This window comes from Mya arenaria, chromosome 14, assembly GCF_026914265.1.
Source record: "Mya arenaria isolate MELC-2E11 chromosome 14, ASM2691426v1".
NCBI classification, from domain to species: domain Eukaryota; kingdom Metazoa; phylum Mollusca; class Bivalvia; order Myida; family Myidae; genus Mya; species Mya arenaria.
Genome location: NC_069135.1, coordinates 20551930 through 20840287, shown reverse-complemented (window position 1 = coordinate 20840287; position 288358 = coordinate 20551930). Strand labels below are relative to the sequence as shown.

The window sequence follows — 288358 nt, the reverse complement described above, 5'->3', positions numbered from 1 at the left end:
TGACGATATCATCCGCCCCAACTCAGTTGCATCCAGTATGAAAATACTATTTTCAAGACCAAGTCGTTTGCAATATAGATTTTAAGAAATGTTCTGTTGCAATATATGTGTAGTCTTACTTCGCCAGGTATTTGCAATCGTTTGTTTTGAATTTTTTGAACGACGACGTTTTCTAATACCCATGATACGATTGAAAATCTACCTCTTTTGATCTTCAGGAGCGCCTGTGCGCGATTTTCTTGACATTATTTCTAGGGTTTAGCTTTGATGTTGCGTGGTGTTGTGTAGGAACACGTACCATGGGTGGCTCGGCACAGCTGGTCTTGTCTGAAATCATACATCAGGCTTTTCACTCTTAACTTGCATGCGGATATCTAACGGATATATAGAGGATACTTTCTGTTTTATGTAAGATCGTAATATATTTCACCGAAGTAGCACCAAAAGTTATATTCACTTTTCCTGTTCACGAGGTGAAATGCATTGCCATATTCAACTAAAACAAACATTATTTTTCTCTTTAAGTGTACATTTACTTGTACGTTCACTTGTATGTGTACTTGTACGTATACTTGTAAGTGCACTTGTGCGTGTAGTTACACGTTCATGTAACATTGCAATTGAGGTTTGCTTGCATGCTCGCTGATATCGGTATAAAACACAATCATCTTGCTATTATGTAATGTAACATTCGTAGCGTGCAACATATTCTGATGACGTACTGCACCAATAGAAATCCACACGTTCACGTACCCGTACAAATAGTTTTTCACAACCTCTCAATTAGCAATTAAGGTTATCATTTGAGTCTAAGACAGTGGGCTGCAACTTCGGTGGAATTATAGAAAAAAAATGAAAAAAAGTTATTATTTTGAAAACTGGTAAATGGGAAAGCGATAAAGAGCACATACCTCTGTTTAATCCTCTCTGCCGCCGGCCATGAAGGCACACACACCCCTGTTTAATCCTCTCTGCCGCCGGCCATAAAGGCACACACACCCCTGTTTAATCCTCTCTGCCGCCGGCAATAAAGGCACACACCCCCCCCCCCTGTTTAATCCTCTCTGCCGCCGGCCATGAAGGCACAGTAAGGGCCAGAATCGTCGCCGTCGACGATGTCGTCGATGAAGGCAGGCTTAACGTGGATAACGTGTTTTGGAAGAGTCTCCGATGGAAGGTTTGGCTTGTATCTGGTGTGAATTTACGCTTTTATGTTTTATGGTAGCAAAGATAAACAGTTTATTCATGACATGTTTTTGGATATTTCAAATAATAAAATTCGATCATGTTCTATGAAACTGCATCCTCTGCACGCCAGCGTATTCATAACCTATATCATATATGGGATGCTGAGGATGCAGTTTCATAGATTCGAGGATGATGAAACTGACAACGAGCGGATATCGCTTAAATTATTTGAAAATGTGACACAAAATATTTTTGCTCCGTTTTTTTTCTGTTTCTGAATTTCTGTTTCAAGCTGTTTAAACTAATTATTACGAAAACAAATCAAGGGAACATACGTTGAAGAAAATGTCGGCAATATGAAATATGTCAGATAGTCACATTTAAAAGTCAAATTTACCCTGTACAAGTATCACTGGATTTATCATCTGTGTTACTCCTGGTCGCGATGACGTCAGCGATTTGCACGGGGTTATTTTTGCCGTGCAGTCTCACTAGGAACTTTATAAACTTGCCGATCGTCGGGAACCTTTAGGGCAGAAAAGAAAACTTCTCAATTCCTGTCTTCAGGACTCAATGATGTCATTGATATGACGTCATCATTATTCAGAGGCTGATTCTTCCCGTGTTATCTCACCATTAAGATAATAAACCCTTGAATGGTTGAAACAAGAACCCCAAACGCTCGCTCATGTACGTGTTTTTCAGTCGAGCATAACTAAACACCCATCTTGATCAGTATGATAGATTCGTGCTAGTATACGTATTCATAATTGTGTATATCCAATGTCAAAATATGTGCCAACTTTAATCAAAATATTTTGAACGTCTCTATAGTAATGGCAAAAGGTTTACAAGTCTATGAGACGCCGGCGCCTCCACTGCCGAGATCCACCAAGGCTGCTGCAATAAATTTATTAAATTACAATATCACGGTACATACTTGAACACAGATGCCTTGTCAACCACTCTGGTAGCAAATAGTCTCCCTGCGAGGCCATGCGAGTCGAAGAAGCAGACGGACTTGTCTTGGTTGATGAAGACGGAGTGAGAGAGCACGCCGACTGTGATCAGTTTTGCTCCTGGTTTCCGGCATGATTTAAGCATGCTCTAAAATAGTCAACTTATTGGTTTAAATCTAATACACACATTTTGAAACTCTTTAAACTCCAAAGAAGAAGAAGAAGAAGAAGAAGAAGAAGAAGAAGAAGAAGAAGAAGAAGAAGAAGAAGAAGGAAGAAGAAGAAGAAGAAGAAGAGAAGAAGAAGAAAAAGAAGAAGAGGAAAGCTTGCCTTGAATGGCATAAGGCCGTCTTTGTTCTTTGTCGAAGACATTCTCCATTCAGAGTTTGTCACTTTTATGTCCCAAAGTTTGTCAAAAAGGGGGACCCTTGAGACTTCAGCTTCGAGCAAGTCGTCTATAGAAATGCGACCATCATGTTCTCCGCTGAGTTCTTTATTGAGTCTGAACAGGCAATAAAAGACAAATAAGATGAAAAAGAAGTGAAGAATGGTTAAAAGTAGAAGTCAATAGTCAGAAGCAGAAGTCAATCGTCAGAAGTGCATATAAATTTAGAGTTGTAGACGTCTAAAGTAAGTATAATTGGTAAATAGCAAGTCATATAAATCAATACTTAGAATTAAAGATCTTTATTTAGTAGTTAAATTCAATAGTTGAAAGTAGAAATTAAACAGTTTGACAAAGTCAGTAGTCAGAAGAAGACGTCAACACTTAATTGTAAGGAAGTCAAGAGCTGATTTGTCGAAGATGTCAATTATTGTTGTCAAATCCAATGAGTAATAGTAGAAGTCAGAAGTAGATAGTAAAAGTCAAAAGTTGGAAGTAGAAGCCAATGAATGGTCATGCAAGTCAATTTTAGCAGTTTAAGATAATAGTTGATAGAGGTCAATGTGAAGTCATACAAGCCAATATCAGTGAAGTCAATTGTAGAAGTCAATAGTAGGTAACAGAATTAAATGTATAGTTAGACAAGTCCATAGTAGTTAAAGTCAATAGGTAATAGTATAAGTCGGTAGTCGGTAGTAAAAGTCAATAGATACGTTTTATTCCTCCAGTAATGGAGAGCATAACATATTTACAAGTATAATATAAAACATAATAATTAATATTAGAAGTCAATAGTATGTAGTAGAAGTCAATGCATTATAATACAAGTAAATAGAAGTTAAAGTCAATAATTAATATTAGAAGTCAATAGTATGTAGTAGAAGTCAATGCATAATAATTAATAATACAAATCAATAGGAGTTAAAGTCAATAGTTAACAGTAGAAGTCGGTAGTCGGTAGTAAAAGTCAATGCACAGTAATACAAGTCAATAGAAGATAAAGTAAATAGATACTAGCAGAAGTCAATAACAGGGAGAAGAAGTCAATGTTAAGTAATACAAGCCGAAAGTAGTTATAATCAATAGTTAATAGTAAAGTCAATAGCAGGTAGTAGAAGTCAATGTTTAGTAATAAAAGCCGATAGTAGTTATAGACAATAGTTAATAGTAGAAGTCAATAGTAGGTGGCAGAAGTAAATGTAGAGTTATGCAAGTCAATAGTTAATAGTAAATGTCAGTAGTAGCTAATAAAAATAAATGCATAGTAAAACAAGTCAAAAGTTAAAAAAAATCAATAGTTAATAGTAAAGTCAATAGTAGGTAGTAGAATTCAATGTGCAGTTATACAAGCCAATAGTAGTCAAAGTCGATAGCTAATAGTAAAGTCGATAGTAGGTCGTAGAAGTCAATGTTTAGTAATACATGTTAATAGTAGTTTAAAGTCAATAGTTAATAGTAGAAGTCAATAGTATGAATTAAAAGTCAATGTATAGTAATACATGTCAATAGTAGTTTAAAGTCAATAGTTAATAGTAGAAGTCAATAATATGAAGTAAAAGTCAATGCATAGTAATACATGTCAATAGTAGTTTAAAGTCAATAGTTAATAGTAGAAGTCAATAATATGAAGTAAAAGTCAATGTATAGTAATACATGTCAATAGTAGTTTAAAGTCAATAGTTAATAGTAGAAGTCAATAATATGAAGTAAAAGTCAATGTATAGTAATACATGTCAATAGTAGTTTAAAGTCAATAGTTAATAGTAGAAGTCAATAATATGAAGTAAAAGTCAATGTATAGTAATACAAGCAAAGGGTAGTTAAAGTCAACAGTTAATAGTAGAAGTCAATAGTATGTAGTAGAATTCAATGTAAAGTAATGCAAGCCAATAGTAGTAGAAGACACAAGTTTGCTTGAGAAATCAATATAAATCTAAGTTCAAAGTTAGAGAGACTACAAAACACTTTATTCGGGTACTTGTTCGTCATCCAGGTAAAGTATATTGTACGATGGTATGAGGAAAGTATTAAGTGCGAGTATCAGCGAGCTGACAAGTACGATGTTTGATAATTTATATGAAAAGCCGCAGAAACCAAGTCCAGCAGTTAATGGTAGTAGATGACAAATACTGGAGCCGAAATTAAAGCGGGCGTTCGCAAGCAATTTCTAAAATTAACTGCAACTTTTACATTAATATATATATACACGTGCAAGTACGCGTACACGTGCTGTTTCTCAACCTCTTAATTGTTATAAGTCAGAAAGTGGGTATATCAAAATGGCAAACCTCAGATAGGAGTGCAACCTGTTCCCACTTGTCATGATGCTATTGATCATCTGGGGCGTGAAGTCAACTTTGCCTTTCCCAATGAGATCATCCCAGAAAATGGCGGCGGACATGGCGAGTGTCGTGCACTGGGATCCGGCGAATGGGCCGCCTAACTCCACCTGGGAGCTGGAGCCGTAGATTTGGGTCCATTTGCCTGAAAAGAGATTTGTCAATATATGGTTGGAACAGTTATATCAAACATGTTTTTGAAGTAAGTTGTTTACCTAAATCAAGAACATCTATGGAAGCTAAATATAAGGTGACTACCCGTATAAATCATGTTTGACGTCGATTACTCTAAATCAAGGATGGCGCACTGGTATGACAGAGATCCGGCAAATTGACAAACTAAAACAGCAATAATTTGTACCTGCGTAGACTTAGTAACCGAACACGTACACAAGCACGCACGTGCACACACACACGAACACACGCACGTACAGACGCGCACACATGCCCCCTCCCCCCTCCCACACGACTATGACGACGATAGGTATTTTAAAGGTGGATTTATTTTGGGTAATTTTACATTGGAAATCCTTCTGTCAATACGATAATATAAAAACTAAATGCTTACCAGTTTTCATTCTTCCGCCTTCGCCGGACTGGAACGATAAAAAACTTCATTGTACAACATTGCATTACTAACACTGTGGTTACACCTTAAAATAACATTGAACGTTACTCAAACTGAATATATGCATAAATAAATGAACGAACAAAAGAAACGAATGAATGGAATGGGATAAATGAATGAATACGGACAAACGAACGAACGAACGGACGAACGAACGAACCAATCAGTCAGTCAATAACTGAATACTTGAATAAATCATTCATTTAGCCTTAAACATATATAAAAGTATTGACAATCTTGGAATCGATGTTGCCATTACTTTTGCATAAGTGCGGTCAAAACGAGTCAGTAGCGGTTAAATTTCGCACTAAATCTCATTTAACATAAGTCATACCCATTCGGAACTCCTCGGCCATTTTTTCAAAAACAACCTCGGATGTATGCCGGTACATCTGTTGAAGTAGTCCGTATTTTTTTGAATAAAAGCATTAATTAAATGTAGTGTTTAAGAGTTGTATTCATTGCTCTCAGTTTAAATTGATTGCCAGTGAAGTGTATTATTGCAAACATAATTACGATTCCCAAGAGTTAAGTCATAAATTTTAACTACTAAATAAGATTACTACGCGATCTATTTGCAGCGGACTTAAACATACCACTTTTTAAGTATGTAAACCGTCCATATACATCCGAGGTTGTTTTTGAAAAAATGGCCGAGGAGTTCCGAATGAAGTCATACCCTTGAATAAAACTGTTTACGTTCCGGAACTCGAGCCCTACTGACCACCAGAACACTAATTATTAATCAGATCGGCTTCAAAATATGACTTAAGTTTAACAAAAATACCACGAACGATTTATTTAGGATTTATTTTCTTACTCCAGTATGAAGGAATGGACATCCCAGATGAAATAAGAAATGAGAAGGGTTAACAACCTCCAAATAAAAGTATAGAACTCATTTTTTTAATTCCGCATCGCAATGAAATAAATCATTATGTTATGATAAAAATACAGTCAGTAAACCTTACATTCTTGTATATAATATAAATGATATATAAAATGCAACTGTTTGTAAATAGTTCTGATATGTTTCTGTTGATACAAGGCCACAATTTAAATAAGATGTTTTTACAGTTTTAAATTGATGTCATGATGTAAATTATCATTATTATAGTATCGCGCGTCTGAACCGGTCTGGTGACTTGTTCTAAACATCAGACAAACACGACACAATCATATTATATTATATAATACAATATCCTCAATGATGTAAATACTTCAATTTTTACCCTGCAATCGTCATAATTGCCCGATGTACAGCTAGCGCTTCCGAAAATTCCCATTTTAGTTGCAAACGTGTATGCGTGCTTGTGGTTTCAACGAAGTTATCGTTCTGTCGTCATAGATATGACGTTCCAATATCTGAAGGTATTATGACGTCATTTCTTGACGTTTGTCTCGATATGTCAACAAACACGTTTCTGAACTAGTAATTCTATTTAATTTTGATTTATTAATTGTTTCATGCACATTTCTGCACCTTTCTGATGATTTTTATTTAAAACAGCATAATTATGGCTCAGATTGGTAAAAATCAGAGTAGTGAAGGATAAACAAACGTAAAGTTTTACTGCAAATCCATGCCAAAAACTATGAAGTTTTTTTTAAAGCTTAAATTCTATCATAAATTCATAATAAAAAAATGATATTTCAATATTTACAGTTATAAACATGGGGGTTGTCACGGTGCAAGGACTCTATATATATTAGGGTCAGTTGTGACCAAAACTAGGTCAAGACCCAAAAAAATTGTGACCACCCTTATATTTGGTTATAAACATATCCCGGCACAACCTATTTTTGACCACAACCTGTTTTCGACTGGCCCCTGAAAATATGTAAAACACTTTGATTTAGTGTCACTTCCAGTTAAAACATACTCCGATTGTTTATATACCAGTCAATTGTAACCACGGCCCCCCAGGTCCGGGGAATAGTGCGGACTTTGACTTTCGGTCCAGCCAAGCTCAGGTAACTCGTCTGGTCAAATCTTGATTACGGTTCCATCATTTATGACCCTTATAGACAGTTTAATATCAACAAATTAGAAGATTTTCAACGTCAAGCGGCAAGCGGCAAGAACTCAATTTGCAAAGGAGATGTCTGTTAAACTCACTGTTACATCTGGGGTACCCCAGGGTTCCATACTGGGACCCTTGCTTTTTATTTTATACATAAATGATATTGCAGTTATGCATCCAACATTAAATATAGATCTATATGCAGATGACTCAACACTTTATGAATCTGGATATCAGTTGACGGATATTCAAAATAAATTACAACATCATTTAAATTATGTTAATAAGTGGTGTCAACTAAATAATATGTCATTGCATCCTTCCAAGACTAAATGCATGTTAATAGGGTCTGCAAATAAATTAAAAAACACTGGGAATCTTGAACTTTGTATTAATGATGTTCAAATAGTTAATGTTGTTGTGCAAAAATTATTAGGGTTGTATATAGATAATACACTAAACTGGCATGTGCAAATCGATTATGTTTGTAAAAATCTGAATAAGAAAATTGCACTTCTAAAAATATAATATATTTCCTCACACCTGATACAAAACGAATGTTTTACAATGCATATATATTCTGCCAAATTTTGATTACGGCTGCTTGGTCTGGGGCAAGGGAACCAATTCATATGTGAATAAAATAAATAACTTACAAAAACGAATTGCAAAAATCATACTTGGTAAATCTAAACGAGATTCATCAACAAATCTATTTAAAGAACTAAAATGGCTAAACTTCTCGGATAGATGTAAATACCACGCAGCAGTATTAGTTTACAAGACGTTGAATAGCATGGCTCCATCATATATGTCAGAATTAGTAACAGTTTCAGACAATAATGTATATATGCTAAGATCAATGGCACACAAAGATATTGTTTTACAAACTAGACCTCGTACTAATTATATGAAAGCATCGTTTACATATTACAGCAGAATTGTTTGGAATAATATACCTTTGGAAATACGAGAATCAAAAAACTTTAATACGTATAAAATAAAGGTCAAACAGTACCTCATAGGAAACTTGTGATTATACAAATTGTGATGTTTTATTCATAATTATATTTAACTGAGAGTATCTGTCTAATATTGATTCAACATCATCATCATGTCATCATATGCATCATTATCGTCAGCATCAACAGCATACTTATAATCATCATCATCATCGTCATCGTTGTTAGCATCGTCTTCATGTTTGTCTTATGATTATTTGCCATATTTTCATTCTGTTTCAGAGGGCCATATCGAAAATAAGATTCTGTAGTTTTGTACATGATCTTAATATGTCACCTTCTTAAAATAAAGATATTATTATTATTATTATTATTATTATTATTATAAATGCAACAACCCTTCATTCGCAGACGACATTTCCTTACTAGCAACTTCCCCCAACAGTCTGCAGAGTCAAGTTGACGTCGTATATAGATACTGCCGCCGATGGAATATCGAAGTTACAAAATCGTCAACCATAACATTTTCAAAACGTCGTAGTCCCCTCCCGAGAGTGTCGTCTATAGCAACGCTCTGATATCAAATGCACCTTTTGCAAATCATCTCTGTGTACTTCAACAGTCCAACTTGAAAATAGGCGAAAGAATAAGTGGTATAATTCAAAAGGCTCGAAACTCACTTTTTTCAATTATTTCACAAGGCGTTCACCCCTTATGCGTGAACCCTCTTACCTCAGTAAGTTTGCATAAAAAGGTTGTCCTACCAACACTTCTGTATGGATCTGAACTAAGGAATGACATGTCTAAATCCGATGATAATGAAATTGATGTCTTCCAAAAAGAAAATTCATGGATTGTCTACGCGTTCAAGTTTAGATATGGTACAGTCTATGCTAGGGCTACACAGAATATGTTCTGAAATTGATAGTAGAAAGCTTATGTTCTTATCCCTTCCTGACCATTGTAATACGAAACAAATATTTATTTGCAAGTTTTATATGCATATACGAGTTAGAAACACAGTTAGATCAGGATTCATTCCCGATATCTGCTATATTCTACAAAATTATAATAATGTTCATATGATAAATGATTACATTAAGTGACCATTTATACACCTTTGTCACACCCCTTAAGTGACCATATATACACCTTTGCCACACCCCTTAAGTGACCATATATACACCTTTGTCACACCCCTTAAGTGACTATAAATACAGTTTTGCTTCGCCATTAAAGTGACCATATATACACTTTTGCTACGGCACTTAAGTGACTGTACATACACCTTTGCTACTCCCCTTAAGTGACCATTTATACACATTTTCTACACCACTTAAGTGAACATATATACACATTTGCTACACCACCTTAGTGACCATATATACACCTTTGCCACACCACTTAAGTGACCACATATACATTTTTGTCCACCCTTAAATTACCGTATTTACACCTTTGCCATACCACTTTAGTGACCAAAGCTGCATCTTTGCCACACCACTTAAGTGACCGTTTATACACTTTGGCTACAGCACTTAAGTGACGGTATATACTTTTTTGAAGCACCACTTAAGTGACGGTATATTTACCTTTACCACTTAAGTGACGGTATATTTACCTTTGCTACTCCACTTGAGTGACAGTATATACATCTTTGCTGCACCACTTGAGTGACCGTATATATACCTTTGCTACTCCACTTGAGTGACAGTATGTACACCTTTGCTGCTCCACTTGAGTGACAGTATATACATTTTTGCTGCACCACTTAAGTGACAGTATATACACCTTTGCTGCTCCACTTGAGTGATTTGCCACACCCCGATAAACACATGTGTTACACTGTTTACAAGTGACGTAGACTGCTTGGCCCAACTATTTTCACTTGTTCTCAAATATGCCTTTGCCTAAACCATTTTTATATGGCCGTGCAATCTTTGAAGTCATCTAGTGACCTCATAAATGCCTTCGCTGAATCCTCCTTTTCAAGTAACGCCTTTGACACAATATAGCGGCCGTCGACTTGAGTTGAGGTCATATATATTGAGCATAGGTTCGAGACCACAGTAGTTTCTGAAATCCATAGAGGCAGAGACTGAGAAGAGGTAAGAAATGCATTAGAGGATGTCTGAGATTGAGTAGAGGTGGAGGATGCAGTAGAGGAAGACGGCCAATCAGAGGTCGGAATTGTAGTGAATGTTTGATATGGGGTAGAAGTTAACTGTGTAGCAGAGGTTGACGATGGTATGAAAGTGGATTAAATTCCGGAGTTCGGGTGGAGGTGGAGGTCAAAGATGGAGTTGAGGTTACAGATGGCACAGTTGACAAAGACTAAGTAGATTATGCTCTGATGTAAAGTTCGGAGAAAGACCAGAGTATGAGAGGCATAGTGAACAGTTTTGAGAAAAATCCTTGGATTAAGATGAAGTTTTGACGATGAAGCAATGGCTTTCAAGAGACAGAACAGATGTCGATGTTTGAAACAGCAAGGATTACTGTTGGCGGCCAAAATGAGACAGATACAGGCCAGAGGATTGAGCAGAGTTTGGCGATTTAATAGTCCATACAAGAGAAAGTTACAGTCCAGACATGACCACCTATACTCTAAAATATGTCCATACAAAAGAAAGTTACAGTCCAGACATGACCACCTATACTCTAAAATATGTCCATACCAGAGAAAAATACAGTCCAGACATGACCACCTATACTCTAAAATGTGTCCATACAAGAGAAAGTTACAGTCCAGACATGACCACCTATACTCCAAAATATGTCCATACAAGAGAAAGTAACAGTCCAGACATGACCACCTATACTCTAAAATATGTCCATACAAGAGAAAGTTACAGTCCAGACATGACCACCTATACTCTAAAATATGTCCATACCAGAGAAAGTTACAGTCCAGACATGACCACCTATACTCTAAAATATGTCCATACAAGAGAAAGTTACAGTCCAGACATGACCACCTATACTCTAAAATATGTCCATACAAGAGAAAGTTACAGTCCAGACAGGATTACCTATACTCTAAAATACGTCCATACAAGAGAAAGTTACAGTCCAGACATGACCACCTATACTCTAAAATATGTCCATACAAGAGAAAGTTATAGTCCAGACATGATTACCAATTGGTCCGGGCCCATCCTTGTCTTTATATGCCGGATTCCATAGTAAAGAAACACTAAGTCGTGACACGAGAAACTGAGACAAACGCACGGACAGACATTCCAACATTTCTTTATGTGGTTTTCATTTCTTTAAAAACAGCCCTTACGTATACGTATTTTATGTGGGTTTTCAATACAAAACGTAACAAATTAAACTCAATACCTTAATGTCAGTGGACACCTCTCCTTAACACCCCTACATTGGCCCGGGCAGGCGGTGCGAATTTAATATGCCCACCTTCGGGGGTGTTAACAAAAAAGATTTTAGACGTCCCTTCCAATTTCTTCTGGGCATGAAACCTGAAACAAATTTTTTTACGCTAATGAACATTTGAAACCCACTTTGTGCATAGAGCCGAGCTGTTGCTTCTTGAAAGAAACAAGAAAGTTACTACCTGGTTGCCAAAGGGAAGTGATGTCATCATGGGAAGTGATGTCACCAATCATAGTTACTTTTATACTTTATATTGTATTTTAAGTCTTAAATAAAAATGAGATTTTAAAACAAAAACACAACAACAGAATATTGACATGTTTGATGACATTTTATTTTATATTTACAAATGTTATGAATACAACAACATTACTAAAATGGTAAGGTGGAGAAATTATGCATATTGATAGAAGCACATATGAATGCTGTGAACAGAAACACTACAGGAATACAATGTTTTGTCATACTTCAACTAGGTATTATGGCAACATCTAAATTCAACAAAATAATATGACTAGCATAAAATTGTTCAAGTCTATCTATTTATTTTTTCATCTTTTTTATATTTCCTTATTGGGATAAAGTGTACCCAAGTAAAAAATATCCTCAGTGGCAAATTTATAATTTAGGGAATACAATAAATTGGAATCAAATGCACACAAGAATATAGAAATTTTCCAAGTAATAACTTTCTACTTGAGCTTGAAAATCAGACATGTAAATGAATGATTTTCAAAAATAATTATAGAGACAATTTCATTAAATCTTCAATTTCCTTTATCGACACCGATTCATGCTAAAATGGAAAGATTTTTTTCAATCTAAATGACATTCCAGATCATTCAGCTTATCAAGAGTAGCCTTATGGGTAAAACTTAAAAGCCTCCATTTTAATGAAGATCATAAGGCTTAAGATTGTAAATTTGCACCTGTAACCCTATTTTGGGCGTAAACTGCTTCAGTAAAAATATGGAATAGATTCTGCTCGTAACTTTATCGGTGTCCCCAAGCACTCTTGAGCAGAGTTAGGTTAAAGCCCAAGATAACTTAATGAAACAAAACCTAGAAACATGTTTTGGTTGCTTAATTTATAAGATTTCGAAGACAATTATTGACAATCCCTGATGCCTAAATCAACAATCTCATATTTGTTGAGTTATTTTAAGTTAGATCATCAAAAACATTGACTTTGTATTTAAGGCCCTTCCCAAGTATTATGAACAAGTTCTACTGACATGATTTTCTTTATATTATACTGAATTCAAAGGGAACCATATGTTAAACAAAGGGCAAAGGGAAATAATAATTACAATAATACAAGTGTGTGCAGTTGTCTACCTTAAAAAAAACCTGATGCTAGGAGGGCTGCGGCATTTCAAGGGCCATAAACAAGACATGCATATCGCATACACAAGACTTGGGCCAGAAGAGCTAATTAAATGGGTTGTGAAAGTGCATAAATGGGCTTTATACATGTTTCGTACAAAACTAGAAAACAAAAGATGTTTATAATTAACAAAACAAAAAAATACTGACAACATGACTTCAAGTTACTAATATAGAAACTCATAAAAAACACACAAACGTATTCACTTATAAAAATATACACTAAACATTTGAACATAAAAACAGTCACAAAATTAATATCAAAAATCAAATACATGCCCATTCAATGAAAAAAAAAAATGATATAATAAAAAAACTATTCTACGAAATTATTTTTTCTGTAATACAAAACTAAGCTGACCATTGGTGCAACAAAATAAAATTGTAGCGTGGCCTTGCAATTAAATCATCAGCAGAAAGCTCTAAGAATGGCTCAAAATGAATTTACCCCAACCATTATGGTGTAACTTCAGGTCAGCAGGCTTTTTTAAATCAACAAGTAATATGAAGATCCAATTGCAATTGAGCCCCCACCCCCACCTAAAACAGCCTTCTTTAACATTGTTCTCTTATTGAACGTGAAAATACAATAATTCCATTCATCAAATTAGTTCCTATTTATAGTTCCTTGTTTTATAACAGAAGATTCATTATCATGATTAATAATCAACAAAAAAGTCATAAAAGGCCGAATTCCATTGAGAAAACATTTAAAATGTAATATTCAATAGTATAAAAGTCAAAGAACACAACACAGAAAGTCTATTGCACATGCATACTATCATTTATCTGTACAAATGTATGTATTGTATTATAAACATCACTTAGGAGTTATCACTAATCTACGCTTACACAACAATGAAACCTGAAACAGGATACAGTCATAATATTCACGCCTCTTGTTAAAATTCATTGTCGGCAACCCAGGTGCTTTCTTCCATTACACTTCATACATACTGTGGGAGATTTGACAGACAAACACTCGTTTATATGAATATGAATAAGGCAGGGGAGGACATTCTTCTTCCAATGAAATCACTTGTTATATTCAAGTACTCTTCAACAACCCTGTGTTGTCAGTTGTCTCCACAGGCGAGTGGTCTAAGTGGCTGTTTTAAAATATGTAGTGATGTGGCAACACAGTTTAATTTTATTCTGTTGCTACGGGAAAAATAAGGGGTGTCTGTGCATATTTCAGCACTGGTTCCTTGTGGAATCAATAAAACTGCCTCATTTATTATTTGTGATTATTAGATTTTCCTAGCCAAATCACCCACAGTATAAAATAAATCATAGCGCAGTTGTGTATCTTTAGCAGTATCTGACTATGGTTTAAGAATACAAGCACATTTATTGCTAAAACAAAATGACAGAAAATGTAAATATAAGTGCAAATAAACAGTACAAATAACAAGCATGTAAAATACATAATTTGTTAACAACTGTTCCCCGGGGTCAGATCACACATAATTACTTGTCTTTTAAGGCAATTCCAATGTGTTTCACTTTAACTCACATGGGAGCCTTTTTAAAGAGTCTCCATGGTCAGTATCACTCAAAGATAACTGCTTTTAAACCTAGTCACACTAGATTCTGTTCACCAATTCAGTGTAATAAAAAATGAAACTGGCAATAATTAAAAGGTTTTTGGATTTCAGTACATTTCATTAATATCGTAACAGAAAATGATTCACAACCTAAACCTTTAAAAACATATATTCTACAATGAGGTGTCAAACAGTATTTCAATTTCATGAATCCAATTTCAATTTCCCATTCCGGGCTGATAATTACTGTCTGTTTGATTTCCTACGGGCATTCCTACTGTAGAACTCCCTGCATTTTGCCCCATTTGAGTCCCTTGGGGAATGTTTCCTGTTGGGTGCCCCATTCCTGCTTGATTTCCATACTGAGGTTGAAACGGCATTGGATAGTATGGCATTGGTGCCATCATAGGGGGGTACGGATAGGGGGCAAAGGTGGGATACGGGAACATTCCCGGTTGCATCATTCCCCCCATTGGATACATGGACCCTCCTGGGAAATTCCCTTGTTGGGACATGTTCATGTTTGGCTGATTGCCAAAATTAGAATTCCTGTTGAACTGGTTGTTCCCGAAATTAGGGTAGAAACCTTGATTCTGTTGTGAGAACATGTCAAAGTTCATCTGTCCCTGTTGTTGTTGTAATTGTCCACCCGTGATGTTATTTGCCATAATTGGTGTGGAACTACTATCTGCGTCTATGTTGACAGAGGGATTACCCTGATCAGAGGATTCCCCAGAGCTACCTTGACTGTTTTCATCCAATGCGGACAAGAAGTTTTCATCCGTTTCCGTCAACTCTGACAAGAAACTTGAATTATTGTGAATACCACTCATTGTAAAGTCACCCATATTCTGGCTATGAGGTGTAGCACTATTCTGATCTGCTTGGCTCATAGCTGTTCCAGAACTCATTCCTGAATTACCAATTCCAGAATTCATGCTTGCATTACTAATTCCAGAAATTGTGTTTGAAATACGAGCTCCAGAACTCATGCTTGAATTACCAATGTTCATACTCTGGTGTCCAAGTCCAGGCAAGTTACTGTTGTTCATATTCATTCTTTGGTTATCAATGTAAGCTGGTCCACCAAATCCTCCGTAGATATTCTGATTATTTGAGAACCCTTGTCCTTGGTTCTGCATCATTGGCTGGTTCACTGGACCTTGACCTTGAGGCAACATTTGATTCTTATTCTGACTGGACACAGTATGTGAATTATCAGGCAATCCAGGGTTGAAGAATCCAGCATTACTATTACTATTATTAGATGGCAAATTTGATTGGTTCATAGACTCTGTGTTCATTGGCGGAACTGTGTTAGACTGGAACTGATTGCCACCAGAAAACTGTGACATAGACTGGTTATTCTGCATTCCATGACTCCACAGATTTTGACCACAATGACCATCGCCTCCAAAGTTAGAACCATCACCCATACTTGCAAGACTAGCACTAGAGCCAGACAATTTCATTTGGTGCAGATCAATCTCTGATGGTCGCATGGGTAGAATTCCTTGGTGTGCCAAGTTACTCTGAGGGGGTACCATTTGACCAAAATGCTCATTCTGCACATCTGGCGACTGAGTTCCAGACATGCTCGAGTCTGAGGGACTATTCGACAATGAGAACTTTGGAGTACCAACTCGTTTCATCCCTGGCATTTCAGTACCAGAAGGAGGTTTTCCACCCTTTGATCCTTTATTCATATCCTTTGCTTTAGATTTTGCCGAACTCTTTCTCTGACCCTTTTCTGCTTTAGCCTTTACTGCTGCTGTAGGAGTTTTGTTGAATTGTTGAGGAAGCTTCAAAGCCTTCATATCAATTGGTGGCAAATTCCATGCTGCGTCTGTGCTCTGCTGAGTTTCCATCTTTGGTTTGGAGTCGGCGTATTCAGATTTCTGCACCAATTGCTTCAACTCACTTTCTGGTTTAACCTCATTCACTTTAGGTTTCAACTCAGCAGTGGCTGGCTTAACTTCCATTGGCTCTGGCTTATCATGAGAAGCTGCTTGCTTGTTAGCAATAACATTAGCACTTTCATAAGGGGTTGCAATAGTTTTTGCATTCACATTGACATTCTGTATGGCATTTTGCACCTTGGGTTGTACGTTTTTGATAACCGTCGTCCCTCCTGAGAAAGCAGGACTTTTTGAGATGATTTTCTTATCTCCGCTGGCAAGATTTTGAAGAGTTGTAAGGGAACTAACTTTGGCCATACCACCAGTTGCGCTACTGGTATTGGTATTTGGTGCAACAATTCGGATCTTGGCAGCACTTTGAAGGGCAGAGCTGACTTTTTGTGACTGTGCAGCTATTGTAGCAATTTGAGTGGCTGAAGTCGGGGAAGGTTTTACGGTGACTGTAGACGTGCCAGACCCAGTTCTGTTTATGGTCACAGGTATGATAGTTCTGACCTGACCTGGTCCTTGTCTTATGATTGTTAAGGGTTCTGAAAAGAATATTAATTACCATGATTCATTATCAGAAATACATCAGAAATTAACAGTAAAATGACTACTAATCGGCTTAACATTAAAACTTTTTGTTTTATTACAATAAACCCTTTAACATTTAATTATTTATCCTTTTATTCTATAAATGTTTTCTTAAAAAATCCTCCTTACAAAGGAAAACCATTTGTCCAGACACATATGAATTATTCTTTAAAAGGATAAATTAACATTTGACACAATATAAACATTAATTTAAACTTTTGCTCCATTGAATGGGAAATGTGAATCTATGTCTACTTACTTGTGGTAGTGCCAAGACTAGGCCGTATGTTAGGCCTTATCACTGTCACACCAGTCGTAGTTTTCCCCGAAGACTGAGCGCTAACAGTCGTTGTCATTGTTGGCCTAACAATTGTTACTCCTCCTGTACTGAGGTTTGATCCCGTGTTTGCGAGAGTATCCAAAGGTGAGTTAGAGTTTGGTTGTGGCTTTGATCGTACAGCAAAGATTTTGCCGTCGGGTGTGCGGATGTAGACGCCTTTCGGAGTTCGTATAACGAGGACCTGTTGACCTGCTGGGATTTTCTTGGGTTCAGAGGTGCCTGCCTCTGTGGTGGTGTTGGTACCCGGTAGAACAATTTCTGCAGAGGAAATATGACTTTCAACTAACCTCGTTTGACCTCAGAATTTCACAACAATCCGAAAAACCCACAGAACGTTACAATATTGGAGACCATAAAGATTATCTTTTAATGATATAATCAAAAACAATTGTTTAAGAATATTTAGGATTAAAGGTAAAATAAACCTTGCACAACAATCCTAAATTCCCATAAAAGGTTAAGATTTTGAATGAAAATCATGTTGTTATGACTATATTGTTCTTGACCATTACTTAATTCCTTCCTCTTTTTTCTAAGGGAGGCTACTCCATTACCTTTTTCTAGGGATCATATTTTCCAAGATGGCGGACACAGATAAAGCTTTTTTTCTATTCAGCAAAATTGAGAATTCAAAGCCATTCACTTTTCAAAATATACTCTACATGTATAGTAGACAGCATTTATCCTAAAAAATATCTACAAGGGCAGAATAATTTGGAATAAAAGCACAAATTACTAACTCATTAAAATCTAACAGCTCATAATTGTCAATCCTTAAAAATAGCCGTGGGTTTGTTTGAGTATGAGGCATCAATGCCCAAAGATGGATTTAGGGGCTAAGACTATTAATAATTACTTCAAGCTACTTTCAACTATTTTTTTATGCCAATGTCTGAGCAAAAAGTAATCTTTACATCTGTACAATAAAATGAAATTAAATGCTCTCAATCCTGACCATAACTGCTTAAAAACACATTAAAACACACACCCGCACACAATACACACCTGTTGTTGTAAGAACCTGGTGAACTGAAACCCCAGGCTTAAGAACCGTTGGCGCGGCAACAATCTTGGGTCTCATCGGGACTGGTGTGGATACCATCGGCTTAACACTAGCAATGGGTCTCTGGACCATGCCACCTCTGCCCCTGGGGATGAAATTGTAGTGTTTAAGCTAATGCAGGTAGATGAGTTTATTACATGCATACCAGTGGTTTTTAGGGATTTATCCGTGCAATAACAAGAGCTGTTGTAGGATAGCGAACTTGACTATGCCGCTTTGTCTTAGAAATGAATACAATAATGATGCAATACGTTCAAAAGCAATTAAAAAAAGTCAAATTAAAAAGTGTACAAGAAACACTGCGATGTGACAAAACCAGGTTTTCAGTGATTGAAAGAACTTCAGGCTTTGTTGTGATATTCAGTTTCAACTGTTTTATTTTTCTATTTTTAGTAATGGTGAACTTGACCTTGACTCTAGGTGCCCCAAACACAATCACATTGAAGTCCTCCATAAACTCTTCCTACATACCAAATTTGGTCAGAATATGTCAACCCTAACTTAAGTTATTTAAGTACTGAATGGTTATCTATTTTAAGTAACAGTGACCTTGACCCTAGGGGCCCAAAACACACAAACACACTAAAATGTCTTGAGGTTAACACGGTACCCTTACAAAAGGATGTCTTTCACCAAAAATCAGGGTGAACCATACTCATTGAAAATGCCCTGGTGTTAAATACCCTTTCACCAAAACTCTTATCTAGAGCTTTGAAAAGCCCAGCCCCAATACAAGGGTCAACTATTCAAAATATCTTAAGTTAAATCGCTAAAAAATATCATTTATTTTTTCATGATTTTCTACAATCTAAACACTTAAAAAATCAAACCTGATAGTTCCCTGATAAGCCCCGGCCCCAGCCCTGGGGTAGTACGCCGAATATGAGGGTCGACTATATGAAACATTTAGACGCTTCTCCATCACGTAGCTCTGCTTTGCTAGACGCTTTTCCTTCATGGTCAGTTTCAACTCTTTGCGGTCGATAAGCAAAGATTCGTGTGTAAATGGTTTCTGTAACAAATTTACTATTTTTAAACTTTTTTTTCATTTACATGCAGGAAGATTTCTATAATGTCTTTTTCTTATCTCTTTTTGTCACAAGCAATATATTTATCATATTTGATATTTAAGATGCTTGTCTCTTAAATATCATATTTTGCAAAACTGATTTTAGGGGGTTCATGCGAAAATCGTCAGTTCTCAAATATCTTAAAAAATACAACAGAAATGTATTTACACAAAAACTCAAGTTGTCCTGTTGGTGCAGTGGTAAGCGCACTCCTCTTCTCACTAAGGATACTCGGGTTCGATTCCCTGACTGGGCGCATGTGAGTTTGGTTAGTGGCCACCAAGCTGGACAAGTGGGTTTTCTCCAGGTACTCTGGTTTCCCCCACAACACAAGACCCACACTCTCGCGCAACATCGTTACCACTAAGTACAACTTATTAAAACTTTCTCCACGTTCGTTGTAAAATATATAATGTTTAATATAACTCTAGTTAAGATAAATGTCAAGTCAGAGGAGCAAGAAGTATATTCAGAATAACAAAACGAAAACCCAAGATACATACCGAGGTAAGCCAGTGTCCCTGATTATGGAGCATGTTACACAGGCAAGTGTCTGATGCATACTCTGAGAGATCCGAGAAATCCACCTGATCAAACTCCTTGTTCTGAAATACATACATAAATGTTAAAACACAGATGTAAGCCAGTGTCCGTGGTTATTGAGAATGTTACACAGGCAAATATCTGTTGCAAACTGGTCTTGCAGGTTCAGCTCATCTACAACAAGGGCTGACTCACCTGACAGACCACTAGTTTGTCCACATGTTCCTTCTTAACACATACGTCTTTACCTGGTTTGCTGGTTCAATTCATTCACAACAAGGGCTGACTCACCTTATGGACCATTAATTTGTCCACATCTTAGTTCTTAAACTGGTTTTGCGGGTTCAATTCATTCACAACAAGGGCTGACTCACCTCATGGACCATTAATTTGTCCACATCTTAGTTCTTAAACTGGTTTTGCGAGTTCAATTCATTCACAACAAGGGCTGACTCACCTCATGGACCATTAATTTGTCCACATCTTAGTTCTTAAACTGGTTTTGCAGGTTCAACTCAACTAAAACAAGGGCTGACTCACCTCATGGACCATGAGTTGTCCACATGTTCCTTCTTAAACTGGTTTTGCAGGTTCAAGTCATCAACAACAAGGGTTGCCTCACCTGCCAGACCACTAGTTTGTCCACATCTTACTTCTTAAACTGGTTTTGCGGGTTCAACTCAACTAAAACAAGGGCTGACTCACCTCATGGACCATGAGTTTGTCCACATGTTCCTTCTTAAACTGGTTTTGCGGGTTCAACTCATCTACGACACGGTCTGCCATGCCCTGTTTGTTGACTTGACGATCATAGATCTTCTTTTCCATTGTGTTTTCTGTCACAAGACGGTAGATGTAGCTTGGCTTTACCTATAAGTTGACATATAGAGGATATCATTTTTATAAACTAATTTCTTTTGGTTTGAGCATGATGAAAGAATCACTCTCTGGTCTGTTTCCTGACTAGAAACCAGTAATGGTGTCCATTTTAGAGGCCATGAAAATATACCCAGGTTGGGATCGAAACTATGACCTCTTTGGTGGGAGGCAGACATCTACTACTTTCTCAACCTCTTTGGTCATTCAATAGGTAATTTATTAAACAATTTTTCAAAAATTATTTCACAATAACAAACCTTAGCAAGGTTTAATCAATTTTTCTTAACAAGATTAATAATTAATATAACAATGAGCATGAATGTGGTATTCTTTTTGAAATTTAACTATTTACAGTGCTAAAAACATAAACCATTGCTGTATAGAATGCCAATTTACAACACTATTAATTTTTGCTGTAACAAAGTTATTTTACTAGTTTAATATGAAAATTAAATTATTTCATGATAGCAACCTCATTTCGGATATTAAGCTCATTTTGGATATTAAATATTTGACATCACATTTCAACCAATGGTTTTACTTACCTGTCCAAATCTATAAACTCTACAAATAGCTTGACAATCGTGACAAGGATTCCATGAAGCATCCACGACCACTACACGATTGGCAGCAACTAGGTTAATACCCAGAGAGCCCGCTCTGAAATTGTTGAATACTTATGTCATATATGATGAGTATTAGTGCAATTTTGGTCTAAACATTGTAATGAAGGTTTAGCCCTCCTTATAAAACTTGGGTAAAATCAAACACATATCACTCCTGCCCCTAAAAAAATGTGACATAAATCAATTGTTTTAGGCATATATCAGCTGTAGCGATTTATAGTAACAGAAGGTATTTTCCTGCTATTTACAGGTGAATTTTGAAATATCTACATTGTGGTAATTTGGCCAAACAACATGTTGTTTTTATCAGAAATTTTGTTTCAAATAAATATTTAAAGGACATACTGATTTAACATGTGGTTAAAACGAGATGGTGGCATATCAATAATACTCACATTGCACATTGTTAAGTTAACTATAGTGCTATCTTATCAATGATCATAGGACAAAAACATCTTCAGATCAAGATGTTGATTAAAGAGCAGGTTACCAACTTCATTGAACATTATCAAAATAACAAAATCAAATAAAAAAAATATGTAAAAACTGACCAATAAGCGATCATATTACAATTGCCTAAATAAGATGAGCCCCAATAAGTACTATAAATAGCGATAATACGACTTTGAAAACCAACTGACAGAAATCCATTTCAATAACAGAGATGTGATTGACTGAAACCATTTCATTGGGGGTCAAAGGGGGTGGAGCACTCTGGTTAAAAAGCTAAACTGGCTTTTTGAGGGCTCTCCTAACTTCAAATATTTGAAGCAATCTGGAGTGTCAATACTGACAACAGAATTAACAACCATAAGCAACCAGTTAAATTTTGTTTATCAGTTTTCCATAGGAATGGGTAATTAATATCTTTTGGTCCTTGGAGCTATTAGACTCGCAGAAATCAGCAGACAAATTACATCCCTGAATAAAGCTGGTATTTCCAATTGATGATTTATTACCTGGTAGACAGCAAAAAGAGCCATTTGTTTGTTTCGCTGTTGAAAGAGTTTATCAGTTTTTCTCGCTCTGTGCTTGAAGTACTTCCATCCAATCCTGAAATAACATTAGAATTCAATCTATTCCTGGTTAACAAGTTTGTACAGTGGAAACTCACTAAACCGGACAAGGTCCGGACTGGGCAAAATTTCCGGTTTAGTGAGGGTTCCGGTTTAGTGAGGATTTGATGTACGGAGTAAGTTTACTCAAAATATCAACTGAGTTAAACTTTAAAGGCTTTTGTCCTGTAGGGACAGTTCAATTCTCCGACGTTTAGACGGAGGTTGAGACATGATTAAAGCACTTGCAAAAGTGATAAGCATAATTAAACATTTCTGCGTTTTTATAATCATCTTTTTTCCAAGTCTTGAAATAAAACAACTCGCGTAATTTAATGCTTGATCAGTATGTTTGATAGTTTAATTAACGCACCGCTCTAATTTGATTCAATCATAGAAGTCTTTAGATAAAACAACCCTTCAAAATGATCACTAAATAACCATTTCTAGTTCTTTATTTTCAGCAACACACAAATTAATGTTTCAATCAATTTTCTTTTCACAAGTTTGATTATCGTTTGATTATCGTGCGACAGTCAATCCACAGCGCAATCATCATTATCGATTATCGAGTTAACACAATATCGCAGGTGTAATATTTAACGACCCACCGGCTGTCAAAACAAAGTAACACGCGATTCGCGAATTCCTAATACACAAAATTATTTTGACATGCTTGAACAAATAAACGTCCGGTTTTGTGAGGTAAAATTACGTTGACAAGTAACAAATTTTCTCGATTTTTTGTCCGGTATCCGGAATTCCGGGGTTCCGGTTTTATAGCGATTTTTAAACTTTGAAAATAGAAGGGAAAAATCGGGACTCTGAAAAAAGTCCGGCATCCCGAGGATTCCGGTTTTGTGGAGATCCGGTTTAGTGAGTTTCCACTGTGTAACTTTTTTATAAGAAAGATAAATTTCAAACAGAGACAAATTGTTTGAATAGTTTGCAAAGTAAAAAGTGCATGATTTGTTTACAGATAAGAAATATTAGCAATATTCTGGTGCCATTTTTGTTTTGTTGTTGTTTAATTTCATCAACCAATGTTGTGTCCCTTCAAAGCTGCACTCTCACAGCTTTACAGTTTTAACAACTTCATTAGTTTTTGTCTTGGAACGAGCAATTTGTGAGTAAATATCTGCATATCAGTCATAATAGACCTCTGACAACAGATCAGATCGCAGATTTTCATATTTCCATTCAAAAATTAATGTTTTACGGCTAAAAGCGTTACTAACGGTTTAAGAAAAATGCATAAAACATTAGTTATTGAACTTAAATATAAAAGTCTGCAATCTATTTTTTTGTCAGCAGTCTTATTTTACTGGTTCACATGCATTTATCGCATATATTGGCCCGTCAAAGACAAAAAAAAAAAGCGGTCAAAACATTCAATCTGTGACAGTACAGCTTTAAGGCCAAAAACATCTGTCTGAAAAACTTTTGATAAAATACTAACAATTATCTATCTCTTCCCATCAAAATCTTTGAAATGATACCCAAATCAAAAGGTCACCAGGTATTCAATATACACATTATTGAACATATATTACTTAAAATGTCAGATATTTTTCATTCCAACTTTAGTTTTAGTAAAAACTTACTCTATACATCTGTAGTTAAATTAAGCACAAGCCCACAGGCCCTGCACTGGTATTATACATTCAAGACATTTTTATGTACAAATATTTATATAGCAGTGATTGTAAAAAAATGTGATGCCAAGCACAAGTGTCAAATTTTAGGCTTGTTCATCCTTAGGTCTAATTTTGATGAATATACATACTGAAGTAATTCTTGTTCCTACACCATAGTTCATCCAATTCTGGCCTGGGAACTTTGTACTTGGAAAGAAACTCCTCGATCAGGTTAAGAGTAAACAAGCTCTGGCTGTAAAATATAAGAAAGGTCATGGAATATACTGTTCTGCACATATACTTGAATACACAATAGCTGGTCTTGTTATGACCTAGGCATTTAGTATTTGAGTGGAAAGAAACTCTTCTATCCAGTTCAAAGTGTACAAATTTTGGCTTTTAAATTGTGAAACAATTCTGACAGTAAATTTCCATCAAAATATCATATTAAGATGAGAAAATGCCGGATTGCCCAAAAAATGAAATTTTCTCACATTTGGCTCATAAACCATAACCTCACACATGCTGTTAATTTTTTTCTTACTTTTAGATAAGATTTTTTAATGTAAACACATACTTTATACTTTTTAACAGTTGACATTTGACAGACTACCCTGTCATATATATATATATATATATTCACAACAGTTAAACCATAAGATATTTACTAGTTTCATAATAACCCTTGACAAGGAATTGCATGCTAACTTGGACTCTTTATATTCATTTGTTAAACTAAGTAGGTATTTATTGACATATGCTGCATCACATCTATTGATGGCTTGCAAAATTATTTCACTCAGAGAATGTTTAATTTTAAAGATATTAGAATGAACTCCTTCAAATAAGGATTAACTCTTAGGGAATGTTCCTGAATACACTTAATGAAATCAGTAATGCATATCTAAGGATAAAGACTTAAAAAGTACTGCTTGCATATTGAGCATTAACCACCGTCCCAATTAGCTCATCCAAATCATTGGCACCCACCTGAACACAAGTATTTTGTCTCCCATCTGTAGTGACTCTGAGATGAGGTTGAATAGTATGATCATCTTCCCTCCATTCTCCAACATACCAGGGACATAGTCCTTGAAAATTTCATTGGCCTGAAATGAACATATAATTTAAGACATACAGAATATCAATGTAACAAAGAACAAGGAGAAGCCATGAGAGATATGTGTTATAAAGAGTAGCCAGAGAGAAAGGTGTAACAAAGAGTAGCCAGAGAGATAGGTGTAATAAAGAGTAGCTAGATATAAAAAAGAGTAGCCAGAGTCGAAATTAGCACAAGCCCGCAAGCCCTGCACTGGTAAAATGTCTTCCGGGCTTGCTCAATTCTGAATATTATATGGCAGGGCTTGTTCATAAATATGATTCCATGCAATAGTATAAGAATTCGGGCTTGTTCATCCAAAAGTCTTATTTCGATGACTGGATAGGTGTAATAAAGAGTAGCTAGATATAACAAAGAGTAGCAAGAGAGATAGGTGTACAAATGAATAGCCAGAGATAACAAAGAGTAGCCAGAGAGATAGGTTGATAAAGAGTAGCCAACCAGATTGGTGTAAGAAAGAGTAGCCAGAGATAACAGAGAGTGGCCAGAGAAATAGGTGTTACAAAATAGCCGGCAAGATAGGTGAGACAGAGAAGCCAGAGAGGTAGGTGTAAGAGAACGAGTAGCCAGCCAGACAGGTGAAACAGAGAAGCCAGAGAGAAAGGTGTAACAAAGTAGCCAGAGATATAGGTGTTACAAAGAAGCAAAACTTATTTGGCATTTTGCAAACATATATCCAAATATTGGAATGTATTTAATCTATAAATAGCATACATACCCAGTCATATGTAATTGTAGGTTCAGATGATCTTCCAAAATTGGGTAATGGCATTGGTCCAACCATGTTTGCCACAGTAGGGACTCCTGGTGCTGGTACTGTGGGCCCAAGTGGCGCTACAGGAGTTGAGGGACCTTGAAAGTACAAAAGAACCAACTAGGGTTATGCTCATCACCTTCCAACTGCTGAACTTAAGCATATAAAACCTTTTTGTTTTTGTACAAAGATTTTTTTTATTTCGCTCATAGTACTTTACACTAATAACTAGACGGCCAACTGTACCAAAGTACAACAATCCTTATTATAGGACACCAAGTTTGGTGATAAGTGGTTGTACCTAAAGCTAATTCAGAGAGCAAACATTGTGAAAATTCAAGGGTCATAACTATGGAGTGTCTGAGGCAATATGGCCGATTAACAAACTTCTCCCAGATAGTATGCCCATACACATTCTAACCAAATTTGGTGATGATTGAACAAAGGCTTATCATGTTATTGAGCAGACAAAATACCGGAGGCAATGAACTATTCTCAACAGGCATATAAAAACTGTTTGATGACAGTTATATTAAACTCCAAATAAGATATCACTAGAATACATTCAGAAATGGAATTATTCCAACTTACCTGCCACTGCACCTGGTGTTCCTTGCGACCCAAAGCTACCAGTAGTATCTGAGGCTGGACTAGCCACCATAGGGGTAAGGGGGTTGGGCGTGGCCGGAGGGGTCTCCTTCTTGCCCTTACCCCCTGCCCGCCCCCCTTTCTTCTTGGGCTCTCCCGTCTCAATGTCAAGGTCATTATCATCTAGACTCTTCTTCATGCAGTTGTAGAGAATGTCAGGATGGTTCCATATCTAGAAATACATGTGAAGAATGATTCTAATGGTTTTATGATAAAAATAGAAGTAACCATGAAGTTTGAACAATGTAATAAATGAATTTATGGATGCCAGAGTAAAAAGCCTTGTTATATATGTACTTTATGGTGTCTGGCAAAATGTGAATAAGTTTACCTTTAAATATATAAATCTTAAAATGCTTTATGGGTTATAACCAACATTAACATGTTTTACAACAACAAAGCAGATAACGAGACAAGGCTATAAAAACACATTGATATTTTTCTTAGAAAAAACACCCCAGAACAGCCAATAAACTGATATTAAGGGCTATTCCATACAGGGGAGGGAAATTATTTGAATAGTATATGGGTGGGTGTCTTTTATGCTAATTGGGACCCAAAAAGGGTAAATATGCTTCTGTAGGGAGGTTGCATAATTGTAAAGTGCCTTCCCCCTGGGGGTTATAACTTATATGTATAAATGAAATGACTCTAATGCATGTTCTATTGCTTGGATATGTTAAGGTCAAAATCTTTAATCCGTCTTACCTTGCAACAGACAGAGAAAGCCTTGAGAGGGTTGTTATTAACCCATCCATTAGACTCAGAGTCTGTCACGGACTCCATGAATTTATCATAGAGCTTCTGCTGTATGGGCGACATGCGGATCTTGAAAACATACTCTTCCTTTGGAGGTAGAGCGGCTTGAAGTACTGTGTGGCCTCGTCTGATATAGTTTTATAGAAATGGTTTAAAAAGAATATTGCCACTACTACAGCAACAACTTCCGAAAGTATATGATGCACTAGAAATAGGCGCCTTTGATTTTTGTATTGACATCCTTTCCAGGGAATACAAGTATAAATACCATTCCATATTTAACCATTTAAAATTCATTGGAGCAGCACTGAACACAAGCTTACCTTTGCACAAATCCTTCCAGCAGACTATGCAACACATGGGCCCTATATCTCATTAGCCGCATATCCTGCGGAGTACTGTCCACACACTGCCCATTCATGATTGGCCGCTCAAACATGTTACAGAACTCCGTCTTATTTCCGAGGAAATTTGGGCGGACAAAATCCACCATGCACCAGTATTCTATCAGGTTGTTTTGTAGTGGGTAACCAGTTAGCACTATTCTTCTCCTGAAAAAGAAATGTACAAGTTAAAGAATGTTTTGGAGGAACAGAACAAATATGGCAATAACATTTCACTATCTTTCATAAAAGAACAATGCATCAGGTATGAAAACATGCCTAGAATTTTAAGCCCAAAAATTTAGTTTTAGGATCCTGGGATTCTGGCTCAAAGCAGGGTAAAGGGGCTTAGACCTCTCTTGAATTTGTTTAAAACATTTTAATGCAAATGTCCAACGGAACAACATTATAATTGTATGTGAGTCTGAAATTTAAAGACATCCAGACCTGTGTCCACTGATATCTCGGGTTTAAGTTTGAGAACATGGGCTCTGAGAAGTGAATTTAAAATCATACAAGAGATGTCACAGAGACAGCGCGCTCGACTATTCCGCCGCTATTCGGTGTATGGATTGAAATGTTTTGGCGAAACATGCATGGATCACTTTAAGATTAGATTTCAATTCAATACATGATGTGTTGAGATATTTACATAAATTGAATTGGAAAATATTTGAGGCGGTACGCAAACTTTAATGTTAATTCTAAGTCGAAAATGGGCATAATTCTGTCAAAATGCTCGATACGGTGAACTCCTCCTGTGTACAGGTTGGGGGCATGATGGTGAACAAGCGTGCAAAGTTTCAAAGCCATATGTCAATGGACTTTGAAAATATTTGAGGTGGTACACAAACTTAAATGTAAATTCTAATTCGAAAAAGGAGCATAATTCTGTCAAAATGCTTAATACAGTTATCTCCTCCGGTGTACAGATTGGGGGCATGATGGTGAACAAGCGTGGGAAGTTTCAAAGCCAGATGTCAACGGACTTTGAAAATATTTGAAGTGGTACGCAAACTTTAACGTAAATTCAAAGTAAAAGAAGGGGCATAATTTTATCAAAATGCTTGATAGAGTTACCTCCTCCTGTGTACAGGCTGGGGACATGATGGTGAAGAAGTGTGCAAAGTTTCAAAGCCATATGTCTATAGACTTTGAAATTATTTGAGGTGGTACGCAAACTTTAACTTAAATTCTAAGTCGTAAAAGGGGCATTATTTCGTCAAAATGCTTGATAGCAGGGCTTCTAAAAACCGGTAATTTGCCGTTCTTGACCGTTTTTGACCAAACCAGACCGATTTCAGTTTCAAAAAGTGGAAAAAAAAAACGGTCCAAAATTTTCTCATTTTTTTATAATTTTGGTCCAAAAAGTCAGTAAAAATGGTAGAAATTGTAATACCGGTACACAAACATTCTTGGGTCATTCACACATTCAAAATTATCCACAATAAAAGTGTCCTAGTTACCATCAGACCAATGCGACCAGTTGCTTTTCCCGCAACGGTGAACACTGGATATCTGTTAATTAGCAGTCGTTTGCAATTGGTTCAATCACGAATACTGGTAGGTCGCAGAAGACACAATTAAACAAATTATGTGTTAATTATGTGCTTGCAGCTATCCTGATTAAGTGTTAAAATCAGTCCATATTTTCATATGGCAATATGCTATGTTGTTGTCAATCAGTGCATGATATATCCCATTGTTGATTACCAAACTGTTAAATTTAAATTGTAATAAAGAAGCATTGCTGGTTAAAATGGTTTTTAAGATAAATGCAATTGTCATTGTTAATCCGCGAAAGCATTAAAATTCCGAATTAATTAACCTAGTCATATAGGATATCAACAGCAACACGCTTGATTAACTACAGAGTCTGAAAGCTGAGTGGGCCGCTTACGTCATTTCAATTCACAGTAATGAAAAATTTGTTGTCTATATCAAACTTATAGCCCCGATTATAAATCTAGACATATATTATTATTTCAAGATTATCAGTTTAATGTTGACCCACTGTAGAAGAATTAAGCAAATAAATCATAATACTGTTTCACTTTTTGTTGTCTGACCGCTTCTCGCCGACCGCAGTTAATTACGATCGCAGTCGTTCTTGTTAGAAACGCCGCAGAACTTGATGAGAATTTCATTTGAATTAAGCTTGTATAAATGACTATCTAAATCGGCTATGATGGCTCTAGAGCCCTCTTACGATTTGCCACATCAAGAAAAAATGACGCGAAAATGTGTGACATTTCTATATAATCAGACTTTTAAACAGGTCTTTCTTTTTTTAGGGGAGGGGGGGGGGGGGGGGGGGGGGGGGGGGGGGGGTTGGGCGGGGTCAATGGGTCCGGACCAATTCCAGTTCCAAACTTTGAGAAGCCCTGCTTGATAGAGTTACCTCCTCCTGTGTACAGGTTGGGGGCATGATGGTGAACAAGTGTTCAAAGTTTCAAAGCCAGATGTCAATGGACTTTTAAAATATTTGAGGTGGTACAAAACTCTTACAAAAACTTTAACGTAAGCGGTTACGCCGACACCGAAGCAGACGCTCGGGTGACTAGGATAGCTCTCCTTATTCTTCGAATAGTCGAGCTAAAAATGTTTTAAAGATATCATGAATGAAAGAAAAAATAAAAAGTGTCTGATCATTTTAACCGTTTAATTGAAACAGATGCAGCAATTTCTAGCATTATTGTTCAAGCAAGAGAATCAGAATAAGCCTCAAAATATTTGTGTGTATTGGTCCTGAACATTATCCTCCATGATGCATCATCAATAACAGTAAATTGTTCTCGTAAATTTAAAATAATTTAAGCCACTAGAAATTTGTGTTACAAGCATGTTAGTTTTGGCTTTGATTAACATTTTACATGATAATGACCATAACAATACTAGTGTTATGTAAACACTTTGACAGTTTGATGAAGAATCAAACAAAAACAATATGTTTTATGGTATGCATAATTATACTTGCTTTGTTTTAATCTGTTTAAGTGACACAGAGATTCCAGCGTGAGAATTCTTGATCCTGTGTCCTTCGTCACACACAACCAGATCTGGGCCAGGGTTGACCAGGGCCTCATGGATATCTAAAACACAGGCAACAGCATATGGAAAATAAACAAAAAATGGATATGCAAAACATAAATATCAGGACATGATGCACCATGGTTTGTAAAGCAGCTTTCAATAAATAAATAAATATAAATTAAACGAATATATCTAGTTGATATTGGACTGAACTTAAAAATATACTTTATGACATCATTGTTAATTTCAAACGTGAACTATTGGATAATGCGATCACATATCTAAATCAAAACAATTTCAGGTGATAAAGCTTTAGAAGTGCAGCAGATTTCAATTTGACTTCCAATACAGTAACATTTTAAAAGTAAACAACATCAGTAATTTTTTTGGAATTATTTTTACCGCCTTGCAAATTGGGGAAAAATGTTGAATTTGGGAAAAATACAAAAATCAGGCCAAAATAGCTAATGTAATGGCAATTATACATTTTTTTAATTTTTTATGCATTCATAGTGCTGTGAAAAACAAAGTCTTGTCAAGATTGTGTTAATATTTCAAGAAATTCAATGAAAAAAATGGACAGCTTTTCGCAAGGGAAACAGCCTAGAAGGCAGTAAATTGCACCAAAAAAAAATCACTGAACATAATGACAACAACGTTCTGAACAATGGACCCAATATCATACAGGAATCTTTACCCCTGGGTTGAAGTGAGTACCAGTGTCCATTATGACAATCAATAAGAAAGTTGTTCAGACATTACCTACACAACCAGACCAAATCTCCCACTTAGTGATATAGAAAGAATTTTAGATACTAAAAAAGAAATGTAATGCATCCCTTTAATATCATTCTAAACATAATGTTTAAACTGTTTACAACATGCAACACAATTTTCTTTCAGTTCCAAAGGGAATTCAACTAAAAAAATAACATAACTAAACGATTGACCATTTAACCTTTATCTAGAGAAAATAACTCTTTTTTAATGTAACCATGTTAAGCTTACATCCTAACTTTTTACTACTGATTGACTTGAAAAGGGGCACAATGAAGGTATCACTTGAGATAGAAGTGACTGCAATTCACAGTCAAATCCAGACATTGGAAGACATGAAGAAACAGAGTGAGATACAAGAGACCTTTTGGTTCTTCTTTAACGTGATCGGTATAAAGCAATGATACATGGGATAGAACTTTCCTGGGTCAAACCAGTACTGAGTACATCATCTTCCCAGTACTGCTCTTTAAATGCCCAGAACTAGACAAGAGAGCTACTGGTACTTTTAAACCTAAGACCTTTCACACCCTAAGCGACCGCTCTACCAATGAGCTATTGGGGCGGTAAATTCTTTACAAATGATGGACGTATCATTAAATTAGGCATGCCAAAAAAAAAAAGCCCATACTCATCAACAGGTTCTTATCCCGATCTTCGGCCTCGACATCAATAACATCAGATCCAACTTTCTTTTTCCCCTTGCTCTTCTGTAAATGTACCTTCTTGCTGGAGAGTAGCCGATACATCTCATAGCCAAGCAACAGCACACCCCCAGTCTTGTACCATTCACCTGGAATTGGAAATATTTTTATTGGTATAACAAATTACTAAAAGGAGTAATAAATTCAAAAATAACTTTCTTTAACAGTGAGTAAATACCAATGTTATTTATTTATATCAATGTGCATTTTATGTTGAGGTGATCTCAAGTATAAACATTAAATATTTATTGTCAACATTTCTTCTTTACTCTATACATGTCTAATGTAATGAAAATTAAATAAAGTAGATACTAGTTATACCCGGATGACTAGCAAACAATTTAATCCTGTCACTTGCATACAAATCATTTCCTGTCAGTTGGTAATGTGACCAATTCTGCAGACTACTTTAGAAATACATAGAGGATATTTGCGGTATTTATTTCCTTTAAACAAAACATCTAAACTAAAACAACAGTGCCAACCAAAAAGTTCCAATTGTGTTATTTCACACATTTTCTTTCCTTCTAATTAACATTGAGTTAATAGGTCAGATTATGAGTCAATGATTGTAATTTTTTCGAATAAAGTTGCCAAAGTATATGCGAGTGCAAAAAAAATGATTTTATTGAAATTATGTTCCATGTATTTTGTTCAAATAGGTACTTACTAACAACTTTTGCTCTCGCAGGTGTATTCTTGTAAATATCATTCAGTAGGTAGGTACGATATGGACGGGGGTCAGTTTCGGATTCAGGTAGGTTATATTTCTCACAAGTCTCCTTATCCGGGACCCACATATTGAATTCGGCTAACCAGTTAGCGAGAGTGTTTATGGGCACAATAACCATGACCGATTTTGCACCAGTGTGACGGAGAAATATGTCGATAAAACCGACCATCTGGATTGTTTTCCCGAGACCCATGCTGTGTGCGAGGATACAGCCGAAGCCAGAACTTGTCTTGAATCTGTTGATGCATTCAACCAAATTGTCGTACAGGAATCGCACTCCACCGATCTGTGGAAAAAACAACAACTCTTAGTCATGAAGTTCTCCACAAGCATTTGATTACTCATTTTCACACATTTTTACAGGTTAAGGCAGTCTAACAGTTTGTTCATTGCTGTTGCCTTGTTTCACAATGGTGTGATAACAGTGAATTTAGCGTCCAGGTAAGTGTGAAAACTGGAAAGAATTTATATTAGCAATAAATATAAAATAAATTGACAAATAAGATTTAAAAATATTTTAATTTTTAATTTGCAATTATATTTCAATAACCCTGAAGGAAAAACTCATAATCAACTTTATAGAGTCCAATCTATATACAGGAAGTAGTCAGGGGTTATCACTTTCTCAAGCAAGGGGTGGTATTCGACTACATCCAAAATAAATAAGAAGTATATTTACTCCTAATTTTTAGAAACTTGTTTTCAAAAAAATATGAAAAAATAATAATCATGAAATCACTATTTGTGCTGATGTTATGGATGGTTGTGTATGTTTCTAATTGTATGCCAATCTTCAATTATTATGAACTAAAGAGCTTGAAGCATTTTAAGGTTTTCCTAATTTGAAGCGTTTATGCATTCGATTTTCCAAAGGCCTCTTCCCAATTTGTCTGAACCCCCCCCCCCCCCCCTGATTCCTGTAAAGCTCTGTGACTTTTGGCTCATTACTTTTTGAGTAATGACATGAAAATACATGCTCTATAGGCTATTTTCTTAACTAAGGCAGGGGTTATAACTCTACACCTATTAAGCTAAGCAAAACATACAAAACCCAGGTGCACAACATCCCTGTTTTGTGACTATGCCTAATGAATTGTTGGAGATACTGATAAACAAGATTGCATTATCTATAGTTATGGGCCATAACTCTTCCCTTTACTTTGAGCAGCCACACAAAACTACAAGGGCTTGTCTCAAAAATTGATGGTGTTGTTTCTAACGGTATGTCAATCTTACATTTGAATAAATGAGCATGAGCATTCAACACAGGGAAAAAGCCCTGATAATAATATCATCTGATTATTGCAGTAATTTCCCTATGTTGATGATCACAATCATGCTAAAAGGCCTGGCGATATATAAATACAGAACAATTGAGTGATTTTGAACTTGAAAAGATTGAATTAACATTTGAGTATTGTGTATAAGGGCTATTCCAGTCAAACATATAACCCCCGGGGAAAGACAATTATTTGAATAGTATATGGGTGGGTGTCTTTTTTGGCTAATTTGGACCCCGAAAGGATAAATTTACTTCTGTAGGGGGCGGCATAATATAGAAGTGCCCACACCTTCGGGTTTTAAGCTTATCAAGAATACCGTAAATGACTGGGTATAAGACGATAGGGGGTATTAGACGCAGGGAAAATAATTGTGAAAAATCCGAGAAAAAAACTTTTAATCTATGTTTTTGGTTAAAAGACGCATAGAAAAAATGTCAAAATCGTCCGGCATTTTCAGCCAACATGTTTGTTGACAGTGACAAAAAAATTTTTTTTCGTGAAAATGGCGATGGTTATCTTTAAAACCATACAACCATACTGTCGAGAATGAAAAGTTATGTTATGCAAAAAATATTTTGACAGTGCCCATCTTTGCTTTTTTATATGTAAGTTTGATTATTGTTTAATTTAATTTATTATTCAAAATAATATTGAATACCGTAATTCACAAGAGTTCGGACACCATAAATTAATTATTTTTTTCGCTCTCCGAATACATAGAAAATAATCATTTTTACATCTTATTTCCATGTTTGTTTAACCTGCCTTTTTTCTTCATGTTTGCTTTTTACCACTTATTAATTTATCCGTAGTAATCAATGGTCATAAACTTATTTATTACGCCTATAAGTGTAAATCCTTCATGAACTTAATTAAAACACCATTTTATACATGCACTGAACTGAATAAACACATTCTATCGGCTTCAGATCAAAGTGTCACGCTGTGTGACGTCACATAACTTACAGTTATACCCACGAGGATCTCGTGGAGAGCATGGACATTGCTATGCAGGATTATAATGTATAACTGTACGATTATTGCTTCATAGAGTCTATAAGTGTGGTACAAGTTTGAAAGCTTATTGGCAGATCGTTTTACAAACATGCCATGTCGATGTTTTCTTAATCCCTTGATTGCCCTTGTTGTTTGTTTAATCCTCAAATAATATATCACACTTCCTTTTCAACAGGCAATAAATCGTTTAGGATGGGTAGTAACTAATTAAATTGTCACAGTGGTGTATACGGTTAGGTAATCTAGCCAGGCATTGTAAAGATAAAAATCAATAATCTTCGTCTGTGAAACTTGGTAACTATGAAAGTTATGATTGATGTCCTTTGGGTGTCCGAAAATCAGGTACGCAAAATAAATTATTTTGGGAAATAATTATGGGTGTCCAAATATTTAGAGTGTCCGAACTTTTAGGTGAATTACGGTAACTTTAATCGAAAAATATTTTTGTTGAAATTATAAACGTCTTACGATTTACCGTATCCCGATCTTCAACTGCCGTTTTAACCCGTATATACTCGATCAATATGACGCGAGTAACATCCCTTTCTACATAAATCTAAACAAACTCTCGGCTTGAAATTGACCTCAGAAAAAAAGTTCAAAAAATTGTTACTGGGTATTATACGCAGGCATTTTTTTGCATCAAAATCTGAGGGAAAAAAGTGCGTCTAATACCCAGTCATTTACGGTAGCCCTTAGACACAAACACTACAAAATTTAGAAAATTAAAGCGGCTTAAGATGTTTGAAAAGGATAGATTTACAAATTCTATCAATTTGTTCTAGGTTGATTAAACTAAAATATACAATAATAATTCATGATCACAAACCTGATGAGGTTTTATACACTTTGCAACCAAAGGTGAGAGGTAGATATCTGGATCGGATGTTGGATGCCCGACGTTAACGAGAACCCTCCCATGCTCGTCCGGCACGTTATATTGGTCGTTGATGTGACTCCCGCTATTATTCACATCCTCAGCCTCAGCAAAATCTTCATCACTAGCATCTTCACCCTCGTCCTCATCTTCATCACGGACCATAACAACATCATCGTCATCCTCGCCACTACTGATGTCAATTACGCCTTCTGTAAGGACAAAAGTTTTCATTAGAAATATTTGGTCATTTTTATAAAACTTATTATGATTTAAAAACTAAAAAAAGTTGATTCTGTTATGATTTTCCTATAAACAATCAAAGCATTTCATTAAAAAGAACTTAACTGGACTCACATGGAAATCGATGAACAAAATAAGAATTCAGATCAAACCGATAGATAAATAAACATTTTTCACAAAAAAGTACGAAAAATAAGGGGCTTTAACAAGAAGTATTAACAAATAGGTATTTCTGAAAACAGCCCGCATTGCTAAATTAACTTTCTTACCTTTTCTAGGTTTAATAAAATCGTCTATGGGTTCTTCCTTAATTTCAACCTTGGACATGACATGATCAGCAGTCTTCTCTGCTTCCTCTTCCGCAGCTGTACAAACAAAAAGGAACCAGTTATTTGAAATATCAAACTATCTAAACAATACCAGTGTTGAGTGAAAATACATACACATTAAGAATTGACATGATGCCAAAACACCGGGATCAACCAGGTTATTCATATTTGTTCAATCAATGCAGAGATGTTTTACAAAACATAAGAGAAAACAAATCAGTCCAATAAACAAGCACTATCATATAAGGATTTAATAAAGTGATAAGTTTAGAATATTATTTTGAATTCACTCTGAACAAGAAAGATTCTTTGACTTGCATGTTCATTTATATTTTAACAATTTTACTTTCAATATATAGTAATAGCATGTATGTTTTACATGTAAAAAAACTCAATTAGGCGTAAATTAAAAGTTTGTTCGGCATCCTGACTGACGAACAAAAATATCCATGACCTAAAAGTCTTTTAAGTCTCTGGCTCCGCTGGTGATATTTTCTTTTTCACATTTTATAACATAAATAAGGGGTAACACAGTAGCTAAAACAACAACAACGAAACTAGAAACACCTTATAATGTGGGTAGCGAAAGGCGTAACATTTCCATTATTGGCCACTCTCATTAATCACACTTACATTAAAGAACCAGCAAAAGGTCAAACTAACTATTTATATTGTATGTGAGACCGTACATTTCCATTACTAGGCGCAAGCATCCAGAAAACTTACACTGGAGAAGTGATTTCAACTGACTGTCCTTTTCTTTCTTCGGTTCTCTCTCTGTCTGTAGCAGTGCTGCTAGCTGCTGTCTCTTCAACTCCTGTAGACGTCGTTGACGGTCCAACTCAGCATTCTGGGCATCTAGCGTCTCTTTGTCGAGATTTGATTCTGTTAAGATTTTCCTGTAAACAAACAAAGCATTTCGTAACAAAAGAACTTTAATTCACATGGACGCTGCAGTGCCTTCATGTACATGTAAACTCATTTAGCTGAATTTTCAAAATATGAGATAAACGAATAATAAAATTTAGTCAAGAGAAAGAAAGAAATCAGTATATACCTATAAGTATTGAAAATTTAATGGTGGTTTTGTGTATGTCAAGTATATAAATATGTCAAATAAATCACAGTGAATTTAAAAAAACTGCCAATATTTAAGTTTTCAGACATGTGTTGAGACAATGCTTGAGCCAATAAAACTAAAAATCAATCTCTAATGTAGAATACCTGATATTTTTCCTTGCATGGTTATCCCCTTTCTTTTTCTCGCCTCCTTCACCCTTCTCCCCCTTCCTTTTCCGTTTCTTCTTCTGTTTGCCCCCCTCCCCGTCACCCTCCGCATGGTCCCCTTTCTTTTTTCGTTTGCGTCTCTTCTTTTCCTTTGGGGCCTCACCTGTGGGGAAAGAGCACATATAAACAACTTATGGGTGAATCTTTGGAGAATTCATAAATCTGAAAAATCTGCTTGGGGCAAGGGGTCCGCAAAGGCCCTCCATGGGTACAGGGCCAAACTCTGGTTAGCCTGGGGTCCATTAAGGCTATGCTCCCAAAAAGCTCTTGAAAATAACTTTTTTAAAGGGTGTTTAGCACCATTATCAAAGTACTTAACTGAATTTTGTATCAATTTTTCAAGCCGCATTTCTCTTTCCATTTGTGTGAATAAACATTAATTGCAGTCAAATGTATATGTTTGCAAATGCTCAGTTAAACAAAAAGCATTAGTCAACAATTTTCAACCACAGAGATGGGATGTCCACACAAATGCATTATTATCATGATTTTGAGTACCATGTTCCATGAAAACATATTCAAGTAATAGAAAATTAGTCAGGGTTTAAGTTTATGCATACATGTAGCTTTTGGTACAACGCAGCTGCTGATGACCTCAAGGCTTTATGACAGAACCAGGGTTTTTTCCCTTTGACAATTCAGCTTAGAGTCCAAGGACCCTCATGGTTGACTAACTGATACATGTAATTTGATACATTACACTACATTATATACCACAAAAGTTTATTGCAGTGGTCCCATGGATGTACAATATTATTTAAGTTGCCCGTGGTTCATGACAAGGAAATTGAATCAGGGACTACTGGTAACATTTGCTACATGAGGGAAATCCATGCAGTACCTGTATCGGAACCTTTTTCTTTAAGAATCAGACCAGTGTTAAGCCTTAAATTTGTCATATCATTCCCTGGCGGTTCCTGCAAGGGTTTACCCCTCTCTCCCCATTAGTGTTAAATCAATTGCAAACACCAGCTTAAAATTGCCCTACCATCCCCTGAAGGATCCTGCAAGGGTTCAGAAGGTCCGGCCTCCCCCTCACCAGTCTCTCCAGCCATTCCCTCCACTTCCATATCCATATCTGAAAGAAACATTAGGTTATATTGATTATTGCCAGTGCCATCTGCTCAGTCATTGATAACATGTTGTTACGAAGCATTATATTGGGATAGATTTTGCTTGACATACGAATGCCTGGTAAATACATGCCCATGTACATCATTGCCATTCATCCTTTATCATAAGAAGTTAAATTAAAAAAGAAATTAACAGATTATTACATCCTCATGTATTGCGGAAACTAAGATTATCATAGAAATACCTAACAGGCTAAAACACATTTACATGTTACATTGTAAATAAAATAACTTCAAGAATTACAAACAGCAGCGACCTGTTTAGTCATAAATGGAAATTACATTTTCATAATTTTGCTACATATGTGCGTTAATTGAGCCAGCACTAAAATGAACACAGATAGAAACTTATCTTTTGCCATTTGTGCAGTTTATAAAGATTTTAGGTTATTGCAAATATGACTTTGATCCTTACATGAAAATGAGATCTGGTACTCTGGTGACTGAATTTTTTTTAAGTATATTAATGAATGAGAGTTTTGGAAAAGCATTTTATTCATTACCTGCAGCGAGATTGCCAAGTGAATTCAGCGCTTCATTGATATCTTCATCCTCGCCATCATCTTCGGTGTATTCTGCATCGCTATCTAGATCCTCATCATCTTCATCTTCTTCTTCGTAATCTTCATCATTATCATTCTCTTCCCCTTCTTCATCATCAGCAAACTCATCAACACTTTCCTTGATCTGGTCATCAGTATCTCTAATTTGTTCATCCACTTCATTCAGCACTTCACCGAACTCATCACCAATATCGGTTAACTCATTAGAAATGGCTTCTCTGTCATCAGCTATATCATGCTCATATGGCTTTACCACTGTATTTCCATTTTCTTTCCTATTCACATTCATTTCAAAGTCTAAAGCTTGTCTTGAATTCTGTGAATATATCTGCTGTTGAGGTACAGGTAGAGCACTCCCAATATTTGCTTTCTCTGGACTAATGTAGTCATTATTTATCATATTATCATCATATCCATCATCGTAACCTTCATAGTCAAAGCCCTCTGCACCAAAATCTTCAAAATTTTCATCAGGTGTCTCACCAGCTATTGCTTCTGCACCTTGTTCATAATCTGGTTTAACACTTGCAGTTTTATTTTCAGCCGCATTCATACCAATCGCTCCAAATTTTATCTGGTCCCAAGACGGAGTTTCCATTTTTTGCCTAGCAGATTTCTGACCTGTATCTGTGTAACTTTGGTAAGACTCTACTGAACTTGCAGCACCAACACTTTTCTTATTTTTGAACGCTTCATTTTTGCTATACTCAGAGTCCATGGTGAAATCTTCAAACTGTTCGTCACTGAAATCTGCATCCATTCCTTCAAATTGAGAACTCTGATTATCTCCAAATGATGGAGCAACCACAGCGGATTTTGCTCCTTCCATTCTGGAAGAAAACAGTATGTGCAATGATATAGACATAGTTATTATAGTATGCAATTTGAGAATGATTACCTTTGGGCCTAAAAAAAAAATACATTTGGTTCGGGTTACCCGACCCTACCTACGGAATAGGCGCCAACCCTACCGTTTTTATAGTCAGTTTGAAAAAAAAAAAAAAAAAAATTTAACACCATTCTCCAATGACAAAAAATGATATTCTTATATAAAGCCTAATAAAAAAAAAATAAAAAAAAAATAAAATGCCTACCTACCCTACCTATTTTTGAAAAGGATGTAACCCTAACCAAACAAATTTTTTTTAGGCCTTGGCAAACAAGCTAACTTAACTTCTAACCATTTTTACCACTATGTTTTCAATCTAACATCAGGTCTTACAGGTTAAGCAGTGTTTGTGAATTTGAGCAAGCCCAAAAAAATATTAAAACAAGTACAGGGCTTGCACTAATTTTGACCACTGACTACAACAAAGGAAAGAAGAAACTTTTGGTAAACAAACAAATTGACTTGACCAATGCAACTCGTATTTAAAAACAATACAGCCAAGATTATAAAAATTGTTACAGCCAAGACTGGTGTATGAATGTTACAGCCTAAGGAAAAGTCATTAAGTGCAATTATCAATAATTATGGCTTATATTTTTGTTACTTAGTGACATTTGTAAAAATTAAAACAAGCCAGTATCAAACCTAAAATATAGTAAAGCAAATGAAAGAATCAGATCCTTTATTGAATAGGGGGCTAGATCAGTAGATCTATAACGGCCCAGATTGGTGGACTAAAAAACCTTCATGTAGATAGGTAAATCTGTCTACACTGTATGTAATCCATAAAAACTGCCTCTTTGATAAATGTCAAAATGTTGAAAAAGTTCCCTTAATGTGCATTGTGGCTAAACAATATGGTCTTGCAATCTGGGCCATACTATTCGCCAACCTGAGCCGTGTGGTTTGACAAGCTGTGCCATATCATCCTTAATCTAGGCCATATCATCCAAATTAGGTAGCATTATTTGCCAGTATTGTTTGTATGTATGTATTTCTTTAGATCTTGCGGTCAAGGATAAGCCGTGAAAGCATACATGTGATAATTTATTGGGTCGATTCCGGGACACTCGTCGTAATGTCAACGCACACTAGGGGGGTCCGGGGGCATGCCCCCCCGGAATTTTTTTTAAATGGGGAACGTCTGTGGTGCATTCTATAGCATATCTGGGGCTATTTTAGACGTTTTTAACGTCGGGAAAATGTACCTATTTTGACTGCCAAGACGTATTTTTTACTTGACATGGTTGTTTTTTTTTCTGCATTTTCTTGAAAAAATAAAACCACCAGATATTTTCCCAGGCTTTAAATGAAGTGCTAACCAGGAGGATATGCAGTCTACTTTCGGTTTCATCAAAACAGGAAATAAACAACTATACAGGCACCTGTTTTCCCGCGCTTTTGAGAACATGCGTTACAAAATATTTATTTTTTCATCACATTTAAAACGTTTGCAATTTTTGACACACAATATTTTCCAGACGATAAAGAAGATTTTCCAGTCGATGAGCTTTTTTCCGTTTGGAGATGCATATAATTTTGATAGAGGGACGTGTCAACAATCGGCTGTATAAAGCGATCATGTGACTTACCATGGTCACGTGATTAAAGCACTCTATATAACCACCTGTAAACCCCATATCGTCAGTTTTATTTCGGCGTAAAAATACACACGATAGTTCGGAAAAAAGGTCAAAACACTAAAATTCCTTATGGACGCGTAAGTTGTTTAAAGTATTACGACGTATCGACTTTGAAATTTGAAAGGAATATGGGATGTTTTCCGTGTTTTAATTTTGTTTTTTTTTACTCATTTTGTCACTTTCTTTGAACTTACCTTCATGCTCGTTTGTTGGTAAAATGTGTGAAAAATATCAATTCATCAATTAAAAGCTATCATTCATAAGACCAAACAAATCCATATGAAAACAATGAATTTGTATACAAGAACCCCCCCCCCCCCCCACTCGTTAAGCACAACAATAGGCCGATAGATCATTTATCGGGTGATTGACAATGACCTCGACGACACACGTACCAATTAACGGATTAGTGTCAACATGTCCTGTGTTTTACGACCAGTGTCCCGGACAGGCAAAATAGCTGACTTACATTGGTAAAATTAAGATAATCGATTCCGATTCAGAGATTTTTTTTTTTCGTTTTTTTTTTATGACTTTCCGGGACAAACATGCACCCTCCGTGACTCCGTGACAGAGATACGATTTCCGGGACAATCCCGGACGTCCGGGACGTTATCACATGTATGCGTGAAAGTACAAGCACTCATTTCCAATGTGGTCCTTTGTTTTTGCTGAAGGGGCAGCACGCTGAAGAGACAGTGGTGGGATACAAGGAAGTCGGGGTGCTATACCCTAGCTCTTTTTGGAAGAAAACCCTTGGTTCTTTTACGTGCTAAGTGTAAAGCACCAATACATGGGGTATTTTCCTGGGTTAAACCAGTACTTAGTACACCACTTTTCTAAGCACTACCCTTTAAATTTCCAAGCGCCAGGCAAGGGAGCTATTTGTACCAACTTTTAAAGTCTTTTGGTAAAATGCGGCCAGGGATCGAACCCACGACCTCCCGCTCTGTAGGCGGACACTTAACCACTAGGCCACGGAGACGGTTAACTAATTAAATATTTTAAATGTCACTGATTCACAGAAAGAGCTTTATATAGAAAAATGTACATATAAATTCAGCTACATAAACATGATTGGAAACCATAAACTATTACTGGGTGTTAACTATTATAAACCATCAATCAAGCTTTTTTTAGCCCGGATAAACCCAGGGAAAGCTCTGATTCAGCTGATCAACTTCCCAGTTTGATAGTCTTTAATACTCCCCGCAACTGAAATCTGTTACATTTAATTTTATTGTTTCTTATTTCATCTTTTCTATACATCAGAGAACACAGTTAAGGATCATCCTAAAAGATATGACAACTATTCTTAATTTAACATTTCATGAACTTGAAACAGTATTAACAGGAAAATTGGGAACACAATATGATGTCTGATAATTTACCTGAGTATGTAACCGTTTATAACAAATAAGAATATATTAATGTCCTATTTCAAATGAAGTTTCTATTGGCCTTCTTATGAAATACATTCCATGACTATTAAGGTAATGGTTGATCTTAATTACATAACAAATTAGGAAAAATTATCATTTTTCGGTATTTTAACAAAGGAAACCGCTTACATCAACGATTCTTAAAAAGAAAATTACGAATGATTTCAATATTTTATAAATGTACTCTTATTTGAAAACGCTATTATATAAAAGATGTTTAAAAAAATCGGCGTAGAAACACTTTCTTTTTGACATTTAAGTCAGATAAATAAAACTGTATTTTTTCATATTTATGATGTAAGCATTTAAAAAAGGTTACACCACAACATTTAAAAGATAATTGTTTGTGTTAAGCGCCACGCAGTAGTTACTTCCCTTACAATAAATTGATCAGAAATGGCGGATCGCTTCCTTCTCTGAGAACCATTAATGATATCCCTGATGTCATGCAGTGTACTGTATAGTCAACCTAATTTTTGCATAAGACATAAACTCAATAAATCAGTCACTACCGAAGGCGACAGACAAGAATTGAAGGGAATGGTATTGGGTCACGGACACTACGGACCATGGACATTACGGACCAGACATTACGGACCAGATTTAGGGACACTACGGACCAGATTTAAATTTGTTAATAAATACTTGAATATTAGTGCTCAGTATGAAAATTATCTTTAATGTAACTGAAAAATCCAGGAAATTCCAATGTTTTCATATTTGAGATTTAAATTAAATGCCATAAAAGCTACAAGGCTTGAACATATTCTGATGAGATACCGTACAAGGATTCATTTGGACACTTGAGACGTGGGTTTACTCTGCTAACAAAACTATAAACAAAAATTGCTTTTGATAGAGAACTGTAAGCAGTAAAACTTGATACTTAACACACTGTGAGGATTCAATATCGTGACCAGTATACACGGTTTTAAAGTTTTTAACATATTTTATTTTTGTTTAGAACCAAATATAAAAAATTCAGTTATGCCAAGATATACAGATAACGAACATATAACACAAAACATTGCCACGTTTAAAATATATGACTCTGGGTACTTTACGAGCAAAAGGAATCGTACTGTCACCCGCAAATGAACCCAACTTACATTCAGGGTCATTACTAATGGTTATGGATGTGAGTACGTAACACAATAAGTATTGGAAATGATTAGATGCAACACATACTCACATACATCATAGTGAGCTATTCTGATCCAGACCGCAAACCGTAGAAGTTAAAATGTACTTGCAATTCGACAATGAAAGATATCAATTGTTCATCATATCTGTGACCAATAATACATCTGTAATCTTACTCCCAGATCATATTCAAATTTTCATCATAAACTGTTATGATAATATGTTTCCAATGAACCTTATCTCGTTCACCTTCATTTATTTTATTTCCTCTCACTTTCCCAATCACTTCGTAATAATACTATAAGGAAAACTACATGCACACGCCCAGTAGCAAACACAGTGAACAAATAAACTGTTTAGAAACACCTAACGCTTTGGCCTTAAGGACATTGGACAAGAAACACATACTTATTCGTACAAATAACATGTATACCAAAGAATAGTACAAAAGGTATTTTTTTATATTTTTTTGTAAAAGAGATTTAAGAGTTTCGCAACATATTATTACATTATTTTTATATGTTTTTTCTGTTATTTTCTAACTGCTTAATGGTTTAGGGTTTGTATACTGGGCTAAAAGTTTGCTGCATTATTACACAATTATGAATTCTTAAACAAATCTTAAGATATTATGTCAGTGCCATTAAGTATATATATCTGATATACGGAGGTGTCTCGATCCAAATTTTGATATGACGCTATCCACAGAAGTGTTTCGATCTATTACATGATATGGCACTTTCTAAAAAAGCGTATAGATCCATTATTTAATATGACACTATTTACCGATTTGTCTCGATCCATTGTTTAATACGACACTTTCTAAAGATGTGTCTCGTTCCACTATTTGATATGGCACTATCTACAGAAGGGTATCAATCCCTTATTTGATATGACACTTTCTAAAGATGTGTCTCGATCCACTATTTGATATGGCACTATCTACAGAAGGGTATCAATCCCTTATTTGATATGACACAATCTACAGAAGAGTCTCGATCCCTAATTTGATATGACACTATATACAGAAGGGTCTCGATCCCTTATTTGATATGACACTTTATACAGAAGAGTCTCGATCCCTAATTTGATATGGCACTTTCTACAGAAGGGTATCAATCTCTTATTTGATATGACACTTTCTAAAGATGTGTCTCGATCCACTATTTGATATGGCACTATCTACAGAAGGGTATCAATCTCTTATTTGATATGACACTTTCTAAAGATGTGTCTCGATCCATTATTTGATATGGCACTATCAGCAGAAGGGTATCAATCCCTTATTTGATATGACACTATCTAAAGATGTGTCTCGATCCCTTATTTGATATGGCACTATCTACAGAAGGGTCTCGATCCCTTATTTGATATGACACTATCTAAAGATGTGTCTCGATCCCTTATTTGATATGACACTATCTTCAGAAGGGTCTCGATCCCTTATTTGATATGACACTATCTACAGAAGGGTATCAATCCCTTATTTGATATGACACTATCTAAAGATGTGTCTCGATCCCTTATTTGATATGACACTATTTACAGAAGAGTCTCGATCCCTAATTTGATATGGCACTATCTACAGAAGGGTATCAATCCCTTATTTGATATGACACTATCTAAAGATGTGTCTCGATCCCTTATTTGATATGACACTATCTAAAGATGTGTCTCGATTTACCATTTGATATTACACTTTCTACAAATGTGTCTCGATCAATATTTGACATGACACGATCTACAGAAAGGTCTCGAACCCTTATTTGCTATGACGCTATCTACAGAAGGATCCCGATTCCTTATTTGATATGGGACTATCTATATATGTGTCTCGATCCACTATTTGATATAACACTATCTACAGAAGGGTTTCGATCCCTTATTTGAAATAGCAATATCTACAGAATGGTCGCGATCCCTTATTTGATATGACACTATCCACAGAAGGGTCCTGATCATTTATTTGATATGACACTATAAACAAATGTGTCTTGATCCACTATTTGATATTACTTTATCCACAAAAGCATCTCGATCCATTATTAAACAAATCCGCTGCATCTCGAAGGGGATGTTGCAATGTACTTAAGGTAGTATATGGTATGCGCATTCACATTTGACAAAACCTTTGTTTTAAGATAAACTTTTAAAGATTCCAGATTTATTTATACAATATCCAGACGGGCATGTAGAATGCAGACCTTACAGATGAATCAATGCATTTATTATACTAAAACCAACATAGAACAAAAATAAATTTAAATATCTCTCTTATATGTACAGTGTGTGTATACCACGTGATAAATTGTGTCATAGATGCTACGTCGTAAGGCAATATTTTGCCTTGAATGAAGACTTTAAACCAAGATAACTTCACTATTTCTTCACCATTTTTATTGAATCATAGCGCAGTCTCCGCCGCTTAGGGAGCCCCGTCTACTGTCTTACCAGAGTTTTATTGAGAGTTTAGTTTCTTAAAACACTTCGACAAACCTTTTCATATTACGGCCGTCTGACGGAGCACTGTCAAAACATTGTTTTGAAAAAAAGTTTGTCGAAGTGATTGATGAAACTAATGCACCAGTCAATTGAAACCACGGCCCACCATGTCCGGTGAATAGCGGGGACTTTGACTTTCGGTCTAGCCAACCCCGGGTAAAATCCCCGCACTGCGGATACGAACTGATGGTAAAATCCCCGCCAAATGCCCCGCACCCCAGGGACCCCAGGTAAGGCCCATCCCCAGCTATATTTTGCGCGAAGACAAAACCACCGCATTCACCCGGCACTGCGAGGCCACCTGAAAGGTAAAAACACCGCCCATTTCCCCGGCTATCCCCGGTTTACCGCCGGACCTGGGGGAGCCGTGGTTACAATTGACTGGTGCATAATCACCTTATCAAACTCCGGTAATAAAACTAAGGCGGGGCTTTTTAAGAGGCATAGACTGCCTTTTGTTTCATTTGAAATGGTGTAGTAAAATAAAAGTTATCTTTGATTGAAGTCTTCGATTAAGGCAAAATGTTGCCTTCCGATGTAGCATATATGACGCAATTTATCACGTGGTGTACACACACTGATGTATATAACTCAAGTAATATTTTTTGGCATAGCTTAATCGACAATATCAAAAACGCTGCATGATTGAAAACACAACGCAATTAGACACAGCCCCAACATATTCAGACGCATATATGCTGACAGTTTTGATTAAACTGACTTTGTTAACATTGATATAAGGAGACAGTGTATTGAACGTCATCAAAGAAACGCTCTATCCGGAAAATTGGCATTGAAAGAAATAAAGTAACAAATGACATTGGGTGAAACTGACTCGCATATTCAATGTGGTGGGATCGACAATATCTTCCACTTAATAAGGGAGCACAGAACGTCGTCAAATTATGTTGCAAGAAAAACCAACATTTTTTTTCTCAACTCAACAAAAAATAAAATATAGACGATTTAAAACATTCTGTCGAAAGTTTCACAAAAAACTTGCATGTATCCCTTTGATTCTCGTTTTTGAAATGTACTTCCAAAACGCTAAACATCGATCAAATGAGTGAATGGGAGTGGCTTCTTTAGCCCCAGTTCCTTTTATCCTCTGTACCAAACATTTGATTTTATTCAATGTTCAGTTTTGTTCATAGAAGAAATTATGTGCTTTATTAAAACTTGAATACTTTACTTTCTCTTTGTTTAATTTTTTTTTCGGAAAGCCCACTTGGTAACATTGAAACTACACTGGACTTGCTGGGGCACGTCCGTGAAAAGGAAATACATACTGCTGTGACTTGGCGGTGCTATTATACGTCACGCAAGATAGATAGATATATATATTTATTTCGGAAAGAAATACATGATACATCGTTAACTAAAACAACATGTGTAAAAAATTCAAACATTGTTTACAACATGAGCCCTAAAAACATCACATGGCCACCAACATCAAGGATGACACAAAAAAGAGGTAACTCTTATTTCCGTTGTTGTCCTTTTTGGCGGTGGCCTGACATTTAGAGGCAAAATTAACATTAATAGGGATATATGTCACCTTGTTTTATACATATATTAATACTGTATCACAAACTTAAATATTACTATTGCTTGGAGATTGTATCGCAGAATATCACATCAAGTTGCTAGTACTTAAACTATCGTGTATTGTTGTAAGATATAAGGTATCCCGGCTATAATAAACTAGGAAATGGCGTTTAAGGGAAACCTTACAGGAAGACAAATTGTCAATATGCGTAATTTAAGGCGGTAACCTTTTCCACAACGTGCTACCTATAAAGCTGAATACCAGACAAGTTAGCCCCAACACTAGTGACAGCAAAGGCGCCCTTATGGCTAAGCTTCATGTTATTGTGAAATAAATGAGCACCCATGTAACTTGGAGCAACACCAATTTTAATTTAAACATGATGAAGCATAATCTGTTCAACACGTTTGAAACACGTTTGATTACAACTAGTCAGTTGAGAGAAGTAAAGTTCTTTATTACTTTTGTGATTCAGATTGAGTAAAAATCTCATTAAATGATTTTGGGTTGTTTGTAACTTTTTTTAAGACCTGAATCAATATATCTTATTACAAAGTATATGCATAGTCATAATGACACAGAATTAGAGACATAATAAGACATAATAAGACGTTTTTTAGTATGCTGGATAAGGTAGTCCTTTAAACAGTACAGAAGCATTATACTTTTTGAGAACTGAACAAGCCCTAGTCTCCAAAGATAGATTTTGATCCCAGTTAGAACCCATATACTAAGAAGATGAACTCATGACATGTAACCTCAAGGTTTTGATCTGACTTCAGTTTATATTTGAGCCAATAAGACTCTGTTTTACCTAGGTGTAGTGTCAACTCATTGTCAAATAGCCATTGAGTCACTAACCTAAGACAACTATAAACAACTTCTAAACAAGAGTTTTATTTTTACCAGACCCAAGTATGCCAGAGTCATCGGCATAAAGCAGAAGTCAAATTTTGACCACAGCTGACATGTGATTTACATATACTAAAAATAAAAGAGGTCCAAGTACAGACCCCTGCTGAACACCACATGGAATATTAGCACTTGCAAAATGTATTTTTGCTACATAGACAAGTTGTTCAATGTTTGGGAGATATGATATGAACCAACTCTAGAAGAATCATGCTTACTAGATAACCCATATCCATTTCCAGCCTAATAAAGTCAGTTAAATGAGTGAAGCATGTGTCAGTTAAGAAACCACTTTTGGAACTGGACAGAAAACAATACAGTAACTGTTTACTTTTAAAGTATAATTCGACCTGGTCATAAACAACTATTTCAAAGACTTTTGACACAATACTTAAACTGGAGACAGGTCGATAATTGCCAATATATCAATTTTCTTAAAAATAGAAACAGCTAAAGCTATTCTAAGATCAAAATGAACAAGTGACAATAATAAGTACTGAATAAGTGACAAATTGATTCAAAAAGGCCCTCAACCTACGCGCATTGCAGCTGATAGGTACTTGTTTGTTCAATTTGTTTACGTGTTTCAAGAAATAAATAAACCTGTGCCAGACCTTTCGCAGCTTAACTTGTATCTATTTCTGCAGGAATATAATAGGGTATGCTTTCTATCTCTCACTATAGCCATTAGACATCCATACCTATTACACATTTCCGGATTTGGTGTTCACTCCTCAAGTTCTCAATCAATGCTTCGGTTGTACTACGATAGCGTTCTCTACTAGACTACATCGAACCTAAAGTAATAGTAGGTGGTCGCTCAATATACACTTATTAAATGCCTCGTTGTCTGGTATTGATAAACATTTAACTATATTCTGTAATCCTTTTATATTCTGTTCGATCGCTTAATACCTAGCTTTTCAGGTTGCTGGTGATTTCATCTTCGCCGCTATACCTATAGCTCTAATAAGAATAAAATAATTATACTTTTTATGACCTACACTTGTCAGCAGATGAATAATTATATTTGTATTGTGACTTACTTCGTACTTGCATTGAACTCTTATTGACACTGTTGTCCAATCTTATATGTCGTTATATTGACATGTATATATTACCTCAGTGTAATAAAGATGTCTGTATTGTATTTTATTGTTTCAAGTTTTATAATTTTGTTCCAGAGTTATCATGAATGGTTTTCTTATCATAAATGACATTGTCATTATGCCATAACGTCATTATATTTTTTTCGATGAAATTTAAAATAAAAAACTTTTGACTTGACGTTTCGCACAATTTAAAAAAAGAAAAAAGAATAATTATTTCTTATTAGACATAGTCTGATAGATACAGTTTATCATAGCAAATAAAACTGACTCTTTGAGGGTTTTTTATTTGTGTTTAAACAACCAGAATAAAGCTTTATTTGCATTAGAACGTTATTACTGATTTTATGTTCTACATTACGTACAACGTGTGATTCATGTCATGTATTGCATAGCCCATAATTGAAAATAATTTATCTCAACTTATCTAGCTCTTGAATTCCACGTTGTGTGCAAATAAATAGAAGTAATTTATTTCAGCAATGTGCAAAGTGTTATCAAACGTATTTAGACACAAAACTCTATAGAAGTACGAGTTTTTTATTCTAATTCACAACAGTTTAGATAACAAGTGGAACAGGAAGTATTTTTTAAACGATTGACAATATTTTACATGGTACGAAATTCATAAACCACAAACCAACATTTGCCTAAAATAAATTCATTCATTTAAAACGATGTACGTCCGTCAGTTCGGATATTTTCCCGGCCGGAAACACACGATATGTATCATTAACACTCTTACCCCAAATAAGACTTACCACAATTAATAATATTGTTTAATATTTCAAAAATGATGAATAAATGGGGAAAACAATGTTTTTTATGAAGGATACCGAGTTTAATTTGAAAGAAATGAGAATAAAACGCGGTATTTCTACCTTATGAGACTATAGTAGACGATAGTAAATATTTTAGCATTCACCAATCATTTAATATTTTTGCCCTTTCTGCTATTAAATATACGGTTACAATCTTGTTATCATTAATAAATATTTTCCATTAATGCATTTTTTAGTAAGTAACTAAAGGTTTATCAGTTAAAATTGATGTTTGTTATACATGTATATGTATTGATTTTGAATAAAAGTGTCACTTTAAGTTGATATTGAAATCTGCGTTGTTTTCAAATACCTCTTCTATTTGTTACATGCGTTTTCTAATGCCTTTCTGCGTCAATCTTATCTGCGCAAGTATATCGATATGTATTTTGAGTTTATACCAAAGTATTAGTAATTGCTTGTTATTAAAGCTGCACTCTCACAGATTGATCGATTTGACAACGACACATAAATAACGAAGATTTCAATGCAAATTAAGCTTGATTCCGATTGGCCCTAACGAAATACACCATATGTAGTGGTGAAAGGTACTAAGGCTTGATAGATCCACAAAACAAACGTATTAAATTTAAGCAAATGATTAGTATTTTAACTGGTAAATTTGCGACCACGTAACTATTAATTAGACACCCATTTTTATAGGCTTATATATAGTTTTATCTGTACACAAGTCATATGGTTTTATTTATTGTCATCATAATAGTCGAATGAGTTAAACATTATAATGCATTAAAATTAATGTTTTTCTGTTGTGCATCTATCTACCCTTTACCCTTAAAGATAATTATGCATTCACCGATTCAATTAAATGTTTTAAACGTATTTGTCGTTAAATCTACCGAATCAATAATGGCTGATAGCTGATAGATTACCCAATGGCCCCGTTTTATCAGGATATCTTAGTAGTAAACCTTAAATAGTTCTTATTTAAGGAACCTGGTTTCCCATTTTGAAATTCATTTCTTCAGAAAGCTTTAACGTTTGTGCCAATAGCTGTGTCAGTACCGATGAAGTCAAACGGCATTAAAATGGTTTTATTATTGCCATTACTGATCATTCTTATTTTCCAAGGTTGGTACACTTACATTTGTTTATTTGGTTGTTTTCAAAATTTAGTTTTAAAACAAAGTACATTATCTGCTTGTTAAGACATTTGTATATATAAATCTTTGTTTTGACAAGAATAATTGGCGTTGAAATAAATTGTCGGCTAGCTGACGTCGAAACATAGATTTGTAAATGGATTTTCCTTATTTATACATAGTAAAATGTTGTGTATGCATTTTTATGTTTTAATAAATTATACTCTACGTATATAAATAAAGTTGTGTTATGAGTTGTTATGTGATCGACATATATACATGTAATATATATAACATAACATGGCTTTATCCTAATTTATTTGCCACCTGGTTTCACTTCTTATAGTTATCTTAATATTAACTGTTTAAAATATTACTGATCTTTCGTTTTCCTGGCACCAATATCACAAAAATACTCAGACCAGATTTTAGACTCAACTACTAGTAATTTTGCTTCATAACATCAAACGTTTTTATAATCGTATATGATTTCACACATTTTAAAACCGCATTCTTTCAAAGACTATGTTGATTTTAGTTAGTCAAGTCTTCAAAGAAAAGTCTATACAGTATGAAATGTAATTGACAAGAACTAACGTTTTGTAACAATTACTCAAGTATATTGTTTGTCCTTGAATTAAGTTTCTTTGAAATATTAACAGTAAAAAACATTCAAGAATTTAAATTATACTATGCTTTTATATGGGTAAATGAGCTGACATTGAGATTTGACTTCTGTATGTTTGTGTTTAAAGGACAATATATATCACACATCTACTTACTATGTTACGGTTGCGAACACTGGTTCAGCCTCTTTAGGATATATATAGAAAAAATACAAAAGGGACTTCTGAGCTAGAAGAACGGACATTGTGATGACAAGTAAGAATGACTCGTTATTTTACTCACTATCATGATTATGAACGCTTACGTGAGAAATCGGGGAATGCAGTGCCATAGAAATATGTTTAATCCTCACACGTATCTTGTGAACATACTGTTAATGCTATAAAAATAACTATTCTCGAACGAAACACATGCATGTTTACAAAATGAAAGAAGAAAATGTTCATAATTTTTCATCTGAATTTCACTAAAGAAGCCTACATTTAAGAAAATAGTGTTGTTGTTGGTTTTTGTCGGGAATGAATAAGGCCGCCTGTTTACCGGAAACGCATGTTTATACTCCTTGTCTCCTACTTCTTGAGTTGAGCAAGATCCAAAAGCCAGGTAGCTTGAGCCTAAGCGTGGATGCTAAGCCAATAAGCTGTATTATAGTGCACTCCACTTTGGATTCCTTGCAGTTCTGTATTTTATAAATATTATGAAGATATTGTTGTATTCGTTATATCCAATAATTATGTATATTTAAATTGTAATTCAGCTGATAACGGTCGCAGCAATCACATGTACGTCTGACTAATCATTTTAAAACATTTCGACTAGTTTTTAACTCCAATCAGAGTTATAATAATTCTAGGGGTGAAAGCGAAAATGACCTGTCTTCTTCTTTATTTAATGTTACTGAGAACCTTTTCGCATTCATTCCTCGAATCAAAGAAATATGTTTCATTTAGGAAATATTAAATAGACGAAAAATTAGTTAACCCTTTTATAGATTTCATCAACTTTGAAATCTAATCCGATCGGAATAATGACTGATAGTGTTATTTTACTGTACATTTGATAACTATTTGCAATGTTTATTTTTGTTGAGGTACACTTTGTACCGACATTAAACACACGCTTGGCTTAGTGTTAGTGGAAACAGTAATGTATTCTTACAATAATTCATTAGTTCCCGGACCTTTGAAATAAACTGACCGCTAATAAACCGATTGACAGTGTTATTTTTCTGAACATTTCATTGATATTTAGTATATTTTTTGTGGCGATACACTATTTACAGACATTAAGCACAAGTTTGGCTTAGTTTTAGTGGAAAATATTGTGTATTCATACAATAATGCACTGGTTCCTGGACCCTCAAATAGCAAGAAAAGCAGTTTACTTATAAGCGCTTTTCAACGCAGGCGTAACACAGTATAAGTAAGCACAACTATTAAGCCAATTAACTTCCAGTTCGTTAATGCTTTTTTAAAATCCCTCACCCTATTTTTGTCCAACTTTATCATTGTTTCATAATATAACACAACAGCAGAATGCTTTATCATAACGATTCAATAAAGACACAAGCGCCTTGTCCACTTAATATATAGAAATGAATGGGTGAACATATATTTTACAGAACGAAATAGATTCTAGTTAGATTCCAACCTTAAACAAAAAAAACCAGGATTTGCTTCGCATGTGACTTTCTAAATTGGAATATACAAAAGAGTAATACATATAACACATGTTAGTTTAGTAACGTGTATTGCTAAGAATTCAGCGTTCGAAAATAAAAGATATTTCTTGCCAAAACGTCCATTATTATAGAGAATATACGCATTGGCTCAATCTCCCTAGCTTTTCAAGCACAACCCAGGATAGGAGTATCAACATGCTTATTCCGGTAAACAGGCGGTCTTATTCATTCCCGACAAAATAAAAACACTCGTTTATACTGATTTTATCTCAGATACTAATTTGTTAATGCTTCTTTAGTGAAATTCAGCTGAAAATTGATGAAAAATCTACTTTCGTTTGTTGCATGCATGCGTCATTATCTTCTCTTTCTATACAGATCCTTAAAGAGCTGGAGCTACTGTATCGTTCGCAATCGTGTTTGTAGACAAAATCAATGAAATAAAATGAATATAAGTAAAATAGTCTACTATAACTACTATTACAAGTTCAATTTGATGTTTATATACAAAGACTACAGAAGTCCAGTAGTCAAAAGCTAACACATCAACCCCGTTCAATGACACAGGGCAAAAGTCAGAAATACAGAACAACAAAACCTACACATCCACAAACAACAGACAGCAACACAATGCATAAAAACAGAGTGTTTTCAGAATTGTTGTGGTACCGCCTTGGAACGGTCACCAAACTGTAATTTTACCGGGAATTAAACTAAATTTCCGAGCACATCCTCATACTTATTTAAACAACCCCGAAAAAGAAGGAAGGCAAATGGTAAATCTGGGGAATATCAAAAACATATGAACTATATTCAATGAAAACATGTGTATGTACAGATACTTATACTGACAATAGACACGGAAATACAAGTATATAATGAATATCCTTCGAAAAAATGCCAAGTTACATACAAACAATATGTTTTTTTCAGTTAATGTGTCTTTTTTCACTCTTTTGTATAACGGACCTTGACTCAAACATCCGCATGTATTGGGAATGGCATTTAACAAAAACATTTTGGGGTGAATTCAGACTTAATTATAATTACTAACATATTTAACGGAGTTTGCTTAAACGAATTATCATTGTCTAAGATGCCTCATTGCCAGACAAAAAAAGGTATGGCTATCAAATAAATTTTCTGATACTTCTAGCAACAATGAAGATTTGAATTGCTATCGTTTGTAGTATTAAAAGCTACTTCGTATGGAAGTATGTATTAAGGCGTGTATATCTAAATGACATATTCACAAAATATTGTCATTCACAAAAAAGCTAGTAATTTTAAAATGTTATTTTGTTTCTTTTTTATTTTAAGAACAATTTTCCTCTTGCTGTTCACACATCATATCTCCCTTTTTTGTATGTATTAAGTCCGGTTCAGATCAATTCACTTTTGTTATACAAACTGATTTATATGCACCTTAAATCTTTTTATACGACAAACAACACTAGACACACTTTTATACAATAAAAACAGAAACTAGCAAAATGTTGCTTAAATAATGATAATGGTCTTCGAAGATGTCATTCACATTTGATTTCAGGGGCAAGAAAGACCAAATGTACGGATTTATATCACTTAAGGTATAATGTACCTTAAGTAACTTATTTTACATATAAGGAACTAGCAAGCAATGCTCTTTCAAATGATTAAATGGGTTACCAAGCATAATTTTATAATGAAGGTTAATGAAGCTATCAGAAAACTAGCTTATTTGTGTGTCGGATTCCTTAAAATGGTCAAACAGATTTATTTGAAAATGCACTTTTTAAAGGGACTGTACACCAGATTGGCACCAAAAAAAGTTTTTTCTGTAACGAATCTCAGGACAGTTATTTAATAAAATGTTTTATTCTTTGATATAATAATTGTAAAAATAATAACAAAATGTAAAAAAAAAATTGAGTCGGAGACCGGGTTCGAACCGATGTCGCCAAAATTGCAGTCCAGTGTTGTATTCACTGGGCTACGACGGCTTATCGTAAACAGTTGGAATATTTAAGCTATATACCATATTTGGTAATATCACGTGATAACATCGACTAGCCAATCACGCATAAGGAATGAATTATACTAGGTAGACATACACGTGTTTAAAAGACTTTAGCAAACAAAAAAGTGCGTCATTAAAATCACTAAAGTGTTTAATATAAGTACTGAGTTAAAATTATTGTTTGATCTTGAAAGTCGTATTCGATGCTAGAGTTTTGTGTAGTCTACAGAAAATTCACATGCATTGAATACAACGACCCGGAACAAAACGCAGTACACCCGTTTTTATAGGGTATAGGAAGAACAGGGTTTTTTATTATGTATTTTCTTTCAAGTATAGATATTTGTTATATGACATCGCATTTCTATATTCTTATCTTCTAAGTGCATGCACATTACAAGAATACGACGACCGTGATAAAAACTTGCATAAGCTCTTCCTGTTTAAAAGAAAAATCAAGATGAATTGGGTAAATTTTAGTTTTGTTTTACAATTTATGATCGCACTTATAGATATCGGCGATGATAAGGACTCATTCGGGATCACTAGGTACGGTGATTGTAAAGGATTAGGGTAAGGGTTAGGATAAGAGTTATTGTTAGGTTTGAAAAAACAAATAAACGTCGATAGAGTGATGTTTGCGGTATGTTAAAAAAGAAATAAGCTAAACAAAAACACATAAGAAAATTACAGATTGACTTTTAAGGTGTGTGCATGCATTTATGAAACATATAGTCTAAAGAGTGCGGCTTTTAAGTAGAACAAAATAGATCAAAAAATATAATATTACGGTTGTTTGTATTTATTCGTGATCGATGAATAACTTCATGTTTCTAAATAATACTCATGAACTACTTGTTTGGGTTCGTAAAAATACAAACGTTTTATTAATACATTACTTTCAGGAATTGTCTGACCCTAGTATTAAGTCATTCTAAAACGAGAATGCAAGTCTAAGACGAGTATGCAATGAGATGAGAAGTTTCTTTCGATTTGAAAACTATGGATTAAATGGAAGATATCATTTCAGATTTTTGTACACAAACATACGCATGATTTTATTTTGTATGTTTCTACTGGCATTGCATATTAATACAAACTTGGTAAATACTAATGTGTACAGGAAGCTCCCATCTGGTGCCTCTCTGCCTAATATATTAAATATTATTAACCAATCAAACCTTGTGTTTACTCGAGTTTTATTAACAACATTTTATTGGTCTTAAATCTAAGTCAAGTTATAGTTAGATGACATGCGGTAAAGTACATTAAAAATGGGCGGAGTGAGCATAGCAAACAAGGAATTCTTAATCAAATTTTACTTCAAGTAATCCTACTGATTTTAAATACAGCCTTATTGGCTGACGCATTATTCTGATACACAGAATGTGTATCGGAAGAGTGGCAATAAGCTGACCTTTAAAACCCCGCAAAAGTTGAAATTCTTCATGATTAAGCTTAGTTCTTAATAACTGCCATTTCTTTGGCTATAGATGCAGGTTTGTATTCTAAGTGACATTGTGCCGTCACTGAATCTATCTACTTCTTGAGAAGGAATAGAAACTTAACAACGACTTGTCAAATCGTGCTTATGATAAATAAATCAATCAATCAATCATAGCATATCACATAAAACATAAACATATGTACTTTATTCGGATCTTTTCGATATCTTGCAATTACTGAAAGGTATTAAATTGCTTGTATCTAAAATGGTTATCTTTCTTTAGCTTACAAACAATTCTTTTCAACAACGCCAATATATCTTAAAGGGTGAAAACAGAGACGCTATATCTTCAACATTGCTACAAGAGCAAGCACGTATTGCATCGTTTCATACAAGTGTTTGGTTCCCGGCCTGGCCTCATATGAGTTCGGTTTGTAGTCACTAAGCCGGACTAGCCCTTCAGTAGATTTTATCCGGGTTCTCCGGTACCACCCACACGACCAAACCACACTAATACTAACACAAGTTACATAGAGTTTAAAGCATATTTCTATATTTTCAGGTACTTTTGCCCTTGGTTCTTTACACCAGAGCACATCTTCTTGTTTTGGCGTTAACGCAAATGTCAGCAATTTTATGTCTTCCTCGTGTCCACCTGAGGAAGTAATTGCTATTCAGTCTTTTACCATCGCCTACAAAGCAGCGGAACTTAATTGTACTTTGGGCAACGTTAATAACCAAGATCAGTTTCAACTATGTTGTTCGAGCATAGCCGGAGAAGTCTGCAAAATAACTTTTAATTTTGAGCCTAAATATAATGTTGAGTATAACAAAAACTGCAATGGTAAACGTAGTTGCACTGTCAAGGCTTCTCCTGTTCCAAACAAATGTAGAGAAGTACTTGACAACTATCCAATCTACATGCATATGAACTACTATTGCATACCGGGTAAGACTGGTCATACATAAAATGTAATTAAGCTCTTCCGTTCATTTGTGTTTGGACAAATTTAACAAACTAAGTCCAGGAATAACAAAGATTTTAATTATTCATTGACGGTTGTGAACGAGCAACACTGTCATATTTCAAATGTACGTAACAGTATGTCTTTCCAACTTTTAAACTGAATATGGATTAATGTTCCCATTCAGATGATCAATATTTAAGCAAATCTTATATCTGACTGTCTTCAGAACATCTATTACAAATCATTTATTTTGAAACGGGTTAGGAACTGTACCGGCTATTCATTATTTGGTGGTATTTTGTTTATCTCCTAGAGAAGAGAATTCTAGTCGACATATCAGGATCAATAACCTCTTCAAGTCCAGGGCAGTCGGTTTATCTCCAAAGTCCCGGTTTTAGCAAGGAACAGAATATCCCATCTGGGGAAACTCTGACTTGCTCTATCCACACGTGTGACATTGGCTCAACAATCTTTATAACACCCTGGCAGATTGTGTTGGAAAACAAGTATAACAACCAGTCATTTTGCATGGATTTTTAATATATTCACTTTAAAGTGTAAATATTTTTGATTATTTATCAAAAAACACACAAAAAAACACATGTCATTGAAAACGATTCGTATTTTATTTGCAATGCAATATATTTTATGTGTTCGTAAAAGTTGCTCATTAATTTAAGGAAATCACGTTAATTTCTTAAGGCTTGGTCAGGGCCAACAAAGACTTATAGTGAGACGGCATGACGGTAGTAGTATCTATGAGTGGCAGTGTCAGAACAACACAGCTACGCCGGAATTATTGAAAACGACAGAACAGTATCTCACAATCCATCTAGAGAACAACCTCACTTCTAATTTGGGCTCGTTTTGGCTTGGATTTGCTGGTACGTTTCTCATGGTTTAGGAGTAACAACGTGTATTGACTGGTACCACTTTAACAACACCGTTGGAACTGATAGTTTCAATAAAATTTTAACTTTAAAATACATTTAACGCAGTCATATATTAGATAAATATTATTTTAATGCGATTGTTTCTTTCACTGAAGCACATACTACTCAAAACAAATGTGCTATTTAAAACAAAAGAGAAATATCAAAAGATTACTATGATAAATGTTACACATGTCAATGCAGACAAATGGACTCACAAACAAAACAAAACTCAAGTTAATAATTTGAACATAATTATTGTCTACCAATTTTTGATGGTCTTGCAACGTAAAGTGAAAAACAAATATGGCATTGTTTTCTGTCCTACAGGATCCTCTCAAGACAGTAGGGTAACAGTATCATGCCCACCTCCTGAAACGAAGCCATGCGCTACTACGTCTATAACAAGACATTCAACATCTACACAAATGACGACCACCACCAGAACAACAGCAACGGATTTAACATTTACACCGATGATGACAACGATTACCTCAGCAACACCAAAAGATTCAACCTCTACAACAACGAAGACGACCACGGCCACACCAACACCATTTATGTCAACGACTGCTGGACAATCAAGCACTTCAGATATAGCAATAGACAATCAAACATCAACTTTTACGGAAGAAGCTTTATCTAAATTATCGACCGCAACTTTGGAATCAACAATATTTGACGCATCAACTACATCAGAACGTCAGACAGGTGATTTTTTGATTTATAAAATGATTCGATCAATTTGTTTTACTCACTGATTAACTGGTACGACAACTTTTACAGTACAATTTAGTATGCATATATATTTATAAGCAGGGGTACAAAACAAAAAAGTCATTTCACGAATTTCATCGCTTAACGATGAAAATCGACGCTTCTTAAGGATATTGTTTTCAAAATATATCCAGTTGGCGCCTCTACGTATAATATATGAACCAATGAAATCTTTTTTTGCTCTTATTTTATTTTAAATTCTGATTGGTCCAAAATTTAGGTGAAAGTCCATAGTTTACATCTACGGCGAAATAGAGTATGAACGCCGCTGAAGCCGATGCTTCGCGGTATTGTAAGATTTACAACGATCATTGCTGTCAATGTACAGTTTATGCTCCTTTCAGAATTTATAAATATGTGAAAGTTAGATGACATTAAGTAAAACATAAATGATAAATAATGGTTGCAGTGAGCGTAGGGAAGTAATAGTTAGATGAAATGAAGCAAAATCTTAATAATAAAGAATGGTCGGAATAAACGTAGCGAGGTTTTGGTAAGATGGCAAAAAAGTAAAATCTTAATGATTAAGAGTTGGCGGAGTGATCGTATCAACGAGCCCTTCTTAGTCTTTTAAATCTTACTTCAGGTTATCTGAGTTAAAAACAACCTCATTGGCTGACGCATTGTCAGTTGGAAATTTGATACATATTAGTTGTATTGTAAGTGACATTGTTTCGTCGCTGTAGCTTTACTATTTGTCAAGTAACGTTCCAGAAAATTTTATTACAAAGACTTGTCAAATCGGGATTTTGATAAACGAATAGATACATCCGAACGTATGATATAAAACGTTTACATTAATATTACTTTAACGGATAACATGATTCGGATTTTTTTGATAACTTCGATAATTCCGAGATATTTGATTTCTTTAATCCAAAATGTTTGTTGTTCTTTGTCTTACTGACATTACTTTAAAAGGTCTATACATCTGAAATGGTGAAAACCGAGACGCTTCGGCGTTATATTTTCACCACTCCTTTAAGACCTTGCACTAATTGAACTAGCTTCACACAAGGAGTTCGATTACCATAACGGTAAGTGTAAAATATGGCATTATTTTCCATTAAGGATCCTCTCCAGATAGTAGTGTAACAGTCTCATGCCCACCTGAAACGAAGCCATGTGCTGATTTACCGACAGCAACTTCACCAGAACGGCAGAAAGGTGATTTTGTGATTTAATTTGTTTTCATGCACTATAAAACTGGTACGACAACCATAAATGTTAATGACTTAAAAACCGACATACTGAAAAAACACAATTACTAAAAGATTTCGTTTCATTGATTTACAATGGAAGTCGTCACATCTCAAAGTTTTGTCGGGATATTTCTTACAGGCGTTTTTCTATTATTTTGTTTAGGATTGTTGAAGTTTCTTATTTATGCCATGTGTTTATTCAGGTTTGCAGAAAGAAGATATTGGCATGGTTGTAGGAGGAGTAGCGGGTTTTGGTTTAATTGCTTTTATGGTTTCGATCGTTTTTATTCGAAGGAGGATAATTAAGAGAAAGGCACATCAAAATGCCGATCCCGAATCGACTGCACAGACAGCATATCAAATACATCTTCCTACTATTGGAGGTAGTGAAATAATAATAATAATAATAATAATAATAATAATAATAATAATAATAATAATAATAATAATATGTTTTGTTTTTAATTTGTTCATTCCATTCCATGTCGTCAAATGGTCTAATATTGGTTAATACAATCTAATTTTTATTTCGATGTATCATTATATTTACCTTATTTGACTTTTATATTTAATATTTTGGTAAAAAAAACCTACAGAACAAAGCTCAGTAGCCAAAAGTTTAAACATAACCCACGTAATATGGCACAGGGTAAACGCCAAAGACACAAAACACAAAAACCAAAAATCACAAACAAGAAACATGGAACAACAGCACACAACTCCACTAACAACACAATGCGTATATATATATATATATATATATATATATATATTTATATATATATATATATATATATATATATATATATATATATATATATATATATATATATATATTATATAATATAAAAAGCCTTCATAAACGTTTCAATTTGCTTATATTTTATATAGTGTGTCTGTACCTTATATCTACCTTATTTTTAGAAACATTTGGAAGGATGAATCCTATTTACGAGTAAGAAATTTTTGTTACCTCTGCATTTGTAAAACTATTTTATTAGAATTTCCCCCAGTGTTTGCTTACAATAACTCAACTCTTCTCAAACCACGCCTATTATTACATTCAATTTGCATATATATATACTGAAAGGTACTGGTTTCATGTGTAATTAGTGAGCAATCTATACATTTCAGTTCCGTTTCTTCTAATTCAACATACGGACTTTTTGGTAGAATTGCGGGTGACAGGGGCTCACACACAAGGCCTAAAAATCCTTTTCGAAATAGCAACTCGTAATAAGATGGCTATTTGTCTTTACTGGATAAATAGAAATATTATCAGGGTCACATTTTTGTTTCAATATTGTTCAGATAGGAAACTAAATGTGTTTTGACCTACGTTCATCATTATATCGGCGTACACTAGTGCAGGTCGGCCACAGAACCCAGCTGATGCCAAAAAGTGAAATATACCAAATTATAAACGTAACACCAATCCAAATGTGTTTGCTGCTCGTCGCCCATTCTTAAACATACAGGAAATGATTCATTCTAATGTAAAACGTCTGTCTATTTCTATTCTTGAAACATTGTTATCATCAATTTTAAAAGCCTTAGAACTCTCCAAAATGAGATATTTTACAAGTTATACCAAAACAAATAAGTGTAGATTGTTCGCGAAATTTGGTTCTGATGTACATGTGTTGTAAAAAGCAAGTCACTTATTTGCTTTCATTGAGTCTTTCTTTTTATTTGTTTATTTATTTATTAAAGTTTGGTATATATCTGCTGTTGTTGTTATTATATTTTAATACTATCAATACGCCCATTACACAGACAACCTTTGGTATATGCAAACCCATCTAAGTGTCTTTTTTACTTATTCGACATCTTACGTCAATTCCTTGTTAAGGGAAAGTTTCTGAAATGTTTGTTATATCAATAATTGTTTTTACTGTGTAAAGAAAACGGAATAAGATATGACACTTGTGTAAAAAAAAACACACCAAAGTTTTGTCTTCTTGTTTTGAAACATAGAGTGTTACTTTTTTTGGTTTCAGATAAACTTAAGTATTATTTATTGAATTCATGCATGATTTTGCACTTTTAAACTAGGTTACCAGCGCAATCTTCCGGGTAAAGATAACACGATTATAAAAATCCCCAACCCCTTTCGAGATTACCATTCAAACAGATGTATTGTTCGCTGAATGTAGGAAGATCATACAACAACGACATTCCCTAGTGTATATATAAATAGATGATTCATGATATAAACCACAAATAGTTTTTTTTTGTACATCCTGACCCCTTAATTCCGTTTTGAAAACAAAACAAAACAGTGAAATAGTTTTATCAAGTTTTTTTTTAGTTTTAGCGTTCTGGAGGGGATGTCACCCCCTGAGTTCGCAAGTGATATATAAGTAGTAAGTACTAGCTACTGAAACAAATACGACACATATGTGTATACGTTCGGTTGATAAAATGCGATCATTATTATATAGGATTTACATCGAATTTGTGTTTGCAAGTATCTACATTGTTAGCGTTGAAGTTATTTATAATATTGCCGTTTCGTACTGATTGCATGGTGAACCTTTTTTACTTATGCCTTATGGAGCGATGACATACCTGTAAATGATCAGTTTATCAGTTTCAAACAAACTAAGGCCGTTGTCTTAATTCATTGTAATGAAATTATTTCGCGCTTCTTAAGGAATGTCCTAACATAATGCATATATTATTCAATCCGGCAGTACAAATTAGGTTTGCAAGTTTGAATTTAATTTCTAGTGACACGCCATTCTGGCTTACTTGTATCTAGTTTCAACAAATCGTTTAATATGAAGTTTACACCGTACAATCTTACAATTGAAATAGCTCAAAGAGAAGCAAATCAAGCAGATTATTTAATCGTAGAGAATGTGAATAGCTTAACTTTGCAAAATGCTGGATAAAGTAAAAACAAACATTGTGTTAAACTACTTATGTGAAAAAACACTGATTATAGATTGCAATACCTAATTTTAAACTTTTTTACAGAACAGAACAGAGGAGAATGTTTATTATCTTTTGCATATACAGCATATCGATGATTTAATAAAAGTTTAGGCATAACGCCAAGTGCATGTTAGTAAACCTTCATAAAATAAGCTGAGAGCGATATGTTAACAAATACAATTGACAGGACTGTGGTTTGCTTTATTGAGTTATACTATTTATCAAATTAAGACGTTCAATAAAACATTTACACAATAAATTAGATAAACTGTTTAGAATTGTCTTATTTTTAGTTGACAGTAACTCCACAAATTTAAACATGCTTGGTCGAATCCTATATCTTGGGGAATAAATCTTAGTCTAAGTTCATTGTATGCTTCACATTCGATAACGAAATGGTATACATCCTCGATCACACCTTTGTCACACAAATTACAAAGTATATTTCTTCTTTCAATTCCTCTATGGCACCCATGTTCAATTTCTAAACAGTGGAATGATAGTCTTAATTTTGTTAATGCATGTCTATGCGTCTTCTTTTCTTTAATTGATAAGTGTGGAGATAACTTAAATAAAAGTTTAAATTCCTTATATAATGCGAGAGTTGGTGAGTCATTTACAGCTAATCTCCAATAAGTAATGTATTGATACAACAGTCTTTGCCTTAACAAAACCATAATAATATTTACATTCACAGATTGCGGATAATACCAAACATCATTAAAGCCGTTATAACACATTAATGTTTCACTTTAAAAACCCAATTTTCAACGCCATGTTCACACTGCCTACGGGCTTCATTATACAAAGAGCTAAGAATGCAATTCTCGTTATAATTTGTAACAAGTTTAAACCAGTACTTAATAATTTTGCATTGCCTAGTAATGATTAGCGGGTATCGTCCGGTCTCTGCATAGACCGCTGCGTTCACTGTTGACATCTTGAAACCTAGAATTCGTTTCAAGAACCTAGGAACTTGATATGGACCATATCCGCTTTTTCGACTGCTGAGAACCCCCATACTTCGCCACAGTAGGACAAAATTGATGTCACATATGAACCAAACAGGTTTATCATAATGTTTAACGGCAATTCAATCTCCTTTGTAATGTCAATAAACGAGTGTTATGATTTTTCCACTTTAGACGCTAAGGCATATATCCCCTTTTTAAAAGACCCGTTCGAACTGAACATGAACCCAAGATAAATAAAGTCGTCCACCACGTCGACCGCTGTGCCATTATATGTCCAAATGAAATTGTTCAAAGCTGCTCGCCCCCTTTTTTGGAAACAAATATTTTTGTTTATCTACATTGTCATGAAGTTTCCACTAGTCGCAATAAAAGATAACGAGTTGAGGTGGTCTTGGAGCCCTTTCGGTGTTTCACTCAACAATAAACAGTCGTCGGCGTACAATATAAGGAAAATGTTTATTTCGTCTACTGATTATCCAGAAAACACGCTATCTTGATGTGAGTGTTCCAAGTCTTTTGGGAAGGAAAATGAAAAACTTTGTGTAGGAAGTTATCTCCCCTTGAAATAACTCTATGTTATTCGCGAAAAGGTCTGAGACATTTTTACAGTATTTAACACATAATTTAACGCAATTAAACATATCCCGCAATATTGCAAACATCTTGCCGTCGACTGCTGCTTTAACTTGTACCACAATGATACTCTAGAGACAAAATAGTATGCCGTTCGAAAGTCCACAAACGCAGCTTATAACGTTTTATAGTCAGTAAGACATCTTTCTATTAAGGCATGTAAAACAAAAACAGCATCAGATGGTCCGTGCTTTTGCTTAAATCCCAAAATAGGCATCTGAAAGTTTATCATTTGCATTAGCCCATCTTTAAACACTCATTTATATTAGTAGTGAATAACTACGGAAGACAACTTATCAGAGTTATACCCCTGTATTTGTTTGGATCGTCAACAGGTTGTTTTTTAAGAGTGGAATTATAACTAACTCCGATTGACCAATTTTTTGGGTACACACCGGTGTTAAAAATATGGTTAAAGAGTTCTGCGAATGGATGGACCATAATGTATATTGTCTCTAAAAATACTCGTTTAACAAATTATCTTAACCAGCTGCTTTGTTGCGTTGCAGTTAACTACACGCTTTCCGGACTTCTTTCCGAGTGAAATTCGATAGTCGAGTTTTACATATGATGGTTGTTTGATTCGTTCCCTTTCGTTTAATCCGTCCACAAATTCAGCTACATCCGGCTCATCGTTCGCCATTCCCTGCGCGAGTTGTTCAAAGTGTTTAAGGATGTCCTCACTTTTTAATGTATCCGTATCTGTTTTAGCATTGCCCGAACCTTTAAATTTTTTCCAGAATTCGCGTGTTTTTTTGTATTCATTCATCGACCTAGCTCTATTCCTGTTAAATTGCCGTTTAACCGTTCTTACATCGAATTTGTAGTCACGTTTGTGTTGTAGGAATTGACGTTTACACTCGTCATTTCTGTGACATAGGAATGTCTTTAATGACTGCTTATATAATGATTGCCTTCTTCGGCATTCTGCCTCAGACCATGTTTTTTGTTCTTTTTCATAGTCAGTAAAGTTGTGCGCAATGTACGTAACGTTACATTGAAAGAGGAATGAATAAAAATCAATATCATATTAGAAATAACGTGATATTAATAATTAAAACTGTGGCTAGTATGATGTGAGAAAAATGCCAAGGAGGATTATATGGCCAAATGGCTTCACAGCAAAAGAGACATATTCATAAATGCTAAATAAACTGTACTAAGTTCACAAATCATTTTCGTTTTTGTTTTTTATATCATAAAAGGTTTTTCATCAACCTTTATTGCGCATTTGAAGCCTATAGAGTACGATGCCTTCATTCTATAAAATGGTGAAATATACGATTTTATTTTGAAGACAGATCAATGGACAACATCTGGATCAGTGCAAGAACCCCCCTTACGGATGTTCTTGCACTGATCCAGATATTGCCCATTGAGACACACATGCATGTTGTCTAATTGTCTACAAGATAAATTGACAGATATCAGATAGTTCTTAAACATTTTTTATCAAAAGTCTACTGTAAAATATGTTTATATTTGATTCTGATAAGAGACCCAGGTAAAAAAGGGAAGGTTCTTCTTCAGGTAACATTTAACATCTTGTATAGACTTGAACTCTTTTTAGTAGTGGTCGCATTTAGAATATTTAGATATGTTATTATGTCAGTCTTGCTTCTAAGTATCTGACACAAGGAGTTTAAATTCGTATGATATATCCAACGTCATGGGCCATACACAATTATAACCAAATTTAATCAGAGTTTAACGGACCACGGGTGCTCGGTTCGCCTTTATACACTAGCAAGGTCCTCTAGCATTAAATAACAATTTCTAGAATATCTATGTCCGGGCATATGTAACGCAATTATCATCAATACTTAATAAATATATTTACATATTCGAGAGAAAGGGGAAACGTCAACATTCTCCTAAAGCAACAGAATTATTCGTAGAACAATTTACACCCTAAAATGTTTTGCAACATTGAATTAGGGGTTCTCAATAATTTTGAGTACCTTTAACCAAATATCTCAGACCCTTTTAAAAGTATTGGTTTGCCATTCTGAAAAATTCGTTATAGTTAAAATAACCAAATCTTCTCTGATATTCTCGTATACAATTAAAGGACTTAAAGGCATGAGTCATTTCCGCTTTTCGGACAAGATCAGAATGAAAAAAAGAGACTAAAAAAAGCTTTTCCCGATGCTCCCCGCCATCCCTGGAATGCACTAGCAAATGGTAAGCAAGAAAAATGTGTCAACTCTTATCATTCACGCAATCTCGGGAAGTGTACAATCACTGTAGTGCTGAGGAAGCGGGTTGTGGGGCAGAACGACCTGTCATTGCGCAAATACAATGTCCATGGACGGAGGACAAACAAATTACTAGCCTTAGCAATGAACAGTCCCCAGCTATCGATTCAGGTAGTTTATTTTCTTAACCTTTTTAATACTAGGAGAATTTTTGTCGTATAAAGACCATTAACTCCACAATAAAGAACACTTTCCAAGGTTATATAGAACTTTCTCTGAAATCCTAAACTCTTTCTAAAAACCTTGACCAACTAATTTCTCGGAGTTGAAAATTTCGGTACACAGCTCCTGACTATATATTAAAATAAACTATTACTATATTCTATCCCATAATGAGGACACGAAATTTCTAGATACTAAAATGACTTCATATGGAAAAAACGTTAATTGGACATCTCATACAATGACCGACCTAAGGATACCGTCGATATACCTCGGGGTTCGTACGATGCTGTGCGTATAATAGCCGGTACTCCAGGCGAATGGTTTGTGCATTGTCATAAGGCTACACATACAGTTAAAGGCATGAGCCTTCCACTAAACGGATATCCCTCATTCACCAATTGGAATGCCAGATTGTACAATTTTGAAGCGCCGGAGTTCAGTATACAAATGCCATAAAGTAGATATGTGAACGGAACAGACATCGAGCATTAACATTGTAACAACTGAACACGCATCAGAACGTTCAGATTCATCATCGGAAGCGTGCGACAGACATGCATGTGAACCTGTGGTGCCGGAAAACATTATGTTTTGTCCTCACATTAGATATTTTCAGACAATGAAAATTGAATTCATGTTTGACCATGATAAAAAGGCTTTTATATAAAACGCTTTGTACTCCGAAATTAATTATCATTAACAACTAAAACATTTAATGAACTTGATACTGGAAAATTGGAACACAATTTAATGTCTGATAATTACCTGATTATGTAACCGTTTATCACAAATAGGAATATATTAATGTCCTATTTCAAATAAAATTTCTATTGGCCTTTTTATGAAATACATTTAATGACGGTTATGGTAATGGTTGATCTTAATTACATAACAAACTAGGGAAAATATCAATTTTCGGTATTTTAACAACGGAAACCGCTTACATCAACGATTCTTAAGAAGAAAATTACGCACGATTTCAATATTTCATAAATGTACTCTTATTTAAAAACGCTACTTTATAAAAGATGTTTAAAAATTCGACATGGAAACACTTTCTATTTGACCTTTTAAGTCAAATAAATAAAACTGTATACTCTCATTTTATGATGTAAGCATTCAAGAAAAGTTACACCTCAACATTTAAAAGATATTTTTTTGGGTTAAGCGCCATGCAGTAGTTACTTCCCTTACAATAAATTGATCAGAACTGACGGATCTCTTCCTTCTCTGAGAACCATTCATGATATCTCTGATGTCATGCATTGTACTGTAAAGTCCACCTAATTCTTGCTTAAGACATAAAACTCAATAAATAAGTCACTACCGAACCCGTCAGACAAGAATTGTAGGGAACGGTATTCCTAACCGTATACAAAGAAACATAAAGCCATATAGTTTTAAATAGGTTCAATATTGGAACAAGTATTTACCAACGCCATTTCTTATCATATCCATGCCTACAATTTCAAAAGGTAATATGGATTAGATCACTATTTAAAGTGATAACATAAACTAATTTTCCCGGCAGAACGACCAGTTCATAAGCGCACGGTTCCTATAGTTCCTATAGTTGACATTACACTGTAAAATTGTTGGTTCTTTCAAGAGAATAAATCAATGTCAATAAATAGTTGGTAAAATTTTAGAATTAATTTAGCTTTCCAGATAAAGTCTATGGAAAGTAGTGATAAGAGGGGGTACTCTATTAATGATATAATATACAATATTCTGCTAATATTATAAGAAACAGTAGCGTTCAGAGGCATGGTTGCTCCCATAATTTGGTCAATCCCTACATACAGGGAACCATCCAAATCTCTGACCGGCCACCGTCCCGACAATATCAGCTCATATCACTGTGTGATAATGTTAATTGGAAATGCAAAATCGTAACACCTTAACAAATATTTGCCGAAAAAAACAACACAACTAGTAGTTTGGGTTCGCCAAATGTAAATGATTCTAGTATATAAATTTAAAACAGTCATAAATCGATATGAGCCCATGTTATTCAATTTGATCTTTTAATTAAAGTTCAAAATGCAAACTGAAATATGTTCTTGTATTTGAATGCCACATCTTGTCTATTTGGTGTAATCAAAACCCATTTTCCGTGGAGACAAAGGATAAAAAGTATTCAGTGAAACAACTTATAATTCTCCATTTCTTCTATTTGTTTAAGTCTTAAATTATTATTTGCACATCAAGCATTTACAAAAGAGACCTGTCAAGGTGCAGATCAGCGTTCTAATTTCCAGGTAGGTTTGAGAGCACCTTGTTTCCTAAATGAGAGGCTCTTAAAAGCTACAAGGTCTGAACATATTCTGATGAGATACCGTACAAGCATTTGTAAGCGTCAATATAGCGATTTACCTTACCCTGCTCATATGTTCTGTTGGCAATTGAACTCTATGAAGAATATTTTCGAAATATGAGGTATACATTTGAATCTTTTCTATTTTTTTTCTGTATTTGTCTTGCTACAAATATGCCAAAACAACATGACAGTAAATGGAATTGGATCTGATAAAAGATTTAAAGATAATAAGCTTTGTATTGATTGCCAAAAAATGCTGTATCTTTGAAAGATATTCAGTTGCTTACCTGCTGTTTTGCACATTTTAGAACTCTGGGCATCAACATTTAATAAACTATCAACCTCAAGTTTAACTTGCTTTTCATAAACAATAGTTTGATTAAGTATATTGGATTATTTTATTTCTTTAACATATTTGAGCCAACTGCAATCGCTTGAATATTGTTTGGAAGTAAACCAGTTTATTAAAATCTCTCTTCTCTAAGAGTGGTATTAACAACCAGGAGTTTTATCACACGCAAATAGAGTATTGTCATCTGTAGAATTATACAAGGCTGCCTGATTGTTAAAGTAGGAAATGTCATTTATAAAGATGTTAAAGACTAGAGGCCCTCATAGTGATCCTTGTGGCACGCCTTTCAGGATGGAGTCCAACTCACTGGTAATTTGAACAAGGTTAACCCGTTGTTTTCTATGTGTAAGTTAGCTGTGCACAGGTTTAAATGCCGGGATTGAGATCTAACACCATATGCCGACCATATGCATTAAGCTTGTTTACGATAATATCATGGGGAGAAATAATGAAAGATATCAGTAATCCATCATATTCAAATTTTCACCATAAACTGTTATAGTAATATGTTTCCAATGAACTTTATCTCGTTCACCTTCGTTTTTTTATTTCCGCTAACTCCCCATCACTTCTTAATAATGCTAAACAGAAAACTACATGGACAAGCACAGTAGCAAACACAGTGAACAAATACAATGGCCTTAAGGGCATTAAACAACAAACACACATTTTTTTCGAATAAATAATATATTATTTATTAAAATTACACATGCAAACCAAACAATAATACAACTTTTTCTCGATCCAAAATTTGATATGACACTATCCACATAAGTGTTTCGATCTTTTACATGATATGGCACTATCTACAAAAGCGTCTCGATCCATGATTTAAAATGACACGATCAACAGAAGGGTCTCGATCGCTAATTTGATATGACACTATCTTCAGATGTGTCTCGATCCGCTATTTGATATTACAATAGCTACAAAAGGGTCTCGATCCTTTTTTTGATATGACACTATCTATTGATCTGTCTCGATCCACTACCCACATGTTTACATTGAAACACTGCTATAATTTATAATAATAAAGGCATATATGTAAGCATATGCTATAAATAAGAACATAATATTAATACAGTATCACACAATAAGATATCACATGTTTGCTTGGAGATTGTATCGCAGAATATCACTTAAGTTGCAAGTACTTTATATGCACATATAAACCAGCGTGTATTGTTGTAAGATATAAGTTATCCATGCTATAATAAACTAGAAAAGGGCAACCTTACATAAAGACAAATTGTCAAGTTAGCCCCAATATTAGGGACAGCATGGGCGCACTGTGGCTAAGCCTTGTGCTTTAAGTAATACATGTTATTGTAAAATAAATGATCTCCCATATAACCATTTTTAGCTCGACTATTCGAAGAATAAGGAGAGCTATCCTAGTCACTCGAGCGTCGTCGTCGGCGTAACCACTTATGTTAAAGTTTGCGTACCACCTCAAATATTTTTAAAGTCCATTGACATATAGCTTTGAAACTTTGCACACTTGTTTACCATCTTGCCCCCAAACTGTACACAGGAGGAGGTAACTCTATCAAGCATTTTGACAAAATTATTCCCCTTTTTGTACTTAGAATTTACGTTAAAGTTTGCGTACCACCTCAAATATTTTCAAAGTCCATTGACATCTGCCTTTGAAATTAGCACGCTTGTTCACCATCATGCCCCCAACCTGTAGACAGAAGGAGGTAATTCTATCAAGCATTTTGACAAATTATGCCCCTTTTTCTACTTAGAATTTACGTTAAAGTTTGCGTACCACCACAAATATTTTCCAATTCAATTGATGTAAATATCTCAGCACATCATGTATTGCATTGAAATCTAATCTAACAGTGATTCATGCATGTTTCGTCAAAACTTTTCAATCCATACACCGAAAAGCGGCGGAATAGTCGAGCGCGCTGTCTCTGTGACAGCTCTTGTTTAGGTCATTTTGTGACCTACTTCGTATTTGTATTGAGCTTTTATTGACAATGTTGTCTAATCTTATATGTCCTCATACTGCCATGTACTCGTATATATAACCTCAGTGTAATAAATATGTCTGTATTGTATTGTATTGTTACAAGTTTTATAATTTTGTTCCAGAGTTATCACGAATGGTTTTCATATCATAAATGACATTGTCATTATGCCATAACGTCATTATATATTTTCTATAAAATTTAGAATAAAAAACTTTTGATTTGACGTTTCGCATATGTAATTTAAAAAAGAAACCAAGTGAAAAAAGAATAAATATGTCTTATTAGACATATTCTGATAGATACAGTTTATTATAGCAAATAAAACTGCCTTTTTGAGTTTTTATTATTTGCGTTTTAACAGAATTAAACTTTATTTGCATCAGAACTTTATTATTGTTTTTTATGTTCTACATTACGTACAGCGTGTGATATATATGTCATATATTGCATAGCCCATGATTGAAAATAATTTATCACAACTTATCTAGCTCGTGAATTCCTCTTTGTGTGCAAATAAATAGAAGTAATTTATATCAGTATTGTGCAGTGTTATCAAACGTATGCATTTAGACACAAAACTCAATTGAGGTACGAGTTTTCCTTCTAATTTACAACAGTCTAGATAACAAGTAGAACAGGAAGTGATTTTTAAACGATTGACGACATTTTTACATGGTACGAAATTCATAAACCACAAACCAACATTTGCCTAAATAAATTCATTAATTTAAAACGATGTACGTCGGACTCCGTCGGTTCGGATATTTTGATCCCGGCCGGAAAAACACGATATGAATCATTAACATTAATGCATGTCATCAATGTCGCCTGAAAAAAACTGTGCATGTGTTTCAATGTAGAAATATTAAAGATGCACTCTTACCCCAGATAAGACTTACCACAATTAATAATAGTGTTTAATATTTCAAAGATGATGAATAAATGTCCAAAACAATGGTTCTCATAAAGGATACCGAGTTTAATTCGAATGAAATGAGCATAAAACGCGGTATTTCTCCCTTATGAGACTATAGTAGACGACAGTAAATATTTTAGCATTCACCAATCACTTAATATTTTTGCCCTTTCTGCTATTAAATATACGGTTACAATCTTGTTATCATTAAAAAATATTTTACATTAATGCAATTTTTAGTAAGTAGTTAAAGGTTTATCAGTTAAAATTGATGTTTGTTATACATGTGTATGTATTGATTTTGAATAAGAGTGCCACTTTAAGTTGATATTGAAATGTGCTTTGTTTTCAAATACCCCTTCTGTTCGTTACATGCGTTTTCTAATGCCCTTCTGCGTCAATATTTTCTGCGCAAGTATATCGATATGTATTTTGAGTTTATACCAAAGTACTAGTAATTGCTTGTTATAAAAGCTGCACTCTCACAGATTGATCGATTTGACAACTGTTTTATTTATTGTATTGAAATGAACCAATCTTATTGTAAATACTTAGAAAAAAGTGATATAAGACTGGTGAAACAATATCAGATCGAAGTTTTGAAAATTTACGTTCAAAATAATATATTCGGCAGAAAACATCAATTTTCAATAATATGAAAGGCTGCTATCTGATCCTTTGTCAGCAGTCTGATATCACTTGTTCTTAGACATTCACGCACAAAATTGGATCATTCTGAGATAAAATATAAAAAAGTTGTCAAAACGGTCATTCTGTGAGAGTGCAGAATCAAAACATTGAAAATTACAAATAATACATACATCAAAGCATTATATAACATTACAATAGGTAGCACGTTATATAAATATTCAAAAAGGACAAATACAACAATTTTATTTCCGAGGCAATTAAAAAAGTTTTTTTTTGGAAAAAATCTGAATAACAACATCTCCTGCCATGAGCAAAATGAAAACGGAGTAAAATTAGGGTTGTCGGCGATTAATAAGGTCCTTTCTTGGTAACATTGGAAGATTGACACTCGCCAATGGTAAATGGTACAATCCTATTGTATGCTATCGAAGAATTATACAAAAAAAATAATATTGCAGAACACATATTCGTGTGAATAAAATAGATTATGCATCACATTATATATATATATAATGTACAAACATATCCTCAAAATGATAACGAAGCATGCAATGCAAATAAAGCTTGATTCCGATTGGCCCTAACGAAATACCCCATATGTAGTGGTGCAAGGTACTAAGGCTTGATAGATCCCCAAAACAAATGTATTAAATTTAAGCAAATGATTAGTATTTTAACTGGTAAATTTGCGACCACGAAACTATTAATTAGACACCCATTTTATAGGCTTATATATAGTTTTATCTGTACACAAGTCATATGGTTTTGTTTGTTTTGATCATTTAAGTCAAATGAGCTAAACATTACAATGCATTAAAATTAATGTTTTTCTTTTGTGCATCTATCTACCTTTTCCCCTTAAAGATAATTATGCATTCACCATTTCAATTTAAATGTTTTAAACGTATTTGAAATAAAATTTGTTTCTGCTGCCAAAAACTGTCTTTAAATCTACCGAATCAATAAAGGCTGATAGCTGATAGATTACCAAATGACCCCGTTGCATCAGTATATCTTAGTAGTAAACCTTAAATAGTTCTTATTTAAGGAACCTGGTTTCCCATTTTGAAATTCATTTCTTCAGAAAGCTTTAACGTTTGTGCCAATAGCTGTGCCAGTAGCGATGAAGTCAAATGGCATTAAAATGGCTTTATTATTGCCATTACTGATTATTCTTATTTTCCAAGGTTGGTACACTTACATTTGTTTATTTGGTTATTTTCAAAATTTAGTTTTAAAACTAAGTACATTACCTGCGTGTTAAATTGTTTTTATATATAAATATTTGTTTGACAAAAAATAATTGGCTTTCAATTTTTTTTTATATATTGTCTGCTATCTGACGTCGAAACATAGATTTGTAAATGGATTTTCCTTTTTATATGTATTCCTTATTCATACATAGTAAAAAAAGCCGTATGCATTTTATGTTTGAATTAATTATACTTCACGTTTTTAAATAGAGTTGTGAATTGTTATGTGATCGACATATATACATGTAATATATATAACATAATATGGCTTTATCCAAATTTATTTGCCACCTGGTTTCACTTCTGATATATTCTTATTCTTAACTGTATAAAATATTACTGATCTTTCAATTTCCTGGCCCAAATATCAGAAAAATACTCAAATCAGATTTCAATTTCCGACTCAACTAATTTTGCTTCATAACATCAACAGTTTTTATAATCGTATATGAGTTCACACCTTTTAAAACCGCATTATTTCAAAGAATATGTTGATTTAAGTTAGTCAAGATTCCAAAGAAAAATCTATACAACATGAATTGTAATTGAGTAGAACTAAACGGTTTGTAACAATTACTCAAGTATATTGTTTGCCCTTGAATTAAGTGTTCTTAGAAATATTTACGAAATGTGTACCATCAAAACATTATATGATAAATTATGCTTTTAAAAAGTGTGAACAAAACATGCAAGAATTTGAATTATACTTTTATCTGGTAAAATAAGTTGAGATTAAGAGATTGAAATAACTGAGATTGAGATTTGACTTGAGAATATGGTGATATTTAGTCCTTATGACTAGAAAAGCCGTTTAAACGACAATATGTCATATCACACATCTACTTACTATGTTATGAATGCGAAACAGTGGTTCCAGCTCGTTTAGGATTTGTATAGAAAAAAGTGCCAAAGGGACCTCTGAGCTAGAGATAAAGAGCTGACATTGTGATAAAAAGTAACAAAGACTCGTTATTTCACTCACTATCATGACTATGAGGGCTTACGTGAGAAATCGGGAAATGCAGTGCCATTTAAATTTGTTTTATCCTCACACGTATTCCGGCTATCTTGTGAACATACTGTTAATACTGTGAAAAGAACTATTCTCAAACGAAAAACATGCATGTTTGCAAACGAAAGAAGAAAATGTTCATAATGTTTCGTCTGAATTTTACTTTAATAGCTTATATTTAAGAAAATAGTGTTTTTTGTCGGGAATGAATAAGGCCGCCTGTTTACTGGAAACGCATGTTTATACTCCTTGTCTGAGTTGAGCAAAGCCAAAAGCCAGTCAGCTTGAGCCAAAGCGTGAATACTAAGCCATAAGCTGTATTATAATGCACTCCACTTGGATTCCTTGCAGTTCTGTATTTTATAAATATTATGAAGATATTGTTGTATTCACTATATCCATATATTATGAATATTTAATTGCAATTCAGCTGATAAAGGTCGCAGCAATCACTGATATGTCTTACTAATTATTTTAAAACATTATTATAAATTATATGGTTACACTTTTACGACCAGTTTTTAACTCAAATCAGAGTTCTAATATTTTGAGGAGTGAAAGCGAAAAGGTTCTATCTTCTTCTTTATTTAATGTCACTTAGATCCTTTTCGCACCACTCGAATCAAAGAAACATGTATCATTTAGGACATATTAAATAGACGATTATTTTGTTTTTCTAGATTCCATCAACTTTGAAATCTGACCGCCAGTACACCGAGTGGAAACAGTATTGTATTATTAAAAGAATTCATTAGTTTATGGACTTTTGAAATAAACTGACCGCTAATAAACCGATTGATAGTGTTATTTTTCTGAATATTTCATTAATGTTTCATTAGTAATTTTTGTGGAGGTTCTTATTTACCGACATTCAGCAAAAGTTTGGCTTAGTTTTAATGGAAACTATTATGTATTCATACAATAATGTACTAGTTCCTAGACTATCAGTTGCAAGCAAGCAATTTACTTAACAGCGCTTATCAACGCAGGCACAACACAGCATGAGTAAGCACACATATTAAGCCAATTAACCACCAGTGTGTTTACCCTTTTAAAAATCCCTCACCCTCAATCCAATTTTATCATTGTTTCATAATGAAACACAACAGCAGAATGCTTTATCATAACGATTAAATAAAGACACAAACACTTTATATATAGAAATGAATGTGTGAACATATATTTAAGAGAACGAAATAGATTCTAGTTAGATTCGAACCTAAAAATACGAAAAGCAGGTTTTGCTTAGCATCTGACTTTCTAAATGGGAATATATAAAGGGGTAGTACATATAATATATATGTTAATTTTAGTAATTTTTATTGATTAAGAATTCAGCGTTCGAAAATTAAGGATATTGATACCAAAACGTGCCTAATTATAGAGCATATACGTTTTGACTCAAATACCCTGGCTTTTGACTCCAACTCAACCTAAAAAAGATATATAAACATGCTTATTCCAGTAAACAGGTAGTCTTATTCATTCCCGACAAAATAAAAAACATTCGATTATACTGATTTTATCTTAAATAATGATTTGTTAAAGCTTCTTTTATGAAATTCAGCTGAAAATTGATGAAAAATTTATACTTTCCCTTTTTGCATGTATGTGTTTTATGGGAGATTCGATCTTTGAGCTCCATTAACGTTTTCCAAATAACTGAAAAACGTTTGAGGATTAAACATATTTATATGGCACTACATTCCCCGATTTTTCAAATAAGCCGTCACAATCGTGATTATAGTTAATATAACGAGTCATTCTTACCCTTTTCATGATGTATGCTCTTTGGTGTCATTAGCTCCTCTTTCTATACAGCTCCTTAAAGAGCTGGAGCTACTGTATCGTTCGCAATCGTGTTTGTAGATGATCTCAATAAAATAAAATGAAAATAGGTAAAATAGTCTACTAATACCACCATTACAAGTTCAATTTGATGTTTATATAAAAATACTACAGATGTCCAGTAGTCAAAAGCTAACACATCAACCCGGTTCAATGACACAGGGCAAAGTCAGAAATACAGAACAACAAAATACACACATCCACAAACAACACACAGCATACATAATGCATGAACATAGAGTGTTTTAAGAATTGTTGTTGTACCGCCTTTGAACGGTCACCAAATTGTAATTTTACCGGGAATTAAACTAATTTCCGAGCACATCCTCATACTTATTTAAACAACCCCGAAAAAGAAGGAAGGTAAATGGTAAATCTTGGGAATATCAAAAACATATGCAATCTATTCAATGAAAACATGTGTATGCACAGATACTCATACTGACAATAGACATGGAAATACAAGTATATAATGAATATCCTTCGAAAAAATGCCAAGTTACATACATACAATATATTTGTTTTCAGTTGATGTGTCTTTTTTCACTCTTTGGTATAACGGACCTTGACTCAAACATCCGCATGTATTGGGAAGGCACATTACAAAAACATTTTGGGGTGAATTCAGACTCTAATTATAATTACTAACATATTCAACGGAGTTTGCTTAAACAAATAATCGTTGTCTAAGATGACTCCTTGCAAAACAAAGAAATGTATGACTATCAAGTAAATTTTCTAATACTAGCAACAATGAAGATTTGAAAAGCTATCTTTTATAGTATTAAAAGCTGTGCTTTCTCGTATGGAAGTATGTATTAAGGCTGGTATATCTACAAAATATTGTCATTCACAAAAAAGCTAGTAATTTTAAAATGTTATTTTGTATTTTAAGAACAATTTTCCTCTTGCTGGTCACACATCATATCTCCATTTTTTTGGTATTTATTAAGTCCGTTTCAGATCAATTAACTTTTGTTATACAATCTGATTTATATGTAACTTATTTGTTTTTGTATGATAAACAACACTAGACACTTTTTTATACAATTAAAACAGAAACTAGCAAAACTATGACCTAAATAATGATAATGGTCTTCGAAGATGTCATTTTCATCTGATTTCAGGGACAAGAAAAACCATAAGGTATAATGTACCTTAAGTGACTTATTTTACATATTAGGAACTAGCAAGCAATGCTCCTCCAAATGATTAAATGGGTTATCAAGCATAAATTTATATTGAAGGTTAATGGAGCTATCAGAAAACTAGCTTATTTATGTGTCGGATTCCTTAAAATGGTCAAACCGATTTAGTTGAAAATGCACTTGTTCATATGTTTTTCGAAAAAAAGAAGTTGACACAAATATTTATATATTTATATAGGCATCATAAATATGCCTGCAATACATATCGTAAAACACACATGTTTCAATGACTTTAGCAAACAAAAAAGTGCGTTATTAAAATTACTAAAGGGTTTTATGTACTGAAATATATTTTTTTTTATCATGGACGACGTATTCGATCCTGGCGCTTCGTGTTGCGTACAGAAAATTTGCTTCAGTTGAATACAACAACCCGGAACAAAACGCAGTACTTATAGCACCCGTTTTTTATATGGTTTAGGAAGAACATAGGTTTTTATTATGAAATGTAGTTTCATTCAAGTACGCATACTTACCTATTTGTTTCATGATATCGCGTTTCTACATTACTTCTTATCTTTTAAGTACATGTACATCACGAAAAACGATGACCGTGATAAAATTTGCAAAAGCTCTTCCTGTTTGAAAAACAAAAAAACAATTGGGTAATTTTAGTCTTGTTTTACAATTTATGATCGCTCTTATAGATATCGGCGATGATAAGGACTCATTCGGGAGCACTTGGTACGGTGATTGTAAAGAATTAGAGTAAGGGTTAGGATAAGAGGTATTGTTAGGTTTGAAAAATAAAATATAAACGTCGATGGGGTGGTGTTTGGTATGTTATAAAGAACTAATATAAACAAAAACACAGCGGAAGTTGACAGATTGACATTTACGATGTGTGCATGCATTTGTGAAACATAAAGTCTAAAGAATGCGGTTTTTAAATAGATCAAAATCAATAAATAAAATAAAATATTACGGGTGATTGTATTTTTTCGTGATCAATAAATAACTTTATGTTTCTAAAATAATACTCATGAACTTATTGTGTTTGCTGGAGTTTTATTTAGAACATATTGGTCTAAAATGTAGGTCAAGATGAAATACGGTAATATTAACAATAAAACATGGGCGAGTGAGCATAGCATACGAGGTATTCTTATTCATTCAAATTTTACTTCAGTTAATCTAATTGATTTAAAATACAGCCTCATTGGCTGACGCATTATCAACACAAAATCTGTGCGGAACTTTAAACACCGGCGAAAGTTGATACCAGCCTAAATGCATACCGCCTTGTTTTAAGCCTTGTACGTTATGATTGCCTACCTAAATTTCATTGTCTGAAGATGTTGTTTGTATTCTAAGTGACATTATGCCGTGACTGTAGCTAATTGATTTATTTATTGATTAATTGATCAGGAGAAAAGCTTAACAACTGCTTGTCAAATCATGCTTTTGATAAATTAATAAATCATAACCTATAAAAAAACGTATACATGTTCTTTGATATTTTGGATAACATCATTCGTTCTTTTTTTTCGATAATTTTACTCAAAGTATTGAATTGCTTGTATCAACAATAGTTGTCGTAAGCTTACATGCATTACTTTTAATCAACATCTATATATCTAAAAGGATGAGAACAGAGATGTTGCGACGCTATATCTTTATCATGGTTATAAGAGCAAGTACGTTTTGAAGTCGTTTCTCATAAGGGTTCGATTCCCGGCCTGAGTGAATTTGAGTTTTGTTTGTAGTCACTAGGCCGGACTAGCCCACACGTAGATTGTATCCGGGTTCTCCGTTGCCACCGGCAAGATCTGACTAAAACTAACACAATATAAATAGATTTAAAGATGCACTCTTACTCCTGCATGATATTGACCACACTCAGTTAAAACAATCGTTTTAATTTACCAAAAATAATGAAAAAATGTCAAAAACAATTGTTCTTATGAAGGATACCGAGTTGAATTTGAAAGAAAAATTCAGAATACACGGTATTTCTACTTATGACACGATAGAAGATCACAGCATTCACCAATCATTTAATATGTTATGCTTTTTCAGCTATTAAATACACGGTTATTTTCCATAAATGTATTATGTAGTAAGTAGTACACGGTGAATCATTTAATATTTATGTCTGTAATACACGTGCTTGCATTGATTTTGAATGATAGTTTCACTTTATAACATATTGCTATATACATATTTTCAGAGACTTTTGCTCTTGGAACTTTAAACCAGAGCACATCTTCTTGTTACGGCGATGACGAAAATCCCATGAAATCCTCGTGTCCATCTGGAGCAGTTATTGCCATACAATCTTTTACACTCGCCTACAAAGCAGCAGCACTTAACTGCACTTTGGACAACGTTGTCGACCAAGATCAGTTTCAACTTTGTTGTTCGAGCATAGAAGATGAAGATTGCCAATTGACGTATAATTTTGAACCAACCAATTCTGTTCAATACATAGAAACATGCAATGGTAAACCTAGTTGCAACTTGAAGGCTACTGGTGTTCTATCACCACAAGAATGTAGTGGAGTACCTGAGCTTTATCCAAACTACATGCATATGAACTACTATTGCATTCCGAGTAAGTTTGGTCACACATGTAAATTGCAATCTAGCCTTCGCGTTCAATTATGTTAAGATTGATATCCGTCAAACTAGCAAACGACATCCAGGTATGAAAGTGATTTGAATTGAACAATGACAGTAATGAATTTGAATTGTTGTCATATTGAATATGTTACAGTAGGTCTTATCAACGTTTAAATTGACTATGTCGATTGGATTTGAAATTAATTTCCAAATGAGATCATCAACTTTTTAAGCATATCCGTTTGTATGTTTGAATGCAAGTTATATTTTTGAAATGGTTAAGAAACTTTATATGCTTTTATAATTTTTCATGGCATAATGTTAATGTTTTAGAGACGAATATTCTAAGCAACATACCAGGAACTATAACATCTTTAAGCCAAGGGCAGCATGTTTATCTTCAAAGTCCTGGTTTTAACAACGGTCAGAAGATCCCGTCAAAAAAAAATCTGACATGCTCTGTCCATACGTGTGACGTTGGCGCAACACTCTCTATAACACTCTGGCAGATTGTGTTGGAAAACAAGTATAATTACCAGTCACTCTGGGTTGCATATTTGATATATTTAATTTATGTTGTAAATAGTTTTTATCATTTATAAAAATATTTAAATTCCAAAGAAATGATAAAGTATTAGTATTTGATTTGCAAAGCAATATTTTATTTGAAGGTACAGGGGCCTAATTGATTGCAGGAAGTTTATCTGATACAGAATGTCTTGTTTTGGTGTTCTTTCCAAGTACATATGTATCATCAAAATAAGTAAAAAAAAACAAATGTTATTTTCTTAAGGTGGGGTCAGTGCGAACAAAGACTTAAAGTGAGACGATCCGACGGTAGTATTATCTATGATTGGCAATGTAAGGACAACACAGCTACGCCGGAAACATTGCAAACAAGCGAACAGTATCTTACAATCCACTTGGAGAACACACTGTCTGATAATAAGGGCTCGTTTTGGCTTGGATTTGCTGGTACGTTTTTTTTCAAGGTTTAGGAGTAACAACGTGTTTTGATCGGTATCACTTTAACAGTGCCGTTGGTAAAAAAAATCAAATGTAGTAAAAATCAAATGTTAATTTCAAACACGTTTAACGTAGTCATATGTTAGCGAAATATCATTTTAATCCGATTGTTTCTTTTACTGAAGTACAAATTACTCCAAACGATTGTGCAGTTGAAACTACTGAGAAATACCTAATGATGACTTTGACGATTGGTACAAAAACAAACAGGCATTGTTTTATATCCTACAGGATCCTCTTCATATAGTAGTGTAACAGTCTCATGTCCACCTCGTGAAACGAAACCATGTGCTAGTATGTCTGTAACAACAGATTCAACATTTACAACAATGACGACGACCACCATCACAACAGCAGCAAGAGATTCAACATCTACGTCAATAACGACGACTCCCACCTTAGCAACAGCAAGATATTCGACATCGACACAAACGACGACCATAAATACACCATTCACGTCAATGAGTACTGGACAATCCAGCAATACAGCTCAATCAACAGAGAATCAAACATCAACGTTTACAGAAGAAACTTTATCTGATTTATCGACAACAACTTTATTTGTCACATTAACTACACAAGAACGTAAGAAAGGTGATTTTGTGACTTAAAAATATTATATCAATACATTTTTATGCACTATAATTATAAATCTGTTACGTCAACTCTACAATACATTTTTTAATTATATTTAAAACAGACGTACAGAACAAAAACTCATTTCACGAACCTCATTGATGAACAATTAAAATCGACAAATCTGAATAAAAAAGTTTTCAAGATATTCCCTTTTTGTGCCTCTCTGTTTAAAAAATAAACCAATCAAACATTGTGTTTGCTCGCCTTTTATTCACAAGATTTGATTGGTCCAAAATCTACGACGGATTGGATGCAGCCGATGCATGGTGGTTTTGTAAGATTTACACCTACCATTGCTGTCAATCGTACTTCGAGAATGGTTTGATAAGTAACACTTAGATGACATGAAGTCATAACTTAATGATTAAGTATGGGCGGAGTGAGCTAAAATAACATAGGGTAAAATCTGAATAATAAAATTGGGCAGAGCGATCGTAGCGAGTGAGCCTTAAGTAGTCATTTAAATTTTACTTTAGAAACAGATTAGTACAACCTCATTGGTTGACGCATTTTCAACAGAAAATCTGATACAGGGAGTGTGTATGAGTGACAGTGAGATTTAACAGCCCATGAAAGTTGATTTTATTTTGATAATGCCTAGAACTTAATGACTACCTATCTGCCATTTTAATGGCTGAATATGTAGGTTGTATTCTAAGTGTCATTGTTCCGTCGCTGTAGCTGAACTATTTGTCAAAGTATATACCTTGATTGGGAAAATCTTAAAAATTACTCGATTCCCGGCCTGAGTGCATTTAAGGTTGTTTTGAAGTCACTAAGCTGGACTAGCTATTTAGTAGATTTTGCCCGGGTACTTTTGTGGTCTCCCACAACAGCAAACCACATTCTTAATTTAAGTGTTTAAAACATATTTCCTTATTTTCAGAGACTTTTGCTCTTGGTACTTTAAACCAGAGCACATCTTCTTGTTTCGGCGCTAACGCATATCCCATGAAGTCCTCGTGTCCATCTGGAGCAGTTATTGCTATACAGTCTTTTACCATCGCCTACAAAGCAGCAGAACTTAACTGCACTTTGGACAACGTTGTCGACCAAGATCAGTTTCAACTTTGTTGTTCGAGCATAGAAGATGAAGATTGCCAATTGACGTATAATATTGAACCCAACAATGCTGTTCAGTACATAGAAACATGCAATGGTAAACCAAGTTGCAACGTGATGGCTACTGGTGTTCTACCACAAGAATGTGGTGGAGTACCTGAGCAATATCCAAACTACATGCATATGAACTATTATTGCATACCTGGTAAGTTTGGTAATACATGTAAATTGCAATCTAGCCTTTATGATCAAATGTGTTTAGATTGATATTCGTCAATATAACAAACTTCATCTAGGTACGATAGTGATTGGAATTGTTCATTGACTGTAATGGATGTCATATTTTATATGTAAAAATTGGTATAATCAACGTTCTAATTGATTTATTCGATATGACTTCCAATTCCAAATTAGATCATCTATATTTATTATTTTATTATTTAAGCTTAGCTTAGAACTGACTGTATGCATAATGTCTGTTCATATTTTTTAAATTTTAAAACTGCTTAGAAACTGCTTTCATTAGTTGACGTCATTTTTAGAGAAGAGTATTCTCAGCAGCATACCAGGAACAATAACTTCTTCAAGCCCAGGGCAGCCAGTGTATATCCAAAGTTCCGGTTTCAATAACGAGCAGAAGATCCCATGTGGGGAAAATCTAGTTTGCTCAGTCCACACGAGTGACAATGGCTCAACAGTCTCTATTATAATATGGCAGATTGTGCTGGAAAACAAGTACAGTTACCAGATTTTTACTTGCATATTTGATATGTTTGTTATACGGTGTAAATAGATTAGATTATTTATAAAATACAAACAAAACAAAAATCATTTTATATAAACGGACTAGTATTTCATTTGCAAAGCAACTGTTTATACGTACGTACAATGAGTACATTGATTTAATGTAGTCAAGTTCAAATTATCATGTTTCATTATTCTTGTTATGTAAAATCAAAAGAAGTAAAACACAATGACCGGTAATTTCATAAGGTGGCGTCAGTGCGAACAAAGACTTATAGTGAAAAGATCCGACGGTAGTATTATCTATGAGTGGCAGTGTCAGGACAACACAGCTACGCCGGAAATATTGCAAACAAGTGAACGGAATCTTACAATCCACTTGGAGAATACACTGCCTGATGATTTGGGCTCGTTTTGGCTTGGATTTGCTGGTACGTATCTTATGGATGAGGAGTAACAATGTTTATTGACTGGCACCACTTTAACAATGACCTTGGAACAAATACTAGAATTTAAAATAATACGTTTTTTTCTGAAACATAGCCACATATTTGAGAAATATTAGTTTAATTCGATTTTTTTTATTTTACTGAAGTACAAACTACTATAAAGAATTAACTACAGAATGATTGACGATAAACCAAATGATGACCATGATCAATGGTTCAAATGACAAGCCGAAAGACAAACTGACCCACAAACAAACAAACAAACACACAAATTAACATTAATTTGAACATATCGTCTACCAATATTTGGTGGTCTCGCAACGGTTAGCGTAAAATATGGCATTGTTTCCTTTAAGGATCCTCTCCAGATAGTAGGGTAACAGTCTCATGCACATCCCCTGAAACGAAGCCATGTACTGATTTATCGACAACAATTTTGGAATCAACAATAGTTGAAACAACAACTTTGGCAGCAACAACAGTTGAAAGAACAACTTTGGAATCAACAACAGTTGAAACACCAGGTTCATCAAAACGTAAGAAAGAAAGATATTTTGTGATTAAATTTGTTTTCATGCACTATACAACTGTAAGGACAACCATAAATGTTAATGACTCTAAAACCGACACACTGAAAAATAAAATTACTAAAATATTTCGTTTCACGAACCTCATTGATTTACAATGAAAGTCGTCACATCTCAAAGTTTTGTCGGGATATTTCTTACAGGCGTTTTTCTATTATTTTGTTAAAGATTGTTGAAGTTTCTTATTTATTTCATGTATTTATTCAGGTTTGCAGAACGAAGAAATTGGCATCATCGTAGGAGGAGTAGCGGGTTTTGGTTTAATTGCTTTAATTCTTTCGATCGTTTTTATTCGACGGAGGATAAATAAGAGAAAGGCAAATCAAAATGCCGATCCCGAATCAACTGCACAGACAGCATATCTAATACATCTTCCTACAATTGGCGGTAATAAAATAATAATAATAATAATAATAATAATAATAATAATAATAATAATAATAATAATAATAATATGTTTTGTTTTTAATTTGTTCATTCCATTCCATGTCGTCAAAGGGTCTAATATTGGTTAATAAATCTTATTTTTATTTCGATGTATCATTATATTTACCTTATTTGACTTTTATGATTTATATTTTTGTGAAAAACTACAGAAACAAGATCAGTAGCCAAATGTTTAAACATAACCCACGTTTTATGGCACAGGGTAAACGCCAAAGACATAGAATACGAAAACAAAAAAATCACAAATAAGAAACATGGAATAACAGCACAAAACTCAACTAACAACACAGTGCACATATATATATATATATGATGCCTGATAAAATATAAAAAATAACCTTGATACACGTTTCAATAACTTATATTTTTATATAGTGTGTCTGAACCTAATATCTACCATTCTTTTTTAGGAACAATTGGAAGGATAAATCCTATTTACGAGTAAGAAAGTTTTGATATCTCTGCATTTGTAAAAACTATTTTACTAGTATTTAATTTCCCCCCAGTGTTTGCTTACAATTACTCAACTCTTCTCAAACCACGCCTATTATTACATTCAAATTGCATATATATACTAAAACGTACTGGTTTCATGTGTAATTAGTGAACTTTCTATACATTTCAGTTCCGTTTCTTCTAATTCAACATACGGATTCCTTGGTAGAATTCCGGGTGACAGGGGCTCACACACAAGGCCCAAAATTCCTTTTCGAAATAGCAACTCTTAAAAAGGTGGCTATTTGCCTAAACTGGATGAATAGAAATATTATCAGGATTACATTTTGTTTCAATATTGTTCAGATAGGAAAATAATTGTGTTTTTACATACGTTCATAATGATATCGGCGTACACCTGTGCAGATCGGCCACAGAACTCAGCTTATGTCAACAATGAAATATGCCTACTTTAAAACATAACACCAATCCAAATGTGGCCGTTACATGGTTTGCTGCTCGTCGCCCATTCTCAAACATACAGGAAATGATTCGTTCTAATGTTAAAAGTATGTCTATTTCTAAAACGGCTCTTAAAATTTTCTTGACCATCCTTTTTTTTTTTTTTCTAGGAAATTAAACTAAACTAGGTAGTTCTTTTCTGCTCTATATCCTTACGTTTTATTTGATAAAGATGGTGTACACATCAATATTCAGAGGAAATTTACAGTTAAGACTAGCGAATCCAAACATTGTTAAAGTGATTTGTCTGTCAGTCAGAAGAACACTTTTCACCAGATTGAATATGTTTATATTGCCCCTTAAGCCAACAACAATACGTTTAAAGTTTTTCTTTGGTTCCGGGGAAGAATGTTAATGTGCTATTTTGCGGACTTGAAGTGCACACCCTCTTACGTCAAATCCTCTATCTACCCCGCGTTGCGGAACATTAAATTACGGATAGAAATGTAGAACTAGTTTAGTTCTAAGAAATAGCTTGGAACCGGGAAAAGGTATCAGTCCCGGGTAAAACATAAGCACAATTTTCGACACTTCTGTCTACTATATTCCAATCTCATTAAAATCATATCATGAGGTTCACTTTATTTCATTACGTTTGTACGTAACCTAGTATAACGTCGTAAAGCATGTAAACGTTAAACGTTAAACGTGTTTATTTGATTAAACGCCTATTGTTATACATTATATTCAATGGCGTTGTACAATACATGTATAAGGAGTCTGATTTCAATGAGATTGACTATATCCGAAGTTATATAGTTATTATAACTTAATGATTTCATGCCAGAAAGTATGATGTTGTCAATCCTTGATGTTTAAAATTGAATTGTTAGCTTAGCGCATAGAGGCTGCAAAATTATTTGAAATTCTTAAGCATGATACGCTTAAATATCTTCTTTCATCAAACCAAATACGTACCAAAACTTAATTTTACAATTATTGTTTTATTTTATTGTAATTATTATTTTTTCAAGCCTCAGAACTCTCCAAAATGAGAATATTTCACAAGTTATACCAAAAACAAATAAGTGTAGATTGTTCGCGAAATTAGGGTCTGATGTCTATGTGTTGTAAAAAGCAAGTCACTTAATATTTGCTTTCATTGAGTCTTTCTTTTTTATTTATTTTTTCAAGTTTAGTAGATACATGTATCTTTTCGTTAATTTTATAACTATTAATACGACCATTAAAAAGACAACCTTTGGTATATGCAAACCCATTTAACTGACCTTTTTACTTGTCTTACGTCGATTTCTTGTTTAGGGAAAGTTTCTTAAATGTCGTTATTCGTTTTGTCACTTTTTTGCAAACGTTAAGCAGTATGTACTGTTGGTTTGTCTACATTATTGTTATTTTATTTCATATTATTATTTAGATTTGCGCAGTATTGTTGGCCCAACAGCTCTAAAGTTACAATTATAATTGTTTTTACTGTGTAAAGAAATCGGAATAAAATATGACACTTTTGTAAAAAAACACACACAAAGTTTTATTTCTTGTTTTGAAACAAGGAATGTAACTTTTTTGTTTGCAGATAAACTTAAAAATTAACTATTGAATTTATGCATGAATTTGCACTTTTTATCTAGGTTACCAGCGCAATCTTCCGGGTAAAGATAACACGATTATAAAAATCCCCCAACCCCTTTCGAGATATAACCGATTACCATTCAAACAGATGTATTGTTCGCTGAATGTAGGAAGTTCATACAACAACGACATTCCCTATTATTATTATTATTATTATTATTATTATTATTATTATTATTATTATTATTATATACCGTATTTATATAGCACTCTTTTCATTCGTCATGAACGTTCATAAGTGCTTTACAAATAAATAAATATATCACATACATGTATATGACAACCAATTTTAAATAAGTTACAGATAAATACAGAGACAGTTAATACGTTATAAATAAAAAACGAATTAAATGAGATAAAATGTCCATCCACAGGTGACTGTAAAACAACAGGAAATTGACATATAGAAATAAATTATAAAATGAACAGACCCGCTAAAACCTGTATTAATTGTCCTGTACTTAAAAACAAATAAAAATATAAAGATAAATCATTCAATATTTCCTAGTACATGTACACACAATATGAAAGGAAACAGGATAAAATGAAATAAAATGTTGAAATTACTGATAATACACATTACTCGATGAGAGTACGTCGGATCAATGTCACAGTCAAGTCAAGTACCGATACAATGCGGTTAACACGTTAAGTTTCATAGAACTGAATGAATAAGTGTGTTTTAAATGCCCGTTTAAAAGAGTACAAAGTGTCACAATCCCTTATTCCAGATGATAGGGCATTCCACAGTTTCGCGGCCGCAACTTGGAAGCTCCTCTCGCCATATTTCACTGTTCGACTTGATGGGACGACCAATGTTAGTGATTGATTTTTAGATCGTAGATTCCTGGATGGTATGTACGTTTGTAACACGTCCGTTAAGTAGCCAGGACCTTGGCCGTTTAGAGCCTTGAATGTTATTGTCAACAGTTTGTACTGAATCCTTGATTCAACCGGTAGCCAATGCAATTCGCGCAGTACTGGGGTTATATGATCGTACTTCGATGTTCTCGTTATGATCCTCGCTGCTGTATTTTGCACAATTGTGAGTTTATTGATCAAATGCTTAGGAGCCCCGTATAGAAGAGAATTACAATAATCCAATCGCGACGTTACCAACGAGTTGACCAGAGTTTTAGTTGCACTTGTAGTAATATATTTCCTGATGTGTCCGATTTTACGTAATTGTGAGAAGGCATTTCTACACAAATTATTCACATGATCTTCCATTTTAAGTGTTGAATCAAAGTACGCTCCAAGATTTCGGACGGAATCCGATTGTTTGATCTCAGAGCAATCAACTGTCAATGTAACATCTGAAACCTGTTTCAAATTTCTATCGGATGAGAAAACGACTAATTCAGTCTTATCAGAGTTAAGCTTTAACATGTTTAAGTTCATCCAATTAAGAATATCTCGCAGACATAGATCAACTCGTTGCACTGCTACGACAACGGAATTTTCTTCAGTCGGTTTAAAAGAAATATATAACTGGGAGTCGTCTGCATAAAAGTGACTCTTCAGTTCATGATTCCTACAGATAGCACCGATAGGTTTCGTATACATGGTGTATGCTTTCGGTCCGAGTACTGACCCTTGGGGCACACTGTACTGTACGTTCACTGGCGCAGAAAGCTCTCCGTTGACACACACCGTCTGATGACGGTCAGTGAAATACGACTTTATCCAGGCCAAAGACTTGTCTGTAATACCGAAATGTTTTTCTAGCCGCTGAAATAATGTTTCATGGTCGATTGTATCAAAGGCGGCAGACAGGTCTAGCATAACAAAAATAGTGACCTCATTATTATCCAAGGAATTAAGAATGTCATTTTGTACCTTTATAAGAGCAGTTTCAGTCGAGTGGTATTTTCTGTAGGCAGATTGGTTCATTTCATGTAGAGCGTTCTTTTCTAGGTGGGTTTCGATCCGCGCATCTACAACCTTCTCTAAAATTTTGGAGAAGAAAGACAGATTGGACACCGGCCTGTAGTTCTTGAGATCATTTGCATCTAAAGTCGGCTTCTTGAGGAGAGGTCTGATTCGCGACTGTTTAAACGCCTTTGGTACATAAGCACTATCTAAAGATGCGTTGATTATCATTGTCATCATCGGTGCGAGTTCCCCGAGACAGTCTTTCAATAGCCAGGTTGGTATTGGGTCCAACTCGCAGGACTTGTTGGATGACTTCTGAATAATTGACTTAACTTCTTCCTCCGTGACACTAGAGAACACTTCGCACTTAGTACCAGAGTGAACGTCTTCTGGGTAATCCGAACTTGATACAGATTGTCGATGTGAGGTGATACTATCCCGTATTTTCTCAATTTTATTAACAAAAAAATCGCTAAAATCCTGTGCCATCTGCTCTGGCGATGAATGTGATGGAAGGGTTACTTCATTGGATTTGCCAACAAGAGTATTTGTTACCTTGAATATTTTTTTATAATCATTGCCACATTGCGTGATTTGGCTTGTATAATAGTCAATACGAGATTGCTTGAGCAGTTTATTAACCTCCGAGCAGTGTTGGCGGTATATCTGATGGTCAACTGCCAGTTTGCTGTCACGCCACTTACGTTCCAACTTCCGCTTCTGATGCTTGGCATCGTGGAGGCTTTCTGTATACCATGGACATGACGGTCTGAGCACGATCGTTTTTGTTTTCAATGGCGCATGTTTATCTATGATAGCGTTAAGTATATTTGAGTACTCTTCAACAGCTGTGTCAATATCTAACGGTATAATTTTATTTCCGAAAAAGTCTGTATTGCGAATGTCTTCTCGGAGATTGTCTATGTTAATAGAACGCAGCTTCCTGTAAGTCACAGTCTTGCGAATTGGGGGTGGTCTAGACGCTGATGCATAAAACATGACTGCGTAGTGGTCGTTCAAAACTCTACCATTCGAATCCGACAAGCAGGGGTCAATTACTTCAATATTAGAGACGTAGCGTTCATTATCTCGAGTTATAAGTACGTCTAACGTGTGCCCAGCAGTGTGTGTAGGTTTTTCTACGTGTTGTTTCATGCCACAAGCATTCAAAGAGCTAACGAATTTGGTAGTGTTTGTGTTGTCTTTTACATCAAGGTGAAAGTTCACATCGCCCACAATAATAGTTGGCTTTTCTGATGTTGCATACCTTGCGAGAAATTTAGGCCATTATATTATTATATATATATAGATAGATGATTCATGATATAAACCATAAATAGTTTGTTTTCTTTTATTTGTTCATCCTGACCCCTTATTTCCGTTTGAAAACAAAACAGTGAAATAGTTTTATCGCGGGTATCTTTTAGTTTTAGCGTTCTTGAGGGGGTGTCACCCCCTGAATTCGCAAGTGATATATAAGTAGTAAGTACTAGCTCCTGAAACAAATACGACACATATGAGTATACGGTCGATTGAAGATAAAATGCGACCATTATTGTAAAATATAGGATTTACAGCGAAATTGTGTTTGCAAGTATCTAGATTGTTAGCGTTGAAGTTATTTATAATATTATCCTTTCGTACTGATTGCATTGTGAACCTTTTTTTATTTATGCCATATGGAGCGATGACATTCCTGTAAATGCTCAGTTTATCAGTTTTAAACAAACTTATGCCGTTGTCTTGATTCATTATAACGAAATTATTTCGCGCTTCTTAAGGAATGTTTTAACACAATGTAGATATTATTCAATCCGGCAGTACAAATTAGGTTTGCAAGTTTAATTTAACTTCTAGTGACACGCCATTCTGGCTTACTTGTATCTAGTTTCAACAAATCGTTTAATATGAAGTACACACCGTACAATCTTTTGTTTTTTCAATTTTATTTTCTCAAATATACACCGTCTCCGTGGCCTTGTGGTTAAGGCGTCCGCCTACGGAGCGGGAGGTCGAAGGATCGAGTCTCACAAGGGGCTTGTTCTGACATGGCCGTTTGCCGACCCAGCAGCTAGTTAAATCGAGGGGTACCGATTGCCTTCCTGCCAGGCGCCTGGCATTTGGGATAAGAAATCGGGGTAAAGATGTTCACGAATGTAGGTGGCTCATAAGCCCAACGGGCTGGCCCTTAACTAAGAGGGGTGACACAATAATAAACAAACACTTTTTATACATGTACATCCTACATATATTTATAAGGTATACAAAAGTCGTGTACCAAATTCAATCATGAAAAAAATGTTGTTGTTTTTTTCTGTTTTTGGGTGTTAGTTAAGAAAGTAAGAAATATTAGATAGAAGAAGGCAAGAAAGCAATGTGGATGGAATTTACATTCTTACATTGGTGTAAAAACTTGCGGTATTCAAGAAGTAAGCTTGTTAAGTACTAGGATCCATCTTCCATTAAACGTATGCAATTTATTTTTGGCCATAGCTATTATCTTTTCAGCTTGCAGTCTCTTTGAAAATTATGGATCAAAAGCCTCAAAGATAGGCGTACTTCCTTCACACTTTGATTTAAAGATAAAGTATATGCAAGAAGTATAACGAAGTTAATTGCATATTCATAATTTCCATTTGAAGACTTCAATATTTATGCAAAAAGCTACAAAGTTACAAGTTACAAAAGTGACCTCACTGTAATTTATTGTCGAAATATCAACCTCTTATATGCTTGTAAGAAAGCGTGTAAGCTATACTTCTTTTCTAAACGTTACACTTGCCCATGATTAATTATATCACGAAGAAATTTTGATTTTATTCCAAGCCTATCAATTTTACTTGGGTCTAGATAACATTTGAAAATGAAATCTTTTCCAAATCTAACCATCATATTTTCATATATTTTTACCCATTTTGAATCTTTTTGAAACAGCATTCGTTTAACCCAACTTGATTTTATTGCACATTCGAATTTAAATATGTCGAACATTTTTACACCTCCATTATCATAACTTTGTATTATCTGATTTCTTAAAACTTTATCAGGTTTATTGTCCCATACATATTTAAACATTTTTTGTTTTATATCATTTAAAAATGTATGTGAGGTTGATTCTAGTACTGTTAATGGGTACAATAACTATGGAATTGCAAACGTTTTCAGAACTGTTATTTTTCCTAAAAGTTAAAGATTCCATTTTTTTTTTCTCCATTTTTCTAAACAAGCTTCGAATTCCAACATTTTATCATTGAAATTCACCGTACAATCTTACAATGGAAATAGCTCAAAGAGAAGCAAATCTAGCAGATTATTATATCGTTGATCGTGTGAATAGCTTAACTTTAAAAAATGCTGGATAAAGTAAAAACAAACATTGTGTTAAACTACTTATATGAAAAACACTGATTGTAGTTTGCAATACCTAATTTTAATTATTTTTTACAGAACAGAATAGAGCAGAATGTGTTTTTCTAACTTATGCATATATAGCATATCGATGATTCAATAGAAAGTTAAGGCATAATGTCAAGAAATGTACAAATAAATAAATACGATAATGAATGCATGTACAAAGTTAACGAAAGCATTCAAGTCAGTGTATGATAGTAAATATACATAAAATAAGCATTACATGTTCTTCAAAAAGACGAAGCTAGTCACATAATTATATTTACTTATTTATATATATTAGTTTCAATCGTCGTTTGTTATACTTTTCTTCATATGCTTTTGATTATGTTTACTTGCATGCCATGTCAATATGTTCAATTTTGAGTATAGTTATGTTCTGTAATAACATGATATGAAAATAAACTTTTGACTTGGCTTAAATAACATTCGAACGCTTAAGACTCGGTTCTAATTTATATTAGATGCGCCCAATATGTGACCTCTCCCGATTCAGGGAGTAAGACCTCTCAAACAAAAATATGGATAGGAACAGAAGCTCTAAACCGAATACTTGAGGAGTTACATGCAAAAAAACGCTCAACCATGACCGCAAGATTTGAGGCTTATGTAATAAGCTTGTAATTCAAATACAACGTATGCTGATGTATATGGTCCGAACTACAAGATGAATACCCAACTACTAGCTTGTAATTCAAATATAATGTGTGCTGATGTATTTGGTCCGAACTACAAGATGAATACCCAACTACTAGCTTGTAATTCAAATACAACGTATGCTGATGTATTTGGTCCGAACTACAAGATGAATACCCAACTGCTAGCTTGTATTTCAAATATAATGTATGCTTATGTATTTGTCCGAACTACAAGATGAATACCCAACTACTAGCTTGTAATTCAAATATAATGTGTGCTGATATATTTGGTCCGAACTACAAGATGAATACCCAACTACTAGCTTGTAATTAAAATACAACGAATGCTGATGTATTTGGTCCGAACTACAAGATGAATGCCCAACTACTAGCTTGTAATTCAAATACAACGTATGCTAATGTATTTGTCCGAACTACAAGATGAATACCCAACTACCAGCTTGTAATTCAAATACAACGTATGCTAATGTATTTGTCCGAACTACAAGATGAATACCCAACTACTAGCTTGTAATTCAAATACAACGTATGCTAATGTATTTGTCCGAACTACAAGATGAATACCCAACTACCAGCTTGTAATTCAAATATAATGTGTGCTGATGTATTTGGTCCGAACTACAAGATGAATACCCAACTACTAGCTTGTAATTAAAATACAACGAATGCTGATGTATTTGGTCCGAAATACAAGATGAATACTCAACTACCAGCTTGTAATTCAAATATAATGTGTGCTGATGTATTTGGTCCGAACTACAAGATGAATACCCAACTACTAGCTTGTAATTAAAATACAACGAATGCGGATGTATTTGGTCCGAACTTCAAGATGAATACCCAACTACTAGCTTGTATTTCAAATATAATGTATGCTAATGTATTTGTCCGAACTACAAGATGAATACCCAACTATTAGCTTGTAATTCAAATATAATGTGTGCTGATGTATTCGGTCCGAACTACAAGATGAATACCCAACTACTAGCTTGTAATTCAAATATAATGTGTGCTGATGTATTTGGTCCGAACTACAAGATGAATACCCAACTACTAGCTTGTAATTCAAATACAACGTATGCTAATGTATTTGGTCCGAACTACAAGATGAATACCCTACTACCAGCTTGTAATTCAAATATAATGTGTGCTGATGTATTTGGTCCGAACTACAAGATGAATACCCAACTACTAGCTTGATATTCAAATATAAGGTATGCTGATGTATTTGTCCGAACTACAAGATGAATACCCAACTACTAGCTTGTAATTCAAGTACAACGTATGCTGTATGTATTTGGTCCGAACTACAAGATGAATACCCAACTACTAGCTTGTAATTCATATATAATGTATGCTAATTTATTTGTCCGAACTACCAGATGAATACCCAACTACTAGCTTGTAATTCAAATATAATGTGTGCTAATGCATTTGGTCCGAACTACAAGATGAATACCCAACTACTAGATTGTAATTCAAATACAACGTATGCTGATGTATTTGGTCCGAACTACAAGATGAATACCCAACTACTAGCTTGTATTTCAAATATAATGTATGCTAATGTATTTGTCCGAACTACAAGATGAATACCCAACTACTAGCTTGTAATTCAAATATAATGTGTGCTGATGTATTTGGTCCGAACTACAAGATGAAAACCCAACTACTAGCTTGTAATTCAAATATAACGTATGCTGATGTATTTGGTCCGAACTACAAGATGAATACCCAACTACTAGCTTGTAATTCAAATATAATGTGTGCTGATGTATTTGGTCCGAACTACAAGATGAATACCCAACTACTAGCTTGTAATTCAAATATAATGTGTGCTGATGTATTTGGTCCGAACTACAAGATGAATAACCAACTACTAGCTTGTAATTCAAATATTATGAATGCTGGTGCAGTTAGGGTGAACTACAAGCTGAATACCGATATACAAGCTTGTAATTGGCGAACTACAAGTTAAATTACGATGTACAATGTACAAGCCGATCTACAAGCTGAATGCCCAACTACAAGCTTGTAATTGGCGAACTACAAGTTGAATTACTATGTACAATATACAAGCCGAACTACAAGCTGAATACCAAACTACAAGCTTGTAATTGGCGAACTACAAGTTGAATTACTATGTACAATATACAAGCCGAACTTCAAGCTGAATACCAAACTACAAGCTTGTAATTGGCGAATTACAAGCTGAACTACGATGTACAATGTACAAGCCAACTTCACATACCTTTCTACTATACGGATATCCCTCATTCACCAATTGGAATGCCAGATCGTACAAATTTGAAGCGCCGGAGTTCAGTATACAAATGCCATAAAGTAAATATGTGAACGGAACAGACATCGTGCATTCACATTGTATCAACTGAACACGCACCAGGACGTTCAGACTCAGCAACGGAAGCGTGCGACAGACATGCATGTGAATCTGTGATGTCGGAAAACATTATGTTTTGTCCTTACAATAGATATGTTCAGACATTGAAAATTGAATTAATGTTTGACCTTGATAAAAAGACTTTTATATAAAACGTTTTGTACTCCGATATTTATTATTATTAACAACTAAAACAGTTCATGAACTTGATACAGTTAAATTGGGAACACAATATAATTTCTGATACCTGTTTATGTAACCGTTTATCACAAATAAGAATATATTAATGTTCTATTTCAATAAACTTTCTACTGGTCCTTTTATGAAATACATTCCATGACGATTATAGTGATGGTTGATCTTAATGACATAACAAATTACGAAAAATTATCATTTTTCGGTATTTTAACAAAGGAAACCGCTTACAGCAACGATTCTTAAAAATACAAACGATTTCAATATTTCATCAATGTACTCTTATTTAAAAACGCTATAATATAAAAGATGTTTAAAAAATTCGACATAGAACAATTTTAAATTTGACTTTTAAGTAAGATAAATAGAACTGTATTTTTTATCATTTATGTTGTAAGCATTTAATAAAGGTTACATCACAACATTTAAAAGATAGTTGTTTGAGTTAAGCGCCACGCAGAAGTAACTTTCCTTACAATAAATTGATAAAAAATGGCCGATCGCTTCCTTCTCTGAGAAACATTTATGATATCCCTGATGTCATGCACTATATAGTCCACCTACTTCTTGCTTAAGACATAAAACTCAATAAATCAGTCACTACCGAAGGCGACAGACAAGAATTGAAGGGAATGGTATTCCTAACCGTATACAAAGAAACATAAAGCCATATAGTTTTAAATAAATTCAAGGTCTATAAATAGTTGGTAAAATTTTAGTATTGATTTAGCTTTCAAGATAAAGTCTATGGAAAGTAGTGCTAAGAGGGCGTACTCTATTAACCATGTAATTTACTATATTCTGCTGATATTATAAGAAACAGTAGCGTTCAGAGGCATGGCTGCTCCTATAATTTGGTCAATCCCAACCTAGAGGAAATCATCCAAATCTCTGCCGGCCACCGTCCCGACAATATCAACACCTATCACTGTGTGAGAATCTTAATTTGAAATGCAAAATTGTAACACAAATATTTGCCGAAAAAACCTCAACTAGTAGTTTGGGTTCGACAAATATAAATGATTCTAGTATATACATTGAAAAAAGTCATAAATCGATATAAACCCATGTTATATAATTTGATCTTTTATTTATATTCAAAACGCCAACTGAAATATGTTCTTGTATTTGAATAACACATATTATCTTGTTGGTGTAATCAAAGCTCATTTTCCGTGGAGACAACAGATAACAAGAGCTGTCACAGAGACAGCGCGCTCGACTATCTGCCGCTTTTCGGTGTATGGATTGAAAAGTTTTGGCGAAACATGCATGGATCACTGTTAGATTTGATTTCAATGCAATACATGATGTGCTGAGATATTAACATAAATTGAAAGGAAAATATTTGAGGTGGTACGCAAACTTAAACATAAATTCTAAGTCGAAAAAGGCTCTATTAAAATGCTTGATAGAGTTACCTCCTCCTGTGAATAGGTTGGTGGCATGATGGTGAACAAGTGTGCAAAGTTTCCAAGCCAAATGTCAATGGACTTTGAAAATATTTGAGGTGGTACGCAAACTTTAATGGCGAACCCTGCATGGATCACTGTTAGATTTGATTTCAATGCAGTACATGATGTGCTGAGATATTTACATAAATTGAATGGAAAATATTTGAGGTGGTACGCAAACTTTAATGTAAATTCTAAGTCGAAAATGGGGCATAATTTTGTCGAAATGCTTGATAGAGTTACCATCTCCTGTGTACAGGTTTGGGGCATGATGGTGAACAAGTGTGCAAAGTTTCAATCCAGATGTCAATGGACTTTGAAAATATTTGAGGTGGTACGCAAACTTTAATGTAAATTCTAAGTCGAAAATGGGGCATAATTTTGTCGAAATGCTTGATAGAGTTACCTCCTCCTGTGTACAGGGTGGGTGTATGATGGTGAAGAAGTGTGCAAAGTTTCAAAGCCATATGTTAATGGACTTTGAAAATATTTGAGGTGGTACGCAAACTTTAATGTAAATTCTAAGTATAAAAAGGGGCATAATTTTGTCAAAATGCTTGATAGAGTTACCTCCTCCTGTGTACAGGGTGGGGGCATGATGGTGAACAAGTGTGCAAAGTTTCAAAGCCATATGTCAATATTTGAGGTGGTACACAAACTCTTACAAAATCTTTAACATAAGTGGTTACGCCGACGTCGACGCCGACGCTCGGGTGACTAGGATAGCTCTCCTTATTCTTCGAATAGTCGAGCTAAAATGTATTCAGTGAAACATCTTAAAATTCTCCATTTCTTCTATTTGATGAAGTCCTAAATGAGTATTTGCACATCAAGGTAAAGATCAGCGTTCTAATTTCCAGGTAGATTTAAGAGGACCTTGTTTTCTAAATGTGAGACTGTTCATACATGACTGTCCTCAAAGCAGAAATAGTACTTCCCATATTTAGTTGTTCTTTCTGATGGCACATTAACAGTTTCCATATCTGAGATTTAAATTAAATCTCTTAAAAACTACAAGGTTTGAGCATATTCTGATGAGATACCGTACAAGCATTTGTAAGCGTCAATAGCGAAGTACCTTACTCTGCTTATATGTTCTGTTGGCAATTGAACTCTTTGGAGACTATTTTTGGAAGTTGAGGTATACATTTGAACATTTTTCTTTTTTCTGTATTTGTCTTGCTACAAAAATGCCAAAACAACAGGACAGTAAATGAAATTGGATCGGATTAAATATTTAAAGATAATAAACTTGGTATTGATTGCCAAATAATTCTGTATCTTTGAAAGATATTCAGTTGCTTACCTGCTTTTTTGCACATTTTAGAACTCTGGGCATATACATTTAATAAACTATCCATCTCAATTCCTCAAAGTTTAACTTGCTCTTCACAAACAATAGTTTGATTTAATATATAGGATTTTTTTTCTTAAACATATTTGAGCCAACTGAAATGGCTTGAATATTGTTTGTAAGTAAACCAGTTTATTAAAATCTCTCTTCTCCAAGAGTGGTATTAACATCCAGGAGTTTTATCCCACGCAAATACTGTATTGTCATCTGTATAATTATACAACCATGCTGCCTGATTGTAAAAGTAGGAAATGTCATTTATAAAGATGTTGAAGACTAGAGGCCCTAATAGTGATCACCGTGGCACCCCTTTCAGCATGGAGCCCCACTGACTGGTAATTTGAACAAGGTTAATCCGTTGTTATCTATGTGTATGTTAGCTGTGCACAAGTTTAAATGCTGGGGTTGAGATCTAGCACCATATGCAGACCATATTCATTAAGCTTGTTAATGATAATATCATGGGACAAGCACTCGAATACTTTTGAGAGGTCCATTAATTAGGACTGAACCTACATATTTGTTCTTTTCAAGGGTTTTCCTGTCCGTTCATATAATTTATGGTGAAATAGTGTCCTTTTACTCAAAGTTACATGCTGTATTCTTGATAAAATACACATTGTCTTGCTGCAAAATAGTAAGGAATGATTAAGACAGATATTATGTCAAAGTAACTTGCTAAATAAATCGCTAAACTATTGAAGCAACTAAGGGAACGTCTTTGACTGTTTAACAAGATTCAAGAGTTAAAAATATTTATAAGTAACGTCAACATATCATTTGACCACTTTGCGAACAAAGCAATAAACAAAAGTTGCTTCTGATAGATAGCTGTAAACAGCAAACCTTAATACTTAACACACTGTTAGAATTCAATATCGTGACCAGTATACACAACTTTAAAGTCTTTAAAATATTTAAATTTTTGTTTTAGAATCGAATATCAAAAAAATCAGTTATGCCAAGATGTACAGATAACGAATTAATAACACAAAACCTTGCCAAGTTTAAAATATATGACTGGGTATATTACGAGCAAAGGAATCGTACTGTCTCCCACAAATAAACTCAACTTACATTCAGGTCAATAATAATGGTCGTGGATGTGTGAACGTAACACGATTTGTATTAGAAATGATTAGATGCAACACATAATCACAAAAATAATAATTAGCTATTCTGATCCAGACCGCAAACCGTAGAAGTACTTGCAATTCGACAATGAAAGGTATCAGGAGTCCATCATATTCAAATTTTCACCATAAACTGTTATGGTAATATGTTTCCAATGAACCTTATCTCGTTCACCTTCATTTTTTATTTCCGCTAACTCCCCATCACTTCTTAATAATACTAAACAGAAAACTACATGGACAATCACAGTAGCAAACACAGTGAACAAATACAATGTTTAGAAGCACATAACGCAATGGCCTTAAGGACATTAAACAACAAACACAAATCTTATTCGTACAAATAACGTATTATAATTCCACATGCAAACAAAACAATAATACAACTTTTTTCTCTTTTTTATTTGAAAACAGATTAACGATTTCTGCAAAATTTTATTATATTATTTTGATGTGTCTTTTATTTTCTAACTGCCTAATGGTTTAGGGTTTCTATTAATGAGCTAGAAGTTTGCTGCATTATAACATTATATATAATTTCTTAAAAACCTTAAGATATTATGTCAGTGCCATCAAGTTTTTCCATACCCCTGCTGAACACCACATGGGATAATAGCCCTTGAAGGGTGTATTTCTGCTACATAGACAAGGTGTACTCTGTCTGAGAGTTAAGATCTGAACCATTTCAAGAATTTATTTCCTAAATCAGATACACGAAGTGTCATGAGGAAAATCGAGTGTTCCACAGTATCAAACCATTCTGTATTTCTCTCACCTCAGATAAGTAGATCCATTAATTTAACCATGCTAGAAATTCTTATCTTGCCAACGGGCGAAGATAAAATGCCCGTATGGAAATTCTTTTTAATGGTCGCCACATTTTAATTACCTCCCTTGTTGAAGACTGTCGTCTATAGCGCATCATGGAAACCTTGTCTTGTGGCAAAATTTAGAACGCTAGTTAATTATTTCTCGCTTCAAATGTCACCAGAAAACAATTTTCACGCACTTTTCAAGAAATAATACTTCACTCTTCTTAGAACTATTTTAAGACCGATTAGACCATTTACATACTCTGTCTCACTGCGCGAATATTCATGACAACCACGACTTATCGCATATCCGTACGCAATTATTTTCACTAAGCACAAAAGAGTTCCAGCAAAAAAAAAACATTTTTACTTAATATTGTTTAACTGAGGTGGGAGAAAATGCATCTACCATAGCCGCTCATGTAAGATAGGTTCACCTCGTTTCCGCAAAACACCCTACGCTCGGGTCGGAATGAACCTATCTTACACTCTCGGCCATGGAAGATACTTATAATCTAAAAGACTCATGCGTAAAAGATAACCCATATCCATTTCCAGCCGAAGGTCAGTTAAATGAGTCAAGCATACGTGTCAGTTGAGAAACCACTTCTGGAATTGGACTGAAAACAATACAGTAACTGTTTACTTTTAAAGTATAATTCGACCTGATCATAAACAACTATTTCAATGACTTTTTACACAATATTTAAACTGGCGACTGGACGATAATTGCCAACACATGTGTTATCATTTTTCTTAGAAAGAGAAACAAATAAAGCTATTCTCGATCGCTTAATTCCTAGTGTAAAAGGTTGCTGGTGATTTCATCCACGCCGGTATACCATTAGCTCTATTTGTTTTAAAATAATTATACTTTTTATGTCCTACAATTGTCAGAAGAAGAAGAATTATATTTGTATTGTGACTTATTTCTTATTAGTATTGAGCTCTTATTGACACTATTGTCCAATCTTATATGTCTTCATCTTGCCATGTACTCGTATATATGACCTCAGTGTAATGAAGATGTCTCTATTGTATTGTTATCATGAATGTTTTTCATATCATAAATGACATTGTCTTTATGCCATAACGTCATTATATATTTTCGATAAAATTTAGAATAAAAAACTTTGATTTGACGTTTCGCACATTTGCAATTTAAAAAAGAAACCAACTAAGAAAAGAATAACTATGTCTTATTAGACATAGTCTGATAGATACAGTTTATCATAGCAACTAAAACTGACTCTTTGAGTTTTTATTATTTGTGTTTTAACAATCATAATTAAGCTTTATTTGCATTAGAACTTTATTACTGATTTTATGTTCTACATTACGTACAGCGTATGATTAATATGTCATAAATTGCATATCCCATGATTTGAAATTTTTGCATCTCAACTTATATAGCTGTTGTTATCCACTTTGTGTGCAAATAAATAAAAGTAATTTATTTCAGCATTGTGCAAAGTGTTATCAAACGTATTCATTTAGATACAAAACTCTATTGAAGTACGAGTTTTTCTTCTAATTTACAACAGTCTAGATAACAAGTAGAACAGGAAGTGATTTTTAAACAATTGACAACATTTTTACATCGTACGAAATTCATGAACCACAAACCAACATTTGCCTAAATAAATTCATTAATTTAAAACGATGTACTTCCGTCTATTTGGACATTTTGATCCCGGCCGGAAACACACGATATGTATCATTCACGCTAATGCATTTCATCAATGTCGCCTGAAAAAAAAACTGTGCATGTGTTTCAATGTAGAAATATTAAAGATGCACTCTTACCCTTAATAAGACTTACCACAATTAATAATAGTGTTTAATATTTCAAAAATGATGAATAAATGTCAAACACAATGGTTCTAATGACGGATACCAAGTTTAATTAGAGAACATGAGCATAACATGAGTACAGATTTAAAACATTTTAAATTACAAATAATACATACATCAAAGTATTATATAACATATATAATATGTAGCATGTTTTATAAATATTTAAAAAGGACAAATACAACAATTTTATTTCCGAGGCAATTAAAAAAGTTTTTTTTTGTAAAAATCTGAATAACAACATATCCTGCCATGAGCAAAATGAAAACGGAGTAAAATTAGGGTTGTCGGCGATTAATAAGATTGGCACTCGCCAATGGTAAATGGTACAACCCTATTGTATGCTATCGAAGAATTATACAAAAAAAAAACATAATGCAGAAAACATATTCGTGTGAATAAAATAGATTATGCATCACATTATATATACATAATGTACAAACATATCCTCAAAATGATAACGAAGCTTGCAATGCAAATAGCGCTTGATTCCGATTAACCCTGACAAAGCATACCATATGTAGTGGTGCAAGGTACGTAGGCTTCATACATCTACAAAATAAACGTATTAAATTTAAGCAAATGATTATCATTTTAACTGGTGAATTTCCGACCACGTAACTATTGATTACACACCCATTATAGGCTTATATAGTGTTTTTAACTGTACACAAATCATATGGTTTTGTTTGTTTTTGATCATTAAAGTCAAATGAGCTAAACATTATAATGTGCATCTAATTATACCGCTTAGCCTTAAAGGTAATTATGCATTTACCAATTCAATTAACTGTTTTAAACGTATTTGAAATAAAAAAAAATGATTATGCTGCTAAGGCCTGTCTTGTAATTTACTGAATCAATAAAGGCTGATAGCTGATAGATTACCCAATGGCCCAATTTCAAAAAGATATCCAAGTCGTAAACCTTAAATAGTTCTTTTTAAAGGAATCCGGTTTCCCATTTTTGAAATCATCTCTTCAAAAAGCTTTATCGTTTGTGTGAATAGCTGTGCCAGTATCGATGAAGTTAAATGACATTAAAATGGCTTTGTTATTGCTATTACTGATAATTCATATTTTCCAAGGTAGGTACACTTACATTTGTTTATTTGGTTGTTTTCAAAATTTAGTTTTAAAACAAAGTTCATTATCTGCTTGCTAATAAATTTATATTTTATAAATATTTGCTTGACACAAAGTAATTGGCTGTGAAATAAAGCTTATATATTGTCGGCTATCTGACGTCGAAACATAGGTTTGTAAATGGGTTTTCCTTTTTATATGTATTCCTTATTCATACATAGTAAAATAAGCTGTATGCATTGTTTATGTTTGAATTAATTATACTCTACGTATATAAATAAAGTTGTTATGAATTGTTATGAATTTATTTGCCACCTGGTTTCACTTCTGATATATATCTTAATCTTAACTGTTGAAAATTTTACTAATCCTTTGAATTCGTGGCCACAATATCACAAAAATGCTCAAAATAGGTTTTAATTTTATTTTGCTTCATTATGTATGATTTCACTCCTTTTACAACAGCATAACTTCTAAGAATATGTTGATTCAAGTAAGTCAAGATGTTAAAGAAAAAATAGATACAGCATAAAATGTAATTGAGTAGAACTGAACGTTTTGTCCCTTGGCCCTTGAGTTAAGTTTTCTTTGAAATATTTACGAAACGAGTTCCATTAACACATTCTATGGTGAATTATGATTTTAAAAAGTGTAAAAACATGCAATAATTTGAATTATACCTTTATCTGGTAAAATGTGTTGAGACTGAGACTTGAGATTTGACCTGAAAAGGTTTGTGATGGTGAGTCCTGATGACTGGAAAACCCATTTAAACGACAATATATCAAATCAAACACCTACTTACTATGTTATGGATGCAAAACAGTGATTCCAGCTATTTTAGGGTGTGTATATAAAGAAGTGTCAAAGGGACTTCTGAGCTAGAGACAAAGAGCGGTCATTGTGATAAAAAGTAAAAATTATACCTATTTTACCTAATGCCATGATTGCGAGGGCTTCCGGAAATGCAGTGCCATATAAGTACGTTTTATCCTCACACGTATTCCGGCTGGTTTGTGAACATACTGTTAATGCTGTAAAAAGAATTATTCTCAAACGAAACACATGGGTGTTTGCAAACGAAAGAAGAAACTGTTCATAACATTTCATCTGAATTTCACTAAAGAAGCTTACATTTAAGAAAATAGTGTTGTTGTTTTTTTTTGTCGAGAATGAATATGGCCGCCTATTTACTGGAAACGCATGTTTATCCTTGTCTGAGTTGAGCAAGAGTCAAAAGCCACGGAGCTTGAGCCAAAGCGTGGATGCTAGGCCAATATGCTGTATTATAGTGCACTCTACTTTTGTATTTAATGAATGTTATGAAGATATTGTTGATTTCGTTATATCAATATATTATGAATATTTTATTGCAATTCAGGTCGCAGCAATCACAGATGTGTCTAACTAATTATTTTAAAACATCTTTAAAATTAAAGTTTTTTATTCTAAATTTTATCGAAAATATATAATGACGTTATGGCATAAAGACAATGTCATTTATGATATGAAAAACATTCATGATAACAATACAATAGAGACATCTTCATTACACTGAGGTCATATATACGAGTACATGGCAAGATGAAGACATATAAGATTGGACAACAGTGTCAATAAGAGCTCAATACTAGTAAGAAATAAGTCACAAAATTACTCTTTCTCAACCAGCTTTTAACTCCAATCAGAGTTATAATAATTCGAGGGGTGAAAGCGAAAGGGCGTTATCTTCTTCTTTATTTGATGTCACTTAGATCATTTTCGCACCACTCGAATCAAATAAATATGTTTATTTCATGCATACCGATGAACGAGTGAAAAATATTAATGATTGATATCTTGATTATTTCACTCATTTCCGAGCACAACCTTATACTTAAACAACAACAAAAAGTAGGAAGGTAAATGGTAAATATTATCCAAATATGCATTAAACCGGAAAGTAGAAATAGGGAATAATGGGAATCTCAAAAACATTGGAACTCTATTCAATGAAAACATGTGTATGCACAGCTACTTAAACTGACAAAAGACACGGAAATGAAATACAAGTATATAATGGATATCATTCGAAAAAAAAATGCCAAGTAATATACATACAATATATTTGTTTTCAGTTGATGTTTCTTTTTCACTCATTTGTAAAACGGACATTGACTTCAAAATCCGCATGTATTGGGAATGTCATATTACCCAAACATTTTGGATTGAATTCAGGCTTTTATTATAATTACTAACATATTTAACGGAGTTTGCTTAAAATAAATATCATTGTCTAAGATGACTCATTGTCAAACAAAGAAAGGTACGGTATCAATTATTTTTCTGATAACTTTAGAAACAATGAATATTTGAATTGATATCTTTTATAGTTTTATTAACAGTGCATTCTCATATGAAAGTAGGATTTAAGGCTGGTATATGTAAATGACATTATCACAAAAAATTGTCATTTACAAAAAAGCTGGTAATTTTAAAGTGTTGTTTTGTTTCATTTTTATTTTAAGAACAATTTTTCTTTTGTCGTTCACACATATCTCTCCAATTTTTTTGTATTTATTGAGGCCGATTCAGATCAATTTACTTTTGTTATACAAACTGATTTATATTCAACTTAAATCTTTTTATACGACAAACAACACTAGACACACTTTTATACAATAACAACAGGAACTAGCAAAATATTGCTTGAATAATGATAATGGTCTTTGAAGATGTCATTCACATCTGATTGCAGGGACAAGATAGACCAAATGTACGGAATGATATCACTTAAGGTATAATGTACCTTACCAGGAACTAGCAAGCAATGCTCTTCCAAATGATTAAATGGGTCACCAAGCATAATTTTACATTGAAGATTAATGAAACTATCAGAAAACTAGCTTATTTGTGCATCGGAAGCCTTAAAATGGTAAATCCTAGTGAGTTGAAAATGCACTTGTTCATATGATATTGAAAAAAGAGTTGACACAAATATTTATATGGGCATCATAAATATGCCTGTAATACAAATCGTTAAACACACATGTTTCAATGACTTTAGCAAACAGAAAAGTGCGTCATTAAAATCACTAGGGTTTAGTACTGAAATATTTTTTTTTTATCTTGGACGACGTATTGGATCCTGGCGCTTCGTGTTGCGTACAGAAAATTTGCTTCAGTTAAATACAACAACCCGGAACAAAACGCAATTCTTATAACACCCGTATTTAATAGGGTTTAGGAAGAACATATGTTTTTTTATTATGTAATGTAGTTTCATTCAAGTACGCATACTTACCTATTTGTTTTATGATATCACGTCTCTAAGTTACTTCTTATCTTTTAAGTATATGTACATCACAAAAAAACGATGACCGTGATAAAATTTGCAATAGCTCTTCCTGCTTGAAAAACAAACAACAATTGGGTAATTTTTAGTCTTGTTTTACAATTTATGATCGCTCTTACAGATATCGGCGATGATAAGGACTCATTCGGGATCACTAGGTTCGGTGATTGTAAAGGATTAGAGTAAGGGTTAGAATAAGAGTTATTGTTAGGTTTGAAAAAAAAACGTCGATGGAGTGATACTTGCGGTATGTTCAAAAACGAATAGTACAAACAAAAACACAGCAGAAGTTGAAAGATTGAAATTTAAGATGTGTGCATGCATTTGTGAAACATATAGTCTATAGAATGCGGTTTTTAAATATTTTAAATCATTGATTTCAATAAAATAGTACGGTTGATTGTATTTATTCGTTATAAATGAATAATTTTGTTTCTAAATAAAAGTCATGGACTAATTGTTAGGGTTCGTACAGGCGCAAACATTTAATAAATACATTTCTTTCATGAATGAATGGTCTGATCCTATTATTCAGCTTTATTCACACGAGATGTTACCTACGAATTATTTGACGAGAATGCAATGGTATTGAAAGTTTCTTTCGATCTGAAAAATACGAATTAGGAAAAAATCATTTCAGGTTTTGGTACAAAAACATACACATGACATCTATGTCATATATTTCTACCGGCATTAAATATTAACACAGACTTGGTAGACATAATATTACCAAGACATCCCCGTCTCGTGTCCCTGCGTTTACTTTATTAACCAATCAATCCTTGTGTTCGTGTAACAGACTGCACAAATTGCTATGTGCACCTCGCGAGGTTCGAACTCAGGACCTCTCGCTCTGCAGGCGGACACTCTACCGCGTCGCTATAAAAGCTAGTTTTATAGCGAGACAGTATAAGTGCCGCTATATACACATCGTATACCCGGTTTCACATTCACTCTCCGTTTTGAAATTCGTCCTCGAATTTCAGAGACAACGGTCAATTTGCAATGACCTTGAGACTAATCGTGCAAAACGGATTCCTCGTTGGGTGCCAAATATAATAGACTGCACAAAGTGCTTTGTGCATCTGTCGGGGTTCGAACTTACCACCTCTCGCTCTGCAGTCGAACATTCTACCGCGTCGCTATATACGCAAGCTCTATAGCTAGACAGTATAGGTGCCACTACAAACACATCGTATACCCGGTTACATTTGCACGAGGTATTCTAATTCATTCAAATTTTACTTCAGGTAATTTTATTGATTTAAAATACAGCCTCACGCTGACGCATTATCAACACAAAATCTGATACGGACCTTTAAACACCGGCGAATGTTGATACCAGCCTAAATGCATACCGCCTTGATTAAGCCTGGTACGTTATGATTGCCTACCTGACATTTCTTTGTCTAAAGATGTTGGTTGTGTCCTAAGTGGCATTATGCCGTGACTGTAGCTTATTTATTCCTTGATTAGGAGAAAAACTTAACAACGGCTTGTCAAGACATTCATTTGATAAATAAATACATCATAACCTATAACAAAAAGCGTATACATGTTCTTTAATATTTCGGATAACATCATTCGTTGTTGGGTTTTTTTTCGATAATTTTACTCAAAGTATTGAATTGCTTGTATCAACAAAAGTTGTCGTAAGCTTACATGCATTACTTTTTATCAACGTCTATATATCTAAAAGGATGAGAACAGAGAGGTTGCGACGCTCTATCTTCATCATGGCTATAAAAGCAAGCACGTTTTGAAGTCGTTTCTCATAAGGGTTCGATTCCCGGCCTGAGTGTATTTGAGTTGTGTTTGAAGTCACTAGGCCGGACTAGCCCTTGGGTGGATTTTATCAGGGTTCTCCGTTGCCACCCACAAGACCTGTCTAAAACTAACACAAACTATTTAAAGATGCACTCTTACTCCCAAATGTGATTTACCACAGTTAAAACAATTGTTTTAATTTACCAAAAATAAATGTCAAAAAAAATTGTTCTTATGAAGGACACCGAATTAGTACTAATCACTTAAAATCTATGTTTGTAATACATGTGTATGCTTTGATTTTGGATAGTAGTTTTACTTTAAAACATATTGCTATATACATATTTTCAGATATTTTTGCTATTGATACTTTAAACCAGAGCACATCTTCTTGTTACGGCGATGACGAAAATCTCATTAAATCATCGTGTCCACCAGGAGCAGTTATTGCCATACAATCCTTTACAATCGCCTACAAAGCAGCAGCCCTTAATTGCACTTTGGACAACGTTGTCGACCAAGATCAGTTTCAACTTTGTTGTTCGAGCATAGACGATGAAGATTGCCAATTGACGTATAATATTGAACCAACCAATTCTGTTCAATACATAGAAACATGCAATGGTAAACCTAGTTGCAACTTGAAGGCTGCTAGTGTTCTATCACCAGAAGAATGTAGTGGAGTACCTGAGCTTTATCCAAACTACATGCATATGAACTACTATTGCATTCCGAGTAAGTTTGGTCACACATGTAAATTGCAATCTAGCCTTCGCGTTCAATTATGTTAAGATTGATATCCGTCAAACTAGCAAACGACATCCAGGTATGAAAGTGATTGGAATTGTACATTGCCAGTTATGAATTTGAATTGTTGTCATATTGAATATGTTACAGTAGGTCTTATCAACGTTTAAATTGACAATGTCTATTGGATTTGAAATAAAATTCCAAATGAGATCATGAACTTTTTTAGGCATATCTTTTTGTATGTTTGAATGCAAGATGTATTTTTTAAATGGTTTAGAAACTTTATATGCTTTATAATTTTTCACGGCATTTTGTTTATGTTTTAGAGACAAATATTCTAAGCAACATATCAGGAACTATAACATCTTTAAGCCAAGGGCAGTCAGTTTATCTTCAAAGTCCTGGTTTTAACAACGGTCAGAAGATCCCGTCAAAAGAAAATCTGGCTTGCTCTGTCAATACGTGTGACGTTGGTGCAACACTCTCTATAACACTCTGGCAGATTGTGTTGGAAAACAAGTATTATTACCAGTCACTCTGTGTTGCAAATTTGATATATTCAATTTATGTTGTAAATAGTGTTGATAATTTATAAAAAATAAATAAAACCCAAGAAATGATAAAGGATTAGTATTTAATTTGCAAAGCAATAGTTTTTATGTGAACCTGCAAAAGCCTTATTGAATGCATGAAGTTTATCTGATACAGAATGTCTTGTTTTGTTGTTCTTGCAAGGTACCATCAAATTAATAAAAATTAAATGTTATTTTCTGAAGCTCGAGTCAGTGCGAACAAAGAATTATCGTGAGACGATCCGATGGTAGTATCATCTATGATTGGCAATGTCAGAACAACACAGCTACGCCGAAAACATTGCAAACAAGTGAACAGTATCTTACAATCCACTTGGAGAACACCCTGTCTGATGATAAGGGCTCGTTTTGGCTTGGCTTTGCTGGTACGTTTCTCAAGGTTTAGGAGTAAAATTGTGTTTTGACAGACATCACTATTACATTACCGTTGCTACAGATAGTTAAAATCAAATGTTAACTTGAAATTCGTTTAACGCAGTTGTTTCTCATGTTAGAGAAATATCAGTTAAATCTGATTGTTTCTTTCAGTGAAGTACAAATTGATCCAAACGATTATGCAATTGAAACTACGGAGAAAATCTTAAAACTGAACAAAACATTTGGTACAAATGTCAATGCAAAAAGCAAACACACCAACACACATAATACAACTCAAAGTTTATAATTTGAACATACCTTCTACCAATATGTGTAGGTCTCGCAACGGTAAGCGAAAAACAAAAGATACATTATTTTCTATCCAACAGAATCCTCATCATATGGTTGGGTGACAGTTTCATGTCCACCGCGTGAATCAAAGCAATGTTTTGGTATGTCTGTAAAAAAGGATTTAACATTTACACCAATGACGACGAGCACCATCACAACAACAGCAAGAGATTCAACATCTACACCAATAACGTCTACAACGACAACAACGAAACCATCCACGTCAATGAGTGCTGGACAATCCAGCAGTACAGCTCAATCAACAGAGAATCAAACACCAACGGTTACAGAAGAAACGTTATCTAATTTATCGACAGCATCTTTATTTGTCACATCAACTACACAAGAACGTCTGAAAGGTGATTTTGTGACTTAAAAAATATTCGATCTGTTTTTATGCACTATAATTATAAAACTGTTACGACAACTCTACAATCAATCATTTTATATTATATTTAAAAAAGACGTACAGAACAAAAACATATCACAAACCTCATTGATGAACAATGAAAATCGACACATCTGAATAAAAATGTTTTCAAGGTACACCCATTTTGTGCCTCTCTGTTTAAAATATAAACCAATCAAACATTTCATTTGTCAAAGTATATACATTGATTGGGAAATCTTAACAATTACTCGATTTCCGGCCTGGGTGCATTTGAGGTTGGTCTTTAGTCACTAAGGTGGACTAGCAATTCAGTAGATTTTGCCCGAGTATTTTTGTTGCCTCCCACAACTTCAAACCACATTCTTAATTTAAAGGAGTTTAAAACACATTTCTATATTTTCAGATATTTTTGCTATTGGTACTTTATACCAGAGCACATCTTCTTGTTTCGGCGCGAACGCAAATCCCATGATATCCTCGTGTACACGTGGAGCAGTTATTGTCATACAGTCTTTTGCCATCGCCTACAAAGCAGCAGCACTTAATTGCACTGTGGACAACGTTATTGACCAAGATCAATTCCAACTTTGTTGTCTGAGCATAGAAGATGAAGATTGCCAAATGACTTATAATATTAAACCCAACGACGCAGTTGAGTACATAGAAAAATGCAATGGTAAACCTAGTTGCGACGTAATGGCTACTAATGTTCTACCACAAGGATGTATTGGAGTACCTGTGTTCTATCCAAACTACATGCATATAAACTACTATTGCATACCTGGTAAGTTTGGTCATACACGTAAAATGTAGTTTATCCTCCACGTTCAATTATGGTGAAAGTGATTGGAATTGGAATAGGAATACATCTAGTCTTTATGTTTATGTGTGTTTAGATTGATATTCGTCAATATAAAGTACATTTAGGTACGACAGTGATTTGCATTGTTCATTGACTGTAATGGATGTCACATTTAATATATATGTAATAATTAGTATAATCAACATTTAGATTGATTATTTCGATTGGATATGAATTCCAAGTCCAAATTATATCATCAATATTTATTATTAAAGCATATCTTAGAACTGACTGTACGTATAATGTCTGTTTAGGAACTTTAACTGCTTTTTTTGTTGACGTCATTTTGTATTAGAGACGAGTATTGTCAGCAGCATATCAGGAACAATAACTTCTTCAAGCCCAGGGCAGCCAGTTTATCTTCAAAGTCCCGGTTTCAATAACGAGCAGAAGATCCCATGTGGGGGAAACCTGGTTTGCTCAGTCCACACGAGTGGCAAAGGCTCAACAGTCTCTATCATTATATGGCAGATTGTGCTGGAAGACAAGTACAATTATCAGTCGATTTACTTACATAGTTGATATATTTATTATACAGTGTAAATAGGTTTGAATATTTATAAAATAAAAACAAAACAAAGATCGTTTTATATAAGTATTGCATTTGCAAAGCAACTGTTTATAAGTACATACAATGCGCACAATGATTTAATGTAGTTCAAATTATCAGGCTTCATTATTCTTGTTATGTAAAATCAAAAATAGTAAAAAACACATTTCTTTAGGCGGGGCCAGTGCGAACAAAGACTTATAGTGAAAAGCTCCGACGGTAGTATTATATATGAATGGCAGTGTCAGGACAACACAGCTACGCCGAAAACATTGCAAACAAGTGAACAGTATCTTACAATCCACTTGGAGAACACCCTGTCTGATGATAAGGGCTCGTTTTGGCTTGGATTTGCTGGTACGTTTCTCAAGGTTTAGGAGTAAAATTGTGTTTTGACAGGCATTACTATTACATTACCGTTGCTACAGATACTTAAAATCAAATGTTAACTTGAAATTTTTAATGGCTTGGATTTGCTGGTACGTATCTCATTGATGAGGAGTTACAATGTTTATTGACTGGCACCACATTAACAATGACCTTGGAACAGATACTAGTATTTAAAATAATACGTTATTTTGAAACATAGCCACATATTTGAGAAATATTAGTTTAATCCGATTGTTGATTTCACCAGTACAAACTACTATAAGAAAATGTGAAACTACAGATAAATTAAGGAATGAATTGCGGGGTCGATGTCATTATCGGGGTATGAATGCAGTTGAGCTGGTCAAAGTGTGTGTTGTCTGAAGGATTCCACGCGTATTTTGACCAGCCCAATTGCGTTCATATCCATTGATTCCTTTCTTATATGATTGTGATCAATGGTACAAATGACATGCCAAAAGACAAACTGACCCACAAACAGACAAAACATAAACCACATATAAACATTAATTTGAACATATCGTCTACCAATATATGGTGGTCTCGCAATGGTAAGCGTATAATATGGTATTGTTTTCCATTAAGGATCCTCTCCAGATAGTAGGGTAACAGTCTCATGCACGCCGGAAACAAAGCCATGTGCTGATTTATCGGCAGAACGGCAGAAAGGTGATTTTGTGATTTAATTCGTTTTCATGAACTAAACAACGGTACGACAATAATAAATCTTAATGACTTTTAACAAGTAATACTGAAAAATATAATTCATTAATGAGTTCGGTTCATAAACCTCATTGATTTACATAAAACTCGACACATTCTACAGTTTTTAATGATATTTCTCACAGCCGTTTTTATATAATTGTGTTTAAGATTGTTGTAGTTTCTTATTTATGTCATGTGTTTTTTTTTTAAGATATTGGCATCGTCGTAGGAGGAGTAGCGGGTTTTGGTTTTATTGTTTTTATACTTTCGATAGTTTTTATTCGAAGGAGGATAAATGAGAGAAAGGCACATCAAAATGCCAATTCCAAATTATTTGCACAGATAGCATTTCAAACACGTCTTTCTACTATTGGAGGTAGTAAAATAATAATAATATGTTTTGTTTGTTTTTTTATTCCATTTCTTGTCGTCAAATGGTCTACTATTGGTTAACACAATCTAATTTTTATTTAAAGGTATTATTATATTAACCTTATTTGACTTTTATGATTAATTTTTTTGTGAACAATTAAAGATACAAGCTCTGTTGCCAAAACGTTTAAACATAACCCCCAGGGTAACGTCAAAGACAAAGAACACACAAACAAAATCACAAACAAGAAACATGGAACAACAGCACAAAACTCCACTAACAACACAGTGCATATATATATAATATAAAAAAGCCTTCATAAACGTTTCAATAGCTTATATTTTTTATATTGTGTGATGTACCTAATAACTATCTTTCTTTTTAGGAACAAATGGACCGATGAATCCTATTTACGCGTAAGAAAGTTTGTTTTTTTCCCTCAGTGTTTGCAAACAATTACTCATATCTACTCACACCAAGTCTAATATTACATTCAATTTGCATAAAGATACATAAACGTACTCATGTGTTGTTTATGAACAATCCATTCATTTCAGATCCATTTCTTCTAATTCAACATACGGACTTTTGGGAAGAATTGCGGGTGACAGGGGCTTCCACACAAGGCCCAAAAATCCTTTTCGAAATAGCAACTCGTAATAAGATGCATATTTGCCTGTACTGGATGAATAGAAATAGTATCAGGATCATATTTTTGTTTCAATAGTGTTCAGATAGGAACATAATTGTGTTTTTACCTACGTTCATCATTATATCGGCGTACACTAGTGCAGAGCAGCCACAGATCTTAGCTGATGCCAGCAAAGAAATACGCCTAAAACTTTTAAAAACTAACGTCAATTACATATTTGACGTCGAAAACTGAACACCCTACTAAAAGAAAACATAATACCAGTCCAAATGTGGCAGTTACATTTTTGCTGCTCGTCGCCCATTACATATTAATGTAAAAAGTATTTTTAATTCTAAATCGATTCTTGCAATTTCATGGGATTTCCTTTTGCTTTCAGTAAATTAGACTAAACTAGGTAGTTCTTTTCTGGTATATATCCTGACGTGTTATTTGATAAAGATGGAGAAAACATCAATACTCAGACGAAATTTACAGTTAAGACTAGCGAATCCAAATATGGTTGAAGTGATATTCACGTCAGTTTGGAAGAACACTTAGCACCAGATTGAATATTTTCATATTGCCCCTTAAGCTAACCACTATACGTTTAAAGTTGTTTTTCGGTTCCGTGGGGGGGATGTGCTATTTTGCGGACTTCTAGTGCGCGCCCTTTTACTTCAAATCCTCATTCTACCCCACGTTGCTGAAAATTGAATTACGGATATAAATGTGGATCTAGTTTAGTTTTAAGAAATAGCTTGGAGCCAGAAAAAGGTATCATTCCCAGGTAAAAGATAGACACAATTTACTACACTACTGTCTACTATTACTCCTGTTGACATACACTTTATCCCAATCTCATTAAAATCATATCTCGACGTTCACTTCATTTCCTTATGTTGTGTACGTAGCCGAGCGTAACGTCGAGAAGACTCATCAGGGGTCTTACTTTAATGAGATTGACTATATCCAAAGTTGTATCGTTATTATATCTTACTAATCATTTTTTCATGATGATTTCATGCGAGAACGCGTCATAAGGTTAATCCTTTATGTTGAAGATTGATTTGTTACCTTAGTAAATAGAGCTTTCTCCCAGATAATATTTAACACATTTCATGATATTGTTTTAATATTCCAAAAAGGTGGAATAATTGTCGGAAACAATGGTTCTTATGCAAGATACCGAGTTTATTTTGTAATAAATGAACATTAAACTAGTTATATCTTTCTAATGAGACTATAGTAGACCATAGTCAATCTTTTAGCATTCTCCAATCATTTAATATTTTTGCGCTTTCTGGTATAACATACATGGTAACAATCTTCTTATTAGTAAATAGTATTCCATTAATGAATCATTTATTAAGTATTTAAAGGTTTATCAATAACAAATGATGTTTGTTATACATGTGTATGTATTGATTTTGAATAAGAGTGTCACTTTAAGCATGATAAGCTTAAATATATTGTTTCATTAAACCAAGTACTTGCCCTTACAATTATTGTTTTTTTTTATTGTAATTATAATAAATATCATTTTTAAAGCCTTAGAACTCTCCAAAATGAGAATATTTTACTAATTATACCAAAACAAAACAAGTGTACTAGATTGTTCGAGATATTGAGGCCAGCTGCCCATGTGTTGTAAAATGCAAGTCACTTATTTGCTTTTTATTCGACATCTTACGTCAAATCCTTGTCAATGGGAAGCTTCTTAAATGTATGTTATTCGTATTGTTACTTTTCATTTTGCAAACATTAATCAGTATGAACTTTTGCTTTGCTTGCCCTATTGTAATTTTATTGCTCATTATTATTTAGATTTACGCATGATTTTGCCCAACAGCTCAGAATGATTGTTTTTACTACGTAAACAAATCAGAATAAAATAATATGACCCCTGTGTAAAAAACACACAGAAAATTTTGTCTTCTTGATTTGAAACATTGATTGTTACTTTCTTGTTTGCAAATAAACTTAAGCAGTATTTATAAAATTTATGCATGATCTTGCACTTTTAAACTAGGCTACCAGCGCATTTTTCCGGGTAAAAATAACACGATTATATAAAAATTTCCAACACCTTTCGAGATATAACCGATTGCCATTCAAACAGATGTATTGTTCGCTGAATGTAGGAAATGTCATACAGAAACGACATTACCTACTGTATATATCCCAGGGCATTCAAATATGACACATATGTGTATATGATCGGCTGAAGATATAAAGCGAACATATTCTATCAAATCGGATTTATAAAGAAGTTGTATTTAATTTGTTAGCGGTTTAGTTATTTATAACTTGGCCCTTTCGTACTCATTTATAGGTGAACTTTTTTTTACTAATACCTTTTCGAGCGATGGTTTTCCTGCAATTTATCAGTTTCAATTAAACTAAGGCCGTTGTCTTAATTAATTATAATGAAATTATTTTGCGCTTCTTAAGGAATGTTCTAACATTTAGTAGATATTATTCAATCCGACAGTACAAATTAATTTATTTCCACCTGAGGGTGAAACAATATAATAATAAAAATAAATAAATATGAAAGATTAATGTAGAATGAGAAAATAATTATGACAATTACACGCCATTTTGGCTTACTTGTATCTAGTTTCAACAAATCGTTTAATATGAAGTTTACACCGTACAATCTTACAATGGAAAAAGCTCAAAGAGAAGCAAATCAAGCAGTTTATTTAATCGTTGATATTGTGAATAGTTTAACTTTGGAAAATGCTTGATAAAGTAAAAACACGATTTTTCACTACATTGTGAAAAACACTGATTATAGATTGCAATATCTAATATTAAGCTTTTTTAAACGAATGAACATAAATCAATATCATATTAGAAAAGAAGTGATATTAATAATTGAAACTGGATGGTGTGATTTGAAAATAATTTTATGGAGGATTTTATGGCCAATTGGCTATACATACAAAGAGACATATTCACAAATGCTAAATGAACTGTACACATGTTTATAAATCATGTTCGTTTTTCTTGTTTTGATCATAAGAGGTTTTTCATCAACCTTTATTGCGCATTTGAAGCCAATAGAGAATGATGCCTTAATTCTATAAAATGGTGAAATATACGATTTTATTTTGAAGACAGATCAATGGACAATATCAGGATCAGTGCAAGAACATCCGTAAGGGGTGACCAAACCGCCTTACCTATTCTCAGAAATCAAAATGCACCGAAATTTGATCTATAATTTTTTCTCAGAAATTGCAATAAAAGTGACCAATGCATTGTTGTGATTAGTGTACACTTATATTATCCTTCATCTTCATTGATTAAAAGAGAAAGAATCATCAATTTCTCAATGTCTTTTATTTATAAGTAGAAAAGGCCACCGGCCCATAATACAAGTACATACATTCACGAAGTCATAAATAACGACAAAAGTAAAAAATGTCAATTATCATAAGACCTATAAGATGTACAGTTCTATAGATGGTGGTGGATAAGACACACATGCGTGTTGTCTAATTGTCTACAAGATAAATTGACAGATATCAGATAGTTCTTAAACATTTTTTGTCAAATGTTTACTGTACTGTACTTGATTCTGATCAGAGACCCAAGTAAAAATTCATCCTTCAACCGCATCTATATAATGGTAATATCAAGAGTACATAAGCGTATCCCGCTAAGAACCGCATTGTGTCTTACAACTTTAATACCCAGCTTATGACTAAAACACCTACATCTCGAAAAGTTTTTACGAAGATAAAGGGGAAGGTTCTTCTTCAGGTAACATTCAATGTCTAGAATAGACTTGAACTCTTTTTAGTTGTGGTCGCATCTAGAATATTTGGATATGTTATTATGTCAGTCTTGCTTCTTAGTGTCTGACACACGGAGTTTAAATTCGTATGAACATATTAATATTTCCCACGTCATGGGATAACCATACACAATTATAACCAAATTTATTCAGAGTCTCGCGGACCTCGAAGGCTCGGTTCACCTTTATACACTAGCAAGGTCTATTAGCAATAAATGACAATTTCTAGAATATCTATGTCTGGGCATATGTTACCCATTTAACACCAATACTTAATAATTCTATTTACATTTTCGAGAGAAAGGGGAAACGTCAACATTTTCCTAAAGCAACATAATTATTCGTAGAACACTTTACACCCAAAAATGTTTTGCAACATTGAATTTGTGGTTTTTCAATAATTTTGAGTACCTTTTACCCAATATCTCAGACACTTATTAAAGTATTGGTTTGCCATTTTGAAAAAATCGTTAAAGTTTAAACAACCAAATCTTTTCTGGTAGTCTCGTATACACTTTAAGGACTTAGGGGCGTGAGTCATTCCTGCTTTTCGGACAAGGTCAGAATGAAAAAAATGAGATTTAAAAAAATGCTTTTCCCAGTGCTCCCAGCCGTCCCTGGAATGCATCAGCAAATGGTAAGCAATAAAAATGTGTTCACTGTTTTATCATTCAAGTAATCTCGGGAAGTGTACAATCACTGTAGTGCTGAGGAAGCGGGTTGTTGGGCAGAAAGACCTGTCATTGCGCGAATGCAATGTCCATAGAAGGAGGACAGACAAAATACTAGCCATGGCAATGAGCAGTCTCCGGCTATCGATCCAGGTAGTTTATTCTCTTAACCGTTTTAATATTAGGAAATATGTTGTCATATTAAGACCATAAACTCCACAATAAAGAACACTTTCCACGGTTAAATATAACTTTCTCTAAAATCGCAAACTCTTTCGGAAAACCTTGACTAACTAATTTCTCAGATTTCGGTTCACGGCTCCTGACTATATATTATACTATATTATTATTATTATTATTATATTCTATTCCAAAATGAGGACACACAATTTCCAGATATGACTAACTAGGGAAAAACATTTCTTAAACAGCTCATACAATGCCCGACCTTAAACCTAATAGAAGAAGATTAAGGGTTTTTGACATTACTTTCAGGGGTGGCATAAAACATTGTGCTTTTCTACGTATGAATTGCCCTTTTTACAATCTTGCACTTCAGAAAATGAACTGTTTTACCGTCACTAGCAATTGTTTCGTAATGAGCCCGCGAGCCCTTGCTATTACGAAATTAGTGCAACCTGTAGGATGCAATAACAAATTGATGTTGATAATGCTTACACTACATTGTACAGAAGTTAAATTAATACTTATATACATGTATGAGAAACATAATGCGATGTCACATCAGTTACGAGGCTATTAAAGGTACTATCTCAACGAATCTTGCAAAAATCTTTGAAAAGTAAAACTTCAGCCTGTTAAAATACTTGAAGCATGATATCTTGATAGGTAACTAAAAGATTTAGATCTGAAGCATATTCTAAATAAAACGTCATGCATCTTTAAAGCAAGGGTTTCGTGATCTATGTTTTTAGTACGTTCTACAGTGTACCTTGAAAGTTGCAGGAGGTTCAAGTTTGATTCCTTTATGTATCCCCATTCCATTAGGAAATCTGTTTCTTTTGGAAAAAGTTTATATTGTAAAACAATATCCGTTTGGTGAGACTGATCCGCTTTAATAAGCAAGTGCGATATCATTGCGTTACCGAGGCTCACGGTCAAGATCTTTCATATGAGGAAGCTAACCAGCTAGCTTGCGGAACGTCGGTGGTTCTACCCAGGTGCTGGCCCGAGCCTGAAAATTGCCCGGAGAGGCAGCTGGGGGTCTTCCTCCATCATGTAAAGCTGGTATGTCCACACCATAATGTCCTCGTAAGGAGGCGGGAGGGACATAAAACAAGGAAATAACAACAACAACAACAAATATAAGTAATATAAACACGACAGTGACTAAAATTGATATGGAGTATGTTAGTAATAAGTTAGGTGGGGATCAATATTTTATAGATAAAATCGAGGGGGGCGGGTCTTTATTTTAAAAGGGGTGTCAGTATTTTATAGAAAGGGGTCACTATTCTATTTAAATAATGACCGGGGGTTATCATCCTATGGGGTCAGAATACAACGTTGTACCGGTACTCCAGGCGAGTGGTTTGTGCATTGTCATAAGGCTACACATACAGTTATAGGCATGGGCCTTCTACTAAACGGATATCCCTCATTCACCAATTGGAATGTCAGATTGTATTATTTGTAGCGCCGAAGTTCAGCATACAGATGCCTTAAAATAAATATGTAAACGGAACAGACATCGAGCCGTAACATTGTTACAACTGAACACGAATAAGAATGTTCAGATTTATCAACGGAAGCGTGCGACAGACATGTCTGTGAACCTGTGGTGGCGGAAAATAGCATGTTTTGTCCTAACATTAGATATGTTCAGACATTGGAAATTGAATTCATGTTTGACCTTGATAAAAAGGCTTTTATACAAAACGCGTTGTACTCCGATATTAACTATCATTAACAATTACTGTGTTTCGATTGTTTTCTTCTTGTAAATAAAAGAACACCCTGTAAAGATGCACACTATCATGGATGGTCATGCACTTCTCGATAAACGCACAACGTCTCAAATCATGAAAGACAAACTTCACATACATCAAAATATCTTTATTGACAGATAGTAACCGCCTCCGAACGATCAGTGAAACATAGAGGTTACTGGAGGTTTTGTCTAGTTTATAAGAACGCAACCCTTACACATTTCCAGATATTTATGTATAATGCAAAATGAATAAAAGCATATTCATTAATGTCTTTTATTTGCGTATCATGTTAGGTAATATTCAGTTGATGTTCGGGGTAATAATAACCTTTTGTTTATGGTCTATGTTTATAATCGTCGGTATGTTTGCTTACTACAAGCGTAACCCAATACTTCAATATTCTGGAATACAACACGAAGTTTCATTCTAGTTTCTAACAACTTCGTAAAATTACCAACCTTAACAAGGAATTACCTGAATTATTTCTACTTTAACTGTATTGTATTTATTAGATAATTTGTACTGTTCCCTTCAATCTAACTTAGAAAAACCACAACTTGTTAATGAAAATTGAAAATGAATTAAACTAAGATGTTTTGTGAATACGGGCACCGGCTAACCAAAAAGAACTTACTCTGCTCGTGTACAATAATAGTTTACTAGTGAGAACTTTTGCAAAATCTACATTTATATATACGAATATACGAGGGATGTTTCAGAAAGACATAGACCATAGGTAGAATTTCGGTATATATAACTATTATATTAAGCATACGTAAACAAGAACAATAAATAGCAATACCATTATCGCGATAATTGCTCATTCTGAGATTCATTCTGCACCCAAAAATGAAGTCAGATTACTTATTTTTCAATGACGGAAAACCAACTTTTATATCTTCCTGAAATGCGATTTAAAGTTCTAACTTCTAAAACAACAACAATACAACTGAAAAACATCAATTCTTTCCTTTTTCGAAACCAGTCCATTTTTTCATCTTACAGTGTCTAGAATTCAGTTGTATTTTTCTTAATTGTTCTCATCTCATTATCATTTTGCTTCGAATGAATAACTCAAACAAAAATATCTTCAATATTTTCTCAACTTTTTAACAGACGCAAAGCGCAGTCTACGCCGCTTCCGGAGTCCCGCCTACTGTCTTTTTATTTATTGAGAGTTTCGTCGTTTCTTAAAACAATTCCGACAAACCTATTCACAATACGGCCGTCTGATGGGGTACTGTAAACACATTATTTCGGAAACAGGTTTGTCGAAGTGTTTCATGAAAGTAATCACCTTATCAAACTTTGGTGATAAAACGAGGGCGGGACTGCCCCTTGATATATACTCAGTCAAAAAAGAAACGATACCTAGAAACTTTTACACGTAATTTCTTCTCTCTATGACACTTTTCTGAAATATGTTTTTAAATTTAATGTTTAACAACCATTTAAATAAAAGTTCATAAAATAAGAAGAAAAATATCAATTCTGGCAGATTATTTGCTACTGTAACAACGATAATGCAAAAATTCAATTCACAAGTTATCAGTATCTGGTATGTCCACCATGTGCGTCTCTAACTGCAATACAGCGACGTTGCATTAAGGGAATCAGTGTCTTAATCGTCTCCTGGGGTATCGCTGCCGACTCTTCGTGCATAAAACGTGCATAGCGTTATGAGGATTCAAGACATCTCATAAATGCTCGATTGGAGGCAGGTCAGGTGAGAATGCAGGCCATGGAAGAACTTGGATATTTCTCTTCTGACGGTAGGTTGTTGAAACTCGAGCGGTGTTACACCTAGCGTTGTTCTGTTGGTACATAGTGACGTTCGGAATGGTGTTGATGAATGGTGCAACAACTGGCTCCAATATCTCATTTGGATATCGTTGTCCTGTTAGTCCACTAAATGGGTTCGAGATTGATAGGATATTCCACTCCCTACCATAACGTTAGGTCCCCCAAATTGATCTCTCTGACGTACACATGCGTCCGAAAAACGTTCGTTGCGTCTTCTATAGCAACGTATGCGTACATCAGCGTGATTCAAGCAAAATCGTGATTCGTCGCTAAAAACACGGTGTTCCACTGTTGTTGAGTACGACGGTGATGTTGGTCTACCCAATCTCGACGTTAACGTCGACGTTCGGCTGTAAAGCACGGGCCGTTATGTGGGCGTCTAAACCCTTAGTTCATGTTCGCATGTAGGCAAGCCTATTTCTGACCGTTTGAGCACATATCCTGCCGTTGGTACGTCCAGATGTTATAGCCACGGTTGTCATTGCCGGAAAAAACCTGTTACGTCCTCATATATCGGTCTTGCGCAGGGGTCATTACTCACGGCCTGCCAGATCAATGGCGATCATTAACTGTGTCTAGAGTTCGATAACGACCTGTCAGACGAGATATTGTCACACGCAACACACCAAAACGTGCAGCGCCGTCACTATGACGTGCACCTGCCTGTAGCATACCAGTAGCCCGATTACGTTCATCAGTAGACAAACGTGGCATATTTGTTACGAAAGAAACCGGATAATTAATTATTTTCAACTGTTCTTTTACCCTTACATAGATCATTTTTCGCTTTAACTCAACATGTACCATGTACCCGCGCAGCACGTGAAGATCTAAAGCTAGGTCGTTAACTTAAATGCTTCAATGAATTTAGCTAAACCCTTTGATTTACATGTACGAACTATAACCACTTAATTTTAGTTAACTTTTAAGGATATTTACATATTTTTATAGAAATAATCGAAAAATTAATACGGTATCGTTTCTTGTTTGAGTGAACATATTTATAATGGTGTAGTAAAGGAAAAAGTTATCATTGAGTTAGCTCTCTATTTTAAGCCAAATGTGACCTTCCCATGTAGCATATATAACGAAATTTAACACGTGGTATACACACACTGGGCCCATTGTACAGAACTTTGTTAAAGTTAACAACGTGATAAATGACAGCGTTGTTAACTTTTGAAAGTAAAATTATTAGTGATTATGTGCTCATCTATTTAAAAATAATCAAGTACAGCTGAAACAGTTGTCACAAATTTTGTTAACATACAGCAAATAACAAATGTATCCATTAAACTTCCAAAGCAGTATCGATTTGAAAGTTAACAACGATGACGTTAATAACGTTGTTAACTTTAATAAAGTTTTTGATAATCGGCCCACTGTCATGTATTCAAATTCATTTCTATAGCTAGTTGACTACTTTAACTTGATAAATGCATATTAACAGATATTCACCGGCTTATACTGTTCAGATTTTTTTATTGAATTTTGTCATAGTCCCTGGTTCATTCAACCGATATATTTATTAAATAAGATTCAACTCGTATGGGAAAATTATGCAAACCAGTTCGTCATTCAGGATATTCAATAAAAGGAATGCAGTGTCATATAAAAAATACCCCAACGCTACTCGATATTTGATACTGTCAAACTAGTATTCATCAAAAGAATTTAATACAATAAAATTATACGTTTTAGAACCTTTAACGTTATGGTCTGTGAAAAACCACTGATGACTTGTCTTTTTCATTACCATAAACATTTTGAGTAATCTGTGAAGGCATTTAGCTATTGGAATTATATAGTATAATGGAAAGTTTAAAAAGCGACTATCGTTTTTCACACGTGAATCACGGACCTTTAAATAGTTCTTTGTCAAAGAATCTGGATTTCCAATTCTGAAATTCATTTTTTCAAGAAGACTTACCGTTTGTGCTCGGAAGCTGTGCATGTAGTTTAGTCAATAACACCGAAATGATTTTGTTCGTGCAATTACTGGCTTTTCATATTGTCCATGGTATGTACAACAGTAACAGTTTATTTTATTGTTATCTTTTTTTTAGGAATTTCATATAATTCAAACACTTTGGGGTAAATACAGAATCCTTTAACTAACTCATTCAACTGTTACGTATTATGAATTATTGCCAAACAAAGGAAGGTATGACTGTGAAATAATTTTGTGATACGTTAGCTATAATGAAAATTCCTTAAATATGAGATGGAAACAATTAGAAAATATATTGTTTATTTCTTTTTAGGATATCTGCCGCAAGGCCCAGCGATTTAAGCAGGCTGCATATGTATAATAAAAAAAGCTGATATAAATCTGTTCAGTTTGTCCATCAGTGACATAGGTAAAATCCTGTCAATGTAGAAAGAATCAATATTAATAGCAATTGACTTCCCACCGTATATAATGATCGTCAAAATAATCCAACGAGCTTTGTTAAAATGGCCGCGTCTTCAGGAAATGACGATAAGTGTATACTCGTGTGTCCCGTTTATGTTTGTTATTTCTATTTGCTGTGACATTTATTTTTTGTTTTCGTACTAGAAATTTGTTTATTTTTCTTGGATATTAAACATTTCCTTATTATATTGCTTAATAAAGTGAACTTTTTTACTTCAAAGTTCGTTTTGCTGGAGCAGCTTCCCTTGACTCCAATACAACAAAAGTATGTAACATATTCATACGCGCAAGCCATTCCATATTTTGACTTTTGACAGACACAAAAAATTTAATCAAATTGAAACCGAAAAATAAAAAGGAATAATGAAATAAGCAGGATATAATAAATGGAATATAACGATTGGACGCTCTCCTGCTGACCTGCATTACGTCTCGTTTGGTATTTTAACATGTAGCCGTCTCGACCTGAAGCCCGACGGATGCATGTTTACACTTTTAAACTCGACCAAAAAAACCGTCCTATCATAATATCCCCTATTTATTACGGGATTTTAAAATGGCATCAGAAAACAAAATTGTGAGTCATTAAAATGATTAATGTATGAATGTATTATAACTGAATTTTGATCTGGGACGTTGTATTCGATGCTAGCCCTTCGTGTAGGCTGCAGAAATTCCACAAGAGTTGATTTCAACAATTCGGAAGAAAACGCAGTAATATCATTAGCCTGTTTAAGAAGAACAGTAAATGTTATTGTATGAAATACAGTATCATTCAAGTACACACAAATAACTGTTTGTAATGTGATATCGCGTTTCTACAAACTTATCCTTCAAACGCATGAATGTTGTAAGAATACGATTACATGATAACATTTGCATTAGGTCTTGATTTTGAAAGGAAAATGTCATGAAGTTTGGGAACATTACCGTAAACAAATTAATGATCTTCCTAATAGATATCGGCGATGATAAAGAATAATTCTGGATCATAAGGTTTGGTGATTTCAAACAAAAATAAAATAAACGTCGTTCAGGTGATGTCAACGATATGTTACAAATCTAAACAAAACACAGCAGAAGTTTGATGGCTTATATAAAAAGGTACATAAACATTTATGATACAGTATTTCTGTTCATTGTAGTACGGTTAAAATATATCCAATTTGCTACAAAATCAAAATTAAAAGCTTGCGTAATAATTGTGGCTCTAAAGAGGATGACCTATAAATAGGTCAATATTTTTATAATAAATACTACACATAACAGTGCATTATATGTATTCCCGAAATATGAATAACAATACTATTTATGTTTTTTTGCAACTCGAAAAGTGAGGATATATGTATAAATCAGATTGATGACATAAACCTGTTATGAATACATTACATATACTTTCATGCATGAACCGAACGAATTATTTTGGATGAAGTTGTTTGAGAAAACTATTGATAAATTCAGACAATATATCTCCTTACGATTTTATACACAAATGCAACCAGGTATGGAGTTTCTTTCGATGAGATAAATGAAAACTATGAAGAAATAGTTTTAGGCTTTGTACACAAATATATAATTATATTTTCAGGGACTTTTGCCCTTGGTACTTTATACAAAAGCTCCGCTTCTTGTTACGGCGTTACCTCACCAGTCAGCAATTTTATGTCCTCCTCGTGTCCACCTGGAGAAGTCATTGCAATAAAGGACTTTACTGTCGCCTACAAAGTAGCGGCACTGAATTGCACTTTGGACAGCGTTCGCAACCAAGATCAGTTTCAACTTTGTTGTTCGAGCATAGAAGAACATGACTGCCAAATGTCATATAATATTCACCCCATTAATGCAGTTCAGTATATAGATCAATGCAATGGTAAGAGTAGTTGCAAAGTGAAGGCTACTGTTGTTCTGCTACAAGATTGTATTGGAGTACCTGACCACTATCCAAATTACATGCATATAAACTACTATTGCATACCTGGTAAGTTTGGTGATACGCGTAAAATGTAGTTTTCCCTTTTCAATTCACTTTCAATTATGTTTAAAAAATACATTCTTGAAATGGCGATTCTTCAAACTACATCTAGGTATGAAAATAATTGGGGTTGTTTATTGAGAGTTATGAATGTGCAACACTATCACATTTCATATTTAAAAATAGGGGTGGATTTTTTCGACTAGAAATAAATTTAAATTCGCATTAAGATCATCAATATTTAAGCATATATTAAAACTGACTTTATACAAAACTTCTGTTCATAATGTTTGATTTAGAAACCTTTCTGGAACTAAACCTGCTATTAATTTTTTGATGGCATTTTGTTTATTTTTAGAGACGAGTATTTTTAGCAACATAGACACGATAACCTCTACGAGCTTAGGGCAGTCGGTTTATCTGCAAAGTCCAGGTTTCAACAACGGTCAGAAGATCCCGTCGAAAAAAAATCTGACTTGCTCTGTCCACACGTGTGATATGGGCTCAACGCTCTCTATAGCAATATACCAGATTGTGATGGAAAACAAGTATAGTTACCATTCATTTGTACTTGAACATTTGAATATATAAAAAGAATATAGAAAGTGATAAGTATTTTGTTTGCCAAGCAGCATCTTTTTTCTATGTTCGAACATGGCGTTCATTGAGTTAAGGCATATTTATCTTGGTTAAAATGTTCTGTTTTATTGTTCTTTTTAAAAACTATCAAAATAAGTAAAAATGTAAATATCTTAAGGTGGGGTCAATGCCAACAAAAACTTACTATACGACGACCCAACCGTACCAATATCGGTATTTGGAACTGTCAGAATAACACAGCTTCGCCGAAAACATTGAAAACAAGCGATCAGTATCTTATAATTCAACTGGAGAACAGCCTGACATTTGATTTGGGCTCGTTTTGGCTTGGATTTGCTGGTACGTATACCACGGTTTCGGAGAATAAAATATTATTGACCGGTACCACTTTAACGATACCATAAACAAACTCAAGTTAATAGTTATATGAAGAAATTGTCTGCCAATATTTGTAGTTTTTGCAACGGTAAGCGGAAAACCAAGGCATAGGGCATTATTTACTATCCTTCAGGATCCTCCCCGGATGGTAGGGTAACAGTCTCATGTCCTCATGAAACGAATCCATGTGCTGGTGTCTCTTCAACAATATATTCAACATCGACACCTATAACGACCACCACCAAAGCAACCACAACAACGGATTCAACATCTACACCAATGACGCCGACCACAACAACTACTACCACAACAAGAACAACAACAGATTCAACATCTACACCAATGACGACGACCACCACAGCAGAAGCAACAACGGATTTAACATCAACACTTATGATGACCAACACCACAGCAACAACAGTAACGGATTCAACATCTACACCAATGACGCCGACCACCACAACCACTACCACCACCACCACAACAACAACAACAACAATAGATTCAACATCTACACCAATGACGACCACCACCACAGCAGCAACAACTACGGATTTAACGTCAGCTCTTTTGACAACCAACACCACAGCAACAACAGCAACGGATTCAGCATCTACTTTAATGACGACAAACACCACCATAGCAACAACAAAAAATTCAACTCCTACACCAATGGTGACGACGACCACCACCACCACCACAGCAACAATATCGAACTCAACGACTGCTGGACAATCCCGCACTTCAAATATAACGGAAGAGAATACAACATCAATAATAAATGTAGAAACTGTATCCAATTCGAAAACAACAATTGGGTCAACACTATTGGACACATCAACTACACCAAAACATAAAAAAGGTGATTTTGTAGAAATAGTCTGATCAATTTCAACTTTTGCACTATAAAACAGGTATAACAACGACATAATTTGCATAATAATTAAGTATTTACATATTTTTTTACACTATATTAAGTTACACTATTATACAATGAAAAGTACAGTGACTGGCACTGTAGTCGAAAATAAACAAAAAGATAAATAAATAAACCCTGTAAAGAGGCGCAATCATTATATTAAAGAGACTGAAGTTTCTAATTGTGTTTATACAGGTTTAAGGAACGCAAGTATTGGTATCGTCGTAGGAGGAGTAACGGGTTTTGGTATTATTGCTTTTATGTTTTCGATCGTTTTTTTTTCGAAGAAGGATCAATAAGAGAAAGGCACTGCCAACTACCAATCCCCTGTCATCGGCACAAGCATCAGATATTCATACTACCGCAGGTACTTGAAGATTAGCCTATATAATGGCCCTTTAAGGCGAGGGATCTGTAATAGATGTAAGATTATCGTCCCTTAGTTACCATTATGACAGTTAAACATATTCGTATTATTAAAAACCAGTTAATATCACTTTTATGAATTAACAAGGCAGTGATTATATACGATCGACATATAAGTGTGTCAACATCAAATATGTACCTTTCTTTTTAGAATCAATTGGGAACACCAACGGAACGACAAATCCTGGTTACGCGTAAGTTACATTCGAAAACAATAAATCTGTAAACTTTCAAAATAATTATCTTTACTCAACTGAAATGTGTGTGTATGTAAGCATATTTATACTTGCAGTCGGGACTTGCCCATTCGGCGAGTGCTCCGAGAAGATTTATTTTATTCATTTTTTTTTTTTTTTGGGGGGGGGGGGTGGGGGTGGGGTGGAGAAACAGAAACAGAATTTAACGATGGCTAGATCTACCCTGGTTCTTGAACGTGCACCAGTGTATAACACTGTCACACCAGGCCCCCATTTAACGTCCCTCCCGATATACGATCGGTATTTTAGTGTTGCGGCTGGGAAGCGAACCTGCGACCCCTGGATTGACTGTCAAGTGTGTTACCACAAGGCCACAGATCCGCCAGACTCAACTGAAAACACTGCCAGTACCAGATATGCAACAGAGATTTAATACTAGTTTAATGTTTAATTAGTAAACTATATATACATTTCAGATCTTCAAGTTCATCATACGGCATGGTTATTGGTAGAATTGCCGAGGGCGCAAGCTAAAGGACCAACTTGATTCCTACCCGAATAAGCAACATTTTAAGATGGCTATATGTATATATTGGACTAATATAAAGGCTAATACGGTAATATGTTGGAGTCAACATTATTCAGAAAGTATAGTTATTGTTTTATGACCTACATTAATATATCAGTGCAAGTCAGTCACTTGACTCAGCTTACGTCGGTGACATTGAAAACAGTAAATAATGCCTAATAGAAAATAGTGACATCAATCCAATTTTGACCGTTTTATTGTTGGCTGCTCGTCATTCATTCTCAAACAGGCGTTCAACGATTTACTCTGACGGCGCTAAACGAGAATGAACAAGTTGTGTGTCGGCAACCAGCATACGCTGTAGTGAATAAAGTGCTCCCGGAGGTTAAGCAAATGATAAAAATGCCACAGCAAATGATTCGTTGTAACAGAGAGAAGGCTGTATACTCCTGAAAGGTCCTTGCAACTTCGTTGACTCTATCCCTTTGGCACTGCTCGTAAATTAAAATAAACTTGGGTAATCTGTTCGATATCCTGAAATTTTATAAAGATAATCATAACGTGAATATTGTGATGAAAAGTACCTGTTCAGGAAAAGTTCCCGCCCCTTCTACTATTTCTTTTGTTACTTTTTGCCAACACGCATGGGTTTAAACTGTGTTTTGACTGACTTTTTGTTATTTTATTATAAATTGTGTGTGTGTGCTGTGCGGAGATTTCTTTGGCACAACAACTCTGAATGTTTGAATACTTGTTTTTACCATGCAAAGATATCAAAATACATACACATAAAACTATAGTTTTTTTGATTCAATGAATGCATGCTTGCATTTTTAAACTAGGCTTTAAAGACGACTTCCGGGTTAAGAAAAAGAAAATTAGTAAAATCCCCTACATTTACAGGTATATTAGTCACTAAATGAGGTAAGCTTTATGAATATAGAAATATAAGACTGCAAATACATCACATACTGTATATATATACATGTATAATATTATTCAGGAAACAATTCATGAGTAGTTGGTTTTCCAACGAAGATTTTGAGAGTGAAGATTTTTTGTTTTATTCATACAAATCCCTTTCCATAAACCATTCTACTCATCCTAAAACAGTGTACAATGTTCACATAAATGGATGCCGTAGTTCAAGTACCAGAATGCCGTAGTGTACATGCCTGAATGCCGTAGTGCACATAACTGAATGCCTTAGTCAATATATCTGAATGCCGTAGTGAACATACCCGAATGCCGAAGTGCACGTACCTGAATGCCGCTGTGCATTTACCTGAATGCCGTAGTTCATTTACCTGAATGCCGTAGTTCACATACCTGAATGCCGTAGTGCACATACCTGAATGCAGTAGTGTACATACCTAAATGCCTTACTGTACATATCTGGATTCCGTAGTTCACATACCTAAATACCGTAGTGCACGTACATGAATGCCGTAGTGCGCATACCTGAATGCCGTAGTGATTATACCCGAATGCCGTAGTGCACGTACCTGAATGCCACTGTGCACTTACCTTTCTGCCGTAGTTTTCATACCTGAATGCCGTAGTGCACGTACTTAAGTGCCGTAGTGTACATATTTGGATGCCGTAGTTCACATACCTGAATGTCGTAGTTCACCTACCTGTATGCCGTAGTGCACATACCCGAATGCCGTAGTGCACATACCTGAATGCCGTAGTGCACATAACCGAATGCGGTAGTGTATATACCTGAATGCCGTTGTGCACTTACCTGAATGCCGTAGTGCGCATACCTTAATGCTGTAGTGCACATACCCGACTGCCGTAGTGCACATACCTGAATGCCGTATGCGCAAGAAGAAGCACTCAATCACTTGTACTAGTAGTGTTCTCAAATACCTGAACACATGAGAACAACTATAACTTAAACTTTTTGTGACATGCCATTCTGGCTTACTTGTGTAGAGTGTCAACAACTTTTTCAAGATTTAGTTCATCTCGTAGTATGTAAAGCTGTCTTTTGCAATGGAAATAACTCAAAGGGAACCAAACGAAGCAGATCATTAAATTTAAGTCGTTGTAAAGTAGTGTGAAAAGTTAAACTTAAAAAATGCGCGATAAAGTATTAAACAACATTGTGTTTAAGTTTTGATAATAGCTTGCAATTCATAGAATCTAATTTTAAGCATGTTTTCCCTTGTGCATGAACTAAATTTGAGATATGAATTGCGTAATAGATATCATTATCTGGGTAATGAACGCAGTTGAGCTGGTAAAATTGTGTGGTTTCCGAAGAACTCAACACTAAACACATACTTAAAAAAGCCCAACTGTGTTCATATCCCCGATAATGACATCCAATAGCTGATTTTTCCTTTCCAAAATTGTTAGAAATACTCAAATTAATTTTTGAAAACCTAGCAGTAATTCCTCGAGAGCAAACACAGACAAATAACGAAATACTTAAGGATTGATTCTTATTTTTGTGCGTTCATGCCGTATAAACGCTCGGCCGCGATTTTGCATATCCATGAATCGCGCTAGCATATATGGTACCTTTTTCCTTTATATTTGTTTATATTTTTCGCTCTTATAGAGTTTGAGAACAAGTCTTTAATTACAACAAAGGGGAACAAAACATGTAGACCGAATGTAAATGGTAAGAGCACTTGTCGCAGTAGTTTGCATGAAAAGTCAAAGATTTTGTTTAATCATTTGGTAGTTTCTGTAAACTATCTGGAGATAATGATGATTTTTGTTGTAATATGTTCATTTTAATCAAGAGAGCTTTCGATACATTTTAACACATGTTTTAAATAAGTATGACCCATGTGAATGGGCATAAAAATGTGCTCATGGTGATTTAATGGATAACTTCCAGTTCAAGGTAATAATACCGTCATAATTTCATTTTTTGTTCTATATTAACTTTTGCAAAGATATTGACGTGTTGTGATGTGCTAGTCTTCTCGAATTGTCCTTATTAAAATGCCTGTTCGAAAATACATGACACTTTAACAGTCTCCTTTCATTTCAGGTATTTAAATGTAGATGAAATAAGCGTCGAATTTTATCGTGGAAATATATTCATTGTCTAAATCCCAAATGGGTCATACATTTGTCCTAGAAAGAAATCCCCGAACTCAGAATCATCAGCCATGTTTGTTTTGACAGTTTTTGCAGACAAACCGTAGTCAAAACCGCGTCAATTTTAATTTGTTTTTATTATTCGTTCAATGCGTGTTCTTTTGTTATCAAATGCAAAATCGAACATTTTTCAAAAGATATTTCTAGAAAATAATGTCTTCCATTTAAATTCTTCGTAAAACATCAAAAGAAGCATGTAAACATGCCGGCATTCAACAAAACATGTGCATTGCTATATTTAGCAATAAAGTAGATCGTAGTAAGATCACTACGCACGGTGATTCAGCAGCGCCCAATCAGAGCGTTGGTTTCTTGCCAAACTCCGCTTACAAAGGCCACGAAAGGTCATGCAAAATGAACTCTATTTCTATCGTTCATAAAATCAAGTACGGATGTAAATATAAATATATGACATCAACTTTAATCAATCAATTTAAATAAATGTAAACGATTTTTGCATTTTTACATGAAATACTGCGTTGAAAATTACAATTACAATTTCGAACACCTAGTCTTTTAATTAAAAAAGTAACATGTTCTAAAGTAAATGTTATGAAGTACATGCACTATATTTAAAGACCTATCAAAACATACATGTACATAAAATGGACACACAAATTAAAGAATAATAGTAAACATGTGAAATTATTCTCCATAAATCTCAAGTTTCGTGGTTATATTGAATACCTTAAAAATAGATGTGCTATAAAATGGACACACATATTAAAGAATAATGGTAAAAATATAAGATTATTCTTCATGAGTGTATAGTTTCGTCGTTATATGAAATACTTTAAAAATAGATGTGATATCAAATTTACACACATATTATGTGTATCAAATGATATTAAACAATAATGGTAAACATGTGAGATTATTCTCCATGAATCTCAAGTTTCGTCGTTCAGTCATTGTATTCGACATGCCGTTATGCCTTTGGTCTATGGGGCAACAATACCTCATGGTTAAAAGGTATTTACTATCAATGCTCTCTTATAACACTGTTTACGTTATTTAGTTAACATTAAGTTGGAGGTTGAAGGTTTGTATGATTTGTTTTTGTGTTTATCTTATTATCTATGAACTTATTGTTTTAAGAATAAATTAACTTGACATTTCTTTTATGAATAAGGAATGGCTGGGTTTTATTTCAAATCAATGAGTGGGTTGTGTTTTGTACTATATCACTACTGCGTTGTGGATGTAATTCGCTTTTAGAAAATAAGTAAAAGGAAAAGTGTCATCTTCGTAAGAATAAAGTAGAATATGTTAATTTCGAATAAATAAATTTTATCTTCACTTCAGTCATCGAAAGTAAGCATCTTTTGAAATATACCATACACAAGCATGCACCACCGACAATAAACAAAATACAATGATATAAAATAATATTTCTTTCCTTTTTAAACAACGGACATATTTGACAACACGCCAGTCCATAGAACTTCATCCAGAAATGACCAATGTTATTGACATTCTGTCTTAAAAACAAGATAATTGTAAAACCTGTCTGTAAACATATTCATAACATCTTTCATTTATTTTTGCCGCTGTCAGATAACTTCATTGTGCTTTTACCATCTATCATTAAAATGATTCATATTCAATTATACAGTGTATAAAGGTGATTTATTCAAAACGTGATACTTAAAAATTAGATAATGGAGCTGGTTTATATGATTCCTATGGTGGCATATAACTGCCTGAAGATAACCTATTAACGTTCGCGAATTGTTTCGTGTTAACCACTTAATAAGCTATCTATTTAATATTCGCGTTACCTTCGTGGCAAGATAAATATCTTAAAGGCTCAGTTTAAGGAATGTTTGGCATGGTATTCCCCTGCTGTGCATCTTCTGCTAATTGTACTGGTGTCACAGTAGGGGCCAAATTCCGGTGTATTCGTTTATTGGCACAGGGCCAATTAGTGTCCAAAAAAAATATCTCCAGAACTGCACAGCAGGATACTCAGTTCGGAGATCTGACAACTAGGCAATTAGATTAAGATCAATACTATACACAGTTTTTTTTGTGTTTTTGGGGGGTGGGTCACTTATAGAAGAATTAAAGTTTAAGGAATGTTTGGCATGACAATCCCCTGCTGTGCATCTCCTGCCAATTGCACTGATGTCACAATAGGGGCCAATTTCCTGAATTTTCTGCGAATACAATGACGCGGTATGGAATGTTCATGCAAATACAATGACGCGGTATGGAATATTCATGCGAATACAATCACACGGTATGGAATGTTTATGCGTATACAACGACACGGCATGGAATGTTCATGCGTATACAACGACACGGTATGGAATGTTCATGCGAATACAATGACGCGGTATGGAATGTTCATTCGAATACAACGACACGGTATTGAATGTTCATGCGAATACAATGATACGGTATTGAATGTTCATGCGTATACAATGACACGGTATGGAATGTTCATGCAAATACAATGACACGGTATGGAATGTTCATGTGAATACAATGACGCGGTATGGAATGTTCATGCAAATACAATGACACGGTATGGAATGTTCATGTGAATACAATGACGCGGTATGGAATGTTCATGCGAATACAACAACACGGTATGGAATATTCATGCGAATACAATGACACGGTATGGAATGTTAATGCGAATACAACAACACGGTATGGAATATTCATGCGAATGCAATGACACGGTATTGAATGTTAATGCGAAAACAATGACACGGTGTTGAATGTCCATGCGAATACAATGACACGGTGTTGAATGATCATTCGAATACAACGACACGATATTGAATGTTCATGCGAATGCAAAGACACAGTATGGCATGTTCATGCGTATGCTATAATACGCGGCATCGAATGTCCAGAGAAAGAACTCAAAATGCGTCTGAGGAGCACGTCGTCTTCATAACAGAATACAACCATAAACGGGAGGCAGATCTACAGCTTCAAAAAATATGTTTGGTGATAACAAACCATTAGCGGCGCCATTTGGGGTACCGGCAATCGAAGGTACATCGTTTACGAAAATGAAATGGCATGCAGGGCTTATAAACGGTCGAGAAAGATATTTTCAGAGTCAGTGCTTTTCCATTTAGATTCTCTATGGACGGACAAAGTCTTAAATAGTGGCTAGCGACGGATTCGACATAGAACCGATAACTGCTGAGTCGATAATATTACACAATACACAATGCGATATTGAAATGATAGCACACCAAAGTGTAGGAAACTACTGGATTAGAGCAAAGACTCTTAAAGCCGGGGTGGACCTGTCTGGTTACGCCATTTTACAGTATAACGAATAGGAACCATTGACATCAAATCGGGCGTGTACCTCGAGCGATAGGTGTGTTGTTGTAAACTGTCCATTTTTAGTGTATCCTGGTCAACCAAATGTCGACTGTATAACTTTTAATTATACAAAGTTTTCATCGAGAAGGACACGATAATGATTCCAAAGGGTGGCTATGCTGTTGTTAGAATTACTGCCTCCAATCCGGGTCTTTGGATGCTCCATTGTCACATGGATCCACATACAATGAGAGGAATGGCTGTGCTTTTGAATGAATCATTCTCTGACGTTCCACTTTTCTGTTTTATTTTTCGATTTCAGACACAATTCCGATCACGACATTTTGGGGAATGTTCGGGGCACTGTTAGCGGTTGCTGCAATTGAGCTGTTTATAATCATAATGTGCGCGTATTATAGACGAACAACTACAAAAACATTAAGTTAAAATTGTAGATAAAACAGGTGTACAGTACTAAAATTTAATTTGCACATATTAAACGTATAGTCACTCACTATAATTCTGTGTATTTGATTTTTAACTTTCAAGGCTTATTTGGTCTTTGTGACTTTGTCATTAATAAACTTAAAAAAATTATATTTAAATGTGACGTGCAAAACATGTTCGATACATTATAAAGTTAAGAGCTGTATAATGCATTGATATAGTCATCGATATGTAAATCTTATGTTAAAAAAAATGTTTTATTTCTTTTTTTCTGATCAAAAAGTAAATTATCTACTAGATTAGTTTGTATTCCTTTATTAAACGTGTCTCGTAAAAGGTAGTGAACGATTTAGTCAACATTTCCGTTTGTTTCTAAAGCCGATAAATTAAATTATTGTAGTACATGTATTGAGATGTATTGAAAATGTGAACAATACCAGTAGCTAAGATTAAAATGTCGGGTTTTGAATACATATACAAGGTGACAAGCATGTATTGTAAAATGATTCAACGGTGAATGAGGTTACATATATTACACTTCTTGAATGAATCATCTAGAGAAGTAGACCTACTGATAAATCTTAGCTCTATTAAATTTGAGGGTGTCTTAAGTTTCATGTAACCAGAGATAGGCTCATATCGTAATTTCTCAAGCTTAACAGGGTTAAGAAGTTTATTTCAGTTATACAAAACACACACTTATATTTCATTTTAATTATTGAAATTGGTTTAATGATCATAACTACCATTCCTATTTATGGTTTTAAACTTCATCGAGAAGTTACTATTACGAATATTGTAGAAAAGGTCAACTGAACCCTGTTTTTAGGGATACATGATTTTTTTGAGAAATTGTTGCCAAATTTATACATTTAGAATACTGAGTAATACGTTTGTGTACATTGTTAGAAAAACTTGTTATATGCTTAGGTCGTTCAAAGCTATTTTTAACAAAGCTGGGAAAAGGTTTTGTAAGGTAGATATAAATCAAATAATTAAAAAGAATAACCAATTTGAACTTATTAAAAATGTATTGGTGAAAATTGTCAGAGCTCTACTTGTGAATGCTTTTAGAAGCAAGTGAGCGCATCAACCGTCTTTTTTCCTCTCTCTGTTCCTATATTGATAAGAGTTTAAATGCAAATTACAACAGGCCCAGTGCGTTCAAGATATTTGAATTGATTTAACCACAATGCCATATGCATCGCATTGATTGATATAATGAATGATTGATCAATTTATTGATTGACTGATTGATTGATTGATTGATTAATTGATTGATTGCTTGCATGAATGATCGATCGATTGAATGAATGATTGATTGATTGATTGATTGATTGATTGATTGATTGATTGATTGATTGATTGATTGATTGATTGATTAAGTGATTGATTAAGTGATTGATTAAGTGATTGATCGATTTATTATTTCATTCTTTTCGTTTATTTAATTTTATTATTTAAATTTCATTTATTTTATCTGTTTACTATTTTTATTATTGTTATTTGTTTCTCTTTTTTTACTTTTTTTTCTTCAGCCGCTTGAAACGTAGCATGTTCATATCCTACGTCGATAACTTCTATATGATCAGAATTCGAATATGGACGTTTAATGCCTTGATAGTTTGAATTAAAGTCTTGAGTGTCTGGAGTCGTATTCGATATCCATATACGGTTGGTTTTAATCTCAGAACAAGAAAGTTAGTGTATAAATGAGACTATGAAATCGATTGACTAATACCTAAATTAGATCACTGAGGCCTGTATAAGGATAAGTATTTTACTGAATATGAACGATGAGACAACGAAAGCATAAAAAACCAAAAGAAGTAACAATACAGAATATGTTCTCCTGTCCTATATTCCGTGCCCGTAAGAACAATTAACATTTTTTTAAAGCAATATATTGTTAAGTGAACACAATCCGTTTCATTATTGAGACTGTTTGCGTTTTTTTATTGGAAGCATTGCACAGAGACAGGATGTAACGATGGTTAGAGCTACCCTGGTACTTAAGCGAGCACCAGTGTATAGCACTAGACCACAGATCCACCAGACTCAACTGAAAACACCTATTTATATGCAACAGAGATTACATACTAGTTTGATGTTAAACTTGTAAACTATATATACATTTCAGATCTTCAAATTCAGATTATGGTTGAGGTAGAATTTGCGATGGCGCAAGCTAACGGACCAACATCATTCCTATCCAGAATAGCAACATTTTAAGAAGGCTATATGAACATAGTTGATTAATACAAATGCTAGTGGGGTAATATTTTTCAGATAGGATAGTAAATGTTGTAGGACCTACATTAATATACTGGCGTACATCAGTGCAGGTCAATCACCAGACTCAGCTTACGTCGGTAAAACAAGTGAATTGTGCTTAATAGCATTGTAGCTAATAGGAACAGTGACACCGATATGGCCGCTATATAGTTGGCTGCTCGTCGTTCATTCTCAAACACACGTTCATAGATTTACGCTTGTGGCACTAAACGAGATCAAACAAGTTGTGTGACGGCAACCAGCATACGATGTAGTGAGTGAAGTGATCTCGGCGGTTAAGCATAGGATATTAATGTCGCAGCAAATGATTCGTTGTAACGGAAAAAGGATATATATACTCTGAAAAGGTCCTTGCAATTTCGATGACCCTATCCATTTGGCAAGGCTAACACATTAAACTTAACTTGGGTAGTCTGTTCGATATCCTGAAATTTCATTCGATAAATATGATCTTAACGTGAATAGTCTAATAAAATTTACTGTTTACACTACGAATCCAAAAACGGTTGTAGTGAAGATTTCTTGTAAATTTGGAAGAGCAATGTAGTCCTAAATTACACCAGGTTATATCAGCTTTATATTAGGATAGGGCCTGGGGGAAATGTTTCCCAAACCTAACCACAACATCTTCGAAGCGTTCCTCTCAGTTCCTGGGAGAGGGGCGCACTTGATATCTTGCGATCTCGAAGTGCGTCCCCTGTAACGCTAAATCCTCGATATCCCCCTGTTTACAGAACATTCAATTTAATTGAATTTTTCATTTAATTGTAATACAACTTGATATTATTACACAGTCTATTTTAAAATAGTTTGTGCAATCATATCATGTTTTATTACTACAAAATAAATGCATTTTGAAAGTTGAGTTTAAAACATTTGCCAAAAATAAATTGTCTAATTGTTATTTGATTCACTTTTTCATTGGGTTATATTAGCGAAGTGTAAAGATGAACTGCTTCCCTGGTGAACATACTGACAATACTCAAAATTGCATATAATGCTGCCACCGCTGGGAGTCGAACCCAGGTATTGCCCTTAAAAAGGATGCATTATACAACTGAAATACATGTACAATGGCTGTCAAGCTACCAGTTTTAGCCCATTTAAGGCAGAAAGTTAGAATCTATATACCACACTGTTGTTTTTTTAAATAATTCACCTGAAATAAACATGATATCATTCTGACATTTTAAAACAAATATTTAAAAAAAATCCCTACCTACCGACCCATCTTTTTTTCAGCATGTTACAGGAAACAGACATATTTTTTTAGGCCTTAAGGATATTTAAATAAATGCAGAACTTTATTAAAGCTAGGAGATGGTATAAGTCCCATGTAAAAGTTAAATACAAAAGGACACTAGATTGACATTAACTATATCTGAGGTTTTATCGTTATATCTTAATGGCCCTGTGTTATGTTGATCTTATGCGAGGAAGCATCATGTATAACCTTACTGAATACAGGCTCCCATTTCGCGAAAATTATTATACATAACACGCATTTCATTAAACCAAATCACTTACTTGAGGTTCATTTTTTCAATTAAAAACATATTGTTTATCGTATTAATTTAACATATAGTTTTCTTGAAAAGCTTCAGACGAGTGCTCATTAAAATTTGAATATTTTACAAACCAATCAAATGATGTTCATATTTTTAATATGTAGGACACTTATTTGTTTTCATTGTGTCTTTCTTTCTTTTTGTTTTACGAAAGTTTAGTATGTATCTGTTGTTATTTATTTATATCATTATTATCAATAAGTACATTAAACAGTCATCTATTGGTATATGAAAAATTATCTTAGTGTATTTTCACATATTTGGCATCTAAAGTCAATTCCTTGTTAAGGAAAACATTCTGACATGTTTGCTACTTGATTGGTTATTTTATTTTTGCAAACATTAATCGGATCTTAATGCTTCAATGCTTGTATTTTTACCATGTTAAGTTATCAAAATGTGACACTTGTAAACACACACACACACACACACACACACACACACACACACACACATGCAAACACACATGCACGCACACGCAATAATAACACACACACGTACACGCACACACACACATACGGGCGCGCGCGACAAAAACACACTCTGAAAATCGTTTTGTGTTTGTTTTGTTAAATAAGATGTATTTTTCACTGAATGAGATGAGCTATATGAAAATAGAAATATCATACTGCAAATACACTAATTATTGTATATACACAAGATGATACAGGACACAATTCATGAATTGTTGGTTTTCCTACCAAGATTTTAAGAGTGTAGATTTTTTTATTTTGGTCATCCTTAAATTTGTAGTGAAAGCGAAAATATGCTTTAAGGCTAAACAAATTTACGGGTTGGGGGTCTCATTTGTCGGTCGGATAAAGCCAAACAAACTCTTTATTAACTGTGGCCTCGGTGTAAATCAAGGGATTTACACGAGTAGATCCTGTATTTGACATCGGAGCGGGACCACTTAATCCCAAATGTTGTGTTTGGTCTTAATTTATGCATAACTCCTCTACAATTCTGAGTATGATATCAAATCTTCACCTGGGTCAAATTTAGCTGGGTTGTGGGGTCGTAACAAACGTGACACCAATATGAGTATATGGTCGGTTGAAGATCAAACGCGACAATCCTTCTATTTCATCGGTTTGACATCGAACTTACAAGTATTTACATTGTTTACGGTTTATTTATTTATAATTTGGTACTTTCGGAATCATTGCATCGTGAACTCTTTCTCTTATTCTTTATTCGATAGGTTGCAGAACGCCATGTGTACGTGTTCTTATGGAGCGAGTAAGTGTGGCATTTTAATTCCTTTCTATGTAATAGTTAAATGATATGAATTAAAATTTTAATGATTAAGAATGGGTGGATTGAACGTAGCGAAGGACCTCATCTCAATTATTAAGAGTTTAATTCAGGTCATCTAACTGACTTAGAAAACAACCTCATTGGCTGACTTGTCAACGCAAAATCTGACATCCGCAAAAAGTAAAAATCTTAATGATTAAGTCTTGTAATTAATGATTGCTAATCTGCAATATCATTGGCGGTAAATGTAGGTTAAATTCTAAGACCAGTTGTATTCAAATTAAGACTGATGTTAAATTAATTCAAAATTATTTATTTTGCTCTTCCTACTATATAAAGTATTATTCTTAAATAATGCAGATAAAAAAAATCAATTTGGCAGTGCAAATAAGGTCTCCTAAACTCGAGAGATTGCGGAAAATCATGTGTATGTGTAAATATACACGCCTTTGTAAATCGCTTTCCTCATGCTTATACGTAAATAATGCACTCATACTTGAATGCCGCTGTACACGTACCTGAATGCCGTTGTGCACGTTCCTGACTACCGTTGTGCACGTATCTGAATGCCTGAGTGCAAGTTCCTGACTACCGTTGTGCACGTATCTCATTGCCTGAGTGCACGTTCTTTAATGCAGTTCTACATGTACCCGAATGCCGTTGTGCACGTTCTTAAATGCCCTAGTGCACGTACCAAAATGCCGTTGTTCCCGAACTTGAATGCCGTTGTGCACTTACCCGAATGCCGTTGTGCCCGAACTTGAATGCCCTAGTGCACTTACCCGAATGCCGTTGTGCACGTTCTTAAATGCCCTAGTGCACGTACCGAAATGTCGTTGTGCTCGAACTCGAATACCGTTGTGCACGTACCGAAATGCAGTTGTACACGTACCCGAATGCCGTTGTGCACGTTCTTAAATGCCCTAGTGCACGTACCGAAATGCCGTTGTGCCCGAACTTGAATAACGTTGTGCACTTACCGAAATGCAGTTGTGCACGTACCTGATTGCCTTTGTGCACGTTCTTCAATGCCCTAGTGCACGTACCGAAATGCTTTGTGCACGTTCTTAAATGCCCTAGTACACGTTCCCAAATGCCGTTGTGCACGTTCCTGAATGCCGAAGTGCACATTAAGCTGCTCTCGCGTACATGAACAATTAGTGTATCACGGCCTCTCAAATATTTTAACACTTGAGATTACCTATAAATTTGACTCCTAGTGACACGCTTTTTTGTCTTACTTGTATAGAGTTTCAACATTTATTTGTAGATCAAGTCCACACCGTGCCATGCAAACTTGTCTCTTACATTTAAAAAATACTGAAAGGGAGGCAAACGAAGCAGATTATCGAATTTAAGTCGTTGTAGAGTTGTGTGAATAGTTAAAACTTTAAAAATGCGCGATTATCACCATTATCGCGAGAATTGTCAGACGTTCATTCTGCACCTCATACTCAAGATGACAAATTTGTACAGTTTTATATTTGTTCGTGTTTTTTGTTCTAAAAACATGTTGTAATGCGAGATGGTGCACCCAAATATGAAGTCAGATTATGTAATTTTCAATGACGAAAAAACAACTTTTAAATCTTACTGAAATGCTATTTAAAGTTCCTACTTCTATAACAACAACAATAAAACTTCAGTTCTTTTCTATTTCAAAATCAGTCCATTTTTTCATCTTTCTGTTCTCGGAATACACTTGTATTTTTCTCAATTTACTCATCATCTTATCATCAGGGTGTGTATACCACGTGATAAATTGCGCCATAACTGCTACGTCGGAAGGCAATGTTTTGCTTCAAATGCATAGTTTAAACAAAGATAACTTTGATATTTCTTCACCTGTTTAAATGACACATAGCGCAGTCTACGTCGCTTACGGAGATCCGCCTTCGGTCTTTCACCAGAAATTGATTGAGGGTTTAGTTTCTGAAAACACTTCGACAAACCTTTTCACAATACGGCCGTCTGACGGAGAACGGTCAAAACATCATTTTGGAAACAGGTTTGTCGAAGTGTTTGATGAAACTAATCACCCTATAAAACTTCGGTTATAAAACGAAGGCGGGACTCTTTAAGCGGCTTAGACTGCCCTTTGTTTTATTTAAAATGGTAAAAGAAAAGTTATCTTTGATTAAAGTCTTTATTTTAAGCAAAATGTTGCCATCCGACGTTGCATATATGGCGTAATTTAACACGTGGTATACACACACTGTCATGTATTCAGATTCATTAATATACCCAGTTGACTTCTTTAAATTGATAAATGAATATTAACAGATATTCATTGGCTTATACTGTTCAGATTTATATTTTGAATTTTGGCATAGCCTTTGGTTCATTCAACCGATATCATTATTCAATAAGGTTCAACTCGTATGGGAAAATTTATACAAACCAGAACGTCATTTAGGATATCCAATAAAAGGAATGCAATGTCATACTAAAAATACCCCAACGCTTCCCGATATTTGACACTCTCACACTTGTATTCATCAAAAGAATTTAATACAATATACGTTTAAGAACCTTTAACCTAATTGTCTGTGAAAAACCACTAATGATTTGTCTATTTTATTACCATAAACATTTTAAGTAGACGGTGGAGGCATTTAGCAATTAGAATTATATAATGAAATGGACAGTTTAAAAACAGACTATCGTTTTTCACACGTGAATCACGGACCTTTAAATAGTTCTTTGTCAAAGAATCCGGATTCCTTATTCTGAAATTCATTTTTTCCCAGAAGATTTATACCACTTGTGCTTGGAACTTGTGCATGTAGTTATAGTATATATATTGACATTGAAATGATTTTTTTCGTGCAATTACTGGCTTTTCATATTGTCCATGGTATGTAGAACATTAACTGTTTATTTTATTGTTATCTTTTTTACCAAACAAAATGTATTTCCGGCTTATACAAGAATTTAAACAAAATTAAAGAATACTTCTCTGTGAAATTAAGCTTAAATATTATCGATTTTCTGACGTCGAAACGGACATTTGTATATCTCTGTTTCAATTATTCTCGATTCCGTAAAAATTAAAGTAGCTGTACGGTTGTTTATGCTTGAAAAACAACGTCTTATTATAATTGATATTATATAAATAAAATTATTGTTAATTGCTAACGAAACTTCGTGAATTCCAATACAACTATGTACTGAATATCCTTCCAAATAGTGCCAACCTGTATACATATACTTTTGATGTTTTGAGGTTGTATGACCTTTGTTAATTAACATTGTCTATTCCGTATGATTCAAATACTTCGGGGTGAATACAGAATCCGTTCACTAACTCATTCAACGGAGTTGCATCTATTACGTTTTATGAGTTGTTGCCAAGCAAAGGAACGTATGACTGTGAAATAATTTTATGATACGTTAGCTATAATGAAAATTCCTTTAATATGAGATGGAAACAATTAGAAAATATATTGTTTATGTTTTAAGCCATCTGCCGCAAGGCCCAGAGTTTTAATCATGTTGCATAAATTTTTATAATGCTCGTCAAAAACCCCACGAACATTCTCTTTGTTAAAATGGCCGCGTTACGTCTTCATGGAATGACAATTATTGTATAATCGTAAAAAGTACCGTTCATGTTTTGTTTTGTGTTTGTGCTTTGACATTTAGTAATTGTTTTTGTATTAGTAATTCTTTTATTTTGCATGGATATAAAACATTTTCTTCTTATTTTGCTCAATTATGTGAATTCTGTAACATCTTACTTCGTTTCGCTGGAGAAGCCTCCCTTGATTTCAATACACAAAAGTACGTAACACATTCATACGCGCAAGCCATTCAATATTTGGACATTCGAGAGGCATATTGAAATAGTCAGATATGTAATAAATGGAATACTACGACAGGATGCCTTTCTGGTGACCTGCACCACGTCTCGTTTGTTGTGTTTACATGTAGCCTTCTCAACCTTAAGTCTTGATGGTTACATGTTTACACACCGAACTCGAAGTGATACATGTCACCAGAAAAGCGTCCTATCATAATACATCATATTTATTGCGTGATATTTACATGACATCAGAATGTTGCGTCATTAAAATAACTAACGTTTATATGTATAAGTACTGATTTTGATCCGGGAAGTTGTATTTGATGCTAGCCCTTCGTGTAGTCTGCAGAAAATCCACTAGAGTTGAATACAACAATCCAGAATAAAACGCAGTAATATTATCAGCCTTTTTATAGGGTTTAAGAAGGACGGGTAAATGTAGATTGTTAATATGAAATACAGTTTCATTCAAGTACACATGAATAACTGTTTGTAATGTGATACAGCGTTTCTACAGACTTATCGTTTAAACGTATGAATTTTGTAAGAATACGGTGACATGATAACATTTGCATTAGGTCTTTATTTTTGAAAAGAAAATCTCAAGAAGTTTGGGTACATTACAGTGTTGTCAAATTAATGATATTCCTTTTAGATATCGGCGATGACAAAGACTAATTCGGGATCATTAGGCTCGGTGATTTTAAACAAGAAATATATTTGAAAAAAATAAAATAAACGTCGTTCGAGTGATGTTTGTGATATGTTAAAAATCCGCCGTCGGAGCGGGAGGTCGTGGATTCGATCTGTGGTCGCGTCATTCCGAAAGACATTACAAGTTGGTACAAGTAGCTTCCTTGCATAGTGCTCAGCAATTAAAGGGTAGTGCTAGGAAAAGTATTGGTTTAACATAGGAAAGTTGTATCCCGTGTTCGATGCTTTACACCTAGCACGTAAAAGAACCAAGGGTTCTGTTCGAAAGGAGCTATGGTATCGCACCCGGACTCCTTGTATCCAAACATTGTCTCTTCCGCGTGTTGTCCCTTCAGCAAAAACAAAGGACCCCGTTGGAAATAAGTGCTTGCACTTTCATAGGTTTCCTTGACCGCAAGTTCTAAAGAAATACATATAGTTTAAAAATATCCAATTTGCTACAAAATCAAATATGATATCTTGCGTAATAATTGTGGCTCTAAAGAGGGTGGCCTATCAATAGGTCAATATTTTGATAGTAAATACTACACATAACAGTACATTGTATTTATTCCTTAAATATGATTAACAATACTATTTTTGTTCTTTGCAACTCAAAAAAATAAGATATATGTATAAGACAAATTCATGAAATAAACCTGTAATGAAGTCATTACTTATATGCATGAACCGAACGAATTATTATGGATTAAGTTGTTTGACCCAATTATTGATCAATAAAATAAGATATGTCCTAACGATTTTTAACACGAAGGCAACGAGGTATGGAGTTTCATTCGATGACATAACTGATAACTATGAATTTGAAAGAAATCATTTCAGGCTTTGCACGCAAATATGTTATTATATTTTCAGGGAATTTTGCCCTTGGTACTTTATACAAAAGCACCGCTTCTTGTTTCGGCGTTACCTCACCAGCAAGTAATTTTATGTCTTCTTCGTGTCCACCGGGGGAAGTAATTGCAATAAAGACTTTTACCGTCGCCTACAAAGCAGCGGCACTGAATTGCACTTTGGACAGCGTTCGTATCCAAAATCAGTTTCAACTTTGTTGTTCGAACATAACCGAACAAGACTGCCAAATGTCATATAATATTCACCCCAATAATGCAGTTCAGTATATAGAAAAATGCAATGGTAGACGTAGTTGCAACGTGATGGCTACTGTTGTTCTGCCACAAGATTGTATTGGAGTACCTGATCACTATCCAAACTACATGCATATAAACTACTATTGCATACCTGGTAAGTTTGGTCATACACGTCAAATGTAGTTTATCCTCCACGTTTAGTTATGTTTTAAAAAATACATTCTTGAAATGGCGATCCTTCAAACTACATCTAGGTATGAAAATAATTGGAAATGTTTATTGACAGTGATGCACGTGCAACACTTTCACATTTCAAATGTAACAATAGGGGTGGATTATTTCGATGGAAATAAATTCAATTTCCCATTAACATCATCATTTTTTAAGCGTATAATAAAACTGACTGTATTAAAAATGTCTGTTCACAATGTTTGATTTTGAAACTTTTCAGGGACTGAACTATCTCTGACGTACCTGCTATTAATTTTTTGATGGCATTTTGTTTATTTTTAGAGACGGGTATTCTTAGCAGCATGTCAGGAACGATAACCTCTACGAGCTTAGGGCAGCATGTTTATTTGCAAAGTCCCGGTTTCAACAACGGTCAGAAGATCCCGTCGGGAAAAACTCTGACTTGCTCTGTCCACACGTGTGATATGGGCTCAAAACTCTCTATAACACTGCGGCAGATTGTGATGGAAAACAAGTATAGTTACCATTCATTAGTATATGAACATTTGAATACGCGTATATAAAACAAATATCGAAAGTATTTTGTTTGCAAAGCAGCATTCTGTTTCTGTGTTCGAACAATGAGTTCATTGAGTTAAGGCAGTCATATTTACCTTGGTTAAAATGTTCTGTTTTATTGTTCTATTTAGATACCTTCATGATAAGTAAAAATGTAAACATCTTAAGGTGGGGCCAATGCCAACAAAGACTTATTGTGAGACGACCCGACGGTATCATTATCGGTATTTGGAACTGTCAAAATAACACAGCTTCGCCGAAAACATTGCAAACAAGCGAACAGTATCTTATCATTCAGCTAGAGAACAGCCTTACATCTGATTTAGGCTCGTTTTGGCTTGGATTTGCTGGTACGTATACCACGGTTTCGGAGTATGAAATATCATTGACCGGTACCACTTTAACAATGCCGTAAGAATTAATAGTTGAAATAAAATGTTTACTTATAAAGAACGTTTAACACCATCATATATTATTGACATGTATGTTAAATCCAATTGTTTCTTTCACTGAAGTACGAACTGCTAGTACGAACTCAAGTGCTAATGAGAAACAAAAGAGAAATACCAAATTATTACTATGATCAATGCAACAAATGTCAATGCAAAAAGACACACGGAGCCATAAACAAAAACAAACTCAAGTTAAAGGTTATATGAATAAATTTTCAACCAATATTTGTAGTTTTTGCAACGGTAAGCGGAAAACCAAGGCATAGGGCATTATTTTCTATCCATCAGGATCCTCCCCGGATGGTAGGGTAACAGTCTCATGTCCTCCTGAAACAAATCCATGTGCTGGTGCCTCTTCAACAATATATTCAACATCGACAGCTATGACGACCACCACCAAAGCAACAAGAACAATGGATTCAACATCTACACCAATGACGCCGACGACCACAACCACTACCACAACAAGAACAACAACAGATTCAACATCTACACCAATGACGACGACCACTTCAGCAGCAACAACAACGGATTTAACATCAACACTTTTGACGACCAACACCACAGCAACAACAACAGATTCAATATCTACACAAATGGTGACGTCCTCCACCACCACCACCACCACCACCACCACAGCAACAACATCGATCTCAACGACTGCTGGACAATCCAGCACTTCAAATATAACAGAAGAGAATACAACATCAATAATAAATGTAGAAACTTTATCCAATTCGAAAACAACTCTGGGGTCAACACTATTGGACACATCAACTACACCAAAACATAAAAAAGGTGATTTTGTGGAAATAATTCGATCAATTTCATTTCATGCACTATAAAACTTATATAACAATGACATATTTTGCATAATAATTAAGTATTTACATGTGTATGTTGTTGTTTTTCATTTTTTAAGTTTCACAATTATAAGATGAAAAGTACAGGGACTGGCACTATAGTCGAAAATTAAAAAAATAAATAAATAAATAAACCCTGTTAAGAGGCCAGGCCGAACGACCATGAACTAGAGGTATGAACGTAACAACACCACATACATAAAAACCAACACCACAGACCGACCACACACGCAACAAAATTGCTTTGCCATCAAACCTTAGTGATTTACAATAAAATTAACAACTTTTAAAGTCTTGTTGAGGGTTTTCTTATCGACGTTTATTCATCATTTTGTTAAAGATAGTTGACGTTTTCAAATGTCTTTATTCAGGTTTGACGAACGCAAGTATTGGTATCGTCGTAGGAGGAATAGTGGGTTTTGGTCTTATTGCTTTTATACTTTCGATCGTTTTTATTCGAAGGAGGATAAATAATGGAAAGGCACATCGAACTGCCAATCCCCTACCATCGTATCCTCGAGCAGGTATTCATACTACCGCATGTAGTTTAATAATAATAATAATAATAATAATAATAATAATAATAATAATAATAATAATGATGATGATGATGATGATAATTGGGAAGATTAGCCCATAAAATGTCCCTTTAAGGCGAGGGATCTGTTATAGATGTACGATTATCGTCCCTAAGTTACCATTATGACAGTTAAACATATTCTTATTATCAAAACCCAGTTAATATCACTTTTATAAATTAACAAGGCAGTGTTTATATACGACAGTATATAAGTGTGTCCACAACAAATATATACCTTTCTTTTTAGTACCAATTTGGAACCCCAACGAAACGACAAATCCTGGTTACGCGTAAGTAATATTCGAAAACAATAAATATGTAAACTTTCAAAATAATTATCTTTACTGATGTGTGTATATGTAAGCATATTTATACTTGCAGTCGGGACTTGCCCATTTGGCGAGTGCTTCGAGAAGAATGTTATTTATTATTATTTTTTATTTTTGAGGGGGTTGGAGGGGGAGGGGAGAAAAAGAATTTAACGATGGTTAGAACTACCGTGGTTCTTGAACGTGCAATTGTATAACACTGTCACACCAGGCCTCCATTTAACGTCCCCCCCCCCCCCCGGATTGACAGTCAAATGTGTTACCACAATACCACAGATCCGCCAGACTTAACTGAAAACACTACCAGAACCTACGTATATGCAAAAGAGATTTAATGCTTAATAAGTAAACTATATATACATTTCAGACCTTCAAGTTCATCATACGAGGTTTTTGTTAGAATTGCCGAGGGCGCAAGCTAAAGGACCAACTTCTCCTCCTATCCGAAATAGCAACATTTTAAGATGGCTATATGCACATATTGGACTAATTTAAATGAAATTTGATAAATATAATCTTACAGTGAATATTGTGATAAAACTGCTTGTTCGGGAAAAGTTCCAGCCACTTCTGCTATCTCTTTTGTTACCTTTTTGCCAACACGCATTGGTTTAAACTGTGTTTTGCCTGACCTTTTGTTATTTTATTTCAAAGTGTGTGTGTGTGTGTGTGCGTGCGTGCGTGCGCGCGTGCGCGCGGGCGTGTGTGTGTGTGTGTGTGTGTGTGTGTGTGTGTGTGCGGAGATTTCTTTGTCCCAGCAACTCTGAATGTTTGAATACTTGTTTTTATCATGCAAAGTTATCAAAATACACACATAAAAACTACTCTAAAACTTGTTTTGTGTCTTCTTGATTTTAAACATGAAATGTAAGGATTCGTTCGCAGATAGAATATAGTATTATTGATTCAGTTAATGCATGCTTGAATTTTTAAACTAGGCTTTAAATGCGACCTTCCTGGTTTAGAAAAGACGCTAATAAAATCCCCTACATTTACCGAGATATATCCGATTACCATTATTAAAACGGATATACGTATTAATCACTAAATGGGTAAGCTTTATGAATATAGAAATATAATACTCCAAATACATCACCTACTGTATATATACAATATAATTCAGAAAACAATTACGAATAGTTGGTTTTCCAACCAAGATTGCGAGAGTGGAGACTTTTTGTTTTATTCATACATATTCCTTCACATAAACCATTCTCCTCATCCTAAAAGAGTTATAATGTACACTTACCTGAATGTCGTAGTTCGCGTAGCTGTGCATGTACCTGAATGCCCGTAGGCATGTTACTGAATTTCCATAGTGCACGTACGTGAATGCCTGTAGTGCACGAACATGAATGCCCGTGGTGCACGTACATGAATGCCCGTAGTGCACATATCTGAATGCCCGTAGTGCATGTACCTGAATGCCCGTGGCACGTATCTGAATGCCCGTAGTTCACGTACCTAAATGCCGTAGTGCACGTACATGAATGCCGTTATGCACGTACCTGAATGCCGTAGTGCATATACCCGAATGTCGTAGTGCACAAGAAAAAGCACTCAATTACATGTACAAGTAGTGTTGCACAACGTCTCAAATATCTGTACACATGAGAAGACCTATAATTTAAACTTATAGTAACACGACATTCTGGCTTACTTGTATAGAGTTTCAACAGATATTTCAAGATTTAGTCCATTCCGTAGTATGTAAACTTGTCTTTTGCAATGGAAATTACTCAAAGAGAACTCAATTTTAGAAAAACTTACAGTAATTCTTCGAGAGCAAACACATACAGATTACGAAATAAATAGATAAGACATCAATTTGAATTATCAATTTAAATATATTTATACGTTGTTTTTTAATAAAAATCCACAAGAGTCCAGGCCGTATTAATAAAACATCATATGGAAAAAATCAACTTAATGATAAAAACGTTTTTTCAAGTTGAATTTGAAGAAAACTGCATTTGACATTAAATATTGCATTAAAAATTACAATGAAGATTTGTCGATGTGCTTTTAAATTTACACGCATATTATGTGTGTCAAATAATATTAAAGAATAATGGTAAACATATAAAATTATTCTCCATGAAACTCGAGTTTCGTCGTTCAGTCATTGTATTCGACAAGCCGTTTGGTCTATGTGGTAATAATATATCATGGTTAAAAGGTATTCGCTGTCAATGCTCTCTCATAACAATGTTTACGTTATTTAGTTTACAGTAAGTTTTAGGTTGAAGGTTTGTATGATTTAATTTTTGTGTTAATCAATGAACTTATTGTTTTAAGAATAAATTGACTTGACATTTCTTTTATGAATAAGGAATGTCTGGGGTTTATTTCAAGTCAATTAGTGGGTTTTGTTTTGTACTATATTACTACTGCGTTGTGGATGCAATTCGCTTTTAGAAAATAAATATAAGGAAAATGTGTCATCTTTGTAAGAATAAAGTAGAATATGTTAATTTCGAATAAATAAATATTATCTTAACTTAAGTCATCAAAAGTAAGCATCTTTTGAAATAAACCATACACAAGCATGCATCGACAATAAACAAAATACAATGATATAAAATAATATTAATTTCTTTACTTTTTTAAACAACGGACATATTTGACAACACGCCTGTCCATAGAATTTCATCCAGATATGGCCAATGTTATCGACATTCTGTCTTCAAAACAAAATATTTGTAAAACCTGTCTGTAATAACATATTCCATTTATTTTTGCCGCTGTCAGAAGACTCCATTGTGCTTTACCATATATCATTAATTATGCTTCTTAGAGGTGATTTTATTTAAAACGTGATACTTTAACATTAGATTGTGGAACTGGTTTATATGACTCCTATGCTGGCATATAACTGCCGGAAGATAACCTGTTAACGTTCGCAAATTGTTTTGTGTTAACCACCTAATTAGCTATCTATTCAATATTCGCGTTACCTCTGTGGTAAGATGAATTTCTTAAAAGGCCTAGTTTAAGGAATGTTTTGCATGACAATCCCCTGCTGTGCATCTTTTGCTAATTGCACTGGTGTCACAGTACGGGCCAATATCCTGTTTATTCGATAATTGGCTCAGGGACATTTAGGGTCCATTTCTATAATAAAAATATTCAGAACTGCACAGCAGGATACTCAGATCGGAGATCTGATAAGACAATTAGGCAATTAGATTAAGATCAATACACAGAGGTTCTGTACTATACTAATTTTTTTTTTTTTTTTTTTTTTTGGGGGGGGGGTCAATTATAGAAATAATGGTTGGCATGATAATCCCGTGCTGTGCATCTCCTGCAAATTGCACTGATGTCACAATAGGGACCATTTTCCTGTGTAATTGTTTTTGGCTCAGAGCCATTTAGGGTTGACACTTTTCGAGTAGATATTCTCATTGTCTCACATGTTACTTATTTAATGGAATTTGCAAACCATAACTAGTTAACCTGTTAGTGTTGTACTGCTGAAAAGATAATAGGCGGCAGTTCTGGGCACTTTCAATCCTGACTTTACTAGATAATTAGCGCGAAAATATAGTGGTTAACAAGAAACAATTCGCGAACGTTAACAGGTTATTCTACGGAAGTTATATGCAACCATGGTTTCTAACTGTTATTTTGTATTGACCCTCTATTAATATTTATATGTCAAAAAATAAACATAAACAGTTTCACTGACATATTGTGACTGTTCGTAAAACATTTTGCCAAATGTTAATTTTGTAATGCAAGAAATCAAGTCAGTATGTGTAAAAGTTTCAATCGTTGGCCTCTGTGTTATATTTTCTTATTTGTAATCCCCAAATCTGTTCCAGCATGTATTGAAATGAGTGAATGACGGTAAAACAAACATAAGGATATTTAACTACATGTAAAACCAAATGCAATCGATTGGTAAACATTCGCTTCAGTGTGTGTATTCCACGTGATATATTACGTCATGTATGTTAAGTCGGAAGGCAACATTTGGCAAAATAGATTACTTTTGATTTGCTACACCATTTTTAATAAAACAAGGGGCAGTTTATGCCGCTTAAAAAGCCCCCCCCCCCCCGTTCGTTTAATTACTGGAGTTGGATAAGATAATTACTTTCATGAAACACTTCGACAAACTGTTTCCAAAATAATGTTTTGATAGTGCTCCGTCAGACGGCCATATTATGAAACGCTTTGTCAAAATTAAACTCTCAATCAAAATCTGGTAAAAGACCGAAGGTAGGACACAGTAAGCGGCGTAGACTGTGCTAAATGTGATTTTAAATGGTGAAGAAGTAGTGAAGTTATCAATGACATGGTTTTGAATGTTCATGCGAATACAATGACACGGTATGGAATGTCCATGCGTATACAACAACACGGTATGAACTGTCTATGCGAGTACAATGACATGGTAAGGAATATTCATGCGAATGCAATGACACAGTATGGAATATTCATGCGAATATAATGACACGGTATGGAATATTCATGCGAATACAATGACACGGTATGAAATGTCCACGCGAATACAAGACACAGTATGGAATATTCATGCGAATACAATAACACCGTATGAAATATCCATGCGAATACAAGACACAGTATGGAATATTCATGCGAATACAATGACACGGTATGGAATGTTCATGCGAATACAATGCCGCGGTATTGAATGATCATGCGTTTACAATGACACGGTATTGAATGTTCATGCGAATACAATGATGCGGTATGGAATATTCATTGGAATACAATGACGCGGTATGGAATATTTTTGCGAATACAATGACACGGTATTGAATGTTCATGCGAATACAATGATGCGGTATGGAATACTCATGCGAATACAAGACACGGTATGAAATGTTCATGGGAATACAATGACATGGTATTGAAAGTTCATGCGAATACAATGACACGGTATGCGAATACAATGACATCATATGAAATGTCCATGCGAATACAAGACACGGTATGGCATGTTCATGCGAATACAAGACACAGTATGGAATGTCCATACGAATATAATGACACGATATTGAATGTTCATGCGAATACAAGACACGGTATGGAATATTCATGCGAATACAAGACACGGTATGGAATGTCCATACGAATATAATGACACGATATTGAATGTTCATGCGAATACAAGACAAGGTATAGAATGTTCATGCGATTACACTGACACTATATGGAATGTTCATGCGAATACAATGACACGGTATGAAATATCCGTGCGAATACAAGACACGGTATGGAATATTCATGCGAATACAAGACACGGTATGGAATATTCGTGCGAATACAAGACACAGTATGGAATGTCCATCCGAATGTTATGACACAGTATGGAATGTTCATGCGAATACAAAACACGGTTTGGAATGTCCATGCGAATACAATGACACGGTATGAAATGTTCATGGGAATACAATGACACGGTGTGCAATGTTCATGCGAATATTATGACACAGTATGGAATGTCAACGCGAATACAATGACACGGTATGGAATGTTCATGCGAATACAAAACACGGTATGAAATGGCCATGCGAATACAATTACACAGTATGTAATGTGCATGCGAATACAAGACACGGTATGGAATGTCCATGCGAATACAGTGACACGGTATGGAATATTCATGCGAATGAAACGTGTATGTTTAAGAGAGCATTTTAGTTCAGTTTCCATAAAATTCTGAAATAATAATTTCAAATCGTTGTTCATAAGAATAAGAAAGTCATTCAATATTATATTATAGATAAACAATTATCGACGATAAAGACGAAATATGTTGTTTGTATTTTGCCAGAAATATTTTGAAAAAAAAACAAAAACACTTTTAATATTGTTTTATACATTTCATTCTGACAATGGATATCATTTGGATAATTGTTATTATTATTAACGAGTACATTAAACAGTTATCCATGGTATTTGAACAATCATCTTAGTGTCTTTTCACTTGTTTGGCATCTTACGTCAATTCCTTGTTAAGGAAACATACATGTTTGTTACTTGTTTGGTCAGTTTTTTTTTTGCAAACATTCATCGATTCTTAATGCTTTAATGATGGATTGTTACCATGTAATGTAATCGAATTATGACACTTAAGAACACACACACAAAAAAAACACACGCACGCACGCACACACACACACACACACACACACACGCACACGCACACACACACACGCACACACGCACGCACACACACGCGCGCACGCACGCACACACACACACACACAACACACACACACAGTCGACAAAACACACTCTGAAACTTGTTTTGCGTTTGTTTTGTCAAATAAGATGTATATTTCACTGAATGAGATAAGCTGCATGAAAAAAAGAAATATCATACTGCAAATACATTTATTATTGAATATACACAAGATGATTTGTTTTCCTACCAAGATTTTAAGAGTGTAGAGTTTTTCATTTTGGTCGTCCTTAAATTTGTATTGAAAACGACAATATGTTTTAAGGCTAATCAAAATTACGGGTTGTGGGTTAGTCGGTCGGATAAAGCTAAAAACAATCTTTATTAAACTGTGGCCTCGATTTACAGGGGTAGATCCTAGATTTGACATTAGAGGGGGCCACTTAATAAAAAATGTTGTATTTGGGCTTAATTTATGCATAACTCCTCTACAATTCTGAGTATGATATCAAAAATTCACTTTTAGCTGGGTGTTGGAGTCGTGTATGTCCTCGCCCGAGTCCGCTAGTGATACATTAAAACGCTATCTGTACTAGAACACACGTGACACCAATATGTGTATATGGTCGGTGGATAAGATCAAACGCGACAATCCGTCTATTTAATCGGTTTAACATCGAACTTACAAGTATTAACATTGTTTACGGTTTATTTATTTTTAATTTGGTACTTTCGGAATCATTGCATCGTGATCTCTTATTCTTTATTCGATAGGTTGCGGAACGCCACATGTTCGTGTTCTTATGGAGCGAAGTAAGTGTGGCCTTTTAATTCTGTTCTATGTAATAGTTAGATGGCATGAATCAAAATCTTAATGATTAAGAATTGGTAGATTGAACGACCTCATCTCAATTATTAAGAGTACAATTCAGGTCATCTAACTGTGTTAGAATACAACCTCATTGGCTGACACATTGTCAACGCAAAATCTTACAAAAGTTAAAATTCTTAATGATTACGCCTAGTACCTAATGTTTGCCAACCTGCAATTTCATTGGCGGTAAATGTAGGTCAAAATCTAAGACCAGTTGCATTCAAACTAAGACTGACGTTTAATTCTTAAAAATTATTTATTTTGCTCTTCCTATTATTATTTTCTTATATAATGCAGATATTTTTTTTCAATTCGGCAGTGCTAATTAGGTCTCCAAAACTCGAGCGATTGCGGGAAATCATGTGTACGTGTACAGATACACGACTTTGTTACAGATATAGTTAAGTTTTAAAGTCGTTTACAAATTTTCAATTTAAACGTGTACATACATGTTCGACGACACTCGTGTGAATCACTTTCCTCATGCTTGAACGTAAAAAATGTACTAATACCATAATGCCGTTGTGCTAGTACCTTAATGTCGTTGTGCTTGTACATGAATGCTGTAGTGCACGTACCTGACTACCGTTGTGATATAACCTGAATGCCGTTGTGCTACTACCTGAATGCCGTTGTGCTAGTACCTGAATGCCGTAGTGCACGTAATTCAATGACGATGTGCTTGTACCTGAATGCAGTAGTGCCCTTACCTGACTACCGTTGTGATAGAACCAGAATGTCGTTATGCTAGAACCTGAATGCCGTAGTGCCCGTACCTGACTACCGTTGTGATAGAACCAGAATATCGTTGTGCTAGAACCTAAATGCTGTTATGCCCGTACCTGACTACCGTTGTGATAGAACCAGAATGTCGTTGTGCTAGAACCTAAATGCTGTTATGCCCGTACCTGACCACCGTTGTGATAGAACCAGAATATCGTTAAGCTAGAACCTAAATGCTGTTATGCCCGTACCTAACTACCGTTGTGATAGAACCAGAATATCGTTAAGCTAGAACCTAAATGCTGTTATGCCCGTACCTGACTACCGTTGTGATAGAACCAGAATGTCGTTATGCTTGTACCTGAATGCTGTTATGGCCGTACCTGACTACCGTTGTGATAGAACCTGAATGTCGTTATGCTAGAACCTAAATGCTGTTATGCCCGTACCTGACTACCGTTGTGATAGAACCTGAATGCCGTTGTGCTTGTACCTGAATGCCGTTGTGCACGTACCTGAATACCGTTGTGCTAGTACCTGAATGCCTTTGTGCACGTACCTGACTACCGTCGTTCTTGTACCTGAAATCCGTTGTGCACATACCTGACTACCGTTGTGCTTGTACCTGAATGTCGTAGTGCACGTACTTGAATGCCATTGTCATAGAACATCAATGCCGTTGTGCTTGTACCTGACTAGCGTTGTGATAGAACCTGAATGCCGTTGTGCACTTACCTGACTACCGTTGTGCACGTACCTGAATGCCGTTGTGCTTGTACCTGAATGCCGTTGTGCACGTACCTGATTGCCGTTGTGCTTGTACCTGAATGCCGTTGTGTACGTACCTGATTGCCGTCGTGCTTGTACCTGAATGCCGTTGTGCATGTACCTGAATGCCGTTGTGCTAGTAACTGAATACCGTTGTGCTTGTACCTAAATGCCGTTGTGTTTGTACCTAAATAAAATTGTGCTCGTTCCTGAATGCCGTTGTGCACCTACCTGAATGCCGTTGTTCTTGAACCTGAATGCCGTTATGCATGTACCTGAATGCCGTTGTGCACGTACCTGAATACAGTTGTGCTTGTACCTAAATGCCGTTGTGCATGTACCTAAATGCCGTTGTGCTAGTACCTGAATACCGTTGTGCTTGTACTTGACTATCGTTGTGCTAAAACCAGAATGTCATTATGCTAGAACCTGAAGGCCGTTGTACTTGAACCTGAATGCCGTAGTGCACATACCCGAATGCCGTAGTGCCCTGTACCCGAATGCGGTTGTGCTAGAACCTGAATATCGTTGTGCACTTTCCCGAATGCCGTAGCGCTTGTACCTGACTACCTTTTTAATAGAACCTGAATGCCTTTGTGCTAGAACCTGGATGCCGTTGTGCACGTACCTAAATGCCGTTGTATTAGAACCTGAATGCCGTTGTGCACGTACCTCACTACCGTTTTGATATAGCCTAAATGCCATTGTGCTTTTACATAAATTCCGATGTGGAAATACCTGAGTGCAGTAGTGATATAACCTGAATGCCGTTGTACGCGTACCTAACTAACGTTATGATAGAACCTGAGTGCAGTTGTGCTAGAACCTAAGCTCACGTACCTGACTACCGTTGCGATATAACCTAAATGCCGTGTTGCTTGTACCTTTATGCCGTTGTGCTAGAACCTGAATGCCGTTGTGCTACAACCTAAATGCCGTTGTGCACGTACCTGACTACCGTTGTGATAGATCCCGAATGCCGTTGCGCTTGTACCTGAATGTCGTTGTGCTAGAACCTGAATGCCGTTGTGCACATACCTGACTACTGTTGTGCTAGAACCTGAATGCCGTTGTGTTTGTACCTGAATATCGTTGTGCTTAAACCTGAATGCCTTTGTGCTAGAACCTTATTGCCGTTGTGAACGTACCTGAATGTCGTAGTGCACGTACCTGACTACAGTTTCGATAGAACCTGAATGCAGTTTTGCTTGTACCTAAATGCCGTCGTGCAAGTACCTGAGTGCCGTTGTGATAGAACCTGAATGCCGTTGTGCACGTACCTAAATGCCGTTGTGATTGAACCTGAATGCCGTTGTGCACGTACCTGACTAACGTTGTTATAGAACCTGAATGCCGTTGTGCTTGTACCTGAATGCCGTAGTGCACGTACCTGACTACCGTTGTGATAGAACCTGAATGCCGTTGTGCTTTTCTCTTTAATTATTTTAAGATCAAGTCCACACCGTGCAATGCAAATTTGTCTCTTACAATGATAAAACTCAAAGGGAGGCAAAGGAAGCAGATTATTAAAATTTAAGTCGTAGAAGGGTTGTGTGAATAGTTAAAACTTTGAAAATGCGCGATGAAGTAACATCCAACATTATGTTTTATCATTAAACTTATATAGCAATTCATTAAATCTAATTTTAAGCGAGTTTATTACACTCCTATGACAATGAATTGGTATCGTATTGGAATAGCGGTGATGTTGGTAATCGATACTTAGACTGGTATGGAACGAGAAAATTGTCAAAGAACCAACTTTATTTGTGAGTTTGCAATGGGTGTTAACATTAAGGGGTCAATGGTTGAGCAAAACGACAAACTTGTTTACCTACATGACGGAAATTCATTTCATTAGTAATTATAATTACGATTAACAGGCAGATGTCAAGTCAAACTTTGGTTGTCTACGGAGGACAGAGAATGGGATGCCCGGGATGATTTGTTGGCACCGGTTTCCAACGCGTCAAAGATTAACCAGATTTGCGACATTTCGTACTTTTTCAACGTTACCAAAACAAACACGGTACTGGAATGCGAATCCCGTGTAAATCCTGTATCAAAAGGGCTAGGAGGTTGGTTCTGGTCCTGAAATTTAGCACTCTCGATTTTCTACGTAACGCCGCCATCGGCGCATCTCTGATGTCATTGCATCACCGTTTCCATTCGCCTTCAAGGCTATTTTACACTCTAAAATGCAGCGAAAAATGCCTAAAACTGGGGTGATCAGTGTCGAACATATCTCAGCATCCCTGCACTTGTTGCGGCTGGGACCAGTTTTCAATTTAGGGGACGCTCTAACCTACAACATGCACCTGCTGTGGTGTATGGGATGATTGTGAGCACCGGTTTCCAACGCGTCAAAGTATGACCAAATTTGCGACATTTCGTACTTTTTCAACGTTACCAAAACAAACACGGTACTGGAATGCGAATCCCGTGTAACTCCGGTACCATAAAGGCTAGGAGGTTGGTTTTGATCTTGAAATTTAGCACTCTCGATTTCCTACGTTACTCCGCTATCGGCGCCTCTCTGATGTCATTGCATCACCGTTTCAATTCCCCTACAAGGCTATTTTACACTCTAAATTGCAGCGAAAAATGCCTAAAGCTGGGATGTGCGGTGTCGAACATATCTCAGCATCCCTGCACTTGCCGCGGCAGGGACCAGTTTTTCCAATTAGATGCACCTGCAGGGATGCCCGGATGATTTGTGGGCACCGGTTTCCAACGCGTCAAAGTATGACCAAATTTGCGACATTTCGTACTTTTTCAACGTAACCAAAACAAACCCGCTACTGGAATGCGAATCCCGTGTAATTCCTGTATCAAAAGGGCTAGGAGGTTGGTTCTGGTCTTGAAATTTAGCACTCTCGATTTTCTACGTAACGCCGCCATCGGCGCATCTCTGATGTCATTGCATCACCGTTTCAATTCCCCTACAAGGCTATTTTACACTCCAAATTGCAGCGAAAAATGCCTAAAGCTGGGATGTGCGGTGTCGAACATATCTCAGCATCCCTGCACTTGCCGCGGCAGGGACCAGTTTTTCCAATTAGATGCACCTGCAGGGATGCCCGGATGATTTGTGGGCACCGGTTTCCAACGCGTCAAAGTATGACCAAATTTGCGACATTTCGTACTTTTTCAACGTAACCAAAACAAACCCGCTACTGGAATGCGAATCCCGTGTAATTCCTGTATCAAAAGGGCTAGGAGGTTGGTTCTGGTCCTGAAATTTAGCACTCTCGATTTTCTACGTTACGCTGCCATCGGTGCATCTCTGACGTCATTGCGTCACCGTTTCCATTCGCCTACAAGGTTATTTTACACTCTAAAACGCAGCGAAAAATGCCTAAAGCTGTGGTGTGCGGTGTCAAATTTATCTCAGCATCCCTACACTTGCCGCGGCTGGGACCAAAACTCAAAATCAACCATTCGTTCATATTTCAAAATTATTCCATTTTTTCATCTTTTGTGTTCAGAATGCACTTGTATTCTCATGTTTACTCATCATATACGTCGGAAGGCAATATTTTGCTTCGAATGAATATTTAAAACCAAGATAAATTATATTATATATAACAATATTTCTTCACCATTTTAAATGAAACATAGCGCAGTCTATGCCGCTTGTGGAGTCATGCCTTCAGTCTTTTTACTAGAGTTTGATTGAGAGTTTAGTTTCTTAAAACACTTCGACAATCCTTTTCACAATACGGCCGTCTGACGGAGCACTGTCAAAATATTATTTTGGAAACAGGTTTGTCGAAGTGTTTGATGGAACTAATCACCTTATCAAACTTCGGTGATAAAACGAAGGCGGGACTCTTAAAGCGGTATAGACTGTCCTTTGTTTATTTTGAAATGGTTTAGTAAAAGAAAAGTTATCTTTGAATTAGGTCTTTATTTTAAGCAAAAAGTTGCCTTCCGACGTAGCATATATGACGTAATTTATCACGTGGTATACACACTATGTCAAATATTCTAATTCATTTCTATAGCCAGTTGACAACTTTAAATTGATAAATGAATATTAACAGATATTCGCCGGCTTATACCTTTCAGAAATATTTATATATCATATTGGAAATTTTATACAAACCACTACGTCATTCAGGATATCCAATAAAAGGATTGCAGCGTCATATTAAGAAATTCTCCACCACTTCCCGATATTTGACACTGTCACACCTGTATTCATCAAAAGTATTTAATACTTTTGAGAACCTTTAACCTTATTGTCTGTGAAAAACCACTGATGACTTGTCTTTTTTTAACCATTAACATTTTGAGTAATCGGTGAAGGCATTTAGCGATTAGAAATATGTAATAAAACGTATAGTTTAAAAATTGGCATAAAGTGAAACACGGACATTTAAATAGTTCTTTGTCAAAGAATGTGGATTCCTTATTCTAAAATTCATTGTGCTTGAAAGCTGTGCATGTAGTTATAGTCATTGACAGCGAAATGATTTTTTTCGTGCAATTACTGGCTTTTTATATTGTCCATGGTATGTACAACAATTACTGTTTATTTTATTGTTATCAAATCTTTTTTACCAACCAAAATGTATTTCTGGCCTATACAGGAATTTCAACAAAATTAAAGATATCTTTTTTTATAGGTATTTAATCATGAATACTTCGCTGTGAAATACAGCTTAAATATTATCGATTTTCTGACATCGAAATCGATATTTGTATATCTATGTTTAAATTTTACTCGATTCCTTAAGAATTAAAGTAGCTGTGCGGTTGTTTCTGCTTAAAACAACGTCTCATTATAATTGACGTTATATTAATAACGTTATTGTCAATTGATAACGAAACTTCGGGAATACCAATACAACTATGTACTAAATATCCTTCCAAATAATGCCAACCTGTATGCATACACTATTGATGTTATTGATGGTTGTATGACCTTTGTTAATCAACATTGAGAATTTCGTATAATTCAAACACTTCGGGCAGAATACAGAATCCGTTAACTAACTCATACAACGGAGTTTGCATCCATCTATTACGTTGTATGAGTTATTGCCAAACAAAGGAAGGTATGGCTGTGAAATAATTTTATGATACGTTAGCTATAATGAAAATTCCTTAAATATGAGATGGAAACTATCAGAAAATAAATTGTTCATTTTTTTAAGCTATCTGCAGCAATGCTCAGAGTTTTAAGCATGTTGCATAAATTATTATAATGATCGTCCACTGACATTCACTTTGTTCAAACGGTCGCGTTACGTCTTCATGGAATACATATAATTGTATAACCGTAAAAAGGACCGTTCACGTTTTGTTTTGTTTTGTGCTTTAACATTAAATAATTGTTTTTGTATTAGTTATTAGTTCATTTTGCATGAATATAAAAAAAATTCTTATTTTGCTCAATTCTGTGAATTCTATAACTTCTTACTTCGTTTCTCTCTGGAGAAGCCTCCCTTGACTTCGATACACAAAAGTACGTAACACATTCCTACGCGCAAGCCATTCCATATTGGGAAATTTGAGAGGCATATTAAAATAGTCAGAAATATAACGACAGGATGCTTATCTGGTGACCTGCACCACGTCTCGTTTGATGTGTTTACATGTAGCATTCTCAACCTTACGTCTTGACGGTTATATGTTTACACACTGAACTCCACGTGATACAGGTCACCAGAAATGCGTCCAATCATATAATAACCCATATTTATCGCATGATGTTAACATGACATCAGAAAACAAAACACATTTTTTTGCGTCAAAGATTCACTTACGTTTATAGGCATAAGTACTCGATTTTGATCCGGGAAGTTTTAGAATAAAACTCAGTAATAATTACAGCCTTATATAGGGTTTAAAACAGGTACATGTAGATTGTTAACTACGAAATATATAGTTCCATTCAAGTGCACATAAATAACTGTTTGTAATGTGATACTGCGTTTGTACAAACTAATCGTTTAAACTCATTCAATTTATAAGAAAACGATGACATGATAACATTTGCATTAGGATATCTTTTTGAAAACATATATCAAGAGTTTTGGGTAGATTTAAGTTTTGTCAAGTTAATAGCCCTTATAGATATCTGCGATGACAAAGATTAATTCAGGATCGTAAGGAACGGTGATTTTAATCAAGAAATATATTTGAAAACATAATCGCCGTTTGAGTGCTGTTTGCGATATGTCAAAAAATAGACAGAACACAGCAGAAGTTTGCTGGCTTACATAGAAGGTTACATAGCATTAATAACACAGTATTTCTGTAAAGTTAAAACATATCAGATTTGCTATAAAATCAAAAATAATATATTGCTTAATAATTGTGGCTCTAAAGAGGATGGAAATTAAATAGGTCAATATTTGAATAAGTACATGTATTTATTTCTAAAATATGAATAACAATAATATATATGTTTTTTGCAACTGCTAAAAATGAAGATATGTGTAAAAATCATATTCATGGCATAAACATGTTATGAATAAATTACTTATACGCTTGAACCGAACGAATTGTTATGGATGAAGTTGTTTGAGCCAATTATTGACCAATGAATTAAGACAGGATATGTCTTAACGATTTTTAACACGAAAACAACCAGGTATGGAGTTTCTTTCAATGACATAACTGAAAACTATGAACTTGAAAGGCTTTGTACACAAATAAATCACTATATTTTCAGGGACATTTGCTCTTGGTACTTTATACAAAAGCACCGCTTCTTGTTACGGCGTTATCTCACCAGCCAGTAATTTTATGTTTTCCACATGTCCACCTGGAGAAGTAATTGCAATAAAGGACATAACGGTCGCATACAAAGCAGAGGCACTGAATTGCACTTTTGACAACGTCCAAGATCAGTTTCAACTTTGTTGTTCGAATATAACCGAACAAGACTGCCAAATGTCATATAATTTTCACCCCAATAATGCAGTTCAGTATATAGAAAAATGCAATGGTAGAAGTAGTTGCAACGTGATGGCTACTGTTGTTCTGCCACAAGATTGTATCGGAGTACCTGACCACTATCCAAACTACATGCATATAAACTACTATTGCATACCAGGTAAGTTTGGTCATACACGTAAAATGTAGCTTATCCTTCACGTTCAATTGTGTTAAAAACTACATTTTGGAAATGGCGATCCTTCAAACTACATCCAGCTATGAAAATAATTGGAAATGTATATTGACATTGATGCACGTGGAACACTATCATATTTCATATGTAACAATAACATCATCACAGGAAATAAAATCAAATTCCCTTTAAGACCATCAATTTTTAAGCCTTTATTTAAACTGACTGTATACAAAAAGTATGTTCAAAATGTTTGAATAAGAAACCTTTCAGAAACTAAATCAGCTATTAATTTTTGATGGCGTTTTGTTCATGTTTTAGAAACGAGTATTCTTAGCATTATGTCTGGAACGATAACCTCGTTAGGGCAGTCGGTTTATCTGCAAAGTCCCGGTTTCAACTACGGTCAGAAGATCCCGTCGGGAAAAACTCTGACTTGCTCTGTCTACACGTGTGATATGGGCTCAACACTCTCTATAACAATGTGGCAGATTGTGATGGAAAACAAGTATAGTAACCATTCATTTGTACTTGAATATTTGATCCATACATTTCATTGTGTAAATATTTTTATCATCTATAAAATATATAAACAAAATCATTGAAAGTGATAACTATTTTGTTTGCATAGCAGCATTTTTTTTCTGTGATCTAACAAGGAGTTTATTAATTTAAGGCAGATATATTTACCTTGGTCAAAATGTTCTGCATTATTGTTCTTTTTAGATACCATGATAATAAGTAAAAATGTAAAAATGTAAATATTTTAAGGTGGGGTCAATGCCAACAAAGACTTATTGTGAGAAGACCCGACGGTAATACTATAGATAGTTGGAACTGTCAGGATAACACAGCTTCGCCGAGAACATTGCAAATAAGCGAACAGTCTCTTACAATTCAACTGGAGAACAGCCTTGCATCTGATTCGGGCTCGTTTTGGCTAGGATTTGCTGGTACGTTTATCAGGGTTTCGGAGAATAAAATACATCTGACCGGTACCACTATAGCAATGCCAAAATCAAACTTAAGTCACCAGTTATATGAAGAAATTGTCTACCAATATTTGTAGATTTTGTAACGGTAAGTGGAAAACCAAGGCATAGGGCAATATTTTCTATCCTTCAGGATCCTCCCCGGATGGTAGGGTAACAGTCTCGTGTCCTCCTGAAACGAATCCATGTGCTGGAGTATCTCCAACAATAAATTCTATATCGACACCTATGACGACCACCACCATAGCAACAACAACAATGGATTCAACAACTACACCAATGACGCCGACCACCAGAACCACTACCACAACAAGAACAACAACAGATTCAACATCTACACCAATAGTGACGACAACCACCACACCCATCACAGCAACAACATCGATCTCAACGACTGCTGGACAATCCAGCACTTCAAATATAACAACAGAGAATCTAATATCAACAATTTATGAAGAAACTTTTTCCAATTCGAAAACAACTTTGGGGTCAATACAATTTGACACATCAACTATACCAGAAGAAGGAGGTGATTTTGTGAAAATATTCGACTAATTTCATTTTATGCACTATGACAACAACATATTTCGCATTATAATTTAGTATTTTTAGTATTTACTTTTTCACTTTTTAAGTTTCACAATTATACAATGAGAAGTACAGAGACAAACACTGTAGTCGATTTTTTTATTAAATAACCCTTGTTAAGAGGCACAAAGCAACGCCAAAACGACCATGAACTAGAGGTGTGAACGTAACAACACCACACACATAAACACAAACACAACAGACCGACCACACACGCAACACAATTGTTATACCGACAAACCTTAGAGATTAACAATGAAAATAGGCAGCTCTGAAAGTTTTGTTGAGGGGTTTTTTATGGACGTTTTTCCGTCATTTGTTAAAAATAGTTTAAGTTTCTTATTGTGTTTATTCAGGTTTGAGGAAAGCAATTATTGGCATCGTCGCAGGGTTAGCGGGTTTTGGTTTAATTGCTTTTATACTTTCGATCGTTTTTATTCGAAGGAGGATAAATAAGAAAAAGGCACATCAAAATGCCAATCCCAAACCATCGACACCAACAGCAGGTATTCATACTACTATTAATAATAATAATAATAATAATAATAATAATAATAATAATAATAATAATAATAATGATAATAATAATAAAGGTAATGGGGGATTAACCTATATCAGCCCCTTTAAGGCGAGAGATTCGTTATAAATGTACGATTATCTACCCTCAGTAACCATAATGACAGTTAGACATATTCTTATTTTTAAAAACAGTTAATATCAGTTTTATTAATAACCACGGCAGTGATTATATACGACAAAGGTATAAGTGTGTCCACAACAAATATATACCTTTCTTTTTAGTATCCAACACCAACACCAACGGAATTCCAAATCCAGATTACGCGTAAGTCTTTTTCGAAAACAATAATTCTGTAAACTTTCAAACTAATTATTGTTACTCAACTGAAATGTGTGTGTATGTAAGCATATTTATACTCGCATCCGGGACTTGTCCACTCGGCGAGTGGTCCGAGAAGAATTTATATATTTATTTTTATTTTATTTATTATTTATTTATTTTATTTTTTTATTTTTTTTTATTTTTTTTTTTTTTGGGGGGGTGGGGGCAGAAACAGAATCTTACGATGATTACAGCTACCCAGGTACTTTAACGTGCCCCAGTGTATAGCACTGTCACACCACACCCCCATTTAACGTCCTTCTCGGTAAGTATTTAAGTTGGTGCAGCGTGGATTCAAACCTTCGACCCCTGGATTGACAGTCAAGTGTGTTACCACAAAACCACAGATCCAGACTTAACTGAAAACACTACCAGTACCTATGTATATGCAACAGAGATTAAATGCTAGTTTGATGTTTAATTTATAAACTATTTATACATTTCAGATCATCAATTTCAACATACGTTTTTGGTAGACTTGGCCGTGGCGCAAGCTAAAGGACCAACTTCATTCTTATCCGAAACAGCAACATTTTCAGATGGCTATATAAAAGTAATGGACTTATTTAAATGCTAGTAGGGTAATATGTGGTGTCAACATTGTTCAGATGGTATAGTTATTGTGTTATGACCTACTTTAATATGTCGGCGTACATCAGTGCAGGTCAGTCACACTACTCAGCTTATGTCGGTGAAATTGAAAACAAAGTGTGTGTGTGTGTGTGTGTGTGTGCGTGTGCGTGGGCGTGGGCGTGTGCGTGTGTGTGTGTGTGTGCTTTGCGGAGATTTCTTTGGCCCCGCAACTCTGAATGTTTAAATATTTGTTTGTACCATGCAAATATATCAAAATACACACACATAAAAACTACTCTAAAACTTGTTTTGTGTCTTCTTAAACATGAAATGATATGATGCGTTTGCAGATAAACTATTGCTGTGGTCTAGCTTACATTTTTAAACTAGGCTATAAAGGCGACCTTCCTGGTTAAGTAAATCAGTTAATAAAATCCCCTACATTTACCGAGATATATCTCATTACCGATAATAAAACAGATATATTATTCATTATTCACAGAATGTGGTAAGTTTTATGAATATAGAAATATAATACTGTGAATACACCACCTACTGTATATATACATGTATAATATGATTCAGGAAACTATTCACGAGTAGTTGGTTTTCCAACCAAATTGTGAGAGTGGAGACTTTTTGTTTTATTCATACAATTTCCTTTCCATAAACCATTCCCCTCATCCTAAAAGAGTTATAATGTACACATACCTGAATGCCGGAGTTCGCGTACCTGAATGCCGTTGTGAACATACCTGAATGCCGTAGTGCACTTGCCCGAATGCCGTAGTGAACATACCTGAATGCGGTAGTGCAACTACCTGGATTCCGTAGTTCACGTACCTGAATGCGTAGTGCACATACCTGATTGTCGTAGTGCACTTACCAGAATGCCGTAGTGTACATACCTGAATGACGTAGTGCACATACCTGAATGTCGTAGTGCAATTACCTGGATGCCGTAGTTCACGTATCTGAATGCCGTAGTGGACATTCCTGAATGTCGTAGTGCAATTAGCTGGATACCGTAGTTTACGTACCTGAATGCCGTACTGCACATTCCTGAATGCGGTAGTGCGCTAACCTGGATACCGTAGTGCACATACCTGGATACCGTAGCGTACATTCCTGGATGCCGTAGTGCACTCACCTGGAAGCCGTAGTGCACTCACACGGATGCCGTAGTGCGCTTATCTGGATACCGTGGTGCACATACCTGGATACCGTAGCGTACATTCCTGAATGCGGTAGTGCACTCACCTGGAAGCCGTAGTGCACTCGCCTGGATGCCGTAGTGCACGTACCTGAATGACGAAGAGCACTCACCAGGATGCCGTAGTGCACGTACCTGAATTCCGTAGTGCACTCACCTGGATGCCGTAGTGCACGTACCTGAATGCCGAAGTACACATATCTAGATGCCGTTGTAAACATACCTGAATGGCGTAGTGTAATATTTGAATACCGTTGTGTACATACCTGAATGCCGTAGTGAACAAACATGAATGCCTTAGTCCACGTACCTGAATGACGTAGTGCACATACCAGAATGCCGTAGTCCACGTACATAAATAACGTAGTGCACATACCTGAATGTCGTAATGTACGTACCTGAATTCTTAGTGTACGTACCCTAATGCCGCAGTAAAAATACCTGAATGCCGTAGTGAACATACCAGAATGCCGTACTACAAATACCTGAATGACGTAGTGCACATACCAGAATGCCTTAGTCCATGTACCTGAATGACGTAGTGCACATACCAGAATGTCGTAGTCCACGTACCTGAATGACGTAGTGCACATACCAGAATGCCGAACTGCATATACCTGAATGACGTAGTCCACGTACCTGAATGCCGTATTGCACATACCAGGATGCCGAAGTCCACGTACCTGAATGACGTAGTGCACATACCTGAATGCCGTAATGTACGTACTTGAATTCTTAGTGTACGTACCCTAATGCTGCAGTAAAAATACCTGAATGCGTAGTGAACATACCTGAATGCCGTACTGCACATACCAGAATGCCGTAGTCCACGTACCTGAATGACGTAGTGCACATACCAGAATGCCGAAGTCCACGTACCTGAATGCCGTTTTGCACATACCAGAATGCCGTTGTCCACGTACCTGAATGCCGTAGTGCACATACCAGAATGCCGTAGTCCACGTACCTGAATGACGTAGTGCACATACCTGAATGTCGTAATGTACGTACCTGAATGACGTAGTGCACATACCAGAATGTCGTAGTCCACGTACCTAAATGACGTAGTTCACATACCAGAATGCCGAACTGCACATACCTGAATGACGTAGTCCACGTACCTGAATGACGTAGTGCACATACCTGAATGACGTAGTCCATGTACCTAAATGCCGTATTACACATACTAGAATGCCGTAGTGCACATATCTTAATACCGTAGTGCACAAGAAGAAGCACTCAATTACATGTACAGGTAGTGTTTCACAACGTCTCAAATATCTGGACACATGAGAACACCTATAACTTTAAATTATAGTGACCTCGTGACACGCCATTTTGGCTAACTTGGATAGAGTTTCAACAAATTGTTCAATATTTAGGCCATCCCGTAGTATGCTAACTTGTCTTTTGCAATGGAAATAACTCAAAGGGAACCAAACGAAACAGATCATTAAATTAAAGTCGTTGTAAAGTTGTTTGAAAAGTTAAACCTTTGAAGACGCGCGATAAATTAAAAACCAATATTGTGTTTAATTATTGATAATAGATAACAATCCATGAAATATGGACTATATTTAAAGATCTATCAAAAACATAGATGTGCTATAAAATGGACACACATATTAAAGAATAATGGTAAACATGTGAGATTGTTCTCCATGAACCATGAAGTTTTGTCGTTCAGTCATTTTACCCGACCATTATGCCTTTGGTCGATGCGGTTATTAAACTTCATGGTCTAAAGATTTTCAATACCAATTCTCCGTCTATAATACCACTCAAGTTGTTATTTAGTTAACATTAAGTTGGAGATTAAAGGTTTGTATGATTTTTTATGTTTATCTTTCTTTCTATTTATTTATTTTCTAAGCATAAATGGACTTGACATTTGTTTTATAAATAAGGAATGGCTTGGTTTTAATTTTAAGTCAATGAGTTGGTTTTGCACTATATCATTACTGCGTTGAGGATGCAATTCGCTTTTAGAAAATAAATGTAAGAAAAATGAAACATTTTTGTAAGAATAATGTAGAATATGTTAATTTAAAGTGACTCGCACATGTTTTAGTTTCCCGGTAATGCATCTGAAAACACTTATTTATCATTATTTTACTCTGTATCGAAATTGCAGTAATAATAAACTGAAAGCATAAAAAGTACTTTGATTTTAGTTGGGTTCGAACCCACGCCGGTAAAGTCAAGAACAAATTAGAAAACAGCCGGATAGTTCACGCGTCCACCGGGACTGTCAAAACATCACGCGAAAATGTCAATCAACCAATCACGCAACACACAGCCGAAATGAATTTTCAATCGCGTTATAAACGCTAAAGATAATTGTGGCCTTCAAAGACGATATTTGAGCAAATATCAACATTTGCAGGAGGGTTCAAGCATTCGGAAATTTTGTTTTAACACTCCTTATGATTTGCCACACATTTATTTCGTAATTAATGATATTGCACTTTACAAACCATGAGCGAGTTCCTTTTAATCATCGATATCAAACATCTTTTGAAATAAACCATACACAAGCATGCACTGACAATAAACGAATACAATAATAGCAAGTAATATAATTTTGTACTTATTTGAAAAACGGGCATACTGGATAAAACGTCTGTAAATATAATTTAATCCAGATATGGACAATGTTATTGACATTCTGTCTTAAAAACAAGATAGGTGTAAAACCTGCCTGTAAACATATTCATAACATATTCCATTTATTTTTACTGCTGTCAGGTTAATCTATTGTGCTTTTACGATCTATCATATAAATAATGATTCTTATTTAATTATACAGTTCCAAAAGGTCATTTATTTAAAACGCGATACTTAAAAATTAGATAGTGGAACTGCTTTTGTGTTTCCAACTGTTATTTTGTATTCACCCTCAATTCATACTTATGTGTCAAAAAATAAACATAAAAGTTTCACTGTCATAGTGTGACTGTTAACAAAATATTTTGCCAAATTTTGATTTTGTAATGCAAGAAATCATGTGTGTATGTGTAAAAGTTTCATAAGGATATTTAACTCAAACAAAATTCAATCGATTGGAATTTTTTATTTCAGTCGCTTAGGTATCGATCGAATGATATCGCTATTTATATATCTATATATCGCTCGATCGGTCAATTGTTTAGTTGTTATAGATTTATCTCCTGTTACTTATACATCGCTTGTATCGGTCTTTAAGTGTTACCTAGAAGTCAAATGTATCGCAATTCATCAATCGATTAAACCGTTGTTCATCGATTCATCGATTGATCGAAAATTCATCAACCAGCATGCCTGACGACACTTACGTGGTCTTGCTTTTAATACTTTTAGTGTCAGTTTTCAAGATCGTGCCATACAATATGATACGGACAAACCAAGAAAGTGCAAATGTGAAAACATGGGAATATGACACGGTATTGAATATTCATGCGGAAATACAATGACGCGGTATGAAATATCCATGCGAATACAATGACGCGGTATTGAATATTCATGCAAATACAAGACGCGGAATGGAATATTCATGCAAATACAATGATGCGGTATTGAATGTTCATGCGAATACAATGGCACGGTATTGAATGATCATGCGAATACAATGACACGGTATGAAATGTTCAAGTGAATACAATGACACGGTATGAAATATTCATGCGAATAAAATGACTTGGTATGGAATGTTCATGCGAATACAATGACGCGGTATTGAATATTCATGCGAATACAATGACGCGGTATTGAATGCTCATGAGAATACAATGGCACGGTATTGAATGTTCATGCAAATACAATGACGCGGTATGAAATTTTCATGCGAATATAATGACACGGTATGAAATGTTCAAGCGAATACAACGTGTCTGTTAAAAGAGAGCATTTTACTTCAGTTTTCATAAAATTGTGAAATAAAAAATTCAAATCGTTATTTGAAAGATAAATAAACAGTCATTCAATATAATATCAATATATCATAGATAAACAATTACCAACGCAATTTATTGTTTGCATTGTGCAAGTACTATTTTCATATAAAGAAATCCACTTTAAATATCGTGTTATACATTTAATTCTGACAAATGCATATTCTTTAGATAAAACAGTTCGCATTTCATTTGTTATTATTTACAGAATGGAATGCATCGGAAGCCGTCTGATTTTCGTCATTTTGCTCGTCTGTTCGGTAGATGCCCACAAAACCTTAGAATGTGACCCGACGGATGACATTTGTGAGTTTACGATGGACGTTGGTTTCAAACAAACCATGGTCGACGGCGACAACAAACTGGTTTATCTTCATGACGGGATGCTATACAGGTACGATGTTAATGCTTCCGACCCATCCGCTTTGCCAACTTCTACTCACGGTATCATAACCGCAGATGGCTATGCAGTACCGAGAATGATAATAACCATAAATGGTCAAATGCCTGGCCCCACTTTAAACGTTTACGAAGGACAAACTTTGAAAATTCATGTGACAAATAACCTGTATAGTGATGCAATTGCCATTCATTGGCATGGAATTCATCAGATTGGAACTCCTTGGATGGATGGAGCAGCTTATGTGACGCAATGTCCAATAAATCCTGGACAATCCTTCACTTACGAATTCAGTGTCCCTAGTGCAGGCACATTCTTTTACCACAATCACATTGGGATGCTTCAAATGTTGGGGCTACACGGCGCTCTTATTGTCAGAGAAAGGACACAAAATTCGTCTGAGGAGCACGTCGTCTTGATAACAGAATACAACCATGAATGGGAGGCAGATCTACAGCTTCAAAAGAATATGTTTGGTGATTACAAACCATTAGAGGCGCCATTTGGGGTACCGGCAATTGACGGTACATCGTTTACGAAAATGAAATGGCATGCAGGGCTTATAAACGGCAGGGGAAGATATTTCAATGAAAACGGCCAACACACAGGAGCTCCGCTGACATCATTTAAGGTCGCAGCAGGAGAAAAATATCGGTTCCGAATTATTGGCGGAGGCAGTGCTTTTCCATTTAGATTCTCTATCGACGGACATAGTCTTAAAATAGTGGCTAGCGACGGATTCGACATAGAACCGATAATTGCTGAGTCAATAATATTACACAACGGAGAGAGATACGATATTGAAATGATAGCGGACCAAAGTGTTGGAAACTACTGGATAAGAGCGAAGACTCTTGAAGCCGGGGTGGACCACTCTGCTTACGCCATTTTGCAGTATAACGAATCGGATACTTCAGATCCATTGACATCAAATCGGGCGTGTACCTCGAGCGATAGGTGTGTTGTTGTAAATTGTCCATTTTCAGTGTATCCTGGTGAACCAAATGTCGACTGTGTAACTTTTAATGATATAAAATTTCCATCGAGTATGCCGGCGTTTGGTGCCAACCAACAAAACATTGAGGAAATGTTCTTCAACTTTGGATTCCCCGGAGGATCTGGGTACAGATACGGTTCCGTTAATGGAAGATCCATGATGTTGTCGCCAATATCTGCTCTTACTCAACCGCGTGAATTATCCACTTCGTGTGACAACCATGATTGCGGAACCGATAAAATATGTGTGTGTACATATGCAGTTAGTATTGGAGATCAGAAGGCATATCAACTAGTGTTCACAAATTACGGGAATGGGGCTTCCGGTCCCCATCCTATACACAGTCATGGTCACGCCTTCCAAGTCCTGAAGGTTGGGTACCACCAATATGACCAAATAACTGGCAAGTATAGTGACGGAAACGGTGATATTTCTTGTGATGGTTCGTACTGCAATGGACCATATTGGAACAACACCTCATGGAATGTTAATACTATACCAGGACTAGAAACACAAAAGCCACCAATGAAGGACACGATAATGGTTCCCAAGGGAGGCTATGCTATTGTTAGAATTACTGCCTCCAATCCGGGTCTTTGGATGCTCCATTGTCACATGGATCCACATACAATGAGAGGAATGGCTATGCTTTTGAATGAATCATTCTCTGAGGTTCCACCTGCACCTTCTGGTTTTCCTCAATGTAGAAACTTTCCAGCACCTGAGTTTACTAAGCCAAATGATATCCCATGCAGTACACCTACGCCGCAACCTAGTACAGGCAAGAGCGCTAAACAGGAAGAATCACCTGTAATGCTTGACGAAGGTAAAGTTATATCGGTGCTTTTAAAGAAACTGCAGAAAATTACTATGATGTAATCGACAATTATTTGCATTGATGAGAGTGCTGATTTGATACTGATGGTATTAAAATAAGTACGAACATATCGATTAAAATCGACAAATGACCTCCATAAGCAATAGCTGATCTTTGGATAAAAACATTTTAGTTTCTATTGTTGATTTTTTCGATTTCAGACACAATTCCGATCGCGACATTTTGGGGAATGTTCGGAGCACTGTTAGCGGTTGCTGCAATTGAGCTGTTCATAATCATAGGAATGTGCGCGTATTATAGACGAACTGCTACAAAAACATTAAGTTAAGATTGTTGATAAAACAAGTGTACAGCACTAAAATTAAATTTGTACATATTAAAAATATAGTCACTCACTGTGACTATGAGTCTGTGTATTTGATATTTAACTTTCAAGGCTTACATGGTCTTTGTGATTTTGTTATTAAAGTGACACTCTTATTCAAAATCAATACATACACATGTTTAAAAAACATAAATTTGAATGATAAACCTTAAACTACTCACTAAATAATGAATATATGTAAAATATTAACTACTGATAACAAGATTGTAACCGTGAATTTAATAGCGGAAAGCGCTAAAATAGTAAATGATTGGTGAATGCTAAAAGATTTCCTGTATACTACATTAATCTCATAATGAAGAAATATGGTGTTTTATGCTCATTTCTTTCCAATTAAACTCAGTATCTTTCAAAATATCTATTTTTTCTGACATTTATTCATCCTTTTGGGAATTTGAAAACAATATTATGAATTGTGATAAATCTTGTTTGGTAGTAAGAGTGCATCTTTAATAAACTTGAAACTTGCAATTTGAAACTAAGCTATTAAAATTGGACATTTTCGATATATTATAAAGTTGTATAGTGCATTGATATATTCATCGTTATGTTAATCTTATATTAACAAAAAACATTCATTTCTTTTTTTCTTTATTCATAAGTAAATTATCTGATACGTTTGTTTTGCTTTATTTACGTGTCCCGTAAAAGATAGTGTCCGCTTGAGTCATTACCAGTTTTTTCTAAAGCCGATACATTGTATTATTGCAGTACATGGAGATATATTTATGTACGTCATGTTGAAAATAAGCGTTGAACATAACAGTAAATGTGATCAATGCCAGTAACTAAGATTTAAATGTCGGGCTTTGGAAACATTCTCGTTAATTACCCGAGACGTTTAAAGAAATGTATATACAAGTTGACAAGCATGTATCGTAAAATGGTTCAACGGTGAATGATGTTACATATTTTAAACTTCTTGAAAGAATCATCTAGAGAAGTAGACCTACTGATAAATCGTAGCTCTATTAAATTTGAGGCTGTCTTATGTTTCATGTAACCAGAGATAGGCTCAGATCGTAGTTTCTCAAGCTTAACAGGGTTAAGGAGTTTATTTCAGTTATTTAAAAGACATACTTATATTTGATTTTAATGAATGAAAAATAGTTTAATGTGATGATAATGAATATCATTCCTATATATGGTTTAAAACTTTATCAAGAAGTAAATATTACGAATATTGTAGAAAAAAAAAATAGTGAGTTCAACAGAATCCTTTTTTAAGGGGCATACGATTTTTGAGAAAATGGGGCCAAATCTAGACTTTCAGAATACTAAGTAATACGCTTGTGTACATTGTTAGAAAAACGTGTCAGCGCTCTACTTGTGCATGCTTTTAGAAGCAAGTGAGCGTACTATCCGCCTTTTTCCTATCCCTGTTACTATATTGGTAAGAGTTTTAATGCAATTTGCAATAGGCCGAGCGCATTCAAGATATTTGAATTGCTTTGACCACAATGTCATATGCATTTTATTGATTGATTGATTGAATGATTAATTGGTTGATTGATTGATTGATTGGTTGATTGGTTGGTTGGTTGATTGATTGATTGATTGATTGATTGATTGATTGATTGATTGATTGATTGATTGATTGATTGATTGATTGATTGATTGATTGATTGATTGATTGATTGATTGATTATTTCATTTATTTCATTTATTTTATTTTTTTAACTATTTTTATTACTGTTATTTATTTATTTTTGTGTTGTTTTTTTTGTTATGTTCAGCCGCTTGAAACGCAACATGTACATATCCTACGTCGCTAACTTCTATAGGATCTGAATCCGAATATGCTTTTAATGCCTTCATAGTATGAATTAAAGTCAACTTGTGAGTGCCTGGAATGGTATTCGATAACCATTTAAGGATGGTTTTAATCTCAGGACAAGAAACTGAGTGTATAAATTAGACTATGAAATCGAGTGACCAATACCTGAATTAAATCACTGAGGCCTGTATAAGGATTAGTATTTTACTAAATATGAACGATGAGACAACGGAAGCAAAAACAACATAACAAGAAACAAAACGACATCATTTGTTTTGTACGCCTGTCCTATTTTCTTACCTTCGAATTTGTTTGTTCAAAAAATTTTGGTGTACAAGCATATATACACTTCCTTTATGCTTCATATATAAATGCAAAAATTATCTCTCTTTCGGATGTTATCATATAAAGAAATAGTGATTCAATGATTAATATATTTAACGTGTAGCAAAATACTTCATTCCAACTATGGTATTCTATTTACTCATTTGACGTAACTTATTAGTAATAATAGAACATTAGAGGATTCTGATATATACATGTTTTTATTCATATAATAAAACGTGAATGAATGAATGAATGAATGAATGAATGAATGAATGAATGAATGAATGAATGAATGAATTAATGAATGAATGAATTAATGAATGAATCAATCAAATTGCGATTTTTTTATTTACCTTATTCGCATGCTATTATGCTTCTATTGAAAAAAACACACAAGGAAAACGAGTTTGTAGTCAAACTTGTTGTACTCCCTTTTTATGTTTGAAGTATTCTTTATCGCAACCATCATTTCGCAATTAGATTGTTTCGCTTTCATGTGATGGTGTTCAGAAACATTGGAACGTCAGAGACTTTTACTTTTGTCAGCAGTTTTCTAATCGTACAGTAAATGTACAGTCGTGACACATTATATAGGACACACATGCATTAAAATAATCTTTCACTTTCTGTTTTACTTCATCTGGTTCTTCTGTCTTCGTTAAAATGATGATAAGTACGGAAGAACTCTCGCATCCGTGTATCACAACTGTGTGAAATATATCGCTCGCTTCCAACGCTTGGCCTTCGCTGACTTTAATTTGGATGGTCAAATCTAAATTTTTCAATTTTTTCAACTTCAGCGTTTGATTATTAACTTCATTCAAGACTACCCTGTACGTATCACGATCGCTGAATCTTGCCGGATTACAGGAACTTGCCTCCAATTCAATTCCCGAAAGCACCACGTCGGTTATGTAACGACAATTAATACATAAAGGATCGAAATTAGCTTCATTGTCTTTCTTAGAGTCATTATAAGAGTTTAATCCCAACAACGTCAAGCTGAAAGGCCTGCGAATTTCTTCCAAAAGTGAAAACGCATTTCTTTGTGAGACATGGATTTGCACTTCTTGTATATTGTCAAAATTGCAATGGAAAAGTCTCTTGAGATCACACCATTTCCCCTTATGCAATGATGATGGGACGTAGATTTTGTCCGTAACAATAGGTAACTCAGGGCTCGGCATGTCGGGATGGCTAGTATGAATAACATGAACTTGTCTGAGAAATAAATCATTCATATAGTCAATATGAAGCCTGTACGTTTCTTCAGGCACCAACTTTGAAAAATGTTTGCTCAGTTTAAATCCAGTCCTAGGATCTATACTTCCTGCAAAAAGCAAAGCATTCTCTTTATTTGATAGCAATGATGGGTCAGTCAGATATTCTCCTATTACATTAATATCAGTCATCGACTCGCCTTGCATTTCGAATATCATGTGGCATCCAGCTAAATACTCGTGGAACATTTTATGGGGGAACTGAACTTCGACCTTTGAATAAAGAGGGTTGCCAGTTTTTTCATCCTGAGATAAGATTCCTAAATGGCATGCAACATCAATTTCTTCTTTAGAGAGAAAATCAAACAGATCCTCTTTTTTAAAGAAAAGCGTCGATTTTTTGTTCCTATTAAATAATGATCTAAAGGCCAGACGAGAAAGCTTTACAATAAGTCCAGCATAATCTCTAAAATTAACCATGCTTCGTAAGCTCTCTGGTAAGCATGTTTGGCTTTCTCTCCAGTTACTTTTTAGCTTGGACATATCGAAACGCGAATGTTCTCTACTTGACAAGGCAGAATATGTTTCAGCATATCGTATCATCCAGTCTATCATTGATCCAATGACGTGTGTTGCAGTATTGCACAAAACATTCCCATCGTACCACAAACATACCATCAGTGTAAGCATGAGCGGATTTTTCAAAATATTCTGCATGAAACTGCCTTTTTCAGATTTGGTTACATCGAAATCTGGAAGGTCATCAACCTTTTTCCGAAACTCTTGAAAGGTAAAGTCTTCCTCTGAGCATTGTTCCTGTTTTGGGAAATATGATTTCAACTGTTCAATCACACGTTCAGCAAGAACTTGCACATTTTCTACACCCATTATTTTTACAATTTTATCAATTTTGCTAGATTCGTTTTTACAGGCAAGCGTGAGTTTCCTGTAAGGCCTCGTTGTGACAATAACTGTGGCACCGTGCAACTGGTCAGGCTCTGGGAATATATCCTCGTTTTCATGATTCCATTCATCCAGTCCATCAAGAACTATGAGACAACGGTCAGCTTCTTCTCTAAGTATATTCACAATTGTGTCACCATGTTTTTCGTATTCTTTGAACAATGGCTGGCCCAATATCATGTCCAATACTTTGCTACTTCCCTTGTGTTGTCTCAAAGAAACATGAAGGAGTACGTCGATGTGCCGTAATACTTTTTCGTCCGGACTCCACGACTTGTCATCCTCGTTCTCGACTTTAATTTTTCGACGAACAGACAACCAAGTGTTTATGACCTTTTTACACCAAGTGGTTTTTCCCATACCTGCATCACCTAGCAAGTAAATCAGTTTATGTCGATGTCCTTTCCCATATAGAACATTTTCCATATTATTGAAGCCACGTTCAAATTTGTCATCTAGCGAGTCCCTCCCTTCATACATTTCTAGATCAACATAAACATCATCGACCTTCTTTGTTGGCGACTTTATCATTGGTATCAATGACACTGAGGTCAAGCAGCGATCATACTCTTCTTCAATTGTTTTTATTAGTTCTGGAAAAAATGGTGTAAAATTCGGTTTATAATAGTCAAAAACATATCAAAGCATTTATTTCAAATGTTACAGTCCAGGGAAATTGCCTCCCAAACTCCTCATTTTGAGAAAAGGACTTATCAATCCATGCAATTGCACTAGTCAATAAATCACCACTTAGCATGTCATTCTGCTGGGCTATTTACTGTGTGAATTCCCAGATGTTTCTTGTACTGACCAATTTTAGTATGTAAGCATTGAGTTTTCATGAATGAATTGCATGAATAAACAAAGCACTGATAGTGCTGAACGGCTTGAAAGATGATCAATTCAGATCACAGCTTAAAAAGAGAAAGAAATTAACAAATTATTTGCAAATGTACATATGCACCAGACCTTCGAGTAGTTTTTCAGTTTATGGGAGTTTTTCCATCCATATCCGATAGTAAATATGTGTTTTACTGTTAATATACGCAAAATATTTCATACTCGTACATGAACTTATTTTGTAAATAATAAGTTTTTTTCAGGTATGTTTCAGAGACTGATTTTCATTGAAAATTGGTACTTTTGAGTATGATTTTCAACTCCAAGTGGACAATTTTTGTGATCTATAACATAAGTCTTGAGCTAAAGCTCAAGCCTAGACACGTCCTTAAAAAGGAGGTACATGCTTCCATACAAAAATTATATACACAAACCCTTCTAGAGCATTATTCCACCTCATTCGTCTACACAAATTTGAGAATTAAAAGTTAAAACGTGAACCCACAGTGTTTTCTTTTCGGTTCTTGTGTTTAATAAAGGGTGGAATATGCATTACTTAGCTGCTTTTTTGTTATGCTTATTCTTGTTAGCATTTTTTTAAAAACCAATGCACCTGATCTGTTTACGTTATGGTCACAGAAAACAGTGTATTCATTATATTCCCGCCTAACAGTCGGGTGGGGATTATTTAGCAATCGCTCGCGTTATCGCGTACCACAGTCGGTCTCTCAGTCCCGTTTTGTCGATTAGATATCTTTCTCATGCACGTCCTAATTTTTTGGCAGAAATGAACGCCATAGCATGAGGATGTGTCGCGCTCAAGATCCGTGCCCCTAACTTCAAGATCAAGGTCACAGCAACCTTCTTAACTAAGTATGTGTTCGTCAGTCTGTCTCGTTTTTGTCAAGTCCATAATTATTTTGTGGTCGGATTTGAAAAACAAAATGTCTGGCAGAAGTGACCAGCATAGTATGAGGATGTGTCGCCATTAAAGCCCTACCTTCGATGCCAAGGTCACAGCAACCGTCTGAACTTAGTATGCATTGCTATAAAAGCATTACTGACATGGTGTATTAGGCGCTGAGAATGCGTAATGACGGCTGCACATGAGCTTGTTTGGGTTTAAATGGGCATTATAGTTGCCAAAATGTGGTCAATGTAGCACTGAGTAGGCTTAACTAGAGCGACACATGCGTTTGTTTGGCACTGAATGTGCTTTATTGTAGGCATAATGAAAATAATAGAAAACTGGACTGGACTGAGTGAGTGGATGTGCTGAAATGTGTTTATCTATGAATATGCTTGACTGTATCCACAAAAGGAATCGTCAGACCCTGGAAGGGTTCGTGTAGAAGCCTTCTGTGGTTAAGAATACAGATTGTTGCTTTGGTGTTTGCTTGACACATGATGGACTTAAATGTAGCTGCATTTGTGATTAATTTGAACTGAGTTGGATGTAAAAGAGCCTTACTGTGATATGTTTGACACTAGATAAACTTCATTGCAGCAGATTTAGATTTACAGGGCACTTAATTGACTTGATTTATTTACACTTAATGGTCCCAAGTAATAGTATTACAAAACTATTGTCAATTGGGCACTTCATATATAGAGCTTTATAGATCCCCTTTTGTGTTTGTTTGGCACAAAATGTTTATTGGACACACAGTTTGTCTGTGGTGAGTGTATGACAGATATGGGTTGATGGTAGCCATAATGAGATTAAATGAGCTCAGGCTTGACTTTTTAGAACCTGTCTGGGGCTTGTTTGACCATGAGTGGGCTTGTCTGTAACCAGAAAAAGGATGCATAGGGCCGCTGGAGACCTTTTTTGTCTACAAGACACAATTTGAAATTGCGTTCTAATGGGGTTTGAGAAATTTAGTGGACTTATAGAAACACGTGTTTGCTTTCTAAATACTGTTTCGACCTGGGGAACGATGTTTATTGTGCTGTTTGGTACTAGAATATTAACACATTAGGTTGGGAAAACACAAAATGGACTTAAAAGGGGATACTTCCGGCTGAATAGGCATACATGAGACTCATAAACACATTGCACATGTAGCTTGTTTATTACTGGATGCGCTTAAGTAGGGACATTGTATGGTTGACTTGACTTGACTTTTAATATGCGAAGAGCTGAAATATACTTATAAGCTGTATTTATGTTATGATGTCAATCAAAACGAAGATTTAATCAAAACAGCGCTGTTGATATTGATAATATTTGCATTTTTACATGCGTAGTATTGAATGTCCGTATGAAGTATATTATGAAACAGTTATATCATCTAATCATAACGATATGTTGCGTTTTTATGCCAAGTATGCAAATTTGCACCTGTGGTATTTTTGGACGCGTTTATCTGGTAATTGATAACATTGACTTTTTTAATAAAATGCCATTAGTTTGCGTTGAAAAGAACATTAGACATAATGATAAAGCTAACTTTATTCACGTAAGATATCAATATCAATATTAATTACAACTTTTATTCACTGAGCGATATTATGTTGCAGTAATTAAAGAGAAATAAAGAATGTTATCCTGTCCAAAAACATTTAAACTGCACGTGTTCACGATTTTCTTTTTCATTCTTGAAATAAAAAGAATCAAGAATGTGACTTCCGAAGTATCAGCTGAAATAATAGTGTGATAGCTTTTCATGATAATTCACTGTATTTGAAATATTAGTAATCCATGTTTATAGCATATGAGTCTCAAAGAAAGTACAAATATATAAATGAACTTTAAAAGAAGAAATGAATTTTGAAAAAATGGGGAATTTTCATACTCTGGCCTTGAAATGATCATTCCATGTACCTTGAAGTGTTCAATGTTGTATGTAAATATTAAATGTCTTATTAAAAAAATATACAATAAAAATAATTCTTCCACTTAAATTATATAAAGTATACTAAATCGTTTCGGAAATTTCTGAATGACAAAAACAAGTGAAAATACTATGTACAGCTCGGTTCTCAGAAATATGTTTTATAAATTTAATACCAGCTGGGCAGTCAGTATTAATTTATAACTCTGTACTTCGCTTTAGATCATTATCACAGAGGTGTTAATAAACACTGACCCTGGGTAACCCTCAACATGATAAGTTTGGAGGGCAAAAACTCTGGACTGGTTATATTAAACCGCTTTATCAAAATAATTAATTAATTAAAAAATGCTTAAACATTATTTTTGGTAAGACTAAACATACCATAGCATTTAAATCCCAACGTTATATTAAACAGTTCCTTTATAAATACAATATAGAAAAAAAAATGTAGTAATTAAATGTTCGAACCTTCTTTTTTAACCAAATACTGAAGTCTTTTATTCTGTGTTTCTATCGCTTTATCCAGAAGATGTTGTTTGATATGCTGATTTTCATTCGTGAGGATCTCTATGTTATGACGAAGACTATTTACTTCTGCTTGCGTTGAGATCGAATGATCATGATCCATGAGCTATAATGAACAAATTGTAGAATAAGAAATCAGGCTATATATTAACAAGTTTGCACATGTGTTTTACTGCAAATTTATGTATCATATATAATGTGAAATCATTTATATTCGTTGGCATGAAATTTCGTGGTTTGCCGAAAAAATACAATTTCGTGGGTACTTGAATTCGTGGTTTTTCATTTATGAAAAATAAATCGAATATGCCATTGTCCTAGATCGTCTGCATAATCTCCACGCGCTGGCCTGTGATTTCCGGGATCTACGTCACACGGTTTATGACACTCGCTAAAGTGGTATGAGATGCCAATTAGTGCATATACCCATGTCAATTATCGATTTAATTGGGAATTAAGGTCATAAAAGAAGATGCACCCTGATAATAAATACAGATAGGGGAAGCCATTGAATACCAATTAAGAATTTTGCAAACTGTGAAAACACCGAAAAGGTGCGTATATTTGAGTAAACAAGATCATTTTAATATTTATTCACACGTTTTTGTTTAAGAAGCATTTTGAACGCGTTGGTTTGTACTTTGTCACGTTGGGTGATCATTAACCTCCAATGTAATCGATTAATTATTTCATTAAATAAAAAAATCGAGTACCGAGACTCATCACGCACATCTTGTTAACCTGGAGATTTTCACAAACAGCACACGTTTAAACACGTGCTTCTGTCATTTGGTTCATAAAAAACACATTTTATTGATTTGGTTTATTATTTGTTAAAGGCAGATATAATATATTAATAAAACAAAGATAGTAAAATATACAGTGAGACAGGTATAAACGCTGTATACTGCGACTTCTGTAACGAATAAACTAGTATGTACATAACATGTCGATTAAAAAAGTGAATAAAGGGTCTATATTTCGTGGGCTCTTAAATTCGTGGATCACCCTACCCACGAAAACCACGAACATTAATGCCCAACGAACATTAATGATTTCACAGTAGTGTTATCTATCAAGTCATGGTATAAATTTCCAGAGTATTTACCTGTTGCAGGTTTTGAAGAGATGATCCACATTCAGAAGCATATGTACTGTCTAAGCTGTTCAAAAATGTAACTATATTTTTCATATGTTGTAGTATGTCCATTCGCCTATTGTCATCCACTCTCATATCATGTGAATGCAGAATTTCATTTCGGATGTTTCTCATCTGAAAAGAATGTTAATAACTTATTGCTTTAAGCTATTGCTTTATGTTTCATCATCATCATCATCATCATCATCATCATCATCATCATCATCATCATCACCACCACCACCACCACCACCACCACCACCACCACCACCACCATCAACATCATCATCATCATCATCATCATCATCATCAACAACATCACCACCACCATCATCATCATCATCATCATCATCATCATCAACAACAACAACAACAACATCATCATCATCATCATCATCAACAACAACAACAACAACAACAACAACACCATTAGCATCATCATCATCATCATCCTTCCCCATGTAGGTATTTATGTTTACCGCACATTGCATATCATTACACATACAGCTTTCCACGGTATTATGTTGTTGTGTAACATTGTTATCATGTTGATCATGTTTATGAATAATGCTAACTTTGAATTTGTTATGCTGATTGTTATATTGCTATATAATTATGTATTTGTATGTATGTAAATATTGCTTTAGAGGGCCCCAAGGAAGATTAGTTTACACTAATTGGGTTACCCTCTGTAAATAAAGACTTTCATTTCATTCATTTCATTCATTCATCATCATTTGTCTCACCGTAATGAAGTCGTTAATGCTTCCACTTCCATCTACAATGCTTCGGAGGTACTTGTTGTTCAGCACGATGTGTAACAAACCGCTGCTGTCTACCTCTTCGGCTGATCCGCATTCCTTGTAACTATTTATGTTGATGTAACATTTTCCAACAGCCCAATAGTCTCCAGCCCATTGTTGCATTTCGGTGTTTTTCCATTCTGGTTGTCCATAAAAGTGGTCGTCTATAATTGCATTGTACATAGAGCAACAAAAGTTTGTTGGACAACTCTTTCGACCACTACTTTTAGAAGTACATAGGCAATTTCTTCTGTTTAATGAGCATTGTTTTTTACTCGGGTTGCTATGCTTCAAAAGCAAGGTATCTAAGTGGCATCCTTGACATGCATTATTTGTTCCAGCACTTCTTAGAACAAGCGTATGCCGTTCTTTCAATTTTGATATAACAAAGGGAACAAGCGCTTTTCTGACAAAGTCTAAACCAAAACAAGTTTCAATCCAGTTTTCTCTTTCGATATTTTGTTTAAGTGTCATGTAACTTTTTGCCATTTCATGTATTTCAGTATGAGATTAGCGTCACAAATTGTGAATATATTCTTGTTCTTGTTGTTGTGGCTATCAACAGTTTTTATCCTTTTAATTCCAACCAATCCGTTATTAACACAATTATGTCAGTCTACGAATGACGATATATGGTTACCATGTCTAAATTTGACTTTGCCAAATGGTTAGATTTCAGACCATAATTTTGTGCCAACCACTGGTGTATAAAGAGCGGGGCGCATTAAGAGCGCGCCCCTATATAGTTTGGCTTTCCAGATATTACATACATGTTATCTTAAAGACACGCAACATTTTATGAAGAACAAAGTTAAATTTTAAATTTATTGAAAAAAAAAATGAATATAACATGATCTCGTCATTAAAAATGTTTTGTCATTATAAAGGCCAAACGTAAGCAACGCGTCGAGTTGGGTTATAAAATTGCGTCATTGACGCCACAACGGCACATTGTCTCACTTGTGATTGTTTTTCATCAATAATAAATTTCAAATTTAAAATGTAATTGAATATGAACGAAACTCTTGTGTAAAACTTAAACTATGAATACATCCTTAAAGATAATAATGATACTGAATGAAATTGAATTGCTAGTAATTCACGTGGTTGTAAAGATTAAGCATGCATCTTTTACTCCTGGCGATTTGGCAAGATACAGTATAAGGATTGTAATGTGCTATAAGATAAATATGTTGGCAAGTTGCACTAATATACCAGTGGTCAGTGGTTTGAGCCTCACCAGGCGTATTGTTTGTAGATGTTTAATATGTTATTTAATGTTATAAAATCAAATTTATTGTTATGCTTATGAGCTGAAACAAGGGAGTAAAGTCTGCAAATGCGCGGACGTTGGAAATGTTAATGATTAAGACTACTACTTAATGGTTGCCTATCTGCAATTCTATTGGCAGAAAATGTAGGTTGTATTCTGAGTGTAAATAATTTATGTTTGTATGCATACTCCAAAATGTGAATTGTACATAATGAAGGGAGTAAAGTCTGTCAAACCCTCTTTGAATAACATTAGTATCCCAAAATGTGACCGAGAGATGGGTAGATATTGTGAATAATAATCAAGCGATATTTACTTGCCTGTTTTAAAGATGCACTCTTTCATCCGCAAAAAATGTACCTCAATTAATATAAATGTTTTAATAAACCGAACGTTTTTTAAAACTAGCTGTAAAAAACTGTTATTTGAATGAATACCAAAATATTTTTATCAACATTAGTCATGAGAAAATTCTATTCGATCTACAAACGAAAGAGCCAATTTATTGTTCACCCAAAAGCATAAATATCAATTTGAATAACCATATTACAGCACTATATTTGTTTTTGAAATAATTGCACTTCTTTGGCTTCTTCTGAACATAAAGCTTTATATTTGGAATATTTCGAAGGATGGTGCTGTGTAGCATACCCCTGTCGCCTTGTGTTCATTATCGTTAGGCAATAAAAAAAATTGGATAGTGAACTTCTGATTTTAAAAGTCACGGTTTTATGTTAGTTTCCTATGGGCACAGGTAACGTCCTCTCCCCTTCTCTAAGTCCGCCCTTGATAAGATTAGCAAAACAAGTATACCTGGATGCACGCCAAAAATAGACACTCCAAAACAAAGTCAAAAGGAAGTTATTTTGAATGATTCAATATAATTATGCACTGAACACAGGTTGCCTTTTGTCCGGACATAAAAGCGATGAAATATAATAGCCTAAACCGAGCCAAAAAGCAGATTTCATAAACTATCATTCGACACTTCAGTAAGCGATGACAAAGATACGTGCACTTGAAAAATATGCAATATATTCCAAGCAATTGGTATGTATATAATTATGTGTTAGCTGTAATTATGCCGTATAAAATATAGTTAAAAGGTTCAAATAAGTATCTTTATACTACTACTATGGTGATTGCCTTTTGAAGGAGTATTACTGGGTTGTCCAAATACTTATCAAATTGACTAGTCTTGTTTTTTTACGATTTATATAAAAAAATTACATTAACATTTCTGCACGAATATGTATGTCTCTTTTCTTTTGTTTTATTCGACAAATACTTATACCAAAGTACAGACAGATTATTTCTAATAATAACATTTCAAATCAATTAAATTGCGCTGGTGTATGCTTAAATTCCATCAGGATGGGTCAGTAACAAGAGTTGTTGCCCTTTAAATAATAAAAACAAAAACACTAAAACTCTTTGTGCATTTGAAGCAATTACTATGTCAATAATTGACAAAAATTAGCAAATTCTATGTAATATGTATATAGCTGTAATGTTATAGTACACGTGGAAGACTTTTATCGGTATTGGTAGTTATTAACACAAGAGCCATTGCCCTTCAATTAATGAAATCTTCCTCTCGTAAGCAGTTATGTATACCATATACTGAAATGAAATTACATAAAAAGTATGCAAAAAAATCCCACAAAAACATCCAATCAAATAGTTATCACCACTTGCCCTTTAAACATGTACTTTTCTCCGACTGTCATTCATTAATTATATCATTCAAATATAATTTTCCGCGAAATAACTCTTTGCGGATTTTACCTTCAATTGCAGGCTTGAAATGTTCGCTTCTTTAACAATGCAACATCAGGCGGATGATATCAGTTGTCGAATTTGCTTTTAAATTTGAAGATAAAGCCAACATAATTGGCAAAATTGAACATTTTCTGTCACGATTTCTGATATTAATAACTATCCATAAAATATATTATCATCTAAGGACGACTTCAAATGGATACACGCAATGTATTTCAATTTCAACAAAAAATCGAAAACAAATCGTTAAAATTGTGTTATTGCTCAAGGCAGAAATGTCAAGACGGAATATAAAACACGCCAAAGCTGAAGGTGGATATATTCTTCAGCCACAGCTATGTACATGTTAAAGTGACAAATCGGAGAAAACCCACATGTCCGACTTGGTGGCCACAAACCAAACTAACATGCGCGCAGGCCAGGACTCGAACCCGGGTCGCCTAGGTGAGAAGCGACTGCACTAATTCCTGCGCTATCCTGACAACCAAACACTTTATACAAATGATGAAACAGCCTTTTTTTTAATTCAGATTGTGATATGTCTAAACTCATTGTTCATTTTACTGATTAATATCATCTTTGTTAACTTTCAAATCTAAATCACTCTTGAGGTTTCATGGACATGTTTATGATCTGCAGTAGTTCTTACACAGGTTGAGACAACTGTTTCAGCTGTGCTTGAATTATTTAAAAAAAAAAACATGTCATAAAACAATTTAGCTTTAAAATATAACAACGATGTTGTTAATCATGTTCTTAACTTAAACAAAATTCCGAACAATCGGCTATTTGATAGGCATGAGATGCTCGAAAAATGTTTAAAAGTATGTTAAAACGATGTTAAAAACTGGAGTTCGCTGCAATTAAAATACGTTTGTTTTAAAAAATATTTCAATCTAATGCAGCGGGTGTGGATATCTGCCTATATGTACTATGTGACTTTGTGTTTTTTTAGAAAATAAATAATTACTGCACTACAAAAAACATATTATATTTAATGTTTTTTTTTTTTTATTGTTGACGCTTTAAATAATAGTATTAGTACACTAGGGATATTAAGTATGTATTGGACGATCATTGTGTGTCCGAAAAGGCAAACTCAAAACTGATGCGGGTTTTTAAATTAAATCTGAATAAATTATCATATTCACCTAAGGCAATCATAGTGTCCAGAAAATGGAAATGAGAGGATAAATTTCAAGCATTCTGGGCACAAAAAAAGTTCATGCACAAATATACACGTATACAATTTATCTTGATTTAAACTTACCCCGAATTTAAATTATGCCAACGTACATGTACACCAGCGTGTTGGTAATCATTGACACACGTCGGTATTAATTATCTTTATACGTCACCAGTACTTTTGATGTCTTGGTTCAACTACGCTATACGTTCGTAAGGCAGAACAGAACGTTTTCCATAGAGGCAACATATCTCAGGAACTAACGGATCCATATATTCTAGAAAAAACGTTATCCATAAAAACAAGAAACGATTATATTTATACAAATTACTGGGTTTGTTTGTCTCACACACCGATGAAGTTAAAAGGGGTGTTCGTTGACATTAGAATTCCTGATCGTGTATATTGACAATTTACAGTAGTACTTATATTTGTCTAAAAACTGCAAACAAATGAATCTAATAAATGTAAGTGCAAATTCTATATCGTTTAAACATCTTATAACATACACCCATGGTGTTATTATATATGTCACCTGTATAAGTCGATTGTGAGTGGGGTGTATTTAGAAAATATTGTTCGAAAAATGAAATAATTTGTGGAAAGCCTAAAAAAAATTATCGTGTAGGCTATAATTCAAATTCAGAAACGACTTAATAATGAAGGACAATTTAAAATTTGATCATACTTGTATGTTTTCTTGTAAATATCTTGTGTGTACGTTCCTATTTACGACACGCGCTTTAATATGCAATAGAATCTCAAAAATACATGTAAGGGGAAGTCACTGTGTATATTATCCTACTCAGATGATTGTATTGTGTAACCGATATTGCTGTTTTTACATAAAGCAAATTTTATTTTCGGTTTGGAAAAAGAAATGAAAAAAAGATTGAACAAAAATATTAGATCAAACGGTAAGGTTTGAATCAGTAACCATTTGTTTTGATCTTTTAAATTTTAAGGCCTGACATAGTCTGATTGAAAGTAAATCTACACATCTCTAGAGTATTATGTTAGTGAAATTCGGATAAATACTTTTCGGACGCATTAGTCGGTTAAACATCATTAAAATAAAAGCCTGGACGGCATTTTAGAATGACTACATTGTTCTTCTATTGAGTACAAGGGTTGTCATTCTTTTATTTGTTTTGCATACTTATACTTTATGCCAAAGTGTTCAAAAATCGTTTTTCAGTTTCAAGTTGAACCATGTCGAACCCATTTGGTTCCAGTTCGTCAAACAACCAAAATGTGTTTGGGACTGTTTCCTCTCCAGTATTTGGACAACAGCAGCAAGTGGGATCGTTCGCAGCTCCATCAAGCACATTTGGTCAGATAGCATCAAGTTCTAGTCTAGGTCAGACTACATCGTCAACTGTGTATGGTCAAACTTCAAGCACAAATGTTTTTGGGCAGATTTCAAACCCTAGTCTGGGTCAGTCTTCAAGCAGTTCTAGCATGTTTGGTCAGGCGGCTTCATCAACCAATGTAACACAGTCAAATACAAGCTTGAGTCAGATGCCTTCAAGTGCAAGCGTTTTAGGTCAGACAACTACAAACATGTTTGGGAGGACACCTTCAAGTTCAAGCACTTTTGGATCGATTGGAATGACAACACAATCAAACCCCTTTGGTCAAGATCCTGTTGGTGGATCAAATACATTTGGAGGAAATTTTGCTGCAACAACAGCATCAACTAATGTTTTTGGAGGCAATGAAAGGAATGCAATCTCAGCACTAAGACAGAGCTCAGGATCAAACATGTTTGCCAGAAATGTAAGCAACGGTAGCAACTTAGAATCGGCACCACCGTCAGAAGGTTCAAGTGCTTCCAATGCATTTGGTCAGACCTCTTTAAGCTCTGCATCAAACTTATTAAGTCATCCATTTTCAACAGCAGCAGGTTCATCCAATGATGGAGTCTCTTTTTCTTCAGGCGCTTCAAATGTATTTCAGCAAAATCTGTTCAGCAAGCCAGTTAGGGTAAGTGCGGTTTTTGGTGGAACTCCTTCACAATCAAGCTCGGTAACCTCATCGAATAATCCATTCAGCAGTGGAACAAGAGAAAATAAAAGCTCAGAACAAGAAACAAGTCTTTCATCTGCTTCTAATGCATCTACTGGAATGTTTGGTAAACCTGCATCTTCCCATGGTAAATCTGGTCCTTTTGGTGGCAATGCTAATCCATCCAGTTCTTTGTTCGGTGGATCAAAATCTGACACGGCAGTTACATCACAGGCATCGAGTGCTGGTTTTTCAAAGCAAGAACAAAACAACCCATTTGCTTCAAAGTCTGATACAGGTTTATTTGGTAAAGGGACAAATGATGCAAAGGATACCAATTCGTCTCGTATATTGTTCGGCAAGAGAAAGGTGATTGGTGAATCAACAAGGAGCTTTGGAACATTTCAAGAGGAAGAAACTGGTCAAAGAGTAGAAGGAAAGAAAGATGAACAGCCTGTTGGTGTATTCACTGGTTCCAAAAATAAGGGAGGAAATGTTTTTGGAAAAAGCTCTGGATTTGGCGCTCAAGGTCAGAGTCAGTCAAGTGCAGAAAGACAGGGACTGTTTGGAAAAGCAAGTAATGGTAAATAATTTCTGTCATGTCAATGCTAATATTAAAGGTACAATCATTTTTTTATGTGTACCAGTTTCCATGCTAATGTTCAAAATTAAAGGTGCCAGTAATGATTAATTCTTACATCCTTTATAATTTATTTTTTTAAGTTATTTAGAATATTAATTCATTACAGGTGACTTTAAAACAAAGTTACATGTATGCTGTTTTTCTTGTGATAGTGTGCATATTCAATGTTCTCTTATTAACCGTGAGTTCTCCTATTGTTTTTACAGATGTAAAGGTTGGGTCGAAGCATCATGAAGAACGAGATTATAATGAATCTGTAAGTAGGGGTAGAAAAAAGGCCAAAAAGTATAATTTTATAGTTTATGTACATGTACATTGAGAAACTGCATTGTTTTTTCTGACCAGTTCAGGCTAAAACCTCAAATGCTTATTAAAGTACTTTTTCCAAAAGGAAACTGAAATTCTTCCATACACAACAGATGTCTGAGGTTCCCATTTTGTATGTTTATTTTTTTTTTATTTTTTTTAAATGGACATCAGACCATTTTGCATGGAAGAATTGGTAAAACACAGAAACAAATAATATCACATTTTTTGGTCTATTTTTTCATTTCTAAGCAAATTTGAATTCACAATTGTAGTAATTCCACAGTGGTATTTACGAAATGGCTTCTTTTATAAATCATAAAATAATGGAATGCTAAGGCACACGGGTCTGCATTGAGTTCTCTTCTAGAGCTTTAATTCTGGAGTGTTACATATACTAACATTCATGTATTTAACTGTACATACATTTATGAAAGTAAAAAATGAATAATATATAAACCATAATGGTTTACGGTAGTTTTAATTCATTCGATAAATCATTTTGGAATTGGCCCGAAAGTAGGCAGACTTGATTGGGAAAAAATTCCTTTTCGCTCCAAGGGGAGTGAACTGAAAAGAGATATTTTATTTTGGCCAAGAATTTTCTACCTATGATGTGACAATAGTTGATTATTAATTAAAAGCTATTACTGATATGGTTGAACAAGAATTGATTGTCTTTATTTCTTTATGGACAGGCTTCAGAGAGGGATGAAGAGGAGGCAAGGCCTGGAGCTTCCAGGGGATTGTTTGGGAAAACTGGAACATTAGGTAATAATCTTGGAAAAGCCCATACATTTACCATTTCGTCAGTACCTCTTTAAGCTCTGTCAGTGAGTGAAGTTTGACTTTTAGATGATCTAGCCCAAATCTAACACTTGTAGTATGCTTTGCAACAATTTTTTTTTTCAATTGTGAATGACATCTATTGTGCTTACATGTACATTGTATATAGGTTTGCTTTCTGACAATTGATGTCTTATGACCAGTGGCTCAGGTTTCGCAAACTATTTAAGGCTTGAAAATAGTTCTCCCCGCTTGAAAGCCTATAATTGGATTAGGCTGTGTTGATAACAACCGATCAGTTTGCTGAAATTTCTTGCTTAGTCAATTTATACAACCAGTTTGTTTAAGGAACTGGGCCCATTGCTAATAGAAACCAGAATACCCCATAGAACCCAAAGCTGGGGATTAAACCTAGGCCCTCTTGGGTTAGATACAGACATCTAAACCACGGTTTCATTGTGGTGAAGAAGTTTTAGAGGTACAATGTACTAAGTCTTGATGGATGCACAGAAGAAACATATTCATTTTGATGTATTATTATGTTTATCTTCTTTTACATATATAAAATATTAGCGATATTTTGGCACTTTTGCACATAATTGAAAACCCCAATTAGTAAGGCTAATATTTTTTTCATCTGTACACAAATCATATGCTTTTCTTGTTTTGATCATTAAAATCAAACATTGTGATGAATTTGAATTTATATGTTTCTTTTGTGCATCTACATGTATGTAGACTTTTTACTTTTAAACTTCTTCACCACAATGAAACAGTACAAGCTTGTCTTGGTTTAGACTTACACTAAAGAAACTTATGAAAGGGATATTACGTTCATCAGACAATTTTATTTTCAGAGTCGAGCACATCAGGTGCAGGTGCCAAAATTCAAAGACTAAGACAGCCATCCATAGGTTTGTATAAATTATTGAGGATAAACTTCTAACTGAAACAATAGCCTGCCAGAATTTGAACATTTTGGAAATGCTCTAGCAGAAAACAGTATTTCAGATTATGATGATACCCCTCATGGAATTTGCAATTTGTGCATAAAGATCGTTCGCAAATTTCTAAACGGCAGGTCATATTCATGAAGGAGAAAAGGGTGGACATTAAAGGTACTAGACACCAGTACCATCAAGTGCATGAAAAAAGAAAATTTTCGTAAACTTACATAAAGTTGACTTATTGTGTACAGCACAAGGAATCTTACTTGCTGATGTATTACATCGCTTATGACACATGCATCGTTTGCGATGTTTAAGCTTTTTTCTAATTCAAAATATCCTAGGGTTGTCTACCAGACCAAGTAAATCTGAGTAAGTTTTTATGTAGTGTTGTATCTTTATCTATACTCATAAGCAGATATGATATTTTAAACGTGGAAACACAGATTAGACAGCAACATGATTGTTGCGTGTATTATTTAAACCATCATTATTTTTTATTATTTTAACCATGTAAAGTGATGTATTATCCGCCTCCTACTGGCTTGCATTGGCAATTCTAGGCTTACTTTTAGAAAATACTGTATTTGCCAATTTTTGGACCATTTGGTGTCTAGTCCCTAAGTTTAAGAAACTGACAGAGACTTATAGTTTTGTAAATACAATGTACTGTCTAAAAGATTATATACATATAGACGATGGTCAAGGAGCAATTTAATTTTTCATGATTTGTCCATTGTAATTGTGAGACTTTCTTAGCTACAAAACTTAATGAACAATCCTTGAGTCAACGAAACAATTCTACAGAATTATGCCTGCAGAGAAAGACGTTGACATGATTTTATTATGCAATATTCCCAATTAGACATTTGAATCATTTAAATTAAGGAATTATTACTGTCTGAACAGTACATTATGTGAATACTAATGCCATTTTACGATTATTGAAATGTGCTTACTATGTATTATTAATTTCGCACTTCACTAAAAAAATAAATCATACGGGGGTATGTCATATTGCCTTTTGGGCCGAAGTCCTTCATCTACAATTATATACTATGTTATGTTATGTTATGATTATATATTTTTTATGTTAATATAAACATGCATGTGTGTTGTAACGTTCCATGACTCTGCTGAAGTGGTAGAAAATAAAATTTACCGATACTTTCAAACAGATGGAAAAGGTGCCCCCCCAGGATCGAAAACACCAATGAGGAGACAGATATCTGAAGACACAAGCACAAGAACCGCCATAGTGTGTAGGAATGTTCCCCCCAAGTTCAACTCTCGTGTAACTATCAAGACTCACTTCAAAAAGTTTGGGGAAGTTCTTCATGTCTTTCCTAACCCATCAAAACTACAGGCCATTGTGCATTTTAAGACACATGTAAGTTGATTCCTTTTAGTGTTTCAATTAAAAGATACTGTCTGGGTAAAAAAAGTATCACAGTTTGTTACATGAAGGATAATTGTCTATATAAGTGTAAGACCATAATATATTGCCCAAGAGTGAAATATTCACCTTTGATGTTCATGAGGTAAAGTATATTGCAATCTAACACTGAAGCTGACAATTTTTCATTACAATGAGAAATAATAATTTACCCACAATCCTTAGCATGCTCTGCAAGTATAGGGATATTCCGACAGTCAATTCTTTGATCAGCCATAGTCCGTGATCTCCATTTATTTCCGTTGCCACTGCTGATTATGAGGACAGACAAATTAGCAATTAGCTAATAAGCAATTAATATATTTGTAATTATTGTTTGTTATTATGGATAAGTTTAATTCAAAATATATTATGAATTAACAAATTTTTAATAAGTACGATAATTGATCAATAAACTCCTTTAATCATCGTACATTGATGAAATAGTTGGTTCGTCTTCAAGCCGTATTCAGATTTTGGGCAGGAATGTCACTATTGACACTATTCTAGAAAGACTACCATATAAGCAATAGAGACCTTTACTGAGAAATGATAAAAGTTTAAAGTCTAATGTAAAATAAAACTTAATGTGTTAAATCCAGTGGCAGCATCATATGTCAAGTGTATTAAAGGGCCATATATTTGGTGGAGGGCAGTGGGGGCGTATAAGCATTATTATGTAAACATTCTGGAGTAAGTTCACATCCCCTTCATGAGAAATGATAAAGACATTAAGACTGCAGTGCGTTCAGTAAGGCGAGTGTTTACATGTTTTGTATCCCTGTTGCAACGCAGCGCATACTCTGCAAGCGGGAAACCAAACAGCAAATGTTCGCCGAAAACATGTTTACTGAACGCATAGAGGTCAAGCATAAGACCCATATTTTGTAACAGTTATAACAATTAATATTATGGAGTAACAACACATCCCCTTTAATGAGGAATGAAAAGAAAAATTAAAACTAATTAAACCATTTTACCCACTTTACAGGATGCAGCATCAGAGGCTAAGCGTAAGGGTCGTATACTGGGAAGGGGCGTCCCACCATTGACAATATTCTGGAGTAACTATGAAAGGAGCCCTCGTGTATCTGATAGTGAAGATCGGACAGGGAGGAAAAGACGGAGTGAAGGTGAGAATGTGAGGCATATGGGTTTTAATTTTTGTCTTGTCAATATTTTGAGATTTTTTTACATACTTTACCATTGACATATTTAGAAGGGTGTTTCACATTGTCCTTTTTTGGTGGCACCCTTCTACCCCTATGGCAACCAGCATGTTATCCCTCCTGCTTTCATAGAATTAAATGCTAAGGATAATCAAATTTTTTTTATTTTTTTTATTAAAACAAAAATTATAAATTCATACAAACATATTTGACTGTAGAAACTTAAAATGACTTCAATTAGGCACATTTTCGAACAATTTGTGTCAAATTGATAATGTTCAAGTTTTTCATCGTCCCGAAATAATGCGCCTATTCTCCCTTTACATCCTGTCGCTTTTCCGCAGCAAACCTGGCTAAAACCCTAGTCTTTGACCTGATACATTTTACTTGTCCTTTTCATAGCAAAAATTGACAAATATTTATATCACTGACATTGATGTGACATTTTAGCTTGTCTGTTTTTGCAGGGATTGTCATAGCCTTGGTTTGTCATAGAACTCGTTCATGTTTTTGTAAAGTGCACTGTTTTTGAATGACAAAATAAAGTGTGGCAAACCATTAGGAGTTTTCAAACTAATGTACTCAAAGCCCTTCAGCAAATGTTGATATATACTCAAAAATCGTCTTTGAAGACCACAATTTTCATTAGCTTTAACAACACCAATAATCACTTAATAACAGCATTCTTTAGAGGTCAAAATATTGACCACTTTTGTCGAAGTTTGGTGGCCTTGTGGTTAATGCATAAGGAGAGCTATCCTACTCACCCAAGCGTCAGCGTAACCACTTATGTTAAAGTTTGCATACAACCTCAAATATTTTCAAAGTCCATTGACATATGGCTTTAAAACTTTGCACAATTGCTCACCATCATGCCCCCACCCTGTACACAGGAGGAGGAAACTCTTATAAGCATTTTGACAAAATTATGCCCCTTTTTTCGACTTAGAATTTACGTTAAAAGTTTGCGTACCACCTCAAATATTTTCAAAGACCATTGACATCTGGCTTTGAAACTTTGCACCGATGTTCACCATCATGCCCCCAACCTGTACACAGGAGGAGGTAACTCTGTCAAGCATTTTGACAAAATTATGCCCCTTTTTCAACTTAGAATTTATGTTAAAGTTTGCGTACCACCTCAAAAAAATTCCATTCAATTTATGTAAATATCTCAGCGTCATGTATAGCATTAAAATCTAATTAAACAGTGATCCATAACAGTGTTTCGCCAAAACTTTTCAATGCATACACCGAAAAGCGGCAGAAAAGTCGAGCGTACTGTCTCTGTGACAGCTCTTGTTTATACTATAATTGTTGTTTTTTTCTGCAATTTTGATATCGTAGAGTAGAGAAATGATAAAATAAGTTTCAGATGCATAACTGTGAAAAGTAATTTTTGGTCTAAAATTATGATTAAGTATCTTTAAACCTTGGCCATAAGCAAAAATACAGTTCAAGATATTCAAATAAAACTTGGTATACATGTTGCCAGGTACATTATGTATGATATACACATGCATTGCAAGGCACATAGCATCTAGCTTTAGTAAGTCATTGTTGAGAATGGCCCTTTGTTTGACTGAAAAAACACCAGATGGGCATTGGCATTTGAACTTAGGGGTATTGTTTTCTGCTCACGTCCTTAGCAGACATTTTGAAATTGTATGTGTTGCTGATCTGAGATATATATTTTACTTTATGATTACATGTAATGGATGAAGATTTTTTCCAGTGTTACAAGCTCAAAGAGATATTCTTTGTAAGTCTAAAGTTTATCTGAAAATATTGAATTCATGGTTCATTGTTCAGTACAAATGTACCTCTCTTAAATTTTGTATATCAATGAGTCAAGCATAGTAACTTTCATTTTAGAAGGAACAATACCTGTGCCTGTACCAAGTTGAAGACCAAAGTGGCAATAAGAAGTAAATGAAGATGTTTCTGCAACATTTAAAAAAAGTTTGCTATCATATATGATTTCAACAGGTACAATCCCTATACCAAAACATGGACAAAAATTGCAACAAGGAAGAAAGTTGCTATAATTGTTTGCCACTTTCTTAAAATGTTTGCCATGAATATCTGATTCCAGAAGGTGCAGCCCCTATACCAAAACGTGGACCAAAATGGCAACAGGGAGAAAATGTACAAGAAGAGCTGGAGGGTATGGCGGGAACGTCTGACATTGGTCGGTTCTCGGGTGGTCAGGATGCGGGGTCAAGGCCAGAGGGTGGGGCTAAGAGACCTGATAAGCCCCGTAGCTCAAGCCCTGCTACTACTGTGGCTTCAGCTTCTGATGTGAAGACAGGTGATGGAATGTTTATAAACAAACAACATTTGAAAGTATTTTATTTCTATTTGGAAGAAGTCTTATTAGCTGGTCAGGGTTTTTTTATGTAAAGAACTTTTAAGTTTTTTATACTTTTGGTGTTGTTGTCATCGTAGCAGGCAAAACTGTTACCTATGCCATATTGAAATAAAACTTGGTACACATGTTGTCATAGACAATAGGCACATGTATATCAAGGCCCATAACTCTTGCTAAAATAATTGATCGGTTATGCCCCCCTTTTTTTTTACTTAAAACAGCTCTACAGCGCTCTTTTGTGATGATATGTATAAGAAATTATGACCTATAATCAGTCAAGGACAATATGCATGGAGGTCCATGTTGTTAATGATTTTCAGAGATTTAATAATACATGTACTTGTGCAGAAGTAAATGTAAAATTCAGATAAATACACATTTATTTTTTAACAGAACAAGGTATAACAGTTTTTGAAACTCTTCATTCAAGTGTTGAAAAATACTTGATAGAAAGACTATTTATACAGTAGTCCAAGAAATTATCTAAAAATACGCATTTAGTTGTGGTCGTTAAAATGTAGTTACCTCCCTTCCACCTCCCTTTAATCTAATTTTTTGTTTTACAGTGTCGGTAAGCATGTTTGAGGGAGTTGGTGCGTGGAACACAACAGGACGGGTACAACTGCTGGAACTCAGAGATAAATACATCAGACAGAGTAAGTCAACTTGATCATCAGTAGGCTGGCTTCCCTTCTTTTCCTATATATGCTTTCCATTGGGAGTTATGGATTTTTTCTGATCCATTACTGGATGGGCACAACTGCTGAAACTCAGAGTCAAATACATCAGACAGAGTAAATAAACTTAATCATTACGACACTATTAGGCTGGCTTCCCTTACCAATTCAAATTATCCTATTGAGAGTTGCTGTAACTCCTAGTCCACAATCTGACAAGCACAACTGTTGAAACTTCTGATAATTATGACAAGAAGGAGAATGTCTGCTGGTTAAGAGTTGTTGATGAGATAGCTCTTTATACAGACTTTAACTCTTTCTTTGACTGTACTTCATTTGATATGTTTAAGAGTGTAAGTTCCTTGATCACAACCAGACAGCATAAGCTAGAATAATAGTAATTTTCCATTTTAAACTATTGGTACATGTAGGTGCTAGTTTTCCTATTTGACACATTTGCGGGAGTTGATACACTGTACCTGGAAAACTCTGAACAAATACAGTAGCTAGAAATTCAGGGACTCAAAGAAATAAAATAACTTTTTAGTTACATTTTTTAGCTGAAAGTAAATATAAAAAGATGAAAATGTTTTGAAAAAACTTATTTACCCTCTTATACATTATCTCTCTAATACTCGATGAAAATATTTCTGTCTTTAAATAGCAACAGACAATGTAGATTGTTTAATTTTCTCAAAGTTCAAGATATTTCTCAAACCATTACTGCTAAGAATACCTGATTAAATATTCGATTCTCCATTTTCTCACTGATCATAAAAGTATTTTACATTGAAAACCTAATGAAAACAATTTAAAATCTCGATAATAGAATGTCAATGAGTTCAAAGCAGTCAACAGTAATCAGACAAATGGTATCAAATCAGACGGGTGATTGGTAGCAAATCAGACGGGTGATTGGTAGTAATTCAGACGGATGATTGGTAGTGATTCAGACGGATGATTGGTAGCAATTCAGACGGATGATTGGTAGCAAATCAGACAGATGATTGGTAGCAAATCAGACGGATGATTGGTAGCAAATCAGACCATAAAAACAAACATGTATTAACCCTTACCATGCGGGGTCCGATTATATTCGGACCGAGTTGTGTGTAACCCGATCCATGCTAAGTCCGGATATTTTCGGACCGGGATATTTACCATGGGATGTTCAACAAATCCACTTCAAATTCTAATCTTGCAGCAAATTACCACATCAGTACATAAAAATCACATAGCAAAATAATAAATCTAGCATGTGACATAATTTTATGTACCAATAATAGTAAACTGACAGAGAAATCCATAATTATGTATCGGATATTTTTATTTTCTCCCAACTCCGCCATTTTGAGTATGCGTTCACAGGGCATCTATACTTCATGCTTGTTTATTTTTCATTTTAAAGACTATTCCTTGATTACAACAACAAATCTCACTTAAAGTGAAATGTCAAGTTCATTACAAATTGTAATGGACGTATTCAAAATAGTTTTCCGTATTGTTTTATCTAAATGTTATGCAGTTACAAATCCCGGCATCAGTAAATGTCAATGACACTTGTATGTGTTCAACTCTTTCATTGTTTTTACACTATATTAACTCAAACATGAATAAACATGTAATTTAGAATAAACACAAGCTTTACATTGACTCAATGACAAGTATTTCCAAACCATTCTGTGATTTAAAATCCATAAACACCACCGTCCGAAATTGAGATTAAATTGTGAAACTAGGTCACCGGTGTCAACTTAGAAAAATTACTTTCGATTTCACCACTCACACTTAGAGCACTGTTATTTGATATTTAACCATAGAATGTTATAAAATGTTTTTCTTACACATAATTTACAGATATTTGTGTCTACATATTCGATGGCAGCCGCTGACACTTTTATTTTTTATCTATAAACAACAATATTTGCATGACCTAAATTGGCGGGGATAAAACAACAATCACGTGACAGTTATTGTTTACCAGTGTCGGCTGTTACATTTGTCAATGCTTATTGCTATTGTTATTTTAACAACTCCTGCATATTTTAATTAATTATATTATACAAAGAATGATATGACTGCTATCGTTTAGCCCTAGTCGAAAAAGAACAATAGTTCATTCAAAAATGTCACAAGTTTTTACTTTAATCGGATGCTGTTTTACATATCCGCAAGTCATATGGGGGCCAATTATCCGCATGTAATCTTTTGGTTACTTTACACATGATAGTTATAATTAAATTGGTGAACAGTGCCTATTTGATGAATGTTGACCAATTAATAAACATTTCGACTCATTTTAAACTTAAAACGAATTAACTGGTTTAATACATTTGGCTGCTGTCATCTGGAGAATGTTACAGTAGAGTAGATTTTAATTTTAACAAACCAATTAAGGTACACCAAGCTTACACATAAGGATGTGGGACAACTTCACCTAAAACAAAACACCATATTAACACTGCTTATTTTTGTAATGTGCCCCCACCCCCCTCCCAATCACCAGGTGGCAAAATACCTGTAAGGTTTTACAAGGGGAAAAAAGGACCAAAGCATGAAATAAACACCCCTTAACCAAAACACCTCTATTGTCACTTATAAATGTATTCCTTATGAGTATGATGTACAATAGTGTTATTTATACAGAAAATGAAACATTACTTTTATCAATAAAAAAATCAAATGTAAAAAATGTAATTGGCAATTACCATTCTTATGAATTTATTTATTATATATGTCATATGATAACAGCTAATTAAGGAATTTTAACACAGAAAAAAACTACCTAACATAATATGGATTTACATGTTTATTTAAAAAAATAAATAAAAAAAGGAAATAATCACACTCTTTGTCACTAAAATCAATGTTTGTTATTAAATAAAAAAGGCAAAACATGTTGCATCTCATGAGAGCTTTTCATCAACATTTACAATATGAACCAAAATTATGTTTTTGCATACATGCACGTCAAGAATTCTGAGAAATGACAAGTTAAATCATTGCATAAATGGCAAGTAACTTTAAGCAGAGATGTGATTTAACATTCTGCCATAATTGTAAGAAAGGTGGATACATTTTATTTCTTCAAAGTTGCAGTTATTTTTACCAAACTTTACATTGCATTTTATAAATATGTACAAACAGTATGGTGTTGAAACATGAGTATACAGACATGTTAATGTGTGCTTTATTTTGTTGGCCCTTCGGTAACATTAAACCACCTGATAACTAAATAGTTAAAGTATAAAAATTATGATAGTTTGCTTACAACATGTATATCTCTCTATGTATATCTCTCTCTGTTTTAATGTTATCATAAGATGAAATAATATCAAATGTATTAGAATATACAGTCCTACAATGAAATTATTTATGCACAGCCATCCAAGAACTATAACTATTTGATTTGTTAAGGCAGAGCAAGTATTTTTTAAGCTGTAAATAAAGTAACACTTGCATGTTTAATAATAAGAAAGCTATATGATATGTTATGTATAAAACTATACCAATGGGCTCGATAGGAATTTCCTATTCGCCTCTCTCATAGAGAACCTGCGTTCAATTCCCAGCCTAGGCGAGTGTGAGTTTGGTTAGTGGTCACCAAGTTGGACGAGTGGGCTTCTTTTCCGGGGTTTCCAGTTTCCCCTAGTACACAAGACCCACTCTCTGGTATCATTGTGCCAATGAGAGTTGCAAATACTTGTTTCACAATTGTGAAAATAAATAAGTTTTAACTAACACTCCCTTTATGAATTCAATAAGTTACAAAATTAACTACTTACAATGGTACCAGGGTGGATGGCATAAAATGGGTTCTTCCCCCCCCCCCCCCCACCCCACCCCAAAAAATGTAAGCATTTTGTAGTCTGAGATGTTGCATTTTGAATGTATAAAATTACTTTTTATCTTATTTCTCTGATATAGAAGAAGTAAATTTGAACAATGTGAGGGGCGTTGCCTGGTGCACATCCCCCACTAGTGCAGTCAGTGGGTACAATGGGCAACTTGTTTTTAAGTATTGGTTCTATCCTGTCAATCTAAAGTAACTGCTTGTTATTGTTTATTCAGTACATATACATTAGAAGAAGCGATAAACTTCTTTTTCACTATTTTAAAGCTCATTTAATTATATACCATATGCACTTTTGATACTGTCCTTATAACCAAGTCTTGAGTACTGCTACTAAAGAAGACTAGTTCAGTCGCTGGTTGGAAATAACAAATATAAACATTTGTTTCCTTTAAGAAACATGATTGTACTTATAATATTTAATTAATACTGGTCAAAAGCATGTTTTTGATTCATTGTCTCATGTTGTGTTTATGCAGTCTCAAATGACTACAACTTAAGAATCGTATCTTATTGGTATACTGTTCTTTTAAAAAAAAACATAGTTGATGTTTCCATAGCAACCTTTTAAAATTGAAATGAAATGACTGAAAGATACATAATTGTGGAATGTTTATTTATCAATCATGCTCCCATTCAGTAATATTGTAATATCAATTTCATACTGGACTATTGTTTTGTGATCCTTTAAACAGGGTATCAGGTCTGTGCCATTAGTATATTGTTAACTGTTCTTCTTTCCATAGCTAAGCATCACTAAAATACCGTAATGTGAATTTTTATTTGCTGAAAATTATTTATTATGACATTAAATTAGATAAAGCAGATACATATTCATAAAATAATGGTAATGTAGTCAATAAAAAACCTGAACATTGGTCAAATTCTTTAACTTTGGTATGAATATCAAATAAAGAAGATTGGTTGCCATGGGAACATGCAGAATAACTTTCTCACAAAGGTTTTTGTTGCTTCATAGTATTGTATTCTTGATCTGAACACTAAAGCTAGAAAAAACAAATGAATGACCATTGACATATTTGCTTGTTTCTCTCCAATAAACAGCTGTTTTTCAATTATATTGTAGCACACGCCATATAACAAATGTTGTCCAAAATAAACAATAACATAAGTTTTCATTTAATTGCGTTCAATATCAATGTGAATCTTCATTTTACCCAAAAATTCTTCAATTGATGGATTTTATTGATGAACACAAATGTGTTTTTATGAAAAACAATAGCATATGCAAAATAAAAGTATAATTTTTAGACAAGAAATTGTCTCCATGGTTACCGTGGAATCAATTTCAATTACTGATAGCTTAATTAAAACTTTAACATTTCAATATCACTGTCTGAAAGTTTGAATGTTGTAGAACAAGTATTATTTAAATTGTATTCTTTTAAAGTCAATGGGTGATATATTTAACATTCACTCAAAACAACTCAGCAGTGAGCACTGAACTACACTTACAACATTGCAGCATGGTAAGGGTTAAAAACCACCACAAAATAGTACATTGATTAGTGATAACATAACATGTATATACAATGAGAACTTAATAAACATGTATAATTCAAGTCTGCTAAAAATATGTGTATAATTTAAAGACTTCAGTTTAATGGTTGTACAATGTAGTCTTGGTTATCTTCTACATATTAATCGTTTATAGTGTAAATAAGGTGACAATAGTGACTGAAAACTTTCACAATTGCATTTTAGCTTAATTTTCAGGGATTAAACTACATTTTGAGTATGAACCAAGGTATTTGTAGAAAATTTGTAAAGTTTGTACGAGTTAGAAAAACTGAAAAGAATTATATTAATAGGACTGGAACAAAGCAATAACCTCCAGAAAATTGACAGCTACCTTAGTTATCGTTAATGTACTCTTCGCCACGCCGGGTATAGCATTGACTCTAGGTAGTGGAACGCCGAAAATTAATTCAAATCAACACAGTGGGCGTTATGCTTATAATGCGGGGTAAAGTGAAATTTAGATTATAATGATAAGGTCTGCGGTAAGGAAAAATCGTGGCGATGTGTGAAATCTGCAAAAACATGTGGTTGGTATGTCCCATAAACATAAATGACATCTATTTACATTAGTTTTTTTTGCATGTATGTAACAAAATGCATGTACAGATCAAGCCTATTGATAAAATTGTATTACAAATATTCTTTATTCTAGGCCTAGCATTATGATTGGTTATTTAAAAATGTATTATCGAAAAAAAACAGGCCTATCTGACTTCGAAAACAAACAACAACAAAACTACATCAATTATTATAATTCAATAAAGCAGGAAAAACAAGTTACTGATTTCACTATTTTCACTATCTCTGTATCACACTCTTCTCTTCAAATCAAATGGGAATTTTTCGCTAAGGCATTCATGATATGACCCCTAGTCTTCCTGATTTGATTGTTTTATATAGCCTTTCAATTTATGGGCAAAAAAGCCTTGGACAAACACTAATTCAATGTACATTAACATTTAAGTTCATTAGATTCTTTCTTTTCACAGACTTGCATTACTTTGGATAGATATTATCCCTGGATGTTAACATAATTACAGTTGGAATCTTAATTCCAAACAGAACATCCATGTTTTTATGCACCTTATTTACTTAGTAGTTGGTCCTTCTTGGGAATGGCCGGCTGTAAAAGTACATAGTATTATATGATCTCTAAATCAATCACATTATTTGACAGTCCTCCAATAATCAGCTTTTATGCTCCTTTTTTGAACCATGCTGAAAAAGGAAGCTGACATTCATCATCTTGTGTGGCCAGTATGCCAATTTGCTGTTTGCCCTCCTTGTCCACCTGGATCACGTTGTAGGAATCCTTAAAGCAGACAAACAAATATCCACTGTCACTTACCTAGGCTCAACTTTGTCAGGGTAATGAAGCATTGACAGAATGTTCCCTCTTGTGTCAATGGTGATAAGCTTACATTGATATGAAGCAGGAATGTAGATTTTGGAGCCATCTCTACTGACTGTGAATCTGTCCACTGTTGTCTCAGCACTGTTGTCTTCGAATACCGGTATCTTTTTCACCAGCTGACCTGACATTGTGTACTGGTAAATTTCTGTTTCAGATCCTACATAGAGGGTACCATTGTGGTGAGAAATACCGAGACAATAATGTGGTATTTCTAATTTCTGGGATATACTGAGTGTATAACCTGCCACTGTGATAATGCACACACCTTTGTTACCTATTGGTACAGCAGCTTTGTTGCCATCAATGTGACAGATAGTTCTTGGTCCAGAAGGGGGATGACATGTGTCTTTCATGTGAAACTGGGAGTCTAGCAGCTTTACTTTGCAGTTATTGTGATCTGTGATGAGGATCTTTCCTTCAGGCAGCTCACATATACCAGTTATGCAACATAATTTTTTATCTTCTTTAATCTTAACATTGTATTGGCGTAGGTTTCGCACTTTAATCTTATCATTCTGATTAAATATTTTCCCAAGCGTCTGAGTTCTAGAGATGACCTCTTCAATTCCTGGATCAGCTTGGAAAGCCAGTTTCACATCAGGATTGGCAGACATTTCTTTCAGCAAGTTTTCTGCTCCCTTCATTTCATCCTTGCATTTCTTATAGGCCATGTAGGCACTGGTGTTAACCTGGTTAGATTCCATGTTCTTTAAGTAGGTTTCAAGTTTGTCATACTGAGTTTTGCACCTAGATTTGTCCTCTTGGAGTGCATCACCATGTTCCTTCAACTTTGAATCCATTTCTTGAATCATTCCCTTCTCTACAGTGTCAAACATATCATTATTTTTCTTCCTTAAGGATTTGATATCAGTGAGCATTTTCTTTTCATCCTTCTCCAGAAACTTGATGTTCTTTTCTTTGTTATCCTGCAGACTCTTGAGTTCTTTTGTCATCTCTCTGACATCAGTTTGTACTTTCTTGAATTCCTTCCAATTTCGACATCCTTTTGCCTCATCAGAAATGAGACTAATATTTTGGCACATCCTGAAAGGTTAATTTCACAGGAAAAGATAATTACTAAATTTTAGGTTATCTTTTTTTTTGTTAATTTCATGGCCTTTCTTTTGATGTCATCATTTGCCTCAACATGCAAAAACTTTAACACTGGCACTCTCATATAATAAAAAAATGTCGAAAACTGACATAAACTTGGTATCGATGTGTACAATGCATTGAAACTTACTAACTGAAGTACCACATAGTTTACAATTAATTTATTTTTCACAGTTTTTTCGTATTTTTCCATTAAAAAAGATTACTGGGCATGTCTACCTAGTAGAATTCATTCCTTATGCGTGATTTGCTAATCGAAGTTATCACGTGATATTACCAAGTTAGCTATAAAGCTTAAATATTCCGACTGTTTAGGGTAAGCCTTCATAGCTCAGTGGATACAACGCTGGATTGCAATTTTGGCGACCCTGGTTCGAACCCGGTCTCCGACTTGGATTTTTTTTTTTACATTTTGGTATTTTTTTTTACAATTATGATATCAAAGAGTAAAACATTTTATTAAATAATTGTCCTGAGATTTGTTACAGAAAAAAACTTTTAATTGGTGCCAATCTGGTGTACAGTCCCTTTAAAGTATGTGTGAGACGAAAAAGATAAACAATTCTTAACAACAGTGGCAATACAATGCATGTGTAGCAAGGTTCAGAGCCCTGGCTTCACCTTGTTGTTTAATTATGGTCCTTTTTCAACATTTTTTTCAGACAGGTGTTTGCTCTTGTTTGCTCTTATTCTTATAGTGTGGTATGTTTTCTGTCACACATTGTCAACTATTGCCTTGACCTACCTCTTTAAGGAACAAGTCCACATATTTTATGGTGGCTACATTTCTTTTTCAATTTTGTTGAGTTATTTTACTTACTGATATAAACAAACACTGAACAGCAACTCAGGCAGATACTCAATTTAACAGAGTTTTGTTAAAGGGACTAGACACCAGATGGTTCCAAAATTGGCAAATACAGTATTTCCTCAAATTACGACGAGAATTGTCAATAGGAGCTAGTATGCGGGCGATAATACATCATTTTACCTGATTAAAATGATATTTTGTTGCTGTCTCAGCTGTGTTTACGGATTTGAAAATAGTTTCCCAGTTTATAGTGTGTATATTTAGCATGTGAAAGTCACGTGATTAAAACAGATACATATACTGAGGCTATTTTTAAATTAACTGGGATTTACGTGATAGAGAAACCTAGTAAATTTTTTATTTGGATAAATACACAAATACATGTGTCGTAAGCGATGTGATGCATCAGTATTTAAGATTCACGGTGTTGTACACAACAATATCAATTTTGTGTGAGTTTTTGACAGTTTTCTTTTTCTTGGATTTGTATGATCTTGTGTCTTACAGTCTAATCCCTTGAACCCGGCCAAGTGTAAAATAATTCAATTGTTTCTAATGCTTTTCAGTTTAAAGAACATATTTTGTAACAATTTTTTATAACTAAAAACAAAATAGCTTTAGTTTGATATATTTAAATGTGTAATCCTATCGGATGTGAAAGCCAGTCCCTTTAATCCACTTGGCCAATTTCAGCCAAACTTCATGAATTATTCATGGGTTTGTTCAAATAATTGTATCATGTTATCTACATATATAGCTATGAAATAATCTAGTTTACAAAATCTTACCTGTGAGTGAGAGAGACACAAATGTGGCAACAAAGCTCATCATGGTCCTCACAGAGCAGTTCAAGCTTCTTGTCACCATGTTTGTCACATGCCTCCAGAGGGCTCAGTCCTACATACCCCACCCACTTACTCACATCTTGTTTTCCTAGCACTACATGTGTCCTGAACAGTTTACTGTGAAATTCTATACATTTCTTGCAGTAAATTTTCTTGCACTCATCACAGCAAAAGTGAGCTTCACTGTTTAAACCATCGTCTTTACACAGAGAGCAGGCAAAGTCATGAATCAAATCTGAAGTTTGGTTAAAAGAAGAACTGAAGTTTGAAGCCATTATCAATGACTTTGCTTTATCTGATTTAAATCATAAGTAATTTATATCCATGTACCCTTTTACGTTATAAATTGTTCACAAAAAAATAATGTCATATGTTATAATCAAACATGCAATCCTCACGGCGGGCAATCATTGGAGCCATAACATTTTGTTATGTGTTGAAAACGCTTCATCCGTTATAGTGCCAATGAGTGGGATATGGATGTAAAGAGTGAGTATGGTTTCTTATTTTTAATTTTTAGAGGTTTATACAGTAAATTATAAATATTGGAGAATGTAGTTTCACAAGGGATTGGCTGTGAGTTGTTGTAAATGTAAAAGTTCTGAATAAACCAACATAACAAAATGTTATGGCTCCAATGATTGTCCGCGTGATCCTGTAAAGGAAGTTTTCTCCTATTCAAATCATGGAACAAGGACGTGTACAAGTCCATTGTTTTTGTTTTGAGGCATAACAATTCATAGCAGTGTGAAGTCAAAATGAAACTTGATATCATCACATGCTTTTGAAGATAACAGCCTTTTTTGTAAATAGGGTATTTTGTTGAACCACATTTCACTGGACAATTCTACATTGAAAAGTATGAAATATTGTGTTGACTCAATTATGATTATTGTATGGAAAATACCTTAATGCTCAATTCATAAATCCAACTTTTATGTTAAGTTTGTCATTTAAATGGTGATTTTGTCCTATCCTTGAACATCTCTTCCAATTTGTTTAAAAGTCTTCATTCCTTGAACACAATCATACAGCGTAACTCAGCTATAATGTTAGTTACTATCCCTTATAAACTCTTGGTAGTTGTTCAGGGAGCTGGACAAAATATCCCCCGCTCATTTTTGAAACCCCCCTCATCATTTTTACAAAACAGCCCCTGATGTTTTTACAAGGTGGACAAAACAGCCCCTAAGATTTTTAAACGGTGGACAAAAAACCCTTGACAAAAGCACGTCCCATGTCATAGAATTGTTCCTAAGAGTTACAATAATGACATCAATTGGCAACCTTAATGAATTATTCATTGTCAGTTAAAAACTTTATGTGTTAAAATAATATAATTGGCAATTAACATTCATAAGGTTATATCAGACAATGCGAATGTACGTCGGACAGTCGGACATGTCCGGTATATTTCCATTTTGACCGAAGAAACTTTTGTTTTGGTCGGTCACAATGTCCGGTGAAAAATTACAGTCAGCACCGTTTAATTTTCGGAAAATTTACTTTCAGTTTCTAAATAAATGTTCAGAGTTATTTTTAACTATTATATCATGATTATTCAGGGTGTTAATCCGTGTATCAGTATTTGTAAACCCCGTTTCGACATGTTTCCGTAAAAGCCGATAAAACGCGCAAGGTTCCGATCTCAGCTCGTACTATAATACTTTTATTTTACGGAAATGTTCGGAAATTACAAAATGTTTTTATTTTCGGCGAAGTGGTTCCCGGCAATCGTGTTAATTTAAATATGATGATTAATATACCTAGCTGACTTTCTTTCCGCTCTGTTTAACATTGCCAATAACAAGAAATCTACTTTCGTTTTTGCATAAAATTTAATGTTGTGCCTGAGTTTGACTTGTAGTACAATTCGTTACATTTTATAACTGTACTGTATCTTTAATTTAAAGATGAATGAAAAGAGTAAGATCTAGCTGTTCCATGCGTACGCTAACCAGATATGAGGGGTTTTTTTTGGGAGGCAAAGGAAGAAAAAAATTATGACAAGATTCGAATATTGATTTTTTTTACATGATGTTTAGCATTTTTTGTAATTTATTATAGTACTGTAGGACAAATCTTACCAAAAAGATCTAAACCTGTTATAATGGGGAATTACAAAACTTATTTAAAAAAAAGAGGCTTAAAATCAAGGTTTAGGCTGATGTAACCGAATACTGTTTGTAACATTGCGACAGGTAAAAATTTGTTGCGACAGGTAAACTTTAAGTGTTTACCTGTCGCAATGTCCTGTGAAGGAGAAAAAGTTTTCGCGTTGTCTGTTATATGATATCAATGAAACATGATAACAGCTAATTAAGGAATTCCAACAATAAAGAAAAATCCTAAATTTTGGATTTACATGTTTATTTGAAAAGACAAATATTTCAGAAAAATCACACTTGTTTTCTTAAAGCCATGCAGCAGATAAGTATTTACTCTTACCTAAAAAAAAGCCAAATATGTTGCATCACCTGGGGGGGGGGGGGGGGGGGGGGGGTTAGTAAAGGGAGTTTTGTCCACCCATGTATAAACCATAGATGGTGTTTTGTCGGCCTTGTAAAAAACCTAGGGTGCACAGGTTTTGTCACCTATATAAAAATGAGCATGAGGTGTTTTGTCCTAGACTCAGTTGTTAGTTTTCCTGTTTGACACATTGGCAGGGGTTAGTACATTGACCTGGAACACTACCATACTTGTTGCACCTTGAACACTACCGTACTTGTTGTACCAGGAACACTACCATACTTGTTGTTACTGGAACACTACTAAACTTGTAACGTACCAGGAACACTACCATACTTGTTGCACCTTGAACACTACCATACTTGTACCAGGAACACTACCGTACTTGTTGTACCTGGAACTCTACCATACTTGTTGTACCAGGAACACTACCATACTTGTTGTACCAGGAACACTACTGTACTTGTTGCTTTTGGAACACTACCGTACTAGTTGTTACTGGAACACTACTGTACTTGTTGTTCCTGGAACACTACCATACTTGTTGTACCAGGAACACTACTGTACTTGTTGCTTTTGGAACACTACCGTACTAGTTGTTACTGGAACACTACTGTACTTGTTGTTCCTGGAACACTACCATACTTGTTGTACCAGGAACACTACTGTACTAGTTGTTACTGAAACACTACCGTACTTGTTGTTCCAGGAACACTACCATACTTGTTGTACCAGGAACACTACTGTACTTGTTGTTACTGAAACACTACCATACTTGTTGTTACTGAAACACTACTGTACTTGTTGTTCCTGGAACACTACCATACTTGTTGTACCAGGAACACTACTGTACTAGTTGTTACTGGAACACTACTGTACTTGTTGTTCCTGGAACACTACCATACTTGTTGTACCAGGAACACTACTGTACTTGTTGTTCCTGGAACACTACCATACTTGTTGTACCAGGAACACTACTGTACTAGTTGTTACTGGAACACTACTGTACTTGTTGTTCCTGGAACACTACCATACTTGTTGTACCAGGAACACTACTGTACTTGTTGTTCCTGGAACACTACCATACTTGTTGTACCAGGAACACTACTGTACTTGTTGCTTTTGGAACACTACCGTACTAGTTGTTACTGGAACACTACTGTACTTGTTGTTCCTGGAACACTACCATACTTGTTGTACCTGGAACACTACTGTACTTGTTGTTACTTAAACACTACCGTACTTGTTGTACCAGGAACACTACCATACTTGTTGTACCTGGAACACTACTGTACTTGTTGTTACTGAAACACTACCGTACTTGTTGTACCAGGAACACTACTGTACTAGTTGTACCAGGAACACTACCGTACTTGTTGTACCAGGAACACTACCGTACTTGTTGTACCAGGAACACTACCATACTTGTTGTACCAGGAACACTACCGTACTTGTTGTACCAGGAACACTACCGTACTTGTTGTACCAGGAACACTACCATACTTGTTGTACCAGGAACACTACCGTACTTGTTGTACCAGGAACACTACCGTACTTGTTGTACCAGGAACACTACCGTACTTGTTGTACCAGGAACACTACTGTACTTGTTGTACCAGGAACACTACCATACTTGTTGTACCAGGAACACTACCGTACTTGTTGTACCAGGAACACTACCATACTTGTTGTACCAGGAACACTACTGTACTTGTTGTTACTGAAACACTACTGTACTTGTTGTTACTGAAACACTACCATACTTGTTGTACCAGGAACACTACTGTACTTGTTGTTCCTGGAACACTACCATACTTGTTGTACCAGGAACACTACTGTACTTGTTGCTTTTGGAACACTACCGTACTAGTTGTTACTGGAACACTACTGTACTTGTTGTTCCTGGAACACTACCATACTTGTTGTACCTGGAACACTACTGTACTTGTTGTTACTGAAACACTACCGTACTTGTTGTACCAGGAACACTACCATACTTGTTGTACCTGGAACACTACTGTACTTGTTGTTACTGAAACACTACCGTACTTGTTGTACCAGGAACACTACCATACTTGTTGTACCAGGAACACTACTGTACTTGTTGTTACTGAAACACTACCGTACTTGTTGTACCAGGAACACTACCATACTTGTTGTACCAGGAACACTACTGTACTTGTTGTTACTGAAACACTACTGTACTTGTTGTTCCTGGAACACTACCATACTTGTTGTACCAGGAACACTACCGTACTAGTTGTTACTGAAACACTACTGTACTTGTTGTTCCTGGAACACTACCATACTTGTTGTACCTGGAACACTACTGTACTTGTTGTTACTGAAACACTACCGTACTTGTTGTACCAGGAACACTACCATACTTGTTGTACCAGGAACACTACTGTACTTGTTGTTACTGAAACACTACCGTACTTGTTGTACCAGGAACACTACCATACTTGTTGTACCAGGAACACTACTGTACTTGTTGTTACTGAAACACTACTGTACTTGTTGTTACTGGAACACTACCATACTTGTTGTACCAGGAACACTACTGTACTTGTTGTACCAGGAACACTACTGTACTTGTTGTTCCTGGAACACTACCATACTTGTTGTACCAGGAACACTACTGTACTTGTTGTTCCAGGAACACTACCATACTTGTTGTACCAGGAACACTACTGTACTTGTTGTTCCAGGAACACTACCATACTTGTTGTACCAGGAACACTACTGTACTTGTTGTTACTGAAACACTACTGTACTTGTTGTACCAGGAACACTACCATACTTGTTGTACCAGGAACACTACTGTACTTGTTGTTCCAGGAACACTACCATACTTGTTGTACCAGGAACACTACTGTACTTGTTGTTCCAGGAACACTACCATACTTGTTGTACCAGGAACACTACTGTACTAGTTGTTACTGAAACACTACTGTACTTGTTGTACCAGGAACACTACCATACTTGTTGTACCAGGAACACTACTGTACTTGTTGTTACTGAAACACTACCATACTTGTTGTACCAGGAACACTACTGTACTTGTTGTTCCTGGAACACTACCATACTTGTTGTACCAGGAACACTACTGTACTTGTTGTACCAGGAACACTACCATACTTGTTGTTCCAGGAACACTACTGTACTTGTTGTTACTGAAACACTACTGTACTTGTTGTTACTGGAACACTACCATACTTGTTGTACCAGGAACACTACTGTACTTGTTGTTACTGGAACACTACTGTACTTGTTGTTCCAGGAACACTACCATACTTGTTGTACCAGGAACACTACTGTACTAATTGTTACTGGAACACTACTGTACTTGTTGTTCCAGGAACACTACCATACTTGTTGTACCAGGAACACTACTGTACTTGTTGTTACTGAAACACTTCCGGACAAGTGAAAATTGCTAAAAAAGTGGGTACTCAGAACAAATAAAATAACTCAACCCTTTTTGTTATCTTTATTTGCTAGATGTCGATAAAAAGGACTGTAATGTTATGAGTTCATGGCAAAATTGCCTTTCCCTCTATTTCCTGTGTGATAATCTACATAAAAAAACACTTTCCCCAAAAAGTCAATATGTCTTGTCTTGAAACAGTATTAAATACTGTAGTTTGATTTGAGTTCATGAGAATAACTGTTGCTCTTTGATTGGTAGCAAATCAGACGGATGATTGATAGGAATTCAGACAGATGATTGATAGCAATTCAGATGGATGATTGATAGGAATTCAGACGGATGATTGATAGGAATTCAGATGGATGATTGGTAGCAAATCAGACGGATGATTGATAGGAATTCAGATGGATGATTGATAGGAATTCAGACGGATGATTGATAGCAATTCAGATTTATGATTGGTAGCAATTCAGACGGATGATTGGTTGCGAATCAGACCATAAAAAAACAAACATTTGTATTTAAAAAACACAGACACAAAATAAACATTGAATGGTGATAACTTTATGTACAATGAGAAATGCATAGACATAAATGAGTACCTTGCAAGCCTGCTGTAAAAAAATTGAATATTTTTTGACAGAGTTTAGTTTGATGGTTGTACAATATACATCTAGGTTATTTCCCTCTTATTATCTACATTGACTTTTCATATTTTACAATGTCATTTTCTTCCTTTTGAAAAGTCTATAGTGTGGCAAAAAAAAAAAATTAATAATAATTGTTCCAATACATGATGAGTAGTAAACTAATGTTTGTCAGGCCTTTTACATCATCAAATGTACAAAGAATATTACATGTTGCCCCGTACATATACTGTTCATCCGGAGATGTGATACAGGCAATTCCATGAAAATATATGATGTAAAACAAGCAATTCCATAAAAAAAATTTTATCAATAATAGTTAAATATAAAGTTTGTAGTGTATCAAATTTCAAATCCAATGATCTAAGATTTAAATCTCAAAGGAAATTTAGACAATAAACAAATATTTAAATCGAGGGAATCATGTATTGTACAAAGTAAAAACGCAATTTTATCGGGTAAACAACTGATGTCATTTCAGACAAATTTGTACTAATAAATCAACTTTGCACATTTGTTGTTTTTTAAAGCTGCACTCTCACAGATTTACCATTTTTACAACTTTTTTATTTTTTGTCTTGGAAAGAGCAAATTTTTGCGTGAATATCTGCAAACCAATGATATATGAGATTGCTGACAAAAAATCAGATCCTAGTTTTTCATATTTCTGTTCGAAAAATAATTTTTAATGCATAAAACATCAATTTTTGAACTTATTTTTGAGCCCTACAACTCAAATTAGTAAGAATTGCTATAAAAAAAACACGCAAAAATTCGGTTATAATATAATCAAACTTTGTGTACAAGACAAGAAATCAATGTCAGAAATGCATGGGTTATTATGACAGCTTTCTTGTGTGGTTCTCGAGATCGAGAGAACACATGTTTCAACAGCTGCAAAACATGGTTAAATCAAATATAATATTACTTTAATCATATTCATAACAAAATACTAACGTTGATAAACAGACGTAAGGGTACATTTTTGTATTTTCGGTTCATCGGTGTAGAAATCATTTGTTCAGTACACAGATAATCATCAAGTCCTTTGTACATCACTTTATACTGTGCACTGACTTAATGTTTTCATACACTGATGAATCGCAATGCTAAAACATTCCATCTTTAATGGAAGTCAATTTTATTTTTCTAATTTGATCCAACTAATGACGATGACAAGTAAAACAGCAAATGATAGAAAAATAAATGTAAAATGTCACTGAACAAAACCGGTAGTAGAAATTTTACAATTTAAAAAAAAGACCAAAAAAGATAAATACTTTTACATTCAGGCTTTCCACTAAATAAGTGGCCTCAAAATTTCTAGAAATTTTGATTCTATGAAGCTTTGCAAAGGTTCCTAATAATTGTATTCCTAATAGCTCTTAACCCTCAAACCCACCTCCCACACACATTAGGGTCTATGATCTTTGGGGAGGGTAGTTACTGCCCAAGCAGGACTTTCTATAATGGCAAAACCTTGACACGCCCATACATGCCTGTTCAGTTAGAAGTACTTTCCTGCTTCGTATATTTAACTTAACTGTTATTTAGCAATATTTTTCTACGGGATGGCTTTTCATACAATGACCAGTGGATTGTTAGCTAAAAGCTGGGTACTCAGCAAGGTGGACATACTATGACCCCAAATATAATACTTGAGTTGGTTTTCAGAAGTAGATGTTTCTTGAAGTTTTCGGAATTGGAGTCCTTAAAAGTTTAATTTTAGCCCTAAAGTTGGCTCAAAACAGCTCTTAAGTTAAACCCAAAATTAGCCCCATGTCCGCTGCTGCCTGCTGACAAGACTGTGTTCTAGACATTTCTTCTTATATGTAAAATCTTTTTAAGAAATTAACACATCTCTGTAAAAATTAAGTATGGATGTCTTGAAGTACTGTGAAATCATTTATATTCGTTGGCATGAAATTTCGTGGTTTGCTGAAAATTTACAATTTCGTGGGTACTTGAATTCATGGTTTTTCATTTTTTTAAAAGTATTCGAAACTGCGATTGTCCTTGATCATCTGCATTATCTCCATGCGCTGGCCCGTGATTTCCTTCCTCTACGTCACTTGGTTTATGACACTCACTTAAGTGGTACGACATGCCAATTAGTGCATATACCCATGTCAATTATCGATTTAATTGGAAATTAAGGTCATAAAAGAAGATGTACCCTGACCATAAATACGGATAGGCGAAGCCATTGAATGCCAATTAAGAATTTGGCAAACTGTGAAAACACTGAGAAGGTCCGTATATTTCAGTAAGCAATCACAAAAGTTAGCTGATGTTTACAAATTCAATCACTTTTGAATATAATCTTATTTCATATCATTGACAAATCATTTATATTTAATATTTATTCACACGTTTTTGTTTAATAAGTATTTTGAACACGTTGTTTTGTACATTGTCACATTGGGTGCTCAGTAGCCTCCAATGTATTCGATTAATCATTTCATTAAAGAAAAAAATCGAAAACCGACACTCATCACTCACATCTTGTAAACCTGGAGATTTTTATGAACAAAACACGTTTAGGCACGTGCTTCTGTCATTTGGTTCATAAAAACACATTTAAATGATCTGGTTTATAATTTGTTAAAGGCAGTTATAATATATTAACAAAACAGTTATAGTAAGATATACAGTGAGACGGGTATTGACGCTGTATACTGCGACCTCGCGCGGTAACGAATAAACTAGAGTATGTACATAACATGGCAGTTGAAAACGTGAATAAAGGGTCTTGAATTCGTGGATCACCTAACCCACAAAAACCATGAACATTAATGCCCCACGAACATTAATGATTTCACAGTATCAACAAGAGTTGAAATGGAGGATCAAGTGAAACCAAACAATCCATGAAAACACACACCTAATGTTTTGTACAATAGATAAGGTTAATTTATGATTTTTTATTTTATACATACATTATCATAATTATGCACTCCATATGTATCTACAATATGTCATAAAGTTTACATTATTGGAATAAAATTCACATTTCTTTGCATGTAAAAAAGCTATGAGTGCAAATCAAACATATAATTACATTTTTACTACAAATATATATATAATACAAGTATGTATAATCAAAAAGAAACCAAGCCATCATAAACTGAAAAACAAGCATATTTCATTAAACAAACTCTTCAAAGTATCAAGGCCACTACTTAGAGGTTAATACTACCGTTAATACATGGCATAGCCCGGCTGTTGAGTGATAATTGGCCCGAGTGACTCATAATGACTCAACAGCCCAGCTACGCTGTGTGTTAAACTCTTTAATACATATGGGTTTTTTCTTATTCGGTAAGTATTAAGTCTTCTTTTAAAGTTTACCTGCATTCTTATTTCCTTTTGGCTTGACTATGATGATTAAGCTCACTCTCAAATTAAATTTAGTTTTTGAGAGTAAGTCAAAAAGGATAACAACATTTTGTTGTCATTTCACGTTCCCATCAATTTCAATTGTTCACTTTGAAAATTCCTCCACAGGTCTATCTGAACTTTTTCTGTACGAATAACCGACATCTGTCGTTTCATGTCTTAAATGTCACAATTCTATTTAATAAACATGAACACGCAGCAAGCAGAACGACTGTTTGTACATAAATAAACCTATACCCTCATATTATTGATGTCAATATGTATGTACAGTGGTTGTTTTTCAAGTATATACAATTTTGCTGCTTCCTTTATTTTGTTTTTAGAATAACAAGGCTGAATGAACAAAACGCCGCCCTAACTGTGCTCGCGTTTGCCTCCCTTTATGATTTTAATAATTAATCTGTTCAAGCAGATCAATAAATTGTGATAATTTAGTTAAGAAATTATTTCACAGTCGCCAAATTTGATTTTAAGAAAAAAATTGAATTCACGTGCAAACGTTATACGGGCCGCAAAATGATAATCGATAATCGGCCCGGGCCGCAAAACTGATAATCGCTGAGTCATGCAAATAATCGCGAAAACCTTACTCAAATGTGTTACTATATACAGTAACATGTGTATTAAATCAATTTAATATTTCAATAAACCATTCAAAGCAGGTTAATGATTTCACTAATTTCAGAATCTGGTGATCACACTCTTTTTCAGAGGTGAGCATCTACAGCCACTTGTTTCCCTCTTCAAAACATTTGTTTTGCTTTTTGCTTAAGCACTCATAATTGACATGATCCCTTAGCCTTCCTGACTTCATTGTTCACAGACTTGTATTACAGATATTATCTGATATTAATATAAATCCAATTGTCATCTTGATTTAAAACAGAACATTCACTTTTTATCCACTTCCTTTTTCTTCTTTATAGTTGGTCCTTCTTTGGAGCGGCCTGCTATTAAAGTACAAAGTGTTATTAAATCTCAAAATTAAACCCTTTACTTGGCAGTCCTCTGATCATCCCAGCCTTTGTGCTTCTTATTTGAACCAAATTGAAATCAGTTGGTCACATTCATCAATGGCCTGCTGTAAAAGTACATAATGTTATTAAATCTCAAAAGCAAACACTTTATTTGACAGCCCTCCAACAATCAGCCTTTGTGCTCCTTTTTGGAACCATATTGAATAAATTTGGTCACTGTCATTGTTTTTTATGGCCATTTGCTGTTTGCCCTCACTGTCCACCTGGGTCACCTTGTGGGAATCTTTAAAGCAGAGGAACATATGTCCCTTGTCACACACACACACTGACCTAGGTGAGCCTTTGTCAGAGGCCTGAAAAGTTGACAGAATGTTCCCACTTGTGTCGATGGTGATAAGCTGCCTGTGATCTGTTGCCGGAATCAAGATTTTGGAGCCATCGCTACTGACTGTGAATCTATTCACTGTTATTTTGGCACTTTTGTCTTCGTATATTTTTTTCACTAGCTGACCTGACATTGTGTACTGGTAAATTGCTGTAAGTGCTCCTATATAGAGGTTACCATTGTGGTGGGAAATACCAAGACAAAAATGTGGAAACTGAATTTTTCTTGATACATTGAGTGTACCATTACCTGCCACTGTGATAACTTGCACACCTTTGTCACCCAGCGTTACAGCAACTTCTTTTGCATCAATGTGACACATATGTTCTGGTCCAATAGATAGGTGACATGTTGCAGCCAACTGGTACTGGGAGTTTAGTAGCTTTACTTTGCGGTTACTGTGATCTGCGATTAGGATCTCTCCTCCAGGTAGCTCACATATACCAGATATACAACATTTATGTTGATCTTTTTTGTTTATCCTAACATTGTATTTACATAGGTTTCTCACCATATGAACATCATTCTGATTGAATATTTTTCCAAGTGTCTTACTTCTAGAGCAAAACTCTTCAATTTCCGGATCAGCTTGGAATGCCAGTTTCACATCATGGTGAATAGACAAATCTTTCAACAAGTTTTCTGCTTCCTTCATTTCATTCTTGCATTTCTTATAGGCAATGTAAGTAGTGTTCCTATCCTTGTCAGAAAGCATGTTCTTTAAGTAAGTTTCAAGTTTGTCATTATGATTGTTGCATATAGATTTGTCTTCTTTGAGTGCATCATCATGTTCCTTCAGGGCCGAGTCCATTTCTTGAATTGTTTGCTTCTCTAAATTGTCAAACATATCATTAAAATTCTTTCTCATTGTTTTGATTTCAGTAAGCATTCTATTTCCATCCTTCTCAAGAGACTTTACATTCCTTTCTTTGTTGTCCTGCATGTTCTTGAGTTCTTTCCTCATCTGCCTCACATCACTTTGAACTTTCTCGAATTCCTCTGTCCTATGATATCCATTTGCCACATCGGAAATAAGTGTCATGGTTTTGCACATCCTGAAAGATTATAACTACATTTAAGCTTTTTTTTTAAATCTTTTTTTCTGTTTAAAGCATACCTGAGCACAAAGTGCTCAAGGTTACCTATTGTGATCAGTCTATGTCCAGCTTCTGTTGTCTGTTGTTTAGCGTCTGGCGTCAACAATTCCTTATAAACATAATCTTCTCATAAACCTCTTTGTTACTTGGTTGGTGCTCTTACAAATTAATTCCATGCAGAACACTGTTTGCCATGGCAACCTAAAGGAAAAACTACAAAACTCTTTTTGACAAAAACCAAGAGGCCTAGAGCTTATAGATATATGAGGAGCTGAGGCTCAGTCTGTAACATTGTCCAGTGGTTGTTTACTAATGCTTTGAATGTTTTGAATGCTTACAAATCTTACAGATAACAAATTTGTTTTTATTTATTAAAATTTATTTTCAACCTAACTGCATTGGATTTCAACTTAACAATGTGAAGCCAATGCTAAGATTAGAATCAATCGTCATCATCACAGTCATGTGATCACTGAGTCATTTAATTGGATCATTGTATTTAGTTGATTCTGGTTGACTTTGGTATAGGGGTTACGCCATAGCTTTAATGTGTAGTAAACATCAAAAAAAAAATATCTACATTAAAGCTATGGAAGCCAGAACTATCCATTCCTTAAAGTTTAAATCAGTTTATTTATTTTATTTTATAGTACACTGTCTGTCATTTGTGTTTCTGTTCTTAACACAGTAGCTTGTGAACATCAAATTATGCCCCTGTGGTCAAAACTGGCCATGCACAAGGTTTTCTGTGGACTTGTTTTGGAAATTCATGAAAATCTTGTCTGATACTGCTAGGCCCAGACCTTGAATAATTTGTAACAAGCATCATAATAGTGGTCCTGTACAAAGATTGTGCAAATTATGCCCCTTGGGTTAAAGCCGGTCCCACCCTTTTTGACCTACTTTCTTATTTTTGAAGCTACAGTGAAGAAAATTTGACCATCTTTACAACTCTGTAAACAAATAACAATGTTGTGCTTGGATGACATTGACTGTGACTTTTTGACCTACTTCCTTAATTTTCGAGCTGTACTAATGAAATTTGGATCATGTGTACAGTTTTGAAAACAAATATTAATATTATCCTCTGATGACCTTGACTGACCTTTGACGTACTCTTTTTTTTCAGCTGCAGCAATGACATTTTGACCATGTTTACAGTTTTGAAAACAGATATCAACGCTGTGCTTGGATGACTTTAATTATATCTTTTTGACCCAGTTTCGTATTTTTGAAGCATCTGTAATGAAATTTTTGAAGCTATAGTTTTGAAATTTGGACCATAATTTATGTACGTCTTTGAGAACAAAGGTCAAGATATACTGATTACAAAGGTTAAACATTTTTACTCAGGTGAGAGATTTAGGGCCATTATGGCCCTCTTGTTAATAAAGGTAATGTTATTGTGCCTTTGCTGTCAAAGTCATCATTTGCCTCATCGCACAAACACTTAACCCAACACCTAATATATGTGTGAGGAATCAAATAAAACGTAATATACTTTCCAGTGAAAATACATACACATATAGCTTCAGAGCTCTGGAATTGATTGTTGAATTAATCCCCTTTTTTGGTGAAAATTATTTAAGGCAAGCATTGGCTCTTGATAATACTTATTCGTTATTGTGATAACTTATCAACCTGGTCAATGAGGAATTATTCCTTGTTTTGTTCAAATAACTGTATTGTTAAGTAATTTTAAAGATTTTTAAAGTTGAGATCACAAAGACTTACCTGTGAGTGAGAGAGACACACATATGGCAACAAAGCTCGTCATGGTCCTCACAGAGCAGTTCAAGCTTCTTGTCACCATGTTTGTCACATGCCTCCAGAGGGCTCAGTCCTACATACCCCACCCACTTACTCACATCTTGTTTTCCTAGCACTTCATGTGTCCTGAACAGTTTACTGTGAAATTCTATACATTTCTTGCAGTAAATTTTCTTGCACTCGTCACAGAAAAAGTGAGCTTCACTGTTTAAATATTCATCTTTACATGGAGAGCACTCAAAGTCGTGAATCAAATCTGAAGATAGGTTAAAAGAAAAACTGATGTTTGAAGCCATTATCAATGACTTTGCTTTATCTGGTTTAAATCATAATTTATGTATATCCATTAATTTATGTATATCCATATTCCTAAATGAATCAAATCAGAAGTTTGATAAACAGAGGATCTGAAGATGGAATTCATTGTTTTTTAGCCTTTAAACTTTTTTTGATGTAGTATGTATTCATATTTAATTTTACACCAACTTTTGTCAGATTAAAGTTGTACGTTCAGCGAGAATTTTGGTTATAAAACACAAAAATAACACAACTGTCGTGAAAAAGCATCCTTATTTTAGTGTTATGCGAAATATCGTCTCTAGATTTCACTCCGATGGCCTGATATTAACACGATTTTCAGACCATATTTATTTTTTGGTGGTTACCAGAAAATCCGCTATGGCCTACTCGGAGTTATTTCGAGCAGTTCCGAAAGCCTACGAAAGTAAACGGAGCACAAGCACGTGACAGTTATGAATAATCAATGAGGTCAGCAAATCAAAACAAAGATGGACAGATGAAAATGAAAAGAGAAACAGAGGCAGACAGAGATTGCCAAAATCGATCAGAAAGCGACGGTAAATGGAAAATGTAGGAGATATATTGACGTCAATGGTTTATTTAGGCATTCATTGAAAGAAAAGGATAGTATTCAAAGCTTCAAATGGAGTGGGAAAATGGAGGGCGTGGAAACGAAACATCACGATAGGTTTGTGTTTTATCTTTAACATTTTACCTGTTTTGAGTTTTGAAAAACATTGATAGTTTATTTAATAACAGTCAGTAGGGCTATCTTTCGACACACTTTCGGGCGGGTGCACATACCCCATTTCCTTGGAGAACGGATGTACTTATTCGCCAAAATGTTAGTGAAAGTTCCTATTCAAAATCCAAAATAATTTCGAAAACAAACAAGAGCTGTCACTGTCAGAGGCAGCATGATCGACTTTTTTCATTGCTATAATGCATCAGTCAGTTGTAACCACGCCCCCCAGGTCCGGGGGTATACTGGGGAAATGGGGCGTGGTTTTACCTTCCAGGTGGCCCCGCAGTACCGCGTGAATTGGGTGGTTTTATGTTCGCAAAAAATTGTGGGGAATGGACCTTACCTAGGGTCCCTAGGGTGCGGGGACATTAGCAGGGATTTTACCAACTGGTCGTCCCGGCAGGGCCGGGATTTTACCCGGGGTAGGCTGGAACGAAAGTCAAAGTCCCTGCTATTCCCCGGACCTACAGGGCTGTGGTTACAAATGACTGGTACATAAGCATTAAGGATTTCAGCACTTGCAATATCAATATGCATATATATCATATATACCCCACACCTAACCCCATAACTTCCTTGTTTACTGCCTATTTCAATGGTACTGGTACACTAATAAGCAATCAGGCATACTTTTTTTTATTGTTTTGACATTTCTTATCTTCTCCCTGTACGCTTAAGTAATAAAAATGGTCAAAAGACTTGTTGAAAGTCAGGTGGCATATTTTTATATGGGATTAAAAAGAAATAAATTGCCCAAAATGTATCATTTCGGACTAGATATTATGTACATTTCCTAGGGGGTGAACCTGGCCGTTTGCCATCATTGTTGAACAAAATTATACAGTTCTGGGGGGGGGGGGGACACACGTTGAAAGGTTACAACCCCTGAGTGACTCCAATCTTGTGTCAATTACTGGATCCGCCTTTGGCAGGCTTTGGCAAAACATGCCTGGATCACTGTAAAATAAGATTACATGCAAAATCCAGAATTTCTAAGTCAAATGTTAAAAGGGCAAAATAGTGGGCATCATATGCAAGTTAGAGATATCGTCAAAAACTTGAAAAAGTCAAGCTAAATCCAATAGCAACTGCAATTCAATTGAATAGAACAATTGTATACAGCACATTTATTGGCATTTCAATATATGTAATTTGTTTTGAAATATTTTTATTACCAAAAAACTGCATTTGATGTCTTTTTTGACTAACTGAAGGACCTGAGCCCAACCCCCAAATGTGTAAATACAGCCCTTCAATAAGCTGTGATAAAGCATTCTTTTGTTAAGAAAATCCATTCCTTTTGACAAATGGTCTAAATTCACACAAGCCAGTAAGCCCTGCACTGGTAAAATGCCTCGGGTCTTACCCAAATTGTGATTTTTTTATAGCAGGGCTTGTTTGAAATTTTAAGCTAAAAGCTAAAGTATACAAATCAGGGCTTCTTCATCAAAAATTAGACCAATGATTGTTTTGATCCTGCTCATGATTGTATTGGCATTTGAAAAAAATCTTTATCATTTTTATATCAATAATATAAGAACCTGGCTTTAAATAGAAATTGGTACATATGTGATACTAGTTAACATGTTAAAGGTAGTCCATCCATCTTTTATGCAAAAAAAATAATGCAAAAATTATATTTCTTTTCTTTTTATATTTCTGTTTTGTATATGAACTCTGACAAAATACATGTACCAAGGGTTTAATTATTATAAGATAAATGATTTGCTGAAATTTCTATATAAACATAATATAATAATAGTTAATAAAAATTTACAGTATTTTGGGTTTCAGTATCTTTTGACATCACGCTTCAAGACTCCGATGTCAGGAGGCTGGTGATTTTAACAGATTTTAACCTGGCTTGAACATGCCAAGTGTACTGTAAGTACAGTTTTTTTTTGCAAATATAAAAAATATCATTCAAACTTTTCAAATATAGAAAATCAAAGGCAGTGTTTTATCAACTCCAAAATCATATTTTCTATTCATAAGTGTTAGAAAGGCTTTTAGGCAAAAAACATCATACTTTTTGAAAGTAAGTATGAATAACTGCACTCACCTCTTTTGTCAGCATATCTTATATCACTGGTTTCATGATATAAGCTTAAAAAGTGGCTAATGAAATCCAAAACAAAAATTGAAATAAAATATGTTTACACAGTTCATAGGTGAGAATGCAGCTTTAAAAATCATGAAAAGGTAGAAAAGAGGTTGATATCCTTTTTATCAAATAAGGCCTGATATTTGTGTCATGAAAATGCAGTGATTTGAGCTTGGAAGTATAATATTATGTTGGTATATTGATTAAGTATTTATAATATTGATAATTAACATATAACATTTATTGATGATATAAGTAGATAAATGAAAATAAAATGAAATGCTATTTATTTTAAGGGCATCTCAGCTGTTCTTCGCCATCATTTGACAGATGAGCATGAGTGGCCTCCCCCGATTCAATATTATGAGTAAAGTCATGGGCATTGAGCCAAGAGGAAAGGAATTCACCATGGCTTAACAAGAAAAAAAAAACTTTAGTACCCTTAAAGCCCTCAGAGTGATTGTCCTTGACAACCACCTTCCATCAAAGACGCATACTATCTAGTCTACAGGTAAATAAATTTAATGTACAGCAAGCTTTGACTCTTTTCACATCTTATATTAGTAGAAGTTTGAAGTTATACCCTTTTATATATTATTATATTAAAAATCAGGGAATTCAGGCTATTTATACAGGAAACAAGAATAAGCATTTCATAAAATAACTGCATCATAATTCATGAAATTGAAATGATCTGATCACATTTTCAGGCTTTAAAGCTGCACTCCCACAGATTGAACGTTTTGACAACTTTTTTTTTGTCTTGGAACGAGCAGATTTTAATATTTAAGTTAAAGAAAGTGATGTTTATGCATTAAACATTATTTTTCGAACGGAAATATGAAAAACTGCCATCTGATTTTTTTGTCAGCAATCTTATATTATTGGTTTCCAGATAGTCTCGCAAAAATGTGCTCTTTGCAAGACAAAAAAATTAAAAATGTAAAATTTGTATATCTGTGATAGTGCAGCTTTAAGTCTGGTTCTTTGGCGAACTTTTTTGTGAAAGTGGAAATATTTATTTCGATAACTATCTTACTTCTAGATAATTGTGCGTGTGTGTGTGTGTGTGTGGGTGATGTGGTCAAATCTTATTCTGTAAATGAAACATTTCTTGTTTTGTATGCAGACTAAACCGTGCATGGAACAATAGAAGAGGATGGCAATATTCCCCAGTAAACGCAGTGAAAGAAAAAAGACCTATCCATGCAAAGAGTCGCTGAAGAAACTGATCTTCATGTGTCACTTGACCAACAATTTTTCGGTATGGGTAGAAAGGCTGTTATGGAGAAGCACTACCCTCGACAAATCTCTAGCCACCTTGAACAGTTATCTCCTTAACCAAGAAGGGAATTGTACAGCGAGCAAGAATCTAGGTTTAATAAGAGACATTTCTAGAGGTTTACTATGTGCTCCAATATTCATGAAACTTAATGACAATGGTCTCATTGTTGTCTTGTTTGAAACTAGGCCACATGTGGACTGAATGAAAGTCACTTGATTTTATTTTTAAAACATTATAGAATCAAACCTTGGTATTGCATTGTAAGATTACATGTGTTTAAACTTAGTGAGAATGTTCACCTTGATGAAATGTTAAGGGAGATCAAGTTTGTCACATATGGTAAAAAATATGGTCACTTCTTAAGAAATACTTGGGTACTAGAAGCAAAATATGTACTCGCAATCATGTAAATTTGTGTGTATATTTGTTCTCTTCAGCTTTATAAGTCGTGTTACCTGTATTTAAAAAAAGTTTGATTTTCTATTAAAGTGGATGGAACTTGACCAAAACCCTTTGAAAAGTATATCAAAAGCACATAGGATACTTTGAAAGTTGAACTTCATACATGTATATTGATTTATATGTGATGATTATTTTGGTGAAGTTCTCAAAAATAAACAAAATGTCAAATTAAACATTTGTTTTTCATGGAATCTTTCTGTAAAAGAAAAAAAAAACACAACACTAAAGACAAGTTAGCTTTTAGATAACTGGGCCAACATTAGTATTTCTTTTAAACATTAACTCTCATTAACTTTTGACATTATATAGCTCCGTAACAACAGTTTTATATAAGTGACACTGGCTAGAAATAGTGATGTTTGCGAGAAATGACAACAATCACAAGATAGAGCATTTTTTTGAATAAAATCTCTACCTTACCTGCCTTATAATTTTGGGGATGTTAACCTAAACAAACGTTTTTAAATGTTAACCTAAACAAACGTTTTTAAGACCATTTCAGAACAGTGCTGTGGTTGGGTATTTTGTAGCTAGCAAATTGACTAGCATTGTCAAGAATTCATCTGTTTATATTAACTTTCAAAATATAATAAGCACTTAAGGAGCAATTGTCACATACCAGCAAATCATACATACTGACCATTCCGAACAACTCTTCGGGTGCATACAGAGGCAGCTCTTTTTTTACTATTTTGCTTACACAAATTATTGGATATATAAGATTTGAGTTTTTAAATCAAGAAGAAGTCAACAAACTGTGGGATCTTCATGGTTTTATTTCAGTTATTTACTTCTTTGTGGGAAAGTGGTTTATTGCATTAATCTTTGTTCTACTTAAGAAATGGGCTGTATCAAAATTGAGCCTGCTTTAGGTCCATTTCATTATTTCTAAACAAGGTTGAGAAAGGTATGACACATTTTAAAGATAAAATGTGAAATTTGGATTCAAACAGACATATTGCTTGAGTGTCATTTGAAAGCGCTTTTAAACAGAAAAACAAGAGATGTTTGTCAAACATATGAACCCCCTCCCCTTGAGGAGCGCCAAGTTGTCAGGCTTATTCTGCAAATTGAATTAAATATGCAAAGACTGAAATGACAGCTGACTTGTCATTGACATTAGATGCCTTTGCGGCAGTTTTAAGATTATGACCGTGTGAGGATAGTATGTAAAGTTCTAAATCATGTTCAGATGATGACTGATATTTGCAGATAAAAATATATATCCTTTCAGCAGCAGGAAATAAGTAAATATGACAAAATACTTAATCATGCATATAGGTTGACCTCTGACTTCAAGATCTATAAGATCATCAACTGGTCACCCCCAACCTAGATGGCAAGTTTGAGAACCATGGGTGCAGGCATTGTCAAGAAATCACACGAATATGCTTTCAAGGTCACTGTAACCTTTACCTTTGACCTGATTACCCCTGATATCAAAATGAACCATCTACTGGTAAAGCCAAATTCCCTTATCATGTTTGAGAGCCATGGGTGCAGGCATTGTTGAATTATCACCCGTTCATTCTTTACGCACTTTCGTCACTTAGGGCCAATGACTCCTTAAATCAGTTATGGTCATACCCAGCCTCAATGTCAAGTTTGATGATCATAGGGCCAGACATTGTTGTGATATCACTCAGAGAATCTTTGTTAACCTTTTCAACTTAAAGGTCACTGTGACTGTTACCATTGGCCCAATGACTCCTAAAATCAATAGGGGTCATCTACTAATCAGGCCCAGCCTCCATGTCAAATTTGATAACCATACCGTACGTTCAGGTATTTTTGAGTTATTTCTCGGACAAACTTTAACAACTTTATACCACTAAAGGTCACTGTGATCTTGAACTTGGACCTGCTGACCCCTTAAATCAATAGGGGTTATCTACTGGTCAGGCCCAACATTCATGTCAAGTTTGATAACCATCTGTCCTTCAGTTGTTGAGTTATCACTTAGACAAGCTTTGGTCTACCAACAAAGCTGCGAATCGTCCGACCAACATGTGCAATGCAATATACCCCTCTTCCTCGGAGGGGGCATAAATATAAACAATAACATGAGTATACATAACATGCAGGTTTTCTGGCTTTCAAATTGAAACGAGATAATTACTTAATGACAGATTAGCAATACAAATCAGTATTTATAAAATAACAAGTCATTCACAAAAGTACCGGTATACAAAAATGACCTAATATTGTTTATATCATATTTTAATATTTAAGAAAATCAAGAGAACAGATACGATCCGTCTGCAAAAATTGTGTTCATCTACTGAACCCTCCTTTGCACAAGGCCAGTGTATTGTTCTTAGGGAATCGGGAAGGTTTCCTGGACTCTCTACACAACATAAGGGAATAGCCCTCTTGTCACCAGCCCAAAAATAACTCTGTGTCAGAACACAATATAAGTCGCCTAGTAGCGGTTGGGTTGCACCTGGTCCTCCTCATCAATGAACACAAGAAATCCTGCCTCATCAAATGGGCAAGGGTTAGAACCTCTTCATTCAATACAAGGAGGTCAGAGTCCTGAAAGAGGGAAGGTTTATCAAAAGCCAGTAGCATCATACATGCCATATCCCCCGGCGGGGGGAAAAATCCCCCGGAATTTCGATCCATCCCCTGGTCTCCCAGCGGGAGATAAAAATCCCCCGGAATTTAAAAAAATAAAATAAAAAAAATATTCAATTTTACATCAGGCAATAATGACAAAGTCAAACCACAGTATGTGAGTGAAACTCTCCAAAAGTAAACTTTTACAACAAGTGATCAATTAATTTGTAGTAATTATCAAAGGCAAAGAAATATTACTCTTTTGGAAGGAAGAAATTAATAATATTTATTCTATTCTCTTATTGTCTGAAAGTCATCAAAGCTGATAGAATTAAGCACAATTTTTTAAAAGACTTTGGAGGAAGGTAAATTTAATTTAATTGTCTCGAAAACATATTTTTCCAATGACATATTTTGTTTTGCAAGTGCATTACAGTATGACATGACAGTTTATCATAAAAATATGATAAATCATGACATAAAATAATTCTGTATAATGAAAAAGTTAAGAGGTTTTCAAAGCAAACTATATGTGAATACATTTTTTCATACTTGCGTCTAAAAATACTTTAAAATTTCGCCAACTTAGACCTGCTAAAAAAATCCCCCTGAATACAACCAAAATCCCCCTGAATTTTCAGCCTTTTGAACAAATCCCCCTGAATGGTCTCCAGAAAATATGGCATGTATGTAGCATAATTCACAGATACTAAGATTAAAAATAAGAAATATCCAGTGATGTGCTACCTTAAGTCATACTTACTTCAGTACGAATGTTCAAGAAAGTTCTCAGCACTCACCTAAACAGGAGTGCTTTTAATAACTTAGTAGATACAAACTTTGCCAGCATATAAAATAGCTTTTAAATGTTTATAAAATAACACTGCCCATATTTCATACATGCCAACAATTCAACTTGGTCTGCCTGTGTGTGACTACATGCATGTTAAGATGTTTAAAACCATATTTTTTTAGAAAAATACAACACTAAACTTCCTATGAAGTACAAACATGCAAATGAGTTGTCAAGTATCCATTTTTCAGTACAAATTTTCAAGAACTCATTAGCAGTATTAAATAATGTAAAACCAGCTTTTAAATTCACATGAAATGTTATAAAATTGTTCATAAATATCAACTTCATTTAACATTTAGGTACACTCATGTCTTAGATCTATACTGAATTTTAGTTTCTATAAGGTTCTTACAGCAGTTTGAGAAAGACGGGCCTCCCGGCCACAACAAACTTTTTAACTCTGCATTGAAATGTCCCGGCAGTTGAAGCACACTCAAACCAGCTTGGAGTTCTACTCCCTTCCTCAGACTCTGGTCCAGCACCTCTAATACGAGCATCATGAAACCTGGCTCCATCTTGATGACCCTTATAATTGCTCCCTGAAGTTGCAGCTTTGTCAGCTTGCTCACTTGTTTCTAAAGATAATAAATAATATTACAAGTAAAATGTTACCTTTAAAATAGCGCAGCGCTTTGTTTGGCAAAAGGCACTAGACATTTTGGGAATTTTGAGTCGCGAATATTCCTAAATAGGGAAATTTTACAGTTAAAAAAACAAGATTTTCAGTCTCCTGCGAATAGAGAATTTTTTATAAATAAGTTTATTTCCCGTTCAAAAGACCTTAAATGCCTGAAATATCAATACTTGGGGTATAAATATCTTTAGCAATAAATCATGACACAAAATATTTTATACTGATAGATCTCTGAATGTGATGAAAATCAATAATTTCTGATTTCAAATATTTCCAAAACTTTAGATTACATAACACATAGTTAATTAGGATGCTGAATGAGCCAGTACAGGTAAAAAGACTTCCATAAAAAAGTTTGTTTTTTTGCCTTTGTTTGACTAGGATTTTTTTCTGAAGATTGGGAAAACATATTGTATATTTTGCTTTGGGAATGGGTCTAATAGTCGGAGCTGTGGGTACTATAGAAAAAGCCCTGAAGCTGACTCTCATTATTGATCAACTTGTTTACATTTATTCCAAAACAACAAACCAGTCAGTTGTAACCATGCCCCCCCCCCCCCCCACCGGTGCGGGAAGCAGGGACTTTGACTTTAGGTCCAGAAAATATCCCTGAACTGCTGGTAAAATCCCCACCAAATGCAACTGCACCCACAGGATCAAAGGTAAGGCTCATTCCCCGCTATTTAAGCACTAGACAAAACCACCGCATTCACCCAGGTTCACATTGGAGGTAAAACACGGCCCATTTCGCCGGACCTGGGGGAAGTGGGGGGCGTAGTTACAATTGACTGTTGCATAATTCTTACAAGTTCACATTTCAATTGCAAATACTGACATGTTTTGGAAACTTGAAGAACATTTGGGAAGTATAATGGCAATTAAAGACAAATGATATATAAGAAGTCAAAACGGTCAATTAGTGAGAATTCAGCTTTAAAATATACAATATAAAAAAAATATGGAAAGGAGTACCCTCCAAACATAATTGTGTCCCCCCCCATAACATATTAATTATTACTTGATCAACTTGTGGTTTCACTTATGTGAAGTGTCAAATTATAGAGTGATCTAGTTTTGGATTCTTAATTCTCTGCATCATTCAAGTACATTTGAATACACATTTAAAATGGATTTCTAAGATGATGTACGTGTTATAAACTTACGCTGTTGTTTTTTTTTGGTTGGCTTTATGGTATTTGAATCGACGGATCAGGCTCATCAACATCTTTAATATCAATTTGGGATAAGGGAATGCTTGGAGGTGACTGAAAATACAAAAATAAGAATTTTATCTATACTGTACAGTAAATTATCTACCTGACACCCATGCAGATCACTACGTGATTTACTTTTAGTTTCATCTTTTTGACAATAGAAATAAGTCAATCAATCATGAATTAATGGTCCAGAAATCAAATGCACGTTTACTTACAAGTATGCGTTGCTCCAAACATAATACTGTACGATATCTATGATAAATTAGGCGCGATTGAATATTAACTTAATTTTACCCCACCCACTTCAGTTACTGTAGACATGCCTTTTGATTTATGGTAGAATTTAGAAAATATAAACAATAAAATGCAAGTTCGTTCATTACCTCATTAAAAAGTCGGTTAGAAGTAAAATAAAATAACGCTCTAACCTCAAGAGTAACTGGTAGAAACATTTCTTTTGATCATGTTGGTAGCTGAATGAAAGTCGCTATCGCCAGTATCGGTTGTTTACATACGGGCGCTTCATTCATGGGGTACCGGATGTTTCGTCACCTTACCATTTCGTCTTCCTTATTTTATAGTACAAAATGGGTAGTTGTTTCGTCAACATATTTTTACAGTTCGTCAACCTTATTATAAGTAGCAATTAATGCAACTATTATGTCCAATTTATTAGGTGTGAGCAAACACCAATTTAGGAAGAAAGGAATAATTTAGTAGACTAGATCATTTTATTGAATATTTTACCTTCTGATGTGTATGTTGACATGCGTAGTGTGTGAAATCGTTTATTACTCAAAACCGTGTTTTTGCATATTTTTTATTTAAAATAGCATTGTTAATAAATGAAGAAATCTTGGTGTTTAAAACTATTTAATAAATATAAACAGGATAGCATATATATTTTTAACTCAACAATCTGAAAGTTAAAAAGTTATTTATGCAACTTTAATAAACACAATATTTGACACATCATTTACACAACAATCTCAATATATTTATTTATGTGACATACATGACTATGCATTTTACACTTACAGTCAGATTATGAAATTCATGGGCATATACATGACAAAGTCAATAATGAAAAATAAATGGACATGAGTTAGATTCTGATTTTAATTCGTCATGTCACCGTCGTGTACGTCGTCTGAAGGAGTCGTTGGTCCCAGTCCCACAATGTTGCTGATTGTCCGAAGTAGTTGGACGATGGTGGTGAGCTCGTCCTCCTCGTAGTGGTCCCAGGCGTCGAAGAGTCGTCCATAAAACGGATGTTTCACCAGCTTGAAGGTCCCGTCTATGAACCATCTCCTAGACTGTCGGAGGTGGTGTAGCTGCTGTTGCGTCGCGAAGATGATATGGCGCTGACCGTCGATGAATTCCCGCTCCAACTGGAATTCAAGGTCAGCTGGATCATCTGGGCGTTGCCGTCTGTGATGGTTTGCCGCTCGCGCTCCAGGCTTTGGTAGGCTGAAGTCATCTGGTGTCGTCATCTGCTTCATAACTCGCTCGACGATATTTGCTGCGGACTCGAAGACACGCTCCCTAGCGGCTTCCTTCACTTTCGTAGATATCTTTATCTTCTTGGCGGCACCGGGATCGGCCGGATGAACATGACCGACGAGTGAACATATCGCCATAATTGCTTGACGCTTGCGGGGCAAGTCATCTTCTTGCTTCTTATACTGCACGTCCAGTAAGTGCGACCACCCTTGTTACGGCGAGCTGTGTATGTGTATCTGGCACTACTGACGAGCTTCCGGCCACCTCGCTTGCTGCCACCCTCTACGACCTCGAAAGTCACCGGTAAATCAGTGGGAACCTCTTTGTCTAGGGGCCTGTCCGGTAGCTACTCATCTAGTGGATGATGGGGTCGATCGAAGCTCCTGTTCGAGATGTCAAACGTCCGGTGTTCCAGGATACCATCAGCGGCGTTGGTGCTGATGGTGTCACCGGCTACTTCTTCGGCGGCGGCTACTGTGTTGGCTTCGTCATCCGCTCCTTCTTCGGCTACTTCGTCAGCGTCAGCGTCTGCTACTTCGTCGGCTGCTCTGATGACAAACGTTGTAGACAGCAGGCGTATCGGCATGCCAGATTTAGCTCTTTTTTTACCATCTGTTGGTACTGCTGCGCAGATACCCCTGAATTGCATTTACGATGTTGCCAACGTTCACACACGTCGCAACAGATCGCATGCATGCGAGCAGTTACTATTTTAGAGCAATGTACGCAGTTGGTTATAGAGGCCATGATTGGTGACAAAACAAGATCGAACATTGCTTTTAAGCGATCTGACTTATTGACATCCATCACTAAGATGGCAAACTGATAGAAACGTACAAACACACGCCGATGTCTCATTAGCACTATCACATTAAAGCCCCCACACACGCTGACACGTGCGGTTAATTGGGTCATCAACTGTTTAAGCTAATTGGTTTCACATAAATGTGTGAAATAGTTCTAAACAATTAAGTTGACGAAACCGCTAATAGGTGTGACGAAACATCTTGGCAATTTACTATATAGAACAAGTGTGACGAACTGGAGAGTTGACGAAACCTCCGTAATTACATTCATGTATTATGCAAATGATCGATTCCGAAGCTGGCTACGAACGGCTACGAACTGTGGCGGGTAATTCGAAAGTTGATATCTTTGATCTCCAAAATAGCAACAAATGCGAGTTTTCTTTATAAAAAATTGAAATGGAACATCAAATGAATATGATATGAACTAGTATATCATAAAATTTTAACTTTATTTATGCTCACGTATTTTTCTAATTACCGCTGAACGTATAACTTTAACTGGCCTTTTGTATTTAAAGCTGCACTCTCACAGATATACCATTTTACAACGTTTTTATTTTTTCTCTTGGAAAGAGCAAATTTTGCGTAAATATCTGCAAACCAATGATATAAGATTGTCGACAAAAAATCAGATCGTAGATTTTCATATGTTTATGGCTTAAACCGTTACTACATTTTAAGAAAAATGCATAAAACATCAATTTTTTAACTGAAATATAAAAATCTGCGATCTGATTTTTTGTCAGTAGTCTTATACAACTGGTTTCCATGAATTTTGGAAAAAAATGGCTCGTTCGAAGACAAAAAATAAAAAAATTGTCATAATGTTCAATCTGTGAGAGTGCAGCTTTAAACATATCTTATGTGCAGCCTTCCTTTTTTGTCTAAATTAAGTATTTCAATGATCAGATGAAATATTTTGTTTTTGGCAACAAGGCATATCAATCTAAATAACATTTATTGAATACAAGGAATTGTTTTGGATTTAACATGGCGTATCAAATTTAATCTCAAGTTATGTTATGCAGTGGAAATAAAATCTGATGGGCTGTTTGGCATTATAAAACTGCTAATTAATTTAAGGCTAAGTTTGTTGATTATAACTTACAAATTAAGATTTATACTGAATGGTATAGTCTTTTATTGTAGATTTGAAATAATTAGAATATGAAGGAACAAGAATGTCGTCCCGTCCCTCTACTGTCTGGGCTTCCTCTTACCCAGCAAATATTAAAAATATCTTTCTTTGGCATGCTCATAAAATGCAAGGAGACATGGCATTGCCTTCTATTTACATGTATGCTTATGATTTACAGTGTACGCGAAAACACGTCGGACAGTCGGACATTGCCGGTAGATTTTCAAACTGTCTGTCGTATCTTCAAAGAACGTAGGACAGAATTGTCCAACGTTTGTGTTTGGGTTAAACTGATATCCAAGGTTGAAATATTCATCGCGTATGAAATCTTTGACAACTGTCATTTTAACCGGATGTTTATACTCCTAATCTGTGTAGTACGCATGCGCAACAGATGTAACTAAAATGTGGCTTCCCGGTAATTCATGAAAAGACGAAACTTTCCACGTAAACCAGTATTGCCAAATTAATTTTAAACTATATCAGCTTCTTTATAAGTCATGGATAATGAACATGTATGAACATGTTAGTTTAATAAACAGTTTTTGTTCTAAAGCAATTAATGGAACATTTTCGACGAAACGATATTGCAGTGTAATATCTTAGTTCCGCACTTTAAACTTGCTATCACGAGAGATTCTGTGGGGAATGTGGTCATAGCCTTGTTATTAGTCTCTATGTTAACAAGTATGTTAGGGTTAAAATATATATATGATATAAAAAAAATGTCCTGCTGATTATGGATATTGTGTAAATCAAAAGGACACAATTGTTTCTTGATACAAACATGCGATACAACCTATTTCATTACTAACATGTCTTCTGAAATATGTCCTACATAACATGAAAATGTCCTGCATAAACTATAAAGATGTCAGACAAAATGTCCAGCGTGTCCAAAAAGTTTTCACGTACACCTTCCTTATGTCATGTTTTAAACTTGCATAATTTGTTTGCCTAAACAGCACTGAGTAGTAAACTCAGAAGGGTATAGAGATAGGCTTCTGACATAAAGCAGCCTCACCAGTTATGGTAGTATTTTGAACTTGCCTTTTTTGAAACCTTGGCCATTATTTAAGAAAAATACTTAAAAAAGTACTTGGTACACATATTTCAAGAGAAATATGCACATGAGACAATGCACACATGAACTTGCCTTGCTGGCCCATAACTTGGCTTTAATAATTGTTGAGTTATCTCCTTTTTTCAACTGCAAAACCACAGCTGAGCATAAGCAGCAATCATTTTTAGCTGTCCGTCCGTCCATCAACAATTGCTTAAAAAACATCTCCTCTGAGACTACCAGGCCAAATTCACTGAAACTTCACAGGAAGCATACTTGGGTGTCCCTCTACAAAAATACAACAAGGGGTCACGATTGATTAACAACAACAACAAAAATTTGGCCGACTGCCTATTTTGCTTTAAAAAGCATTTTTTTCTGAAACTACCCCACCAAATTCAATGAAACTTTACAGGAAGTTTACTTGGGTGACCCTCTACAAAAATACAAAAAGGGGTCATGATTGATTAACAACAACAACAACAACAACATAAAATAAATTGCCAACTTCCTGTTTTTCTGTAAAAAACATCTCCTCTAAAACTGCCAGTCCAAATTCAATGAACAAAGTCCTGTCAGTGTGCAGGCAACTGAAAAAAGTCCTGTCAGTGTGCAGGTATCTGTACAAAGTGCTGTCAGTGTGCAGTTAATTATCAACACCTGTCAGTGTGCAGGCAACTGAACAAAGTCCTGTCAGTTTGCAGGTATAAGAATCATATTGTGTCAGTGTGCAGTCAATCATCAAGTCCTGTCAGTGTGCAGGCAACTGAACAAAATCCTGTCAGTGTGCAGTCAATCAACATGATCTGTCAGTGCTGTCAGTGTGCATGAAACTGTGACAAGTCCTGTCAGTATGCAGGCAACTATGACACGTCCTGTCAGTGATTATCCAGGCAACATGTTTGACCAGTATGTTTTTCAATGTTCTTTGAGGACAAATATCAAGCTATATATTGATTACAAAGGTTAAACCCTTTTACTCAGGTGAGCAATTTAGGGACATCATGGCCCTCTTGTTTTATAGTGTTTACAGTTATTTTTAGACCCCATATGACTAGAGACACCAAGTTGTTAACCATGATGGTCCTAGACCCCTAGCTGAAAATTTCTAGGGAAAATCCTGCTGTGTGCAGACTGCATGCACTTGAAATACTGGCCTAAATGTTGCTTTTATAATGTGATTAAAATTGATTACACACCAAGTGAAACCAAGTACAATCTTCCTGTATTTTTATTTGAGATTATAGCATGTGAAACAAAACAAATATATGAGAATACACACTTAATGGTACATTGAATACAATATTTAAAATTGATGATTGGCTTGTATTCTTGAAAATGTTTTACACAGTTTACAGAACATCTCCTGGACTATTCATATGTCCTTATGAACCAATATTGAACCACTAGAAAACAGTGATTAATTACATTTCTTGGGACATGTTCCTAAAAATCATAAGAAATGAGGGGCTTATAATTCTTAAAATTGTTTAGCTGAAAAAAACAACAACCCATCTTTCCCTGTTTCAATTTAATTGTTTCACTCTGCAATTAAAAAAAAAGATTTGTAGCTGTTCAAAGGGAACAATTTGATATCAGTCAGAATAAAATAAAGTGGGATTTATAAGCTTTATCTCATTATTAAAATCAGATTTAGACTGGCAGATTTGTTTGAAAACCCAGCACCTTGAGATCAAACATGTCTCTTCAACAGAAATTTTTAGATTTACTGTTTTCTAATATTTCATAATTGAAATTATGCCAAATCTCCCTGATTTGAATATTATCTGGCTATGACAGTAATGTTTTTGGAAGACAGTTTCTTATTCACCAGGCTCATGCACATTGATTTGTTGAAGTGGAAACACAGATATTTCATTTTTGACTTCTCCAACAACAAGACTGTTTGTTTTTCTTGAGAATCCCATTGAAAGTGCAACTTGCAGTCCATCAGCCACTGTGACCAATGTAGCCAGTTTGTGTTTGCTCTTCTTGTCCACCTGGGTCACTTTTTGTGAATTCTGTGAGTAGACAAACACATGTCCACTTTGCTCAAGCACACTTCAAAAGGAAATTTAAAGTCATGGCTTTGAAGTGTAGACAAAATGTTCCCACATGAGTCCATGATTATTAGCTTATTGTGATCTGAAGAAGGGACAAAGATTTTGGTGCCATCGTTGCTGAGTGCAAATTTTTTCACTGTATTTTGCAGTATTGTCTTCATAAATCTTTGTTCCCTGCTGTACATGAGGCATTTTGTAGTGATATATTTCATTCATAGAACCTATAAAGAGGTTACCATTGTGGTGAGAAATACCATAACACAAATGTGGAAATGCTACCCTTCTTGAGAAACTCAGTGTACTTCCTGCTATTGTGATAAAGTCCACATGTCCCCTTAAAATTAAGCACATAGGTATAGCAACTTCATATCCTGCAATGTGATATATATTTTCTGGTTGATCTGGTGGATTTAGGTTATATTCGGCTATCACCTGGAACTGAGGGTTCAGTAGTTTCGCTTTGAAGTTGTTGTAGTCTGTGATGATAATCTCTCCTCCAGGGAGCTCACATATACCATTTATACAACATTGTCTCTCATCATGTTGAATCTGAACATTATATTTTTGTGGGTTTATAACTTTAAACACCTCCTTCTCATTGAATATTTTCCAAAATGTCTGAATTCTTGACCGAAGCTCTTCAATCTGGGAATCATCTTGCAATGCCAAATTTCAATCAGGCATGGTAGTGAACCTTAATTCCAACAAGTTTTCTGCTCCCTTCATTTCATACTTGCATTTCTTATAGGCAATGTAAGGAGTGTTTCCATCCTTGTCAAATAACATTTGGTTTAAGTAGGTTTGAAGTTTGTTATGATGATTGATGCATTTAGATTTCTCATCTTGGATTACATCATCATGTTCCTTCAGGACCGAGTCTATTTCTTCAATTGTTTGCTTCTCTAAATTGTCAAACATATCTTTCATTTTCTTAATCATGGCTTTTATCTCATTAACCATAATCTTTCCATCCCTGTGTAAAGACTTCTGATCTTTTTCTCTGTGGCCGTGCATATCCCTGAGATCTGTTGTCATCTTTCTGATCTTCTCTTGTATGTTCTTGAATTCTTTCGTCTTATCGCACTCTTTTGCTGCATCAGAAACCATGGGTATATTTTGGCACATCCTGAAATTTTTAATTCAAAGGATATCATACATGCCATATCCCCCGGAGGGGGAAAAAATCCCCTGGAATTTTAATCCATGCCCCCGTCTCCCGGAGGGGGGTGAATATCCCCCGGAATTAAAAAAGTGTCTTTAAAATTACGCAAATTTATCACAGGGTTTAATTATATTAGCCTGTTTACAGTCATAATGCCCTTCCTGTCCTGAAGCTTAATTGGATTATCAACTGATGGTGTGTTTTAACAACACTTATTGGGTGACACTTAATAAATCAGCAATGCACATTTTATGCATTGTTATTATTGAAACTGACAGAATTTGCGAAAGAAATGTCAATTAGACTGGTCTAATAAAAGGTTGATTTTCATTGGTTTAACTATAATTTTTATCCAATCAGAGAGGTTGTAACAAATGTTTTATTCAATAGAAATTAGAACAGATGTTACTTGTGACTTCAATGCACTTTCATAGGAAGGCCTGTAAATTAATCTTCAATAAATTAAGAATAATCTATTTGATTGTCGAAAAGTCATGCAAATTTTTCGTTAGCATTTACAATACATTTTATATTCCCGTTATGGTTAAACCGGAGGAGACTGCAATAACTCAAGTTGGGGTAGCAATGGACAAAAGTGAAAATACCACTTTTCACTTGATCTTGGCATTAACATATAAAAGCTACATAAATGAAAATAAGAATGTGGCTAAGAGAGTTATGTTCTTCAATTGTTTTTGTTGGTGGTAGAGGGTCATAGGGGGTATTGCAAGCCTTTTTGTGAATTGTTATATTTATATGCCTGGTGGTTCTATTTTGAAAGTTTATAAAAGAAGTGTACCATCAATCAATTTCAATTTGCTATTTAAATAATGCACAAGTCAATTGTAACCATGGCTCCCGAGGTCTGTGGAATAGCTTGGACTTTGACTTTCGGTCAAGTCAAGCCCTGGTAAAATCCCCGCCCTGCAGGGTCGTACTGCTGGTAAAATCCCCGCTAAAAATCCCCCCAAGGGCGTGAAGACAAAAATTAACTGCATTCACATGGAACTGCAGGGCCACCTAAAAGGTTAAAACACGACCCATGTCCCCGGCTATCCCCAGTATAACCCTGCACCTCGGGGGCCGTGGTTACAATTGACTGGTGCATAACATCAACTCAGAATTTCACCTGTGTGTAAGGGAAAAACAAATGTGGCAACAGAGCTCATCATGGTCCTTGCAGAGAAGTTCAATCTTCTTGTCACCATGTTTGTCACATGCCTCTATGGATCTCTGTCCTGCATGCAGCATCCACTTTCTCACATGTTCTCTTCCAAGCACTGAATGTGTCCTGAACAGTTTTTTGTGTAGCTGTACACAGTTATTACAGTAATATTTCTTGCATTCATCACAGAAGAACTGTGCCTCATTGTTTAATCCATCATCTTTACATGGAGAGCAGAAAAATTCATAAATTGAATGAAAAAAACAACTTGAGTTTGAAGCCATTGTTTTTCATCTCTTAAGTTATTATCCAAACAGGAAAAGAAAATTAGTTTACATTTCTCTTTAAGATTTAGTCTGAGTTAAACTATGAATGGATACACTTTTAACAATCTTATGTTTTAGCAACAAGAAATATCAAATTCATTTTAAAGCCGCATTGAAGAGTAATTTTGATAATTTAAAAAGTCTTTTGTTTTTGGCCACAATGCATACCAAATCCATTGTTGAGCCACATGTGTGGTAAAAGTGAAAGTTAATAAGGTTTTTGTTGAATAGTGTAGAAATGTACAATTGTTGAATTGTAACCTAATTTGAAAATTCATAATGGTATTATAATCCCACAGGTTCCCTATGGAAATGAGGTTGTGGGAGGGGGGGGGGGATATATTTTGTGTGTTGTAACAATAGAGTTGATAAGTGGTGAATATTGCTATACTGTGCTGAAAAAGTTGTGTGTCTACCTGTTGATTTAACAAAGAATGTCTGAATTGTATAAATTAGAACTCATCAGTATTGTTTCCATAATGATTATTAAGTTTCTGCTTTAATTAGCAATTTCACTTCACAGATGTTTGAATAATCATTTACCTCCGCCTTCCAACTGTTAAAACACCAGTACAAACTGAATGTGGTCCAAAATAGTAATTCATTTGCGTGACCAATCTTCCATCCTATGTTAGATATGCTTTCGTATAATCAGGAACCTAGACTATCACTGTTGCATTAGGTGACACAGACCACTTGAAAAAAAATCTTTATTATTTACAGTGGATTGAGCAATTTGCTAGAGAAATACGGTAACACTGAGTTCTAGTGTTTCACTACACCATATAATTGGGGACAAAGTTGCACTTGTGTACTAAACCTAAAAAGACATTATACAAAAAGTTATGTTTCTTTTAAGGACACGATATATTTGAAAATGTAAAAAAAAGAAGGTCAAGTGGCTACTAGATCTGCATGTTCCACAAATTTTATAAAATCACAAACCACCTACATGTAGCTTCAAAACCTACAAATTGAAAGTAGCCCATGCCCTGATATTGTATAAAGATGGTTATTTTTGTGTTAAAAAAATAACAACACATTTAACACTCATAAGTCACATATAAATTGTGTTATTTGCCCTCTAAGAATTCATTGGACACTATTATGCACCAGTCAATTGTAAACACAACCCCCCTCCCCCACCCATCCACCCCAGGTCCAGGGATTAGTCGGGACTATGACTTTTGGTCAAGCCAAGCCCTGGTCAAATCCCTGCCAAATGCCCCTGCTACTTTTGGCATGAAGACAAAACCACCACATTAACCCCGCACTCCAGGGCCTATATCCTTGTACCTAATGGAGGCCATGGTTACACTTGACTGGAGTCATTTGTCTTTATTGCTCTAAACAAAAAAAAGCAAATGGTTTGGGGGGTTTTAAAAATAAAAAAATTAGCCTTTAGATCTGGTGTTTTTCAATTAAAAGCTACGTGGTCATAAACTTCACAGTTAAAAAGTGCTTAAATATTGCAAATATTTTTTATCATGAATGTCCCCTTAGATCACAGCTGATCACAAAGTCACAAACATATTTAAATAATAGTCTGCAGCTTACCCTGGTAATCAGCTGTGAAGGACTGCGATAAAGGCAGTTTCCTAATTATGTGAAATATTTGGCACATTGAAGCCGCCACCACCTTTGGAAGCTGCCCCTGTTAATGAGCGGTATGGTAATATGTGAAGCGTTTTTTTAATTGTGTGATTCGCAGGACCTGGAACTCCTTTGTTTGATGAGAGTGGAAAGGTTTTTTGTGCCCACTGTTATTTTCAAACTTGGGTATGTTTTGCATTAAATTTTGAGTACTGTATAACAGAGAGTGTATAAGGCTACTGCAAGGGGCATTGGATGGGTTGATCGATTTTTGGAGGAGGAAAAAATGTGTCACCCTTTGAGAGAATTTCAGCAAGGAAAAGGAAGTGACATCATGATTTCTTTAGGGATATAATGTGTCTGTCACCTAAACTAATAGTTGTCTTGTGACAAGTAGAAGATTTAGCAATAAAACAGATTACAAAGATCTCGATCCCTGAGTTTACCAGAATAACTTATTTTTCCGCTAAAAAATTGAATTTGGGCCAAGAGTATTGTTAATGGTTGTGTTATACAAAGGTTGAATTAAACATCCATTATATCGCTATGTTTCATCTTACAGACAAAGGAAAACGACAGACGGACCTGCAGACAGCAAAGGCGTTTGTCGGCACTTGCCCAGATATGTGTCCTGAGAAGGAGAGATATGATCGAGAAGATAAACGATGCCTCAGTGTGTTTGAGATCATACCGGGTACAGAGAACATTGTAAGTCTGATCTCAAGTTTTGTATATTTAATGAAATACTTACACCTGTGTTATATGACATTGTACAAAAAGAAATATCCATCCACAGCAATTATTTTTTACTTTTGATTTGATTATAAAGGTATTTATGTGAGTCTTCAAATCACTTAATTTATTTTAATTATACCATGTACCCTTCCTTGTGGCTCTAAACTGAGATGAGTACTGTAAAGCCTTTGTATAAATTCATTAGCATTCAACGTTTACTGGTAAGACAAATAATAGTAAAATCTTTATACGCCAAAATGTTATGTGTATATATATCTTGATTACTGATGACTCATCTTATACGGTACACTTTTAGATTTCGAAGAAAAATGTTGAGGTATCGTCATAGTCTTGGTGTTGTCGTTGTTTAAAAACTTGCTTAGCCAAAAACCTTTCAAGATATTCAAATGAAACATGGTACATTCGCTTCCAGAGATATTATGCTCATGTATAGCAAGGGGCATTACTCTTGCTTTAATATTTTATGAGATATACTCCTTGGTTGACTGAAGAAAAAATACAATAAAAAGACATTAAATTTTGCGTTCACTCAGTAGCACTCTTATTACTCTTTTGGTTCTTCTTATATACAAACATCTTTAAAAAACTATATTAAGAATTTATTAAGTATCACTGTCATTTTAAATGGATTTATTTTCTTTAAATCATTTTAGCCTGGGAAGAACCCACAGGTTGACCACTCCAAGGCTGTGAAGGAGTTTGTGAGGTCCTCCCCTGATCAGGTAAATGTTTTATTTGTATTGAACAGGTTTCAGAATACCTTTTGTATTTGCCATTTAAAGAATGAATTGTGGGGTTGATGTCATTATTGGGAAATGAATGCAATTGGGTTTGTCAAAGTGTGTGGAGTCCGAAGGATATCAACCCCGCAATTCATTACTTATATTTACACCAATCGTTCATTATTTCATTCAAGAATTGTTAAAAAAGTTCTTTATTTCATTTAAGAAAAACATTCAGTAATCCCGGCTTACCCATTCTGTAAATGGAATGACCTGACTGTAATTGGAAACATTTATTTCAAATGACGTCACAATAACGCGGAAGAAGATCTACCACTTGAAATCACATTTAAACGTAAAATTGAACCTCTTTTGGCAACAATACATTAAAAATTTAATAAATTAATTCTTTCTAAAATGTTGATTTATATTTTACGGGACCTGCTGATACAATACAAACAATAACAAGATCAATAGTTTTCATGTATATTGTTATGTGATGAATTGGAATCCGAACATATGGGAGGATGTTGCGTTTATCGATTGATTAACGTAATTGTCGAAAGGCAGTTCATTTAAGGAATGAAAGTTGAGGTGTAAATATTACATGTTGTTGACCCTTTCATCCTGAATTTCTGTAAGTTTTTTCTGACAGGATTAACCCTTACCTCATAACTGAAGATCTGTAAGCTGAATTTATCATGTTGTTGTTGAAAGTTATTATGTTGTGGGTACAACATTGTGGATGGTAGTTATAATGTTGTCCATGATAGTTACCATGTTGTGGAAGAAAACTACTAGATATATAATAACCATATTTTGGATGATATTTATTATCTTATAGCTGATAGTTATTATTATGTTTTAGAGTTTGGTAAGGAATAGCTGCAGGCTAAATTGGACAGTTAAAATGGCAATTAAGCCGGTACAAAAATATGAAAAACAAGTGAATTTAAAGTAGAATAAGTAGTGCCTGGTTGTTTTTTTAATAAACTTTCCTGTTTTAGAGGGCTCAACTGAAACTTATGGAGAAAGCTGTAATTGTATTTATTATTCCTGTAGGATGAGCCCTTGCCACAGGACTTGCGCCCAATACCAGTTTTGGAGTCGACCATGATTTACCTGCTATCTGAGATTGCCAATCATGGCCAGGATGGCAGATGGGGAGACTGGTTTGATTTCCTCTGGAACAGAACAAGGGGAGTCAGGAAGGTACTGTACCATTACTCATTTAAATGTATTTAGCGAATATATTTTGCAAAAAAGGAAATAACCAGACAAATTGCTCCACCAATTAAGAACTGCAATGCACCATCACCCACCCAATCAAGAAAGAACGTTCAATCTACTATTTCCATGAAGGGATTAGGATGACCATTCAAGTTTTCATTAGTGCAGACAGGTGCTACTAATAAAGAACAGGGTCGGCACCATATCTCTTTAGTAAAATCCAATTCATTTGATAAAATTAAAGAAAGAGAAAAATAACCTAAGAACTTGTAATACTAGTATTTGGGTCATCAGCATTAACACCTTATATATTTCAGGACATCATTCAACAACAGCTCAATGATGCGCATGCTGCAAGCCTGATTGAAAAGTGTGCCAGATTTCACATCTACTGCTCGGAGCGCCTTTGTGAAGAAGACATGCACTCGTTTGATGCCAAGATCAACAACGAGAACTTGACAAAATGTCTTCAGACACTGAAAGAGTTTTACGCTGATTTGGAGACGAAGCAAAATTACCATTGTGAGAATGAAGCGGAATTTAGAGCGTATACGGTACTCATGAATCTGAATGAAGGAGACACTTTGAGGTATGGTCATGGTATGACATAGTGCTTAGTATATGAATGGTCATTTAATACAGAATTTTTTTATGAAGTTGATAAAATTGAGTCATGGCAAGTTTTTAGCAAGTTTAATCAAGTTAAATTGCAAGTTTAATAATTTTTTAATTGAATGACCACTCATTAGATATATCACAAGAACTTATTTGTTTATTAACAGAAGAATTATAGAATTGGAAATTAAAGAACTTAAGCCTTATGATCTTTACCTGAAATGTAAAAAGTCCTATTTGCAAGCTGAGGTTTTCCAGTATCCATGGACACAATTGTACATTGTTCTTTCTAAGTTCCGAATTGTCTTCACAGACTAGCCTGATCCTTTAATTTGAGAATTTCAAAAAAAACAAAAAAACTCCTCCAAAATAAAATTCAATAAATACTTCTATAAATATAACGTTGTGTTGTTTATTCTTCAGGGAAGTACAAAACTTAAGGTCTGAGATACGGACGTCAGTTTCTGTGAAGTTTGCACTTCAAGCTTTCTTTGCACTGAACAACAACAACTACATCAAGTTTTTCCGCCTCGTGAAAAAAGCATCATACGGAAATGCATGCATCCTGCACCGATATTTCACTCAAGTGCGAAACAAGGCCTTGACCTTAATGATGCGAGGATTCAGCATGGGATCCAAATCAGCTCAGGTATGAGGAAATATCATGTTTATGATTAAATTTATTGCAACTTAAGCTATTCTTCTTCTTTTCTCCCCACAAAAAAAAAATATTAAAAAGTATTATTTCCACAATGACATTATTCATTTGTGTAAAAGTTCAGTAAGTCAGGTGAGAATTAGTGTCGTCTTCTGGTGCTAAGGATGAGCTGTCTGTTTTACTCATTTCTAAATTTCTGTGTTTGTGTTTGTCACAGTATTCCACGTTCTTCTTAACAGTGGTTGAAAATAGAACTAGCTCATGAGCCTGGCAATGGTTAAAATGCTTACGGGGTTTGCTCAAATTCTTATTTTATATCACAGGGCTTGTTGAAAAAAAAAAATGTCAAGCTCTATGGTAAGAATTGTAACTTGTTCATTTAAAAGTCTAATTTCAATGACTGTTTTAACTAAAAGTATTCAGAAAACTTTGTAATATATAATGCTGAAGAAAAAAACTCTGCTATATCTATATAAAATATCAATTGAGTTAATTTACAGCTGCATTAGCAAAATATCATTGAAAGTTCTGATTAATTAATTTGTTTTAAAACCACAAACAATCGTATTGTTTTAGGTTCCATTCCATGACCTTATCCGCATGCTAGCTTTTGAAGATGAAGACGAAGCTGCCACGTTTTGCCAGCACTACGGATTTCAAGTGACGGGAACCGACGTGATTCTTGATCGCTCAGAGTATATCGACCCAGAGAGCGCATGGCCACCGAGACGCTCACGACTGATTGAGTTGAAGTGTACAGTATCCCCTGGGGAGGTATGATATCAGTAACATTTATGTTTAGTCCATACAAAATGGTCTTGACTTTTAGATACTAATAAATTAAAATAAATATATTGGTAATAGTTTGTTTTGGATGGCTTATAAATAATTCCATACATGCTTTTCTTGTCTCGGGTGTATTTTTTTCATTTTTTAAGATTTTAATATTCAGTAATAAAAATATTGGTAATGTTATTTGGTTATTAGTTACCAAACATAATATCAATACAGTCACAACGCTTTCAATTCAAAGAACATATTTTGAGCATTTTGTGTATAATTCTGTCAAGGCTTCTGGCTTGTTTGGAAGTAAAATTTAATTCCAATCTCACAGCTGCATAGATTGTGATAAACATTTACAATTAGAAGCTTTCATTTAAAATTTTATTCATATTTGTTGAGCAGTTATCTTTATCCTCTGTATCTTTTCCTTCCAGTTTATGAATGGAGGACCATTCGGCTCTGTCCTGCATCTTCAGCCCACAAGCAGCTTTGATGATAGTGGAAGATTCCACAGTAGGGTCGACTTGCCCAAGAAAGGTGGTACAATGTTCTGTGTTGATTTACTATACTGGTTTATATGAAGGGCAGTCAAACAAAGATGTTTATTGATGTAAATATTTTTGTCAAAAAAGTAGCCAAAGATGATGACGTCTCACTTCCATTGTCAATAAAAATACATGCTGAAGGTTGTGATGTCCCTTTCTGAAGTGGTATGAATAGGCTATGTTGTACTCGATTTTTAAATTTCAGATTGCTGAATAATTTTAAGTTTTTAAATTTAAGTTTGTTTCATGCTGGCCATTTGCATTAGAAATAGTATAGAGTTTCTACACATGGCTATAAATGGTTTTCTAAACACAGGTTCTAAGCCCCTCAACTCTGCTCTCACCCTAAATACCACGTTATCAAACCCAATTTATATTAAGATTGGGTCTTTTTTTCTGTTATCATCCCTTGGGTTTTAGCTAGAGTGAAATGGAAAGGTATTGCACCCTATCCTTTCTTGCTAGCAACTTTGTGCCCTCTGGGAGATCAGCATTAGCACCCTTCTGCCGTCGTAAAATGAAATGCTTATGATAACAAAATATTTCCTTTCTTTTGGTAAAACTATATTAGTATACATACATACTCATCCTGACTTTTTTGCAATCTTTTACCCTTAGCACACTGTCCCTTTTCTGCAGCACCCTGTCCTTTAAATTCCTAGCTAATACCTATCCGCCTTGTGCACTTAACATGACCTTGACCTTTTACTACAGCTTGATGAAAGTGGTTTTGTGACCTTGAAGTTTTGTGACCTTAAAGATGGTCCAACATATATAGTATGTTAGTTGACTGCAATACTTTATATCAATACTGGGCACATGTAAGTTTCAAAATGATAGAAAAGTATTTCTTTCATGCTTTACGATGAAATATGGGGTTTTAACAGTGAAATAACAACAGTGAAAATATCAATTTGATATTTTCACTGCAAAATAAGGAGTGAAAATATCAATTTTCAGAACTACTTTTAAAATCCTTTGTTGTTACATGTACTTGCCTTGGTCAAAACAGAACACTGGACTTCAGTAAATTATGTCAAAACATGTTAAAAAAAATAAAGAAATATTTTATAAATTTAAATAAATATGTAATTGGAAATTAACAACTTACCGTTTATTACCGGTTATCCCGTTTATCAAACATTTTACTGATATTTGAAGCTGAATGTTCGAACATTTGCTTTCATTCCAAACAAATTACAGACAAAAACAACTGTTCGAACATAAATAAAATTTTATAGCATCGTTCAAATGTATTTTGAACTGTTAACCGTTGTAGTACGTAAAATGAGCTTCCTGGAGAATTCACACAACAATTTACAGATAGATGCGATATTTTTTACCCCACCCACATCTCAAAATGTGTCAACAAACTAGCGTGGCATTTACTCTTCTGGAAAACAAACATTTTATAGCGAAACAGACTGGTCTCTGACAGTAAAATGACTGAATATTAACTTACTATAAAAACACGTGTATATGCAGTCTTAAACTAAGAAGAATGGTTAAAATCCAATGAGTATCAACATTTGTTTTGCTAACACATTTGACCTTCCAAATTTTCATTCTATAAATAGCGGCGTAGTAATTTGGTTAAAATAAAAAGTGTTTTCATATTTTTTGGAACCTTTTTTGCACTAATAATACTTCATTTTTTACTGTCCATAAAGCTTTGCAATAAAAAACGAGCGAATATTAAGCTATAAGAATGAATAGCAGAGAACTATTTCTCAGCAAACCGAAAGTAGAAAAGTTGACTGCTATAATTATGCATGAGGGGCGCCCCACGGGTAGCGGTGTAAAGCCCACCCTTTTCAAAAAAGGGGGTAATTCAGAAATAAATAAAAAAACAAATAAAACTCCGAAAATAAGCATAAAAGAAACAGAAAATTTGTTAATTTCAGTGTAATTAAGATCGTATCTTATTTCACTCGTGATCATAAAAAAACTACATTTTCACTCGTGGCTTCGCCACTCGTGAAAATATGTTTTTCTATGACACTCGTGAAATAAAATACGATCTTACACTGAAATAAACAAATATCCTCTATATATATATTTTTCTGTCATAAATTTTCAAGGTCATGAGACACACCCTAAACAACCAGTGGCAAGTGAAGCTCCAAGGTCAGTAGAGCCTGTTGCCAAAGAAATACCCCAACAACTTCATCAACACCATCAACAACAGCAGCAGCAGCAGCAGCAAGAACCTGTTGAAGATGTAAGGCCGTTGTTGAAGAGAGTTCCTCCAGAGGTTGGTTTTATTTGCTAAAATATTTTCTTGGAATAATTTTTTTTCAAAGCTTTGGTTACTCTTTATATAAATTTAGGGTATTAATGTAAAGACAAGGGTCCCTAATCACTTATGCCTGAGCCTCAAATTCAGACTCCTGATGTTAGTTAAAACGGGCCCAGATCCCATGATTAAAACTAAAATTATAGGCTAGTTGTTATATTGATACATTAATTATGCTTATCATTTTGATTATGTACCTCAAAATTAGTATTCAAAATGCTCAATATACTGTCTTACTTGTCAACAGGTATCTTCAGCACTTTTAGAGCTATTTGGCCTATTGTTGTGAATGTTGTTAAACTTCACAATGTTGTTAATGTCATTTAGTCATTTACCTTAATTTTCAAATCTGTATTGCTCTGGAAGTTGAATGAATACACTTGTGATCTCAGGTGTTCTTACTGACATTTAAGATGACTGTTTCAGCTGAACTTGTTTTATTTAAATATGTTAGCACATCATCAAATAGTTAAAAAGTTAACAGCCATATTGTTTATAACATTGTTAACTTGAACAAAGTTCTTAAAAATCGGCTCATTGTTTTCTAATCTTTGATTTAATAGAAATAATCAATAAAACAATCAAAGCAAAGGAACGTCCTTAGGTCCAAAAGTGCGCGATGCGACTCAAATGATCCATATGGAATATACATGTCTATCAAATAAGGTCATATCAATTTGTTTTCCAGTTTATCAAGGACTGCGCCAAGGTATTGTTCTGGGAAGTGATTGATGAGATGGTGCGGGGGATCGGTGAAGACTCCATGGTAGATGTGAATAACCGGCTGCACATTGCTGAAGATATATGTGCTACCACTACAGACACTGTTGTCAGCGAAGAAGTCAAGTAAGTGATGTCCTTGGTGTTCCTACAAATAAGTTATATACCAAACTGATCATTTATATAATGATTTGGGAATATTTTATGGTTGGCAAGCACATGATTGTTGACTTCTTTAAACAGAATGCAGAATAAATAAAAATGGAGAATTTTTAGAGGTTATAAGATTATTTATAATCATTTGCATTTACCGTATATATTGTCTTTAAAGTATTAAACCAAAAGCTTTTGAATTAAATATATTCTGTCCCTTTGAGTTAGAAATTGCTTAGCATAACAGTCAACAGGGTAATTGTACCCTCACAGGACCGACTCTGAAGGTTCTTGAATTGGTTATTTTTAGTTTCATTTCGAACTCTTTCATTTTCAATTCCCCAAAATACATTATATGTTTACTTATTCCAGAATAGTCTCAGAAAATGTGTTAGGTGATGTTGAGAATGAGTTAAGGAAAGCGTTAAACAAGGAAAAATTTAAGTTGTTATAATGTTTGCAGATTATGTTATGTAAGACCTTGTTGACTAATAGGTCAGATTTCGGAATTTCATTATGTATTTTGTAGTTTACAGGGACCTCTCGGAAGATGTGTAAGGGGAGGCTGAGGTTGAGTTAAGGTGATTTTTACAGAAGGAAAATATAGAGTTTGCAGATAAAGTAATAAATGACCTTGTTTGTCAGCTCTCTGAACCTCATTTTGTATTTTGGTGAATTCCAGGGCTCTCTCAGAAGATGTGTTAGGGGAGGCTGAGGATGAGTTAAGGAAAGCTTTACAGAAGCAACTACAAGAGAGGAAAGATAGAGTGGCTGTCATGCTTGCAGACGATGTTATATATGACCTTGTAGATCAAGAGGTTTTGAACCTGGCCACCATTGAAATTAGGTTTGAAAGTTATGCTTTCTATGTTAATGGTCTTAAGCATTACTTCTAGAACATATTATACCTCAATTTCTCTATATTATGTTATAAATGTGATTTTGTGGAATTCTTCAAACAATGTTTGTTAAGGCTGAGGGAAACATTTCTGATGATGTTATTGGGAAATAAATGATATATATCGGTAATTGGGATTGCATTTGACATTTGCTGAAAGCTGTTCAAAGTACCTATAATTTATGTTCCCAGAGAGTTATGTTTGTATATATTTAAAAAATCGATGGTAAACAAGTTTTTGACTATTTGTTTCAGAGATGTAAAGGCCCAGCTGCGGAAAGAGTCTATTGAAAGAGTGACTGTTGACATTAGCCAGCAGATGGTTGCTCAGGTTGTGTCAGATATGATTGAGGAGGTGGCAGAAGATGTGTTTGAATCAGATGTAAGACAGCGTATAAAGCAACTGGCTGAGTTTGAAGGTAAATGGAATTTGTTTTTGTAAAAAATTATATTTTATATTCATCAAGCATAACAATAACTACACTGTTCTTTAAATAGATTTATCACCTGTAGTATTTTCGTCCTGCAAGATGTTTTTAAAATTAAAAATTCGGCTTTTAAATTGGAAAATAAAAATCTTGCTGGTCTAAAACTCTAGGGGTCATTACTATATTCAAAGAACAGTGTAGTTATTGTAGTCACAACGGTATAAAGAATTAGTTCAATACATTCTGGAAGTTCGATCATACAGAAGGGCAAAATACACTTAAAGTATTAAAAGAGCAGTTTAAGTCTGAGACTGTTCAAAAGGTGGTTTCCTTGTAAAAGTTTGAAAAGCTCAATTATTTTTGTTCTTTATACACGATTTCCAATAATATCTGTCAAATAATTAGTTAAGACTGCGGAAGTGCTCAAGAAGGAAAAGCTGGGCTATGCATACCTGACACTTTTTACATCACCAGTAATGAAATATCAAGATAAATGGTTGACTATATAACTTTCAATGAACTTCATTTGTTTACTTTTGTAAATGATCACATTCCAGAGCTTATTAAGCTAAGTCGTGCTGGAAGATTCTTGCAGAGATGGAAGAAAGAATACAAGGCTGTGACCAAACTGAAACGAGCAATGGAGGAGTTTCCTTGTGCTCCTAACATGCAGGGCTACTCAGAACAGGTCAGTTAATATAGATCATTAACAATTGAGGCTTCTGACAAGTTACAAGAAAATTTATTTCACATCGGATATATACATAAAGCTCGCAGAGCTATTTTCCGACTATGTGCTTCTCTGGTTTAGAGTCTTTTAGTCATTAACAGGCTGTTTGGCAATTAAAAATTACTATTGGGCTTGTTTGTGTGGTTTCCATTGTATTCTTTTTATAGAAATGCGACAACTGGTCCCAATTTCTCGAAACTTATTAAGCTTGGGTAATTTATTTCAATTAGCTAAAATACTTAGCTTGATTTATGGAAAATAGTTTATTAAAATTTTCAATAAGATAATTACAATTTTAAGTCTGTCAACAAAAAAAGTGAGCTCAACTTAGTTGTATTATATTGATCTAAAGTAGTTTTTAGAAATCAGGCCCTGGAACTCAACTCGTAACCCTTATGTTGACCTCAACCTATTGGTATCTGGAATTGAGACTGATATGTAATATTGGTAATACAGCCTTGTTTTTTTTCCTGCCATTTTGAGGGTTGTTAGCCCCAATCTCAAATGAATTGTAGGGTTCTGGGTCATCAGAAATCTGCTTACATATTAGTGATATTCCGATGAGCCATTATAATCGAAAATTGATTAGTTTGTCCTGAAATTGGCGGCACTTGATTGTATTTGCTCATAATTGATCATTTAACCCTCTTGTTATTTGCGTTTGGTAAATTTCCGCCAATTTTCTCCTTCTAGTTCATTTATACATTTGGAAGTGTTCAGTTGTTATTGTTAACAGAATGGCCCTACTGCAAAAACAACACTAAATAACTTCAAACATACACATAACATAAGCATAGTTAAGGATTATGAGTTATTATACAAGAATAAAACTAAAATTTAGGTATTATCACAAACCGATTGTACAATCGATAATCGGTTACTTAAAGGCAAACGATTATCGATAGTCAAACTGGAACCGATTCCCAACACTACTACATATTTTCAGGTCCGAGGCCTTATTGCTGTAGATGACCCAAAGGTTGCTAACAGGCAGTTCTATGTGAACCAAAAAGCAAAGCTGACCATTAACTCTGCTGTTGAGATTGAGAAACAGAGAGAGCAGGCTATGACCCAGGTTTTGGTGCATTCACTGTATCGGAGACTTCTGCAGAATAACGCCTGGCAACCTCTTGATCTGCCACGAATTGTGGGGAAAATCCTGGCTAGGAAAACCCCGTTTAAACCAGGTTTGGTTTTGGTTTACTGGTAACCATTTTTAGCTCCACTGGCCGAAGGCCATGGAGCTTATGTCGTCACAGATTGTCCGTCGTGAGTGCGTGCGTGCGTGCGTAAACTTTTACTTTAAACGACATTTCCTCTGAAACTGATAAGCGGATTTTGACAAAACTTCACAGGAATGTTCCTTTGGTGGTCCTTTACCAAAATTGCTCAAATGGTTCCGGTCCATTGCACAATATGGCCGCCAGAGCTAAAAATAGCAAAATCTTTAAACAACATCTCCTCTGAAACGGTTCGGCAGATTTTGATGAAACTTGACAGTAATGTTCCTTGGGTGGTCCTTTATTAAAATTGCTCAAATGGTTCTGGTCCATTGCACAATATGGCCGCCACAGCTAAAATAGCAAAATCTTTAAACGACATCTCCTCTGAAACGGATAGGCAGATTTTGATGAAACTTGACAGAATTGTTCCTTGGGTGGTCCTTAACCAAAATTGCTCAAATGGTTCCGGTCCGCTGCACAACATGGCTGCCAGGGCAAAAAAATAGAAAAACCTTTAAAGAACATCTTCTCAGAAACCGATGATCAGATTTTGATGAAACTTAATAGAAATGTTCCTTGGATGGTCCTTTATCAAATTTGCTTCAATGGTTTCGGTCCACTGCACAAGATGGCCCCCAGAGGTAAAAATAGAAAAACCTTATAAACGACTTCTCCTCAGAAACCGATGATCAGATTTTGATGAAACTTGACAGAAATGTTCCTTGGGTGGTCATTAACCAAAATTTGTTAAATGGTTCCAGTCCACTGCACACCATGGCTGCCAGAGCTAAAAAATAAAAAAAACTTTATACGCCTTGTCGTCGAAACCGATGAACTTTTTTCGATAAAACTTGACAGAAATGTTTGTTTGGTGCTCCTTTACTCAAATTGCCCAAATCATTTCGGTCCACTGCACAACTTGGCAGCCAGAGCTATTAAAGTAAACATTTTTTTAAATAACTTCTCCTCAAAAATTGATGATTGTATTTCTATGAAACTTGACGAAAATGTTCGTTAGGTGGTCTTTGCTTGAACCTTTTGGCCATTGGAGCACAGGCACTGATGTGCCTCTTGTTTAATTTAATAAAATAATAAATTTCAATGCACATATGATAGCAAGTAGACACATTATTACGTGATAAAAGATATTATCCCTTATTATTTGTTTAAAATAGCAAGAAAACATGCTACTAGCGTTAAGCAATTAAAGTTCACATTTACAGAATTGAGAAGTAAGCAAAAATGTTTTTTCACTTGAGGGGTGGTTTTTTATGTTCATATATGTTTTTGTATCAACAACAACTAATTTACTGTGACTTTGGAATGATAATGATAAAACACTAGTGATTCATGAACCCCACTATTCTAGGATTGTTTGTTGACCATTACCTTCAGTGATTAGTTTCCAGCAAACATAAACTGCCAAAGTTAAGCGGTTATATGTAAATGCATCACTGTGCAAATTCTTGATCAAGCAATTATGAAAGAAAAAAAACCCCAGATTTTTTATACATTACATTCTAATATTTCTAAATTTAATCTAGGAGATAGAAAGTCACGGTCCATCTTCTGGAAGCTGTTGCTGTGTTGTCCAGACGTTGAAACAAGCACCACCTCTTCTTCAGTTGACATGGCAACGAAACACCTGTGCAAATGGCTTATTAGTAAATGCAGCAAAGGAATGCCTCCCGCAGATCATAGCAGCATAAAGGTGATTGTAATACTGATATTTAATAATTTCGAAATATTATTCTTCATTAACTTAGATATGTGTAACAGACTACTCAAACTTCTATTACATTTGGTGGGTATCACACCGACGAGCACTGGCACTATAGGCTTGTACTCTACCATGGGGCTATAAAAGCTAGCTCAATAGCGAGACAGTATAATTGACACTAGCCATTGTTAAATACTTCCTAGTTAATTATATTGTAGTATGAGTTGACCTGTTTAGAATATCCCTTTATGTCAATCTTCTAGGGCTGGTTTCAGATTGCTCCGAGATATTCTGCAGAGTGAAATGTCTTGAAAGAAAATTGAGATATCATTGCTGCTCCTTACAGGTTAATTTCGGGCTTAAATTTGCATACTGTAATACATTTCTGACTTCTTTCAGGGAAATGTGATCAGATTTTATTCTGTAATACATTTCTAACCTACTTCAGGGAAATGTGATCAGTTTGCATACTGTAATACAGTAAAACTGTGATCGCTCGAGGTCGCCAGGGACTGAGCCAAAACCTCGAGGGAACCGATGTTTCGAACGACCCGATTTTCAATTTTCCAGTTTTTCAGTGTATTTTAAGTTTGAAGTCGTCAAACAGACTGTTTACTAAGACACCGATTATGTGTTGCGTTGTGGAAATGGCTAATATGTTCAAATGTTGACGTAAACTAAATGTAAAACGCAAAAGAAAAAATAATAAATAGAAATGTTTATTTTAACAAAACAGCACATTTTCGTAACAACCAATATTTGAATGACAGTACATATTGTGGCATTAGTCAGATTTAAGTTTCGCAAAATCACCGATTGTTGATTGGCGCATCTTGTTGGTTTTGCGAAACTGTTCAATCCTAAAATGAAGTGACAGCGTACAGAGCGTCTGAAGATCACGGTCAGCATCGGCAGTGAATTCAAAGAACCTTCTGACCACATCTAAAGCGTTAACTTCTCGTTATTAACTTCTCATAATTATTATCTCAAATGCCCATATCAACTAATATTGGTCATGCGTTAACAGTGAAAAACGGTTTTTCACACCTTATCAAATTGCCTTTCAACATTACTGTCATTGCAATTTTAACGCCTAGCAATTGTTTGTTTATTTTGGAACACGGGTTTGGGAAACAAGTGTGAAATTATGTCCTCAAGGGAGCCATAAGGTTTTGTGCACGATTTGTGTACTTGGGACCGAGGATATTGCTCGACTGCTCGACATAATTTGGTTTCGAGGCAGCATGGGTATATTTTATATGAAAATAGAAGGAAAAAAGTTTGGGACCAAGCTCCGACCTCGAAGGAACGCCGGTTCTCGAACGACCGCTTGTTTGAGGGAACGCAGTTTCACTGTACATTTCTGACCTACTTCAGGGAAATGTGATCAGTTTGCATACTGTAATACATTTCTGACCTACTTCAGGGAAATGTGATCAGTTTGCATACTGTTATACATTTCTGACTTACTTCAGGGAAATGTAATCAGTTTGCATACTGTAATACATTTCCGACTTACTTCAAGGAAATGTGATCAGTTTTTATTCTGTAATACATTTCTTACCTACTTCAGGGAAATGTGATCAGTTTGCATACTGTAATACATTTCTGACTTACTTCAGGGAAATGTGATCAGTTTGTATACTGTAATACATTTCTGACTTACTTCAGGGAAATGTGATCAGTTCGTATACTGTAATACATTTCTGACTTACTTCAGGGAAATGTGATCAGTTTGTATACTGTAATACATTTCTTACCTACTTCAGGGAAATGTGATCAGTTTGTATACTGTAATACATTTCTTACCTACTTCAGGGAAATGTGATCAGTTCGTATACTGTAATACATTTCTGACTTACTTCAGGGAAATGTGATCAGTTTGTATACTGTAATACATTTCTTACCTACTTCAGGGAAATGTGATCAGTTTGTATACTGTAATACATTTTTACTTACTTCATGAAAAGTAGAACAGTTTGTATACTGTACTATATTTTTAACTTCAGGGAAATGTGATCAGTTTGTATAGAAGGAGCCTGAATCTTGGCAAAGATAACAGGTCTGTTGGAATCTGTGTTCGAACACTGTATGGACAACTAGACAAAGATGATGTCAGTGTCTTGGAAGAGGACCGCAGCTTGCTTGGGACAAGTGCAGCCATGTTTGTTCTTCCTGCATTCAACAAAAGGGATAAAGATGATTCTGTATGTGTTCTGTCTTAACTGTATATTATATATAACCATAATTATATGGCTTATGTTATTAACTTTTAAATTTCTACCAACAGCTGTATGGTATATAATGTACAGTTATTTTAATTTCTTGATTATCATCATAAGAAGATAAAAACTATTATAAGAATCGAAAATTACCATAAGCTTGATTTTTGTATTGTGAAACTATTACATTTTTTCAAATCAGTAACAACAACCTTTATTGTATCACACTCCTTAATAAAATTGTGTCTCATCTCAGGAAAACTTTCCTACTCAAAAAACTTTATTTGGAGAAAATAAGCACTGACTCAAGGTTAATCACTGAATAAATTTTAGGCTGAAACAAACAAAAGTAAGTTTTAAATTTGACCTACAATCAAAATTAATATTTCTTATAGACCTACTGGAGAGAACAGAGGGACAGAATCCAGTCAATTCTGGCAGTAAAACCAAAAGGCCAATTCCCATTGCTTGTTGTCCTAACAGCAGCAGCAAATCAGAAACTGTCTTGCAATGAAGTGTCACAGCTCTTGTCATTGGATGATTCATTTGATGTGGAAATCTTTTTGTTGGAAACTCATGAGGAACTGCCAGAACAAATTGATGTTGTTGATCCATCAGTCAGTGAAAAGGTGAATGTTCTGAAAAACGTATTGTCAAGAATATTGCATCAAAAGTCCATTTGTCTGTACAAGACTCATTTCTAATATCCTTGTATGGAGTTATCTATTAACTTAGAGCTATATTCACAGAAAATCATCATAAGAGAGAGAATCTGTTACTGTTACAGCAATTTCAAAAAAAGTTTTCAAAGTACTGGTATGAAGAATTTTAGGGATGTGATTTGTCAGCCGATGAAATTGTTCTGGGGAACAAACAAAAAAAATAAAAAATATATATATTCATTTTTTCTTAACTTATAAAAAATATTGACTGGTTATTTTTGGTTTTTAGCTCTACTGGCCAAAGGCCAGAAGAGCTTATGCGATGGTATTGTGTACGTAGTATGTGCATCCGTGCGTCTGTAAACAATTGCTTGTGAACACGATACAGTCTTCAGTTTTGATTGTATCTCAATGAAACTTGAACAGTATCTAGATATCCATTAGAGCTGGGTTCCTTTCGAAAACCAGCCAGATCCGCCCATGCATGCCTAGATTATGGCCCTTGATAGTATAAAAAAATGCTATTGTGTAAACAATTGGTTGTGAACACGATACAGTCTTCAGTTTTGATCGTATCTCGATGAAACTTGTACAGTATCTAGATATCCATTAGAGCTCGGTTCCTTTCGAAAACCAGATCCGCCCATGAATGCCTAGATTATGAGCCATGAAAGTTTTAAAGAAATGCTTTCTATTTTTAGCCAGGTCTGCATGAGCAAATTCTATATTTAGCCAAGTTTACATGTACATGTATATTCAAGTCTAGAGTTAAGGGAGACAATTTGCAAGTCTAGGATTTTGAGAGACAATTTGCTTTTTGCTTCTGCAGTTGATTTTGTGAATTACTCTGCCTTGTTCTTGTTGAAAGCCCAAGGGCCATTGTTTAGCTTTAAGTTCTGTTGTTTGTGCATTCATCTTAACAAAATTGGTTGTGAATGTTTAAGTTATGCACCCGGTGTCATTACTGGCCACACCCAGGGTTCACAGGTTTGGTAAACATAAATCTGGAAAGGTTTGAAAATCTTTTTGTGTGTTCATGCATCCATCTTAGCACAATTGATTGTGAATGTTTGTTCAAATTGATCAATGTTGTCCTAGGATGCCCTTGACTTTGACCTTTTGACCAACTTTTTTTAACTTTTAAAACTACAGAAATTTTTACTATGAGTACAGTTTTGAAAGCATTTTTTTTTGTCAGATGACTTTTACTTGGCACATATTAAAATAGTTCATGCAACTAATCTGCTTACAATACTTTCTGGGCTCAGATGTTGAACGTGCTACGTGTTCAGGTAACCCAAACACAAAACATTAACTATATGTCTGTTGCCTTTTACCCATACATACATGCTCTGGATTGATATGACCACAAAAGCCATGCCAGTAGAGCATAGGCCCTTTTGGGCCTCTTGTTACTTTGCCTGTTGCTAGTATTGCCACTCAAGTTTTCTTCTGACGTTTGGAAACTGATACACTCTTAGAGATCAATCATGGACCTACCCAGTGAAAATGTTAACGAGGAATTTTGGGCCGGGTTTTGAGCTGATATCTTGAATAGACATGAACAAACAAACTTAATTTCCATTGCAGCTCTGTGTCCATTTGCAATGGCTTGCAGAGAAATGCCAACCACCGCCAGAGCTTGAAGTGACATATCTCCGGGACTTCCTTGAAAAGGCTCTTCTAAAGTTTTATTACACACCAGTACAAAACAACGCAAAACAAAGAAAAGTGCTTGGTTATTTAGAGCAGGTAAATATCTGCAATGATTTTATACAAGCTAGTAGTTTATTATTTCATTTATTTTTAAAGATGTTCATAGGGAAAAAGTGCCATTTTCAAAATAAATCCTTTAGTACAGTCGCCACCCTTTGGCTCGAATTAGCTTGGCTCGAATTCCTTGGCTCAAACTAGATGTAAAGGATCAATTTCCTTAAACGGAAGTTAAACATTCCCGCTTGGCTCGAATTTTCTGAGGCTCAAGGTATATTTGCTCGTCCCTGGGAGTTTGAGCAAACGGGGTTTGACTGTATAGGTTTTCAGAAAGCAAGCAGATCAATATCTGTAATCATGAAAGTCAAAAGTTTTGTTTGCCAAATTCTGTTTATACTCCTCAGTTGAAAACTTTTTATCAGACTAAACAGGCATTTTATATTTGTCATATTTAAATAGAAATGGAGATTTTTGTCATCAAAAGCTTAAACTGCATGCAGCATTGAACGAAAATTCAATTTTTCTTGCAAAGCGGGCATATCCTGTGAATTTAGCCATGCTGGAAAATTCTTTCTGGCATCTCCCATGCTAGATGAGTCACATGCTACATCAGGCCACTACTTGCTGGTTGTTTTTTCTGTATAGTTTATGATAAAAACATTAAGTCATTTCAATAAAGACTAATTGAATTTACAACACTTTCAATAACCATCAAAAACATTAGTTTTAGACATATTTTTCTCCCACCTCAGATAAGTAGATCCAATAATTTAACCATGCTAGAAATTCTTATCTTGACCACGGGCGAAGATAAAATGCCCTTATGGAACTCCTTTTTTATGGTTGCGATATTGTAATTACCTCCCTTGTTGAAGACTGTCGTCTGTAGCATCATGGAAACCTTGTCTTGTGGTCATATTTAGAATGCTAATTAATTTTTTAGCTCGTCTGTTTTTCGAAGAAAAAAAGTCGAGTTATTGTGATAGCCTTGGCGTCGTCGGCGTCGTCTGCGTCTGCGTCGTCGTCGTCGTCCAAAAACTTTAACCTTACCTCATAACTCAAAAACCGTTCAACATTTTCACATTAAACTTGCTACACGTGTTCCTATTAACACTATGCATGTTTATAGCAGGTCATATAATTTTGCCTTTAATTAATATTGAGTTATCCCCCCTTTTCGACTTGGAATTTAAAAAACAGACGAGCGTTGGCACCCACTCCGCGGTGCTCTTGTTCTCACTTAAAATGTCACCATAAAACAGTTTTCACGCACTTTTCAAAAAATAATGCTTCACTCTTCTTAGAACTGTTTAAAGACCGATTTGACTATTAACATAACACTGCGCGCATATCCATGACAACCATGAATTATCGCATATCCTTACGCAATTATTTTCACTAAGCACAAAAGAGGTCCAGCATAAAGTACATTTTTACTTAATTTTGTTAAACTGAGGTGGGAGAAAAAGCATCTACCATAGCCGCTCGTGTAAAATAGGTTCATCCCGACCCTCTCGCAGTGTGTTTTGTGGAAACTCGGTAAACCTCGTTTCCGTAAAACACTCTACGCTCGGGTCGGAATGAACCTATCTTACACTTTCGGCCATGGAGGATACTTATATTCTACGTTGACTGATGAACTAAACTTACTACTGGTCATAATGTCTGTAAACAACATCTCACATTTTTTTGCGTTAATGCCTAAAAATGCGTTATGTATGTCAATTTTTTGCACAAATGCAAAATTAAATGTATGCAAGTAAAAAGAAAAAAATCTATCATGTGCTTCCTGTCTGGTTCTGAAAATCTGACCCTCCAGCATGCTTCATGGCCTCGTATCAGATTTTTCTATCCAGACTAACATGTGATACATATCATAAATTGAATTAACAGTCATACTTTTGTTTTCGAAGGATCCCAACAGTCTGCTAGAACTGTACAACTATGTTGTTCAGTACTTATGTGAGATTGTAACCTTTGCTGAATTGTACGACGTTTCCTGGCCTGTCTCCGAGTTTGCTCAGGGTCGAGAGGCAGGTAAGAGTGACTTGTTTGCTGTTGATTTACTCTGAGTTACAAATGTTATCAGTTCACTGGAGATTACTTAAATAACCAAAGGTTCTTTCATGTGATTTTTGGTTTGGGCCAATTTTGCGACATTATAAAATTGTGATACCATTAATTATTTTAACACTGACACAGTTCAATAAACAGATACTTCACAAAGGTTTGAATGGATGAAACAAATACAAAAAAAATCTATAAAAGTAAAAATAGATATTTTCCTAAGGCTGACTTGCGCAGATTTCTTCACTTTTTTTTATCACATTCCTCAAAGTACAAGTGGACTGGACTGAGTCTAACTACACTTACAAGGATATTACCTTATGAATGTCAATGGCCAATTCCTTCTTTAATTTGTTGATTTGTCTTCTAAACTAGGTTTCCAGATCAAAGCCCTTCTTTTTCTTGAAAGAACAAATTTTTACAAAAACAGTTGATAAAAAACATAAAAAAAATCGCTTTTTCCTTCACCAGCAATAAAAATTATACGAAGAACATCAGATAAGAACTTGTATATTATCCCTTCTGTGTAACATTTGTAGAACAGTTTCTCTTACTGAATACACTTACCAATACCTTATTTTACAGCTCTACCAGCAAGCCATTGGAACAAGGAAGATCACTTCGAATATGTTCATGGACAGATTGCTTCCCTTGCTTTGCATCCATTTTTTCCATTGGATGAACTCTCAGAGGAGTGGTGTGACCTAAAGAAAGATATATGGGCATATGTCAACAACATTGCTGGGAGTGATGTGTGTGGAGCTCGAATTAAGCTGTGTTCAAGGTAAAGAGACAAGTCTTATGTTGATAATAGGCTAGGCACCAATGTCCCACTGGGGTATGGGTCAAAATTCCTGATGATTTTATCCCTATCGGTGGATATGGCATGTATGATCAAAGAGGCTGCAGAATCTGTTGCAGTCTTATCTTGTGGTGGTAACGTAATGCTGATGTCATTCCTTGCCACTTCTTTTAAAAGTAAATTCTGTTCACTGCCTCATTTTTTAGGCTATTACTGAAACCATAGCCTAATTGTACATCATTATGTAAACGAAAAGCATTTAAATTTTGTTTTATTACAAACATGTATATGGCTTGAATATTCATTCATTAATGAACAAATGCCAATTCCATGTGTTTTGCACATTTTTCATGTACTGCAGTTCTACAGCATCTGCCATACAGCAGACAATCGTCATCTAGTAAAACACTTATTCCCTGATAGAAGATTTTTGTGGATACTTAGTAATGATGGATGTAAATAGGCGTTGTCTGGCGGTCTAAGTAAAATAACAAAATAGATCAAACAGTTGCCTTTTAATTATGCACTTTAACTTGATCATTAATACCATGGATGAAATACAACCATTCTCATTTTTCATAGCCATGGTGCTGTTGTTGGCAGTGTGATGCAGAATAAGGCAATTATAAAAAACATCTATGATATTCAAATGAAGATTATTACATGTCACAAGTGACAGTACAAAAATAAGTAGCAAGACCCATCACTCTGGCTTTAATTATTGTTGATTATGCCCCTTACACAAATTCAAATAAACTCAAAGAAGCAGACAGACGTTTACTTTGCATCGCTCTTGTCCATAATAATTATAGGCAGTTCAAGATAGGTAGCAACCAAGGTTCTTTTTACCACGCTTGTCCCTGTAGTTTCCATTGTATCATTGCAGTTGATAAAACTTATTCCAGGTTGGAAGGCCTTCTTCACAAGGTAGAGGAAGACTTTGAGATGACATGCTACTTGTTGGAGGGGGAGGAACAATGTCAACCAACATACGCCAACGTTCCCTGGGGCCATGTGGTGTCCTTGTTTATTGACTATAAGCTTGACACGATGGATTTTAGGGACCCTGACGTGTTATCAGATCAGGTGAATTAATTTATTTTGTGACATTGTGTCTCTCATTTAGCATCAGTTAGGCATTAGTGATCTAAAAGTGTATTTGTTTCTCCAACTAACTAATTTATATTGAAATTGGTTAATAAGAGTATATAGAGAGGATGCGTGTTTAGTTCGTTGTTTTGAGACAATTGTTCAAAACTTTGTTAAGTAAATAACATGATTGACAACATTGTTGTTAACTTTTGAATGTGAAATGTTTGATTATGTGCTCACATAGTTAAATATAAACAAGTACAGCTAAAGTAACTGTCTCAAAACTTGCTAGAAATACCTCAGTTCACAAGTGTATCCACTTAACTTTCAGAGCAGCTAACAGTTGGAAAGTTAACAACGATGGTGTTAACAATGTTGTTAATTCAAAACAAGTTCTAAACAATTAACCGATTGTGTATCTCTCGTTTATTGTCTGTTAGGCCATAATAGTCTTAAACAGGGTATTCATTTAATGTTTGACTACAATGTTCGACTAAAATCCCAGTAGTTTCCGTTTCATTATTGTTAAAACACTTAAATGTGTCTTAAGGAAGAACTATTGAACACATTACTATTATTATTTGATATGCAGGATTTTTCTATTGCTTTTGTTTTCAGTGTATCCACAGAAGATGATGAATTAGATTCTGCTTACATGATCTACTTACTAAATATTTCATGGAAATGTTACATTTGAAGTTGGCATAAATAATAAATACGATGGTAACTGTACATTTACGAAGTAGTTCTAAAACTTCAAGAGACTTCAAAAAGAAAATAACTTCAATATCCGAAATGAATACAATATAATAGAAAGATGTTCACAGTCTGTGCTCTTAACTTGATTTCACCTCTATCTGATAAGATAAATTCACAATTGTACACTTGGTTTCTTGCAGATGGACAAGGAGTTAAAGGTGGTGTACATCAAGAAGGTGTTGGAAGAATTCTTCGACCCTCCTCTAGATTGGAAGTATCAGGAGGCTGAGAAGGTGGTTCTAGGTAGGTTTTCTATTGACCTTTCTCCGGAGGGAGGCATATAGCAGTGCCACTGTTTGCCCAGCTGTTACTATTGTGTTTCATCTGTAACTTTAAAACTTGATTGGAATTTGGATCAAAATTTACAGAGTATTGGAAGGTGAATTGTGCATAGAATTGTGCATAGAATTCACACTCTTACCTGAAAGTCAAGGTCACTCTTACCGGTCAATATCAAATTGCTGCCTTTTTCATGTAACTATACTGTACATTTAATTCAGAAATATTTCCTTCAATACAATTGTTTTGGAATAAAACTACATATGTTTCAATAAATATATAACAATGTGTTAACTTGCATGTTTCTTGTTTGTGATTTTATGTTCTATGTCTTTGGCGTTTACCCAGTGCCTTTAAAGCAGGTTTTGTTTAAACTTTTTGCTACTGAGCTTGTTCCTGTAGCTTTTCGCATAAATATTGCTTGCTAAAAAATTATAGTTAATTCATATTGTTTGTTTGTATATTGTATTGAACAAAATGTCCTAATTTGTTTATCTATTTGTGTTTATTTTTAGAAACTCAAACAGTAGATGATTCTATACTTTGTGCAGTTGAGAAAGTGAAACAGAAGCACAGAGAATCAAGAACGAAAGTTGAAATAGTTGTTGTTGAAGATCATAATAGAGTCTCAAGTACGGTGCTTGAGGCTAAAGACAAAGCCAGTTTGATTCTTTCTTCTATAAGGTCAGAGAGAAGGAAGTCTGATCATTTTCAGAAATATCTTGAGAAAGCTTTGAACGATGGTGGGGACGTTGCAAAGCAGACGTACGGTTTAGATGAACCATCAGCCTTTGTAAACAAAGATCAAACTTTACAAGAAAGAGATTTCACAATGGGAGGCATGGATGGTGCCTTTGATGCAACTGGGTATTTCAACAGGTCTGAGAATGATTTGTCAACAATGTTTGATGATGTTTACGAAAGGAATGACATTCCTATGCCGAAAAGAAGGAAGTCAGACTTTGGTCCGCAGGATTTGTCAGGCCTTTATGGCAAGAAGAGGAGGGAAAGGCTGTCGGAGATTTACAATAATGACCCAGTTATGATGTATCTGAATGAGCCATCGCTTGTTGAGGGTATGGCTTCACTTAAGGAAGAAATTAAGAAGGAAAGGAGGAACAGTGACTTGTTTGATAAAAAGCTGAGAGATTTGCTTCAGCCAGGAATGTTTTGATAAATGAACGTAAACATTTGGTTTGATTTTGAGTGAACCTCCTGCATTGGAAGGCCATTAGGGAGAGTGTTGGTCTTAGTGGAACTATCAGTTTAATGGAACTATAATCATGTGTTAATGGAACTAAAATTATGTGTTCACCTTGTATTTTGTAATGATATCTTGTACAAATACACACATAAAAGTGATCAGTACTGTTTTGTTCCCATGCCGATATTTGTACATGAACATATACATGAATTTGACTTAAATAAATCATTGAATCATTTGTAAAATTATGTCTTTATATCAGTGAATATATTTGTAAAAGTTATCATGTCTTGATGTTCATTAACATAGTTAAAGGGACTCTCTCATGTTTTTGTAAGATGCCTTGTTTTGTATGCCTAAATAAAGGATGGAAATTCATTAGGATTGTTAAAACTAAGATACTGACGGTTGTAACCCTTCAACAAATGTTGATATATGCTCAAATATTGTCTATGAAGTCCATCATTTTGAATAGTTTTAGTAACAGGATTCAACAAAATGCTTAAAGGTTATCAGTATTTCGTGTATAAGTCCTTGTGGGCGTGAGGTTTTGTTGTCAGTTTTGGACTGTACCAGTTTTGGTTTTTTTTAATTTCTGCGATTTTAGTATCAAAGAGTAAAATAGTGTTTTCAGATGGATTACCGGGGAAATAATTGGTAGCAAAATACGAGAGAGTCCCATTAACATTCGATGTTGTTAAATGTCTAGCATCCTTAAGTTTAGGTCAGTAGAAAACAGAAATGATTATTCTATCACTGACGTTCACATCTATAATACAAAGTTGTGTTCATTGCAATCCTGTTTTTAGATGTAACATTAAAGTATGTGAAATATATTAGGTAGACAATTCATGGTGTGTGTAACTCTGGTTTAAAAAACAACAACCTGGGAACTGCAAGGACAAGCCCACTAGCTTGGAATTTAACCAAGATACTTTTCAACGGCGCAATGATAAAGGCAACAAGACAGAACACTTGAGGACAACAAATATAGTTAACAACTATCAAATATCTTCATTGGTAAATGTTTGTGTGACCACCTTGACTTAAATTGTATATTTCTAAATATCAGGCGTCGAGTGCCCTTTGAACACATCCATGTTTCAAGTTACACTTACATTACAAAAACATACACATAGGATATTTGTTGACATAGTCTTTACGTAGATTCTTGCTGAATAAAACCTGGTAATGTGTTAATATTAAAGAACTGCCAAACCCGTTGCTGAGCGGTCGTTAACTGTGTTGTCATCATCATCTAAAGTGATTGCATCACTCCAGTAGGAGTTTACTTGCAATTGGCTAAAACCGTATATTCATACGCAGCAGACAGGATTGCTGTTTTCAAAATACAAATTCCAGTATTTACAAGTTTTAAATAAGATAAAAACATCTCGTGACTAATATTTTATGTTTGCTGGCTAGAGCTGACTGGTAGGCATCCATGCGGGACTGGTCAACAACGTCCTGGGACATCTTGTTCCAAAGCAGGATTGTTGCGGGGAAAAAAACGTTTGTTAGGTGGAAGTGCGGGCTCAGAATTCGCTGAAGCGTTGGTTTTGCCGTCTGGTAGACTTAGCATTGATGAGTGAGGGATCTGGTGTAATATCCGCAATATTGTGAAATTCTTGAAAAGTATGGTTGTTCTCGCTGGTGTTGGGGGTGTCCCATTTGAGGTCGATAAGCATATCGGTGGCACAGCTTGTTCGGGCGTAGTTATGTTTTACGAATCGTGCCCTGCGACGTTGGACTTTTTCTAGTTGGTTGATGTGACACTCAGAGTGAGGGAAACAGACAGATGAGGCGTACAGAAGGTCGAACATACGTCTTGAAATCATTATAGTTGGCGCTTATTCTATTTGAAAAACAAAAAACAAACGCAAATTGAAGAAGGATAAAACCATGTGATTTCGTTGATTTTGTATTTATATTGTTTCCTTTACCCTTGAATATAATGCTTTGACATTTAAGTTCGAAATAAAGTTGTATAAACAGGGTCATTGCCATTTTTGAAACATGTTATTTTAATTGGTTTTGCTTTGCAGTTGTATTTTACATACAGCAGTATAGCACAAACAAACTTACATTTACGATGCATTTATGCGTTCGATGTGCGATCACCATCTCCTGTTACTCATTGAGTAATAATATAGCCTGGGCTCGAAGTTTGAATGCCCCATGATTGAAAATATTGAGATCAATTTAGATTTAGATTTGTTCAATATTACATATGTATTCAGATAGTTAACATTGCATTTCATTCTTCTGATAATTTATTGTTATTTTGATTTTGAAATATGGAACGGACACGAAGTGGCTTTACTTGAGTAGTCTGTAGGTGATTTATTCAGATGTCAACACCAATATAAACATTTATTATTTTGATTTTGCAATGCCTCCTAAGCAAGTTTCTGGCTTTAAGTCAATACTACATGATTAACGACTACAATGATATCAATTTGTTGCACTCGTAAACGGAACCCTTCATTTCATGCATACAAATACGTTTCAAGATAACATGAAATTGCACTCTCGTTTTTCAAATTCCAAGTCAATTTGAAATTAAATTTGAATTAAAAAAAACAACAATAGTACTTTATCAGTACATTGTAAAGTTTTTGTATATAAATTGAATGCTTGTATTAAAGAGTTATAAAAATAATACAGTAATTGAGTCCTGTATAAACAAAATGACAGGGCCGGTATTTATAAACATGTGAAGTCTTTTCCCAACTTAAGTCCTATGCCTACGTTAAGCGTCTCACTGGCAATTTGATGTAATAACTTTAAATGTCAACGACTTTATTTTCACAAATAAGAACTTTTATTGAATCATTTTTGTTTTATTTAATTATTTTGGGAATAATTAAAACAATTGATATGAAAATATATTTCATTTTGGCCGAAAAAAGGCTGCATAATTATTACACACAATGATACAGAACAATAGCAGCCAAATCTCCCTTAAATCGGGGAAATATGAATAAAAACACAGTACATGTAATTACAAATAAATGACAAAATTACAATATATTACAATACAGTGCATGAAGGGCGGGAGGGAGGGTAAAAATATTCGACGACCGTTCTCGCGACTTGAATTCTAACAACGAATGTGAGCGCCAAATTAAGGAAATCAAGCGAAGAATTACCGAAAAGGAATTAAAGGTACTAGAGCTACAAGAGCTTTCTCCCTTATAATTAAGATTTTTGAAGCAAAAATTGCACATTATTTCGGGAATAATTAAAACAATTGATATGAAAATATATTTTATTTTGGCCGAAAAAAGGCTGCATAATTATTACACATACAGAACAATAGCAGCCAAATCACCCAAAACAAAAATCGGCCAAAAATATAAATTGACAGAGCTACATGTCTAGCGGTCTGAATCAAAGATTCATCAGAAAAACGTAAATAACGTAAACAGCAGTCCGACTTCCAGTTGCCAAATAATTGAACAAGTTCACCAGGAACTCCACACTTAACGTAAAAAGATGCACCTCCTCTTCTAAAAGAATGTAAAGTATACTCAGAGGCTCCATGATGTATTTAAAAGTTCTGTCAAGCTTACTTGCATCAAGCAAAACTATAGAATGAGACTCTTCGACACTTAACCGAGGATCTAATGAGTGTCACCAAAAGACAATTTCGTAGGAGGCACAATAGTCGATTTTCTATACATCATATAAAAGTACACACCAAACAGTGGCGTAAAAAGGATTTTCTATATCAATAACGTCTCTGATATCAAGCAATATACCAGGCGTAATCGGAGGTGCCTGATGAGGAGAATGACACAAACCTTAGCTAGACCTCTAAAAGTCATCTGTAAAGAAATATTAAAAATGTCGGGAAATACAAATCCCCTGAAAATGTGATATAAACGTACACCATAGATATAGTTATTGATTGATTGAACAGACTTCATACTTCTACTTAAAAACTGAGCGTACAAACATAATGTTTCTACAGATACAGGATATTCTTTAAGTCGTAATATTCACAAAACAATAAAAAGGAACGAATTTGCGTCTCAAGAGTTTTGTAAGTTACAAGAGCAAAAGCTGATTTCTGAGTAAATTATAACTGACGGCGGAGACAATAAAGGCCACTAGAATCTTCGTTAGCAACATCTGATGATAAAAAGAAAACACACAAAAATATTTTAAATGAAACTGTGTGGTATTCACACAAAACAAAATAAAACAAACAAATTATTCAATTATACTCAGAAAACTAGAAGCGAGAAATGAATTAAGTCTATGAAATGAAATGTAGCTGATTTTGACAAATATAAGTTTTCAAATAGAAATAAGCATTACCATGATTACTGATAATGTAAACAGAATAAAATCAATAGTTGCCTCAAACACCTGTACAAGTGAAAAGTGTCTAAAGATGCAATACGCGCATCACCATCTATTCTCAAACATGAACAATGATTCATCCACGTTAATCTACTGTGTATACAATGTTGAAGTTTCTATAGGAAACTGACTCTTATATAGGTGTGCATCATTGTGCCAACGGGTTAGTAGATCCGCGAGTCTGTTGTCCGCGGAAGTCAGGTAGATGGCGCGAATCTCGAACTCGCGAGTACACGTGAGAAAAAAACCCTCTCGCAAACATTGAAGTAACACTACATCTTTAGTTTTAGCAGAAGTTAGCACACAACACACTGCTTCATTATCACAAAAAATAGAAATCTTTCTACCTATCAATTTACTCGACCACAATATTAATTTGTAAAGTAATTTATCCAACACACTATTTCCTTTCTGAATTTCGAATTTAATCTCACTTTATGATTTTCCATGTTGAGACTACGTAAAAACATAGAAATACGTAAAATAAACACACGACTAGCCTTAACACATTTACCGACGAATTGCAATTTTCCTAACAAAGATTGTAGTTGATCTTAGAGGCGTATTTAAGTTGCATCCAAACCGGAAATAGGTTGCGGATCTCGTATATCCTTTCATGGGTGATGCGAAGCTCCATGAGCTCAGAATCCAGCAAGATTCCAAGAAAAAACCATGGTTGTGGAATGGAAGCATGCCTTCTTGATGTTCTCCTGGGCGTCGACGCGTTCCAATGTCTCCGACAAAACGTTATGCAATAGCCGATTGGGAATCCATATTTCAGCAAATCACATATAGCATAATCGCATACTCAAATAAAACTTCACGTAAATAAGAAATAAAGAACAGAACAGATCATTTATTTACCAGAAGATCATAGACCCATGCGGCCAAATATCATACAAAATTGGCGACAATTACAAAACATGTGTAAATATTCATACATATATATGCACTTTCGTGCACTACAGACAACGTATATAACATAGCAAAACTTACAATAGTCAAGATTTCAACAATGCAATGAATGGTATTTGGGTGATTATATTTTTATATGCATATACATAAACATAAACACATACATATACAGATATAAACACACACATACTTATGTTGGATATGACATATATGCATCATTTTCGGACATTATTATTTCTGGTAGTAGTATTTTGATGTTGCCATAATATGTCCCAAGTTGAAAGGTTTTAACTAGCATTCATTTGCTTTCTCAGTCCACTGTTTACTTTTAAGATTAACAAAGTCGAGGAGAAATTCCACAGAAGTATCGAGGTTGCTGTGATATTCACTGTGAAAAACTTTAACATTCAGTATCATTTTAACAAATATAATGAACTCGAATTTAGTAATCTTGCTTTCTTGCATGCCTTGATATTGTTTTATAGAGCTTTCGATAAGGACGAATTTGTTTTCGAATCACTACCCTTCAGGTGATACATGTTTATGGCAGGTTTATTTGTTAAAAAACGCACACTACCCTACCTTTCTGACCATTTCAAGAAGCCTCTGACGCACTATTATTTAACTGTATTTTAAAAATAATAAAATTTACTAAATTGGTCATCGTTTGTGACACTTCATATTCAGTGTATACAAAGATAACCTGCACACCGCCTTTTTAATTAACAAGAACATCATCATCAGTGTGAGAAAGTAATCTCATTACTAAATAATAGTAAAATAAATCATCTGCTTGTTTGCTTCAGAAAGTCAACGATCGATCTCTATAATTTATATATTAAGTTGATAGTCTCCAAGCCGGACAGGAAGGTTTTACCTTGCTTGACTATCAGTTGACGAAATGTAACCGGACATAGATATTTACTTATTTACTCGTTGATAATGTTCTGTTGACTGTATCCCAAGATAAGATACATTTCATGACATATCAGAGGGTTCAAGTCGTTATTCATACATTTACATGTATACTTAAATAAACCTTTTCAAAGACATTTTCACGGCATTTTCATTTAACAGTACATGCTAAAGCTTAAGCACACTGCTTATGTCACTCTAAGACTTAATTTTATGGTACCTTATAAATAATATTAAACGAGTTTTTCAAAGGGATTTCTAAAACTTAATAAAACACATTCAACTCGAGAGAATGGATTTTGAATTCAAGTTATAGTTTCATTAGAGAAAGGAGCAAAAAAGGAGACAATATAAAACTCGCGCATTTTGATAACGTGAAAATGGCATCTACCCCTAGTCCATCTCCTTTGATTTACCTATACACAAATGACAGTAAGTATTTTATTCTATTTATTTTTCTTTATTATCGTCTATCATTATAAAAAAAACATATTCATCGGTATTTAACAACTTATATAATTGTATATAGGGTAAAATGCGAGTTTTGTTTTATTTTCAGTAAGAATGGGTTATATATTGTTTTATTTTATCTGAGCACTATGGTTATTGAAAACAATAAATGTCATGGATTGAATTGTTTTTATTGTAACTACGTTATTGTATTTTTTTGAATTGAAATCAAATAAAAAAAATGCTATTTTGGCGTTTGCTTAACAGTAAAATCGACATTAACTACTGAATGGAATTTTCTTTAGAAGCTTTCTAACATACAAAAGCACACATGTAAGCACATTGGTGGAGACATAAGCGTGAACACTGAACTAAATTTTGTTTAATCTAAACATATTTATAACTCTGATTCAAAATCTAGAGAACATGTTGACATGCAACTAGGAGCAGCTTATTTCCGACGCGATTCCATTAAATTCCAGTTTATCTTGAAATGAACAAAACGTTATTCACTATGGGGCTTTTGAGAATGTTTATTTATGTGTTCTCCCTGATTAGAAACTATTCATGATATCTTCATTAATTGATTTTCAAGTGTGTTTTAAGAAGCCGTTCATTTGTTTCGCAGTTGCCAAATTAATTTTTAACTTGAATTGTAACGTGTAGATAATCATCTGAATCATTTTTGAGAATAATTATGTATTTCGAGGCTTTAATTAAATATATGTGATACTAATTCGACATTTTAAAATATACAAGACATATGATGTAATTATTTTTCGTTCCATTTTGTGAAAACTAAGTGGATTATTAGGGGGAAAGTGTTTAAACATATCAAAATGGCGACTAATGCAACTGGACCACAAATTGTTATGTACACAAATGACAGTAAGTATTTAGTTTATGATGGACACATATTTCACCAAATCAAACGAATTTCATTCAACGCCTCAAGGTTTTGTTCTTATTCATAAATGGTGTTCTATCATACAGAGTGCCTATACAGATTTTCTTCACTTTCTAAATAAGTAAAATGCCAAAGTTAAAAAATACAATTCGATCCATGAAAAGCTACAGAAAGGAACAACATCATATTTCGTGGAATGATGTTTTACATAATAAACTTAGTGCAATTTGAGCTTTGTTATGACCGCTTTGTTTTGATTCAGCTTCAAAATATATGTATTTTTCATACTACTCAAGTAATTCATGACTATTTGGATCTGCCGCCTCGGACAGGCTGTGGTCAGGTGATACCATTTGTCACACATTGCCTTTGTTGGGTCTGACTTTCAGTTTAATGAAGACGTAATTGTAGTTATTGTTCCATCGGCCTCACCTACCGTGTGTATCCACAATTTTACCATTATTATTGCAGTACCGGTATGGCTGCAGGTTGTGCTTGGTATCACAGCGGTGGCTGCGGCATTGTTGCTCCTCACCTGCTTGACGCTCTGTTGTATGAGAATGTGCGGGTATGTTATTCCATTATTTTTGCGCGTAATTTGATCAATACGAAACATTCACTTCTGCTGTTTTACGAACGTCTGCATAGTATTTGGTGCTTTGATGTCGTTTGAAACGGAGATTTAGAACAAAAAAACTAGTTTTTGGTTTAAATTGAAAGACCGTTCCATATATTCACACGACACTTGGTACACATGTTTAAAATGACATGCGCAACGCCAATCATTTTAACTGAAATATTTTTACCCCTTTATACTTTATATTTTTACTATTACCCCTCTCCAACTACCGTTTTAAACAGTCCTAACGATGCTCATGTTTTTTTTTGGGGGGGGGGAGCGGTGTTCTTTCTATATATTTCCATCGCAAAATCATGCCTCTCCTCCGATTTATGAATTAATTTCTTATATTGCAGATGCTGGACTGGAAACATTTTGGGGGTAGGGGCACTGCGTAGGCCAACGGACGACACCGATCACATTGGCTGTTGGTGTTGCCGACCAGCGATTGTATCGCATAGACCGGATGGACAAATATCATATGTAAGTCGTGGTCATCTGTAAATATTTAGTAGTTACTTAAGTATACACTTTTAGGTATGACATACGTGTACAATTTGAGTTGAAATAGTTTACATCTCCCTAAAATGGTACTTGATATTTCAGTCACATCAATACAACTAACGTTTTAATAGATCATCCATTTAAACAATTTTTCAATGTGAATACTGAACGTTGCCTATTGACTAAGGTCCATTTTATAAATACATTTCACTTTTATGAGGCTATTTCGTTTGTTAAAATGTGACTGGAATGTTCTGTATCATTTCAGAGAAGATGATCCTATCCCGGTTTGGAAGAGTTTTCAACCATCGCTACAGTTTCCTTTTAAAAAACCTAAATATTCTGTACATATACTCGTATTTGAACTGTTTGTTTAATTATGAATAAATATATCAATCAACGTTCATCATTATACATAATGTACCAAGGTCTTGCTGGAAAATAAAGCTATCACAGTTTTCATTAATAGCTGATCCTTTTTGACTGTGTATGTTTGTTGAAATCAAAGGTCATTTGTACTTGACAAAATTTTAAAAGAACATCTTGAACGATACATGGGATGAGGGCTTCTCAGTTTGCCTCAAGCTTAGATAGCTATACACCATTTCTCCTTAATATGCTCATGAATGGAAATGAAATTGTATACGCCTGTAGACTTCTCCTCCAGAAAACCAGTAACACAAAGACCAATCTTTGAAATGCCACATGTTGACAACTCAATTAACTACTGCTATCCTAAGTGGATAGTGAGGTAGCATCCCATTTCCATGAATAATTAGTGAGTTATGGTGCATATGACAAAGTGATTATATTTATTTACATGTATCATTTAAGGTGAGGAATCACGTGACTATAACGGGGTGATCACATTTCAACTTTTGATAATGCAACGCTGTATGCGCCGTGAAATTTTGGCCAAGGATTGCATCGCTAAACTACAATCAAATCTAAAATATTCCACACTGGTAGAAGTAGAAAATATCACAGTCTTTCATAGGCAAAGCAATATTTTTATAAAAATTTTTTGTCAAAAACGTTTTTTTTTAATTAACGTAACTTAAAATTGTTTGAGTTTATCGGTTTTGACCCGTGACGAACCATGTGAGAACCCTGTTGAAGTCACGTGATTCCTTACCATGTTATTATGAAAATAGACCTATGTATTATGACGATTATCATTTGAATATTGATACAGTGTACGTATCGTTATTTGTTTGTAGACAAATGTTTACGGAAACCGGAGATCAACTCCGTCGACTCCGGATGGCGTTTGGATGCCACATGCTAAACCTGTGCGCAGCAACAACAACAGTACCAAATAGCATGGATATTCCTAAAATGCTTGAGTTATAATATTTTATGTTTCAAGTTTTGGTACATGATTATATTGAGAACTTTTGTATTGATTGCTAATATTTATAGAATTTTGTAATTAAAAGTAACAAAATAAAATATCAGTCACTCAGAAAGTAATTGTATGGGACTATTGTGTTTATGTGCTTTATTAAAAGTATTTTTTTGCATTTCCCTGTTTTATGAATGCATGAGAATGTATTCGTCATATTTTGGTTTTTAATTGTATCATTTTGAAAATGAAGAATAAGAGTTTCTAAGTAGTTTTGTTTTTGGGAAAATTGAAACTTATTTGACTTTTTTCATCCCAATCTGAATAAAGATAAAACTCACGTGTGTAGTAAATTACATTATTATGTGAAGGTTTTTTCGCTAATGAGGAATGCGAAAATGCTTAATTGTCAATGAAAAGTAATAAAAGCCTTGGATCCGATGGCTTATCAGTTGAATTCTACAGAAAGTTTTGGGAATTAATATGCCCTTTACTGTGTAATGTTCTTAATGAGGGATTCGTCAAAAAAGAGCTTAGCTACACACAAAAATCAGGAATATTGTCACTATTATACAAAAAGGGGGATCCTACAAATATAGAAACTTGGAGACCAATTACACTTTTAAATGTAGATTACAAAATTGCAGCAAAGGTTTTATCACTAAGGCTTCAGCGAGTTATATCCAAAATTGTTAGTTCAGTGTCGCTTACTATGACAGCCAGATGTACGTCACGTCTGAAGCGGCTCTCTATCAGTACACAAAGTCTGGCCAATTGGTCAAAAAGTTGTACGAAGACAAGACTGAATATATATGAATGCATATTGTTATAGCAACAGAGTTTTTAAATGCGCTGTAAACCATGACGGATGTCAAATCTACGTTCTAAGTAAAACGGATAGCCAGATCCTCATACTGGACAAAGACGGCAATATTTTATCAGCAATGACAGATGCAAAGATACGCGAACCATGTGGAATTTGTGTTTCATCATTTGGATATGTGTATGTCGCCTGCTCAAAGTCCGTGTGGCAAATTGATAGGAATGGGCAAAAGAAACTGGCCAAGATGTCGAGACTTCGTGTTACAATAGGCTGGTGCCACCGCTGTGTCATATAAAGGACACAAACAGTCTGATCGTTTGTCAAAACGGATATGACGAACAGGGAATAGACGTACTGAAACTGAAATAACCATTGCCATTGTTACAGCCTATAGAATGAAACTGACCAAGATTGTTGAGCCACGAACAGTCTGATCAAAAGTTATAACGGACATATCGAAAAGGGAATATCGGTACTCAAACTGAAATAAACATTGTCTTTTTGACAATACTACAATGTATAAGGTATTTTATTACGAAACATGTAAGTTAGCACCTAAATCCTTGTTTCAGCCATTCTGACAATGAAATTGCAATCGATATTTCGAGCTTTAGCGCTGTGCTACGTCAAGAGCATAAACATTCTGATCTTGGACTCAAACTGAAATAAGTACCAAGGCGGTACCTAACAATCCTTGAAAAACATACCTAGTTTTTTTTTATATATAATATGTATGCACTGTGATGTTTGTTTGGTTTTGTGCTGTTCTTGCATGTTTCTTGTTTGTGATTTTTTGTTTTTACGTTCGATGTCTTTGGCGTTTATCAATTGCCTTTAAACCGGATTTATGTGTAAACTGTTTGCTACTGAGCTTGTTTCTGTAGTTTTTCGCATAAATATTGCAAATGTTATGCTCTATATTTATGTTATGTAACATATGCGGCAAAGCATTTTCTGTTGTAAGTTATATGTTTTGTTTAGACACGACACTTGACTTGTACAATGTTTTACGTTTTGCTTATTTTCCTGATAACAATTAAATGGATGGAACAAGAACATCACCCTTATCCAAAATATTACATATTTAGAAGTTTAAAAGCAATGAAAATACTTGTTGAAACTGTTTTGAAGCTGCGGGTCATTCTGCTGTGTAAATCCAATGTGAATGTGCACAAAGGTTGTAAGTTTTGTGCACACTTCCAGTAAATATACATTTAACTGGCTGTTCCAAGGCGGAACCTAACAATCCTCGATAAACATACCTAGTTTTTTTATATAGTGTATATGCACCACTGTGCTGTTTGTGGAGTTTTGTGCTGTTGTTCCATGTTTCTAGTTTGTGAATTTTTGTTTGTTTTTTTGTTCTATATCTTTAGCGTTTACCTTGTGCCATTAAACGGGGTTAATGTTTAAACCTTTGGCTACTGAGCTTGTTTCTGTATTTTTTATATAAGTATTGGACAAAAAACAACGATGTCTCTATCGAAATTCTTCGCGTTAACACCGACAGTTCACATGTTCAATAGTGACTGTGCCATTTATACAAATATCACTTTCGGTGCTAACTCGACGAAATAAAACTGATATGTCACTGAACAAACCGCTATTAATTTAAAAAAATGTCAACATTATTCGTAATTTGTCTCTGTACGCAGCTCCGTGAAATGCGCTTGAGCTGTTGGGGAAATTGGAAAGAGTTTCCTCCCATGAAAACACAAAAAATTGAAAGCAACAAATTTACATCTTTAATAATTGTTTATCATGTTTAAACTAACGTTGATACTTCTGCAACTCAATACTTATTATGAAGAAAAATGTCACCAACAATTAAAGTCAGTATAAAAAAAAAACCGATAGTTTGTTTCAACTTGAACAGTGTATACCATTATTTTTGATAAGTCGCGCTAATCCATCGTGTACGTTCTAATCCAACTAGAACGCTCTATTCCGACTAAAGCGCTAATGCAACTGTAGCGCTCTTATTGAACTAGTGCGCGCATTTACAACTATGGCGCGCTAATCTAACTAGAGCGCA

General features: G+C 34.8%; 10 protein-coding genes and 2 long non-coding RNA genes across 15 annotated transcripts; 7 read left to right on the top strand and 5 right to left on the bottom strand.

Annotated features, from left to right (window-relative positions):
- Positions 1-12201: 12201 nt before the first annotated feature.
- LOC128217607 (uncharacterized) lies at positions 12202-44250 on the bottom strand. Its single transcript, XM_052924854.1, has 24 exons — positions 44089-44250; positions 40106-40995; positions 39458-39547; positions 38407-38572; positions 37909-38081; positions 37123-37218; positions 36563-36822; positions 33371-33719; positions 32628-32789; positions 31164-31278; positions 28127-28354; positions 27753-27930; positions 26988-27216; positions 26361-26494; positions 25513-25631; positions 24672-24775; positions 22790-22883; positions 21750-21864; positions 21031-21195; positions 20286-20387; positions 19543-19724; positions 18655-18797; positions 17569-17907; positions 12202-17263 (listed from the first exon to the last, which is right to left on the bottom strand). The coding sequence occupies exons 2-24, from the start codon at positions 40992-40994 to the stop codon at positions 15033-15035; spliced, it is 6663 nt and encodes a 2220-aa protein (XP_052780814.1). The 5' UTR covers position 40995; positions 44089-44250; the 3' UTR covers positions 12202-15032.
- A 69209-nt stretch (positions 44251-113459) lies between these two features.
- On the top strand, positions 113460-114463 carry LOC128217100 (uncharacterized). The gene is made up of 3 exons (XR_008258184.1): positions 113460-113558; positions 113900-114092; positions 114350-114463. It is a non-coding gene; the product is annotated as an uncharacterized LOC128217100 (long non-coding RNA).
- Positions 114464-128644: 14181 nt separating this feature from the next.
- On the top strand, positions 128645-135246 carry LOC128217722 (uncharacterized). 3 transcript variants are annotated; one of them, XM_052925068.1, is made up of 8 exons: positions 128645-129030; positions 131015-131404; positions 131757-131946; positions 132156-132337; positions 132510-133238; positions 133583-133662; positions 133873-133915; positions 134395-135246. In XM_052925068.1, the coding sequence occupies exons 1-8, from the start codon at positions 128988-128990 to the stop codon at positions 134463-134465; spliced, it is 1728 nt and encodes a 575-aa protein (XP_052781028.1). In that variant the 5' UTR covers positions 128645-128987; the 3' UTR covers positions 134466-135246. The 3 variants fall into 3 exon arrangements, 2 of the variants coding, with proteins under 2 accessions (XP_052781028.1, XP_052781029.1); XR_008258265.1 differs by having other exon boundaries at positions 128646-129030; positions 133491-133662; positions 134395-134420; XM_052925069.1 differs by lacking the exon at positions 128645-129030 and adding an exon at positions 129672-129691.
- A 13679-nt stretch (positions 135247-148925) lies between these two features.
- On the top strand, positions 148926-155842 carry LOC128218181 (mucin-3A-like). The gene is made up of 8 exons (XM_052925762.1): positions 148926-149291; positions 151809-152198; positions 152558-152750; positions 152963-153144; positions 153535-154044; positions 154481-154633; positions 154937-154979; positions 155386-155842. Exons 1-8 carry the CDS (start codon positions 149249-149251, stop codon positions 155438-155440), a joined length of 1569 nt encoding a protein of 522 aa, XP_052781722.1. The 5' UTR covers positions 148926-149248; the 3' UTR covers positions 155441-155842.
- An 11909-nt stretch (positions 155843-167751) lies between these two features.
- Positions 167752-173970, top strand: LOC128218090 (mucin-3A-like). The gene is made up of 8 exons (XM_052925630.1): positions 167752-168060; positions 170229-170612; positions 170949-171135; positions 171399-171580; positions 171753-172148; positions 172564-172713; positions 173009-173051; positions 173555-173970. Exons 1-8 carry the CDS (start codon positions 168018-168020, stop codon positions 173604-173606), a joined length of 1437 nt encoding a protein of 478 aa, XP_052781590.1. The 5' UTR covers positions 167752-168017; the 3' UTR covers positions 173607-173970.
- Positions 173971-176325: 2355 nt separating this feature from the next.
- On the top strand, positions 176326-182063 carry LOC128216869 (uncharacterized). The gene is made up of 3 exons (XM_052923571.1): positions 176326-176715; positions 179032-181046; positions 181259-182063. The coding sequence occupies exons 2-3, from the start codon at positions 179033-179035 to the stop codon at positions 181384-181386; spliced, it is 2142 nt and encodes a 713-aa protein (XP_052779531.1). The 5' UTR covers positions 176326-176715; position 179032; the 3' UTR covers positions 181387-182063.
- A 1813-nt stretch (positions 182064-183876) lies between these two features.
- LOC128217820 (uncharacterized) lies at positions 183877-192541 on the bottom strand. The gene is made up of 4 exons (XM_052925222.1): positions 191820-192541; positions 191044-191208; positions 189879-190041; positions 183877-186323 (listed from the first exon to the last, which is right to left on the bottom strand). Exons 1-4 carry the CDS (start codon positions 192363-192365, stop codon positions 184090-184092), a joined length of 3108 nt encoding a protein of 1035 aa, XP_052781182.1. The 5' UTR covers positions 192366-192541; the 3' UTR covers positions 183877-184089.
- A 4403-nt stretch (positions 192542-196944) lies between these two features.
- On the top strand, positions 196945-275925 carry LOC128215843 (germinal-center associated nuclear protein-like). Its single transcript, XM_052922456.1, has 31 exons — positions 196945-197034; positions 197316-198707; positions 198974-199023; positions 199772-199844; positions 200717-200773; positions 201985-202196; positions 203233-203374; positions 205506-205721; positions 206348-206437; positions 251760-251905; positions 252607-252675; positions 253738-253887; positions 254223-254494; positions 254944-255169; positions 255755-255952; positions 256396-256498; positions 258588-258760; positions 259491-259648; positions 260358-260522; positions 260829-260992; positions 261559-261689; positions 262678-262918; positions 264499-264665; positions 266684-266881; positions 267292-267525; positions 269149-269310; positions 271185-271308; positions 271924-272122; positions 273046-273226; positions 274132-274234; positions 274786-275925. Exons 2-31 carry the CDS (start codon positions 197330-197332, stop codon positions 275442-275444), a joined length of 6441 nt encoding a protein of 2146 aa, XP_052778416.1. The 5' UTR covers positions 196945-197034; positions 197316-197329; the 3' UTR covers positions 275445-275925.
- LOC128215845 (uncharacterized) lies at positions 211660-216513 on the bottom strand. The gene is made up of 2 exons (XM_052922458.1): positions 215980-216513; positions 211660-214311 (listed from the first exon to the last, which is right to left on the bottom strand). The coding sequence occupies exons 1-2, from the start codon at positions 216309-216311 to the stop codon at positions 213198-213200; spliced, it is 1446 nt and encodes a 481-aa protein (XP_052778418.1). The 5' UTR covers positions 216312-216513; the 3' UTR covers positions 211660-213197.
- LOC128215844 (uncharacterized) lies at positions 224867-230875 on the bottom strand. Its single transcript, XM_052922457.1, has 2 exons — positions 230178-230875; positions 224867-228401 (listed from the first exon to the last, which is right to left on the bottom strand). Exons 1-2 carry the CDS (start codon positions 230507-230509, stop codon positions 227087-227089), a joined length of 1647 nt encoding a protein of 548 aa, XP_052778417.1. The 5' UTR covers positions 230510-230875; the 3' UTR covers positions 224867-227086.
- On the bottom strand, positions 235868-241467 carry LOC128215846 (uncharacterized). The gene is made up of 3 exons (XR_008258065.1): positions 240804-241467; positions 240322-240423; positions 235868-239099 (listed from the first exon to the last, which is right to left on the bottom strand). It is a non-coding gene; the product is annotated as an uncharacterized LOC128215846 (long non-coding RNA).
- Positions 275926-281830: 5905 nt separating the features above from the next.
- Positions 281831-285836, top strand: LOC128215792 (uncharacterized). 2 transcript variants are annotated; one of them, XM_052922390.1, is made up of 4 exons: positions 281831-282107; positions 283504-283600; positions 284008-284134; positions 285376-285836. In XM_052922390.1, the coding sequence occupies exons 1-4, from the start codon at positions 282056-282058 to the stop codon at positions 285475-285477; spliced, it is 378 nt and encodes a 125-aa protein (XP_052778350.1). In that variant the 5' UTR covers positions 281831-282055; the 3' UTR covers positions 285478-285836. The 2 variants fall into 2 exon arrangements, with proteins under 2 accessions (XP_052778350.1, XP_052778351.1); XM_052922391.1 differs by lacking the exon at positions 281831-282107 and adding an exon at positions 282771-283013.
- The last annotated feature ends 2522 nt before the right edge of the window (positions 285837-288358 follow it).

Excerpts from the sequence above, each read along its gene's own strand:
- LOC128217607 (XM_052924854.1), bottom strand. The coding sequence starts at position 40,994 with ATGGAAGGAGCAAAATCCGCTGTGGTTGCTCCATCATTTGGAGATAAT. Across the intron at positions 38,573-39,457 it reads GCAGGATCCTTCAGGGGATG|GTGAGGCCCCAAAGGAAAAG; the intron begins GTAGGGCAATTT and ends CTTTCCCCACAG. Across the intron at positions 28,355-31,163 it reads CTTAAACAGATTAAAACAAA|GAGAAGAATAGTGCTAACTG; the intron begins GCAAGTATAATT and ends TTTCTTTTTCAG.
- LOC128217722 (XM_052925068.1), top strand. The coding sequence starts at position 128,988 with ATGATTTTGTTCGTGCAATTACTGGCTTTTCATATTGTCCATG. Across the intron at positions 131,947-132,155 it reads CAGATTGTGATGGAAAACAA|GTGGGGTCAATGCCAACAAA; the intron begins GTATAGTTACCA and ends AAATATCTTAAG. Across the intron at positions 133,663-133,872 it reads AGATATTCATACTACCGCAG|AATCAATTGGGAACACCAAC; the intron begins GTACTTGAAGAT and ends CTTTCTTTTTAG.
- LOC128218181 (XM_052925762.1), top strand. The coding sequence starts at position 149,249 with ATGATTTTTTTCGTGCAATTACTGGCTTTTCATATTGTCCATG. Across the intron at positions 152,199-152,557 it reads AAACTACTATTGCATACCTG|AGACGGGTATTCTTAGCAGC; the intron begins GTAAGTTTGGTC and ends GTTTATTTTTAG. Across the intron at positions 154,980-155,385 it reads ACGACAAATCCTGGTTACGC|ACCTTCAAGTTCATCATACG; the intron begins GTAAGTAATATT and ends TATACATTTCAG.
- LOC128218090 (XM_052925630.1), top strand. The coding sequence starts at position 168,018 with ATGATTTTTTTCGTGCAATTACTGGCTTTTTATATTGTCCATG. Across the intron at positions 170,613-170,948 it reads AAACTACTATTGCATACCAG|AAACGAGTATTCTTAGCATT; the intron begins GTAAGTTTGGTC and ends TTCATGTTTTAG. Across the intron at positions 172,714-173,008 it reads ACCATCGACACCAACAGCAG|TATCCAACACCAACACCAAC; the intron begins GTATTCATACTA and ends CTTTCTTTTTAG.
- LOC128216869 (XM_052923571.1), top strand. The coding sequence starts at position 179,033 with ATGGAATGCATCGGAAGCCGTCTGATTTTCGTCATTTTGCTCGTCTGT. Across the intron at positions 181,047-181,258 it reads ACCTGTAATGCTTGACGAAG|ACACAATTCCGATCGCGACA; the intron begins GTAAAGTTATAT and ends TTTCGATTTCAG.
- LOC128217820 (XM_052925222.1), bottom strand. The coding sequence starts at position 192,365 with ATGGCAAAAAGTTACATGACACTTAAACAAAATATCGAAAGAGAAAAC. Across the intron at positions 191,209-191,819 it reads GCATTAACGACTTCATTACG|ATGAGAAACATCCGAAATGA; the intron begins GTGAGACAAATG and ends CATTCTTTTCAG. Across the intron at positions 190,042-191,043 it reads CTCTTCAAAACCTGCAACAG|CTCATGGATCATGATCATTC; the intron begins GTAAATACTCTG and ends TGTTCATTATAG.
- LOC128215843 (XM_052922456.1), top strand. The coding sequence starts at position 197,330 with ATGTCGAACCCATTTGGTTCCAGTTCGTCAAACAACCAAAATGTGTTT. Across the intron at positions 199,024-199,771 it reads AACGAGATTATAATGAATCT|GCTTCAGAGAGGGATGAAGA; the intron begins GTAAGTAGGGGT and ends CTTTATGGACAG. Across the intron at positions 262,919-264,498 it reads GAAAACCCCGTTTAAACCAG|GAGATAGAAAGTCACGGTCC; the intron begins GTTTGGTTTTGG and ends AATTTAATCTAG.
- LOC128215845 (XM_052922458.1), bottom strand. The coding sequence starts at position 216,311 with ATGGCTTCAAACTTCAGTTCTTCTTTTAACCAAACTTCAGATTTGATT. Across the intron at positions 214,312-215,979 it reads TGTGTCTCTCTCACTCACAG|GATGTGCCAAAATATTAGTC; the intron begins GTAAGATTTTGT and ends TTAACCTTTCAG.
- LOC128215844 (XM_052922457.1), bottom strand. The coding sequence starts at position 230,509 with ATGGCTTCAAACATCAGTTTTTCTTTTAACCTATCTTCAGATTTGATT. Across the intron at positions 228,402-230,177 it reads TGTGTCTCTCTCACTCACAG|GATGTGCAAAACCATGACAC; the intron begins GTAAGTCTTTGT and ends ATAATCTTTCAG.
- LOC128215792 (XM_052922390.1), top strand. The coding sequence starts at position 282,056 with ATGGCATCTACCCCTAGTCCATCTCCTTTGATTTACCTATACACAAAT. Across the intron at positions 282,108-283,503 it reads TTACCTATACACAAATGACA|TACCGGTATGGCTGCAGGTT; the intron begins GTAAGTATTTTA and ends TTATTATTGCAG. Across the intron at positions 284,135-285,375 it reads CGGATGGACAAATATCATAT|ACAAATGTTTACGGAAACCG; the intron begins GTAAGTCGTGGT and ends ATTTGTTTGTAG.